We start from the raw sequence: 288,358 nt of genomic DNA, 5'->3' as shown, positions 1-288,358 counted from the left end.
GAATTGCAACTTATTAATAGCTGGAGAAATCAGTTTCATTGGTCATGATTAGCTTTGTTTGTTTAAGAAAATAAAATGCTAAGCCTCCACCTGTGGCCCCAGCATCCCTTATGGGCACTGGTTCATATCCCCGTTGCTCCACTTCTGATCCAGCTCTCTACTATGGCCTGGGAAAGCAGCGGAAGATGGTCCACGTTCTTGGGCCCCTGCACCCATGTGGGAGACCTGGAAGAAGCTCCTGGCTCCTGGCTTTGGATCAGCCCAGCTCCAGCTGTTGCAGCCATCTGGGAAGTGAACCAGCAGGTGGAAGGCTTTTCTCTCTGTCTCTCCCTCTCTCTGTCTATAACTCTACCTCTCAAATAAATATAAAAAAAAAAAGAAGAAGAAGAAAAGAAAATAGAATGCAAACAAAACATCAAAGGACATTATATGAAATAAGGATGTGCTTGTTACTTTCTAGAAATTGTATTTTAATATTGTCTGTGTATAGTGGGTCATAGTGTAAATGTATTCCTATTAGACAGAATGGTTGTTTATCACATGCCTTAAAGAAAATAGAATCCACAAATGCTAAAGTGATAGAAAGAAGAGACGAGGAAGGAGGAAGTGGGGCACATGTGCCATTAATGAAGCTTATTAGAAATTCAGCCTACCTTCATTTAAGGGCTTACCTTCTATACATCACCAACCAGAAGCCAACAGTAAACACCTTACACAAAGTGCACAGAATGAGGAAACAGCCATTTCATATAACAACAGTTTTTATTTAAATCACTTTCTGTTTACCTTTAGAATGCGTATTAGATGATGAGGAAGTTGTGGCTTCCTTAAGAAAATCCAAAATGATGTCAAATGAAATATTAAAGCACATGAAAGCAACGGAGAAAGCAGAAGACGAAATCCAGGCCATGCGTGAAAACTATCTCCCTATCGCCACCCGCGGGGCCCTGCTCTACTTCCTCGTGGCCGACCTGGCACAGATCAGCTCCCTGTACCGCTTCTCCCTGGACTGGTTCCGGCAGGCTTTTGTGTCATCCATAGTTTATACAAACAAAGAGCAAGAGCATAGTTTGAGAAAGAAGAAAATTTCTCTGAAAAAAGTTGGTGAGATTACAAATATCTCAAAGGAACCTAACGTGGGAAGTGAGAAAAATGCCCGAGACAGGTATATTGAAAATACTATCGATGTGTTGACAAGAAATATTTTTAAGGTGAGATATTTCTTTAATGTGAATTTTGTGTACTTATATGATCTAGCTGTGTTAGTCTAATGCTTGTATTTTCCTTGTAGGTGGTTTCATCTGCTCTATTTGATCAACATAAACTTTGCTTTTCCTTTCGACTTTGCACTGCAATCATGCAAAATAATACTAATGTAAATATAATGAATGATGGCATTGGATTTTTACCAGAAAAAGAGTGGAACATTTTTTTACATTCTGACAAATTTATAAATATTCCAAGTATCCAGCCTGTTCTTAATAGTAAGTAAAACATAATTTCTCCAGATTTATTAAAATCCAATTAATGTTTTCTTATAAAATACTCAGGTATCTCTAGTGCTTCTGTAATTGATTAAGGTAAATCAGCTTGAGGTCCAAGACAGTATCTAATTCATGGTTGTATCCCCCAGTGCTCAGAGGACTTTGAACAAGTCCGTGGATAAAACACTGTTACTATAGTTCCTGTGATCCTCATCCACCAAGCAGAACACACACACACCTTGACTAAGCACCATCAGGAGTGAAACCTGAGCAGCCTAACTGCAGAGGCCTTCACTTCTCTGTGAAGCCCCTCAGGGGCTGATGTGGCGCAGCAGGTTAAGCCACCGCTTTTGATGCAGGTGTCCCATACTGGAGTTCCGTTTGAGTCCTAGCTGCTCCTCTGCCAACCTCTCTCTCTGAAATGCACCTAGAAAAGCAGGAGATAATGCCCAAGTACTTGGCCCCCTGCCACCCACATGGGAAACCCAGATAGAGTTCTAGACTGCTGGCTTTGGCCTGGTCCAGCCTCAGCTGTTTGGGGCAACTGGGGAGTGAACCAGCAAGTGGAAGATATATTTCTCTTTATCTTTCTCTGTCTCTCACTTTCTCTCTCTCCCTCCTAACCCTCTTTCTCTGCCTTTCAAATAAGTATTTAAAAAAAATAAACTTGAGGGACTGGTGTTGTGGCTTAGTGAGCAAAGCTGCCGCCTTCAGAGCTGGCATCCCATATGGGTGCCGGTTCAAGTCCTGGCTGCTCCACTTCTGATCTAGCTCTCTGCTATGGACTGGGAAAGCAGCAGAAGATGGCCTAAGTCCTTGGGCCCCTGCATCTGCATGGGAGACCTGGAAGAAGCTCCTGGCTCCTGGCTTTGGACCGGCTTAGCTCCGGCCATTGCAGCCAACTGGGGAGCAAACCAGCGGATGGAAGACCTCTACCTCTCCTTCTCTCCCTGTGTAACTCCAACTTTCAAATAAATAAATAAAAATCTTTAAAAAATAAATAAATAAAATAAAATAAACTTGAAAATTTGAGCCACAAAACATGTTTACTCAAAAAGTTTAGACAAACTAAATTAACTATTGAATCTTTTTAAATGTTCCTGTGTTGTACATTTTTAAATATATTTACTGGGGGGGGGGGTCAAATGCACATAGCAGAATTAACCATCTTATTCATTTCTACATTTAAATGGAATTACATATATTTACATTGTTCTACATTGTAAGTCACAGAAATATAAAATTTAAAGGAAATTTGACATCAAAGGAACAGGCCAGAATCTAGAAACCAGCCCTTAAAAATGCAGATCTGTGAGCCCTGGCAAAAACTGTCATGAAAATAGTCAATGAACAAAAATGAAAAAGGACAACGACAAAACAGAACTAAAGCAAAATCAGGAAAACAATGCACAAAACACAGTGAGAATCTCAGCAAAGACAGAAACTTAGAAAAAAATTCTGGAGCTGAAAAATACGGTAATTGGAAAATCATTAGAAGAGTTCAATAGCAGACTTGATTAGGCAGAGAAAAAAGAATCAACAAACTTGGTGGAAGACAGCTCCTTTGAAATCATCAGATCACGGAAGTTAAAAAACATGAAGAAAAGTGAAGAGAACCTAAGGAACTATTGAAACACTATTTAGTGGACCAACATAAGCAGTAGGAGACTCCCAGAGGCAGAAGAGAGAAATGTGTATGAGCTTATTTGAGGAAATAACAGCTGAAAATTTACCAAGTCTGAGGAGAGAAATGGGCATGCAAGCTCAAAAAACTCAAATAATTCCAACTCGGATAAATCCAAGAAGAAACACAACAGGATATATTATAATCAAACTGTCTAAAATCAAAGACCAAATTTTTTTTAAGATTTATTTATTTGAAAGGCAGAGTTACGGAAAGCTAGAGGCAGAGAGAGAGAGAGGTCTTCCATCTGCTGGTTCACCCCCGAGTTGGCTCCAATGGCTGGAGCTGCACTGATCCGAAGCCAGGAGTCAGGAGCCTCTTCCAGGTCTCCCAAGTTGGTGCAGGGGCCCAAGGACTCGGGCCATCTTCTACAGCTTTCCCAGGCCATAGCAGAGAGCTGGATTGGAAGTGGAGCAGCCTGGACTTGAACCCCTGCAGGTGGTGGGCTTTACTGCCTACACCACACACCGGCCCCGAAAAACAGAATCTTGAAGGAGAAAAAGTGATTTGCACATACTAAGGAGTTTCTACATGATTCTCAGATTTCTAGGTAGAAACTTTGCAGACCAGAGGGAATGGAATAACAGAGGCCTGGGAGGGCAGTGGAGGATGGCCCAAGTCCTTGGGCCCTGCACTGGAGTGGGAGACTGGGGCGGTGCCTGCCTCCTGGCTTCAGATCAGCACAGCACGCTGGCCATGGCGGCCATTTGGGGGGTGAGCCAGTGGAGGGGAGGACCTTTCTGCCTCTCTCTCTCTCTCACTGTCTAAATCTGCCAGTCCAAAAAACAAAAAACAAAACAAAAACAAAAAAAAAACAACAAACAAACAAACAAAAAACCTGAAAGAAAAAAATGTCAACCAGGAATACTGCATCTGGCAAAATTGTCCTTCAAAAATGAGGGAGAGGAGCCGGCGCTGTGGCATAGCTGGGGCACCGGCATCCCATGTGGGCTGTCCTGCCTGCTCCACTTCCTATTCAGCTCCCTGCTGATGGTCTGGGAAAGTAGAGGAAGATGACTCAGTGATTGGGCCCCTGCATCCCCAATGGGAGACCCAAAAGAAGCTCCTGGCTCCTGGCTCCTGGCTTCCGGCTTCAGATCAACCCAGCTCCAGGCATTGCAGCCATTTGGGGGAATAAACCAGCGGATGGAAGACCTCTCTTTCTGTGTCTCCCTCTCAGTCTGTAACTCTGCCTCTCAAGTAAATAAATCTTTTTTAAAAAATCCATTATAATATCAGTACAAAGAATAGAACCAGAGATGAAAAGCTTGTATATTGAAAATTACAAAGCATCTTTTAAAAGGAAGACATATAAATAAGATCAGAGTCAGCAAACTCAAAAGGCCTCCATAGCCTTAGCAGCTCATGACAAGAGCCTAGGGTGATTACTGACGCCATAAACAAGAGTGTCAATTTGTTAAGTCAACAATAGGAGTCACTGTGCACTTATTCCTCATGTAGGATCTCTGTCCTAAATGTGCTGTACATTGTGATTTAATGCTATAACTAGTACTCAAATAGTATTTTACACTTTGTGTTTATGTGTGGGTGCAAACTGTTGAAAGCTTTACTTAATATATGCTAAATTGATCTTCTGTATATAAAGATAATTGAAAATGAATCTTGATGTGAATGGAAGGGGAGAGCGAGCGGGAGAGGGGAGGGTTGCGGGTGGGAAGGAAGTTATGGGGGGGAAAAAGCCATTGTAATCCATAAGCTGTACTTTGGAAATTTATATTCATTAAATAAAAGTTTAAAAAAAAAAAAGGAAGACATAAATGGGAAGATACCTCATCTGTGGGAATTGAACTTAATTGTGTTAAGATGTTTGTACTACCCTAAGGCACAATGCCAGCTCTAGCAAAATTTCAGGGGCGTTTTTGCAAAGATAAAAAAGTTGACAAATAGACCAACAGAATAGACTAGAGAGCCTTCTTCATAAATATGTTCAAATAATCTTCAACAAGATGACAGGACCTCTTAATGGAGAAAAGTCTCTTAATGAATCATGGGAAAACTCGACAGATGCAGGCAAAAGAATGCAGTTGGACCCTTATTTAAACAAAATACATAAAATTAACTCACAATGGATTAGAGACTTAAATGGAAGACTTAACAGAAAACACAGGAAAGACTATGACATTGGACTTTGTGATGATTCCTTAGCTTTGACATCAAAAGCACAGACACAAAAGTAGACAAATAGGACTACATCAAACTTTAAAACTTTTGTGCATCAAAGGACACAACGAACAGTGAAAAGGGAGTCTACAGAAGCAGAGAAAATACTTGCAAATGATCTGATAAGGGCTTAGTGTAAAGAACTCCTCCACCTCAACAGCAGAAAATCAGGTGCCATGGCTTAAAAATGGGCAAAGGACTTGAGATATTTCTCCAAAGATAATACATACAATGGCTAATAATTACATGAAAAGATGCTCAGTATCACTAACTGTTGGAGAAATTCAAATAAAAAACCACATATCACTCAGACCTGTTAGGATGAGTCTAAAAAGAAACACAGAAAATTACAAATGTTTACAGAGATGTGGAGAAATTGGGAAGCCTGTGGACACCTGACATGATTATAAAATGGTGCAACCATTGTGGAAAACAGCATTGTTACTCCCAAAAGCAAAAGTGAATTAAGCCGGCGCCATGGCTTAACAGGCTAATCCTCCACCTTGCGGCGCCGGCACACCGGGTTCTAGTCCCGGTTGGGGCGCTGGATTCTGTCCCGGTTGCCCCTCTTCCAGGCCAGCTCTCTGCTATGGCCCGGGAAGGCAGTGGAGGATGGCCCAAGTGCTTGGGCCCTGCACCCGCATGGGAGACCAGGAGAAGCACCTGGCTCCTGGCTTTGGATCAGAGAGATGCGCCGGCCGCAGCGGCCATTGGAAGGTGAATCAACGGCAAAAAAGGAAAACCTTTCTCTCTGTGTCTCTCTCTCACTATCCACTCTGCTAGCAGTCCCTTTCTGGGTATATAGCCAGAAGAATGAAAGCAGAGGCTGAGAGAGTTGCATGCCAGTTTATAGCAGTACTATTCGCAATAACCCAGATGTCCACCAGTGGATGAATGGATCCACAAAATGTGGCATAAACCTATGGTAGAATGTTATTTGGTCTTTAAAAGGAAGGAAATCTGTAGCATGCCACCACATGGATAAACCCTGAGGACACTACCCTGAATGAACTCAACAGGTCCCAAAAAGGCAAATACTGTGTCACTCTGCTTATGTGAGGTAGCTGAAGGCCGATTTACAGGAATGGGCAGTAGGTTGGTGGCCACCAAGCTCTGGGAGGAGGGGAGGCAGGGAGCTGTGTGCTGCATGTAGAGGTTCAGACTTTCACAGAACGTAAGTATACTGAGCACTACGAACTGTACACTTAAGATGGTTACGTTTTTTACCACAGTGAAAAGAAGTAACTTTGGTGTAATTAATTTCACCAAAAAAATGGTTGCTTCTCAACAATTAATCTGTCTTCTAATCACTTTAACTTTTCTGTTAGGCATGTTTGAGAAGCATAAGAATCCACACCTTCGTTGGCTGTCGGCTTCCAGGTGGAGGCAGTGCCTGTATATCAGCAGTGAGCTGAAACCGTTTGCACTTCTCTGTGAGTCCCTGTCATCACATGTAGCACAGTGGGATGCTGTCAGGGTCAGCATGGATGTCTATTCTCTGATCAGCACGCCCTTCTGTTCAGAAAGTGCTTCCTTGGAAGAGAGTGCAAGATCATCAGAAGGAAGTAAGAAAGTATTCACTGTCTTAATCTAATTGTGTGTAGGTTTTTGATTTATAAATGTGGTTGACTATTTTATGAAAGAGGGATGGGATGAGTATAACTTACTATGCTCATCTGTGCTCTAAGCACATATGTATCATTCAGTGTAATCCTCCAAGCCGTCTTGTGAGATGGTTAATGTGAACTTCATTGTTGTTGATGAGAAACTACTAAGAGATCAGACTTTTAGAGAATTTAAATAGACCACAGCAGTTTCATTACAAACACGGTTTTGGGGTAGGCATTGTGATGCCCACATCCCATATCAGAGTGCTGGTTTCAGTCACAGCTGCTCCGCTTCTGACCCAGCTTCCTGCTAATACGTTCTGGGAGAAAGCAGATGATGGTCCAGGTACCTAGGAAATTCACATAGACTCCTGGCTTTGTCCCCGTCCAGCCATGGCTCCCTGACTGCTTCGAGCATTTGCAGAGTGACCCAGCAGATAGAAGATATCATCCCCACCCACACCCCCTTCTCTCTCTCTCTCTCTCTCTCTCTCTCACACACACACACACACACACACACACTCACTCACTCTCCCTGCCCTCTCTCCCTCCCCTCTACCTCCCTCCTTTTTAAGTGGATGAAAATAGATTTTAAAAAAACCACTAGTTTTGAATCTGGAGTCTGAAGGAGCCTATATAAATTCCTCCTTTTGTTATGGTACCTTCCCTGGAGGGAGAATTTCCAAGCAGATAAAGCAGAGAGAAAGGCAAGAGTCATTTAAGTCAGAGACCTCTGTCAGAATGGGGGTGGGGGGAGGGGTGCAGTGCTGCAAGGCCAAATCCGAAAGGGGTTGGCTGTACTGAATTTTTTTTTTTTTTGAAAGGCAGAGCAAGAGAGAGAGGTTTTCAATCTGCTGGATCACTCCCCAGTTGGTCGCAACTGCTGGAGCTGAGCCAATCCGAAGTCAGGAGCCTGGAGCTTCCTCTGGGTCCCCCACATGGGTGCAGGGGCCCAAGGACTTGGGCCATCCTCCACTGTTTTCCCAGGCCATAGCTGAAGTGGAAGTGGAGCAGCCAGGACTAGAACCAGCACTCATATAGGATGTCAGCACTGCAGGCAGTGGCCTTACCTGCTATGCCACAGTGAGTGCCAGCTGCTCTACTTTTGATCCAGCTCCCTGCTAACGGCCTGGGAAAGCAGCAGAAGATGGTCCAAGTGCTTGGGCCCCTGCACCCATGTGGGAGACCCAGATGAAGCTCCTGGCTCTTGGCTTCAGATTGGCCCAGCTCCGGCTTGCTCTCGCTCTCTCCCTCTGCTCTAACTCTGCCTTTAAATTAAATAAATCTTTTTTTAAAAATTACATAGGAGCTGGATCTTATTTTAAATGCACTGACTTGCTGGTTTTAGGGTGTCTATTCCATTTTTCTATTTGCAAGTCTCCTCCCTGTTTTCCCTGCGGCTTCCACCCATAACACCTCAACTCAGTTCCATCCCAAATGTTTCTCCCTTTTGCTTCCAGATTTTTGCCAGAGTGTGCAGTTCTGTTATGCAGTAACATAGACATCCTCACACACATTTCCTTTTATTCCTGTGGGATAAATAACCAGAAGGGAGACTTCTAGTCAAAAGTCATTTTGTGTTTTTAGTTGCTACTGGCTTCCTTTCTTTTATGATAATTTTTATTTTCACCAGCAACAGAAGTAATGATTTTTTTAACTTTCACCAATTTTAAGCTTGAAATACCTTGATTTGAATTTTCCTAATAACAACTTTAAGTTTCATTTTAGATGTTTGTTGACCATGTGGAGTTTCCTATTCATAAACTTTCCCATTTTTCCACTGGACTGTGTATATTTTGTTTTCCTATAAGAATTCTGTCAGTGTTATAAAGTTATCCTTTTGTTGTGCAAATGGTAACCTCTTCATTCAAATACTATTCTGAATCTGTTCATTGTCTATTGTTTATAGTATCTGTACTATACCAATGTTTAAATGTTTATATAGTCAACTGCATCTATTTTTTTTTTCTTTTACAACGTCTTGATTTTCAATTCTGATTAAGAAAGTCTCCCCTTCTCCTAGAGTTTTTTTTCCGAGTCTTTGTTTTATTTTGTCGCATTTATCACTAATCTGTGTGGGACCCATAATTTGTTTTATTAGGAGAATCAGTAATTTATTAAAATAACTATTGACCATTTTTATAAAAAAGACCTTTTTATTTTGCAAATAATCCCACAAGTTTACCCCTTTGCAGCTACATTTTCATATATCATGAGTTTTTTTTTTTAATTGATGCACTTATATTAGCTACATTCTTTTTTTTTAAAAAATGGGGCCGGCGCTGTGGCTCAGCAGGTTAACGCCCTGGCCTGAAGTGCTGGCATCCCATATGGGAGCCAGTTCTAGTCCCGGCTGCTCCTCTTCCGATCCAGCTCTCTGCTATGGCCTGGGATAGCAGTAGAAGATGGCCCAAGTCACTGGGCCCTTACACCCACGTAGGAGACCCGGAAGAAGCTCCTGGCTCCTGGCTTCAGATCAGCGCAGCTCCGGTCATTGTGGCCATCTGGGGAGGGAACCAATGGATAGAAGACCTTTCTCTCTGTCTCTACCTCTCTCTGTAACTTTATCTTTCAAATAAATAAAATAAATCTTTTTAAAAAAATCATTTATTTATTTGAAAAAGCCACAGGGAGGGCAAGGGGGATAGGAGGGAGAAAGACTGTTGGTTCTCTCCCCAGATGGCCGCAAAGGCTAGAGCTGAGCCAGGCCAAAGCCAGGAGCCAGGGGCTTCTTCCAGGTTTTCCTCGTGGGTAGCAGAGACCCAAGCACCTGGGCCATCTTCCACTGCTTTCCCAGGCCATTAGCAGGGAACTGGATGAGAAGTGGAGCAGCTGGGACAGGAACTGGCACCCACATGGGAGGTCAGCAGCATTACAGGCAGCGGCTTTACCCACTATGCCACAGTGCCAACCACTAGCTGCTTTCAAAAAAGCTATTTTTTTTTTTTAAATAACCTAAGTTGCATTTAAAGTTAAACACTAGGGAAATATCCTACAATTAAAAGGTGAGTCAAAATGACAGTTGTGTCTAGGATGACTTGGAACAAAGACTGGCAGGCTTCCCACCTTGCAGGCAGAGGCTCCGTGGCTGGGAAGGGGAGTCAGTATACAAGAATACATAGGTTTATGTTAAATTTTCAAAAACATGATAACCTTGTTGCACTTCCATTCAGTTCTCACTTCCTATACCTGTTATAAGTGAGTCATAAATAGAAATCTCTAGCCACTAGTGTTATTCTAGTTTATATTCCTAAAGAAAGCATCCCACATGCAGGAACAGATTATAAAGTCTAGGCTGTGCCCTCTGCTTCTCATTCCCTCCTGTCAGCTGCCTCCCAGTGTGTATCAGCCACTCCCACTGGGATAAGGTGAACTTCCATCCACTGCAATAAGTACCTCTGTTGAGTTATCCAGGATGGTGAGCGGAACTTTAAATCCTTTGGAAATGAAGCTTTGGGGCCGGCACCGTGGCTGACTTGGTTAATCCTCTGCCTTGCGGCACCAGCATCCCATATGGACGCCGGGTTCTAGTCCCGCTGCTCCTCTTCCAGTCCAGCTCTCTGCTGTGGCCCGGGAGTGCAGTGGAGGATGGCCCAAGTGCTTGGGCCCTGCACCCGCATGGGAGACCGGGAAGAAGCACCTAGCTCCTGGCTTCAGATCAGCGCAGCTCCGGCAGTAGCGACCATTTGGGGAGTGAACCAACGGAAGGAAGACCTTTCTCTCTCTCTCTTTCTCACTGTCTATAACTCTATCTGTCAAAAAAAAAAAAAAAGTCAGTCGTGCTTAAAAATAAGTTTCTCATACGGCCTACAAGATGCTTTTGTAATGTTGTTAATATAAAGAGAACAAATTTCATGTGTTCCGTAGAGCCAATTCTAAAATAAGCATACCTCCCTCTCTCCCTGCCTCCCTCCCTCCCTCCCTCAATCCCCCAATCCCCCTCCCTTCTTCTTTTCTTCTTTTTTCTTTAATTTTTGCAACAATAGAATTTCAGCCCACTCTATAATCACAGGATTAATGCACTACTGACAATAATATTCACTAACTGAAAAGTAGAAAGACCACAGCTCCACAGGAATATAAACAAGTTAAAAGCAACAATCAAATCACAAGATGTCTGTTTCATTCCTATACATTTTTTATATCCTAATTTAACAGAAATTTTCACCGTGACATTATTTAGTGATACAGAGTATTTGCTTGTTGACTACAGTCTTTTTTTCTAAATTTATCTAGCTGAACTTTGGAACAAAAGTGAAGACGTATGTACCCCTATACCTTTTCCCTGGGAGAAACTCACGTTGTTTCAAAGACTTATTTTGGTAAGATGGACCATGAGGCAATCTACATGTTTGAAGCACCTTGTTAGTAGCTTAAACCCTTCTAAATTAGAATGTTAAATACAAAATACATTGATTTTAAAGCTAACATTTAGTGAACATTAATGCTCTAGAGGACAGAACTCACATTCGGCCCTTAATGTTTCCTTGGCTGCCTGTTCCACGAGAGAGAGGAGCTAGGGACTGCCTTCCCAGGCCATAGCAGAGAGCTGGACCAGAAGAGGGGCAGCCAGGACTAGAACCGGCGCCCACATGGGATACTGGCACTGCAGGCAGCAGCTTAACCCGCTATGCCACAGCGCCAGCCCCAAGTCAGTTCTATTTTTAAAAACAAATGCCAGTATCTTATATGGGTGCTGGTTCTAGTCCCAGCTGCTCTTCTTCCAGTCCAGCTCTCTGCTGTGGTCTGGGAAAGCAGTGGAGGATGGCCCGGGTGCTTGGGCCCCTGAACCCATGTGGGAGAAGCTCCTGGCTCCTGGCTTCTGATCAGCGCAGCTCTGGCTGTTGCAGCCATTTGGGGAGTAAACCAACGGAAGGAGGACCTTTTTGTCTGCTCTCCTTCTCACTGTCTGTAACTCTACATCTCAAATAAAATAAAGAAAATCTTAAAAAAAAAAAAAAAAAAAGAGGGGTGGATGGTTTGAAGCAGCAGGTAAGTAGCCACTTGAAATGCCTGCATCCGCCTATCAGGAACACCTGGGTTCCAGTCCTGGCTCCACTACCGCCACTTCCAATTCAGCTTCTTGCTCGTGTGTACCCTAGGAGGCCACAGGTGATGGCGCAAATATTTCGATCTCTGCCACCCACATGGGAGACCCAGACTGAGTTCCAGGCTCCTGCCATCAGCCTGACCCAGTCCTGGCTATTGCAGGCATTTGGGGAGTGAACTACTGAATTGAAGATCTCTCTCTCTCTCTCTCTCTCTCTCTCTCTCTTGTCTCTGTCTCTCTCTTTCTCTCTCTCTCTCTCTCTCTCTCTATATATATATATATATGTTTACCTTTCAAGTAAAATGAAAATAAGTAAATAAATAAATTTTAAACATAAAAAGTTTCAATAAATGATGCATTGAAGTATAATAAAATCCTGAGCTTAATTTTACAAAAAAAAAAAAAAACAGAAAAGAGCAGAATTAAATATGTTAAATATGAAATTGGCAATATTTGGCAGTGTCTTTATTTATTTTAAGAGGTAGAGCAAGAGCTTCCATCTGCTGGTTCACCCCCCACCCACCTCCTCCATGGCCCCCAGTGGCAGGGACTGGGCCAGGGCTGAAGCCAGGAGCTGAAAACTCTATCCAGGTCTCCCACAGGAAGTGAGTTCTTGAGCCATCACCCCTGCCTCCCAGGGGCTGCATTAACAGGAAACTGGAGTCAGAATCCAGGGCATCCGCTAAACCCAGGCACTCCCACATGGGATGCACCAGCATCCGAACCACTAAGCCAGACACCTCCACCCTGGCAGGTTTTGTTTTGTTAAGATTGATTGATTTGAAAGAGTTACAGAGACAGAGGGAGAGACCTTCCATCTGCTAGTTCCCTCCCCAGATGATCACAGCAGCACGCGCTAAGCCAAGCCAAAGCCTGCACAGTTTTTGACTTACAGAAATGGCAGCTTCCCCTGGTTCAACTGCTTCCATATAGACAACCAGACACACAAAGTTTCCGTTTTGCCTTAGGTGTTGGATTCCTGGATCCCGAACATGTTCATGACATACTTCGAATCTTTTCTGTACAAAGATAGCACAGAGATAATTTGTGTAGAACAATTTTCATGGGAAAGGCCTTTCCTCTGAAATTTGCAATGATTTCCAATAGACTTGGAATGCTTTACAATATGTATACTGTTTACAGAATCTTTCAGACCATCTAGAATTCTATTTACATAAACACACAAGGATTGTGCTATTTTATTTTCACTATATAATGGAAAAATTAACATTCTTCTAAGTGTGATACCCCAGTTTTCTGTCCCACTACCACTGTGATGCTTTCTTGCTCTAGACATGTAAAGCAGAGCAGAGAGAACCCTAGGGGAAGGGGCTGTTTTTGCAGAATCAAGGAGCAGAACTTCTATCTTTTCATCCAAAGCGAGGTCTCACTCAGCGGGATCTAAAAGACCATGGTGGCCATTTCCCATTAAACTCCCCCCCCCCGAAACGTGTCTCAGTTTTGTTGCATTTTGCCATGAGAAGGAGTCCACTGAGAGGTTTTAAAAATTACTTTCTCTTCCACATCTTCTTTCCTAGATTAAAATTCTGAGACCTGATCATTTAAGGAAATCAGTGAGAAAATTTATAGCTGAAAAAATGGGAAATGAGTATCTTCCTAGATCTGGGGTTAATCTGAAAGAATCATATGAGGGATCAAATGCCAGGACGCCCCTGATCCTCATCCACTCTCATGGTAAGCTGTGTGTGAGTCCTTGAGACGAGTGATGTGCTGTTCATCACCTGATGGGGAGCAGTAGGTTCGGTGTCTGGTTATCCCATGTTTAAAATATTTCCTATCCTTGCTCAAACATTTTGGAAAAGGGATGGAGTAAAATTTTAAACTACATTAAAAATGAATCTTTCTAAAAATACAAAAGAACTAAGAGAAATAAAACCTCCCAGGTTTACAGATGTAGAAAAGCTTATCCGTACTAACTTTCTTTGCAGAGGATACCTTGTAAACACATTGTTGTCCTGAAACTTGGGATTGCCCCTACACTTATTATCTGCTTTAGTTAACGTTGACTTGAGTAAAAGCATATGTTATTAAATGAACTATCAGAATGTCACCCTTGTATTCCTTATTAAAACTCGAAATGCCTTTTTTTCCTCTTTCTTGTCTTTGGCATGTAGACCAGAAGTACAATATCTTCTCCTAAGCACACTGTTCTCTTCACTTAGCATGTTCTCTGTAGTCTCACACTTTGATCCCATTACCTGACAGCCTTGTCCAGAGTGCCCCTCGCGGAGGCTTTCTCCCCTGGAGCATTTCCACGAAAAGAACCCAGCTATTTGCCTGAGACTCACGACCTGTGCTGACCATTCCCTGTAGACGTAGGTCAGATGGCGGCGAGGGTCCTCTCCATCACATCCTATTCTAAACAACAGAATAGAAAAAAGAAAGAAGGGCACAGCTTCTCCCTTCCGGGACATACCCCAAGTATCACACAGCCCTCCTGCTAAGAACTGCTGCTGCCAAAACGCACTCCCCAAACGTAGACGCCCATACCCGGCTGCGACAGAGGCTAAAAATGCACCCTCTGTGCTGAGTACACGGCCACCTGGAGCAACGCCGGCCTCCAGCTACCGGGGAGGAGGAGACAAGGAGATGCACAAGTAGACAACCAGCAGGTGCCGCTGCGGCCAGGTGCCGTCATCCCAAGTGTTAGAAAAACTAGTTTTCCCAGCCAGCAAGCCACAGAGCCGAAACTTGAGCCCTGGGCTCTAATTTCAAAGCTTGTCTTCCCACTGTGGCTACACTGCGGCTTCCACTCTATCAATGCAGGTTTGTGCTTTTTAAGAGAGAGTTAAGTGAACTTACGTGCTCTCCGCGTTGTTATGCAGGGATTGACCCCGCCGACATGCTCCTGAGATTCGCACAGGAGTTGAAAGGAACAACGAGTCACGTGACCATGATCTCCTTGGGCCGCGGCCAGGCAGCCAAAGCCGAGGACCTCATCACTAAAGCGCTAACCAAAACGGAGCAGCAGTGGGTCTTCCTCCAGAACTGCCACTTAGCAGCAGCATTTGTGCCAAGGCTTTGCGCCATTGTAGAATCGTAAGAGCTTTACGTTCATTCGTGGGGAGACATCAAGTCGGTTAGGAAAACTGTGAACTAAAATCGGGGACGGGAATGAGTTCTGTGTGTACATGATGATGACGCTTCGGGCCTGTCCGCGGGAACTGAAGCTCTTTTACGTGGATGGGCTCTCTTTTCTCCAAGAACTTGAAAACCACGCTGGAAAGGCACTGATTTTTACTAGCAGCAGAAGGGTCTCTTTAGTGGTTGTTCTCTGCCTTAGCGATCGTTTTTTCTCTCCTGAAACTCTCCATGGGCACACGTGCATGCATGCATACTATAGGCCAATGTGTAGCTCCATAAACGCCATGCCTTTTAACATCCTCTGTGATTGTGGGCAGCAGAGTATCTCCTATCCATAGTTCAATGATGATGCCCTTACCGGCCTATAATTAGTGTCCACGCTGACTTTCCCTGCTCGGCCCACTTTTCTAGGCTGGACCTCCCAAAACACTGGTTTTCCAAGGTTCAGCCTTCTTGCTCGCAGTGGAAGTTAAGCCTTTCTTGTTTGAAAGTTCTTTCCTGTAACCTTGAGTGAAGAATGAGCAGTGTGGTAATTCACAATGTTTTAAGCCATCACAGCCTTGCTTTTCTCTCTGATTTACTTTGTATGGCCCATTGTTGGGGGTGTGGGGAGATGTTTTTCAATGAAGTTCTTTTAGTACTGTTATTTTCATACTTTGAGTGCACACAGGAGATTATAAAACCAAAATGCAACTATCAGACTTAAATCTCTGAAATCTGCCCTACTGTCATTCATGCTATTCTCGGAGTGTTTTTCTATTAATTATTTATTTGAAAGGCAGAATGACAGAGGAGATGCAGAGAGAAGGAGAGAGGGAAAGTGAGAGAGGGAGAGAGAAAGAGAGAGGGCTATCTTCTATCTGCTGGATCACTCCTCCCAAATGCCTGCAGCAGCCAGGACTAAACAGAGCTGAAGCCAGGAGCCAGGAACTCCATCCAGGTCCCCCACAGGGTGGCAGGGGCCCAAGTATTTTCTGTCATTGAAATTTATTGTGGCCGGCGCTGCAGCTCAATAGGCTAATCCTCCGCCTAGCGGCGCCGGCATACCGGGTTCTAGTCCCAGTCAGGGCGCCAGATTCTGTCCCGGTTGCCCCTCTTCCAGGCCAGCTCTCTGCTATGGCCCGGGAGTGCAGTGAAGGATGGCCCAAGTGCTTGGGCCCTGCACCCCATGGGAGACCAGGAGAAGCACCTGGCTCCTGCCTTCGGATCAGCGCGGTGCGCTGGCCGCAGCGGCCATTGGAGGGTGAACCACCGGCAAAAGGAAGACCTTTCTCTCTGTCTCTCTCTCTCTCACTGTCCACTCTGCCTGTCAGAAATAATAATAATAATAAAAAGAAATTTGCTGTGTCACCTGGGAGTCAGACACGAAGGTTAGCCAGCGGATTTCAGTGGATGTGCGCTTTGGAAGTTGACATGATAGTTTCTGCCACATCTTTCATTCCCTGTGCTTTCAAAAGTAGTGGTAGAGCATCTGCTACTTGCCAGCTCTCATCAGACACACAGCCCAGACCAGACAGATTCCACAGCAGCTTACAGAGTACACTAACATGGAGAGACACAGTGCAATGGCCGGTAGCCATGTGTCACAAAAAAGAAATGAGGGACATGTTCCTCGGAACACAATTGCAAATCTTACTGAGTAATTAATGATACACTAAAAATTCAATATAATCAGAGTGTGATTAAAAAAATCTATATTTGCTTATTAAGTGAAACCTTAGATATTTAAATTATAACTCTAGAAGCCCAGTGAAGAGAAAAATATGAAGAAAAAATGTTTCTTAAATTTAGGAGTTAAAGAAATATGTTCACAATTTCTTTCTTTTTTATAAGATTTATTTATTTATTTGAAAAGTGGAGTTACAGAGAGGCAGAGGCACAGAGAGAGAGAGAAGCCTTCCATCTGCTGGTTCACTCCCCAAATGGCCAAAACGGTCAGAGCAGGGCGGATCCAAAGCCAGAAGCCAGGAGCTTCCTCTCAGTCTCCTGGCAGGTGCAGGGGCCCAAGAACTCAGGCCATCCTCTACTGCTTTCCCAGGCCATAGCAGAGAGCTGGGTCAGAAATGGAGCAGCCAGGACTCGAACTGGCGCTGATACGGGATGCCGGCATTGCAGGCAGTGGTTTTACCCGCTATGCCTCAGCACCGGCCCCTTCACAGTTTCTTTCTAGGAAGTAAAATGGGAAAATACCAACAATGTGTACTATATAATATTTTTATTTTGAAAATGAGAGAAGGGTCTCTGGTATGGCGGTTAAGACGGCAGTTGAGGAGTGCCTGGGTTAAAGTCCTGGCTGTGCTCTGGATTCCAGCTTCCTACTATTGCACCTTGGGAGGCAAGGAAATGATGACTCCATGCACATGGGACACCTGGATTGAGTTCTGGGCTATTGGCTTTGACCTGGCCTAGCCCTAGTTGCTGGCATTTGGGGAATGAGCCAGTAAATGGAAGATCGATCTCTCAAATAAATAATAATAAATTTAAAATGTGAGCAGGACAGCAGAACTAAAAAATAAAACTATACTTAAGGGGCCGGCACTGTGGCACAGCAGGTGAGGCCACCACCTGCAGTGCCGGCATCCCGTATGGGTGTCGGTTTGAGTCCCTGCTGCTCCACTTCCAATGCAGCTTTCTGGGAAGGCAGTGGAGGATGGCCCAGGTGCTTGGGCCCCTGCACCCACGTGGGAGACCTAGAAGAAGCTCCTGGCTCCTGCCTTCAGGTCAGCTCAGCCTCAAGTGTTGCCACCATTTGGGGAGGGAACCAGCAGATGAAGGATCTCTCTCTCTCTCCCTCCCTCTCTCTCTCTCTCTCCCTCTCTCTCTCTCTCTCTCCCTCCTTCTCCCTCCCTCTCTCTCTCTCTGCCTCCCTCTCCCTCTCCCTCTCCCTCTCCCTCTCCCTCTCCCTACCTCTGTGTGTAATTCTGCCTTTCAAATAAATAAAATAAGACTTTTAAAAAATTATTTATGTCACTTCAAACATTGAAATAGGTGACTCTAAGAACATGGAGGCTTTGTTTAAAATTTTCACATTCAGATATTTATAAACATCTTATTTTACAGACTTAATGATCCAGACATGAAAATACACCCTGAGTTTAGGCTGTGGTTAAGCTCAAGATCAGACAGCTCTATCCCGGCTCCCATTCTTCAGGCAGGCGTGAAGGTAAGAACAGAGCACAGCAGGTCCTACACCGACCGAGGAACCTGGCACCCGGTTGGTGTGTGGATCCTGCATTCATAGTTCTGAATTAAGACAATACTTCCTGCCCACTGATGCTGTTGTGCTAATTGTGTGCCTTCTGCTGGTCCTACACGAGGGACCAGGAAGGATGCTGGACAGCAGACAGGCTCTCTGCTCTCAGGTAATTCACAGTGGAGGCCTTGGTTTTCCCCCATGAGGGTGTTACCAACCAAAATAGATCATGGGCGGCCTTTTCCTGCCTTCTCTTCTCTAGCTCTTTCTGGCTTCTGCCAGCTTCGCCATCTGACAGCTCATCAGTTCTCCGGGAAGGGCCTAGCCGAAAGCAGGCCGAGCCTCATTATTAAAAAGTCCTCAGTAATGATTCTGTGACTTCTGCTCCTATCCGCCCCTGAGGTTGAGTACGTAGTAGACTTGGTCAGTTCTGTCCAGCAAGGGCACAGCTAACCCAGACTGGGTCCCAGCAGTGGCACAGGGAGTTCGCTGTGCCCCGACACACGAGCCGGTACACACTTGGCGCTGGAGCAGACTTGATGAGGAATGGAGGAAAGTAGCTGGAGGAGGCTCCCTCCTGGCAGAATCCCAATCCAGCCTGAAACGAGTCCCAGCTCGCTCTTGGGAAAGCAGGAGGTTTCCCGTCCCTGCTCCCAGTTCTCGACCACCCCCAGCATGCACTTGTGAGATTTTTATTTATTTAGTTGAGAGGTAGAGTTCCAGACAGAGGGAGAGAAAACCGAGAGAAAGATCTTTCATCTGCTGGTTCTCTCTCCCAAATGGCCACAACGGCCAGATCTGGGTCAATCTGAAGCCAGGAGCCAGGAGCTTCCTCCAGGTCTCCCACATGGGTACAGGGGCCCAAGGACTTGGGCCATCTTCTACTGCTTCCCTAGGCCATCAGCAGGGAGCTGGATTGGAAGAGGAGCAGCTAGGACTAGAACCAGTACCCATACAGATGCTGGTGCCACAGGTGGAGGCTTAGCCCAGTGCACCACAGCACCAGCCCTGAATTGCTTCCCTTAATATCCAGGAGGACCAGCTGGGTTCGGTGGTGGCATTAGTGCTCTGTTTCCCGCGATTCTGCACCCTGCTGAGGCCTTGCAGCCCTGATGCTGTTCCTGCACTTAGCTGCCACGGAGCCCTCTATTTTGACTACAGAGACTTCTCATTGTCAGACGTGCCAAAATGCTGTGCTTCCCAAACCCTATACTCACAGTGGACAGCAGCGCTTTCAATCACAGTATCACACTTGCTTTAAAATGTGAACCGGAACGACGTGAAAACCTGGGGCAATCTTTGTACAGAAGTTGTTGGATGATTAGCGCAGCATCTTTGATCTGCCGGTAACCCTGGAAGCAGTTCCCTTCTTCCCTGGGTCCGCCCCCAGTGCTACCTGGCAGAGAGCCCACTGTGGGCCCACTACCTGCACCTGCACTCACCTGCCCTTTCTGCTCACATCTGTTTTAAGATTATCATGGAGTCTCCCCAGGGCCTGAAGAGTAATTTGCTTCAGATGTTCGGCTATGGTGGGAGCGGAGAGATAACGGAAGACATATTTGAGCAGCCCAACTGTGGACCATGGTGGAAAAAACTGTTATTCACCATCTGTTTTACCCATGCTGTGATCAATGAGAGGAGGAGCTATGGAACATCAGGCTGGAATATCCCTTACCTGTTCAGTTCTGCAGATGTGGAGGTGAGTGTGCTGTCTTCAGAACAAAGAGTAACCTCTAACAGTAAGGTGCAGACTGAAAACCTGCTATGCATCTACACAGACACTCAGTGTTTTGTGTGCTGGTGAGAAAATGAACTCTAACTAGGTGATATGGGCTGATTTTAAAACTGTGGACTTTGAAGCCAGCTTTTCTGGAATCAGTTTATAGTTCCACTACTGATAGTTGTAACTGTGTTTTAATCCATTGGGAAAGCTAATTTATGTCTCCAGGTCATAGTTTCCTTGACCAAATAAGTGGTGACCTAATAGTCAAGACACAGATAATAAATTTAGCACAATATTTGCAGTGCAAGTGACTGGCAAGTGTTCATATCTACATAAAGAGTTTTTGCATATCAACAAGAAAAATACAACTCAAAGGAAAAACAGCCACTGTTCAGAATATCAAACCTAAATGTTCAAGTCTAGTTTCTCTGACCAGCTCCCTGCCAATCCACCTGAGAAAGCAGCAGAAGATGGCCCAAGTGCTTGGGCCCCTGCCACTCATATTGGAGACCCAAGTGGAGTTCTGGGCTCCTGGTTTTGGCCTGGACCAGCCCTAGTGACAGCCACTGTGGTCATTTTTCAGAGTCTAGTCAGTACGTGGAAGTCTCTTCCCACGCCCATCACTCTATCTTTCAAATACATATTTTTTTAAAAAATGGTTGTCAAAATAACCAGTACCAGGTGATCTACAAATAAACTAAGAGCAAGGTGCCACCTATCAGACTAGCAAATGCTAAGTACAGCCATCCCTCAGTATCCAGAAGGGGTTGGTTCGAGGACTCCCTCAGACACCAGATTCTCTGGATCTTCAAGCCCCTTGCATGAGATGACAACATTTGCATATAACCTACATATGTCCTCCAATATCCTTTAAGTCATTTCTGTGTCACTTATAATATCCAATACAATGTAAGTAGTTGTATTCTGTAGTGCTTAGAGACTAATGACAAAGAAAAAGTCTGTACATGTTCAGAACAGGTGCGATTGTTCTCAGGTATTTTCCCTCTGGGGTTGGCTGAATCCACAGGTGCAGAATCTCTGCATACAGAGGGCTGGCTGTAGAATATCATCTCCTGTTAGCAGTGAGGGTGAGAGAAGGCTGACAAAGAGTTGTTTGACACACTGTTAGTGAGAGTAGAATTGTTACAGCCAAGATGCTTTGTCCACATGCAGGGCGGAATGTGTGCTGAGCTAGCATTTGCAGAAGGGAAGACAAGAAAGAATCGAGGTGGAAAGGGAGAGAGGGAGAGGAGAAATAGTTGAAGGACAGGGCAGGGATAGAAAAGGAGAGATAGGGGGAAGAAGGGAGTAGGGTAGGAGGTGGGGGAAAGAGTGTGCATGGGTTACTTAGAATGCCTGCTTCAGGATGCCCAAGAACTGGCTCTCGGTGATGGTTTCTAACAGCTACAGTGGGGGTGAAGACAGCTTACTCTCCCTTGTTCATTCTTTTGCACCTTTTGAATCCTGCACCCTAATTTTTTTGTTTAGCCAGAAAAAGCCATAATTATTGCAAAATTCAGTGTTCAACGACAAAAAAACCACATGAATAAAGGCATATTTCCTAATATGTTTATTCGTCTTGCTGTTTCAGTATATTTTTGAAAGAGAGACTATGCATATCTGTTTGAGAGTTGTTGATTTTATGTTAACATGTCAGAGTAAGCCAGACACACATGCTGAACTGATATCGACCAGCAGGTTTTCTACAGGTGGCCACGAAGGTGCTGGGGAACGTGCTGACTCCGCCGGCGGAGGTTCCCTGGCAGGCACTGCACTGCCTCATCGGGGAAGTGGTTTACGGCAGCCAGGTGACCGACCCCTGGGATGAGCGATGCTTGAAGACCCTGCTCCACATGCTCTGTAAACCCGACGTGCTGAGAGATGACTTCAGCTTCTCTTGTGATGAGGTAAGAAAAGCATTATCTTCTCATATTACTCAGTTTTTTTAAAGAAGATTTGTTTGTTTATTTGAAAGGCAGAGTTGCAGAGAGACAAAGGCAGAGACAGAGAGAGAGGTCTTCCATCCACTGGTTCACTCTCCAAATGGCTGTAACAGCCACAACTGGGCCTATCCAAAGCCAGAAGCCAGGAGCTTCTCCCTGGTCTCCCACATGAGTGCAGGGGCCCAAACACTTGGGCCGTTTCTACTGTTTCCCCAGACCATCAGCAGGGAGCTGGATCAGAAGTGGAACAGCTGGGACTCGAAACAGTGCCTACAGGAGATGCTGGTACTGCAGACGGTGGCTTACCCCTCTGCACCACACCGCTGGCCCAAACTTTCAGTACAGTATTACAGAAGTAATTTACCTACTACTCTGTCCAATACTGCATTCTGCAGGGCAGTAAATAGGAATGGTGAAGATTTGGTTACACCCTCTGAGCCCGCAGGGCGTTACCTACGAGGGGCAAGGAAGCACAAGCTAGCCAGCACGTACAGATGTTCCATGCCACGCGGTTGATGAATGTTTCTCATTTAATGCCCCAGACAAGCCTGTGGAGTAGATGCTACTCCCAGCTTACAGGTGAGGAAACCGTTCACAGACTGCTAGCATACGAGAAGTAGACAGCAGAGCTGAGACTCCAGGAGGTGCCCCTACCATGAGTACTCAAGAAGGCAAAATTCTGCACTTTGGCTTGTCCTTGGTCCTCTCTTCTTCCCTCCCTTGCCTCCACAAATGTGTAGCAGAAAATTCTAGGCTCACTAGCAGCAGCTAGGCCCTCCCACTGGTGGCGAGCAGAGCTGACCTTAGGGTGTGGAGAGTGGCACTTGACGTCAGTCTTGATGGGTACCAATGGGATGAGGAAGGTGAGTGGAAGACGAGAAGGAAGACGACGCCCGGTGAGTTGGTGTGGGCCTGGTACCACCGAGGGGTGCAGAGGTCATCTCCAGGCGGCCATCAGCCTAGGGCCATGAAAGTGGAGAGTCAGACAAAATGGGAAGTGTGGTATGTCAGGTAGGTTCTTGAAGACACTGCTAGAATGGATACTTCTTTTTTTTTTTTTTTGGACAGGCAGAGTGGACAGTGAGAGAGAGAGAGAGACAGAGAGAAAGGTCTTCCTTTTGCCATTGGTTCACCCTCCAATGGCCACCGTGGCCGGCGCACCACGCTGATCCGAAGCCAGGAGCCAGGTGCTTCTCCTGGTCTCCCATGCGGGTGCAGGGCCCAAGGACTTGGGCCATCCTCCACTGCCTTCCCGGGCCACAGCAGAGAGCTGGCCTGGAAGAGGGGCAACCGGGATAGAATCCGGCGCCCCAACTGGGACTAGAACCCGGTGTGCCAGCGCCGCAGGCTGAGGATTAGCTTTTTGAACTGCAGCACCGGCCTAGAATGGATACTTCTAGTCTACGTGGATGACCCTGTGTGAACCAGAAGCTGTTATTTCTACACTATTTTCTAAGGCAGGAAAATCTGTGAAGTTTTTGTTTTCTTTTTTTTTTTTTTTTTTAAATTTCTAAGTAACATTTTAGTTAAGTTTAGCATCAAAAGTAAGCCCTTCAGGTAGGGGCTGGTATTGTGGTATGATGAGTTAAGCCAGTGCCTACGGCACCAGCATCCCACATTGAGTTCTGGTTCGAGCCCCGGCTGCTCCTCTTCTGATCCAGCTCTCTGCTATGGCCTGGGAAAGCAGTAGAAGATGGCCCAAGTCCTTGGGTCCCTGCACCCACGTGGGAGACCCAGAAGAAGCTCCTGGCTCGTGATCAGCCCAGCTCTGGCTGTTGCAGCCATTTGGAGGATGAACCAGTAGATGAAAGACCTTTCTCTCTCTCTCTCTCTCTCTCTCTCTCTCTCTCTCTCTCTGCCTCTGCCTCTCTGTAACTCTGCCTTTCAAACAAATAAATCTTTTAAAAAAAATTCACCCTTGAGGAAATCCTTTAAATCATTCAAAAAGTACAACCGCGTGTGTCACTTTATATACATATTGTTAGATTCCATATGCATAAGTGAATAAGGTATGTGGTAACATACAATTAGGTTGTGAGAATTATTTCAGACGATAGAAACATTCTGAAATCATCGATTTCCAACTGTTTTTTAATATACTTTCTTTTTAAAATTTTTAAAATATTTATTGGTGATGCAGAGAGGGAGAAAGAGACGAGGCAGGCAGACAGGGGCTTCCGTGTACTGATTCACTCCCCACGTCCCCACAGCAGCCAGGGCTGGGCCAGCCAAAGCCAAGAGTGGGGCCTCAACCCAGGTCTTCCACATGGCCCAGGACCCAATTACTTGAGGACTTACCAGGAAGCTGGAATCAGGGGGCCGAGTCAGGATTCCAACCCCAGTACCCCAGTATGGGATGCAGGCATCCACTTCCATATATTTTGATCATGTCATGACTAAAACACTGAAGATTTTATCACAGTTCCAAACTGGTGGCTTTTCCTGTTTGTCATAATCTTAGCTTCTGCAGATCATTGGCTCAGTGACTCCGTTTTTTGCTGTTTCCTTGTGGCCCTCTTTAATTCTGCAATGTTTTCCTTGAGCGTATCAAGACAGCTGCCTGCTTTCCCGACTGGATGAACAGTGCCCTTTTCTTCTTTGTCAGTGGTCTGTTCCTCTTTTTTTCTCTCCTTAAAGAGTTATTTATTGATTTGAAAGGCAGAGTAACAGAGAGAGACAGAAATCTTCCATATGCCGGTTCACTCCCCAAGTGCCTGCGACAGCCAGGATTGGGCCAGGCTGAAGAGCCAGGAACTCTATCCAGATCTCCCATGTGGGTAGCAGAGGCCCAAGCATTTGAGCCATCTTCCTTCCCAGGCGTGTTATCAGGGAGCTGGATCGGAAGTGGAGCAGCAGGAACCCAGAGAGGTGCTCCAATATGGGAATGCTGGCATTGGAAGCGGCAGCTTAGCCCATTGCACCACATCAGCCCCGATGGTCTGTTATTCTTAAGATCATTTTCACATCCTTTCTATAGGTTTTACTAAATTAAAATTGTTTGTTCCAGGTTCATTGCATCCATTATCAGTGGATATATTTCACTGGGGAAATGGTGGTCAGAATTGTCCTAACCTCTTTTTTTTTTTTTTTTAAGATTTTATTTATTTATTTGAGAGGCAGAGTTCAGAGAGAGAGAGAGAGACTGAAAGGTCCTTCATCTGCTGGTTCACTCCCCAAATGGCTACAATGGCCAGAGCCGGGCTGTTACAAAGCCAGGAGTCAGGAGCTTCTTCTGAGTCTCCCAGGCAGGTGCACGGGCCCAAGCACTTGGGCCATCTTCCACTGCTCTCTCAGGCCATAGGAGAGAGGAAAAGGAACAGCAGGGACACAAACCAGTACCCATATGGGATGCTGGTGCCAGGGGTGGAAGCTTAGCCTACTATGCCAGAGCACCGGCCCCTATCCTAGCTTTTTTTTTTTTTAACAGAAGTTTCTTTTTTAAAAAAATTTTTTAACAGAGTTAGAGAAAGAGACAGAGAGAAAGGTCTTCCTTCCGTTGGTTCACCCCCAAAATGGCCGCTGCGGCCAGCACTGCGCCGATCCAAAGCCAGAAGCCAGGTGCTTCCTCCCGGTTTCCCATGCAGCTCCAGGGGCCCAAGCACTTGGGCCATCCTCCACTGCCCTCCCAGGCCACAGCAGAGAGCTGGACTGGAAGAGGAGCAGCTGGGACTAGAACCCGGTGCGCATACAGGATGCCAGCGCCACAGGGGGAGGATTAACCAAGTGAGCCATGGTGCCACCACCCCCCACCAGCCTTTAAAGTGCCTTTTTTGTTTATTTTTTTCCAACAAGAAAATCAGGTATATATGTAATATGCACTTGACAATACAGTGATCCCAGAGTTTCATGGGGAAATGCCGTCTTCATGCAGGATTGAAAGTGCTGACCTCAGTGGGGCAAAACCTGACAAAGTGGTTACACTTTCAGATGTGTCAGCACCTGCCCAAGTCTGCCAGCCTACAGGACTGCATCCATATTATCCAGTCCTTCCCAGACGAGGACACTCCCGAGGTCTTAGGAGTGCACCCTGAAGCCACAAGGAGCCACAGGGAGACCCAGGGCCAGGAGCTCATTGACAGTCTTATCGCCATGCAGCCAAGAACAGCCCCTACCAGCCTGGACATCAGGTAAGGACTCGCTAGGCTAAGTTAGTTGAAAATGATTGCATATGCTCTTGAAGAGGCAAAGTACAACACTTGTAGAGAGGTGGAGAGACTAAGTTCCCCAAATGAAGCAAAAACAAGTCCACGTACACACAGTTAGCAAGCGTGGAGTAGTTATCTCTAGTGGGTGGGTGAGCTGTACTTGGTGAGAGGTGTTTTTGAATGGGTTTGTTTAAATGTGGAAGGTGCCCGTCTACTTCTGACGGACAGGAAGGTCACCATCATAAATCGAAGGACAGTGTGGTCAGGAGGAGCAGCCACATGCTTCGAGGGCTCGTGTTTCCATCGGTGCCAGCGCTGCACGGCCTGAGCTCTCAATGGTTTGACTGTCACATGGCTACCCCACCCCACCCTGCCCCACAAAGTATGCCCCAGGTGTTTATATCTGCTCAGTGGTATGTAACACTCACATACACCTTCCTCGCTCTCTGCCTTCCTCACTCTGCCTGGTTCAAATCCCTGCTGGGCTGAGTACATAGCAGAGGCCCTAAGGTTATCTCTCCCCTTGCAGGATGCCCTTCGTTTGCCTGGATTGTCTGTAGGAAAATCGGGCAGTGCAGTAAATGGAGCCCCCAGAGAGAACAAATTCAAAAGAGACGTGTCCCATTCCCTCATCCACTGTCCAGGAGGTCCCGTCCCCACCTTGGCCCTGGTTTCCTGGTCTTTAGAAGGATTCCGGAGGCTGGCACCGCAGCTCACTTGGCTAATCCTCCGCCTGCGGCGCCGGCACCCCGGGTTCTAGTCCCAGTTGGGGCGCCGGATTCTGTCCTGGTTGCTCCTCTTCCAGTCCAGCTCTCTGCTGTGGCCTGGGAAGGCAGTGGAGGATGGCCCAAGTGCTTGGGCCCTGCACCCACATGGGAGACCAGGAGGAAGTGCCTGGTTCCTGGCTTCAGATCGATGCAGTGCACCGGCCGTAGCGACCACTAGTACCAGTGCCTCATGTCATAGCCTCACCCAGGCCTGTGTCACAGATGGTCTTCCAGTCCCCACCACCAAGTGTCACAGCCTCACCCAGGCCTGTGCGCACACAGCCTTCCAGGCCCCATCACCGAGTGTCACACGGGCTTCCTGTGACCAGCACTGCGTGTGTGAGCAGAGGAGTTCCCGTCGGTAAGCAGGAATGGACTCTGCCGTGTCCGTCACATCTCCCCTAGTGGATTTCGCGGTTCTCAGAAGCTCTGTTTGCCCTGAGCTGGGACTCAGACCGGAGGCCCTCCGAGGTTAGACGTGTTTGTGTCACAGCCTTCTCTGAATTCCTTTTGCAGCCCCCCGCTGAGTAATGAGGAACTGGTGGCAGAGATGTTGAGTGACATGCTACGGCGGCTGCCGCTGACAGTGGAGAGGGAAGAATGCACTGGCACCCAGAGCACGCTGAGGAGCGTCATGGCAGGCCCCGTCTGGGAGTCTCTGTGCAACAGCGAGAGTGGTAAGCACGGAGGCGGAGTGGCTTCCCCTCGGTGCAAAGGCAGGGTCAGGGCAGAAAGTGCCACACAGGTAAAAAGACGAGACAGGGAAATCCCCTGGCCACCTGTCTCCCTGCTGGGAGGTGAGGAGCAGAGAACCTGGTCCTGTGGGTTAAGGTGGAGCAAACCAGCAAGCGGCAGCTGGGTCCCCATTCCCTGTGCCTCCTGGCACAGCATTGTGTGCAGTAAGGCGTAGCGGGTTCCCCGGTGGGGGACCTTCACACTCTGGGGAACCCAGGGCGAAGGGCAAGCCCACAGCTGGCTCCAGGCTTGTCTCTGAGGGGCTACACTGTCAGCCTGGGGTAATTTTCCCAGTTAAATGTTGACATCCACATTCTAACTCTTCAGTGAGGCTCATTTGATAGCCACCTGTTGAGCAGCGGTCTGTCAAAATACCATCGTGGGCTGCACAATGACGTTATAGTCAACAATGGTGGTTCCATAAGGTTGTGTCACCTTGGGATGTCACAGTGCCGTAAGTGATACACCCTGTGGTGCTGGCCCGATGAACCCGCCTAACGGCGCACTTGGCTGCATATACCCCGTCATGAAACAATGCAGACTGCAGCCCTCCTATTGGTGAGTCTCAGTCAAGGACCAGCAAATGAGGGTGCATGATGTGTTTTTGTTTTTGCTTTATGGTTGAAAAAATATAAAAGAGAATAATACTTTATGCTACATAAATACATAGAATTAACATGTCAGTGCCCACAAATAAAGCTTTGTTGAGATAAAGCCCATGCTTACAGGTTTACCTGTTATCTCGGGCTGCATGTATACCACAAGGGGAGAGTTTAGTAGCTACAACAGCACAGTCCACAACCCTAAAATACTTGCTGTCTGGCCATCCGCAGAAAGTGTTTAGCAACCCCGGTTGAGAGGTAATGAAACTCCCTTAACTTTCTAAGCTTATGTCCTCCCTGGAAAGCCTCTTTTTCACGTGCAGGATATCAAAACTTTATCTCCTTTTTAAATTCAGGCCATGATTTCCTTATCCATTGTGTTTTGCTGACCTTTTTGAGGCAAGAAATTGGACGATTTGATAAGCTGTTGTTTGTCATACATAAATCTTTAAGAGATCTTCAGCTTGCTATGAAAGGAAAGATCGTCATGACGCAAGAACTGGAAGAAATCTACGACTCCTTTGTTAATACGAGGGTGCCTCCTCTGTGGCGGGTAAGCAGCCATCGTGTCCTGCGCTTGCTTCCTTGAATAAATGTCCAGGCTGCAGGAAGTGGTCCCCTGTGGCACATTCACGTGAGGAAGGCTGTGTGACCATAAGTACTGCTGCATACTTCTGGTATGAATCTATATTTTAAAACTTCTTAGAAGGGAACTTGGTGATTCCACCTAAATTTGTCTTGGATATGCTTATCATAGGAGTGTCTATAATAGCATAAGTTGAAAACAACTTGAATGTGTATTAATAGGACTCTGGTTACATAAACCATAGTGCATCCAAATAATGAAGTATGTGCTGATAGGGAACAATTGCCAGGTTGTATTGTCTAAATATTTTTAAAGTTTCAGGAAAATGTTATTTTTAAGGATTATAAAAACAGATATATCTATGTAAAACGTGCATGCTTGTGAAGCACAGGTGTTTGAGATTCAAGAAACCCAAATGAAAGTTCTGGAAGAAGAAGCAGAAACAGTTGTTAACACTGACTACCTTGTGCCAAGGAAACTTCAGGGTCTTGTACGGAAAGAGATTTTACTTCTACATTTTATATTTTGTGGTATCTCATTGTGCTAGTCTCATTTTTTATCATACTCATTTTTTAATTACTATAGGAATTTAAGTGTTTGCTCTTAAATTACTACTCCCAATAATCGCAGTCTGGATTATTTGGATGAGTCTCTCAATGAAAGCAACTAAAATGCTTGATGAAACACTTTAAATATTATTAAATTTATCAAAGAGCTGGTAAGAGAGCTGCTAAGCAAGATGAACAGGTCAAAACTTAACATGGGAGTTTTAAAAGGTCGGTAGGGATGGGCATTTGGTCTAACGGTTAAAATGCCACTTGGGACACCCAATCCTGTATCACACCGCCTGGATGCTCGTCCTGGCTCCTCTCTTGATCACTGTTTCCTACTAATGCATGCACTGAGAGGCAGCAGGAGAGAGCTCAAGTGGTTAGATCTCTGCTGCCCACAAGAAAGATCTGGGCTGTATTCCCAGCTCCCGGCTTCCACTCCGGCCAGCCATGGTCATTGTGGATATCTGGGGAGTGAACCAGCAGATAGAGTTAGCTTGCTCTCTGTCTCTCAAAATTTTTAAAAGTTTTATTTATTTGTGTTTGAGAGGTAGAGTTACAGAGAGAGGGAGAGACAGAGAGAGAGGTCTTCCATCTGCTGGTTCACTCTCCAAATGGCCACAATGGCCAGAGCTGGGCTGATCTGAAGGCAGGAGCCAGGAGATTTCTTCTGAGTCTCCCACACAGGTGCAGGGGCCCACACAGTTGGGCCATCTTTTACTGTTTTCCCAGGCCATAGAAGGGAGCTGGATAGAAAGAGGAACAGCCTGGACTTGAACCCACCCATATGGAATGCTGGTGCTACAGGTGGAGACTTAACCTACTATACCACAAGGCCCGCCCCTTTTAAATTCTTGATAGAGTATATAAAATTGTTTGCCCCGAAGGTATTTGCTAATCCTGAAAAAACAATAGCAAAGTTTTGGATTTATTTGGGGGGAAAAGGAGGAACAAAGCCAGTCCTAGACCCCACCCAAGGTAAGGAGTCTGGTGAAAAGCACACCTGCTCCACAAGTTTCCACATTCCCCTGAATGTGGACCTGGGAACAAGTCCCCTCCCTCAGCCTCCAGGGCTCCGTGTGTGAGGAATGGGGAAAGGGAAAAAGAACAGCCAGTGCTGAGCAACGATGAGCTGCAGCTGCCCCCTTAGTGGACTCATGGGCTCACAGCCACAGCGGGTGTGCAGCACCTCTACAAAAATGCTCGCAAGGCTCCCCCGGGGGAGGAAGCGCGCAGGCTAGGCCTGGGAATTCTGTAAACACTTTGCAAGGAGAATGAATAATCATTCAAAACTAGGCAAGCCTACGTGAAAACGAGGTACCCTGAGTGGGAATCGCAGCAGAAATAAAGCTAATGCCAGGTGACCCACAGACCACAGCTGTTTGAGTGGGTCAGTCTTGGGTCACAGCAGGACGGGATGTTGAGAGGAATGAGGAGCTGAGTGAGTCACGTGTTTGGGGGAACAGGAAACTATTCCAAATGACATAGCAGATTGGAATAAGAATCCAGCAGAGCCTCCAGGAATGAAAGGAATAACACATAAAAGTTAGTGGACAGGTTGGACAGAAGCCTGCATGGACATAGCTAAAAAGAGAAGTACACCAGAAAATAGAGGGGAATTTACCCAGAATGCAACCCAAACAGACGAAGGAATGGGAAACACGAAGGAGCTGTTAAGATTCACAGAGGTCCAACCTAAGTGTAATCGAAGTTTGGAGGCCAAGAAGAGAGAGCCGAACCAGAGACGATAACTAAAGGGACAGAGCAGAGAATCTTCTGGAACTGACAGATGTAAGATGTCCAGTGAGTCCCAGGCAGGATAAATGTTGAAAAGAAAGAAAACACATCTCACAGAGATACTTCGCAGTGACAAACTACAGTAAACCAAAGACAAAGTCTTACATGCAGCTAGGAAAAAAAAAAAAAAAACTTTCAAAGGAATGAGAATAGTATTTTCCATATACTGAAAGACTTTTGACTGTTAAACTGAAATAATACATGCAATTCTTTTTTCAAAAAACAGACCAAAAAGAGGGGTAGAAAAAACAAACTCATAATTTTTAGTCAACGCAAACAGAAATCCTGCAGTGCAAGAACTGAAAAGGGTAAAAGTGATATGCATAAATACATTTTGACAGAAATATGCATGTCTAGGGCTGCTGGTGTGGTGCAGTGAGCTAAGCCACCGTCTGCAGTGCCAGCATCCCATATGGGCGCCGGTTCTAGTCCCGGCAGCTCTTCTTCCGATCCAGCTCTTTGCTATGGCCTGATAAGCAGCGCAAGATGGTCCAAGTCCTTGGACTCCTGCACCCATGTGGGAGACCCAGAAGAAGCTCCTGGCTTCGGATCGGTGCAGCTCTGACCGTTGCAGCCAACTGGGGAGTGAACCAGCAGATGGAAGAACTCTCTCTCTCTCTCTCTCTCTCTCTCTCTGCCTCTCCCTCCCTCTCTCTGTGTAACTCTGACTTTCAAATAAGTAAATAAATCTTTAAAAAAAAATTGAAACAAGATGATCTAGAATAAAAGGTCAACAAGTAACACATATAAGCCACAGTTGGAAAGTATATAGAATTTTTAAGTCTTATATGAAGGTTCTTCAAAAAGTTTGTGGAAAATGGAATTAAAAAATGATTTAGTGCCAAAATTGTTTGAAATCTATGCATAGCTCTTTCATAATACACATTTTCCATGAACTTTTTGGTTTTTGTTTTTTTTGTTTTTTTTTGTTTTTGTTTTTGTTTTTTTTGTTTTTTTTGACAGGCAGAGTGGATAGTGAGAGAGAGACACAGAGAGAAAGGTCTTCCTTTGCCGTTGGTTCACCCTCCAATGGCCGCCGTAACCAGCGCGCTGTGGCCGGCGCACCACGCTGATCCAATGGCAGGAGCCAGGTGCTTCTCCTGGTCTCCCATGCGGGTGCAGGGCCCAAGCACTTGGGCCATCCTCCACTGCACTCCCGGGCCACAGCAGAGAGCTGGCCTGGAAGGGGGCAACTGGGACAGAATCCGGCGCCCCGACCGGGACTAGAACCCATTGTGCCGGCGCCGCAAGGCGGAGGATTAGCCTGTTGAGCCACGGCGCCAGCCATTCCATGAACTTTTTGAACACCTTGTATTGTTGAGGATAAAATTAATAACGACCCTTAGACAAATTAAATAGTCATGCTTTAATCATTAGCATAGCCATTGAAACAATTTTTTAAAGATTTATGTATTTGAAAGAGTTACACAGAGAGAGAAGGAGAGGCAGAGAGAAAGAGGTCTTCCATCTGCTGGTTCACTTCCCAGATGGCCACAATGGCCGGAGCTGCGCTGATCCGAAGCCAGGAGCTTCTTCCCGCTCTCCCACGCAGATGCAGAGGCCCAAGGACTTGGGCCATCTTTTTCTTCTTCCCCAGCCCATAGCAGAGAGCTGGATCAGAAGTGGAGCAGCCGGATCTCGAACTGGGGCCCATATGGAATGCCAGCATTGTAGGCTGTGGCTTTAACCCACTACGCCACAGAGCCAGGCCCCAACACTGAAACAATTTAAACAAATTGTTTTAACTTCTGCAACAGTACAGGATGCTTCTTACATTGGTACCTGAATTAAGAATCTTTAAAAGATTGAAATGTCATGTACAATGTGGTGTCAACTATATAAAAAGCATGTAAATCCTTGCACTGGGACATCAGGACACATGTATAAAAATATTCAGAACACTGTGACGGTGAAAGTTCTGGAAACAACTCAGATGTGCCATCCACATTAGAGTGGGTAAATGCACGATATGTTCACACAGCAGACCGTGCAGTGGTGACAGTGAATGAGCTACAGCTGCAAGCATCCCAGGACCAAGTTCATAGACTCTGATGAATGTGCCCAGGCAGAGCCCGACCTGGTGACTCCCGGAGTCCATATGCGTGAAGTTGCCGACTCACTAAAATTTTTTTCCATGCCAAAATCACTATTCGTTTTCAAAGTCTGCTGTCATGTTTTTGCCCTCACACTATTAACAAGTGTTGCTTTTCATGATCTATTTAGTGCCACTGTTTTTGCTTTTGTACTTTTTGTTGGGAATTTCACTACAGAAGGCTCCCGAACATGGGGCTGAAAGGCTGTCCACTATTTCCAAGCACAAGAGGCTGTGATGTGCCTTATAGAGAAGATAAAAATGTTAATTACGCTTTTTTCAGGTGTGAGTCGAACAGTGAGGAGTCTGCAATCCATGTTAAAGTGTCTAACACAACGCACCTAAAACAAGGTCATATGTTGATTGCTTGATTAAAATACTGTGTCTGGGAACAGTGGTTCAGTATTCACTCATTCTGCATTCATAGCAACCTTATAGAATGTGATTACTAAAAAGAAAGAGAATGAACTATAAATGTGTATGTGTGTATGCACGTGCATGAGTGTATAGAAAGGAAGAACTAAAGGAAAACCTACCAAAATAATGGGTTTCCTCTGTGTGACAAAATTGTGAGTAATTTCCGTACCTGGCTTCTGTTCTTCCATATTATCGTGATATCTTTAAATTTAAAAGTAAAAACAAAACAAAGAGAAGAAGAGATTTCTGGATCTTGGCCTTAAAGAAGAAAACCAAGTTAAAAACACAAAGGTTATTAGACCAAGAAAAAAAACTCTCCATGGGAGATCTGGCAAGAGTGAAGTTCTCTCTGGTGGCTAACACCGGCCCTCCCAAAATACTGGATCATACACCAGATTGGGAACCTAGGTAGGACACTCTGAAAGATGGTCAACAGCATATGTTATCAGGAAACACAAATGAAGAACACAGAGAGCTGAAGCTTCACACCGATTAAGACAGATAGAATCCAAAAGATAGATAATACCAAGAACTGGTGAGGATGTAGAGAAACTGAAAACTTCAAATCCCACTTGTGGGAGTGTAAAATGGTGCAACTACTTTGGAACGTGGTCTGGCATCTTCTCAAAATGTAAACGTAGAGTTAGCCTTTGCTGTGGTTTGAATATGATTTGACCCCCTAACTCCTGCAGATTTTTAAGCCTCAAAGTCATACGTTAGTGATATTCAGATTGGAAACCTAATCCCACCATGGAGGTAAGGCGATCAGACCTAGTGGGAGGTCGTTAGGTCACTGGGGGGGTGACCTCATAAGTTCTCAAAAGAGGGTTGTTTTAAGAAGCCTGCGCCTGACCCCAGGCACCCTCTTCCTGGCTCACCCTGGGACCCATCCTGTCTGCTCCACCGCCCACCCTGGGCCCCTCGCCACTGCTGGAGCCCACGCCATGCCATTTGGTCTCTGAACCTGCAGAAAAAGGAGCCACAGTAAACCTCTTTCCTTTGTAAATGGCTTGTCTAGGTATTTCACTGTAGTGACAATCAGCTGACCATTTCAGCCAGGAGGAGTCACAGCGTATGTCCACGTATGTCCACGTCACAACTTGCATACCCGTGTTCCTGGCAGCGTCACTCACGGCAGCTAAGGGAGGAAGCAATCCAGCTGACATCGACTGGCAGAGGTGCAACCTTCTGCTGTGCTCATGCCCTTGACAGAGTGGAGAGGTTGGGCCTCCAAGGGCTGACGGGTCAGGAGGCCCCGCCCCCGAGCGGATTAGGCCGTGGCAGGAGTGCGGCTGTTACTGTGGGACTTGGGCCCCCTGGTTGACTGCTCAGGCTCAGCCTGCCTTTCCTCCAAGCGACAACGTAGCATGAAGATACTCCCCAGGAGCCGGTCGGTGCCGTGTTCCGGGACACCCTGTCTCCAGGACCACATCTAAATCTCTGTTCCTCTGTGCATGCTGTGAAGACACCTACAGTGAAGTGCTACCAGCCGGCAACGTGAGCAAAGTTCTCACAGCTGCTGCAGCCTGGATGAGCCTTGAAGACAGCTGTCCTCTGCTAAGAGAAAGAACGCCCTCACAAAGGCCACATGGTATGCGATTCCATTCACCTGAAATGTCCCAAGCTGACGAACCCACAGGAAGAGCAAGGAGGTCGACGATTACTTGCAGCTGACTGTGAACCCAAGGAGGAGGCCTCCCTCCCCTCCCTGGGCCCCCTTTGCAGGACGGAGAGTTGGGTGGCTTGTGTACTCAGAAGAGCATGCTGATAAACAAGGGGTGCAGGAGACAGACTGCAAGGATTGGCTCAGAACTGAAGGGGACGGGGAGGGCAGGAGAGACAGGGGATGGGGGTGTAGGGCAAAGCCAGGAGGCAGAAATGGCTCACACTGATGGCACGTGAGGGTGCCGCCCCAGAGGGAATGGGAAGCTGTGAGCGAAGCCTCCAGCCAGGATGGGAGGCTCTGGGGCCTCATCCAGAGCACTGGTAAGATACTGCTGTTTGCCCCTGGGTGGTTTTCGGATTCCTCGTCTGTGCTCTGTTGGGCAATGACATCTTGTTGCCCATCCACTCCTCCCTGCAAGTGAGTCCATTCCCGAAGTTTGCAGGAGTGTTGCTGATGATCCCAATGACAAATTGTAAAAGACCTGACCTGCCTGTCTCAATCCTGACAGAAGCACGCCTACGAATCCTGTGGACCCCTGAGCTCCTGGGTGAGCAGTCTCGTCCAGCGGCTGAATTTCTTCAACACCTGGGCCAAAATGGCCTTCACCGCAATCCACAGTGGGTACGGATGGAAGCCGCTTTCCCCCTCGCCCTTGTTGTTTCGTACAGCCTGCTGGCTGCAGCACAGCCTCACAGGCCTGGGCTCTCTGGGTTCTTGCAGCAGCGTGTGAGCTAAGCAAGGGAGGGACTCTTGGCTGTCTTAGGCTGATGCAACTCAGACTTAAGAAGTTGAGAGTCTCGTCCGAGGCCAGTGCGCTCAGAGACGAGATACCACGAGAACCTAGTGTGTCCCTCTTGCTGCTGTCTCACAGTGTGTGCCAAGAAACCAGCAGGGAGACAGGAAAGGGAATGACAGTCACTTCCATGCAGCTTGTAAGTGCTTTTGTCACAACAAAAACAGCGTGAAAGGCAGGATCGTGGCTGACAGTTACCAAGTGGCCCGCGCCAGCTCTGCAGTCCCCTGGCAGCTCGGATGGGAAGCGTCGCCGTCACCTGCCCTGTTCTAGAGATGAGGGGAGCGAGGCTCAGGCCGGGAAATAACGTGCCCACGGTTTCTCAGGCAGCAAGTGCAGTGCTGGGCTTCCAACCCAGCAGCCTGCACCCAGAGTCTGCCAGGCTGCCTCGTGGCCTGAACTGACCATGAGGCTTTGAGCGGGTGTAGACATCTGACCTGCGTTTCTAGGTGGCCCCTGGAGGTGCCTGTCACTCAGAAACGGTCGACAAGGTTCCCCCAAGGCCCAGCTGGGGTTCCTGTGACAGTCGCCCTCGAGGTCTCCCTTTTCCCTCACAAGCGTCCAGCCATAGCTGGTTTCCCCACAAATGCTAAAGTCCTGAGTTGGGGGGCAGTTGGGGTAAAGAGGGAAAGGGGGTGCTGGGAGGGACAGAAAGAAATTGCTGGGTCGTTTGGGGGTGTGCATTAGGATGCCCTTAACCACCCTGTGTGGGATCCGCCTTCCAACAGGTGTCTAAGACGGGTCTCGTCTGTTCCGTCATCCAGCCAAAGCCCCGAGCCCGCTGCTGACCCAGCAGATGTTTCCTTTGAAGGATTTCCTGCGAGATACTGGCTGCCTGCATTCTTCTCTCCACAAGGTGAGCATTGGAAGCAGGAGACCCCAGCGGGGTTGTACTCGGTGGCTCTGCCACCGCTGTCCCTCCCCTCCCCACGGGTGGCAGCACCTGAGCCCTCACAGGTGCCAGGGCCTCCTGCCTGCACTAGGGCAGACCCTCCTCCTTCTCCACCTGCCTCTTGTCTTCGCCTCAAAATAGGCCACCCTCGGCAGACCCTGCAGGTGCTGGAGCAGGTCACCTTCTCGATTCTCTCGTGTCAAAGGTCTACACTAGGTACTCCCAAAAGGCCCGTGCAAGGGAGTGGAATTGGCCACCTTTCATGGGGTTGAGTCTATGCCTTGGCTATTCATCCACGTATCACTTGAACGAGAATTGATGACGGCTTGTGTGGTGGGACCTGGGTCCAGCTGCTCAGCACAGCTGTCCAGCAGATACAGGAATCAGGCAGGTGTTGCGACACAGTGTGGGCAGCAGGTGAGAAGGGACTGGGAGGGAGCAGCACTGGGCTTCAGGTGCCTTAAGGACAGGCACCTGGTCTGCTTTGCTTGCCTTGTGTCCCTCACCTAATCCAGCCCCCAGCACCAAAACAAAGCTATTTGAAGAATGAATGAATGGCTTTCTGAATTCCTATGTGAATGAATCGGAGGATAGAGCAAGGAGACCTTTGCCAAGAGCTAGAGGAAAGTACCACTAGAGAGACAGACTTCAAAGGGATCCAGAGATAACTTCCAAGAGGAACCGGCTTGCTGCTGGTGACGGGGGAGCTGGGTGGGAATCAAGGAGCCTGAGTACTGGCACTTAGGCGGTACCGTCCCGTGCTGGGCACCCTTCTGAGGGGGTGTGGCAACTGAGCCATTCAACTCTCAAGGCAATCTTTTGAGCTCGTTACTCTAACCATCCTTACCGGCAGATATGAAAACTGTAGCACAAAAGGGTTAAGAAAAATGTCAGGGGGCCCTGGGCTGTAGCGTAGTGGTTAGAGCTGCCACCTGCAGCACCGGCATCTCATATCGATGCTAGTTTGTGTCTTGGCTGCTCCACTTCTGATCTAGCTTCCTGCTAACGGCCTGGGAAAAACAGTGGAAGGTGGCCCAAGTGTTTGGGGCCCTGCACCCACGTGGGAGACCCAAATGAAACTCCACCCAGGCTTCTGGCTTCAGCTTGGCCCAGCCCTGGCTTTTGCTGCCATTTGGCAAGTGAACCAGCAAATGGAAAAGTTCATTTTTTCTTTCTCTTTCTCAACCCCGCCCCCAGCCACTCTGCCTTTTAAATAATTTTTTTTTTTTAATTGGGAAACAGGGAGGCTGGCATTGTAGCATAGCGAGTAAAGCCGCCACCTGCAACACCGGCATCCCAAATGAGCACTGGTTCAAGCCCAGCTGCTCCACTCCCAATCCAGACCCCTGCTAAAGTGTCTGGGAAAGCAGCAGAAGGGGTCCAAGTGATTGGGCCCCTGCACCCACATGGGAGATCTGAAAGAAGCTCCTGGCTTCTGCCTGGCACAGCTCTAGCTGCTGTGGCCTTCTGGGGAGTGAACCAGCAGATGGAAGACCTTTTTCTGTTTCTCCCCCTCTTCTGGAACTCTGACTTTCAAATAAAAAAAAAAATACATCTTTAAAAAGAAATTATCAACTATTTAACCTCTGCACTAAACTGGGACCAATATTCTTGTTAGAATCCCAGCCAGGGTGCACCGGAAAAAGGCAGCGCAGGTTAGAGATGCCAGGCGTTCGCTGCGGCCAGAGCAGAAGCCTGCGGAGGGAGAACAGTACAGGAGGCCGCTGGAAAGGGACGCAGGCCAGTCCCAGGGGCTGCACAAGACACCGGGAGGGAGTCTGCCCCATCCCAGGGCAGCAGGAACTGCTGAGTGTTCCGGAAATGCAACGCCGGGATCCGATACTGCAGTACAGAGGCGGGCACAAGACTGGGTCCCAGGACTTAGGGAGTCTGCTTTGTCCTCCAGCAAGAGCTGCTAGTGGGGCCGCGGCAGGGGGACAGAAGGATGTTTAGGAAGCAGAACGGACCAGACCACATGGTCTGAAGCGTGGGGTGAGGTGCAGGGTCACTGGCTCCGAAAGCTCATGAGCGCCACGTTGTTTCCTCAAGCAGGGGGCACACCAAGGGGGAGGGTTCCCATCTGCTACAGCCTCTCCCTATGCAAGCCAGGGGACGTGGCCGCAAGCAGGGTAGCAGCCCCAGAGGGGGAACAGCCTCCCCTGTCCCCAGCGTGGCCTCGTGTCTGAGAAGGACTCTGACACCCTTGGTCTGGCGCTCACTCCAGGGACCCATCTTTGTTGCCAGGAGGGTGTGGGACAATGGTGGGTGGGCCAGGAGGAGCTCAGAAGGGGGTGAGTTAAGCTGCAGCCGATTAAGCTGCCAGCTGCAGTGCAGCATCCCACATGGGCGCTGGTTTGAGGCCCGGCTGCTCCACTTCCCATCCAGCTCTCTGCTAATGTACCTGGAAAGAGCTGAAGGTGGCCCAGGTGCTTGGGTCCCTGCCACTCCCACAGGAGACCCAGATGAAACGCTGGCTTCGACCTAGCATAGCCCTGGCCGTTGCAGCCATTTGGGGAGTAGACAAGCGAATGGAAGATCTCTCTCTCTCTCTGTCACTCTCTGTAACTTTTTTTTTTATTTGAAAGACAGAATTACAGAGAGAGGTAGAGACAGAGAGATCTTCCATCCACTGGTTCACTCCCCAGATGACTGCAACAGCCGGAGCTGCGCTGATCCAAAGCCAGGAGCCAGGAGCTTCTTCCGGGTCCCCCACGTGGGTGCAGGGGCCCAAGGACTTGGGCCATCCTCTACCGCTATCCCAGGCCATAGCAGAGAGCTGGATCGGAAGAGGAGCAGCTGGGACTAGTACCGGCACCCATATGGGATGCGGGCACTTCAGGCCAGGGCCTTAACTACTGCATCACAGCACCAGCCCTTCTGTAACTCCTTCAAAAGAATAAACATTAAAAAAAAAAAAAAAGTGGATGGGGTCCCAGGAGTTAGAGGTCTGTACCCTCCCCAGACAGGAGGGTGCTGAACCCCCAAAATAACCCACGCTCTCCAGGGGGCCCATGCCGCCGGCCAGAGGGGGTGCGGTCAAGTCCAGGCATCTCTTTCCTGACCCCTTCTCCTGCACGCTTGTCCCTGCTCTGCATCAGAGGTGGGTGTCGCCGAGCCTGTGGGATGCTCTGGCACCCACAAGGCAGTGGCGGGGTGTGTTTCTCCCCAAAGCCTTCCTGATGGCTGTGCTCCAAGACTACGGAAGGACCCGAGGAATCTCTATGGACACCCTGACTTTTACCCACCATGTGATTTCTGATACTGCCGGCGTCGATCACGAAGAGTTTTCCGGAATTGTCCAAATGGAACTTGACAAAGTCAAGAGAGCCTTTAAGGTACAGGAATTCTTAAATGAATGGGAAGGGGGAATCCTTCATTCATTCATTCACCCATTCATTCCCTCGGCAAACCTCTACTCAGCGTTTGCCACAGGCCAGGCACTGGAGAGGCCAGAACGAGGACCTGCTGCCCCCTTCCAGTCCAGCGCCATGAAAATGCATCTCCCCCGTTCTCTTTCTGGGGGAAAGAGAGCACACGTGAGTCAGGATTTCAGTCCAGTAAGTGGACTTGAAGCTATCCCCTGGCATAAACGAAGACGGACCCTAAAGGCGGTATTTCAAACAAGCAAACCGGTCTTCGTGGCTGCTCCCTGAGCCTCCCTCTTGCAGGGCTCCGCCAGCAGCAGACGCTGGGGGACCAAGTACAGCCCGCAGTGCAGGCTGTGGGCAGCCCTGCCCCGCTGCCCTCCTCCCCAACATCTCGAGTCCTATCTGGTCTAGGAGTCTGTTTTTCTGTCCCAGGACCAACGCTTATCACATGTCACTTTTTTAAACGTCTTGGTATTGGAGCACCTTGCAGTACATTTCCGTATAAACTTGGGAGAGATTTGCTCCCCCTGTGACACCGAGCTTTTCCATAGGGAACCCAGTGCGTCTTTCCATCTCTTGAGGTCACTCAGGAAGCTTTGATTGCTTCACACTCTTAGCAAACTAGTGTCAGGTTGTCTTTTTTTTTTTTTTTTTTTTTTTTTTTTTGACAGGCAGTGGATAGTGAGAGAGAGACAGAGAGAAAGGTCTTCCTTTGCCGTTGGTTCACCCTCCAATGGCTGCTGCGGCCGGCGCATCTCGCTGATCTGAAGCCAGGAGCCAGGTGCCTCCTCCTGGCCTCCCATGCAGGTGCAGGGCCCAAGCACTTGGGCCATCCTCCACTGCCCTCCCGGGCCATAGCAGAGAGCTGGCCTGGAAGAGGGGCAACCAGGATAGAATCCAGTGCCCTGACTGGGACTAGAACCCGGTGTGCCGGCGCCGCAAGGCAGAGGATTAGCCTGTTAAGCCACGGCGCCGGCCGTCAGGTTGTCTTATTAAGTGTGTTGTCACTGTTCCTGTGCATAGGATTTCTAAGGCTCTACAACTTCCTTTGTAGCCAGCCCTCTACAGGCAAACCTGAGGTTAGGCCTGCCCAAGGTCTCTGATACCAGCTTCAGGTCTGGGCTTTCCCACAACCATGCTCAGGTTTAATGATTTGCTACAGAAGCTCATAGAACCTCAGGAAAGCTCTGTCCTAACGAGTTGTTTTATACACAGCAAAATGATATAAAATCCGAACTAGCCAAAGGAAGAGACACAGAGGTTGGCATCTAGCTGGGAGGGTTCCAACCGGAAGCCTCTGTCCTCGGGGACATGTTGCTCTCTTGGCATCAACCGAGCCAGCATGTGGGTGGAGTGCCTCCCGGCCAGGGGACTCGTCCCCACACCCGTGCCAGCCTGCGTTATACAGACCAGAACCTACACACTTGCTCGGTGCTCAGCGGAGGGAAAGAACAGAGGATTCACTCTGGAATTTGAGACAACACACCTTGGACAGGGAAGGCCCACACGGGAATGGCGTCTCAGGCTGGTGCCCGAGTAGCCAGTGACTTTGTGCCTGGAGGGCCACTGACGCCGTTTGTCTTCCTTAGGGCTCAGACTCCCCTCGCGATGGAGTTCACGTTTTCGGTTTATTCATCGAGGGAGCAAGGTGGAACCACGAAGAAAACATACTAGAAGACTCGCGGCCTCGAGAGATGTGCTGTGATTTTCCCGACATACACTTTTTGCCAACAAAGGTAACCAGCCAACTATGCATCACGAAGTCCTAGACCTCTGAGCGTTCCCTTGGGAACACAAACCGCCCTTTCTGCTTCTCATTTCTTACCACTGCACAAGGGAAGGCTGATGTTAGATTTCAGATGTCAAGCAACATTTTTAACCAGCCCCAAATGGGCTGACATTGTGGCACAGTGGGTTAACCCGCCACCTGCTACGCTGGCATCCCCAATCTGAGGTTCAAGTTCCAGCCACTCTGCTTCAGATCCAGCTCCCTGCTAATGTGCCTGGGAAGGCAGTGAAAGATGGCCCAAGTGCTTGAGCTTCCTGCCACCCACAAGGGCAACCCAGATGGGGTTCCAGGCTCCTGGCTGTGGCCATTTGAGAAGTAAACCAGGAGATGGAAGATCTCTCCCTCCCTCTCTGTTACTCTGCCTTTCAAATAAATAAATTTTTTGAAAAACCCAAAATTTGGCTAAATCTAAAATAGATACTATGTTAACATTCACCATTATTTCCCAGGAATATATTCATAAAGCCATGATAATCTTTATATTTTTTTAAAAATGATTTATCTGAAAGGCAGTTAAGAGAGATCTTCCATCCACTGGTTCACCCCCAAGATGACCTCAATGGCCTAGGCTGGGCTAGGCCAAAACCAAAAGCCTGGAACTCCATCTGGGTCTCCCACATGGATACAGGGGCCTAAGCATTTGGACTGTCCTCCACTGCTTTCCTAGGCACATCAGCAGGGAGCTGGATCAGAAGTGGAGCATCCAGGACTCAAACCAGAGCTTGTGTGGGATGCTAGCGACACAGGTGGCAGGTAAAACCTGTGCCACAAATGTCAGCACCCCCTTGATAACATTAAACATCAAATTCCACAGGCATCATTTCCATATGCAGTTACACGAACCATCTAACCTTGGAATTTATAACAAACCCCCAAATCTATCATATGGAAAATGTGAGCTTCTGGTTTGCTTGAACCACATAATTTGACGATTGGATTTTTTTTTTTTTTTTAAGATTTCTACTGAAACACAAAATTCATCCAACCAGACAGATACAGAACTCTACAATTTTGAATGCCCAGTTTACCAGACACGTAAGAGGTCAAGAATTTTGACTACTGGTTCGACTAACTGTTTAACATCAGTGCATTTACCAACGAAAAAACCTTGTAGTCACTGGATCACAATGCAGGTCGCATTGCTGTGTGAGAATGAAGAATAAAATTCTACACCAAACCATTTTAATTTTCTACTCTCCCCAGATTTGTATGTTTCGAGACATTCGTGTGTAGTCAACACTCTTCACAAAGGCATTTGTGGACTCAGCCAGACGGGCCGGGCCAGGCACAATGTCTTTGACTCATGTGTCTGGGAAAGCATCACACCGATGGGGGGCTTTCCAGCTGCTTGAATTCGCAGCGTGAGACCCGCGCACAGGCAGTGTTTCTGCAGTGGGCTCTGGAACAGGTCAGCACACCCTGGAACGGAGCCAGGGTGCCTCTCCTCAGAACAGAGACAGGGTAACGTGATACCAGCGCATGTCTTTAGAACTTCTTGACTTACAAGAAGCGATTCCGTACGACGATCTTGGTCCCCAGATCAAAGGTAGAATCAATCCAATTATGATGCCTTGTGGGGATCAGGTTGCTGGGGCGGGGCCCTGTGATTGAACGGTGAAGGCTTTGAGACCACAGATGACGTGCACGCATGCTCCTTCTGCTTCCTGGCTCCCCGCGCGATCCTGCCTCCACACGCTTTGCCATGGCCATCCTCTAGCTCACCAGATGGCCAAGTCAGCGGGGCCTGGCCAGTCCTGGACTGTGAATCCCCAAAGCCACAAGCCAGAATAAACCTCCTTCCTTTGTATGCAGCTTGTCTTAGGTATTTAGTTATAACAAGAAGCTGGGTACTCCACAGAAGAAAGAGCCCATGATGACCCAGGAAGCAGAGAGAGTTGGGCCCACGCTCAGGATTTTGCAAGTAACACTCTGGTGTGACTTCCGAAGGCACACCGCCCAAACACTGTCTTGCATTGTTTCCACCCTTCTGGTACCTTTAACTTAAGACTCTGTAATAATTCAGAGCATAGCAATGGTAACCTAAAGGCGATCTTTAACCCAGTAATCCCAGAGCTGCAGGCAAAAAAGGAAAACAAGGCTCCAAGGTGATCAAAGCAACATTTTTATTCACAACTTTATTTCCAACTTAAAACCAAAATTAAAAACCAACTGTAACTGATATCCAGAAATGGCAGCACGGTGTTGCTAACAGGCTCTTCATTACCAGAGAAAGCAGTTAATGTCCTTTGTCCTCTGCTCTGGCCCAGAGCATGCTGGGATACCGCTTTCCGATGCCAGGAGAAAAGCATAATAAAACAACTGCATACGTGGGTACTATCAATCACTGACAGCGTCCCCAAAACCACATTAACGACTGTAAGCTGCAGACTGCTAGACAAGCCCACTCCATGATCGCATTTACACAAGCTACGGTGCACGCTTCAAATGGCAGTGCAGAGTGAACACTGCCTATTCAAATGGCTCATATGTAAAAGGAATATGTAAAACCCAACATACACACTCTTACGTATTACACTTCTCTATGTTTAAGATAGAACAACTGAACTCTGAATATAAAAGTTGAGTGAATTTGCTACTGTTCCATTACAATGAGACTGTATCAACTTCACTAGAATTTTAATGGTTAAAGCTACCTTATTCACATCTGTTAAACTAAAAGAAATGATTTTAAGCTAATCCCTTCTTTGTAGATAGTAAATATAAAGAATGTACAAAGCACAGTATGAACTGCCTGAGCTAAACAGTAGCAAAAACACTGTTGGATTTAAAAACTCAAAAATATATAAAAATATTAGCCTAAAATGGCAAATTTCCAAACACCAATGTGTGTAAAAATGTTTAGATAGTGATGTTACTTCAAAAATACATATTTTTTCTATTTGCAGCAGTTTTTAAAGGCAAAAAAACACCTGCAATTGAGGTAGCAAAGCCAAATTCACAAACTTTGGATTAAGAAAAATACCCTTCCTATGTTTTAAAAGCATCTTCTATACAATATTAATTCTAATTGCTGCAAATTTTTTAATTCATGTGTCATTGTATAAAAATTCAAAATACTGAAAATGTTTCTGTTAAAGATATTTAGTCCTGACAATTATCTCACATATAAAATACTTACTGTACAGAAAAATCTCAAGTCACCATATATTACATAAAAGTATAAGCGATATTTACATTTGCAAAGGCAGTTCTAGAAGTTGAAGTTAAGCCAACTGCTACTAATGGTTTCCTTTAAACGGTGCTTGCTACTATCTTTGATCACTTTTCACATAACAGGATTTAACATAGGATGAGTTTTGAATTATAAATGAAAATTCTATTCTCAATGCAATAAATGTAAATGTAGTTTAAGTGTAACAGTGTTTTTCATTTAGGCAAAAACTGGCGAAGTAAAAAGTCAAAAATTCAAAGTAAACAAAAACCCATAAACATCAATAGTATTCTTTGCAAGTGCATTTATAATAAGACTTTTGTTTTCAGATTTTTAAGGATTGAAAATTCAAACATTCTGTTTGCGTTTTTCGTTATTGTTATCATAAAAAGAAACGCAGCTGTACGAAAAGACCTCCCACGTGGCTCCGTAGTCGTGCCTCGGGAAAGAAAGCAACTTCCAGGTCCCATCAGTGCGAGGAGCGGGCGTTCACCCTGGGCTCCGCTGCCGGCTGGGCTAGTAGAGGTAGGGCACGAGGCGGTAGGGCACGCGCTGGCAGTACTTCTCCCAGGCCAGGCCGTACTTGCTCCGGCAGTAGCGCTCATCGCGGGCCTCGCGGTGCACGAGCAGCACCGTGAAGTAGACCACGTAGAAGTAGGGCAGCGCGTGCGAGAAGCCTGTGGCGGGAACAGGACATGGCCCGGGCCGTTGGATTAGCACCACGCAGCGTTTTTAGTTCTCTACAACTGAACCCAGGATTTCTTCATCGTCTCCAATCATGGGGAAAACAACTAAGCGGGTTCCTAGACGCCCACGGCTGCAACAGGCGCGAAGAGCCAGTCCGACTGCCCGTCCCCGTCGGGACACCTGACCCTCTACCCTCCCGCTCGTCACAGCCCAAGTGCACGGAGCCATAAACAACCAACCAGGCGAGACTGCTCAAGAAAAGCTCCCGGGCACAGCTTCCCTGTTTGGCTTTTAGAAGCGTCAGTACCACTGCAGGCTGTGAGCTCCTGCTGCCCTGGCGGCCACGGCCGCGGCTGCCCAGCCAGCCTCCCGGCGCCCTGCCCACCCTGTGCCCCCAGAGGCTCAAGGGCCCAGCCTGCCGAGTGCTTACCACACGGGAGGGACCAGGCCAGCGCCATGAGGAGATCGCCCAGGTAATTGGGGTGGCGAACAAAGCCCCACCATCCAGAGACGAGGAGACTTTTTCCCGTCGAAGTGTGAATGGTTTTCAAATCTAATATAAAAATAAGGATTCCCTGTAATGACCTCCAAACAACAAAACATAAAATCTTCCTGAAATACACATTACATAAACATGAACCAGTACTTACGTGCCAGCTTGGGATCAGCCGGGTTTTTCCGGAATGCATTTTTCTGAGAATTTGCACATCGGAAGATCACATACCCCGAGACTGTAATTTAAAAATATTTTTCCATATTAACAATTCAGATGTAATCTCACACTTAAAGTCATAGTTTCTAAGAGAAATTATTTGTATCCTGAGGAAATTTCCCAAGCAAAGAATACTCTGATTTTTTTAATAGCAACTCAGAACCTCTCAGCCCAGGATGTCAGAGTCTGAAGCCCCACTACTGTCACCATCCAGGAAACTCACAAGACTACAGTCCCCCAAACACGCTAACAGCACGATGAAAGTGCCCGTGTCAGACACTGTTACCACTCATCACCATGACAGTTATCAGTCCTCTGTCAAATGGTAAGAAACACCTCTGGGAGCCAGGGCTGTGGCGGAGCGGGTAAATCCGCCACCTGCAGTGCCAGCATCCCATGTGGGCAACAGTTCGAGTCCCGGTGGATCCACTTCCAATCCAGCTCTCTGCTCTGGCCTGGGAAAGCAGCAGAAGATGGCCCAAGTGCTTGGGCCCCTACACTCCCGTGGGAGACCCAGAAGAAGCTCCTGGCTTCGGATTGGTACCACTGCGACCAACTGGATAGTGAATCAGTGGATGGAAGACTCTCTCTCTCTCTCTCTCTGCCTCTCCTTCTCTCTGTGTAACTCTGACCTTCAGATAAATAAAATAGACAGACAGCGGGGGCAGACACTGAGGAGTGCCCGGGTTAGAGCCCCAGCGCTACTGTCCTCTCCAGCTTCCTTCTCATGTACTCTGGAAGGCGGCTGTGATGGGTCAAGTATCTGGATCCCACCCATGTGGGAGGTCTAGATTTGAGATCCCCCAGCTTTGGCCCCAGCTGGGAGCTGTCACAGGTATTTGGGAAGTTAATCATTGGATGGGAGCTCTGTCTGCGTCTCTAATTCTCAAAAAAAAGCGGATACCAGAGCACAACAGACTCGCATGTGATATTTAACACACACACCATACAGAGACTGAAATTAACACTCACGTTTCAGAGCGATAATTAAAGAAGCCACTGGCCAAGACACTTCATTAGGATGATGGACTAAGTAAAAGGCTTGGAAGCTGTAGATAAACGGCACCCACACCAGATCTCCAAAAGCCAGCATGAATCCGAATCCATCACGGAGGATATCCATGGTTGTCAGCACTGCTTCCTGCAGGAACAGAGGGGAAAGAAAACCCAGCTTCCATGTTTAAGGTATTCCAATGACGCACTGGCTTACGGCCAAATACCTAAAGGGCCACGGGAGCATACACCAACCACAAGGTTTTTTAAAAGCTGGGGACAGATCGGGTTCCCTGGGCATGCTTGCAACACTAAGTCAGTGTGGGACACATAGTGCTGTCGCTCCGCCACCCTGAAACCAGCTTCCTCTACCAGCACCCGCCCTCCAACCTCAGTGAGCCCTGGCCTTCGGTCCCTCCCCAGTGCATTGCGAGCCTCTCAAGGACAGGGGCTCCCATTTCAGTACAGTATGCAGGGTCCCCAGTCGTGAAAAGAAAACTTCTGCTTTGGAGTAAATGACCATAAAGGTTAGTGGTAAATATAAAGTAGTTCCAGGCCTGAAGAAGTGATTTTTTTAAACGAGTGTGTCCAGTTGCAACAAAAGAGAACCAGCAAAACATTTACCAGTATTCAAGTAGCCAGAAAGGCCGGGGCCTTCATGTATGCACATGACTGACAGGCAAAGCCATTGGGACACTGAGTGCCGCCGAAGCTGGTGTCCTCAATGGGTCTTAATTTCTGATTAGAATGTATCTTCATCTGATTATAGCTACTCTTAAATTTTATTTATATATATGATCTGGTACCACTTACAAAAACAAAACCTATGACAAATCAATTATTTAGAATGTGTTTTTACTAATCATCTTTAATCAAGTCAACTTCAAATTATTTTTATTTGGAGAAAGACAGCATTCCCATCCACTGGTTCACTTCCCAAATGCCTGCAACAGCTGGAGGTGACCAGAATGAAGCCACAGCCAAGAACTCCATCCAGGTCTCCCACATGGGTGGCAGGGACCCAACCACCTGAGCCCTCCCTGCTGCCTCCCAGGGTGCACATTGGCAGGAAGCTGGAATCTGACCGACACTCCGACAGGGAATGCGGAGACATCCACCCCAAATGCCTAGAATCACAGCGTGTGTCAGCACTCACTGTGTCCCCAGATGCTATCTCCCATCCTACAGGCAGCCTTGGAGGCAGGCTCAGGCCACTGCTGCCTGAGGTCAGGACTCACCCACACTCAAAGCCATCCGACCCCAAGGCCTCAACTCTTAAGATTAATTACCTCATTCCAGAGGGCATCTACCACATATAAGAGCTGGAAACTGTTAACCAAAATCATTGCCAAGGATGGAGCAGCACGGTTGTTTAATTTCATTTCAGTCAAAAGCAACACCAGGTTAATAAGCACCTGAAAAAAAGGGGAGAATAGAGTCTCAGAGTTGCTCCCCAGGGAGACCCAGCACCGCAGAGACAAGGAGGGGTACCTGGGAAAGCTGGGGGGCAGCACCCTAACAACCAGTGAGAGGACAAGCCAAAGGGGACACATGGCTTCTGTCACGTGTCCGCCGGGAGCACATAATCTCAGCCCTCCCGAGGAAATGCTGGACTCGCCCAAACTTTCAAGGACCCTCTCCACAAAGTGTCAAGCTGCAGCTGGCATGGGGACCACCAAGAAATAACAGCTAACTACACGTGGGGTCCTGGAGGATCCTGGGACACAGGACAGCGGCGGTGGGGGTTGCGGGGGTCAGAGCTGTGAACGTAGGTTACTACACTGCAGCAGTGCCCGTCTGCGGTCCTTGGTCATCAGTCAGGTCAGGGTCGGAACTGTGAGAAGCAGCGCAAAGGCTAAAAAGAAACTCCTATTTTTGCAACTCTCCTGCAATTCTAAAACTAAGTCAAAATAAGGTTTTTTAAAAACAAAAACATGTTCTTCTTATATTAACTTATACTATTGCTACACAAACTGATATTATAAAAACTTTAATAACTTAGTAGAGAACACCTTAAGCCTCTGGAAAATATTTGATAGTAAGAAAATACTTTAAGTAGATAGTTTTAAGGAAAGTTATAAGTATTCCTAAAAATAAACCACCACTGCTTACTTTTAAGGGGTCTAATTTCTTTCTAAATGCACTATTATTTGTACTATTTAACTGAAATTAAAAAAAAAAAAAAAAAAAGACATACCCATCCAATCAATCCAGGGCGCAATTCACAAAAGTATTTGAGATCAAAAGTACCAATTCGAGGATTTAATTCACGGCCAATGAAGAAATCATAGACAGCATTTCCTGAGAAGGGAAAAGTTTTTACCCAAGTGGTGTTCCAAACCGTCGTGAGGCTTTACAACTGCCCTGCTGCCCAGTAGCCAGGGTCACTCACACTCCGGATGCCTGCAGGAGCCCAAGGACAGCTCTGCTGGGTGGGGCAGGGCAGCTGCTACAGCCTTTGGGGGCCCAGGGGCCACATTCCCCTCCACATAAGGGAACTGGAGGCTTTTGTAAATGTTCACTCACAGGTTTTTTAAATAAGCAGTATTTTTTTAAATGGTCAAATTTCTTAGGTCAGAATCCACCAATGTGTACCCCATTGATGTTGTTTTTGAGTTTTGAAAGGCAGTTGCTCTTTCGGACAAAAACACTAACATTTGCCGAATTGTGATGCGGAGCCGAGCGGTTTACTAAAAGGTCGACTCCAGCACGGACTCAGGGGAAAACAAAGCATCCTCTTCCTTCCATGTTCTCTTCATCTTTTTCACTTATTTGTAAACGAAGCTGGGAAACAAGCCCAGCCACTCAGGTCTAGAAACGGCTGCTACAGGGCTCTGGGGTGCACGCACCAACGTGCGCCTTCCCATGCTCACCAGAGCTGGCAGGGGACAGCTCTTCCCTGGGTGCTTTCAAAGAGCGTGCGTAGAGATAAACACTGAGGAGGGCAGAAAACACAGTGGCCGCGAGCGCAAACTGAAGGAAGTGACGGTACATGGAATGGAGCTCCAGGCCCCAGTAGAGAGACGCTCCGACAGCCGCAGCCGTCAGCAGGAACGCGTAGAATCCTTTGAAGAGAAAAAAGTGTTAACACAGGGTTCGTGCGAGATTCATACTATTAAAAACAACGCAGTTTTCAAGTCCTAATATCACCCAGACTCAATACAAACATGCAGCTAAGCAACGCCCATGGCCTACAATATACTGTGCACTTCCGTAGGCCAATGTGTAAAATGCATTTTCAGCTTAGGATGGGTTTACTGGGACACAGCCCCGACGTCAGTCGAGGAGCATGTGTCATTCCAGAAAGGAAAACACTTGACCCAGTGAAAGGGAGAATCATTTAAGGATAACTACAACACAGCGACCTTAAAATCAGGTCCACTGTGCTTCATCAACGTCTTCACGTGGCAAAGCTGCGCGGGCCCCAGCACACCACGACCACAGGAACAGGCCAGGCAGAGAGGGCAGCACCTGCCATGCCCTGTGTGGCTCATCGAGGGCCCACTCCAGCCACTGAGCACACACATGTTAACAAGCACACCGTCACACCTGGGCCAGGAGCACCGTAACACACAACCAAGTCCCAGCCCACGCAGCTCCATTCCAGTGGTGAGACCCAACAGACAAATACAATGTGTCAGGAAGACATCGCTGTCACAAAATAAAACCAGGCGGGGGGGAAGGGAGCCGCCGGTCCCTCTGAGCACAGACACGACGGAGGTGAAGCAGCGGCTGTCAGGCATTTTGGGGGTAAGTTCGCCAGGCCAGGGTTTCAGGGAAGAGTGGGACGCGTGTCCGAGGTAGCCCAGCCGAGGGCTCCAGGCTCCCTGAGGGTTAGCGTGCCAGGACGCCCACAGCGCTGCAGGGCCGCTCAGGCTGCGAGAACGCTGCGGGAGGATCCGACCCTAGCCCAGCACAGCATTTCGCAGTGAGAGAATTCACGATTTACTCTGGTGTCATAGCTTGGATGGTTTAAAGAGTATGGCACCCAAAAGTAGAAGCTATAGAGTCACCACACTGAGTTTAAAAAAAAAAAAAAAAATCACCATTTAATCTGTACTTGAGTCTTCTCCCATTGATAAGAGGCATTCCTTCTACAACCTTGAAAGAAAAACAAAGTTTTAATTTAAAAAGCACATTATCGTTATACATGATATGTATTCACATACAAATGCCTTTTACTATCATATTTCCACATGCCCAAGAGAGGGTATCTTCTAGTGGGGAAATGTAGAAACACATTCAGAAACCTCAGTGCGAGGCCTCTGATGAAGCGATTCCACCTTCCCGAATTTATCTCGAATGTAAATCTCACAGTAACTTCTCCGTGCGCTGAGACTACACTGAGAGCCCCTGTACCATCACAGGACTCGATGTGCTAAAAATGCCTGTGTCCAGTAGGTCTGCAGTCAGACCCTGAGTGACCTCCACTGCCTTGCACCCGCCAGGTCGTCTGCAGCCGGGCCTACCTGACTTGGGCAATCCGCTGGGGCCCACGTCATATGCTCACACGCCCTGCCAGTCACCCCTTAGGCCCACCCAGTCCTCCACTCATGTCCTGATTCTTTCAGCCACAGGAGACTGAGCGTGTCTCTCTTCATGTGGCAGCACCCACAGCACTCAGCACAGTGAGCCTCACCTGATGGGAAACTCAGGACTTGAACTGCAAGGGAAAGGTCCCCTTGTCCCAGGGCAGCCACATTTTACTCCCTGAAGTCACACTTTAGTGGGTGGTTACATATGACTTACCCTCCCAAACCGCTTTTCTTAGTAGGTCATTTGAACCAGCCTTACCTAAATCAATCTGAAGGGAACTGCACAGCCTACTGTAGGAAGTGACTATCACCACAAAAGTCCATGCGAGCGCCACTACAGTATGCGAGACCCTGCGGCCTGCAAGTCTGCAGTTCTGTCCTCTCGTCACTGGCATTTCCCACACCCAGTCAAACCGATCCTTTGGTCTATAGACAGTTGGCAGACTTGCAAAACCCCAAGAGTAAGAGCTTTAAATAAATTATTTATTGCTTAGGGAATCTCATGTTTCTTTCTAATACATCCAAGTCCTCTATTGAAAGCAGAAAGAACTACACTCAGCAACGGGAACAAATTTTAAAGATATTGCATGCTTTTAAAAATAAAATGTTCTTAACACATTTCTAAAAGGGATAACATAAAAAACTCATCATATTGAAAAAAAAAAAAGTAAAAGACACAGATAAGACCCTTGGGCTTAGTAGCCAGTCAATTAACCTTGTAAAAAGCTGCCTCTGGGCCAGTGCCGCGGCTCACTAGGCTAATCCTCCACCTGTGGCACCAGTACCCCAGGTTCTAGTCCTGGTTGGGGGCGCCAGATTCTGTCCCGGTTGCTCCTCTTCCAGTTCAGCTCTCTGCTGGCCCGGGAAGGCAGTGGAGGATGGCCCAAGTGCTTGGGCCCTGCACCCACATGAGAGACCAGGAGGAGACACCTGGCTCCTGGCTTCAGATCGGCGCAGCACGCCAGTCGTGGAGGCCATTTGGGGGATGAACCAAGGGGGGAAGACCTTTCTCTCTGTCTCTATCTAACTCTGCCTGTCCAAAAAAAAAAAAAAAAAACCTGCCTCTGAACCAACACACACTGATGGCAACTCCCCCCAGCAACTTCTACCCCAAGTCAGGCTATTTTGCAAAAATTTTCATTCTTTTCTACTTGGTTTGGAAAGCAACAAAAGAAATCTCAATCATATTAAAGCTCTGCAAATCTACCAACACAGAAGAGACACAAGTAGTATCTGACAATTCTATGCTCTACTAACACTTACCTTCCCAATTGGCAGCAGGTAGAACAGAGCTTGAACGAAAAACCAGAGGAGGTAGACCCCAAACACTCTCGTTTCCCATAAATCATCCCATGCTGGCAGAGGAGGGGGGAAGTTGAGAAGACTGGGCTCATCCTGTTTACACATCAACAGCAACAGGAAGAGGAAGACAGGCAGGCCAGTCGTGATGAGGAGCACACCTGCACAATGATGAACACCCAGGGCTCAGAGAACAATCCAGCTTATTTATTTATTGAAAACATCATTTGGATTTTTTCCCTAAGGTCAGAACTCAGGTAACTCAGGCCTGGCTACCTGTCTGAAAGCAAATTTTTTTTTTAAGATTTATTTATTTATTTAAAGGTCAGAGTTAGAGAACGAGATCTTTCATCTGCTGGCTCATTTCCCAAATGGTCACAACAGCCAGAGCTGGGCCAATCAGAAGCCAGGAGCTTCTTCCGGGTCTCCTACGCAGGTGCAGGAGCCCAAGCACTTGGGCCATCCTCTGCTGCCTTCCCAGGCCATTAGCAGGGAGCTGGATTGAAAGTGGAGCAGCTGGGACTCGAACCAGCACCCATATGGGATGCCAGTGCCATGGGCAGTGGCATTACCCACTACGTCACAGTGCCAGCCCCCTGAAAGCAATTTCTAATGTACTATCAAAAACTCCTAATCTCTACCTGTCATCTACAATGGGCAAGCACCCAGGAGCATCAGAGCAGAAGAGGCTGAACCTCACTTGAGAAACCAGGTTCAGAAACATTTAACCTGCAACCAAGAGGAGCAAGAGGGGTGACATCTGCAAACTGAAGTCAAACATCGAGAAATGATAAGTGCAGTCTGAACAGAAAACTTCACACCCCTGAGTTTCTCCTGTCACATTCATCTAAGTGTCACTAACAGATCAGCTGGCTGGGGTTAGAAAATACAAAGCAATTAAGCCATGCAGGGATCCTGAAATCATTTGACCAAGAAGTATTATCCTTAACTGGCTCATAAAATTTCCTGAGTTGCACCCACTCTATAACTCAAACCTGTGCAGCAGATGCCACGCCCCTGTTCCGGGCACACAGTTCACTCCTGCTGCTACTGCCGAGGCCAGGCCCTGCCGTCTGGGGTCTGATTACTGGCAGATCTCCATGTCCCTAACCAATCACCATCCCTCCAACACACGACTTTTCAGGCCAACCTTCCTTTATCATTTCCCTATGCTGTTCTGGTCAAAAAGATTCAAATACAGTCACACTGGCATCCCTGCTACTCCACGATTATCCCCAAAGATCCCCCAGGGGCCTCCGTCCCCACTGCTCCCTCTCGGGCAGGCACTTCCCCGGCCCCATCCTGCACCTGCCTCCCACATTCATGCAGGGAGAGGCCTTGCCAGGGTCCCCTGCAGCGACTGCTGCTGGCCCAGTTCTGATGCCCACCAGGGACTCCTCCGAACTCCAGGTCCTCCGTCTGCGTGGTGCTCACTTCATAGGTTCTCAACAACGCAGGTCTTTTCGTAACAAGCTTTTCTTCGTTAAAATCTGTTTCTTTTAACTTGATCTCTTCTCTTCTAGGACGAAGGCTATACTGTGTAGACACATAACTGCTTTCTTGTGGTAAATGGAATTTTTCCTAAATAAAAATAGCTAGTATTAAATATCTATAATCAACAGCCGCCACTAATAGTATACTATTGGATTCAGCATTTCAATATAGCTATATGCTAATAAGAATAAACCTGTGACATTACACTCAATCTTAAATCAAGGACAGGATTTTCGAAAAGGTTATAAAATACTAAGATTTTCCATGTGCTTCTGGCAGGAAGCTCACTAGCAAAGAAGAAAGTCAGCAGCCCCGCACCTGTGTGTTCTTATGGGGCAGCTCATTCCTCTCCGCATTGCTCTCCACGTGCTCTGCTTCCCCATTGTATCTGCCGATGCTATTTCCAAATGGCTTCTAAATTGAGAAATGCAAAATATTTAATCAAAAGAACTCTAAGTTATTAAAAAGAAGTATGATGGTAATCATTTACTGCCATGACAATAAGCCGAAGTTTTTTTTTCAAGATTTATTGGGGCCTGTGCTGTGGTGTAGTGGGTAAAGCCACTGCCTGCAGTGCTGCCGCCATCCCTTATGGCTGCCAGTTCAAGTCCTGGCAATGCCACTTCCAATCCAGCTCTCTGCTATGGCCTGGGAAACAGTAGAAGATGGCCCAAGTCCTTGGACCCTGCACCTGCATGGGAGGACCCGGAGGAAGCTCCTGGCTCCTAGCTTCAAATTGGCGCAGCTCTGGCCGTTGTGGCGAATTGGGGAGTGAACCAGCGATGGAAGACCTCTCTCTCTCTCTCTGCCTCTCCTTCTCTCTGTGTGTAGTTCTTTCAAATAAATAAATAAATCTTACAACAGCCGGAGCTGGGCTGATCCAAAGCCAGGAGCTTCTTCTGGGTCTCCCACATGGGTACAGGGACCCAAGGGCTTGGGCCATTTTCTACTGCTTTCTCAGGTCAGAGCAGAGAGCTGGATCAGAAGTGGAACTGTCAGGACTCAAACCAGTGCCCATATGGGATGCTGTCACCGCAGGAAGCAGCTTTACCCGCCACGCCACAGTGGCAGCCCCAAGACTGGATCTTATAATATTGATTGCTTACATAAGGTCTTTCATCTTTCAAATGTAGTTAGACTTATACTTTCATTGACCAATACTCTAATCATATTTGCTATAGAGGCAGATGAAGTAAAAGATTATAAATTCATTCAGTATTGGCTCCAGCTTAGCTCACAGCACCACAGCATCAACCCCTAGTTAAAAAAGAGGAGAAAACATTCGCTGTTTTCTGAATTCCATACTATCTGGTGTTTATTTAACCTTAAGTTCCCCCTTCCTATTTAGCTTTTCATGACTCACTCCATCAGACAACAGGGAAGACATTAAACTTGTAAAAGTTTCAGACATGAGATGTCTGAACTTTGCCACTTTGCTCCTTTTTAAGTCGCTGACAAACTATGATACTAAGAAACCAACAGGAAGACAACCGATTGAAAGCTCAAGTGCATCCTCTGGGAGGACAGCTTTAATACAGCAGCAAAGGGCCAGTGTCATGGCATAGCGGTAAAATCGCTATCTGCAACACAGGCATCCTACGTGGACACCAGTTCGAGTCCCGGCTGCTTCCCTTCTGATCCAGCTCCCTGATAATGTGCCTGGGAAAAGCAGCGGAAGATGGCCCAAATGTTTGGGCCCTTCCACCCAAATGGGAGACCTGGACGGTGGCCTGGTTCAACCCTGGCCATTGCAGCCCTCTGGGGGTGAACCAGCTCATGGAAGATCACTGTCTCTCCCTCTCTCTCTGTAGCTCTTTAAAATCAATAAATCTTTTATTTTACTTATTTTTTTTTTTTTAATTTTTGACAGGCAGAGTGGACAGTGAGAGAGATACAGAGAGAAAGGTCTTCCTTTGCCGTTGGTTCACCCTCCAATGGCCGCCGCACCGCGCTGTTCCAATGGCAGGAGCCAGGTGCTTCTCCTGGTCTCCCATGGGGTGCAGGGCCCAAGGACTTGGGCCATCCTCCACTGCACTCCCGGGCCACAGCAGAGAGCTGGCCTGGAAGAGGGGCAACCGGGGCAGGATCGGTGCCCCAACCGGGACTAGAACCCAGTGTGCCGGCGCCGCAAGGCGGAGGATTAGCCTGTTGAGCCACGGCGCAGGCCTAAATCTTTTATTTTTTTAAAAAAAATCAAGTTCTAGCTCAAATCAAGGGCTGAACAGTTGTAACATACAACATACAGTTTACTAAAGTGCCAGCGAGACCCTTAGCAGAAAATGAATGGAACAAAAAGAAACACTTTACTTCTCAGTTTTCCGAATGTCCAACATACAACCTGTAGTGACCACAAAGGTAACAGTGACACAGCTGGCTGGCCAGCCCTCCCTAAGCCGTGCTGACAGCAAATCAGTTCTCTTAGTCAGTGGCTGGGTAACAGGACAGTCCACAGAGTGAGGCAGATTCCGTCAAAGATCACAGTTAGAAGTGGAAAAACACCAATGATAACATGATGCTCAAAGCCGCGGGCAGCGTGAGTGCGGTCCTCCATACACAACACGTGGCGCTCAGAGGCTCTGCTGGAGAGGAGCCCAGGGCTCCTGTGTCACCAGCACTGTAAAAGGGTGAAGTCCCTCGCCTGAAGGGTAGTAGCACCAGGCAACGCCGCCTGTCCTGGCTGGTAAGGAAGCCACTCCCAGTGGGAACGCTCAAGCTCACCAGCAGTGATCAAAATGCAAATTAGAACAGTGGATTCAAAATCCCTGACAATCACACTGGCCAGAAAAACAATGTGGGCACTCACACTCTATTGATAGTGTTATAAACTTCCTTGGAACAATCTGGAAATATGTAAGTGGATACTAAAAAAAAAAAAAAAAAAATCCATGAAAAATGCACATTATCCTTTAATTTTTAATTCCATTTTTCCCACAAACTTTTTGAATTGCCTTCATACTAAAAGCCTCAATCTGACTCAGCAGTTCCACTTGTAAAGAATTATCCTTAGTTTACAATCAGATATTACATAAAATACTTGTTTACAATAATGATAATTCCGAAGGAAGAACACTGTCTATCAACAAGTGGGGCCAGCGTTGTGGCCACCACCACTGACGCCAGCATTCCATAGCAGAGTACCAGTTCGAATCCGGCTGCTCTGCTTCTGATTCAGCTCCCTGCTAATGCACCTGGGAAGACACAGGGGAGACCCAGGTGGAGTTCCTGGCTCCTGGCCCATGGCTCCTGGCTTCTGCATGGACCAGCCCCAGCCATTGCTGCCATTTAGGGAGTGAGCTGTCAAATGCAAAATTTCTGTCTCTCCCTCTCTCTCTCTCTCTGCTTTCAAATAAATCTTTGAAGGGAAAAAAAAAAAAAAAAAGTAAAAGAACTGACTGTTAACAATTACATCACATTGGGGCCGGTGCTGCGGCGATCTTCCATCTGCTGGTTCACTCCCCAGATGTTGCTGCAACAGCCAGGGCTGGGCCAGGCGGAAGCCAGGAGCTTCTTCTGGTCTCCCATGTAGGTGCAGGGGCCCAGGGACTTAGGCCATCTTCTGCTTTCCCAGGCCAAAGCAGAGAGCTGGATAGAAGTGGAGCAGCTAGGACTCGAACTAGCGCCCAGATAGGATGTTGGCATTGCAGGCAGTAGCTTAACCCACTACACCACAACACCGACCAAACCCTGATCCTTTTTTACTTAAAATATTTTTATTTGTGCTACTATTTACTACCTTGTAGACTCTTTGTACAAGGTCTATAGGCTCCACATAGTTCGATATTCCCAACCTAGCACTTTGAAAATAATTCTGTTAAAACTATCCTCTTTGAAGAGTTAAATAATCAAGTGTAATGAAGGTAAGCGAGCAAATAGGCCTCTATAACAGGTGCATCTCATCATTTCACACAACACTAAAAATGCAGTACAACCTATAACCTACGTCTATTTAAAATTTAAACACCGCTTTTCTAAAAACTACAATATTAAATAGCACTTCTGGTAAAGACATTCTTTTTCATTATTTAAAAGAACTATGCTTTCTATGTGAAACATTTGTTTTCTATATAATCTTCCAAAGTCATTACCTTAGGTTTGACGTTTTATTGACATTAATATTAACTACAAATAATTTGAGTAAATATACACATAATGCAGAAGACAGCTTAGAAAGAAGAAGCACTATAGAAGAATAAAGACAAGTACCAACACCAGTGGAGTCAATTTGACTTCCAGTATTTCCCTCCTTGTTTCCCGAATCTCAGGCTGGTGGGAAGCGGAGGCAGATCTTCGGGAACTTCTAGGTGGCCGACCAGGGGACCGGGAGCGTGACCTTGACCGACTCCCTCGACTCCCTTTGCTCCCCCGCCGTCTGGAGGGAGAACTGGAGGTTGAGCCACTTTTCCTTTGCTTAAAAGAAGTTAAAGGCTAGGGAAGAAAAAGAAGGAAAATGGCTTCACCACAAATGATAATCCACAGAGACAGACTCAACTGCTACCGTTAACTCTGAACCCACCACGGAAACCACGGGGCCTGAGACTGGCTCAGATGAGGCCAGGGAAAGAGGCTGCGGCCATGATCCATCTCTCCTAAGACAAATGTAGCCCTTCCACTCCCGGCTGCTTCCTGAAGGTGTTCTGCAGAAACACTGTGTCTACTCTGAGCTGTACACACTCCCAAGTCTTCACAGGAAGGGTTAAGATGAACATGATGAAAACTGAGACCACAGGACAAAACAAACTAGAACTCAGCCAACACACAAAAAAGGAGTCCCACGGTTTCACTGTGAACAACCACTCGAGCAGATCCTGAAGACAAAGGGCAGGAGTGGTTTCCGAGGGCCCTGCGCTCCTGTCCTCCCCGACCCCAATCGCTCCTGCCACTGCTTCTAGGGATCCAGAGCTGGAGAAGGAAACGCTGTCCAGGCCAACCCTGTCTTACATTGCCCTGGAGCTAGAACAGCCTTTCTATTTCTTCAGTGACTGCAAACAAAATAAACATTGCATGATACGTGAAAACTACCTGAAATTCAGACTTCAGTGTCCATAAATAAAGTTTTATTGGAACACAGCCACATAAAGTTTTATTGGAACACGGCCACGTCCATTCCCTTCCATATTGTCTGAAGCTGCTCCTGCACTACAGAAAACGCATGGCCTGGCCCAGCCAACACTGTTTACAACTTGTCCTTTGCCAGACCCTGGTCTAGAGCACACAAAGTAGGATCCAAGAGCTGCTGGTTACTGATCGGCACTGAGCGAAAGAATTGGTAACAGGTGGACAGAACTGTCATAGCACTTTGACAACCTAACTTAGTGTCTGTTGACTCTTACAATAAAAATGTGTGGCTTTTACTGAGGATGTCTTTTCATTTTTCTACTAATTCATTTTTGTAAAGTATTTGTATACCATCCATCAGGCCCTCACTATATGGGCTGAAAAGCCATGGGCTGGACTCAAACCTATTTAATGGCACTCTCAGTTAAGCCCAAACCCCTTGACATGAAAGATAAAAACCCTTCCCGTGCAGCCCTGCTTATCCCGCAGCCAGCCCGACCATCACACCCTTCCAGCAGCATCAACTTCGTCATTCCAGTCTGTCCTCAGCACCTGGTCCAGGCTTCAGCTTCCCCGACACCTGGGCCATTCCCTACCCTTGATGTGCTCGGTCCCACTCGCAGAATACGTGCAGCCCACCGTGCAGGTCTACCTTCCCCAGTAAACTGAGCTGCTGGGGATCGAGGCTCTGTGCCCTCTTCATGCATTCCCAGAGCCCAGAACAGCATGTGACCCACAGCAGGAACTTGACCCAGAGCCAGACCTAACCACCCTGCCTTAGAAACCGCACTCACTGTAAACACTCCCCGGGAAGCCAGAGGCGCGCTTACCTTGATGTCACTCTCCTTCAATTCCAGCTCAGTTCCATCCTTGTATTTTACGGTGTAGAGCTGAGATTTGCCATCATGACTCAAAATCTCTACTTCATAATAAAGCGAACTCCCGGGCCACCGACCTCTTACCACTTCACCGTCCGCAAACTTCCTACTTGGCATTTTCTAAAATTAGACTGAACAATTTTAAAGAAAAAAATTGAGTCAATATGTGCACAGTTATGTTTATATTTTTTTCCATAGGCTGATCGCGAAGCTACAGCTTTCCAGATTTTCTTAATAAATGGTCAAAGTGAAGGGCCAGAAGCGTTTCTAGAGGAAAGGGGTACAACTCCTTAAAGATGAGAAAACTGAAGTTTAACAAAAGTAAATGGCAGGAAACAGCACTTAGGACAACACAGCAGCCCTTTCTGCCACACTGTGTCCCATGTGGAATCACTACATAAAGGCTGAGTTAGCCAAAGTGGCACAAGTGACACCAAGGATTAGTTATGACAATGTATGCAGGCATCAAATAGTTGCTCTAATGCAAAATGCTACCCACCTACAGTCACCTTATTTCCTGCTAATCGAAAGTCAAAGCACAGTCTCGCACAGGACACATTTGCTGACTGTGTATTTGCATAGTTTTACAAAAGTTTTTAAAATGCTTTCAATTACATTTTAATAAATTGCCTTTATTGAAAACAGACTAGGAAAACCAAAAATGTGCAGCTAATATGCCAATAACCCATCAACAAGAAAAATCATTCTAAATTTAGAATGAATAGCAAATGTGGGCGTGATAAGCTTTTGATTCTTGGAGCCAAAGCCCAAATGTCTACCGAGTAACTCTGCCAACCACCCACGCAGAGCAGCACCACCTGGCCATCGTCCAAGTTCCCCTCTCTCAAGCCCGTGGCAGACACCGACCCCCCAATTACAACATTCTCTTCCACTGAATCAAAGCCTGGCCCACGAAGCCTGGGATCTACAACACTCCAAGAAGCCACCAACAAATCTGTGAGCAGTGTCACTTCCACGAGGCCTGTCCACCATCTGAAATGTCAGGTGACTGCTGGTGCCTCCAGCTCCTGGTGGTCACGCTGCTCCCTCTGCTGAGCAGCAGGTCCACCACCAGCACCTCCGACCCTCCAACACCATGAACCAGCCGGCGGGGGGCCGCTCCGCTCCAAGAGGCAGACAGCAAGACCCATGTGGGGCGCGCTAAGTCACTTTCAGCTCACCAGCAACGCGACACAGGGATGCACATTCCTGTCGGAGCCCACGCCCTCAGACCACTGGGAGGAGGAAGCTGCCCGACCTGGGCCCCCTGGGAAAGCCTTTCCTGAGCACATCTCCCCGCTGTTAATCACCTGAGAAAAACCTGCCCAAGCTTCACTGGTTCAGATAGCTTCTAGCCAGACAGCAGCCAGTCTGTAGATGAAAGAGAACACAAGTGCTTATCTGGTGATTGGGAGATGTCAGCCAATTACACATTAGGTAAGAGCCTGCTTTCTTCCCAACACCTGAGATAGCATCAGTGGGTAATGAAGGGGTGTAGGCTTGAGGTATGAGGTCAGGCCCAGCCAAGGAGTCACCCTAGGGGCGGGCACCTGAGCAGCGGCCAGCTCTGGACAGGCAGGAGGGGCACAAAAAGGGAAGGTGACAACAGCAAGCTCTGCCTATGTCAACACTGAGCCTCAAGCCTCCAAGTGCGAAGAAAGAGGAAGGAAATGTGCCCTACTTCTCTCTTCTCGTGTGCCCCCTCCTCCTCCCTGGGCTCCCCAAAGTCAATCCACCGTCGAAAGTGCTAGTTCTACACTGCTCAACCCGGGTTTGAAGAAGGCAGTTCCTACAATGAAGACTTCAGGGCTACCTGTAAAGGCCCGTGAGCAGATTCTTTCTGGACCTTTACAAAAAATGTCATTTTTTGGACATCTTTGCCTTGCACCTATGACACAGTGCACTCACAGTACTGTGCAATACTGAACACAGGTCAAGGCCAAAAAGATTTTTCTGTTACCCATTAAGTAAAATGGTTTGAGTCAAACAAAGTAAGCCATCTGGTGGATGCATGCTATGTCTTGAAGCTTAGTTTTAAAAAAATTTACTTAAGAGTTGGGACTTGATAGTGATCTTTCCTGACAGATGCAAAAAAGAAACCAGGGGGCCTGCGCTTCAGCACAGCGGGTAGAGCCGCTGCCTGCAGTGCCAGCATCCCATATGGGCATGGGCACCAGTTTGAGTCCATGCTACTCCACTTCCGATCCAGGTCTCTGCTCTGATCCAGGCCCTTTGGGGAGTGAACCAATGGATGAAGACCTTTCTCTCTGCCTCTGCCTCTCTGTAACTGCCCTTCAAATAAATAAATATTAAAAAAAAAAAAAAAAAGGAAGGAAGGGAGAGAGAGAGAGACACGAGAGACAGAGAGAGAGAAAGAAAAGAAAAAACAAAAGAAACCAGCACTCTGCTTGGGAGACCACTGTCGCACATACAAAAAAGACGAAGCCAGCAACACACGGACTCCTCCACTTTGCACAAGATCCACACACAACTGCCAGATGGGCGGATATGGTGCAACTGCATCCTAACATAATCTCCTGCAGGCCCAGAGTAGGACGCAGGGCCCCAGACACCTGCGCATGTCATTAGGTATTCGCCAGAGGGAGTGAGGCCGACAAAGATAGGCTTCTCTGGGCAAGGACAAGAGCCGCGGGTGCTCCGAAGGAAAACCCGTTTCCTGAACTCAGTCACCAGGAGTAGCAGCCTCTCCTCTCTTTAGCCGGCGGCTTGCGCCAGTGTGTTACTATTTATCAGTGTTACAATCCTCTGATGCCTTTCTCTGCTGACGACTGTTGCCGGGTCTTCCGGTCATTCCCTTCACTTTTACCAAGCTGAAGGTGCCTGCAACACCTGCGCCGACCAGCACGAAGCACGAGCCCTGGCCTCGCTCCCTCCCGCTGCACCCAAATGCCAGCTTCCCGGCCGTACTGGCAGAGCGGCCTTCTACCCTTCCCACTCCCCAGAAGGCTCTCGGAAGCTAAACTTGTCCTGGAATTTGGCCAGGGCCAAAGCAAGCCCCCCCACCCGCTCCCCCAGCCTCCCCTCGGAGCAGTCCCCAGGTGCAACCCCGGCCCGCCGGTGTCCGCCCAGGGGGCAGCAGCGGGAAACGCACACCCGCGGCGGGCCGAAGCCCCGAGCCGCCCACGCCCGGCCCTGAGCGTGTCCATTGTGTCCCTCTCCAAGCATCGCCGGGCAGCGCGGCGCTCAGCCAGAGCGCCTGGAACAAGGCCCCGCGCGATCAAGTGCTCACTAAGTCACTAAGTGCCCCTTGAGGCTGCGGAAGGCGCGAGGCAAGCTGTCACTTCGGGGCGGGAGGACTGTTTTAACCTTAAAAGGCTGGAAAAAAAAAAGAAGAAGAAGAAAGAAAGAAACAGCATCGCGCCGCAGCAGGAGAGAGCAAGCCACCCAAACGTCCGCGTTCTGAGGCCGCCGGGGCCAGGCACCACACAGCCCCGCGCCGCCGATCTGTCAGCGGCGCTCGCCCACGGGACAAAGGCGCCCACCCCGCGCCGCGCCGCGCCGCGCCACCGCGCGCCTCCAACATGGAGGGAAACGTCCGCGGTTCAAAACCCGCCGCTCCACTTCCGCAGCCGCCGGCCGCCCAGCGAGCAGGCGGAGCGGGAGGGGAGAGCAGCGAAGGCGAGGCCGCCGCGCCAGGCCCTGCGCCCGAGGACCCCGGCCCCCACGCGACGCCCGCCCCTGCCTCCCCCCACCCCTGGCTGCCCCTCGGAGGCCGCGCCGCGGGGAGCGGGGAGCCGAGAGCGGGCGCCGGGGCGGGGCTGGGGGCTCACCTGCGCCGGGCTCCGGCGGGAACTCACTCTGCGCCGGGGAAGAGTCGCGCAGCAGCACCTCCGCGGCGGTTCCGCGCGCGCGACGCTGCCCGCCGCGCTCTCGCGCCCCGCGGTCCCGAGGCCCGGGCGCGCGCGCACCTGGCCCCGCCCCTGGGGGCCGCCCAGGGCTCCCATTGGCCCCTCGGCGTTTTGAATCGTTCCTGGCGCCGTCGATTGGCGGCGCGCCGTGGCGCGTCCGCTCCGCCCCGCCCCGCGGCTCGGCTCCGGAGCCCCGGGACGCCGGGGCATCCGAGCGGGCGGGTCGGCGCCTGGTGCAGCCCGCGGGCATGTTTGGCCCGGCCTTATCTCGGCCGCCCAGGCGCCCTCTCAGCCCACGGACCGCGCGCTCCTCGCTTTTACCCTCCTGGCGTTTCGCAGGGGAGAGTTGGGGGTCCGAGGTGGCTTGGCAGAAGAGATTAAAAAAAAAAAAAGCTTGGAAGAAAATAATAAATTCGTATGGTGATAACGAAGGTTCTGAGCCGAAGGTGCTTCTGGTTAAAATGGAATGAGGGCCGTTCTTAGCGCGAGCTACGATGCCGTGGCTCCTGAGGCGTCCGGGGGCAGCTGGCCCGCACGACGCGGGGCCAGAGGCGGGAAGGCCCGCAAGCCTGGCTGTAACGGCCCCCTCCTGGCTCCCAGCCCCTGTCCCCCCTGCAGTCTACCATCATTGCGTGGCTGGCTTCCTTCCTTTTGAGGTCGAGAGTTTAAAACAGGCCGGTCGGGCTTCCCTGTTTTGCAGTGTGGTTTTAATCAGAGTCTTTCTCAACCCACTTACCAAGGACACCTAAGTGGATTTCTGCTTCGGAAGCGCGAGTAGGCTTGTTCTAGCCTAACACAGTTACAAAACACTGAAGAAAGCAGGCGGATACGTAGGGCCTCCTCAGTCACTCGCGTTCGGTGTGAATGAGCTCATCAAAGTGCCCCCCCCTCCCCCCCCAGGAAATGCGAGAACGAGATGAAGGCCCGAGCTGGAAACCAGAAGCCTCCTCGCCTCTCCTGTAATCCTACCCGCCTGTCCATCAAGTAGCCCCCTCCGGGGAGGAATGTCTCTTCCCCGGGGCCCTGGGGTGGGCGACGCCTGTAGCCGCGCCCCTTCCAACCCTATAAAAGAGGCGGGCAACTGGGCGGGGTCTTCCTTCGTCAGAGGACCCCCCCCCTCCCGACCGGAGCAGCTGCCAAAGGTGCCCTTCTCTCCACCTCCCCTTCCCTATGCCTGGTCTACCTCTGGTCTACGCCACACCTCAACTATGCTCAGGTGTGTGTGCGCTGTCCCGCCTTCGTTTTAAAAGGCATTTCTGAATTCATACAGAGGGAGAGACAGACACTTCCACTGGGTCACTCCCCAGATGGCCACACCTGCTGGAGATGGGCTAGTCCAAAGCCAGAAACTTCTTCCCGGGCCCCAGCATCGGAACCATATTCTTCTGCTTTCCCAGGAGTATTAGCAGGGAGCTGGATTGGCAGTGGAGCAGCCAGGACTTGAGCCAGCACCCATATAGGATGCCAGCATCACAGGCCGTGGCTTTACCGGCTAAGCCACAGCGCCAGCCCCTGCTGTCTCACTTTTTAAGTAAACTCAGTACTTTGCGCCCTGTCTATGTGCCTGTACTTAGCATGCTTCTCCAAGCACAAGAAGGCAAGGGCCTGGAATAAAATTAAGTCCCACATCTCCCACTTCACTAAGAACAGGCCCTGACATCAAACTGCCACCACGGTCACAGAAGTTGTTAACAGAAATGCACATTACACTTCCAGGTCAGAAAACCCTTGGGAGTTTTGGCAAACCCCTAAGTCTCAGTTGCTTCAACCCCAAAGGCAAGGTAACATTAACACCACTTCGTAGAGCTTCACAAATCAAAGTGCTACACCAGGGCTACAGGGACCCAGCATGGATACCATACGGAGACCTAAGCGATGCTGCTGTCCTTCTTCAAATGTCCCACCCACAACCAAGATGTCATTGGATTTCCCGAGGGGACAAAACAAGTTTTACTTTAAAAATAGCCCTCATTTTAAAGGTCAAGTTTATGACATGTTGTCATAAAATAAAGTCATAGGGCTGGCCTGGGGCATGGTGGGCTAAGCCTCCGCCTGCAGCGTCAGCATCCCATGTGAGCGCAGGTTCGTGTCCCACCTGCTCCACTTCCGATCCAGCTCTCTGCTGATGGCCCAGGTAGGCAGTGGAAGATGGTCCAAGTCCTTGGGCCCCTGCACCCACATTGGAGACCTGGAAGAAGCTCCTGGCTCCTGGCTTCAGATCAGCCCAGCTCCAGTGACTGCGGCCATTTGGGGAATGAACCAGCAGGTGGAAGAACCTTTCTCTCTGTCTCCCTCTCTCTGTCTCTCAAATAAATAAATAAAATCTTTTTTAAAAAGTCATAAGATTGTAAATTACTAAAGTCAGCTTAGTTAACATTATACCTTGCAGATTACTGAAGACATTTTTTAAAGATTTATTTAGTTTTATTTGAAAGGCAGAGTTACAGGGAGAGGGTGAGACAGAAAGGTCTTCCATCTAATGGTTCACTCCCCAAACGACTACAATGGCCAGAGCTGGGCCAATCAGGAGCCAGGAGTTTCTTCCTGGTCTCCCACACAAGTGCAGGGACCCAAGCACTTGGGCCACCTTCCACTGTTTTCCCAGGCTATGGCAGAGAGTTGGACCAGAAGAGGAGCAGCTGGGACTTGAACTGGTACCCATATGGGATGCCAGCAACACAGGCGGAGGTTTAAGCTACTACGCCACAGTGCCAGCCCCATGAAATCATTTTGAAAACAACTGATTTATTTTCAAAAATAATAAACTTAAAAATAAAAAACTGACAGATCTCAGAGAAACTAAGCAATAATTACTGTTCATTTCTAGTGAGTGCAATGAAGTATACCGTGAAAACTCAAACATCGAAGCCACAGTTATACACTGTTATAATTTTCTTTTTAACAATCGCTGAAAATTGTGTTGATTTGGAAGTGGAGACTTTTCAGATTTCACTCTCAAAAAGATGCTTTTCAATCACAATTAGCAAGCTGCCAATATTCAGAATGTATAAACTCAAAGTCCTTTAAAGATGCTTGTCTTGGGCCCCCTGCTGGTCATGCGGCCAGGAGTGACATCAGCCCCCTTCTCCATCTACTATGGGGGCAGCAAAGCCCCATCCCGCTCAGCCCGGAGAGCAGCCAAGAACTCCCCACAGGCCAGGAAATCTTTCTGTACGAAAGGCACCCCGGGGGGTCTAGTCCAGTCTGCTCCCCAGAGCCTCCTGGAGCTCCAGCCTGAAGCAGGTCTGGGTGTGAAACCCAGCTGCTGCGGCCTCCTGCGTTGCTTTACAAGGCTCACACTTCCACTCCGGAACCTGAGCAAGCTTCAGTCATGATGGAAGAGAGCTGACAGAAACACACTTCTGCCGTCATTCGATGTGCACGGCTTCGATCCACCGGGACGTGGAGCTCACGATCACCATCAAGCATTAAATCCGTCCGTCTCAGTAGCAGCTTTTATTTGAAACATCCACACTTGTGTGTACTTTAGCACTCATCCTCCCTTTACTTTATTATTTATTTGAAAGCATAATTGGGGGGGAGAAAAAGAGAGAGGGAGAGAGAGATCTGTCTACTGGTTCACTCCCCCAAATGGCTGCAATGGCCAGAGCTGGGCCAGGCCAAAGCCAGGAGTCTGGAACTTCATCCAGGTCTCCCACATGGGTAGCAGGGGCCCAAGTACTTGGGCCGTCCTCCACTGCTCTCCCAAGCCATTAGCAGGGAGCTGGATCAGAAGTGGAGCAGCCGGAACTCAAACTGGAGCTCTGAAAAACGAAAGCAGGTGTCCCCAGTGGCAACTTAGCAGGCTGTGCCACAATGCCACTCCCCACCATTTTTCTTAATGATTGACTATTTTAAATGTTAAATATATTTTAATTAATTAATTAGAAGATGAAATTATTTGGATAGATCCAAGTGTATTGCTATTGCTGCTTCAATGTGGGAACTTTAAAAGCCAAGGTCGGGGCCATCGCTGTGGTGTAGCAGGTGAGACCTCTGCCTGCAGTGCTGGCATCCCATATGGGGGCCGGTTCAAGTCCTGGACACTCCACTTCTGATCCAGCTCTCTGTTATGGCCTGGGAAAGCAGTAGAAGATGACCCAAGTCCTTGGGCCCCTGCACCCACATGGACGACCCGGAAGAAGCTCCTGGCTCCTGACTTTGGATTGGCTCAGCTCTGGCCATTGCGGCTTCTGGGGAGTGAACCAGCAGGTTCTCTCTTTGCCTCTGTAACTCTGCTTTTCAAATAAGTAAATAAATGTTTAAAAAAAAAAAAAAGCCGAGGTCTGCGTCCCTTGGTAATAGTGAAAGAAAAGAGCAGTGGGAGCTGCTGTGGTGATAATAATAACTCACCCTTATTTATTCCGTTCTTACCTCTGCCAGCTGCTGTTCAAAGCACTTCCTGTGTTTAAGTGATTTCCCTCTCCCTGACAGCTGACTGAGGTAGGTGTATCGCACTGTAGTGGAGAAATGAGGAGGTTAAATAAGTCCCCAGACTTCCCCAAGGCTGGCTGGTTCCAGAGTCTGCACCCAGCTGTGCCACGCTGCCTCTCTAACCAATTTGCAAACCCCTCACCGGGGAGTTTTTCAACATGCAGATTCTCAGGCCTAACCCTGAAGCTCTGGGCCTGCCCAGCTGTTTTGGATTTATTAAGCTGCCCCGAGGATGCCAGTGCAAGCTGGCTCGAGTTTAAGAATCCCTGGGAGCCAGCCTCATGTCACAGTGGGTTAAGCCACCACCTGCAACGCAGGCATCCCTATCCAAGGCCCAGCTGCTCTGCTTCGGCTCCAACTGCCTGCTACTGTGTCTAGGAAGGCAGTGGAAGGTGGCCCTGGCCATGTGGGGGACCTGGATGGCCCTGGCTGTCGTGGCCATGTGGGGAGTGAACTAGTAGATGCAAGATCCCACCCCCTCCCTCTCTCTCTCTGCCTTTCAAATAAATAAATAAATCTTACATTAAAAAAAGAAATCCCTGGTGACATTAAGGGTTCCTCTTGTTTCACAGTTCCCATCTGAGGCTTTAAGCCATCTGTTTCATTCACAGACACGCTGGGTGGCTGCTCTCACAAACCTATGCCACACCCAGTGCCGTCCCAGGGGAGCTGATGTTACACTGGGGCTTGGATTAAGGGTCCAGGCTGATGGCCAAACTGAGGAGACTGGCAGAGAGGCAGGTAGGGTCCTTTGGGGGTGGGCATGGGTGCTGACGCAGCCTCCCTCCCCGCCGGCCAGGGCATACAGCTGCACACAGCTGCACTGTTCACATCCGTCTGTCTCGGCAAAGTGCACTTTCTTCCATTCCGAAAAATCTATTTCTTTCTTTCTTTTTTTTTTTTTGGGGGGGGGGACAGGCAGAGTTAGACAGAGAGAGAGAGAGAGACAGAGAGACAGAGAGAAAGATCTTCCTTTTCCGTTGGTTCACCCCCCAAATGGCCGCTACGGCCAGCGCTGCGCCAATCTGAAGCCAGGAGCCGGGTGCTTCTTCCTAGTCTCCCATGCGGGTGCAGGGCCCAAGGACCTGGCCATCCTCCACTGCCTTCCCAGGCCACAGCAGAGAGCTGGACTGGAAGAGGAGCAACCAGGACAGACTCCGGCGCCCCGACCGGGACTAGAACCGGGGCTGCCGGCGCCGCGGCAGAGGATTAGCCTAGTGAGCCGCGGCGCCAGCCTGAAAAAGCTATTTCTTTACTGGCTGTAGAACTAATGTATTCTTAAAATTTCAAAGGATCATCATTTCCTTTTCATTTTTTTAATAATCAAATATGAAAATGGTTAAGGAAGTTTAAACCAGAAAAGGACACTGAGAATCAGAGCGGCAAATCCATCGTTCAAAGCAGAGCCTTCGTGACTCCACAGCACATTTTCCACGAGAGTTCGCAGAGTAACCTGTGCCAGCGAGATGGCCAAATGCATGATAAGCACGTGGGACCTTCGTGTACGTTCTTTCTGGCCAGGCTGGAGAGGGAAGTAGAATTCAGGACCAGAATTTACTAGACTGTAAACTCGATTATAGTTCGTTGTTTTCTCTTTCTTTTTTGAGAGGGAGAGGGAAAAGGCCCCAAAGGCCCACAGGGGCTGGCACTGGGCCAGGCCAAAGTCAAGGGATGGGATTCAACCCAGGCCTCCCACACGGGTGGCAAGCACGAGCCATTACTTCTTCCTCCCAGGGTCTGCATGAACAGGACGCTGGAATCAGCAGCTGGAGCCAGGTTCTCTGATGTGGGACATGCGCAGCTTAACCAGATAGCCTGAACGCCTGCCCCTAGACTGTAATTCTGGTGAAAGCAGGTCTAGGGCTCTTTTTTCCATAGTGCTTAGCACATAGCAGGTGACTATTTGTTGAGTTGATTGACTTATTTGTTGGTTGATTGACTGTCTGATTAGATGGAGAGAATGTGGGAAGAAGCTACACCAGAAGTGAATGAGAAGATTGGAGTGATGACCCACAATAAGGAAAAGACCGTGAGGCTGGCCTTCCTATCATCCGATCCGTGAATCCGCCATTGCTGCGTGGACAGAGTGGCTGTGGAAGTGGCCCTGGGTCAGGAGCGCAGCGGCTGTGACTCTTGTTCTGACACAGGCACAGCCCTTCTCTAGAAAGTTCTCTCAGTCTTTATATCCGCCTCGGTAAAATGCAGGTAGTAAGTGAACCCATTCTACAAGGTAATAGGTTGGATGCAATTGTTCACGTTCAAAGGTATAGCAGACGGCAACAACTCTTAGTGTAACTTTATGGTCACAGGGTCGTTGTGTGTGATCCCTTGTAAGTAGATGAAAGAGTGCTTTCAACAGCAGATGTGTCAAAAAATTTGAATACTTTAGTTGTGTTTTATCTAAGCAGCCTTTGAATCCTCCTGTACCGCATATTTATAGCCGATCTTCAGCCTTTTTATCTATTCTAGTCTACCTGGAAAATCCAATCCACGGGGTTAGTCTTAAAATGTAAAAGTCCTTTGTTCAAGAGGTAATTATTATTCAAATTTATTTCATTTTTAATACGGGTTTTTAAAGCTATTCACTTATTGTGTGAGAGTTACAAAGACACACACACACACACACATACACACACAGATTTTTCCATCCACTGGTTCTCTTCCAGATGGCAACAACAGCCAGTGCTGGGCCAGGCTGAAGCCATCAGCCAGAAGCTTCACCCAGGACCAACAATGTCAGTGCCACGGGCCCAAGCACTTGGGCCATCTTCTACTGCTTTCCCAGGCCCAGCAGGGAGATGGATCGGAAGTGGAGCAGCTGGGACACAAATGGGCACCTATATGGGATGCCAGGGTTGCAGGCAGCGATTTTACTTACTATGCCAAAATTCTGGGCCCTGATTCATGACTTTTAAAATTGCTTTTTGGATATATTAGGAGTCCCAAAATATTTGTCTATAGGAAGAAAATTCAAGCTGGGAGGCATGATACAGGAAAAACCTCTGAACACTTGTCTTAATGGATCTTTGGTAGGCTTAACTCCCTGGCTTCCACTCAATACCGGTTACTTCCCACCCACTCCACCCTCCAGCTCTGCAAACCTCCTGGTGGGTCGCAGAACAGCCTTTTACTGTCATAGCACTTGGGTCGCCTCCCCCTTCTCAGAGTGGCTGCTCTTGCTGGTCCCCTGTGTACCTTCCAAGGGCACTTTCCACATACACATGTCACAATGCTCCTGGTGTAGGGGCCTCCACACCCTTGGAAGACACAAGTGTAGTTTATTCCTCTTTGTATCTGTTCCCATTAAGTAAATGAGTGGCTTAGTAAGTATGAAATTCTGTCATATGTGTTCTCCTAATGCCACATGGTACTAAACGCCCTCCCTTTGGGGCTAGGGACCGAGCTTCCGCAAAAGTCCCCACCAACCGAAGCGGACCAGTGCAGCTTCTACCGCAGGTGCCTTTCTTGTCCTGGGCACAGGCCCTACTGCCCCGAGTGGGGGCTGTGTTCTTCCTTTGCTCTGGTCTTGCACTTAGCTCATCCCTCCTAAGGCCATCTATGTAGTCAATTTTTTTTTTTTTAAGCTGCTGCTGCGGTTTCATGTGAGAGTCAGACACAGAACACAGGTGCGCGGTTCGCACTAGCACAGTTGGAGGGCGGCCTCCTGCTCCACTTCCCACCTCGAGTGAGCAATCGAATGTGCTGGTGTGTGTCACGTGGAATTACATCTTGCTCCACTGTGGACAGACATAAGGCTCAGTTCATCTTCAGCGCTCGGGTGTCTGCATCGGTGGCTCTGAACCTGACACTGCAAATACACAAGCGTGCTGGCCTTCAGGAAATGCTGGAGCAGTTGACACGGGGTGGGGGTGGGGGGTGCTCATGGCTGTCGAGGCCCCACTGTGTGCCGCTTTGCATTCCTTGCCTTATTTGGGACTCAGATCTGCTCAGTGACACAGGTGTCACCCCCACTGTTAGGATGGGAGAACTGCGACTCCGAGAGGTCAACAAACTGGCACACGTCCACGTCCAGCACATAAATGCTAGAGCAGAAATTCCAACCCGGGCCCAGGACCCCACAGCAGAGGCGCTTTCCGCCTGCTGACTCCATCTGCGCTCCAGAGCAGCCTCCTGGTTCTGCTGCCATTGACTTCTAGTCGCCACACGCAGCGCCTGTGACAGATCCCACTGTCATGTCAGCTGGAGACCCCCAGGCTGATCAGAGCACAGCTCAAGGGCGTTGTCTTCATTCTGGGTGCAAAGAACACGCATCCCTGCCCTGCCTGAGCTCTCCGCACGTGTGAACTTGCCCTTGGCTCTCACCCCCGGGGTGCTTTCCTCCATGACCCTTTGACCACGGGCTGGCCACGTTTAATCCTGAAAGCCCATTCCGCATTCTACAGGACTGCCTGTAAGTCTTCCTTTCCAGGGACTGGATAGAATTTTCACTTCTAGGGGCTGGCATTGCGGCGCAACAGGTAAGGCTACCACCTGCGATGCTGGAGTCCCACATGGGACCAGTTCGTGTCCTGGCTGCTCCGCTTCTGATCCAGCTCCCAGCTAAAGGCCTGGTAAAACAAAGGAAAATGGCCCAAGTGATTGGGCCCCTGCCACACACACGGGAGACCCAGATGAAGTTCCTGGCTCATGGCTTCAGCCTGGCCCAGGCCTGGCCATTGCAGCCAGCTGGCAAGTGAACCAGTGAATGGAAGATCTCTCTCTCTCTCTCTCTCTCTCTCTCTCTCTTTCTGTAACTCTCACTTTCAAAATAAATAAATAAATAAATCTTTTTTTAAAAAAAAGATATTCTTTTGCTTGCTTACTTTCTAAAAACATTTTCAAAATTTATTTATCTGAAAGGCAGACAGAGACAATCAGAAAGTGATCTCCAATTTGCTGGTTCACTCCCCAAATGCCCCCAACAGCCAAAAATGGGCCAGGTGAAGCCAGCAGCTGGGAACTCCATCCAGGTCTCCCACACAGGTGGCAGGGACCCAAGCGCTTGAGCCACCACCTGCTGCCTCCCCGAGTGCACTTTAGCAGGAGGCTGGAATTGGGAGCAGAGCTGGGACTTGAACCAGGCACTCCAATGTGGGACGCAGGTGTCTCCAGCAGCATCTTAACCACTGCTCCGGACACCCACCTCGTCTGCTTACTTTTAAGAGAGAAAAGGATGCCAGTGATTCCACTGCTCTGTTAGGCAAAGCAAGTCATGTTACTCGGGACTGGGGTTCCTGCATTTCTCCAGGATAAGTCTTCTTACCAAACAAAATGCCGATCTCAGGTCTCCTTTAAGCTTATTTAACTCTACACAGATGGTTTATACATAATTATATTGTTAAAATTGCAGTAAAGTAGCATTTTCCTTATGTGATATAATAAAAGGAAGTCTATCTTGGAACATCCAGAAAGATCCCACTTATAAAATACCAAGAAGAGCAGGCTGTGAACCCGCAAAGCCACATTACAACAACACACTTCCCAAATGTCATTTCTACAAACATATTGCTCCTCCCCTTTTTACAAATCTTCATATCTTTTTCCTATTTTCTGATGTTCTCTGTGTTCTTTTGCCTGGCCCTCAAGAGAGCTCATATTGCGCCATCAGTCAAGGCCAACACACCCCATCGTGACCGAGAGAGATGCCTGCATCTTGCTTGCTGGACCTGCCTGGAGACGGCTCCTCTCCCTGACCAAGGTGGGCTATCCAGTCTCTATATTCATTTTTTTTTGACAGGCAGAGTGGACAGTGAGAGAGAGAGACAGAGAGAAAGGTCTTCCTTTGCCATTGGTTCACCCTCCAATGGCCACCACGGCCGGCGCGCTGCAGCCAGCGCACCGCGCTGATCCGAATGTAGGAGCCAGGTGCTTCTCCTGGTCTCCCATGGGGTGCAGGGCCCAAGCACTTGGGCCATCCTTCACTGCACTCCTGGGCCACAGAAGAGAGGTGGCTTGGAAGAGGGGCAGCTGGGACAGAATCCGCCGCCACGAATGGGACTAGAACCCCGTGTGCCGGCGCCGCAAGGCGGAGGATTAACCTATTGAGCCACAGCACTGGCCTCTATATTCATTTTTAAAAAGAAACACCTGTCCTTATGCACATATTTTCAGCTCATGTGCCCTCTGGACAATGGATAAGCCTGTGGGACAATACTATAGTGCTGACCATGAATTTTCACTGTTGTTGTTACACATTAGAGTGCCTGGATTCAAGTGACCATGAATTTAAGAGGATGTAGCTCCCTTCCTTTCTCCTAACTCATGCTCATTGTACAGTTTTGCAGGTAAGCAGTTGGGAAACAAAAGCATTCCAAGTTCAATACTACATCTCCCTTTGAAATACATGCAGATTAGTGGTGGGGCTGGGGGTGGGGGGTTGTTCGTTCAGTTCTGAGAATGGGGACAGTGCGGTGGCATAGCAGGCTAAGCCTCTGCTTGCGGCATTGCTATCCCATATGGATACAGGTTTGAGTCCCGGCTGCTCCAGTTCCAATCCAGCTCACTGCTAATGTGCCTAGGAAATCTGTGGATGACGGCCCAAGTGCTTGTGCCCCTGCAACCACATGGGAGACCCAGAAGAAGGATCAGCCCAGCTCCGGCCATTATGGCCACTTGAGGAATGAACTCGAGGATAGAAGACCTCTCTCTCTCTCTCTCTCCCCCTCTGTCTGTAACTCTGCCTTTCAAATAAAAATAAACAAACCTTAAAAAAAAAAAAAAAGGAAAGAAAAAGCTGAAGGAACAGCTGGTGGAACTGAGTCACAGAACAGACAGGGACTTTGGAGTCAGGGACATCTGCATGTTAACCCTGATTCCTCCACCTACACACGGAAGCTTAGGCAAAGTACTTAATTTTATGTTCAGGCTATTACTTTATCTGCAAAAATGGGAAAAATCACACCTTTCACAGGGCTGTTAGGAGGTTTACACACTTAAAAAGCAGTCATTTGGGGCCAGCACTGTGGCATAACAGGTAAAGCTGCCACCTGCAGTGCCAGCATCCCATACAGACACGGGTTCAAGTCCCGGCTGCTCTGCTTCTGATTCAGCTCTCTGCTGTGGCCTGGGAAAGCAGTGGAAGATGGCCCAAGTCCTTAGGACCCTGCACCTACATGGGGGACTGGGAAGAGGCTCCTGGCTCCTGGCTTTGGTTTGGCCCAGCTCCAGCCATTGCAGCCATTTGGGGAGTGAACCAACAGATGGAAGACTTTCTCCCTCTCCCTCTCCTTCTCCCTCTCTGCCTCTCTGCCTCTCTGCCTCAACTCTGCCTTTCAAATAAAATAAATTTTAAAAAAGCAGTCAATTAGCCAGCGCCGTGGCTCAACAGGCTAATCCTCCGCCTAGCAGCGCCAGCACACGGGGTTCTAGTCCCGGTCGGGGTGCCGGATTCTGTCCCGGTTGCCCCTCTTCCAGGCCAGCTCTCTGCTGTGGCCAGGGAGTGCAGTGGAGGATGGCCCAAGTGCTTGGGCCCTGCACCCCATGGGAGACCAGGAGAAGCACCTGGCTCCTACATTCGGATCAGCATGGTGCACCGACCGCAGCGTGCCGGCCGTGGTGGCCATTGGAGGGTGAACCAACGGCAAAGGAAGACCTTTCTCTCCATCTCTCTCTCACTGTCCACTCTGCCTGTCAAAAAAAAAAAAAAAGGCAGTCAATTAATTGTTCTGACTCACTATTTACTAATTCATTCATTTAACACATATGTATTGAGCTCTTATGGTGGAAGAAATTTGGAAACAATATTTAAAATGAAATGTTAAACAAACTCCAGGAGTGAGTGCCTGGGATTTTTATGCTGGCCAACATGGAGTGCGGTGTAATGAGAGGCAAAGAGAAGCACACTGCTCTTGAGTTATTTAAACCAGGCTCTCCCACAAGGACCTACCCGGCTGCAGTGCAGTGAGATACCAGGAGACCTCGGTGGAGACGGCCGGCTGCTGTTCCTCACACGGCCTCCCACGGGCAGAAGGCTGTGTCCAGCTCCCTGCATCGCTGCTGGTGGCTGGAAACCACCACCCCGTTACTGATCCCCACGGGGCTGGGGTGGCTAAAGAACTGAGCGCTCTGCCATCCCCGCAGTGGGAAACGTCTTTCCCATTGCCAGGGTCTGGCTGTGGCTCGAGGGGGTCCCCAGGGGCTCCTGTGCTAACACTCAGACCCCTTTCTGCGGTATTGGGGGGGGGGCTTCCCCTGACCATGGTGCTTAGAGGTGAGACTCTTGAGAGGTGACTATGAGTAGGTAAGGTCATCATGCTGGAGCCCTCATCCTTTCTGGTACTTGGTAATATGCAGGAAAGTGGCCAGAAGACACACAGGCACCACTTCGGGACACCACCCACAAGGGGCCATCAGCAGGTGCAACTCCAGCTCCTTGATCTCGGACCTCCAGAACCATGAGCTACAATTAACCCCAGGTATTTCATTGTAGTTATGCAAGACAGGCTGATGTACCCAGCTTTTGGAAGTATCTCAGAATCTAGAAATGATGCCCCTACCTGTACCTATATGTAGTGCGTGGGCCATGTGTGATTGTGACATGCAAGGAACCAGTTGGCAGGAAGTCCTTCATGTTCCGTGAGCAACACACACCATGGCCACCCTTGGCCCTGCCTTTTAAATACATTTTGCAGTAAATACTCACTGAGTTGGCACCAGGTCCTTTAAGACCTTACCCAAGGTAAGTATCACCTGGGGAGGGACCTACAGCTCCTGGGAGGAAGCACTTGGCTCAGTTTGAGAGGGGATGAGAGACAGGTGCCTGCCAGGGTCAGCCATCAGGCTCAGACTCCTAAAGGTCGCATTGTCACCTATGCCAGGGTTGAAATGAACTTACTTTACCCGGCCATATGCTCAGGAGCACTTTATGACAAATTCTGCTCGCTGTTGGTAAAATGTGGGTCCTTTTTGATTGTTTGAACGTGCCAAATGTTAGAAACGCTCAATCAAATGCGTTAATCATTAGTGGCATCCCTGAGCTCCCTCTACTGGTTCTGCCTCAGCCGGTTGCAACAGCGGCTAATTCTGCTTAGATCCCTTTCAAGAAAATAGCAATTTACAACCCACAAACAGATGATCAAACAACGAAGCACAGGACTTGTTTTAAAGGAGCTGGAGGTCAGCAGGCACTCCCAGGCAGGATTTCCACTGCATCGCCTGTCCCACCCTCAGCACCGGCAGATGGTGCACAGCTCAGAAACTTCCAGAACTAGCTCCTGCAAGTAAAGAGGCCAGGATCCTTTCTGTTTGTTGTCCATTGGAGGAGTTAAGAGAGAATCAGTATCTGACCCCTTTTTTTGCGTTTCTAGACAGGATGAGCCAGAAAAAGAGGCTCCATTCGCGTGGGAATTTCTCAGGCTTGGCAGGCTAGGAGGCACTGCCTGTGTCCCAAGGCTCCCCTGGAAGGAGGTGGGCCCTGCTCAAGACACTGTCTGAGGCACCTGCAGGAGCCCTGCCACCTGCCAGAGCCTTCAGAGGGCTGCCCAGTGCAGATGGCCTGGTAGCCAGAGGAGGGACACATGTTGGCTAAGAGGGACTTGTGTGGCACGAGCACCCTCGCAACTCATTGTCACCAGCGCATGGGATAGCCGGGCAGGCCTCTTACTCCACACTGAAGAAAGGCATTATTGGGACCTAGCATGTGGCTGGCAATGCCAGCATCCCATATCGGTGCCAGTTCAAGTCCCAGCTGCTCCACTTGCAATCCAACTCCCTGTCAATAGCCTGGGAAAAGTGGAGGAAGATGGCCCAAGTGCTTGGGCCCCTGCACCCACATGGAGACCCAGACAAAACTCCTGGCTCCTGGCTTAAGCCCGGCCCAGCCCTGGCCATTGTGGCCATCTGGGGAATGATGGAAGATTCTCATTCATTCATTCTCATTCTCTCCTCGCTCTCGTTTCCCCCCTGACTTTTAAATAAATAAATAAATCTTTAAAAAAAAAATAGCAATAGGCACTATTCCCCCACCGTACCGGTCTTTGTGCCATGTCATGGCAGAAGCCAATAAAGATTTGTCGGGTGGATAAAATGATGAACACACGCAGGGAGACAAAAGGGAGTGAGGAGAGAGGAGCAGAGAGAGAAAGAGCAGCCCCGTGAGAGCCGGGCGGCGCACATGCTGAGTGTGTGAGTTACGAAACCACTGCCTCCCAGGGTCTGGCCCTACAGGCTGTCGGGACTTGTCCTGGGAAGCTGGGTTCCCAGCCAGGCCACCCCACAAGGGGTTCAGGAGTGGGTGGTAGGCTGTATATCCTGGCATGACTAATGCTAATTAAGGAAATGAGAGGGTAGGCCCAGGCTCACCCCATCCACAGGCCCACCCGTGGTAACGCCTGAGCCCATAGGAAGATGCCTGCTGGCACCTTCCACTTCCCAAAACTGCACTAGGGGCCAGCATTCCACCTGCAGTAGCTCTGTGGGCCTTTCAGCAGCCCTGTGATGTGGGCACGTTTATCCCCATTTCACAGATGAAGAGACTGAGTAGGGTGACTAGGCCTGACTGCCACAAGTGATCAGAGCCCCACCCCTACTCCAGGGAGCCAGCCTAGAGCAGCTCAAGTCCCCCTCAGCTCCCCAAGGGCTGTCTCTGTCTCTTCAGAAACCCTGATTGTAATCCCAGCCATGATGGTGGCTTAATGTGGCTGCTGGCTCTCGTGACCTTGGCGTCCCTCTCGGTGCCCACCTGGAGCTGTGCAGATGGCACTTAGGACACTCTCTGCACTCTGTCTACAATCCCAAGAACAGGCCGCTCCTGGGCTCTCTGACTTTACAGAAGCCCCACTCCAAACTCTTAGCACCTGGCTTCTGTCTGAAGGCTTTCTCAGCAGCTGCCCTGGAACCCAGGCTATACCAGGGAAGGCACAGAAGAAACCCAACAGCTGTGGCGTGGACAGGGCCCAGCATCCGCGGAGTTGGCCCATTCTGTACTTCAAAGGCCTGGGGCTCCTGAGACTGGCTGGGGCTTCTTACATCAGCAAGGCCTCCTTTGGAAGCAGAGTGCGACCCAGGGAGTGGCTCTGACACTATTGTTTGGGCTCTGCTTTTCACATCCTGAAAGAAACGGTCGTTGGAGGTCACGCACGTGAGCAGGAAGTGGGCAGGGCCTGCTGCACCGCCCGCTGGTGAACCAGGGAGGAAACAGAGAACTCGTAACCCCTGCGGTTAGCTTCTGCTGCAATATGAAAACCAGGAAGCTGCTCTTACAACAGCCTGGCGCGGGAGGGGGGGGGGGGGGGAGCCGTCCGGGTCCTCCATGGCAGGCACCCAGGGCCTGGCTGCTGGCAGAACCCTAAAGCTGGGGAAGCCGTCCCCTAAAAGTACCCGTGTCATCAAAATGGGACACTCGGGAGAGGGCCTGCAGGAATGCGACCGGAGCAAGTCCAAAGCTGGGCTCTCCACAGACTAGCAGTCCCGCCCTGTGGTTTAACCTGACATTGATACCAGTCAGTGCCTGGTCTGGGCCATTTCAGCAGGGGCGACGAGCTGGCTCTGCGGCTGCGTGAGCCTGTGGGCAGCCCCAGAGAGCCGGAAATCACCACCTGAAGCAGTGTCAGCTAAGCAGCAAAGTCTGCTGGTGCCGTGCCCAGGCTGGGCCGCAGAACCTTCTCCCGGGAGATGGCAGAGCATCAGCAGTGGAGCACCCTGGGAAAGCCACCAAATGCCCTAACCCAGGGACCCAGGCAGGGGGCGCATCACTGCTCTCCAGGTGTCCCGGGACCACCAGGGGGAGAGAAAACTGGAGCCAAAAGCTGCTCCCTCCTAGCTCCGAGAGCTCCCTCAGCGCCGCACCTGCCCTCGCCACCCCTGGCTCAGCAGGTAGAGAAGACAGGAAAAGCACGAGTAGGAGCAGCTCTGCCACCCTTGCCTGGGAAAACAGCTGAACAGGAACGTGCACTGCGTTTCCCCGGAGTTTCTCTGGGTTCTAATAGACACACGGAGCGGAAGCCCCGCCTCCCAAGGCTGTGTGTGTGAGTGACTTCCTGAAGAAGCCCCCACCCCCACCCCACCCTGTGTAGACTGCGGCACCCCCAGGGTACACTTCAGAGGCACTTTGATCTTAATTAGCATGCTGGGATATTAAAATAAACACCCACACTCCCAGGGCGGGAGAGGAATCGGTGCGCCAGGAGCACCCCAGGAAATGGAGTTCTCAGGGGGCAGGGACAGGACAGGCCAGCGAAGGCCACCTGGAACTTCTGGGTGAGCGGGGGTCTTGTCTCCCCTCTGCCCAGCGGCCCCGGGTGTCTCCTAGAAGCCTGCCTTCCCCAGCTTCGGCCCGGCCAGCTCTGTCTGGGTTCTGAGAACTGAGGGCCTGAGACACGTGGGGCCAGGACTGACTCAGTCCCCAGCTCCACCGCTCCAGGGACAACATGCATTTTGCAAGCAGTGCACAGGCTGTGTCCGCCGAGACCCCTAGCTCCTGAACTCTGTGGTCTGGCCAGAGGGACCTCCTGGGAGGAAGCGGGCGTCCTAAGTCAGGCCCACAGGGGAGCTGGCCGGCTTCTGCCTCCCTGGCCCCCTGGAGACCCTTCCCAGACACCTGGGTCTGGCCCCAGCTGCACACACCCCTGGTGCCATCTCCTGGAAATGTATTCGGCCCAGGAGTCCTGGGCCATTGACGAAAGGCCCGGTCCCAGGGACCGTGGTCCTCTGCCATGAAAAGGCAGCATTTCCTGTGACTCACAGAAGCCTCCCCTTGTTTTCCCTTCGCTCTCCCACCCCGCCCTGGCTGAGGTTTCGGGAGAAGGAAGCCCGGTCCAGTTGTTTTCAGCCTGTGTGTGCTCTGTGGTTTGCAAAGGAAGGGCTCAGAGCCAGTGGGGTGGCGCAGCGGGTAAAGCCCAGTGCCAGTTCAAGTCCCGACTGCTCCGCTTCCCATCCAGCTCCCCGTTAATGGCCTAGGAGAGCAAGGAAGATGGCCCAAGTGCTTGGGCCCCTGCATCCAGAAACCCGGAAGAAGCTCCTGGCTCCTGGCTTCTGCCTGACCCAGCCCTGGTCAGTGTGGCCATTTGGGGAGTGAACCAGCAGGTGGAAGACCTTTCTCTCTCTAACTCTGCCTTTCAAATAAATAAATAAATAAAACTTTTAAGGAAAAAAAAAAATGCCCTTCCTTCCTGCAGATCTGTGAGTGAAGGAGCCGGCCCCAGGCACCGAGCTGAGACCATGGGGTTATGCCTGAGGAAGAACAGTCAAAACACTCATCATCTTCTTTTCAGTCTCCATTTGCCTGGATCTCAGCTTAATTCAACAGAATTTGTTAAAAAGGAAGAAAGTCGGCCGCCTTGCGGTGCCGGCACATCGGGTTCTAGCCCAGTCGGGGCACCGATCCTGTCCCGGTTGCCCCTCTTCCAGGCCAGCTCTCTGCTGTGGCCAGGGAGTGCAGTGGAGGATGGCCCAAGTGCTTGGGCCCTGCACCCCATGGGAGACCAGGAGAAGCACCTGGCTCCTGCCATCGGATCAGCGCGGTGTGCCGGCCGCAGCGCACCTACCGCAGCGTCCATTGGCAGGTGAACCAACGGCAAAAGGAAGACCTTTCTCTCTGTCTCCCTCTACTGTCCGCTCTGCCTGTCAAAAAAAAAAAAAAAAAAAAAGGAAGACAGTCACTCCACCACCTTAATTCAATGACAGGCCCACCCGTGTGCCACTCCTGGGCTGGGCGTTCACCTGCTGGGCTCACAGAATAAGTCAGAAGCAATCCTTGCTTGTTGGAGTCTGCACTCTAGAGCAGAGTTGGGTGAAGGAGGGGAGGCAGGTGCACGTCGTGACCTTGGGGTGCTTATCTGAGTGTGCAGGCACACCCTTCCAGCCCTCACCCGCCTGCCTCCTGTCCGCTGGATTCCCAGAGCACCTGGAGGAATCAGGCGACCTGGCAGGTGGCTCCAGGTCCCCTCCAAGGTGGAACACGCTCCTGCCACATCCCTCACAGCTCTCCAGAGTTCCAGAGAACATGCCTTCCCAGTGCTGTGGAGTGGTGCCCACGGTGGAATAAACTCTGCCGTGACCGCCACTTCACATCAGGGACACGTTTCCGGAAGTGCATTGAGAGGGGACCGTGTCTGTGTGCAAACACCATCGTCTGCTTAGGCAAACTTAGACCTCACCGAATGGCAGTTTCTGTGTGCTCCCCCAAATGCTCATGGAAGGAATTGGGGTTCAGATTCAGTCTGGGTGATGCCCCAGAATGCCCTGGGCGGCCTGCTCTCCTTTCTTCATGACCACACACATGGCTGTGGTGTAATGAGAAGCCCTGTGAACAGGACATGCAGAGAAAGGGGAGTGTGTGTTTGTGGCGCAGTGGCCTTTTGCTGCCCCCTTCGGAGGACAAGTGACCTCAGGAGACTTGAACCTGGGAGGCTGCACGGCTGGGAGGGAACCATCCCTCCTGAAACCTTTATTCAAAAAGATAGACAAGTTTGTAAGAACTGTGCCTGCCAGCCAGCTTCAGGCTCCGTCACTTTGTCCCCAGCTGTTGGAGATGGTCTGAGGGGAACAAGAGGTAACGAGAACACGCTGGGGTAGGCGTTTGGCACACTTCCCCCATCAGAGTGAAGGGTTCAGTGCCCAGCTCCACCCGTGACTCCAGCCTCCTGCTGATGCACACCCTGGGAGCAGCCGTGATGGCTCATGGGATTGGGTCCCCGCCACCCACATGGGAGACTCCTGGCTGCAGCCCCTGCATGCTGTGGGCATTTGGGGACCACAGAACCAGTGGGTGGAAGAGTTCTCAGTCTCTCTCTCTCTCTCTCCCCTTGTTCAAATTATATATATATATATATATATATATATATATATATATATATAATTCTTTAAAGGTCGCCCAGGAAGGAAACAGGGGCCTGCATGGATTCCCTGCTCAGGGTACCTGCTGAGCACGGTGCCCAGCTGGTCCAGCCATTCTGGTACCCAAGAGCCGCCCAGGAGCAGGTGCTTCCCAACTCACAGCACTGTGTAAGTGTCTGTGCTGCCCGCACCTGCCACTGGGTCCCCACTTCACTCTGGGGACACCAGCCTTGGCGTCCAGCTGCTCTGGCCACTGCCCAGCTCGGTGCCTCCCTCCTGGGTGGATTCATCAAGAAAGAAGAAAGGGAGCCTTCGGGGACCCGAGGTGGGCAGTAAAGAAGCAGTGGAGCAAGACAATAAAGCCCAGCACTTGTCCTCAGGGCCTCGTAAGGACATAAAAGGTCAGTGGGGGTGCAGTGGGGCACAAGGTGAGGGCATCTTCTCCCTTCGAGCTCGGGGCTCCACTGGGGAGGGGTCAGGCCTCAGGACCCCCAAGTGGCCTGGCTGATCCTCCCAGAAGGAGCCCAGCTCAGCCTGAGGACACTTTCTGATCCCCGTGAAGTCTTGATTTTTTTCACCAATATACGGGAACATGCTTCTAACGGCCCTCCCTGTTCATGGCAGCAGCATCACAATGGCCAACGCGTGTAAGCATTCCAGCTGTCCATCAGCTGCTGGCTGGGTAGACAGAACGTGGCAGTCACGTTCCTGGGCTACGACTCACCCATAAAAAAGAAGGAAATTCTGATCGATGCTACAACATGGGTGAACCTTGACATTATGCTAAGTGACTTAAACCAATCACAAAAGCACAGATACTGGGACCAGCACTGTGGCATAGCTAGTTAACCTGCCACCTATGGCACCAGCATCCCATATGGGCGCCGGTTCGAGACCCGGCTGCTCCACTTCCAACCCAGCTCTCTGCTATACCCTGGGAAAGCGGTGGAAGATGGCTCAAGCACCTGGGCTTGTCTCCTAGTTTTGGACTGGTCCAGCTCTGGCTATTGTGGCTGTTTTGGGAGTGAACTAGCAGATGGAAGATCTCTCTCTCTCTCTTTGTGTATCTCCCTCTGTCTTTCTGTAATTCTGCCCTTCAAATGAATAAATAAATAAATAAAACCCTAAGAGGGTTTATTTATTCCTCTCAAAAGAAGACATAGCTCCAGGCAGCCCAGGACGCCCTGTGGCAGACCAGCCCAAGGCTGGTGGGAGGGGGTCGCAGGAACCTGCCCAGGGGAGGTTCCCTCTGGTCATCCAGATCTGAGTGGAAATGTCATCTCCTAAGAGGTGGCCCCTGTCACCTGACCTAAGGTGACCCTAGGTCATCACCGTCCTGCCTTTGCAGTGTTTCGTGGCGTCGGACATTGTCCTATCACTGGCTTTCCCCTATTAGAGTGCAAACTCCAGCAGGCAGGGACTCAGCGCACGGCAGGTGCTCCAGGTGCCACGTGAACGAAGCTCCAAGGCTGTGCACTTTTACAAGTTCCTGCAGAGACCCAGAAGTGCACTCGGGCAACATCCCACGGCCCCCAAGGCCAGTTTGTCAACAACATCTCCCCCTTGGGATTCAAACACACACGTCCCAGCCCTGAAGGCAGCCGGGGAAGTGAGAGGAAATCAAACAGTCATTTGACACAGGCTGGCTGTGCCTGTCTCTCCCACGCCTCCCACGCCTCACGTCTGGAGTCTGGAAACCAGAAGCAGCACGGCCCTCACCCAGGGTCCTCAGGGAAACAGAAGAGACCTTAAACAAAGAGCGACTCAGCACGAGATCATTTTTGAGTACTGTTCTAGACCTGAGACAGAGGCCAGGGTTCCCCTGAAGGTCATCTATTTATGCATCTCTGATAGTGAAAAGGAGACGGAGTTAAATTCCTCGCAAGGAATCATCCACCCAAGTGGATGCTGCAGGCACTCAGAGAAGACGGAACAACTCTGGAAAGATCAAAGGTGGAAGACTTCTTTTTATTTTTATTTTATTTTTTTTTTTTTTATTTTTGACAGGCAGAGTGGACAGTGAGAGAGAGACAGAGAGAAAGGTCTTCCTTTTGCCGTTGGTTCACCCTCCAATGGCCGCCGCGGTAGCGCGCTGCGGCCGGCGCACCGCGCTGTTCCGATGGCAGGAGCCAGGTGCTTCTCCTGGTCTCCCATGGGGTGCAGGGCCCAAGGACTTGGGCCATCCTCCACTGCACTCCCTGGCCACAGCAGAGAGCTGGCCTGGAAGAGGGGCAACCGGGACAGGATCGGTGCCCCGACCGGGACTAGAACCCGGTGTGCCGGCGCCGCAAGGCGGAGGATTAGCCTAGTGAGCCGCGGCGCCGGCCGAAGACTTCTTTTTCTTTTGAATTTCAAAATTTACTGCAAAGCTATAGCACTAAAGACATATCTATAGATCAATGGTATGGAACTGAGAATCAAAAAACACACCCTCGCATTACCAATTGATTAATGTTTGACAAAGATGCCAAGGCAATTTTCAATAAATGGTGCTGGAACAACTAGATATCCACTTGCAAACGAATGAAGATGGAACCGGGCCTCACAGCATGCACAGAAGTTCACTGGGGGAAGGCATCCGGCACAGGGGTTAAGAGGACGCCTGGGACAGGCACACCCCACACCGGAGTGCTTCAGCTCAAGGCTCCGCTCCACTCTGACCCGGCTTCGTGCCACTGCGCTCCCCGGAGGCAGCAGGTGCTGGCCCAAGTGTTTGGGTCTCTGCCACCCTTCAGGAGACTCGGATGGAGTTCTCAGCCCCTGGCTTCAGCCAGGCTCCACCTCTGCTGTCACAGGCACTTGGTGGGTTAACCGGTGACTGGAAGACTTCTCTCCCTCTCTCTGTCTCTTTCTCTCCCTTATGCCTTTCAATTAAAAAAATCTTTAAAAATTAATTTAAAATGGGTAAAAAAAAAAAAACACCCAAATGTAAGGGCAAAAACCATACATCTCTTTGAATCTAAGCATAAATTTTGTGGCATCAGAATAGACATTCTCAGATGTGATACCAAAAGTATAAGCAACCAAAGGCAAAACACAGAAAACCTGAACATCATCCAAATCAAAAACCTCAGTGCTTCAAAGGACACTATCAAGAACATGAAAAGATAACCCACAGAATGAGAACAGTCTTGCCAATTGTGTCTGATAAAAGACTTGTCTTCAGAATATACCTGGAACTCTTAAACCTCAATAGTGGAAAGACATATAATCCAATACAAAATTGAGCACGGGATCTGAATAGCCATTTCTCCAGAGAAGATACACCAATGATCAACAGGCACATAAAAATCTACTCAGCATCATTCAGGCAAATGCAAATCAAAGCCAAGACGGCTATACGGCTATGACCTGAAAGACACACAGTAACAGGCACGCGAATTAGCACCACACACACTTGGGGGGGGGGGGGGGCATTGTACAACTACGTTGCCACTTTGGCAAACAATTGAGAAGTTTCTCAAATATGTAACACAGTAACCAGGTAAGGCATGGGACTCCCATGCATGTAGAGGAAAGAAAACCTTGTACACAGCTTTCACGACAGCATCAGGATAACAGGCAAAGATACAAACAACCGCTTGGGTATTCTGCCCAGCTGCCAAATGCATAAAAAATGCAGGGCCCCCATTCAACAGAATATTATTTGACCACAAAATGAATGATATTGGTACAAGAAGGGTGCATTACTTTGCTTAATGAAGGAAGACCACACAGTGTAGGATTCTATGACAGTGAAACGTGCAGAACAGGCTGCTCTACAGAGATAAACGGTAGATTAGGGGCTGTGTGGGGACAGGAGGGAGGCTTGACTGTTAATGGGTACAAGGTTTCTTCGGGGAGTGATGAAAATGTTCCAGGCGGCTGCACAATCCAGCGAGTACACTAATTTCTGAATTCTACAATTTAAATGTATCCGGGTATGCTATGTGAACCGTATCTCAATGGGGCCCGTATCTTCTTTAAGGAATTACGCAGGAGTGGGGGCACCTGGGAGGGTGAGAGACCACCAGGAAGGGGAGTGCAGTAGTGCAGGGGAAAGATGAAGGCCTGAGCTGAGGCTGTGGCCTTGAACAAGACCTGAATCTGGAGATGACGTAGAGCCCAGAGCACATATGTGCCCATGTGTACATGTGCGCGTGGGCCCATCAGCATGTGTGTTGGTGGAGGGACAGGAAAGACCACTCATGGATCCAATGCTATCCATTTGGCCACTCGCATTATCTCATTTAGTCCTCACTTTAACTACAAAAAGGCACTGCTTTTACTCTGGGAAACAGGCAGAGAGAGGTTCAGGAACCGCCAGGTGGGAAAACTGGGATTTGGGTCGCAGGTGCACCTTCCAGGCCTGCAGCCCTCTGAGCCCAGACTTCTCAGCTGGCCCTCCAGCAGGAGGTGGGCTGCGGAATGCAGAAGGAGGGGTCAGGCTCGCAGGAAGGGGCTAGGTTGGTGTTGCCATGGAGATGCCCCGGTAGTGAGTCCTACAATGGGTCACAGGAACCAGAAGCTTTAGAGAGAGCCAGGCTGGAAATGACAGATTCCAGAGCCGCTACCAGCTCCGGTCCCTTGCAGTGCCTCCAGATGCACCCGTGCTCTGGGACCTGCACCTGTCGCCTCCCCTAGGGAAACGGTCCATCTAGCAGCCACGCTGAGTCCACTCCCTGCCCCAACCCACACCTCTCACTGGTATCCCATGGCTTCCACAGAGGGATTTAGCTCAAGAAGCAGAACCGGGTGTGGGGAGGAGAGAAGGGAGGGGTGGGGAGCAGAGCAGGTGGAAGAGTCAGAGGGAGGTGGGTGTGGCAGGTGAGGCGGGTAGAGGAGGAGAGTAGCAGGTTCGATGGTCTGAGGGAGGTGGGACAAGAAGAGCCAGAAAGACACCGCGGCTCACTAGGATAATCCTCCGCCTTGCGGCGCCGGCACACCGGGTTCTAGTCCCGGTCCGGGCACCGGATTCTGTCCCGTTGCCCCTCTTCCAGGCCAGCTCTCTGTTATGGCCCGGGAAGGCAGTGGAGGATGGCCCAAGTCCTTGGGCCCTGCACCCCATGGGAGACCAGGAGAAGCACCTGGCTCCTGCCTTCGGATCAGTGCGGTGCGGTGGCCATTGGACGGTGAACCAATGGCAAAAGGAAGACCTTTCTCTCTGTCTTTCTCTCTCACTGTCCACTCTGCCTGTCAAAAAAAAAAAAAAAAAAAAAGAAGAAGAGCCAGAAAGGAACCACACCTGAGGTGGTCTCGTGCATCTGCAGGGCCGTCCACTCCTTGTTGCAGCCCGGGGTTGGTAACAGCGACCCACAGGCCATATCCTGCCTGTCTCCTGTTTGCGTGCAGACAGTTGGTTTTGGAACACAGCCCGGCTGTTGCTGTCTGTGGCTGTTTTTACACTTAAGTGGCCAGTGGAGCTGACCTTGTGGCCTGGACCCTCACAGAGCTGTTTGCTGCCCCCTGCTGTCGGCAGTGCTCCCTCACAGAGGGATTCCAGGGGGTGTGGTGGCTCAGCTGCTGTCCTGATGAGAGCTGATGCCAGCCTGCATTAAGGTAGTCAGGATTAACCAGGCTTCCCCACACAGGGACAGCAAATAAAATGCTTTGATTCAAGAAAGCAGGTGTTTAGTGATTGACATTGGCTCAAATGATTGGCTCCCTGCCACCCACAGAGGAGACCTGGACTGAGTTCCAGGTGGGCCCCCAGCCCAGCCCCAGGCAGTGTGGCCATCTGGGGAATGAACCAGTGGATGGAGCTCGCTTGCTCACTCGCTCTCTCCCTCTGCCTCTCACATACATAAAAGCATTTATTTTTTTATTTTAATCCTTTGATTAGCAGTGGCTTTCTGGAACACTGGGTTGAGAAGGATCCTCAGGATGTAGTTCGGCTCAGCAAGAACAATTTCAATGCGTCATTAACACGCGGGGAAGGGTGGAGGCATGGCCTCAAATCAAAGTATCTATTTCCACTTTGTCAAAAATAAATACTAGAACCTGGCCACTGGAATTTCTTCTCTGAAAGATGCTTAAAAATAAAGGATTTGGGGCCAGTGATGTGGTACAGAGGGTTAAACCTGTAGCACCAGAATCCCACATCAGAGGGCCAGTTCAAATCCAGCTGCTCCACTTCTGATCCAGCTCCCTGCTAATGGCCTGGGAGAGCAGCAGAACACGGCCCAAGTGCTTGGACCCCTGCACCCAGGAGAGAGACCTGGATGGAGTTCCTGGCTCCTGGCTTCAGCCTGGCCCAGCCCCAGCCATTAGGGGAGTGAACCAGTGGATGGACAATCTCCCTGTCTCTCCCTTTCTGTCACTCTGCCTTTAAAAATATATAACATAATTTTAAAAATAAAAATCTTCATCCTGGGATTGGCTCACATCTGAAAACTCTGGGGAATTCTGAGCTTGTTTTTCTTACGGCAGGACCAGGGAGCTTGCCCTGAAGGAGGAAATGACCCTGAGTGGGGTACAGCCCAGGCACAGAGGCAGTGGTGCTGGGGGCCTGGGGCCCTGTGCAGCCAGCGCCAGGCTCTGACCAGTGGTCCGTGCAAAGGGGGCCCAGTGGGCGGGGGACAGACACAGCCTGGGCACCCAGGAAGAAGGCGGGGCCTCTCATGAACCCAGGCCCAGCAGGGAGGCCACAGGGCAATTGGGCGACACTCCATGGACCAGCAGATAGACACGAGTGGGAACTGCAAGCTGGTGTGACGATGCCTGCTTAGCTCAGCCTGGGGAGGGGACTTCAGGCCTGGTCTTTTTCTGAGGGCGCCCTGAGCCCGTGTGAGCGCAGCAGCCTGCGCTGGGGTTACGGCTCCAGCAGCAGCGGCACCCAGGAAGAGACACGCCAGGAACAGTCCCTCCCGCTGTCCAGCACAGACCTGCCTGCCCACTCCCTGTGCCCCATCTGGGCTCCCGGAGGCTGGAGACAGAGCCCCGGGGACGTGAATGGAGTCTGTGCACCACGGGGCCGCCCGGCCGGAGCCAGCGACCTCCCGCAGTTGAGTGCAGGGGGGTGTTCCAGGCCCAGCAAGGAGGGACCCAGGCGTAGGCTGTCGCACTGGGGACGGCCGGCTTCCTGCATGGCCACCTCACTGCCTAGGGGCTCACACAGCCCGTGGCCACCCATGGGGAGGTGTACCTCTGGCCTCGGAGGTGGCGGTAGTGCTCAGGGAAAACAGAAGACGCCCAGGCATGCCCGCTCTGCACCACGTGGGCCTGTGACGCTTCTAAGGCGCTTCAGAGGCTTTGCTTGGTTCAGCCTCAGCATGACCCCTGGGGAAGCTGTGGGCTCCTGGCTCCGGGCTCCTGGGAGGTGCTTCTCTGTCACCCCGGCTGGCCAGCTTAGGGGGCGGTCTTGCCCTCCTGCCCCATGGGTGTGGCCCAGCCTGTCAGTCTGCAGCTGCTCCTCCCCGCCGGCCCATGAAGACCAGAGCTGCAGCTCTGTATGCTGAGCCTCCCTGATTCCAGGAGAGAGGGTGGCGCGGGGAGCAGGCCCTCAGCGGCAGGGACTCAAAGCCCAGCCTGCGGGCGCCGCCCTCCCTGCGGCTCGGGTGCTTGAGATCATTTCCTGTCTCACTTCTCTCTGGGTGGAGGCTGGCGGCACTCCTGCCAGGTGCACGGCCCTCAGAGGAGGATGGGGGTGGGGCGGGGCCGGGCAAGGCTGGAGAGAAGCCCCCCTCCCCCTGCCCAGGAGCAGAACAGAGCAGCCTGTTCCTTCCCTTACTACCCGGGCGTGGCCACACAGGGAGGGGCTCGTGATGAAGGTGCAGGATGAGAGAGGCCCCTGCAGCTTGGCCTCGCAGCCCCTGGAGTTCTCAGAGGCCACTGTGCGATGGGTGGGAGACCCAGGGTGACTGTCTCCCTTGGAGAAGGGAGGGACATGAGCCCTGGAAATCTGTTTCCCCGCTGGTCCTGAGATCTCCCAGGGGTTTCCCAGCTCTGAGCCCACGGTCGGGACTTGAACCCCCTGGAGCCTGTGCGGGAAGCTCCAGGAGGAGCAGCGTAGACTACGCAGAGAACTGTTTAGGGGTGGGGCCCAGAATCTGCCTCTTAGCACGCTCAGCCTACAGCACGAGACCGCCCCACACGGGTCCTCAACCCTTTGCCCCTGCTGTCCCCGCGGCAGCTCACTTCCACTCAGGTTCTGGCCACCCGGCATCCCCCGCAGCGCTTCACAAGGGAGTGACTTCTGTGTGGGTGTGTCCCAGCGCTGTCCCGGAACTACACTACAGAATTAGTACCTGGGATCTTGCGTTTGAGTTGGCTAAATCTAGCAACCCTGAGCCAGGGGCACCCCCCACCTCCCCGACACTCGCGTTTCCAGCCCTGCCCTCTGCTCCCCTCCCAGACAGACGCAGACACGGGGGGTGGGGGGGGTTGCAGGGGCTGGCCTGAGCACCCCAGGCAAAGCAGCCTCTGGGGCAGTCCCCGCCTGCAGAGCCGTGCGCGGGGATTTCTGGGCCAGGAACCAGGCCTCCTAGAGCCTTGCCCACTTCCTGGCCCCAGGACTCAGGCATCACGCCCCCTGCCGGCTGTGTGTCCTGGCAGGTGTGCCACAGATCACAGGGCCCTGGGCAGAGACGGAAACAGACAAGGCTCCCTGCCTCTGACCTCACCCCAGCCCAGGACCCAGGGTAACTTGGAGCTGGCACATGTCAGGGTTGTGAGGTGACCCTCCGATTCCTGACCCCTGGGACCTCAGAATAAGGCCTTTACAGGGGGACCAGGACATGACCGTGGGTCTGAATGCAGCATGATGGGCTGTGGCTGTGTCATAGCAGGTAAAGCTGCCGCCTGTGATGCTGGCATTCTCTATGGGCATTGGTTCAAGTCCCGGCTGCTCCAATTCTGATCCAGCTCTCTGCTATTGCCTGGGAAAGCAGCAGAAGATGGCCTAAGTGCGTAGACTCCTGCACCCACGTGGAAGACCCAGAAGAAGCGTCTGGCTTTGGCCTGGCCCATCTCTGGCTGTTGTAGTGTGAGAAGCCAGAGTCACGCCATGACAGGCTTCTCACAAGACAGAGGGCAGGCTAGGCCCAGGATGCGCCTGGTAGGAGAAGATGAAACCTGACACCGGGCCGTCCTTGGTCCAGCAGGACTGGGGGGGGGGGGCAACTAATGGGGGGGCTCAATATATGGCCATATGAGGGGAAAGGAATGTGGACATAATACTTGTTTGCCTGGGAACTATAAAAACCCTGGGAACAAAGAAAAGGGGTCTTGGTCTCCCAGCACTACACCAGGCGGGAGGTCAGGCCCCAGCATGCTGGACCTGTAATAAAGTCCCTTTGTTCTTTGCATTACGGTGGGTCTCACTGGTTCTTCCTACCTGGGCGGTCCGGGACACTTCAGTAGCCATTTGGGGAGTGAACCAGCAGATAGAAGACCTGTCTCTCTCTCTCTCTGTGCCTCCCTCCCTCTCTCTCTGTAGCTCTGCCTTTCAAATAAGTAAATAAATCTTTAAAGAACAAGGGGAAGGAGAAGAAGAAGCGACCTGGACCTCAGCATGTGGAGACGCAGGCAGGAAGCAGCCATCAATGTCCACACCTCGATCTTGAACTTCAGGCCTCCAGAGCCATGAGAAGATGCATTTTTGGTGTTTAAGCCTCCCCATCTGTGTCCTTTGTCACGATAGCCCCGGAGGCGCCAGGGACCTGGGAACCTGCTGGCCAGTTCAGCCCCCTCTCTCCTTTTAGCCAGGGGGCAGCTGCAGCCCGTTCCCCAGCAGGGGTCTTCGCAGGACAGGTCGCTCTGGGCCTGCTGCTGCTCTGCCTTGCGTCCAAGCCACAGGCTTGCCCCAGAAGGCCCAGCTCCACGGGGCGGCCGCGCGTGGGGGATACACGTAAAACAGCCTCGCTGTGGGCACTCGAGCATGGGCTGTGAGAATTTCACTTGTGAGCCGGAATAAGACTGTCAGGTCTTGTGGCTGAAGGCAAGACACCAGACTAACCAGGGTTAGAGAAGCACTTGTGGGCACAGAAATGAACCCACACAGAGGTCGCCTTCAGCGAGGCCACTAGCGCCCCAGTGGCAAAGACCATGGCTAGTTTCCCTTGGTGCTCCCAGCCCCCGGCACCTGGTACACAGTAGGTGCTCAGAACACACTGAGGACTTCCTCAGTCACACATAAACACCCCAGGCAGCAGAGAGAAGAGGATTCTGCGGGCTTGGACGCAGTCCCTGCCGGTGGCAGGTGCTCTGCTGTCTTCCCTCCCGGACCAGGTGTCCGTGCCTGTGCAGATGCCCGCTGCTGCGTGACCTGGAAAGCCCCCACGCGTGTCCTCTGTGATACTGGAGAGCCCCAGACCCCAGTGGGGCAGAACCCTTCATGGTCTCGGGGCAGGTGGCTGCACCTGCCCAGCGGCTCGGGGCCTCCGCACTGCAGCACCCGCCAGCAGTGCTGTTTGGGACTCCTACCCCTGCAGGCCAATGTCCTCAGAGGCCGGAAAAGAATCGAAAAGACGCGCCCTCCTCACCCCCGTCATCATCAGGGATCCCGGTGGTGGAGAAGGCTTGGATTCAGGAAGATGAGGACCAGTGTGAGGAACCACCCACCTGCACCTGCCTCTGAGCAGACAGCAGCAAGCAGCAGGAGGAGGGCCAGAGGTGACCGCTGGCCAAACCCAGATGTTCAGGTGGTCATGCTCCTCTTGTCAACACCAGCGGGAGGCTGGGCCCTCCCCAGGCGGGTCAGGGGACAGGGGCGCCTATGGCTGGTGATCTCTGCTGGAGGTAACTGGTGTGCAGAGAAAGGGTGCACAGACATCAGAGGGGACACACAGGGTGACTGGGACCCTCCACTCGGGCTGCAGGGCAAGGCCTGCCAGAGATTGGGGCACTCAAATCTGACAAGGTCACCCCTATGGGGGGAGGGGGCCTTCCTGCCCAGCCACTGCCACCTGAGCTTTGCCTGCCAGTCGCACCCAACCGCATGGGCTCCCTGCAAACCGTGCTGTGGCCCCAGGAGCTCCTGCTCAAGCTGTCCTCCCCAACGTGAGCCATGGGGTTCGGGAGTGGCCCAAAAAATCAACCCACCCATGGGGCAGACCCGTGTGGGAGAGGGGATGCTCTGGGCACGTGTGAGACACGAGAGCTGATGTCACTGGCTAGGAAGAACCCGGCTGCAGGACCCTAGTCACCCTGCCTGCCTGTGCGGAGGGGCCTGGCTTTGGCTGCCTCATCTTTTGAGCCCAGGTCATCATGCTCCCACCTCCCCCAACCAGTGACTGAGCACGGCGAGAGGACGGGGGCCTGACCACTTCCTGCCCCTGCGGGCTGCCACACCCACATCACAGCACACCCATTCCTGCCTCCCCCAACTCTGACTCAGGGTCGGCCTCCTGGAGAACCTAGTCTGCAGTACCCTCCTCCTCGCCACGTGCCTCAGTTTCCCTTCCCACATGGCACTCGTCCCTGCAGCTCAACACTGCCCCAAGACCCCGTGCAGTGTCCCCTCCCCAGGGAACTGCAGGGCCACGGCTGCACTGTGCTGCCCACACTGCCTGCCTTGCCTCAGTGCCCCTACAGAGGCCATCAGCGCCTCAATAGGGCTCCTCACGCCCCCTCCCTGGCCCCAGCAAGGGTCCACAGCCACATCATGGGGCTGCCCCTTCCTTCAGAGGGCAGCCCTGGCCAGTGGGACATTCCGATTGCAGAAATCTGCCGGCCTAAAGGCTCCATCATGGAAACCCCGGGCACCTCGAGGTCTCTCTTCCCCATAGCAGGTGCGCAGAGTCCCAGCCGATTCCCCGAGGACCTTCTGCCGGCTGGACCGACCCCTTCTTCCTGAGTCCCCTGCCGTCCTGGCCGTTCAGTCTGAGTACATTATGCAGTTGCCATGGTCTTTGGGAAGGGGTTAGTCTAGGCCTCACGCGGTGGGTTTGGAAGGAGAGATTTAAAAAGACGCACGTGGCCGGCGCCGCGGCTCACTAGGCTAATCCTCCGCCTTGCGGCGCTGGCACACCAAGTTCTAGTCCCGGTCCGGGCACCGGATTCTGTCCCGGTTGCTTCTCTCTCTCTCTCTCTCTCTCTCTCTCTCTCTCTCTCTCTCTCTCTCTCTCTCTCTCTCACTATCCACCTACTCTGCCTGTCAAAAAATTAAAATTAAAAAAATTAAAAAAATAAAAATAAAGACGCACGCTTCAGGGTTCCCCGGGCAGCGCTGCCGAGCGTGACCGCCAGGGGTCGCCCGAAACCGCCGCCCAGCTCCGCGACCTAAGCGAGCCCGTGGCTAGGCCGACCCTGGTGAAATGGAGCCCCAGGGGGTGATGGCCTTTTGAAAGGCTAAGTTACAGAGAGGCGGAGAGGGAGAGAAAGGTCTTCCTCCGCTGTCTCCGCAAACAGCAGCAAGGGCCGGAGCTGGTCTGCTCCGAAGCCAGGAGCCGGGAGCAGCTTCTGGGTCTCCCACGCAGGTGCAGGAGCCCAATCTTCCACTGCTTTCCCAGGTCATAGTAGAGAGCTGGATCGGAAGTGGAGCAGCTGGGACTCGAACTGTTGCCCATATGGGATGCTGGCACCTGCTCGGGGTGATGGACTTTGAATGAGTGGAAATGACGGTGCCTAGAGACGCAGAGCACGGCCCTTCAAGGCTACCGCAGCCGAAAATAAGGCCCGAGGCTGGCGCCTGTCCCCTTAGTTTCTTCCCAGGCACCTGCTCCTGACGCCCGCCCTGCCCAGGCCCTGGAAGCCCCCTGCTGACCTGTGTCTCCGTGCCCACGGCCTCAGACACGGATGACTCAATAGGAGCGAGCCCAGGCGTCCCCACGGAGTGGGGGTGGGGCAGAGCAGGCTGTGAATTCTGCTTCCCGCCCCTGGTTTTATCTGGGAGGAAACAACGCCCCCAGGAGTTTCCAGCAGCTGCTCCTGGGCCTTCGTGGTCCAGAACTGACGCTCAGGTCCTTGTCACACCAGGTCTGGACCTACACTCCTGAAATCCAGGGAGCCCGATTGAGACGTGGACAAAATACGGTTGTGCCAGCCGGGGAGAAGAGGGGCCTGGGGGGAGCGATGGGCGGGTTCTGCCGTGCTGCCTGCCTGCTGTAGACCGGCAGGGCCAGACCATGGACGGTGCTTGAAGATTTCTGGCTTCGCCTCCCGTGTGGCAAGAGCTGTAAAGGCTGCAGGAAGGGGCGTGTCCTGATGGCTGCCAGGCGCGGGCAGGGCGCAGGGCGAGAGAGGAGGAAGGCGAGGAGGCGGTCCTGTCCAGTGGCCCAGGACGGGGCGGCAGGGCTGCAGCCACAGGAGCACTGCCCGGGAGGCAGACCCACCGGGCTGACTCCTTCCTGCGCAGGGGAGCCACGCCCAGGAGCGGCCTGGAGGCGCCTTGGGCCGCCGGGAATTCATGGTGTCCTGGGGTCTTGTCCACGGCGCAGGTGCACAGGGCCTCTGGGGCTCAGAAGAGAGGACGGAGCCCTCTGCGGGTGGGTGGGAAGGAGGCAGCGGAAGACACGGGGAAGAGCGGCTCTCCCAGCGGCCTGAGAAGTGCCCTAGAAACAAACCCTTCAAAATCCCCCACGAAGAGCACAGCTGGGGCTGCCGGAGGGACACCCGCCCGAGCGGGGAGCGACCAGGACCGGGCAGGCGCCGGGGAAGGGCGGCCGAGCTGGGCTTCACCCCAAGTGGACTCCGGACTCCTAAAGTCACCGCCGCAGCTTCACTCGGCCTCACTCTGGGCCCTGACTGGAACTCAGCCCTAGCGGGAAATGTTCCAGATGCTTCCCAAACCTCCTTTCATTTACAAAATATTATTTTGTTTAGTTGAAGGGCAGAGAGAGAGAGAGAGAGAGAGAGAATCTTCCATCCACTGGTTCACTCCCCACACGGCTGCAATAGCCAGGGTTGGGCCAGGCTGAAGCCAGGAGCTAGGAACTCAATCCGAGTTCCCACCCAACGGCTTGGGCCCTCACCCGCTGCTCCCAGGTGCTCATCAGGAATTGGGAGTGAAAGTGAGACTCAAATCCAGAGACTGCAATGCGGGGTGCAGGGGCCCCCCAGGATGCCTTAACCACGGCACCGAACCTGCCCCAGTCCTAGCTGCTCAGCAGTGCAGTGTTGCTTCTAAACACATCGTCAGGCATCGTTGCGAAGGGCCCAGTAGTCTTACGGTCTGACCGCTCTCCGCGGAGCGCACTGTCCGCAGCTCCCTGACAAGCCAACAGACTCGCTGTCGGCCCTTGGAGTGAAACGTCCTGACTTGTGTGCAGACGCGAGTCTGTGCGACCTTGGGCAGGTGGGAGAGTAGCATGGGGTGTGCAGCTCACCCGACCGGGGAGGGGGGCGGGGGGGACAGGGTCCAGGGCTCACCTGATCCAGGGACAGGGCCCCTGTCCCAGGCCACGCCCACTTCTTGCTGGGCAGCAAAGTGCCCTGGAAAGCAAGTCATACCCTCCGAAGCGGGGTGAGCGGAAACTGGTCTGAGCCCATGAGGTGCATCCCGTCCGGCCCACAGGGAAGGGGTGCTGGGCCAGGGCTGGCTCACTCTGATAGTGGAAGTCGCCTTGGAAAGACTGCCCTTGCAGGGCCGGTGCTGTGGTGCAGCGGGTTAAAGCCCTGGCCTAAAGTGTCAGCATCCCATATGGGCACCGGTTCGAGACCCAGCTGCTCCACTTCTAATCCAGCTCTCTGCTATGGCCTGGGAAAGCAGTGGAAGATGGCCCAAGTGCACCTGCATGGGAGACCCGGAAGAAGCTACTGACTCCTGGCTTCGGATCAGCGCAGCTCCGGCCGTTGTGGCCAATTGGGGAGTGAACCATCGGATGGAAGACCTCTCTCTCTCTCTCTCTCTGCTTCTCCTCTCTCTGTGTAACTCTGACTTTCAAATAAATATATAAATCTTTAAAAAAAAAAAAAAAGACTTTCCTTGCTGAGGGGAAAGGGAAGAATTCTGAAAGGCAGGGTTGGGGAGGGCATGAAGAAAGATGTCTTCCGTCTGCTGGCTCACTCCCCAAATGGCCCAAAACATCCAGGGCTGGGCCAGGCTGAAGCCAGGAGTCAGGAGCTTCTTCCAGGCCTCCCACGGGGGTGCAGGGGCCCAGGGACTTGGGCCATCCTCTGCTGCTTTTCCGGGCCATAGCAGAGCTGGATCAGAAGTGGAGCAGCCGGGACTTGGGCCAGTGCTCACGGACGATGCCAGCATCACAGATGGGGGCTTAACCCGCTTCACCACAACGCAGGCCCCTAAAATGTCTTTAAAAAGAAAACCTAAGGGAGCAAAAGAGTCTGGAGATTTGCAACAGCTCCCGAAAAAAATGAAAAAAATTATCACTTTCCATACAAGACGAGGCGGGCGGCCACTTCATCAGCCTGGAGCTCGAGCCTCACCTCCCTCCCCCGAGTGGGCCTTCGTGCAATCGCCAGGTCACACGCAGCAACCGCTCCACTGAATTTTGAAGATGAACTCATCTCCCTGGAGGGAACGGTTATCTTTAAGGTACACTTGACCGATCCTCCTGGGTTAGAAACAGGGTCAGGTTATGGTCAGAGGCATGGTCTGCTCCTGTGTGGACGAAAGGCACTGCTGTGGTCTGCATGGGGTTTGGCTTCCCACCCCACGCACAGCCATCAGCTTGTGGTACTGCAGAGGTGGAGTTTGGGGGTGAGTGTTTGGGGGCTGGGGCTGGAGGGAGGCCTCTGGGTCGCCGGGCGTGTGCCCTGGGGAGGCGTTGATGGCCTAGCACTGAGTCGGGCTCAGCGCTGTCCGCTTCCTCTGCCCGCCTTCCATCACCCACCACCTTCATCCAACTCCAGACCAAGGCGGCTGCGGGGTCTCGAACTTCGAATGTGAGCAGCAGTAAACCACTTTCTCTCTGAGCAGCCTGGGTCGGGCATTGGGTATTCTGTTACAGTGATGGAAAGCTGCCTGCGGGAGGCGGGCTCGGCCGCTTCTAGCCGACACGCCCACAAACGCTCCTGTCACTCAGCTGTGTCTCTCCAAGTGGGTCAGTGTCATTGAAACTGAGCACAGGCGTGCACTACGACCCTCCAAGTCTATTCCTAGTCACGTACCCAGCAGAAACGCATCCACCTGCTCACCAAAGAACACGCTAGGCTATCCACAGCCGGGAGCCACTGTTCCACACAGCACACTGGAACGGCTGGCCCACCGGCACGCATATGTGGGTGAATCTCACACCGGACACCGAAGGGGAGACGCCAAGCCACCAAGCACAGACACGGGCAACCACGGGGCTGCTGGTCAGGAGAGGGCTGTGCCAGCCGGGGACGGTGGCGGAGAGGAATAGCAGGGGGCTTCTAGGGTCTCAGCAACCTCCCTCTTGATCCGGGTGCTGGCCAGATGGGTATGCTTAGTTTGCAGAAATCACTCGTATGTTTACGTTTTACTCCCATTGAACTTGCTTTCAAAAGAGCCAAAGGGTGGTGGGGAATCCTGGGGGCGAGGATTCCTGGCAGCAGCCCGTCCTCACCGTGGGATCCCAGCTGGCTGTGACAGGACCTGTCCCCCAGGTGCCAACACAGCCCTCTGTCTGAGGAGCAGAGGCAGGAGAGACCCTCCCCCGATCCTTGTGCATTACACACCACAGACCTGCCTCCTGGCTCTGGGGGGGGGGGGTGGGTATCAGGAGTGATGGATTAGTACTGTCATCTGAGAATGACAGACAGCTGTCACATCCCAGGGGGGCATTTACAAATAGCTTCAATAAACTTATCTTTTAAAAAAATGTGTATTTATTCAAAAGGCAGAGCAACAGCGAGAGACCTTCCATCCACTGGTTCACTTCCAGATGGCTGCTAAGACCAGGGTTGGACCAGGCAGAAGCCAGGAGCCTCCCCCAGGACTTCCACATGGGTGCAGGGACCCAAGCACTTGGGCCATCCTCTGCCTTCTCAGGCGCATTTGCAGGAAGCTGGATCAGAAGTAGAGCAGCAGGGACTCAAAATGGTGCTTATATGAGATGCCAGTATCACAGGCAGCACCCTGACCTGCCGTGCCACAACACTGGCCCCCCGCAAATTTATCTTTGGACCCCATTTTTCTCAAACCTCAAAAATTATTTGAGAGCAAGAGCGAGAGAAAGAGAGAAAGAGAGAGAGAGAGAGAGAGAGAGAGAGAGAGAGAGAAGCGCTTCCATCCACTGGCTCACTCCCCAAACACCTGCAACGGCCAGGGCTGGGCCAGGCTGACACCAGGAGCGAGAGACTGCATCCAAGTGTCCCAGGGGGTGGCAGGAGCCACATCTGCTACCTCCCAGTCTGCACCAACAGGAAGCTGGAGTCAGGGTAGAACTGTGATCCAGCCTAGGTGTTGGATATGTGCTGGGGGTGGTCCTAATTGGCATCGAGCTTCTAGGCCAAACATGGACCCCTAAAACCAGCTTTGACTAGATGTTCAATCCTCCTCTCCCACAGGAGCCACGTCACAGATACTAAAAATCAGTTCACCGCTCTAGGGCCCCCAGCCAAGGGCCTTTGCTGCGGTCACCCCGGGAGGCAGCAGTGATGCACCAGTGGCTCTTCCCAGCTCACTGAGAGGCGCCTACAACTGTCACCAAGGGGGCAAAGTCTGCCCCATGCACTCTGACAGTGTCACCCGAGCAGCTGCAGCCAGGGGGCCCTCAGCACAGCAGAGCCACAGAAGGTGGCACAGGGACCAGCTTGACCTGAGGACAGTCCCCTGCCCGGGGCCCACCCCGCTGGGGCCGCCTGGCCCTCCACACTCCCTCAGCAGCCCCTAGCCCCCAGTGCATTCCCCCGCAGGCCCTGCCCTGTGTGCTCCCGGGCGTCTCAGCTGGACAGCGCCCCAGAGGCGTGAGGCCAGGCATCTGGCCCACTGAGAACTGAAGCTGGGCCAACAGGACCCGAGTCCAGCCACTCCGGGCCAGTCTTCTCACCTCCCACTGCAGTGAAGGGAAACAGAACTGACAGAGGCACTGAGCAAGGCCACGAGGCAGGGCAGGCCTTTGCCACCGCTTGGGCCGGCGTCCCCTATCAGAGTGCGTGGGTTTGAATCCTGGCCCTGCTTCTGATTGCAGCTTCCTGCTATTGTGCGCCCTGGGGTGGGGAGGCAGCAGGTAACGGCTGCAGTGCCCGGGGCCCTGCCATCCACGTGGGAGACCCAGATGGAGTTCCAGGCACTGCCTTCAGCCTGGCCCAGTCCTGGCTGTCGTGGGCATTTGAGGAGTGAACCAGCAGATGGAAGCTCTGTGTTTCAAACAGGTGAAGAAAGAGAAAAAAAGCTTTGGAGGGAGGCCATTAACATGATCACATCTCTGTACTAGCATACCAGCAAGCTCCTTGCAAATCGCTCACAGATATTAGCTGCTGGGCAGGGTGTTTACAACCCCGCAGGAGCTGCGCTCCCCCCATGGAGTGCGCACGCAGAATCAGTCACTCCCGGGTCACACACAGAACACACTGGATACTAAGCAGTACCAGGCAGTGGGAGAGTTCCAGAGGGAAACGGAGGGCGCGTGCTGGCAGTGCTTGCAACCACCAACAGGCCGCTCCCTGCACGGCTGCCCCGAGGCCTTGTGAGGGCAGCGCTGTTCCACGTTGGGTTAGAGCAGGGCAGCTCTCAGGGAAGCAGATCGCTCGTGCTCTCAGCAAAGGGCCCAGGGCGGGAAGCTTCTGCAGCTTTCAGAACTCAGCAGATTTCAAGGTCAGAATCGCGATCAAGGAAACGGAACACAAAACTCTCACCGCTGGTAAATTAAAGCAACCAGTAAAAGAAACGCAAGCCTCCCTTAAGTAGTTCATCTTTTTATTTCAAAAGAAAAGATACCAAGAAGCAGAGGAATGAAGCTGTTAAACCAGCAGAGCTGCAAAGCAGGAAAGGGATCCGATTTCAGCGACAGGGTTGCTTCATGCCCACATGGGGCTCCGGAGGCTGCAAGCCAAGTCCCAGAGTCCTGTGACTTGAGCAGCTCCCTGGTGCCTCCAGCTGGTGGGGCCAGGCCGCCTCCTGCAGAACCCTAGCAGCACACGACGTGGACGCGCCCTGCACAGACAGGGCACGTTTCCTGGTGACCGCGTCCTGCATGCAGCTCAGGCAGAGCATCGTCCTGAAGCCCTGTAACTGCAAGCAGTTCGAGCAGCGGCCGCTGTCTTCCTGGCAAGTCCTTCCCAGCTCGGCTCACGAGTGTCCTCCTTTTTATCGATTCCTACTTGAAGCTTTGGTGCAAAATTCAGGTGCCGTCTGATCCCACCCTGCCAGCTCTCAGTTTCATTATCTCACCCTCCCCTCCTCTTAAAAAGCAAATGCCAAGCTTACCAAGACGATGTTTCCGGACAATGAGATCCTGGGTTTTTTTTTTTTTTTGATTTTCAAATGATTTGAGGCAACCCAGCAAACGTCACAATACGCTGTTTTAGAATCTTCTTATCCGTAGTCAGACGCGTTATCCACTGCACCACTGGCCCTGTGCTACAACACGCTGTTTTAAAACAGGAGCCAGCAGTTTCCTTTACCCCTGCATCAGCAAGGCCCATACTCCCCAAACTCCATGGGACAAGATACATGAGGTTCTGACCTCAAATTATTTTTAATTATAATTAAAGCAGGGGCTTAAGTACATGTTTAAGCCCACCCGAACTTTTAAGACATGACTTTTGTGCATGCTGTCCTCTGAGGCACATTCAAGATGACCGAATCTCAGCTCAGAGCTGCCAATGTTTATACCATTGCAAACAAAACAGAGCCACACCTCCTCCTAGTTCCGAAGTCCTCAGCGAAGCAGGAAGACACGTGATCCCAGTCGCAGTGTACACGGGCCCTAAGAAATTCACCTGTGAATGTTATCTGCTGTGCTATCCTATGCATGCTTTTGGCCTATCAACTTGGTAGGTCTGGAAAGGAAATATATTTAACATTCTAAATCTTGTCATGGACACCCTGCATGCTGTTCTTGAACTGGAAACATTCATCAGTGACTCCACCATCAAAAAGAAAAACCACAACACTGCCCAAGGCTTTCCGGCTGCTCATTCACAGGTGCTGAGTCCCCAGAGGCTGAGCACAAAGTGCAATGGAAGCAGCTTGCACTTCCCGAGGCTCTGAAGGTGCCTCCTATGGGCAGCAAAGCTTCCACCTGCGACTCACAGGGGTGCTCCTCTTCCTGGAACGCTGCTCTGCTCACAGGTGCGCCCCGCCCCCAGCTGCAGACTGAGACTGTTCCAGTAACTACAGACTGCACAGAGCCTTCCTCAGAAACAAACACAAACAAAACAATAATTCAACGGAAATACCTACGTGCTGTAATTGAGTGTTATACAAATATTTTGCATCAACTACAGATGTCTCAAGATAATCTTTCTCGATCATTCACTTCATTTCCCCCCAAGAGAAACCATCCATAATGAAAGCATGTCATCTTGCTAGCAAGATATGAATCCCCAACACACACGCAAACGCGCACGCACGCGCACACACACACACACACATTGCAAGAGCCAAAGTAAAACTGGAGCCAAGATTGACTATGCACTAATTGTCTTCATCTTCTTAGTACCAAGGACGCACATGAGAGAGTTAACCTGGCCCATCAAGAAATTGAGGTAACAGTCTTTGGATTAAAAACCAGGGGTGAGAATGTATACGCTTACATAGTAAGAAGGAATATTATTCTTCCTCTCAAAGTTAGTGATGGAATACACAATGGCACCGCAGGGACAGGGGGTATGAAACCCACTGCAGCATGTCTCCAGGAAAGAGGTCAAAGGGCTTTCTGCCATTGGTATGTCCCTGGGAACGGCAGAATGTGCACCTGTCCCAGGCTGTCACCGAGCACCCTCCAGTCAGCAGTGTGGAACAGCCACGCCCAGGCACACAGCCCCAGAGTGTTGTATGCAACACACATGGCCTCCTGCGGCCTTCCCACGGGTTTTCCCTTACTCTCACCTAGGATGCTCACTCTTTGGTGAATGGGGTCTACAATTTCCTAACAATGAAAAGCTCCATCTGCACCTGGAAAGTAAAATACAAAAAAAGGCCTGCCTTCTCCAGTTTCCTCTTGGGTCAAAAACAAAGCAAGCAGTAGCCGAGAGGACACACTGGACGAACAGCAGAGGCAGGGGGAGCTGGCAGATAGGGACCCGAAACTGCAGAGTCAGCCGGGCCCGGGCCGGGGCAGTGAGGTGACGCCACACACAGAAAGCAGACGGAACTCAGAGGGCGTAATCCGTCTAAGAACGTGGCGAGGAAGTGGACTCGGGAACAATCTTCCAATGTTTTCTTCCACAAACAAAGGTGCTTTATGTGTGGACCAACACTGCCCAAATTCAGCTGAATGCAACTGAGATTTAGGATGAGGCATGGGGTATCCGTGGTAACTCCAAGCTCAGGCAGCAAATCCCCACCCCCTTAAGTAGAGACGAAGCCCGGGCCTCCCGAGTGTGCTCCCTAGATGCGCTGGCGGTAAAGTCGGTGCCCCGCTCCTGCCCGGCTCAGGGCTGCACAAGTTCATCTGCACCAACTTCCGCCATTCCACCAACGCCTGGTTTTTACTTATGTTACTCTGAAGGGCCGAGTGACAGAGAGTGACCTCATATCCGCTGGTTCCCTCCCCAGCTGCCTGCAACAGGAGCGGGGAACTCAGCCCAGGCTTCCCACTCTGAGCCGTCACCACTGCCTCCCAGGGTTTGCATTAGCAGGAAGCTGGAGCCAGCAAACAAACCCAGGTACTTTGACATGAGCCCTCTTGGCTAAATGCTCACCCTATTAAAACTGTTCTAAAATTGCCATTAACTAAAGAAAGAAAAAGGTAGGTGGTGGGACCTTAAGACATCCCACACACGTGATTTGGTTGTCAGCTGCTTCAGGATCCGAATTTTCAGAAGCTGCCTGGCAACAGTGGGGAATGACATCTCTGCATCCCTGTAATTTACTCCCGACTACTATTTCCTGTGTCATCCCAAGTGCCAATGGCACAACCCTCTCTATTCCGATGCTCCCCAGAAGAATCACTATTTTCCAAAAACCAAACCAACCCGGAACACAAGTCACTGCCCAAGTTTGTGATGTTCTTATTTTCAGATGTCTGTTATATGCTGCTAAAGAAATCTCTTTTGGCACTGAAACAACTGTTAAATTAGATTTACAACACAATAAACTATGAGGCTCTCATTTGTATATGGACACTTTGGTTGTTTAGCGATAAATGCAACCTAACAAGCTTAGATCTCTAATGAAATATGTAAGCTTTTGTAATATTCTTATTAAAACACTTTTGTATTTCCAGTAACTCAATTTTGATTGAGCAAATGCAGTATTTAGTGACCAGCTCACTCCTAATTCCTCGGAGTTATGGATACGCCTCTAAGACCCGAGGTCGAAGCTGTGCGGGTCTGGGTCTGCTCCCTGGATTAAGGAGTCCTGTAACCCGCAGCGTGTGTGTCCATGGGTTCTGCTCTCTGCTCAGCGCCCGAGTGTGTCACACACGTCACAGAACTGTGTGCAGCCCAGGGACTGACCTGGCTCCGGCACTGAGCCGAGGCCCCAGCCTTTACTGCTGTTTGTTCTTCAGAAAGCCAGGACACAAACATGTCAGTTTAGTCATCCATGATAAAAAGGAAACCAGTTCCTTCCGATTCAAGAGAAGTCAGCAACAGATTTGACGTTCTTACAAAAGCCTAAGTCACTAGGACCAAGTCATTTGGATTCTATTGCTTTATAAAGACAGAGGTAAGTCTACCTAGTTCATACTACATGTTTCCAATATCCCCCCTTGCCAAGTCTCAATTTCCCTCTTCTGTGACTTGCCCACCTGTATCTACCATAGCAACTGTGATCATCCTAATTACTGGATTCATTTTGTAGTTTATTTCCTAACTTTAGACATCTAAATCAGAAGTTTTAAGTTTCCCAATACTATCAACAGATATTTAAAAAACCTTTTTATGTCTTAAAAATGACCCAGAAACAACACACAATGAGCAGATCTAATCTACAGGCTATTTCGATTTTGGGAACGAGAGAAAGCATGCATGAGAGCCCTCCACAGCGTGGGGCGCCCACAAATGGCTTCTCCTGAGGGTGCCCAGGGTGACCTTCTTAATCAGACATGCTTCTCCTGAGGAGAAAACTACTCATTTGTAAGTAAATGTTCAGTCACAGAGGTTCAGGTTTTGACTTCCAACAATCTAACTCATAAATATTAAATGGTTTTCAGTGAAAAGTCAGAAGTATTAAATATTCAACATCAGCAATTCAATCTACTCTTAGGACCCCTTTCTCATGCCTTACAGCTTTGAAGAGGACACAGATGAACAGATACTAATTCATCTTCTACTGAAAACAAAAGTCATCCTGTAGGAACAGATTTGGAGCTGGAAGTGAATGGGTTACACAACAGCTACACGAGGAAACGAGATGCTCCTACAGTGTGTTCACATCTTTTATGTCATTTTTGTTTTTAATCAATAAAATTTAAAGGGTAAGGGAGTTACAGTTATTATAGGTCCAAAAAATAATCAAGGGCCTTTGTAGGATTATATTACTCAGAATTTTTTTTTTTTTTTTTTGACAGGCAGAGTGGACAGTGAGAGAGAGAGAGAGATTACTCAGAATTTAATGGTTAAGACCCCTGCATCCCATAATGGAGTGCCTACGTTCAATTATTCAGCTTCCTGCCAATGCAGACCCTGGGAGGTAGTGGTGATGGTTCCTGTCCCCTTGGGGGAGGTATGAGTTATGTTCTTGGCTCCAGCCTCAACCCAGTCCTAGCTATTGTGGGCATCTGGAACATGAACCAGCAGATGGAAGCTCTTTGTCACCCCAATACATAATAAAAAGTTAAGGCCAATTCTTCACATTGGTTCAAAGTATATATACAAGGGGCTGGCACTGTGGCATAGCAGGTAAAGCCACCACCTGCAGTGCCGGCATCCCATATGTGCGCTGGTTCAAGTCCCGGTCGCTCCACTTTTGATCCAGCTCTCTGCTATGGCCTGGGAAAGCAGTAGAAGATGGCCCAAGTCCTTGAGCCCATGTACCCATGTGGGAGACCCAGAGGAAGCTCCTGGTTCCTGCCTCCAGATCAGGACAGCTCGGGCCATTGCCCCCAACTGGGGAGTAAATCAGCAGATGAAAGATTCCCCCCTCCTTGCTCCCTCTCTCTGCCTCTCCTTCTCTAACTCTTTCAAATAAATAAATAAATGTTTTTTTAAAAAAGTGTATATACGAGAACATAGGAGATATAAAGTTGTAGTTGGGAAAATTTGAAAGGTTATTATCTATTACTTTAATTCATTTTCCAATGAGAAGTGACTTAGTTTGTGGACAAGTATTCTGATTTATATATGAAGAGAAACAAGAGCCTGAGTCAGGCCAGAGAGAAACATTTGTGATTAAAGAAAACAGACTTTGTAATGAATCCAAATGTCAGGAACCCAATCCACAGCTTCCAGGGATTATGGGGGGAAACAACAACAACAACAAAATTACAAAGTTTGTGTATCTCTAAAGAAAATAGTAGGATCTTTAAAAGGAACTCAAAGTTAGAGCTTGCTAGTAAGTACTGCTTTAAGAGATCAGCATAATGTACAGATAAACAGAATAGATGCAGGGGCCGGCATTGTGGTACGGTAGGTTAAGCACCTGCCTACAGCACCGGCATCCCATATGGGTGCAGGTTTGAGTCCTGGCTACTCCACTTCTGATCCAGCTCTCTGCTGTGGCCCAGGAAAGCAGTGGGAGATGGCCCAAGTGCCTGGGCCCCTGCACCCACATGGGAGACCTGGAAGAAGCTCCTGGCTTTGGATTGGCACAGCTCCAGTCATTGCGGCCATTTGGGGAGTGAACCAGTGGATGGAAGATCTCTGTCTGTCCCTTTCTCTGTAACTCTGCCTCAAGTAAATAAATAAATCTTAAAAAAAGTATAGATATAGATTTATGACATTTAAAATTCACTACTTAATAATGTCCTTTTCTGGCCGGCGCCATGGCTCAACAGGCTAATCCTCTGCCTTGCGGCGCCGGCACACCGGGTTCTAGTCCCGGTCGGGGCACCGATCCTGTCCCAGTTGCCCCTCTTCCAGGCCAGCTCTCTGCTGTGGCCAGGGAGTGCAGTGGAGGATGGCCCAAGTGCTTGGGCTCTGCACCCCATGGGAGACCAGGAGAAGTACCTGGCTCCTGCCATCGGAACAGCGCGGTGCGCCGGCCGCAGCGCGCTACCGCGGCGGCCATTGGAGGGTGAACCAACGGCAAAAGGAAGACCTTTCTCTCTGTCTCTCTCTCACTGTCCACTCTGCCTGTCAAAAAAAAAAAAAAAAAAAAAAGAGAAATAATGTCCTTTTCCTCGCCAACCCCATAAAGGAAAAATCTAACTATAGAAATGAGACTGAATCTGGTCATGTTGTAGAACAAACTGAATAAAATAAAAGACAATCATCTTGACTGCAAGAAAAACAGTGTCAAGCTGAGCTGAGAGAAAATACAAACTAGAAGCCACCTAGTTATTTCAAATAAACGACAAAAGTGAGTGTCTTTGTAGACATTACTTGGTGTTCATGACTTCTATGAATCTTTAAAGAACAGCGACATGATACGCGGACTTGAAGCAGTGAAGTCTTGGACTTTGAAAAGTGGTTTTTACATCCGACTTAACTTGTTTTACAACTAACAAATTACTTCCCGAGATTATCTGAGTGTCACAAACAAGCAACAAGTATATACTGCAATTTTATTTCAATCGCACAAACGAAGTTATTAGCGTGTAGGAAATTTAAACGAAACAGTTACGGTAAAATAGCAGAGAACTGAAAAATCTAAAAAGGAAGTACACCTAAAGCATGAGGACTCAACATTCATTAGTGTTTCATCTTCAGTTTGATTGACACTTGATGCTTGCAAATCTTTAAACAACTTTGAAATCATGATGACTACTCTGGAGAGATTTCAGCACCAGCACTAAGGTTTGTACATTCAGTTTGTTTGCAGTTGACTTGTTAGCCATTTACATAGTGTATAGTACAGATTTGTCACAGGTCAGATCACAGTGTTGAGGAAAGCGGTACCTTCCTGTCATTAGAAAGGATCCCCTAAACTGCACCAGCTTAAGACATCCAATGTACAAGAGCACAAACACCATCATCATCATGTGGTTCCAAGGAACAGTTTTGATAAGTAAAATAACTTAAGCCTCTGTTTGCCATTTTAATTACTGAAATCTCTAACAGTGACACAACTGTCACACATGACAGCAAATGTATACAATAAATTCAATCCAGCTTCTTGGAAAGAATACATTTAGCAATCTGGTATAATGCAAAAGGGGATGGAAAACATAGCGTGATTCAACACTGGTTCATTTCTGTCATTTTACACAGACATTATGTTAATATTAGACCAAGGCACAAAACGTTTAGTGCATAAACCAGTTTCTTCTTTAAGAATTAGCATTATTTTTAGTCTTTTATCTTACTTTGGACCACTTGTACCCAGTACTCTACCTACTACAGACTAGTTAACTTACCTAACAAAATCAAAAGTGATTTCTGACCAGATTTATAAGGGACATAATGTTTATATCATTAAAGTGTTTGCCTAACCAAAAAGTACAATAATACAGATGAAAATGCCTATTTCTTTTAGAAAGTAGTACTTCATAATAAGCCTGTTGCGTCTTTAATGCCTTTAGGACTACTGCATGACAAAGAATACTTGATAGAAAAGAGAACTGTGCACTTGAATTATGATAGCTCATCCATCAGTTTGATCTGAAAGTGAAGCTTCTACAGAAACATGAACCGCTTTAACAAGGAAAAAACCTGCCTCACTTACACTTCCTTGTAGTGGTACTGGCTGGGAACTATGCCATCCACAAGCTTTGTCTGATGAACTGAGATGCAGGAAATCTAGATAACAGATTACGGTGGAGAATTTCTTCAAAATGTTAGTAAAACTTCTGATAATCAAAGCTGTCTAAGCAAATATGGCACATAACAACTCAAGCATGAATCAAGATGGAGAGCTTGAAGAATTTCTCATTTCCTAAATTTTCCAGAAAGCTATCATTGCAACATATAGGATTTTCTCTTCTATTTTAATCTTACCAGTTCCAAAGAAAAGAGGAAGGTGTGAAATACATACACACAGCACACGCACACACGAGGTGGTAAGTAGAGTATCTGATTCCTTCTTCCCACCACCTAAGTCTTCCTTTATTCACTAAAAGAAAACTGCAGAACTCTTTATTGGTTTCCCTTTTTCTCATGATTTCTGTGACCTTAATTGCTGCCGTCATTGTTATTTTTTATTTTTTGCATTTTAAAGTAATGAAATTCCAAAGCAGCTTCATAGTCAGGAACACCTGAATACCTGTGTAACTGCAGGGGCACCTGGGTAAGAGTAACTGCCAAATTCAGTGATCAAACTTTTTGAGTTCCACAACGAGCTATGGCTCATGTGATGCTCAGGATCATGTTTCAGACCATTGAAATTACTGGTTAAAATACAGAGAGCTGAAGACATGATGTAAAAGATTAAGTACTTGGTTTCGTTAACATATTTACCAATTAAAGTCACAAAATATTCCTCATTATTACTCATGCAGGTAATTGAGAAAGATAGTGCAGAAATTAAATAAAAAATTATTCCTTCCCTTCCTCCCACTCCCTTGTACTCTACAAAATGTTTTCCCTGGGACTAGGCCTTGAAAAGGCCACTACATATTAGTATCACATGCATTACTGCCTGCAATTAAAAAAGCTCAATTTGTGGTGATTGTAATTACATTATAAAAATGTCCACATGCATATGTCTAAAAAAGGTTGAAAACCTACAGTAAATCTACAATATACTGTTTTACATTTGACCACTGGTTTGTGTTATGTAGAAGTCATAGATTTGGTAAAGCATCGTAACAATTTAGGAAGGCATCTAAATCTTTAAATTCTGGATGAAATTTACGTTTTAATCTACAAAATTGCATGAAGGCTAACTTGAGAGACTTCCTATCATTCTAAAATTCCTCAAGCTGGACAAATTTTAAGATAGTTCCTTATGAATATCACCCTTCAAAAGCACATCCAATTGCTTGTTCCGCATTTTATGATGTTAACCTACATAGGGCTGATCTTAATTATTCATGGAATATCAAATATGATAGGAAGACAAACCTGAGAGAAACATTTACAATACAACAGCATAATTTGCTAAATTCTTCATCAGTATCAGTATTCTCTTAAAAAAACCTTCTTAAGCCTTTCTTCTCTTTATTTACCAATGGATTGTGGAAAATGCGCGATTTTATCTTGACATGAAAGTATTCCAATGCACGATGATCTTGCCTGGTGAGTTTAGTATTTTCTGCGTAACTGTCATAGGAACTCTTATCCAATTCTTTTCCATCCTGTTGTAAAAGTTTAAAAAAAAAAAAAAAAAAAAAAAAAGCAGCAAACTGGGAGGGAACTAGCTTGTTGCCAGTCATATCTGAAGGCTTCAGAACGTGTTGGTTTTCCCTCCTTCTGTCTCTACTTTCTTCTTTGAGCTCACAATATGTAGGGGTTTGCTGTTAACAGTTGTTCGTAGGAATATTTCTTCTCCAGATTAAAGTCCTGTCTCTCCATAGGTTGTTTCTCTATGCAGTATTTGCCTTGCTCAGTTCCTGCCTGATTGCTAGAGAGGAAAGGAAAAGCATTGAAGGTAAATATTAACAATAAAGTAAAGAAACTAGTGATTCATTAAGAAAGCTTAAGGACTGTTTAAACACACAGTCATAAAAATAGGTATTGCCTTTGCATATTTTATTGCATGGACCTTTATTTAAATATTACAAAGATACTAATTCCTATGTTTATTTTTCTTTGTATAAAATATGAAAACAATTTTGTGGCCTCAGAAACAAGATGGCAGTGGCTGTGTGGAGGGTGCCTAGAGAACGACAATGTTCACCTGGCTCTGCATCGAGTCACAGGCAGCACTTGACACTTACGAGTCATGTCTACCACTAGTTTCACAAATAATTTCTATGATTGAAGGAGACAGCGCCTCACTGACATCCACAAACAGGTGAAGGGCAGGATACTTTGGAAAAGTGCCCTAAGTATTAACTAGATATTCCTTCATCTATATTTTCTTAAAAATGGCTATTCTTAAACTTTATTTTAAAGGGGTTGCAAATTTGTTCAAGCACTTACCATCAATGAGCTCTTCTTTTAGCTTTGTTAATTCTTTTCTCATTTCATCTAAAATATCCTAAAATATTAGAGTAAAATATAAAGAATAAAAAAAATTACTATTGGACAGCTTTTTTACTTGAAAATTTAAGAATGTTACAAAATATGATTTGTGGTTTAATTTCCCAAGTCACAATTCTACTTCTTGGAATTTCTTAGACTTGGCAAATTTTAATACACTCTTTCCTTCCCAATTTTGCTTATTGTACTCTAGCAAGTATGACATAGAAAGCCTTATAAAACCCAAATAGTATGATTTAGACAACCTCTAGAAAATTACAGCTCTGCTTTTAATCTACTCCTTAAGGAGCAGTTTGGGAGGTAGTGCAAAAAGAAGTTTCAAGGAGGAAAATGTTATGGCAAACTGGATCATCAATTCTTGGCACATCTGTCATCAGGTTTGAAGTATGGGGATTTCTGAGGAATCACCACAGGTGTCAGATCACATTTCAGGGAATCCAGGGTCTTCCTAGAAGGGCCTCAAGAGCTGCCCTAATAGGCAGAGAGGAAGGCGAATGGTGCCTTGCTTGCCCCACTATCTACTGGGGTCCAGCAGGGCAGGCCTCAGCCACCTGTTGTCGCTCAGCATTCGTAGGTAGCCTGGAATGAGATGTGCTCCAAGTGTAAAATACATACCAGATTTCAAATATTTAGTATGAAGGAAATGATGTGAAATAACTCATTAGTAATTCATAAGTATTGACTACATATTAAAATATTATTAATATATCAGGCTAAATTATTAAATTTAATTTTACCCATATATTTGGACTGTTTTAATGTGGCTACTAGAACATTTTCAAATACATACGAGGCACATTCTCAAAGACTTTCTACTGAGCAGTGATGCTCTGGACTCTCCTTTAAGAACTGTGGATTCAGGGCTGGTGTTGTGGCACAGGGGGTTATGCTGTTGCCTGAGACACTGGCATCATATGTCAGCACTGTTTCGAGGCTCAGCTGCTCCATTTCAGGTCCAGCCCCCTGCTAATGTGCCTGGGAAAGCAGCAGATGATGGCCTAGGTGCCTGGGCCCCTGCCGCCCTTGTGGGAGACACAGGTGGAGTTCCAGGTTCCTAGCTTCAGCCTGGCACAGCCCCAGCTGTTGTAGCCATATGGGGATTGAATCAGCAGATGGAAGATCTCTCTCCCACTGCCTTTCAAATACATAAAATAAACCTTTAAAAAAATAAAAAGAACTATGGATCCAAAGGTAAATGGAGCTGGGGTTGAAACCGTGGTACAGTAGGTTAAACCTCCACCAGTGGTGCCGGCATTCCCTGTTTTGAGTCCCAGCTGCTCCACTTCTGATCCAGCTCTCTGCTAATGGCCTGTGAAAGCAGTAGAAGATGGCTCAGTGCTTGTACACCTGCACCTGTATGGGAGAGTCGGAAGCAGCTTCTGATTGGTTCAGCTCTGGCCATTGTGGCCATTTGGGGAGTGAACCAGCAGATGGAAGAACTCTAACTCTGCCTCTCAAAAAAAAAAAAAAACAAACTTAAAAAAAAAAAAAAAAAAAAACCAAACAAACCCTATGGATCCAAAGCTAAACAGAATATGAGTTGTTTTTTTTTTTTTTTTACAGGCAGAGTGGATAGTGAGAGAGAGAGACAGAGAGAAAGGTCTTCCTTTTTGCTGTTGGTTCACCCTCCAAAGGCCGCTGCGGCCGGCGGATCGCGCCGATCCAAAGCCAGGAGCCAGGCACTTCTCCTGGTCTCCCATGCGGGTGCAGGGCCCAAGGACTTGGGCCATCCTCCACTGCCTTCCCGGGCCATAGCAGAGAGCTGGCCTGGAAGAGGGGCAACCGGGATAGAATCCGGCGCCCCAACCGGGACTAGAACCCGGTGTGCCGGCGCCGCAAGGCGGAGGATTAGCCTATTAAGCCACAGCGCCGGCCATAACAGGTGAAAATTAATAGCTACCTCTGGAAGGATTACTTTGAATTATATGATTTAATATTGCATATTACAAGAAAAACTCAATTGTTCTATTCATAAAAAACATTTCATGTTTATACAGCAAAACAAAGACTTGATTATTAATGACCACATGCTTTTTAAAATTATGTAACTCAATTTAACTTTTCAAATAGCTTTGCAGTGTAGAAATGAAATTTACCTAAAAAAACCTATTTTGTTTCTTTTCAGGAATATTTTAAAACTCAAAATCTCTTAGCTGCCATTACTTTTTTCTGAGTACACAGGTATAAAATATCATGCATATGTATCCAAATCATAGATAATATTTTCTATTTATTTATTTTTAAAGATTTATTTGAAAGGCAGAGTTACAGAGTGGCAGAGAGAGAGAGAGACTTCCATCTACTGGTTCACTTCCCAGATGGCCACAATGGACGGAGCTGTGCCGATCCAAGCAAGGAGCCAGGAACTTCCTCCAGGTCTCCCACATGGGTGCAGGGGCCCAAGGACTTGGGCCATCTTCTGCTGCTTTCCCAGACCATAGCAGAGAGCTGGATCAGAAGTAGAGCAGCAGAAACCCGAACTGGCACCCATATGGGATGTTGGCACTGCAGGCGGCAGCTTTATTCATTATGCTACAGTGCCAGCCTCTATTTTTTCTTTATAAAACCGAGACAGCCATACATATCTGTTGCATTACTTATTTCACCTAAAAATGGACAAGTGTTCACAATCGTAAATTATGACTCTTATATATCCCTATTTGGATACTTCTATAATATTTTGCATACATTTATTTGCATGAAGTTCTTGGAAGTGAAACTGGTAGTTTCAAAGGTAAGACATCTATTTTTAAGGGCTTCAGTTTCCCCAAACTGTGTCTAGAAAGCAGAAGTACATGAGAGTGCCTATTTTCCTCATTCTTGCCAAAATCAGATTTGCTGGGCCCATTTTTGCCAATACGTTAGGTGAAAAGTGGAAGCCCACTGCCTTCTTACAATTGCATCCCATGCCCTTGCATCTATATTTTATGAGCTGCACCACTGTTGAGACTTGAGGCCAACTGAATGAATCAGAAATAAAGATTTGAAAATTAATTCAGAGCTACTAAAACCACTGTTTAATCTACATGAGTATTTTAACTCTATGTTCTTTCAAAGTACACCCAGGATCCATGTCAAATGTATGAATACTAGGTATCTTCTAAAAAGAAACAAATATACAGGAAGAAAAGCCATCACTGGGTACCCACCTGCTTCAGTCTGTCATAGTCAAGTCCTTCTGTCTGGACTCCATTGGCACTGGGCTGTGATGAGGGTGCAGATTTTGGTCTGTACAAATGAAATTTCCAGGACAGGTCAATTACACTTAATATAATTAATGTTTATAAGTAACTGCAAATCAACCAACCCAGCACCACATTCAAATACGTTTCTTAAATAACACATTGTATCAAAATTTAATTGTCAAAACTGTTGGACTGATTAGAACATAAAACAGAAAATGCTTAGTATATTCAATTATTTATAAAGAAACTAGAAAAAGGTAACAAGATGGTGAGACTTCTTCAGTAAAGAGCAGGAGACAGCGTTGAGCATGAGGCGGGTAACCAGGTAACTGTGGCATGTTGATCAAGACAGTGATGAAGAGGCCAGCTGAAACACCGGAGGCTCATTAGCACAATCTTGTTTTTTCCTTCTTTGAAATTTTACATTATCGACTAAATAGCTGACAGGTCAATGGGAGGAAAAATATAGACTTGAATATTTGTTCTAACAAATATTTGTTCTTACAAATTCTGTGCCTCGTTTGCAGGATGGAAATATTTTAGTAAGCATCATTTCTTTGTATGTACTGTATTCCATTTGAAGCACTAAGACAAGCAACAATGTTGGAAAAGGATTGTTAGTTAAATTATATTCATATCCATTGGCTATCTAGTCACTTCCCAGTGAAGTTTTTATGGTGACATCATTTGAAAATTATGTTTCAGGTTAACTACTTCATAAGCTTATTCTGTTTAGAAAATGCTGGACAAGAAGCAGATTGCCAGTTCTTAGACTTTTCAAGAGTTCAGGTTCTATTAAAAATTCTGTATGACAAAATGGCTTGGGGATTAGGTGTATTTTAAGCAAAAGTTTTAATACTAAATACATCAGTCATGCTCCCTCTCCAGTTCTGGCAGTGGGAAAATCTTCAGTAGATGACCTAGAGTTTTAATTGAATATTCCTACTCCTCTGTTTCCTGGTATAGTACAGCAAGAGGCCACTCTATAAGGGTCGCAAATCCATCACTTAGAAACCAGAGTCAAATAATTTGCTTTCAATTTTGCAGAGCACCAACATTAGAAATTTGAACGGAGACCCAGTAAGTGTAACTTTTTCAAAGTTATAATTTCATAATTCTTACAAGACATATAAAAACCCCATAGGCACTGTTCTTGAAGATAAAACACTGAGTTAATTTGCTTTAGTAGCAAAACTTATTACTGCTTAAAAGACTGTTATGAAGTAAACCAATTCTACTGTATTAGGTATTTGTTCACATGAACAAGGGAAGATAATAATGTTCAGAAACTTTTATTCCATAAGTACTGAGTCAGGCACTCGAAGGAACCAGAAGCTGTCTATGAAAGTGTTGCCTCTCTTCTTACGAGGATATCCCTTCTGACCTTGCTCGGTAGGACTACTAAATTCCACAGCCACTTCAGACTCACTGAGCTCTGTAACAGGCAAGCCGTGGTACTCTGCAGGAGTCAGATTTAGTGAATATTCTTGAAGGCTGACACACTGTTCATTCATAGACTTATGTTCTCTATTTCAGCTCTCCAGAATTAAATTATCCAATTACTGTTTTTCTTTTTTCACATTTAAGTGGAATAACAAGCTAGCTATTTTCTCCTAGGTTATATAATGAATACCTCTGAAATTCGTGTGAACAACTATGGTTTGCTACTTAATCAGGCAGTACACAATACATTCATATTTACTGAACAATTAAGATATTATTGTTATAGAAACACTTGTGGAAGCATGCAATTTTTAAAAAATTTAACTCATGCTAACATGCAATCCATCACCACCACCACCACCACCACCATGAGAATTAACTCAAAAGGGGGGAACTTTTCATACTGAAGGAATACAGTAATCACCACTTCTTTTTTTTAAGTTTATCAAGAACATTATCCCAGCAAGCACTTTGTGTAAAAGTAGCAAGGTAACTGAGAAGATGTACTATAGAAAATCTCTTTGTTAAATGCAGCTCTTTTTCTCTATGTACTAAAAAAACCTTTTGTTCAGAAAAATGAAACCACCTGAAAAACGGCAGGGAAGTTTTACTACTGCAACGTAAATATTTTATAGAGATTTAAGTTCCTGACAAAATAAACCTATCAAATATTTTGATAATCAATGGCATGAAAATAACTTAAGTAAATAAGAACCTGGCCAAAGAGTTCAATGACAGAACTCCCTACTATAAGCCATAGACACTTCCTCCATTTCTATTTAATCCACATTTCCAGTAGACTTGATGTGCATTTTTAAAAAGACACATACAATAACATGAATACAGTTATTTCTAACCTATGGATTTTTACCATAACTGATGACAAACTACGAGGTTTTCTCTGAGAGTTTTACTACGTGGTGAAGAGGATGCTGCCTCTAGACATCATGTCTATAAAATGACTGTGCTACACAATATCTAAAACCCTATTCTGCTAAGCTCATTCTACAATGAGTGGAAAAGCACAAGTATTTTTGTCATTTTTTTTTAATTAAGAAAGAGATGGCTTACATCTTGAGTGCTCTTAATTAAAAATTAAAAAGTGGCATAGTAGGGCTCATCCTAGAAACAGATAATCTGCTCAGGATGTTAGCTCAGGTTGTTAAAAGATATTCAACATACCACAAAGTATCCAGAATACAGAAATTTTCCACAAAGAATAAATTATTCACAACTGTGGACACAATGCAAACAATGCCCTGGGTTCCAGTAACAAACAGAACAAGACCTTCTATTCCATTTGTTAAAAGCCTTGTCTCACAATCCTAAAGAGAACAGCCTTTAAAAGAAAATGCTGAAGCTACTAAAAGCCCAGGTATTCAAAATGTTCATGGAAAATATATATTATGGGAGAGAAAAAAAATACCTATTCATGGATTTCACTTGTTTGTACTCAAATAAATATATCTTCTAATTCAATTTCCATGAGCTTTTTGAAGTCTCCTCACATATGTGGCCTCAGATTCCCATCTTCTTAATCCTGATGTTTACCATTTTAAATTTACCCTAATCCAATTATAGAGTAATATTATAGAGTAATAACAGGATTTTTTTTAAAGTGTGTGTCCAAAATAAAGCTAAAAATCAAAGATTCAATCTTCCTAAATATCTCCTGTGGTGATTACCAATCCAGGTAGAAAAAGCTCAGCCCTATCCTGAACATGTTATTTAAAAGTGTCAAATCACAAAGCCACAGCAGGATGATACCTGTGTAATGAATCACAGGACCTGTTGTCAAAAACAATCTGATTTTTCCTTGGAGAATCCCGTCTATGAAGGGGAAAAACCATTTAAAGGGGTATAAAATAAAACTTTAAAAAAAAAAATTCTCATTATGCTTCTGTTTTACAGAATAAAACAAGAATTGAAGTCCTTTAGCTTCTTAAAATAATCATTTTCCCAATAAAAAGATATTTGAGACCAATTTTAGCCAAGTGAGATACTGTTTACTTGAAAATTACAGAAAATAAAAAACATGAACAAAACCTACCTGCCGTAAAGATTCAGTAAGTATCAAAACACAAAGACATTTCTATCAGAATCAAAATGTTAAATGATACGCACTCAAAGTCATGGTAGCTCTAAGTATACAAAATTAACATTTCTTAGGAGGCATATAAAGAACTTTTCTTCCCATCATAAATACAAGATTTGTAAACTCTTGATAAAAACCATAGGAATAATTCACAAACTTTTCAATGTTACATAGTTTAAACCATTTTAATGACAACATTCTTGCTATTATTTTTCTACCTGGCATCTTCACTTAAAAATAGCATAATGAATTGTCTCATTTATTATAGGGCATTAATTCACCCTATCACTAATATAATCACGGCATAAATATTCTGAAGAGAAACAGGTCCTTGCAAAAGAATGCAAAGATGAGGTATTCTTAAATAAAATGTGAAATGCTCCATATGTCTACCTTCAGAAAGAACAGCGGAGACAACTTAGGAAGAAAACCAATACAGTTCTTAGTCTTCTAAATATATTTTAAAATTCTTTCATAATTAAAACTGCTTTTGGTGAAACATTAGGGCACACGTATTAGGGGGCTGGATCAAAACTATTAAAAGGTGTATGAGACATCAGGAAACAATCAGGGGTGCCACAATTTCTACTTTGGGAAAGTGAGAGAAACCATCTAATAGATTTGGAACAGGATTACAATGTACTACTGGATGCTAATGACCAAGATTTGACTAACTTATATAAAAACATTTTTCAATCTGGTGATCCTTGCAGCACTTACGAAACTTGCTTAGTCTGAAAATATCCCTCAAAGAACATTCTTTCCTTCACTAAACAAAACCAATCATAGCAAGGAACACATTGCACCTGAGGAACCTCTTGCATGTTCCAGGACTTCATACAGATTCATTCTAGCTTGAGGTAAGCTCACTATGAGATTCCTAGTAACAAAGCTGCAGAGTGGTGACAGAATTCTTGTCACATTTCACACCTTCAAAGGACAAGCAGCACACCACACCTCTGATCCCTGTCATGTTTTGGGTAAGTTAAGGTTCATAATGGGGCTACTGAAGAAAATCTGTGACAACCATTAGAGATGTGTGAGAAGGTCAACTCAGGTAGGTATCTGAGAAATACACATGTGCAAGTTTTCCACTGTATTGAAAAAAAAGTTCACCAAAAGCAATTTCCTTTATTTTCTTCAAAAGTCAAATATGATCATCTTTCAGTCACTTAGGAACTAAAAAGCTTATAGTATAAAAAGCCAGGTTTCCTTATGGAACTTACACAATTGTATTGTCAGAAATCTTTCCTACCAGCAGAAAGTACCACACAAACCCAAATTTAGATTTAGGCTAACACAGAACCAATTTGTGATAATATGAGGCCTATTCTTGTCATTTACTTTATTAGGTTTCTATAATGAATCAAGTTTGCTTTTCATGGGGCAAAACCACATCAAATAGAAAGAAAAAGGTGAACACTTCTGAAGTATCTACATACATACCTTTTTTCCCCCCTGGGAAATACATGAACCCTTTAAATTGTCTCATAAAGCAAGGAAACATTTCACCAATGAACCTGTGGTACAAACCTAGTCACAACACTAAAATATGCCTAGCTAAGGAACATTGAATCTGCTTGACTGTGCCCACAAACTACATGTAGAAACTCACATTAACTCCTATTGCTTTGGGGCACTAGTTTTTCTTTTTTCTTCTTCTTTTTTTCTAAAACTATTTATTTTTTATAGAAAGCCTTTATGTAATAAATATAAATTTCGTAAGTACAACTTTTGGATTATAGCGGCTCTTCCCCCTATACCCGCCCTCCCACCCCCAGACCATCCCATCTCCTACTCCCTCTCCCATCCCATTCTTCATTAAGATTCATTTTTAATCATCTTTATATATAGAAGATCAACTCTATACTAAGTAGAGATTTCAACAGTTTGCACCCACACAGACACACAAAGTATAAAGTACTGTATGAAGACTAGTTTTACCATTAATTCTCATAGTACAACACATTAAGGACAGAGGTCCTACATGGGGAGCAAGAGCACAGACAATTATGACATTAGTGATCACCTGAGGCTCTTGTCATGAGCTTCTAAGGCTATGGAAGCCTCTTGAGTTCTCAAAGTCCAACCTTAGTTAGACAAGGGCATAATCCAAGTGGAAGTTCTTTCTTCCCTTCAGAGAAAGGTACCTCCTTCTTTGATGACCCCTTCTTTCCACTGGGATCTCACTCACAGAGATCTTTGGTGTAGGTCATTTTTTGCCACAGTATCTTGGCTTTCCATGCCTGAAATGCTCTCATGGGCTTTTTAGCCAGATCTGAATGCCTTAAGGGCTGATTCTGAGACCAGAGTGTTGTTTAGGGCAGTTGTCATTCTATGAATCTGCTGTGTGTCCTGCTTCCTATGTTGGATCATTCTCTCCTTTTTAATTCTATCAATTGTTATTAGAAGACACTTGGTCTTATTTATGTGATTCCTTTGACATATCTTTATGATCAGTTATGAACTTAAACTGATTGTTTTAACTAGTTAAGATAGCATTGGTACCTGCCAACTTATTGAGATTTGGAGTCCTATGGCAAGTTTTTACCCTTAGGGGTAAGTCCAAGGGAACGTGGGGCACTAGCTTTTCTAACTTGATTAGATGTTCCAACTGAGATGGAGAAATAAACCTATAAATTCAAAGGTTTAATTTTATTTTGTGCTCTCAAAAATTAGTCTTTTCTTTTTTTTTAAAATAAATTTTTTTAATTTATTTATTTATTTATTTATTTTTTTTTTTTGACAGGCAGAGTGGACAGTGAGAGAGAGAGATAGAGAGAAAGGTCTTCCTTTTTGCCGTTGGTTCACCCTCCAATGGCCGCCGCGGTAGGTACGTTGCGGCCGGCGCACCGTGCTGATCCGATGGCAGGAGCCAGGTGCTTCTCCTGGTCTCCCATGGGGTGCAGGGCCCAAGCACTTGGGCCATCCTCCACTGCACTCCCTGGCCACAGCAGAGAGCTGGCCTGGAAGAGGGGCAACCGGGACAGGATCGGTGCCCCGACCGGGACTAGAACCCGGTGTGCCGGCGCCGCAAGGCAGAGGATTAGCCTATTGAGCCGCGGCGCTGGCCAAAAATTAGTCTTTTCAATTGACATTTCAGTGTAAAACATAAGAAGTTTCTTCCAAAAATTATATCAGAAAAAAAAAATGTATGAAACATGTCACTCAGGCTTGCATGCTGTCGCTAAGGGAGTAGCAAGAGCCAGTCAGAGGGCTGTCAACATGCCCTTGGCTAGAGATTTACCTCCATCCCTCCTTGGAGGAGGAAAAGAAGAAACATAAAAAGAAATAGCTAGTTCAAATTGTTATTTTATGGATATAAAATGCCCAGGTTGCTAGAAGATCACCATGGTTTACAGCCATGCTCAGACAGTGGTTCTTTGTGTAGGTGGTTACACAGTTTTGTGCCAGCCTACAGGAGGAAAGGCCCGACTCACAGAAGAAGATAGTAACACTAGTGACCCACACAACTTCCTGGATTTGTGTTTTCTTTCGGGAAGCTTTATCATAAGTTCAGTGATTCTAGTGAATCTACTAAGATAATTTAACTGTTTAACTTTATAAGGCATACGAATTATCCCCTATTTTAATGTTAGTTTTTCAATAAAGTTTTGATTGTGGGCAAAAAAAAAAAATGTCTTTAAGACAGGAACATGAATATATACTATCTGAGATAATATTAATGCTCAATGCTCTATTTCCTTCAGAGTGCTGATGATATTCTGATTGTACAAGAGATGTTCTGGTCCTTTGGAGGGCTACAGCATTTGGGCTGAAGCAGCACTTATTTGCAAATTGCTCATCAACTACTGGGGGGAACACAAGTGTAAATAGCTAAGATAAATGTGGTCAAATGTTAACAACTGGTGAACCTAGAAGATGGGTTTGTGGGTGTTTGCTATACTGCTCTTTTCTCTTTTTAAATATTTATTTATTAATTTGAAAGAGTTACAGAGAAAGAGGCAGAGGAGAGGCAGAGCGAGATATCCTCCAACCACTCGCTTACTCCCCAAATGCCACAACGGCTGGGACTGGGCCAGGACAAAGCCAGGAGCCTCATCTGGGTCTCCCATGTGGATGCAGGGGCCCATGCACTTGGGACATCTTTCACTGCTTTCCCAGGCAGATCAGCAGGGAGCTGGATTGGAAATGGAGCAGCTGAGACTTGAACTCGTGCCCATATGGGATGCGGGCAATGCGGGAGGCAGTCCTACCCATTACACCACAGTGCTGGTCCCCCTCTAACTTTTCTTCAATTATGAATTTTTCAAAATAAATAAACTGTGAAAAATAAAAGCGATCTTAAGTTCCAGACAATCTGAGTAATAAATATAGGGTAAAACTTTCTCTAAAATAAATATGTATTATTAACCTTTTTTGAGATACAACATAATGTAAGATTTAGGGGAAAAAAACTGTTACCTGGAAATGACAGGTGACTTGCTGCCGTTCATGGTATTTGTCCTTTCCCAAGGTTTTCTTGTTGGTTCTTTAAAAATAAGAAGTAAACATCAAAAATATGCTCCTGGAGTTATTATAAAACAACAAAATACTAAATACCATTATACCTGCTTTATATAGAAATAATGATTTAAAATTAAAAATTTTAGTTAAAATCTTTCAGGATTTTAATTTGCAGTTTCAGACCTTAAATAAGTAACTGTGACATTTTCTAGAAAAAAAACTTAATCATTAAATCTAAAATGTTATAATTTTATAAACCAGAAGGAAACAGGTTTCTTTAATACAGATATAATAAAGGGAGGGTAATTTTTATTAATTAGGATAGTTTAGAGGAATTAGAACAGGACAGCATTACCTACACTATTTTAAGTGCCAAAGGCCAAACAAAAGGCATAATATATAAAGTCTTCATGTACTTCAATATTTCATTTTTAAAATATACTTATTTATTTAAAAACCAGAGTGACAGAGATGGAGAGACAGAGATATCTTCCATCTACTGCTGCACTCTCCAAACAGCTGCAACAGTTGGCACTGGGCCAGGCTCAAACAAGGAGCCAGGAACTCTGGCCATGACTTCCACATGGGCGGCAGGGGTCCAAGGACTTGAGCCATCTTTTGCTACTTTTCCAAGCACATTAGCAGGGAGCTGGATGGAAGTGGAGCATCTAGGATTTAAACCAGTGCTCCAATATGAGATGTTGTGTTGCAAGCTGTGGTTTAACCTCCTGCACCACAAATGCCAGCCTCAACATTTCACCTAAATTCAAATCATCCTCGGGTAAAAAATTCAAACAATTCAAAATAAATTTCAGAATCATGTAATTCAATGGTACTTCCTTGATTCTTAAACAATTAATTCTTGGAACTCAGTAGACAATTCCAGTTAAAAATAAGTAAGTCCACTCTTGTCAGCCATGCATTGTGCTTTGTACTGTTTCTCTAATATGGACTGACTAACTGGTGCTGTCACTAGCCACTCCGGATGACTAAGTTGAATCCTATCATGGAGGAAAGATTCTTATTTGGGCCACAAGTTGTGATTCCACTGCACTAAGAAACGGTTCCAAGTTCTGACGAAGTCCCTCAATTGGCTTCTGTACATTCTCACTTAGATAGATTGTAATCTGTTCAAACTACACAAATGCAAACTAAACTCAAATTCTCAGGGGATGTACTAGTTTTGGTTCCATATTTCTGTTGCATGCAGGAATTTGGCCATGAAATCTTAAAAAATTATCACTGATCATGTTTGCTCAGCATCAATCATTCAACCAATTCCTTCCTTTTTCATTATACTTTTTATTCCTTTCTTCTGTATTCTAACAGCCAAAATATTCTTTCGGTGACCAGCATGGTGGTGGCAAGTTCCAGATCTGGCCAGGGAACATGATGAGGTCCAGGAAAGATGGAATAACAAACATATCCCACTGATAGATCGCAGGCTGAGTAGGTAAAAAGAGGGAAGTTCTGAATAAAATAGAGATAACTGGACAGGGAGGGGAATATCTGTGAGACACTGTCACCAAAGAGGCAGGTGGGAAGGTTAGGTAGTACTTCCAAAGCAGACAGAGTGAAGCAGGTATGGAGGGCCCTTGTCAATCAGCCAAACCAGAGCCAACTTTTAATCTCTCTTTTAAGGTATTTACTTAATTTGAGAGAGAGAAAAAGACACAGAGACACCAAGACCAAGACCCACCCACTAGTTCACTCCCCAAATAACTACAATGTCTAGAACCGGGTCAAGACTGAAGCTGGGAGCTGAGAATGCAAGCCAGGCCTCCCATGTGGGTGTCCAAAACTTACTTGAGGCCTCATCACTGCCTCCTGCATTAGCAGGAAGCTGGAGTCAGGTATCAAACCCTGGCAATCTGGCAATCTGTTGTGGGACACAGGCATCGTAACCGATGTCTTAATCACTAGGTCAAAATCCCACTCCCATCTTTGAATCTCAAAAGGGCTCATGCGGCTCTGAGGAAGAGTTGTTCTGTTCAGTTCAGTACTAAGGGAGTAGAGGGAACAAGGCCTTCTCTGTACGGAGCCTCAAGCATGTTTCAGGAGGAAGGGCAGAGGTGGGGTTACCTTCAGAGGTCTTTGGAAACACACAGGTCTTTACTTGCAGCGGTAGAGAGCTTCCCAACTGATTTCCTTCTCAGTCTTCCTCAATTCTATGTCACACTGCTCATAAGTACCATTTTAATGTGCCCAAAACAGTTTCAGCTCATTGACAACTCAATACTTGCATGATAAAAATATTTTACTTCTGATCTTTGCATAAAAAGTTCAACATTTTTGTTTCTCATTTTTCCAAATTATTTTGCCAATACCTCCCAAAAAAGAACTCTCCATTCTAGACAGGTGAATCTACTTTCTATTTCCAACTCTCTTCTCATTTGTCTTCAACTCTGTACTTTTGCTCATGATATTTCTACTGCCTGAAACTAGATACTCCAAGGCATTGTAAAATATTTTTCTCCACAAAGGTGGCCCAGCTGTTTCCTTATGATCCCCTCTCTCTTTGAGACACTAGTTAGTAGTCCACACATGGCTAAAAAGATTAACTTTTACTTGTGCAACTGGACTGTGAGTTTTTGGTATTTGATGCCTGTATCTTTCTTTCTTTTTTGGGGGGTGGTGGTGGTGGTGCTACCAAGTGTCTGACAATTTTAAAAACTGAATGAAGGAGTGGGCATTTGGTTTGGGGGTTAAGATGCCCATTTCACACACTTGGAGTACCTGGGTTGGATTCTTGGCTCTGGCTACTGGCTGATTCCTACTTCCTGCTAATGTTCAAGGGTCTCAAGTAATTGGGTTCCTGTCACCCTTGCGGGAGACCTGTTTTGAGTTCCTGGCTCCCAGATTCAGCCCCAGCCCAACCTGAGCTGTTCTAGGCATTTTTGTGGAAAGTATCAGCAGATAGAAGCTGTCTGCCTACCCCCCCTCCACACACACACAAAAAAACACCAAAGAACTGAATGAAACAAGTTAAAAACAAGCCCCAAGCTCTTCTGAATGAGTTCTTAATTACATATGGCACACACATACACACACACACAGAACTCATGTTTAGTTTTTCATGTTTTGAATGAGGGGATTGTATAGTAGATAAGGAGTGCTTAACTGAAGATTTATGGATAACCTTTAGGGAACTCAGGAATTTTTTTTCTAACTATGGGCAAATCTGTATAAAAATTTTTCCCCCTCCTTGGAGAAAATCTATCTGCAGTAATCATATTCTAAAATTTCTACAACTATAAAGTATAGTTCAGATCTAAAATACCTATGGTCCTAATAATAGCATATCCAAGCAATTCAGGCTTACAAGAAAGGTAAAGCTGAAATAAGCACGTCTTAAACCAGTGAGCGCCTCATGATAACACAAACTGACAACACAATGTGAGACCTATTCAGAGCACACAGGTGGGCTGAGGAGAACGAGCTCACAAAGCAGCCATGCAAACGATAATACAGCAACCAGACGCTGCAAAGTCACTACTCAATTATTCAGACTGAGGGCTGGGGAGGGCGGGATCTATAATAACAAAAACACAAGTATATTTTGTGAGAAATGGAACCCTAGAGGCAACTGGTAGTCTCTAAATAAAAATATGTAGAATTAATACAGACATTTCTCTAAAATGGTTTCCTAAGGACCACTTAAATACTAATTCACCATTTTGTCACATCATTCCAAAATAGATCTGGAGGAAGACAGTCTAACTCCAAAGACTTCAATCAAATATGAAGAAATCATACACATTTGTAACAATTTCATATTCTCTGCTGGGATACAGTACTAACTACCTCCAGTAAAATATACTTTGTTAATATTGTGATACATATATATATATATTTTTTTTTTTTTGACAGGCAGAGTTAGACAGTGAGAGAGAGGGACAGAGAGAAAGGTCTTCCTTTTTTTCTGTTGGTTCATCCCCCAAATGGTTGCCACGGCCAGCGCGCTGCGCCGATCTGAAGCCAGGAGTTAGGTGCCTCCTCCTGGTCTCCCATGCGGGTGCAGGGCCCAAGCACTTGGGCCATCCTCCACTGCCTTCCGGGGCCACAGCAGAGAGCTGGACTGGAAGAGCAGTGACCGGGAGAGGGTGAACCAACGGCAAAGGAAGACCTTTCTCTCTGTCTCTCTCTCTCACTATCCACTCTGCCTGTAAAAAAAAAAAAAAAAAAAAAAAAGTTAGAAGCTTTATTACCCTGATTAGACATCACTCAAGTGAATGGTTAAAAGTATAACTTTCTCAATTTGAGAATGTTTTCGAACAGACTGCAATGCTAACATGTTCACTTTTTACCTTTAAGAATTGATTACTAAAAATACTTCCCTTTCATCTAACAATGTATTTTCCTTGTTTTGGCAAATAACCTCAAATCATCAATAATAATATACCCAGAATATGTGAAAATTATGGTTTTCAAAGAGTCACACATAAAAAAAGTTTAGTAGATCTCCCAGTATCAAGAAGAAAGCAGCAAGGGCTTCTGGTATCTCAAAAGACAGAAGTCAGTGCTTTTAAGTCTGAACAGAGAACTTTAACATTTTAGTAAGCAGTTACTTGGTTCAAACATGGGAAAGGGGCGGTATTCTTAATCGGTGAGGATTACTAGTTAGAGGAAGTTTATAAATGTTAAAGTATTTCTCTTCAACTTACCGGGTGTGCTTGTTGAAGAGGCCTTAGAAGTTACAGGCTCCGAATCTTCCTAAACACAGAGACACACATATGAATATCACATCCCCTAGAAACCTGCTGCTGGACACACTCAGCATATTATACTTCCCCTTTCAATATTCTTTCTGCTGCTCCCTGCCCATTCCCTCCTGTGTCCTCTCCCCTTTCCAGTTCAGCTTAGATTTCTTTCTTCCCTTACCTTCCCAACATTTCCCCCTTCTCCCCAGCTCCTTTCCTTACACATGTTCTCACCAAGAACTCGTACAAGCCAATGCTTTGAAGCTAGAGGTAGGAGACAGATTTGAGGAACATAGGGCTAACAGTGGTATTATTTATGGAACACTAACTACACACACACACACACACACACGGAGATGAGTTGGCTCAATTGCAGTGAATTATGGAGGTGGCATGAGGTTACACATGTCAAGGGCACAGCTAAGAACCACAGGGCTCCAGAGGATGTGGGAAAACTACTGATGTAATCTAACTTCTTTATTTCAAATTAATGCAAGGAAACTGAGACTCTGAGACATAAAAAAACTCAAAGTCACCTACTTCCTAAGTCAGGCTTAGGAACAGAATTAACTCTATAGGCTTAAACTGTGGTGCTTTTCCTGGTTGATAAATAAGACTCAAATACTGGGACAGTTAAAAATAAGCAAATAGAAGTTCACACTAATTTCTGTTCACATTAAATAGCCTTTGATACAATTTCTAATTTCTTGAATGAGCTGCCCTGTAATTTCACACCTTAAACTGTGTTCTACCTTCACTTACACTTTTGTCTTCTTTCTGTTCTGTTTCTACTGTTGATCCCTTTTCAGCAATTCTTCTCCTAGAAAGGAAGAGATCAGATTTTAAAAATCATCTAACTCTTATTATACAAACTACTCCATCTCAGAGGGAAGAATTGTATCTACATATTTGGGATAAAATTATGAAAATTTTTCTCAATTCTATGTATGTCCACTGCAATGAAATTCCTCACCTCCTGGCCAGCAGGGCACTCATTTCTTCCATTAAACCACTACCCCCTAAAGGAAGGGGTCCATTTCCACGACCCGTATCTGTTTTAGATGACACTGAGTTCACACCAATGGTATTCCCTCCACTGGGGAAGGAGGCATCCTCCACCTTAATGAGAATACACACACATAGTAAATGTCACTGTTAGATGATCATATTTTATTAATATTACATTGAAAACAGAAGATTTTTCAGCATTAATTTAAAATAAATACTTAAATCTTTTTTTAATAGCATTTTTTTAATTTTTTATTTTTTTATTTTTATTTTTTGACAGGCAGAGTGGACAGTGAGAGAGAGAGAGACAGAGAGAAAGGTCTTCCTTTGCCGTTGGTTCACCCTCCAATGGCCGCCATGGCTGGCATGCTGCGGCCGGCGCACCGCGCTGATCCGATGGCAGGAGCCAGGTGCTTCTCCTGGTCTCCCATGGGGTGCAGGGCCCAAGTACTTGGGCCATCCTCCACTGCACTCCCTGGCCACAGCAGAGAGCTGGCCTGGAAGAGGGGCAACCGGGATAGAATCCGGCACCCCGACCGGGACTAGAACCCGGTGTGCCAGCGCCGCAAGGTGGAGGATTAGCCTAGTGAGCCACGGCGCCGGCCTAAATACTTAAATCTTAAGAACCAATAAAGTGAACAGCACTGCCTTTGTAGTACTTCAGTGACACTCTGTCAAAGTCAGCATTACTTGTAATAGGATGAAACAATATCACAGGTCTTCCCTGGCGATAATCTGAGAAGGATACAATTTAACCTTGGTGGTATTCATGCCCCAAAGAATGTATAACCAGAGTCTAATCTTGAGGAAAAAACTCAAGACAAGCCAAACCTAAGATTTAAAAAACAAAACAAAAAAACTGTCTTAAAAAATGTAAGTATCATGAAAGAAAAAGCTGAGGAATGATCACCGATTAAAGTGAATTAAAGAGACATTACAACTAAATGCAACAGATGACTTTGAGACCACGAAAAAAACTGCTGTACAAAACATTACTGGGCAACCGAAATTTAAATATATTCATAGATTATGATATTCTATAACTGTTCAATTTCAGATTTTGATAATTATACTGTGATCATATATGAGGGGGTCTTCAAAATATTAATGGAAACTGCTTATTATTATTATTATTATTTTGGACAGGCAGAGTTAGACAGAGAGAGAGACAGAGAGAAAGTTCTTCCTTCCATTGGTTCACCCCCCAAATGGCCGCTACGGCCGGCGCTGCACCAATCCGAAGACAGGAGCCAGGCGCTTCCTCCTGGTCTCCCATGTGGGGGCAGGGCCCAAGCACTTGGGCCATCCTCCACTGCCTTCCCGGGTCACAGCAGAGAGCTAGACTGGAAGAGGAGCAACCGGGACAGAACTGGTGCCCCAACCAGAACTAGAACCTGGGGTGCCGGTGCCGCAGGCAGAGGATTAGCCAAGTGAGCTGCGGCGCCGGCCAGAAACTGCTTATTATGAGGAACTATACAAGGGTTCCAAAAATTTCTTTGAACCAAAATAAAATTATCTTTTAATTTCATTTCCTATGAACTTTTTGAATGCCCTTTTTCTAAAAAATTTACACGGAGGTACTTAGGGAAATGAGGGCACAATGTCTCTTATTTTCAAATCACTCAGACAAAAAGTATGTATATAGAAGGAAATATGAAAAATAAGCCAAGTAGGATAGCGTCGCGGCTCACTAGGTTAATCCTCCGCCTGTGGCGCTGGCACACCGGGTTCTAGTCCCGGTTGGGGCGCCGGATTCTGTCCTGGTTGCTCCTCTTCCAGTCCAGCTCTCTGCTGTGGCCTGGGAGTGCAGTGGAGGATGGCCCAGGTCCTTGGGCCCTGCACCTGCATGGGAGACCAGGAGAAGCACCTGGCTCCTGGCTTCAGATCAGCGCAGTGCGCTGGCCGCAATGGCCATTGGGGGGTGAACCAACAGAAAAGGAAGACCTTTCTCTGTCTCTCACTGTCCACTCTGTAAAAAAACAAAACAAAACAAAACAAAAAACCAAAAAACCCAAGTATTGGTAAAATGTTGCTAGGTTTCTCATACTGTTGTTTATATCATTCTTGCAACTCTTCTGTAAACTTAAATTATTTCTATTTTTTAAATCAAATAAGTTAATAGCATAGGCTTCAGTAAATCCAGTCTTTTGGGTATTTAGAAAGAATTGTCAGGACCAATGCTATGGAACAGCAGATTAAAAGCCTCGAGCTGCAGCACCAGCATCCCACATGGGCACCGGTTCCAGTCCTTGCTGCTCCAATTCCCATCCAGCTCCCTACTAATGTGCCTAGGAAAGCAGTGGAAGATGGCCCAAGTGTTTGAGGCCCTGTACCCATGGGAGACCCGGAAAAAGCTCCTGGTTCCTGGCTTCATATTGGCTCAACTCTGGCCATTGCATTTGAGTCAACTGCCATTTGGGAAGAGAACCAGCGAAGGAAGACATCCCCCCATCCCCGGCACCCCGCTTCTGTCTCTCTGTAACTGCCTTTCAAATAAATAAAATAAATCTTAAAAAAAAAAAAAGAATATAGTAATGTGTAATTATTTACCCGTGACACTTTCCTAAGTTTAGCTCCAGCAATTGCAGCTGCAAGTCCAGTTAAAGGTCGATTGTCTTCTGACATGGATCCGGAAAAAAATCCAGATGCAGGGAGGGGAGGGGCAGGAGGTGGTGGTGGAGGAGGGGGCACTTGATTAGGAAGAGGGGGAGGGGGAGGTGGTGGTGGAGGCCCAGAGGAAGGCAGTGGAGGGGGAGGAGGGGGTCCAGGGGGAGGAGGGAGCGCTGCCTGGGCAGGACCTGATGGGAGGGGGGGAGGAGGGGGAGGTGCAGGTGGTCCCAAGACAATGCCTGAGAGAAAGAAATGTTAAATAAACCCATCAATAAGAAAGCCAAATTATTGCTACTTGGAAAGGTAGGTAGACATTAAATTGACTCAAACCTTTACTACATAGTGTTTATCACAATGTTTAAAGTCTACACTACTTTTAAAAAGTTACAGAAATGTAAGGCCAAATGTACTTAACTACTTACTTAAATGTTAGAGCTTTAGTAACAGCACTAAGCAACAGATTATCTAATCAGATTTTTTTGCATGAGGACTTGGTAAATAAAATAAACGTCGATAAAATTTTGGAGACAGGTTAAGCAGCATAGACAACCCCTAGTACACTAATGCACTAGTATGCAGTGGTAAGTGAGTGCCATTTGAAAAAGTAGACACCAAATAATCCATGTAAAACTTAATAGCTGAGTCAATAAATTCTACTATCATTAAGATATTTGGTTATTTATAGTCAAAACAGCACATAGCAGGTTAAGGTGCTGCCTGCATGCCCACCCCCCCCCCCCCCAACTCAAGTCCCAGCTGCTCCAAAAGACAGGGAAGAAGCCTGGGCTGCTGGCTTCAGTGCGGCCCAGCTTCCAGCTTCCGTCTTTCACTCCCTCCCTGCCCCTCTCTCTAACTCTGCCTTCCAAATAAATAAAATAAATCTTAAAAAAAAACAAAACAAAACCCATAAAGGAAGGATGGGCTCAGGCTTCAGTATCTTAAAAAAACAAAAACAAAAAAAATTCCACACATTTAGATCCAATGTGGAGCCAGGGCTGACAATCAATGGAATAAAGGAATTTACTATTACAAAGGAAACCTCAAAATAGCTCTCAAAATAATTAAATAACAGTTGGAAATAGAGCTATTTTAAGAATGAGGGAAGAAACTTTCAGGAGCCTACCTGGTGGCACAGTTTATTAAGCTGAAGATGCCATCTGCAGTTCCCCAACTGCAGCGCCGGCATCCCATATAGGCGCAGGTTCAAATCCCAGATGCTCCATTTCTAATCTGGCTCCCTACTAATGTGCCTGGGAAAGCAGCAGAAGATGGCCCAAGTGCTTGGGTACCTCTGCACCTACGTGGGAGACTCGGATGAAGCTCCTGGGTTCAGCCTGGTCCAGCTTGGACCATTCAGGCATCTGGGGAGTGAACCAGTGGATGCAAGATCTCTAATGCTCCCTCTCTGTAACTCTTTCAAATAAATAAATCAATCCTCTAAAAAATAAATAAAATTAAAAAATAAAAATAGGGTTGCCATGCATCTTATTTATTAACAGAGCCAGGTCCTTTCTCCACTTACAGATAACCTCCCTTCCCTGTTACCATGACAGCCAGGTATGTGTGTTGGGGATGGGTGGGCAGGAATACCTGTAGAGGATGATCTTCTCTCTCAGCTATCCCTTCAGCCCACTTCCTGTAATTTTGGACTATAGGAACCTTTAAGGAACATGCCAAGCTCGGCATCCTTTCTACTCCTCCTGTAAAGTCAGGATGCAACACAGGGCTTAGGGGACATCCATCCTGAAAGTCCAACACAGGAAGCTGCTCAACACAGGAAAGGTCACAATGAAATAGGGTCCAAGACCAGAATCATTCCGGGGTGACTCTGGACCAATCTAATGACTACAGTTGGGCAATAAATATATGGTCTCTAAGTTTCCCCAAAATTAAAGGGAAACAACTTAGATCATGTATTTACTGTGTGGTAGATCCAATACATCGAGAAAGTTCCCTACTGAAATTGAGAAGCAATTTGTCAGTATGAATACTAGAAAACAACTCTCACAATACTGCGGAAGATACCAAAAACTTGTCCAATTTGGAAATTCCCAAAATTAAACCTCCAAATGCTAAATTAATCCAACAAAATGAAAAAATTCTTTCCACTTCAACTTTAAAAACATGGCACAATGTCATACAGATGTTCAACAACTGCAAACACCCTACCGGTCTTCTAGGCAATCAACCTTGCTGCCATGGAGTATTTCAAGTGGAGAGTTGAAGCAGCAATGAGGAAAGCCTTACCCTGTTGGGCTGGAGTCTCGGCCGGCTGAGAGGCTGCCTGCAAGCCTGGCTCAGAAGCAGAGGAGTCTCCCAGCACAGAGTTTAGAGGAGTCTCAACAGAGGCAGGGCCAGCTGCAGAGGGAGAAGGGAGAACACTAGGCTTGGATGAGGGAGTTGAGGCAATAGGGGTGCTTGGAGGAGGAGAAGCTTGAGATCCACAGTGTGAGAGTGATGCGAGGGAAGGCAGTGGTGGCGGCGGCGGCGGTGGCGGTGCGGTGGCGGTGGCGGCGGAGCTGCTGGCCCTGAGGTAGGCGGTGGAGACACTGGATATGTTACAGAGTCAAGCAGCCCATTGGGAGCTGTCGGTGATGGAGGCATTTGGGGCACAGGAGAAGAAACACAAACAGGGAGGACAGGCCTTGGACCAGTAGCTTTGCCTGGGGGGCTGCTAATCATTATTGGAGGAGATGGAGGGAGGGGCGAAAAATTGGAAGTAGACCAGGCACAGGGCTTCGTAGCCGGAGGCTGAGAAGAGGGTGTGTTCACAGGAGAAGAAGGTCGAGAGTTTTTGTTCACAGGACGAGGAACTGTAGCATAATGGGGAAGAACGGGGTGGAAGGCTGAACCTAAAGATGTTGCAAAACGTGTCGCTGAGTGTCGCAGTGGTGGTGTAGGGGGTGTGGAAGTAGGTGGCAAAGCAGTCACTACGGCATAATCAGGAGTGGCCTCTGACACTGGAGCTGAGATGACTTTAGCGTATGATGGAGGAGGTGCCGAAGGAGGCTGGCAACTGGAATACTCAGGAAGTGGAGCGCTATACAGGGAGCTGTCTGGAGATGGAGCTGGACAGAGGTGGAAAGCAGCAGCAAGAGACAGGATAAAAAGGGAGAGAGAAAAAGGGAGCTAGTGAAGCCACAAAACCAGCATTCAGACAAAATGCATAAATGTAGACTACAGTTAGTACCAGAGAATTAGGCACATGTGCACACAACTATTTTCACCCAAGAAAATTATACTTTAACTTGCAAATACATCTTGAGATCCAGAAGAGAATGAAATACGTATAAATTAAATTGACTAATTTGTTTTTTACAAGAGGATAGTAGTAGTCTCAATTATTATTTGGTTCACATTTAGTCCCCTAAAAGGACATTAAAATCATATAAATAGAGTCATAAACAGAAAAAAATAATAAATAGCAAAACTGGTAATATATTTACTACAAAGGACAAATAATCTACTCAATGCTTATTGGTGAGAAAGTTTTGTTCAGCATAACTACAGAAAGTAATTAGGCAGTAAAAAACAAATGCATTAACTTAAATGATAAACCAACCACCAATATTTAATCAATGCACACTAAAACTTTTGATATAGGCCAGAAGAAATAAGTTGCTAAATCTTATAATTAGTGTCAATTTTAATGAATGTCAAAATATCTCAACCTTTCAGCCATATATTAACTCTTTCTATAAATTCCATCGTATGTAGTCATTTTCACAATACTATAAAATACATTTAAATAACTTGTCAATTTTTAATCAGCTATTTTTCATCTACTGTTTTAATTCCTCACTCAACAACTTTAGACTACAATCAAGCAAACTTCTTGCTGAATGGTACTATAATACTACATACGGTACTTGAGACGATTTAAGTAATTTCATAAGGGAAATATATTCCAAGTTCATCCAACATAAAAAATTCCACATAAAAACACACACTTTATAGCCCACTTGCAGGGAGTTAGAAAATTAGAATTCCAGAATAAAAATTTCTAAGAGCTTTCTTTAAGGCTCCAAACAATAAAAAGAAACAGTAAAGCAGTCACTGCTGTGTACTTTTCATAACTTCAAGCTGTACTGCTTATATCTCAAATGTGGAATATTCTAGTATGTAACTGCCAAAAACATCACCCAAGCCCGGAGAGCAGCACACAGAACAGTCTGCAAACTTCTTACCAGCACTGGAGACTCTGCGTTCACGCTCGCGCTCCCACTCCAGCTGCTCCCTCTCTAACTGGTCCTGCCGCTCCCGCTCCAGCCGCTCCAGCCGCTCCCGCTCCAGCCGCTCCTGCCGCTCCCGCTCCTGCCTCTCTCTCTCCAGCTGTTCTTGCTCTAGTCGCTCCCTCTCCAGCCTTTCTCTTTCTAACCTCTCTCTCTCCAACCTTTCCCGCTCCATTCTTTCTCTCTCCAGCCTTTCCCGCTCCAGCTCCTTTTGTCTTTGCTGCTCCTGTAGTTGCCTGAAATGTGAAAAAGAGAGAATACATCAAGGGCTACCCACCATTAAAAGCCATTCTGTTCACAGTGAACCTATGCAACTTCATTTCCAATCCACATAAAAGCAATGCAATCAACTTCTCTCCTCCTGCACGAAGAAAGGCTACCTCAGACAGAGATGACTTAGCTTCGCTCCAATGAAAATAATTTCTCTTGTAGCATCATACTGGCTCCAGCACATTATACTAACCATTGTCTTATTTTACTTGTACTTTTTATGTTACAAACAAATGAATTTTCCAAATGACGGAACATAACACTTTAATAACCAAGTCACTTGTTTGATCATGTAATGAAAACATTTATGAAGTTGTTACCTACTTCCTAAAATGTAACATCTTAATTGTACAGGCAATATGCTTTTTCAGAAATCACAGTTTCTGGGGGCTGGCACCATGGCGCAGTGGGTAAAGCTGCTGCCTACAGTGCCAGTATACCATATGGGTGCTGGTTTGAGTCCTGGCTGCTCTTCTTCCAATCCAGCTCTCTGCTACAGCCTGGAAAGCAGTCCTTGGGCCCCTGCACTTGCGTGGGAGACCCAGAGGTTGCTCCTGGTTATGGATAGGTGCAACTCTGGCCATTGCGCCTAGCTGGGGAGTGAGAGTAAACCAGCAGACAGAAGATCTTGATCTCTCTCTCTCTCTCTACCTCAGCTTTTCTGTAACTATGCCTTTCAAGTAAATAAATAAACCTTTTTTAAAAAAAGAAAATAGAATTTCTGGCCAGCCACAGCAATCACTCAACAAACAATATACTGAATGAAAAAAACACAAGAAAGAAGTAAAGAAATTAACTTTTAGTCAGAAGTTTATTTTGGTGTAAAGGACTTTCGAAATCCATGCATAATTTTTTCATAATACACAATTTCCATGAATGTTCTGAAGTCTGTCTGTCTCTGTCTCTCTCTCTCTCTCTCTCTCTCTCTCTATATATATATATATATATACACACACACACACACACACACACATATTTCTAAACCTTTTGTCTGCTAAGGGCCATCTAGATACTTACATCATTCATGCGCCACAATTATCAACTTAAAAGTTAGCCTGTTAGAGATTTACTGAATTTCAAGTCCCACCTGGGGTTTCCTTGTTAGGGTCAGACCACACGATTTTGAGGACTTTATATAGCCCACAGGTTGGACATCCCCTATCCCTGTTCTAAACCCTTCCTCACGTAAAAATATACACATAAACTTTAAAAGACAAATAAAATGGAATTGTATTTCCTAACTTCTCTGAAACCTTGCTGTTTTCTTCTACTTAATATACTGTGACAGTTATCCTAAGGTATTTAGTTTGGCATCTTCATTTCCCGCAAGCACATAAAACTACACTGTTGAACTGCCCACAGCTCATGCAGTCTTCCACAGGAGGACATAAGTTAATCTAACATTACTATGAATACCACAACAAACATTTACCTTCATCTTTAAACCCTTTCATAACCAGTTTTGAGGCAGTCCAGAGGCCCAAATTTGAAATTTCCAAATGCTAATTATTAGTATAGTTCCCATCTGTTGAGTTTCTTATGTTCCAAGTACTCTTAGAAGTCTGTGATGTATTATCTCATTTAACCTTCCCCAAATGCTATGAAATATATATGTGCAGAAAGAAGAGAACACTGAAAGCAATATTGACACACAGATTTGCTAAGTTAAAAGGTGTAGATTTCTTAAGATTTTAAAAAAAGATTGTTTATTTGTATAAAACTGACAGTTACAGTGAAAGAGGGAGAGACAGAGAAACAGCGATCTTCCATCCACTGGTTCACTCCCCAGACGGCCGCAACAGCCAGTGCTGAGGCAGGCTGAAGCCAGGAGCTTCATCCAGGTCTCCAATGTTGGCAGCAAGGATATAGTACCTTTAGGAGATTTTGTGCCAATTAACTCTCCCTTATTAACATGTATTTCATATACCACTGCAGGGAAGATTAAATGAGATAATACATCATAACCTCTTTTAAAAACATCTGAAACATGAGAACACTCAACAAATGGGAGCTTTAATAATAACCACTATTTGCAAATTTTAAATTGGGACACTGTACTGGCTCATAAACTGGTTTGGTTCTGACAGGAGGTGAAGCTAAACAATAAAACATGATGCTGTCCTTTGTTCCTCCAGCAGCAGCAAGACACCAATTAGCTCTTCCTGAAACTCTCTCTCCTTCCCGTTTCCTAAGCTGACTATAAAAGAAGAAAAGAGGGAGCTCTCCTGACAAGTGAATCAACCTTGCTTCTCCCACAAAAATACACAGCTGCACTCTGGACAGTGCCTGCAGGAGAAAACCAGAAGAAACCTTTGGCAGTGCTTTAACATTATCACTGCAGAGATGATGGCAAGGAATTAGATAGACTCAGAAGAATGTTTTTAATAATAAACTAGGGAGAGAAAAGCCACACCCCCCCCTTTTAAAATAATAACCTGCATCTAATGAATAAACTCAGTTGTGGCATGTATTAAATTTTAAATATTCAACATGTGTCAATAAATAAGGGTCATTTAAAACACAATCTGTTGTGCAATCTGTTGAGCCCAAAAGGTAAAAGACATGCCCATACTATTCTAACTAGGATCTATCTGAATACAGCAGCTAAAGGAAAAGGTATTTTTTAAAAACTTATTTGGAAGGTAAAGTTATAAAGGGAGAAACAGGGAGAGACAGAGAACTACTTCAACTATCTCATCCCTATTTTCCTACTCTTTCAAACTGTTTCTTATAATTTTTTCTTGTTCCAATAATTAAGCATTTTAATTCAGATGGCTACTCATCCCCTCACTACAAACCAGCTTTTCCGCATAGAGTCATGAGAAAAGAATGATTTTTGGTGAAATCAACATAGAGTTTTCACTATCAAAATAATATATGTACTTTCCATAGCTGAACCACACAGTTCTATGCTACCTTAATTTTTTATTCACCTTCTTAGTTTTCTTAGTTTTCCCCCAAGTTAATGTCTCTTTTTCTAGGCAACACAATACCTTTAACAACAAAAAAATTAAATTTAAGTCAGAGGTAGAAGCCCAGGTACAAGTGAGATGAATCTGGAAGAATCACTGAATAATGGCCTAGGGGCTGGAGCTGTGGTGCAGTGGGTTAAAACCCTGGCCTGCAGCACTGGCATCCCATATGGGTACCTGTTCAAGTCCCACTGCTTCACTTCCGATCCAGCTCCCTACTAATGTGCCTGGGAAAGCAGCACAGAAAGCAAGAGGATGGCCCAAGTCCTTGGGCCCCTGCACCCACATAGGAGACCCGGAAGAAGCTGCTGGCTCTTGGCTTCTGATCGGCTCAGCTCTGGCCAGTGTGGCCATTTGGGGAGTGAACCAGCATATGGATGACTTCTCTCTCCCTCTACCACTCTGTAACTCTTTCAAAATAAATAAAAATATATTTTTTTTAAATATAGCCTTGACAAGCAGGGTGTAGTGACCTTGGAACAATTCCATGTTATTATAATTTTCTAGGGCTTTCAGTCTATAAAAGATGGAGAGCACCCACCAATACAGGAAAAGACCACAATACCAGATAATAGTTCCAAATTCACTAATAATATGATACCAGGAGGCATTTTCTTCACTAGCAAGATTCTTGTTTAGCCTGATGACTGAAAAGATGCCCGCCTAAACAGATCTCCCAGACAAGTGTATCAAGAAAACCTCTGGCTTACAAATCATTAGTTCTACGAATAATTCCCACCTAAACTGGATTGATTTTTTTTTTTTTTTTTTTTTTTTTTGGACAGGCAGAGTGGGATAGTGAGAGAGAGACAGAGAGAAAGGTCTTCCTTTTTGCTGCTGGTTCATCCTCCAGTGGCCGCTGCGGCCAGCGCATCTCGCTGATCCGAAGGCAGGAGCCAGGTGCTTCTCCTGGTCTCCCATGCGGGTGCAGGGCCCAAGCACTTGGGCCATCCTCCACTGCCTTCCCAGGCCATAGCAGAGAGCTGGCCTGGAAGAGGGGCAACCGGGATAGAATCCAGCACCCCAATCGGGACTAGAACCCGGGGTGCTGGCACCGCAAGGCGGAGGATTAGCCTGTTAAGCCACGGCGCCAGCCGATTTTTTTTTTTTTTTTTTTTAAAGATTTATTTATTTGAAAGGCACTGTTACAGAAAGGCAGAGGTAGAGGTGTGGTGGGGGGAGGGGAGAAACAGAGAGAGGCAGAGAGGGAAAGAGGGGAAGGAGCGAGAGAGGGAGAAAGGGGGAAAGGGAGAGAGGGGGAGAGGAAGAGAAGGAGAAGAGGAGAGGGGCAGAGGGAGATAGGGAGAGAAAGGTCTTCCATCTGCTGGTTCACTCTCCAAATGGCTGCAAGGACCGGAGCTGAGCCGATCCAAAGCCAGGAGCCTGGAGCCTCCTCTGGGTCTCCTATGTGGGTACAGGGGCACAAAAACTTGGGCCATCTTCTACTATCTTCCCAGGCCACAGCAGAGAGCTGGATCAGAAGTGCAGCAGCTGGGACTTGAACCGGCGCCCATATGGGATGCCGGTGCTACAAGCGGCGGCTTCACCCACTACGCTGCAATGCCAGCCCCTGGATGATTTTTAAAACTGACTTTCAGGCCGGCGCCAGCACACCGGGTTCTAGTCCTGGTCGGGGTGCCGGATTCTGTCCCGGTTGCCCCTCTTCCAAGGCCAGCTCTCTGCTGTGGCCCAGGAGTACAGTGGAGGATGGTCCCAGTGCTTGGGCCCTGCACCCGCATGGGAGACCAGGAGAAGCACCTGGCTCCTGCTTTCAGATCAGCGCGGTGCGCCAGCCGCAGCAGCCATTGGAGGGTGAACCAACGGCAAAAAGGAAGACCTTTCTCTCTGTCTCTCTCTCTCACTGTCCACTCTGCCTGTCAAAAAACAAAAAACAAAAAAACTGACTTTCATGTTTTCTGGGAAAGTTCCTAAATTTTTATACTTTCCATTTCTCAGAATTACCACTGTAAATTCGCATAGTGGAAAAGCTTGCAGCTACTCTTGCCAGAGCTGTCCACAATGAACTGTTTTCTTCAGTCTCTAATAGAACCGTCTGAAGATTCTTTTTGCAGTACAAGTGCCCTAACTCTAAACTATGGAAAACTCCAGAGAAATCACTTCTACCTTTCTTTTCAGTTATGATATACATTTCACAATAATTTGAAAGTTCCTGAGAAATGATAAAGATTTCTTTCAGAAGCAATTACAGTACAAATCACTAATATCAAAGTCACCAAGGCAAACATGGTTCTTCCTACCACAAAGCACTCATTTCTCTCTGAAAAAAGAATAAAAAAAGCTATCCCCACATGGAAACAGACACTCAGAGCCCTGGCCCAAAAAGAGATTAATAATAGCCTTATATTCAGGTAAGTGTTTAGTTCATGCTGACTCAAAGACTTTTGAAGCAAGTAAAATATAAATAACAAAATTTCAAAATATCTTTCATCTGGTCTTACAATGTTAGGTAAAGAGTGACTACAATTTCAGCATAGTAAAAGAGGAGGGAAGACTAGGAAACTGTTCTGAGTTGATAACATTTAGTAACACTGATATTACTGACATCTGTCAGAAAATAAAACTACCCAGCCATGTTTCTATTGCACACTGAGGGCATTTCACTTAGTGGATAGTAAACATGTGAAAAATGGGTAATATTTAATGTTGTTATCTTGCAAAGCTCCGGAGAGTCAATACTTACAAAAGCAGTCGGTCGACTTTTGGTCCATCCTGCCCCTGAAGGCTATTCGGAGGTCTGTATACTTTCATTGCTCCAACTCCTTGGTTCTGCTGGGATTATTATTCCCCTTTTATAACTTTCAGGTGGTACTGGTGATTTGTAAACTAATTATAGATGTTAACTAAATTAAACTCTATGTTGAGACTAATACAAGACTGACTCATGCTCCTTAGAATATATTTTTTCATCATAGCCAAGGAAGCCAAATATTAATAATATGAGTAGAAATGAAAAACTGATCTAACAAATGACAGATAAATGAATGGAAGGCTAAACTATTATCATGTAACTATAGTCAAGGTATTGGGATAATAATATTTAATATTTAAAGTATAAACACCTATTTACCAACTGAACTTCAGTGATTAAATTTAACTTACAGTAGATACAAAGCTTAAAAATCAAACAGTATTACAAGGCTTGTACTAAACAGTAATCCCCTTACTAACCCTCATCACTTCTGATTTCATGCCTCAGAAGCAACCACTTTCCAGTTCTCTGATATTTATTTGATTTTTAAAAATACAGTACTCTGGTTATAGCAATTACTTTTTGATTTTTCAGATTTAGATGCTAATTACTGACTTCCTACTATACCAATGATTCCTATCTCTAAGTCCCCAAAACTTTTTCTTCCCAGTTCTCTCAATAAAATCGAAATACCACTGTGTGTACATCTATATTCACTTCTATTATTCATTTACTTTCCAGAACCATTTCTTTCTTAATATGGTCCTAAAAATTAATGTCTTTCATTTCATTCTTTTTCTGTATAGGTGTCACTATTTTACCCCAAGCTCCCCACTGGGACTCCCAGAATGGTCAAGCATACCAACACTGTATTTCTTTCCCTGAGCCCTCTGGCTCGGAGGTGCTGCTCCCTCGGTTTTGCCTCCCCTGCAGTTATACTAGGAGCTGCCTTATCTCTTCCCTAGGCAGGATCCTTTGCTTCCTGGATTCTCCAGGGTTTCATCATTTTAACAATTTTCATCATTTTAACATGCTCTCATTTTAACAAAAACTGCTTCCGATAGCTTCCCAGGAAATCATGCAGAAGTTTTAGGCTGGAAAGAGTGAGTTTCTTCCAGGAATTTGAAGCTTCCCCAACCCTGTGCTTCTGAAACCTTCTTTATTTTCAAATTCTCACATTTTTGCAGTAGATATGCCTTGACAGTGGGTCTTTTGATAGCTTTCATACTTACTGGGCTTGGGTACTTGATGAGCCTTTTCCATCTGATGTAGAGGCTAGCAAACTACAGCCTCGAAGCCCAATTACCCAAAACATTCACTCATATATAATCCATGGCAAGTTACAAAGGAAGAGTTGAGCAAATGCCATGAACACCTTATGGCTCACAAAGCCCAGAACAATTCTCCTCTGGTCCTTTACAGAAAAGTCAGCAGGCCTCTTATCTGCAAGACCAAGTCACTGGGTTCCGGGAAATTGTCTTATGTTATCTGTAGGTTCAATTTTCTCCTTTTTTCGTTATTTGTATGCTGGACTTCCTAATCTGACCTTATGTTTTTTCTTACATATGGTCTCTATGTTTTATGACTACTATTATCGAAGCAACTTCCTTAATCTTTCTCGAATTTTTTTTTTTACAAATGCTGTTCTTAAAAATTTCCAAGTACACTTTATAAACCATTAAATCATTCTCTTAAAATCATTACCAATTTTGGTTTTACAAATTAAATGTATTCTCTTGGGGCTGGTGCTGTGGCTCAGCAGGTCAAGGTGCCAGCTGCAACACCAGCATCCACTGTAGCAGTGCCAATTAGAGTCCTGGCTGCTTGGCTGTCAATCCAGCTCTCTGTTAATGTGCCTGGAAAAATAGTATATGATGGCCCAAGCATGGCTCCTGCAGCCATTTTGGGAATGAATCAGCAGACGGAAGATCTCTCTCTCAAAATGAAAATAAAATACTGAAAAAAAATTTTAATATTTATTTGAAAGGCACAGTGAGAGAGAGAGAAAGAGAGAGAGAGAGAGATAGATCTTCTATCTGCTAGTTCACTCTCCAGATGGCCATAGTGGCCAGGGCTGGGGCAGATCTAAGCCAGGAGCCAGGAACTTCTTCCAGGTCTCCCATGAGAGCAGCAGGGACCTAGCACTTGGGCCATCATCCGTTGATTTCCCAGTGCATTAGGAGGGAGTTGGATAGGGAGTGGAGCAGCTGGGACTTGAACTGGTGCCAGTGTTGTAGGCAGTGGCTTAACCTGATACATCGCATACTGGCCCCTAAAAAAATTTTTTTAAAGATTTATTTATTTATCTGAGAGGCAGAGCTACAGTCAGAGAGAGGGAAAAACAGGGAAAGAGTTCTTCCATTCATTGGTTCACTCCCCAAATGACCTCAACAGCTGGGGCTGGACCAACCTGAAGCCAGAAGCCAGGAACTTCTAGATCTTCAACATGGGATCAGGGGCCCAAGCACTTGGGGCATCATCTACTGCTTTCCCAGGTCATCAGCAGGGAGCTGGATCAGAAGAGCAGCAGCCAAGACTTGAACTGGCGCCCATATGGAAGGCCAGCACCACCTACTATGCCATAGTGCCAGCACCTCCCACAAATTTTAAAAAGTAAATACATTCTCATAGTTCTCTGAAGCTACCTTAGTGTATTTTCAGGTTTTCTGCTCCTGCATTGGATAAAATTTCCTCCAATTTCAATTTTTTTTCTGGTACTTTTTTTTTCCCAAAGAGGAATCTTAGATTCTTGCCAGGGCTTATAGGTCTGGCTGCCAGTATCTAGGAGCTGAGCAAGTAAAAGGGACCATACGGGCCTCCCTCCACTTAATCCCTTCCAGTTGACAAGCACTCACACCCTCACAGCAGTGCCTGTTATACTGCCATCTAGACCAGGGGCTAGCAAACTGTCTCTGAAAAGAGCCAAATAATGTCCCAGTAGCATACTCATTTTTCTTTTAACACCGTATAAATGTAAATCTATTTTTAGGTAGGCAGAGGTGCCAGCAAGCAAGTTTGCCCATTATTGGGCTACTATGCTGTATATTTAGTCCAATAGGCAGCTACTAGCCAAAGGTTGTGGTTGAGCACTTAAAACATGTACAGTTTGATTTTTTTTTTTAAAGATTCATTTATTTATTTATTTGAAAGTCAGAGTTACAGAGAGAGAGGAGAGGCAGAGAGACAGAGGTCTTCCATCTGCTGGCTCATTCCCCAAGTGGTGGCAACGGCTGGAGCTACGCTGATCCGAAGCCAGGAGCCAGGAGCTTCCTCTGGGTCTCCCTCACCGGTGCAGGGGCCCATGGCTTTGAGCCACCTTCCACTGCTTTCCCAGGCCATAGCAGAGAGCTGGATCAGAAGTGGAGCAGCCGGGACTTGAACTGGCACCCATATGGGATGCCAGCACTGCAGGTGGTGGCTTTACCCACTGCACCACAGTGCTGGCAGCCATACAGTTTGATTTAAGGTGAGCTTCTAAGCATAAAAAACCCCAGAGGCACAGGCTTTTGGTGCTGTGGTTAAGACACACTTGGGGCTGGCGCCGTGGCTTAACAGGCTAATCCTCCGCCTTGCGGCACCGGCACACCAGGTTCTAGTCCCGGTTGGGGCGCCAGATTCTATCCCGGTTGCCCCTCTTCCAGGCCAGCTCTCTGCTGTGGCCCGGGAGTGCAGTGGAGGATGGCCCAAGTGCTTGAGCCCTGCACCCGCATGGGAGACCAGGAGAAGCACCTGGCTCCTGCCTTCGGATCAGCGCGGTGCGCCAGCCGCAGCGGCCATTGGAGGGTGAACCAGCGGCAAAAAGGAAGACCTTTCTCTCTGTCTCTCTCTCACTATCCACTCTGCCTGTCAAAGAAAAAAAAAAAAAAAAAAAAAGACACACTTGGGAGACCTGCTCTTACTACAGTCCCTGGTTTGAGTCCCCAGCTACTCTACTTGCAACTCAGCTTCCTGCAAAGGCACAGGCTCAAGTCCTTGGGTTCCTCTCACCCATATGGGAGACCCAGATGGAGTTCTTGGCTTCAGCCTAGCTGTTGTGGGCATTTGAGAAATGAACAAGCACACAGCTTGTTCCTGTGCCTTTCAAATGAAATAAAAAATAATTTTTTAAAAAATCCACAGAAGACCTAATAAAAAAAAAGAGCATACAAAGTAGCTCCAAGGGGGCCAGGGCTGTGGTGTAGTGGGTAAAGCCGCTGCCTGCAGTGCCAGCATCCCATAAGGGCACTGGTTCAAGTCCCGGCTGCTCCACTTCCAATCCAGCTCTCTGCTACGGCCTGGGAAAGCAGTAGAAAATAACATAAGTCCTTGGGTCCCTGCACCCACGTGGGAGACCCAGAAGAAACTCCTGGCTCCTGGCTTGGATTGTGCAGCTCTGGCCGTTGCAGCCAACTGGGGAGTGAACCAGCGGACTGAAGACCCCCCCAACCTCTCTCTCTCTGCTGCTCCTTCTCTATGTGTAACTCTGACTTTCAAATAAATATATACATCTTTAAAAAAATAGCTCTATGGTTTTAGTATCAAATACCTATTGATATTTCAATGTATAAAATTAAATGCTACTAAAATTAATTTTAATTGTTTATGTAATTTTTTTTAATGTGGTCACTAGAAGATTTTAAAAGCACACATGGGTTGCATTATACAGGTTGAGAATCCCTTTTGTGAAATGTTGGGACCAGAAATGTTTCAGATTTTGGAATATCTGCATATACATAATGAGGTATCTTGGGACCAGAACCCAAGTATAAACAGGAAATTCATTTACATTTCATATCTACTTTATATACAGTCTGAAAGTAACTTTATATAATTGTTTTAGTGCACCTGTATTTTTTACAGCAATCTGTCATATGCAGTCAGGTCTGGAATTTTCCACTTATAATATCACACACTGCTCAAAAAGTTTCAGATTTTGGATTTTGGCTTTAGGGATGCTCACCCTGTATTTCCACTGAACAGCACTAAGAGAGAGCATCTGTAATTCTAATCCAATAGAGAGAATAAATTTCCAGACTCCTGTTTGGGTGGGATGGAGTAAAACTGGATATTAAACACTCCTTATAGGCAGGCGCTGTGGCTCACTTGGCTAATCCTCCGCCTGTGGTGCCGGCACCCTGGGTTCTAGTCCTGGTTGGGGCGCCGGATTCTGTCCCAGTTGCTCCTCTTCCAGTCTAGTTCTCTGCTGTGGCCTGGGAAGGCAGTGGAGGATGGCCCAAGTGTTTGGGCCCCTGCACCCACATAGGAGACCAGGAGGAAGCACCTGGCTTCTAGCTTCGGAACAGTGCAGCGCGCCGGCCATAGCAGCCATTTGGGGGGTGAACCAACAGAAGGAAGACCTTTCTCTCTGTTTCTCTCTCTAACTCTGCCTGTCAAAACAACAACAACAACAACAACAACAACAACAACAAAACACTCCTTATAAAGACTTTTATTCAATCATCCTGATGGACAAGAAAACCCAAGCTAAGGATTGCTATCATTCAACCTTTTTTTTTTTTTTAAAAGGCAACAACAAAAACATTAAAAAGGACCAGAGGGGCCGGCACTGTGGCATAGCGGTAAAGCCGCCACCAGTGGTGCCAGCATCCCATATGGGTGCCAGTTTGGGTCCCCGCTGCTCTACTTCCTATCCAGCTCTCTGCTATGGCCTGGGAAAGCAGCAGAGGATGGCCCTAGTCCTTGGGCCTGTACACCAGCATGGGAGACCTGGAAGAAGCTCCTGGCTCCTGGCTTCAGATCAGCACAGCCCCAGCTGTTTCGGCCATATGGGGAGTGAACCAGTGGATGGAGGACCTCCTTCTCTCTCTCTCTCCCCCCTTCTGTGTATAGCTCTGATTTTCGAATAAATGAATAAATCTTAAAAAAAAAAAAAACAGATATTTGAGTTAAACCAATACATCAACAATACAAGGCTTTTGGGGGTAGGGGCCAGCATGGTGGCATAGCAGGTAAAGCAGTCACCTGCAGTGCTGGCATCCCATATGGGCGCTGGTTCAAAGTCCCGACTGCTCCACTTCTGATCCTGGAAGAAGCTCCTGGCTTCGGATCGACACAGTTTAGGTTACTGCAAGCAACTGGGGAATAAACCAGTGGATGGAAGACCTCTCTCTCTCTCTCTTTTCTCTGCCTCTCCAACTCTCTCTAACTCTGTCTTAAGTAAATAAATAAATCTTTTAAAAAATAAATAAAAAAAACCACAATGCTTTGGGGGTATCAGATAATTCAAGCAAAGTGAGAAAAACAAGAGATGCTTAAGATACAGTCATAAATTTAGTACAGGCCATTATGAGCAAGGAGTAATAATAAAAGAGCTCTTAAAGATTAAAATTTAACTTAATAGAAGAGTTATTACTCTGTTGTCCAATTAGGTGACTATGGGTCACATATAGATACTGAGCACATGTAATGTGGTTACTCTAACAAGAAATATACTCTAGGGGCTGGCACTGTGGTGTAGCATTTGGTAAAGCTGCTGTCTGCAGTGCTGGCATCCCATATGGGCATCAGTTCCAGTCTTGGCTGCTCCACTTCCAATCCAGCTTTCTGCTATGGCCTGGGAAAGCAGAGGAAGATGCCCAAGTCCTTGGGCCCCTGCACCCCACTGGGAGACCCAGAGGAGGCTCCTGGCTCCTGGCTTTGGATCAGCGCAGCTCTGGCCATTGTGGCCATTTGGGAAGTGAACCAGCAGAAGGAAGACACCCCTCTCCCCTTTCTCTGCCTCTTTGTAACTCTGCCTTTCAAGTAAAATAATTAAATCTTAAAAAATATATATATACTATAAGAATAAACAGCATACTAGATTTTGAACTCTATGAAATAGAATGATAGAATATTAAATGTCTTAATGGTTTTACTCATATTTCATGCTGAAATGGCAATACTTTGGGCAAACTGGGTTAAATAGCAGTATTAACATTAATTTCACCTGTATCTTTTTACTTTTATTAATACAGCTATGGAAAAATTTTAACTACACAAAAAGAGCTTCATTTTGTGGAAAATGTGCATTATCTTTTAATTCAATTTTCCATAAACTTTTTGAAGTTTCATACTATGTTTCTACTAAATAGTGCTGGTTCTGGATACAAGGCTAAGAAAATTGACAAGGGGCGGGTGTTATGGCTCAGTAGATTAAGCCACCCATTTGGGATGCCTGCTGGTCCCAGCTGCTCCGCTTCTGATATAGCTCCCTGTTAACGTGCCTGGGAAAAAGTAAATGATGGCTCACTTCTGCTGCTTTTCCCAGGCCATTAGCAAGGAGCTGGAAGGGAAGTGGAGCAGCTGGGACTCAAACTGGTGCCCAAATGGAATGTCTGCACTGCAGGCAGTGGCTTAACCTTCTACACCACAGTGCCGGCCCCTACTAATATGATTTTTAAAGAAAATAAACTTATTCGGGAACAAAAACAACAAGAAAAGAAAATGATGGCTCAGTAACTTGGGTTTCTGCCTCCTGGCTTCCACCTGGCCCAGCCTTGCCTATTGTGGTCATTTAGGGAGTGAAACAGTGATGGAAGCTCGCTCTAGCATGCTCTCTCTCTCTAATCTGCCTTTCAAATCAGCAAAAAATAAATCTTAAAAAAAATTAATAAAAAAAGAGAGACACCAGGTAAATTTAAGGCAAGCCAATGAACATCAATGACAGAAGCAAACTAACTAGCTATGCATGAAGTCACTAACATCACTAAAAGCAGAAATGGTTAAAAGTGAATAATCCTGAGAATCAGAATGAGGGGAAAGGCAACATCATGTAGCAGTATTTTTTTTTTACCACCATTTTATGTTCCTCTGCACTGTTTAGCATTTTCTATGTTATATGAAAAAGAGTGTAAGAAAAATTAACCCAGCAGTAATAAAGAAATATTAAAAAGAAGAAAAAAATGCACATGATGTGGCAGGCACTGTGGTACAGCATGTTAAGCTGCTTACTGGGACACTCACATCCCATACCACAGTGCAGTAGGAGACTAAACTATTATGCTTCTGATCCAGCTCCTCGCTAATGTGCCCATAGCAGATGATGGCCCAGGTACTTGAGGCCCTGCCACCCATGTGGGAGACCAGGATGGTGTTCCAGGCTCCTGGTTTTAACCTGGTCCAGCCCCAGCTGTGTGGACATTTGAAGAGTAGACCAGTGGATAGAAGATCTTCTTCCCTTTCCTTTCCTTTAAAAAGAAAACTGCACATTAAAGATGAAATCCCGAGTTTAAATTGAAGTAGCACTGGGATACTCAAATGGATAAACTCTACAATAGGAATTCTCATTGAAGATCCATTGTTGGAATTTCGGGGGTTTTTGATTCTCTGAATCGGCACAAATTTTGTATGCAATTATGTATCTTTCTGAAGGATTAGGGGTTGGATGTGAGAAGGATATAGTCCACCATTTCACCAAATTTCATAAGGGTCCATAACACTAGCTGGAAATATGGAAGTGATCAGTATAGAAGTTACTGTTTTTTTAAGTTGGGGCCCACATTGTGGTATAGTGGGTAAAGCCGCTGCCTGCAACAACAGCATCCTATATGGACACTGGTTAAAGTCTTGGCTGTTCCACTTCCCATCCACCTCCTTGCTGGTGCACCTGGGAAAGCAGCAAATGGCCCAAGCTCTTGGGCCCCTGGACCCACATGGGAGACCTGAAGAAGCTCCTGGCTTTCAGCCTGGCCCAGTTCCAGCTGTTAGTCATGTGGGGGAATGAACCAGTGCATGGAAGATCTCTCTGTCTCTCCCTCTTTATAACTCTGCCTTTCAAATAAATAAATCTTTAAAAAAAAAGGGGGCCAGTGCTGTAGCACAGTGGGTTAACACCCTGGCCTGAAGCGCCGGCATCCCATATGGGTGCTGGTTCTAGTCCCGGCTGTTCCACTTCCAATCCAGCTCTCTGCCATGCCCTGGGAAAGCAGTAGAAGATGGCCCAGGTCCTTGGGCCCCTGCACCCATGTGGGAGACCCAGAAGAAGCTTCTGGCTCCTGGCTTCGGATCGGCGCAGCTCCAGCCATTGCGGCCATCTGGGGAGTGAACCATTGGACAGAAGACCTCTCTGTCTCTCTGCCTCTCCTCTCTCTGTGTAACTCTGACTTTCAAATAAATAAATAAATCTTAAAAAAAAAAGAAGAAGAAAAAGAAAAACTACTGTTAAAACTTCAGGGGCAGGTGTTTACAGTTAAGGCACCTGGAACTCCCATCAGAGTACCAGGTTCAACTCAACTCTGGCTCCTCATCCCACCTCTCAGTTAATGCAGGCCCAGGGAGGCAGTGATGACTCAATTAATCATGTTCTCAACTTTAGCCCCCAAGTCACTGAAGGCACCTAGGGAGTGAACCAGCAGATAAGAACTGTCTCTCTCTCAAAAATAAAAAATAAAAATAAATAAATAAATAAAAAAATAATAAAAAAATTAAAAAACAAACAAACAAACAAAAAAAACTTCACTATCCAACCAAATCATCCATTTTACAAAGGGTCTACCAAACACAGAAAGAAGGAAAAAACCACAATAGCTAGTGCAACGCCTTACATAAGAAAAAGGGGGAAAAAAAGACAGAAAGGGAATAGAGACTCTGCAGTACCAAAAAGAAGACAGGGAAGTGGCAGATGTGGACAAAGAGAAGAAATCTAACCTAGAAGTCTGCTGGACATGGAAGGAGCATGTCCACTGGATGTGTGGAAACAGGTTTCATAAGACATAACAGGAAATAGCTGGAGAATAAAGACAAAGAATGAGAGCTAAAAACCAGACTGGTGTTTTATGTAAGGTTTATCAAAAAAGAGGAGTCTATGCCTGTCTGTGGATAGAAAATAATTTTTAAACAAGATTTATTTACTTATTTGAAAGACACAATCAAAGAGGAAGAGAGAATGATTGATCTTCCATCCACTGGTTTACTCCCCAAATGGCTACAACAGCCAGAGCTGGGCCAGGCTGAAGATCAACTACTGGGACCATCATCTGCTATCTTCCCAAGCACAAGAGCAGAAAGCTGGATCAGAAGCAGTGCAGCTGGGACTCAAACTGGCATTCTGATTTGGGATGCCAGCAACCTTAGCCCCAGAAATAATTTTGAAAATAACAATTTTTTTTTCAGAAATTTGAGTTTCATTCTTCAAGATGACTGACTTAAAATCTTCAACAAAACAAATAAATAGTGCAAACAATACACCCAATTTAAAATAAATTATTTTCATACCCTTTAGAAGTAAAAATCTCATGCACAGATGAGTACTGGCTGCTAGGGCTTTAACAGGAGAAATAATCTAAATGAGCTGTGGGGTTTTCATAGCAATTACTTTAAACTCCTTCAATATCCATTTCCAACTAAAACTTCAAGCTGAGTGTTCTTGACAACCCTGTGGGCAGTGGGTAACACATCTGACCCTTAAGTCAGAAGTAACCTTAGATAGGGGTAGTTTCTGTTTCCACCGTGTAATGGCCTGACCTCAAGAATGATTTGCTTGCCTACTCTACACCCCCAGAGATTATCTCGTATTCCTTCTAGATGTCTTCTATATTAGCTTCAAATGTGTTACTCAACTGGAGAGCCAAGTAGATGTACCCCAAAGCAAATGACTAAGTAATAACAAGAGATCTCTTCTACCAGTTGTTGGAATGTTTTCACATGTAAAATCCAAATCAAAGGTCTTCATGGAGCAAATGCTTCTCACCTGGGAAAATTAATCTATACTCATGCAATAGTCCATCTAACTATGGTTAAAACCCAACATAACAAGGGTGATCTATTAGTGATAAAAAGCAACATTAGCTTCTCTAAAAATTACACATTTGGTTTGATTAGCTTAATTTTAGCTTAATTTGATATAACTATTCTGTTACAAAGTAGTTTATCATTTCTACTGCCAACTCAGGAAAAAAAAATACCCCTAAATGAGGCTGTATTATAATAAAGTGTATTTCTAGACACAATGAAGATAATGTATCAACCTCATTTAAACCAGTATGTAGTCAAACAGAATGATTGCATATTCTACCACTAAATTCTATGTCAATATCTCAAGATCAGTGCCTTATTGAACCAGCCAATGCCATCTTAACTTCCTAGTTGAGTTGTACAGAAGGCAAACTGCCCACAGAATGCTTTATAAATATTATAAATATAAGAATTCTTGAAGTGTAGGCGTTTCGTATGCTGTTTAGTTTATTTAAAATATTTTAAATGTTTCATAATTTTTTTAAAAAGTAGGTATGAAATTTCTTAACATTCATATGCAGCCTAACAAATATCAAATCATTTAGTAACAATGATTCCATAACTTACTAATAAAATGACAGGAGTTTTGACTTTCAAACAACTAATAAGGCAGAATCTGCTTTCAACATTAGGATTTTCACAGTTCGGTCTTTTGTAGTAAGAAAAAGTATAAATAACTTATGATTTTACCTTCTTTGAATTTCCATTTCTTCTTGGGATGGGCCATTCTGAACTTGGGCAGGTAGTTGTGAATTTTGTCTAGGCAATGTTGGCCCTATAAAAGGAGGAAAATATTACAGATGAACATTACTTTATATCTAGCTGGATGGAGGAGATAAAATCATGAGAAAAACATAAAACCATCACATATTTACAAATGTATCTCCTTTTTGTCTAGCAAAATAAAATGTAAGCTTTACATAACACATAGCAAATGAAAGACTGCAACATAATGCTGTCATCACCTCCAGAAGGCTTACTTGAAACAAATGGAAAACATCAACAATAAAAGGAAAAATAAACATTTATATATGAAGAGCTTGAGTAAAACAAGTGTTCAATGAGCATCTGAATAGGCACCTAAGCTTGACATTTTCTACGACAATGAGACATTCTCTTTGGGGTAATTATTCATGAAGTGGAGAGGAAGAACTTAAATGAAAAATCAGAATTCAAAAACTCACCTAAATAGAACACTGGAAATGAAAAACAGGAGAGAGAGAGCATGAGAACCTTATTACTAGACTGATGTATGCTAACGCATTTATCAAATTTGTCCAAGTTAAGCTGCCATTTTTGTCAATGGCCTGACATTTCCAGGACTGGCAGAAACAAGAATTTGCTCAACTTCCATAAAAAAATTAAACTACTTTTCTGAATATTTATGCAGAAGTAATCTTAACTTTTCTCATTTGGGGAAAACAAACATTTGCTAAACTTCCATGTAACAACCCACTTATCTACTTTTATATAATAGATAATCTTAAAAACTTTGCATGGGGGGGGGCCTACATTCACATCAACATGGTTCTGTCATGAGAAACTAATGATCATTCACTCCCACACATCAGTATAATGCAGACTGATTTCTAGCACCTTACACAGAATGCCACTAGATTATGGGACATCTTAATGTCATTGGACATAAAAAAAAAAATAAATCTGTCACTAAATGAAATAAATGCTAGACCTAGTATACAATGCCTAGGGCTAAAATAGAGCAATCTTGAAATCTACTCCAGCAAACAACAGAATAAAGAAATAGTAGTTATCTTCTACTCAAGAGGAATATACAAAGAATGACGGACTACATACATATATAGTAGTGAATTCTGGTGCCAGCAAATGCCCCTAGCAGAAAATTTTGCAGATATTAGTATAAAAAAGTCAGTAAATACATGCTTCTTTTTACTTAAGCAAATTTCTGTATTTATAAACTAACAGCACAAGTATTTTTATGCTGGTGGAGTGAACTTCACAACTAGAAGTAAAGGCTCATTAAGATGTAATAAAGAACTGGCATATCCCAACTGCAGAAACACAGAAATAATCTGATCTGAACTTACCTACCAACTTTTTTCCTCACTTCCTTAACAAATGTTTTTGGATTAATCATTTAATTTGTCCTCTAAAGACAAATTATATGACAACTGCAGTGATATATTTCATTAAAATTTCCTAAAAGAGTTTATTTTGAGAATTAAATAAATATAAAAATACATTAATCCCATAGAATCAGCAACAACAAAAATCCCCAACAGATTGTTAAAATCAAAATTAAATACATACATAAATGCATAAATGAAAATATATTACTATTATCTAGTAAATAGACTAGAATTCTTTCCCTGGGAAATTAACATAATGATGTAAAAACAGACTGTCCTATTAGGATCATGCACTAATGTTTCATGTTTTTCAGGGAAAAGATCTCTCTTCCAGCAGAAGAATGGGATACATAAAATGGCAGGGTAAATTTGAGAAAGGATAAAGTACTTGGGAAATGTACTTTTCTATATCTAAATTTGTATTTATCCAAAACTATTAAAAGCAAGCATTTAGATAAGTAACTCACAAGACCATTATGGTTTAACTATTTTTTAAATATCTGAGTACATTAGTGAAAACCCCAGGCTGCTTAAGTGTGAAACACCTGTATGTCAGTGTTAGCCCTGTTTGTCATCCATCTCAAAGAGGGATGCAGCTGCACGAGTCACATCCAGGACAGGTCTGATACCTCAAGGGTTGTAGTAATAGTTAAGTTCCTCCATTAAAATCTAGGCTTTAATTCAAAAATACATAAATCCAAGAAAAAGATGCCAACATTTCAACTCAATCCTACTGATTTTACTAAATAGCTTAAAAAAAAAAAAAAAAACAACTTGGGTCGGCGCTGTGGCACAGTGGGTTGACACCCTGGCCTGAAGTGCTGGCATCCCATATGGGCGCTGGTTCAAGACCCGGCTGCTCCACTTCTGATACAACTCTCTGGTATGGCCTGGGAAAGTAGTACAAGATGGCCCAAGTCCTTGGGCCCTTGCACCCATGTGGAGAGACCCGAAAGAAGCTCCTGGCTCCTGACTTTGGATCAGCGCAGCTTTGGCCGTTGTAGCCAATTAGAGAGTGAACCACCAGATGGAGGACCTCTCTCTCTCTCTCTCTACCACTCCTCTGTGTAACTATGACTTTTGAATAAATAATCTTTAAAAAAAAAAAAAAACTAAGGTTTGATGTAACTCGCGAAATATACTGAATTTTTTAAGAGTTTTATTTAGCAAGCTTTCTTGGCAAACCTGTCCAGAAAAGAGGTCTTTCAAATGTGGGGGAAATGTTTTGGCTCTTACTATTAATAATAAAAATAATTTACTACAACTTATTCATGCATCGGAGAAAGTTCAGGGATTACTCTTTTAAAATGGGGAAAATGTTGATCCAAGAGCAACCCTCCTGACTTCCTTGTCACATGGATCACTTGTCTTTCCAGGAACTCTACAAATGGGGAGAAGGAATAGAATCCCTCCCCTTGGCATTTTCTGTTTGTTTCTTCATCAATATGTGCAAGTGCATTGCAATAGCTAGCTCACTGAAATTTATGTGCACTTAAAAATTATAAACATACTGTAACAATTAACAAGTTTCATATAAATCATGAGATTCCAGTACATGATCACATTTCCTTCGTGTCAAACATTCTAACAAGTTATTCAACTGGCAAATAACACCAAAGGCACCACGTACGACAGGAAGCGGCAACTATTGAGCAAGGCAGTCAGGTGCTGCTGTATTTCCTAGAATTTAACTATTACTTCACATAGATCATATTTCTATGTTTTCTATATTTTATGTTTTCATAAAATACAAAACAGGCACTTCCATAACCATTTTAGTCGGCAAATGACAATGGCTTATAAGCATCATGTGGGGGTTAATGGCTCTTTTAGGGAAAAAAGAACAAACAACCAAGGATAAGAAATGAGTAAACCCACTCTGTTGCTGTTTGAGAGTTAGTTTTTTCCCTGTCTTGTTATAGCCAAAGACATTGGTTGGTCTTAATTTGTCTTGGCGAGAAGAAAAGGTATATAGCAAAGTTTGTGAATTACTGTTTCTAATAAAAAAAAAAAGTGGAAATGTTACAAATACAGTATCCTATAAGTGAAAGAAATCAGATTAGAATCTCTAAAACAGATATGGCATTTCAGTCTTGCCTTCAGTACCGAATTTTTGGTTAAAGCACTTTTCACTGTCATATTTCTATCTTCACAAATCTTTCACACTTAGCCACAGACTATTTAAAAACACAAGACTAAAAGACAAGTAGGTACACAATACAGTCAAGTTTTAACTTAGCAATGTGGTAATTATACTGTTTGTACAGTTAAAGATAATAATGGGGAAAATCTACTTTTATGACTTTAAAATTTGACACGATTAGGGCCAAATCAATCTTTTCTCTGCAATTGGGCAAACTATTATTTAGCATGTGGACCTCAACATATTCCTTAGGAAAGTAAATAACATTAAGTAGGTTTCCAAAATGAGCTAGAGAGCCTTAAATAACACAAATATCAATAATCACTCATGGCTGCTTCAAAAGATTGCCTGGAAGAATCCCCAGGAGGAGCCAGAAAAATCAGGAATCAGTTACTGATTAAATAATGTTTATCAGTGAAAATCTAAGACTTACAAGAAGCCCAACAATAGACTCACTGCTGTAACTATGTCACCTGTAACACTCCTAAAATCTAACTTCAGGTGAGGAAGAAATATCTCAGGATTTTCTTTCCTTCCAACAAATGTTTCTTTGCCTCAACCAGTAAGTATATACATTTTATAACTCTATAAATAAAATCAGTAATACTGAGGGATCACATTAAAAATTCTGAACCACACATATATAGCTGAACTATTTATATAAAATTTGAGCAATATGTCCTTTTACAACTTCCTTTCATGAAATATTCTCGCTAGTCAAGATATACATGGGTCAAAAGGGTACATATAAGTCCATAAGTGGGGGGGTGGGGGGTGGGGGGGGTGGGGCTCCAATAATTAAAAGTCATTTTTTGGCACTTAAATTATCAAAATTAAAGTTTCAAAATCAAATGAGTATGAAAAAGAATTTGCACAAGGTGCCTTCTCTTTCTCTCTCTCTATATATATGTATCAATATATAGCTTATCTATGTATCTCCTTGTGTGAGAAAGCATATGTATGTATCTGATTATAATTTGGGGTAGCTAAGTGACACATCTAATTTATCCATGAAAATAATACGTAAATGCACACATATGTATATATGAGTATAAACAAAAATACTCTATAAACTTAAATTCACTAAGCCAAAGATATCTAACCTACTGAATAAAGGAGGCCATCAATGAGAAATCAACCTACTGAAGCAAGTAATAGCTTATATCTGCCTCATAATATGTACACCTAAAATTAACTCAAGTTAAGCATTTTCTTTGAATAAGTTACATTCCTCAAATCATATTAAGTTGGATATAAAGTTTATCCTAAATTCTTAGTTAAGTTTGCTCCCAAAAACAAAATCGTTAAAACAAAAATGAACAAAAAAAACCCCTCTCATTTGCATTGGAAGAAGTAGACAAAAATAGTCTTAAGATCCTAATTCTAACTAAATCCCAGTAACAAGCCAACTCAATAGCTGACCAAATTCACCTACATGAACCACAACAAATATCACAACATAAAAACAATAGCTTGCTATATATCCCAAATACCAAAAACCAGACTATGGCCTAAGAAAACAAAAGTTATGGAAATGTGCAAGTATGTACCACAGCTTGAAAAAGTAATGTAAACATAATGTTGCTTACCACAGAAAATACATCGCAAATTAGTGCTGTCCTGGGTAGCAGTAACCTTGCTCTGGGCTGCAACAGACACCTTGGTGTTAGAAGCTTCAAAGGACAATGGGGCCATCTGCAGAACTTCACACAAACTAAAAGGTGCTTTGAAATGTTCAAAATGTATTTATACATACGTCCTATCTAGATCCTCATCCTGGAAGTTCTGCAATTTAATAAAAATGTATCCTCTTTAACATTAGCTCTTAAAATTTTTAATGTAATCTTACTTATGGAAAAACCCTACAATAAGCCATAGTTCGAATGATGCACTTCTATTTTAATTATCTCTGGAGTTATACAAAGACTATAATCTGCATTTTAGGGTTATATTTCCTAAAAATTAATGTAGATGAGATATAAGAAGTCAAGTTCTAAGGCCAATAGAGTCAATTTCATGAGATCTACCCTTTCATAGGAGAACTACACCTGAAAAAATTTATGGGACACGCTTAAGGTCACATGAGATGAACTCATTTCTAATTAGGAAAGTTCAGAGACATTATTAACAGTCTCCTGCAATTAAAGAGTTTTATATTCATTGGTGTAAAATAAGAGTATCTTTATTTTTGCACTTTGAAAAAAGTTTTAGCAAGCCAACATTTTACTATTTTTTTTCTCAATATGTAACATACTTTACAAAACATCTTACAAAAAAGAGTGGCCACATCAAATAGCCTTTAATTCAGGCTATTTTAAAAATTATTATATTAAAATTTAGCTGTAGCAATGAACTAAAGTCTTTATGGGTGAAAAAAATCAAGAGGAGAAGGTGTTAATTTATGAGAAAGGGAACGGCTTATCCAAAATCAAAGTAACACTCAAAATTGAGATGGCAAAAAACCAAAGGAAAATACATTTGGTTTACTATTAGTGACATCCAAAGCTTTACATCAATAACCTTCTGTAAAATCCTAAAGAAATTCCTTTCAGCATGGGAAAAATTTTCTTTTTCCATCTATATTAACCAAGAAACAGTTAATAGGTTAAAAACATACTGGCTTAAGAAAGATCACAGAAAGAAAGGCAAACAAGACAGTTTTTTAGGTTTCCCCTAAAACTGTATTTTTTAAATAATACCACTCATTCCAACTAAAAAAGTTTGAGTAGAATCAGAACCCAACCGATTTATATTTAAAGAATACATATGTGAAATGGTAGTAAGTCTTAAGTACTCAAAAAAGTATTTTATTGTTAGAATTATTTTTAACATAATTCAATGACATTCAAGTCTTGTTTTTAAAATATTACATACAGCAGGTATCCGCAAGCACAAACAAAATAAATAAAGTCTAATAAATGTCAATCTTTGCTAAGTACTTCCAACCACCCAGCCTATGATTAAGTTGCATGCACAATGTTAACAATAAGGACATGAGATAAAGACCACAGGCATACATATGAAGTCTCCCAAGCTGCTATCATTCCAAAGAATACAATTTAGAAAAATAACTATAGCTTAAACTTAAATTGTTTTTTTTTAAAGTCTTACCAATGTTTGTGAATGGTTACTTTCATAAAACCTTTAGCAAACAAAGAAACATGCCTAGTATGCAGGTTGTACCTTTCAGTTCCTTAAATCCATATTTCAAGAGGAAAAAAAATTTAAGGACAATTTTAAAAACTTACAAGAAAAACCTGAGAAATTAGCTCGTCTCTGACAGCAAAGAAACTGCCACATCCCATTACCAATCACTTTAGCAAAAAGTCGTCTGACAATTGTCAGAATGCAGGTAAACCATTATCACTGCGCAAGACAAAACAATCCCCCAACCCCAATCTTTCTCACAATTTAAACTATTTAGCAATGTTATTGCCCTTGGTATCCTTAAGCATCTTCTTCCCACTGATTTTCACTACATATTATCATGTATAATATCGATCTAAGTTCTGATAAAACTTGCTTGAATTATACTGCAGTTTGCATTTCCCGAAGATACTAAATTATTCATTCCATCCCATGCACAAGGCTAACAGCACTTACTGCTTAATAGTGATACCATTTAACTCTTTCTTCACTTATGAGAGAAGGGGAGAAGATAGGAAAGAATGTTCATTGTCCAGGCTGGGTGAATTCACTAAGAAGATGACTTCAGCCTAACTCATTTTTTAAGACTAGTACTGATGTTCCAAAGCCGTTTCTCTTTAAGTTACCCATATTAAATACTAGGGTTTGGGATAGAGTGGGTCCCAAAGGAAAGCATGAACTGAAGAGGTTAAAATGTTATCAATATATATTAATTTTAACCTCAATGCAGTGTGCAGAACAACCATTGCCACCTTTCAAGCTTCCCCCAACCTGAACTTTCTGTACAATAAGGTGTTTGCTATGAGAGGAGAAATGCAGAAACCTTGGGCAAAATGACTACCTAGATTGTCAGAATTACCGCACTTTATTATTATGTGTAAATACTACAGCAGACCCTTAGCATTCATGCTTTTCACATTAGTATTACTACTAGCAGCTACTTCCAGAGCCATTTGTAAAGGGAATACTACCCATCTCAGAAACTTTTTTCTTAGGACTAAGTGTGAGAATTGGTTTGCTTAAAGACTGTTTTCATTTTTGCACTTTCTGGAAATTGGTCTGATGAGTGATTGAGTATATCAGGATCCAAACTGGGGGTGTCGTACTCTAACCTTCATTAAGGCCCTCAGGTGCTTCCTTTATGATTGCAAACTTCTATTATATACATTTTTGAGAGTAAAAGCAAATGTTTGTGTTTGTTCTGAGATACCCAGCAGGCACTGCAGTGATATGGTTGCGTGCCTTGGAAAAAAACAGGTACCATCTTGAAGACACTTTGCTAGGAGAAATGAGAATTAAAAACAGTAAATTTTATATAAAACAAGGGCATCTTTAAAGCAGCATTCTGAAGCATTTTCAAATGTTGTGTTTATATATATATATTTAATAAAACTTCTATGTAACTCAGAAAATGGAGCAACATACATCAATAGTCACACATGGAAAAATACCATAAGTAAGTGGGTGCTTTAAGAAATTCATGGAAAATGAGATTAAAAGCTAAATTTTAACGTAAAAAATGCTCTGAAAACCATTCAGTTCTTCATAATAATCACTCTGCACAAACTTTTTGAAGATCCTTCATATAATTGGGTTCTTATCTTCGTTTCTTATAAACTCTCCCTTTTAACTTAAAATCAACGTATTTTATTCCTTTGTAATCAAATTTTAAAATTATGGCTAATGGCTGATAAATTGCTGATACTTTTCTTTACTCATATTAGGCTGCATAGACAAGTTTTAAAATGCTTCTCAGCTCACCATCTGTTTGTAAAGTCGTTTATTGTTAGCTGTGGAATGAATGGCTCTGCCTGTAGCTAATGAAATATCATGAGTCAACTAGAAGAGATGGGCCTACAGAACAGTGGGTAAAGATGCTGCTGGGGATGCCCACATCTCACACCTAGCTAGATAACTTGAGAGAGAGAGAGAGAGAGAGAGAGACCGACCGACCGACCGACCAACAGCCCAGACAATGTCAACAGCATCATCTGACTGAGCTGTCTATGCTAGTTTTTGGTATCTGTCCCCTTCCCCACAGCAAACCAGCTCAAATCACCCCCCTTAAAGGTTTTCAATTCTTTCACATTGCTCTTAAGATAAAATACCAAAATTCAATGCTTTCTCCCAGTAATGAAATCAGTTCTACTTTATCTAGTTCACTTTCTAGGCATCTAGCACACTGGATCTCCGTTTCTCAAAGGTGCTATAAACTTACTCTTGTCCCTCTGCAGAGCTTTCTCACACATGCACACACCTCTGCCTCTGATTTTTCTTCTCTTGGTCAACTGGTATGCTTATTTCTCTATCAAGAACTTCTCGCCATGAGCCCCCACACAACTAAGATAATTAGTTATTCCTCCTTCAAGTTTTATTACATGTACTTTTTTCCTATTAGCCATTTCAAAATATTTGAAAGGAGATAAGGATAAATTTAAAATTAGGTTACATCAAATTTCCTCTGAAGTATTAAGAATCTAAAATTTAGGAAAAAAGTTTTAGGGCAACAATAAAAATAAAGAAGTTCAAACATCAAAACAAAGGTTTGTTTTTGTTTTCTTTTACTGTGGATGGGGCTTGGGCAACAGAAAGAAAACAGACCTGCAATAGTCCACAAAATTTAAGTTTCAGGCACAAAATGATTAAGAACCCAATTCCACAAACAGTAGGAGCAGCTAATGATACCAGATGCTTTGTAACAATTTAAGGAAACACAATTTCATCTTCTCATCCACATGTAAAGAGTTAAAACTCACTTAACCAAGAAAAGGGCTTTTATTCTAAAAGTATGAACTTTCAAAGACTATGTCTGCTTTTTCCTTCTTTTTGCTTTCATTTTAATCTTTCATTAAAAAAAAAAACCTTAATGTTTTGTCATTTTTTTCCCTGTATACAACTTCAAAAACAACACACTTTTTTTTTTTTTTAAAAGATTTTATTTATTTGATAGAGTGACACAGTTGGGGGGGGAGGTATGGAAGGGGGGGAGAGGGAGAGGGAGAGGGAGAGAGAGAATCTTCCATCCATTGGTTCACTCCCCAAATGGCCATAAAGGCCAAGGCTGGCCCAGGCAGAAGCCAGAAAGCTGAATTCCATCCAGGTCTCCCACATGCATGGAAAGGGCCTAAGAAGTTGGGCCATCTTCTGTTGCTTTCCCAGGCACATTTACCAGGGAGCTGGAGCAGAAGCAGAGCAACTGGGAGGGACTCCAATCAGTGCTCTGATATGAGATGATAGAGTCAAAAGATGATAGAGTCTTCAAGCGGTAGCTTAGAAGAGCCAATTACTTAAACTTAGAAAGCATGCCTCAATACATGAATACACCTTTTTGGGAGTGGGCCAAAGGTGGGGTGGGTGTTGGCTTAAGGGCACAGGTTTCTTTGTGCTATGATGAAAATGTTCTAAAATTGTGATGTTTCCACAACTCTGTGAATAGATATATATCAAAATTGATAAACTGTATACTATAAAAGCGCAGTGCTATGCATTATGTTCTTCATCCCAAAATTCTTTATAAATTAAGTTGAAAATATCTCAATGCCTATCACTTTTCCATTATGAAAAATACTAACTGTGACTACCTCTGGATGGTGGGATTTTTATGGTCTTTTTAGACTTTTCAGCACTGCTTAAATTTTTATAAGCAGCACACATTGTTAGAATCAGAAAAAAAAAAATACTTTCACTTGCAAAACAAATGCTATCCTTGAAGTTAGAGTTCAATGAACAAGAGTGGTCCTTGTCGGACAGCACTCTAACTGGCTCTAGTTTCTGACACGAGGAATGGATGTAAACAAAGAAGAAAGGGACTCCGCTGTGACCTCAAACGCCTGGGAGAACTGCAGAGCTAGGGTCCAAGTGCCAGCATCAGGCTGAGGAAGGCCAACAGCAATTTCTTCTGCAATCAGGCTCTTTTCCAGCAGGAGTCAGACCCAAAGGCACTTCTGAGGTTGTGACACTCAAGACACATCCAGTCAAGATGCTTGATCAAAAACCAGGACTGTCCTATTTAAACCAGGACAGCTGTCTCCTTTTTCATGGGGACGCCAGTGCTCTTGCCCTTCTCTTTTCTCTGCTCTAATTCACAGCATTTCAAAAAGCAGCTTACCAAGAAACCATTTTTTATCTAAAATAACACAAGCCAGCACATATCAAAATGAAAGGATCTCCAAACTTAATTTTTGGAATTTGAAACCATGTAAAATTTTCTTAAAGGAATATATATATATATATATATATATTTTTTTTTTTTGACAGGCAGAGTGGATAGTGAGAGAGAGACAGAGAGAGAGAGAAAGGTCTTCCTTTTTGCCGTTGGTTCACCCTCCAATGGCCGCTGCGGCCAGCGCATTGCACTGATCCGAAGGCAGGAGCCAGGTGCTTCTCCTGGTCTCCCATGGGGTGCAGGGCCCAAGGACTTGGGCCATCCTCCACTGCCTTCCTGGGCCATAGCAGAGAGCTGGCCGTAAGAGGGGCAACCGGGACTAGAACCTGGTGTGCCGGCGCCGCAAGGCGGAGGATTAGCCTGTTAAGCCACGGCGCCGGCCTTAAAGGAATAATTTTGTTAAGTATTTTAAAAATAAACTGGGTTCATCTCACATGGAATTTTTTTAAAAGATCTGTTTATTTATTTGAAAGGCACAGAGACAGGGAGAGAAACAGACAGAGAGAGGTCCTTCCATCCACTGGTTTATGCACCAAATGTCCACAACAGTCAGGGCTGGGCAGGGCTGAAGTCAGAACCATGGAACTCCATCCAGATCTCTCACATGGGTGGCAGGGATCACTTGGGCCATCATTAACTGTCTTCCCAGGCACATTAGCAGGAAGCTAGGTCAGATATGGAGTAGCCAGTACTTGAAATAACATTATGATGTTGAATATGGGTGTCCTAAGCAAGGGTTTAGCCTACTATGCCACAACACTAGTCCCTCATATGAAGAATTAAATAAATCTAAAGTTATTAGTGTGGACTGTCAGCAGACATTTTAAAAATTTATTCTACAAATTGAATGTCATGGACCTCAATCTCTGAGATGTAATTATACGAAAGACAACATGCATCTTTATTTCACAACTCTTTTAGACATATATTGTCTTGTAACTATTAGGCCATAAATTCTGGCATGTCATTTCAAATGATGACAGTATACTGTAGAGATGAAACATCAGTCCACTCAAACAAATGAAATAAGACATCATTTACACTGCCAAACTTACAGAAATTAAGAAAAATTTAAATGTTCCTGCTCTTAAGAAGTAATAAATGTTCTAAATAAAACATTTATTGTTAGGAAAACTATATAAAATACCTAGTACAGGCCGGTGCCGTGGCTTAACAGGCTAATCCTCCGCCTTGCGGCGCCGGCACACCAGGTTCTAGTCCCGGTCGGGGAACCGATCCTGTCCCGGTTGCCCCTCTTCCAGGCCAGCTCTCTGCTATGGCCCAGGAGTGCAGTGGAGGATGGCCCAAGTGCTTGGGCCCTGCACCCCATGGGAGACCAGGAGAAGCACCTGGCTCCTGGCTTCGCATCAGCGCGATGTGCCGGCCGCAGCGGCCATTGGAGGGTGAACCAATGGCAAAAAGGAAGACCTTTCTCTCTGTCTCTCTCTCTCTCTCACTGTCCACTCTGCCTGTCAAAAAAAAAAAAAAAAAAAAAAAAAACTGGTACAGTATTTTAATTGACATCTTTAGAATTTTAGTTCAACCTTTAAGCTTATATTGTCATACTTTTTCTTAAAATATTTTTTTATTTGAAAGAGAGAGGTAGAGCCAGAGAGAGAGATAGAGGTCTTCCATCCAGTCTTACTTTGTTAAAACATTTTAAATGTTAAACATTATTGCTTCTCAGCCTTTTGCCTAAGATCAAGTGTAAATGTTAAACATCAGCCTTTTATTGTTCACCTTACAAAATTAGAGTACAGGTGTGGCCGTTTTGGCACAGCAGGTTAAGCTGCCACTTGGGATGCCCTCATCCCATATGGAAGTGCTAGCTACTGCTCCACTTCAAATCCAGCTCCCTGAAAATGCACCTGGGAAGCAGCTGATGATGGCCAAGTACCTAGGTTCCTGCCAACCACGTGGGGGATCCAGATGGAGTTCTGGGCTCCTGGAGTCAGCCTGGCCTAGCCTTGGCTATTGAGAGCATTTGGAAAGCAAACCAGCAGATGGAAAATCTGCCTCTTCCTTTCTGTCATTCTGCCTTTCAAATAAATTATTTTTTTTTAATTAAGATACTAAAGCACCACCAACTCCTTTTACTTAAAATAAAATATGAGGAGAGGTGTTTTTTAGCATTATCAGCAAGTGCTCAGAAGGAAACACTGTAAAGCCCCACTAGCAACTAGTAGAACCCAAGCTCTTTCCAACTGATCATGTGATTATTTTACATTATCTGTTTAGAACCAGCTGTCTGCTTCACCAGACTTGGAGATGCTTAAGGGTAGCATCCATGCTTTATTTATCTTCCTATTACCAGCTACCATCACAGTGCTTGCCACATAGTAGGTCATTGGTACATCTGTTTAAATTGCTGTTTTACAGAACTGACACAATCTAAACATGAACTCACTGAAGGTATACTATGCACCAGCTATATTCTAATTTCCTATACATATCAACCCACCCAAATAATGCAGACAAGGAACAGAAAGAGTAGATATAAGAATGGGTAAATCTATCATTTTATAATAAAGGAGTCCGAGAAATATACAAGACAATGCATTTGAACAAAAATCAGAGAAATAAAATTGTATTAAAACAGCCTTTAGGTAACTGGTGCTGTGGCGTAGCAGGTGAAGCCACTGCCTGCAGTGCCGGCATCCCATATAGGCACTGGTTCGAGTCCAGGCTGCTCCACTTCCAATCTAGCTCTCTGCTATGACCTGGGAGAGCAGTACAAGATGGCCCAAATCTTCGGGACCCTGCATCGTGTGGGAGACCTGGAGGAGGCTCCTGGCTTTGATTAGTGGAGCTCCAGCCATTGCGGCCATCTGGGAAGTGAACCAGTAGATGGAAGACCTTTATCTCTCTCTGCTCTGCCTCTCTAACTCTGCCTTTCAAATCAATCAATAAATCTTAAAAAAAAAAAAAAAAAAAAAAAAAAAAAAACTTTAGGGGCAGGCGCTGTGGCATAGTGGGTAAAGCCGCTGTCTTCACTGCCAGCACCCCACATGGGCACCGGTTTGAGTCCCGGCTGCTCCACTTCAAATCCAGCTTTCTGCTATGGCCTGGCAAAGTAGTAAAAGTTGGTCCAAGTCCTTGAAGAAGCTCCTGGCTCCTGACTTTGGATCAGTGCAGCTCCAGCTGTTGTGGCCAACTAGGGAGTGAACCAGAGGGTAGAATACCTCTCTCTCTGCCTCTCCTTTTCTGTTTAACTCTAACTTCCAAATAAATAAATAAATCTGGAAAAAAAAAAAGTATCCCTCCATTTAAAAAACAAACAACAACAACAAAAACAAAACCTTTATATGGGAGACCTGCATTGAGTTCCAAGTTCCTGGTTTCACCCTGGCTTAGCACTGGCCTTTGGGAGTATTTATGGAGTGCACACATGCTTTCTCCCCCTGGCCCTGAAAATAAAAGTTAAATTGTGGCTTCAAGGGGAAAAAACATCTTTGCATGGATGAGAAAGTGGGAGTTCATAAAGCCTAATTGAGTAATAACATAAAGAAATGATCCAGAAAAATCTACATTTGAAATTTTTAATGGACTGTAAGATCAAAATCCTGTAAGCTGCTGGGGAAGAAAAATAAAATTGTTAAAAAGCAAGGAATAGGTCTGGTGCACAGCCACTGCCCAGAGTGAAGAAACTCAGCCTCAGCCTTACCAGAAAAACCATCAGAAGGCAGGACACAAAAGCAATGTCAGCGGGAGCTGTGACTTTAGAAGAGCAATCCTGTCACCTCTCCTGCAGCAACAACCTTACACTGAACTTGTTTTTAAGCAGGTAAGTCTCAGCAAGACAGCTATGGGGCCCAGATCATCAGTATGCACAGGAAAATGGGCCGATCCACTGACTTCCTGCAAGCTTCTATCTCATCTCTAAAACAAGGCAAGGGACACAGCAGGTGACCACAAGTAGCTCACTATTCCTCCTCAGAGTTGCTTTAATGACTAAATAATAACATGGGCAGAAGGCTGGAACAATGCTTCAGCAGATATAGTAGGCAGTTAGAGAAAAGCTGGTCACCTCTTCACTCTGCTCCTTTCCTCTCTATTCTTTCTCACCTTTGTTATCACAGCAGTATTTTATTTCCATGTTTAATTGTCTTTTTTTTTTTTTAAGATTTATTTATTTGAAAGGCAGAATTACAGAGAGGAAGTAGAGAGAGAGAGAGAGAGAGAGAGAGAGAGAGAGAGAGAGAGAGACGTCTTCCATCCGCTGGTTCACTCCCTAGATGGCCACAATGGCTGTATTAGGTAGGAAGTCAGACATGACCTTATGTGTGTGTGACAAAGGCCTAAAGAATTGACATCTAGGTCCAACATCTCAAAGTCATCCCGGCAACCTTCCAGGTGCAGCCCAGTATCTGCACTTCAAAAGCCCTCCCTAACCCTTCCTCTAAGGCAGGGCGAAGCCAGCCAGACTTCCCCCTGTCTGATAACTTCAGAATGAAAACTCAGAAAGGAATTTTTAGTATTTACATCCAAAAAGTCCTTTGTTCCAGGAGGAGAAGAGGGGAAGGCAAGGCCCATCCCCTTAAAACCCCCTAGCCTCAACCAGACTGCATGCTCAGCCCTCTGCCTCTCTGCTGAGCCGCCCACCTGGCCTGCCCAGGTGTACTCTCCACTCAACCATGTAACCTCGCTCTCCCCCAGTCTGAGCGACTGGGCACTCTCTCTCAGGTTCTCTCTGGAGAGGTGCCCATTTGTTCTTATGGATGTTCCTTCCCTAATGAACCTTGCTATTTGCTTTCCACTACTCTGTCTCATGCCTGAATTCTTTCTTGCATGAAGACAAGGACCCTGACATTCTCTGGTAATAGCTGGAGCTGAGCTGATCCAAAGCCAAGAGCCAGGGGCTTCCTCCGGGTTCAGGGGCCCAAGGACTTGGGCCATCCTCCACTGCTTTCCCAGGCCATAGCAAAGAGCTGGATCAGAAGTAGAGAAGCTGGGACTGGAGCCGGCATCCATATGGGATGCTGGCATTGCAGGCAGTGGGCTTTACCTGCTGTACCACAGCACTAGCCGCCTATTTATTAAAATAATAATAATAATAATAATAATAATAATAATAATAATAGTATTCAATGCTTAAAAATCATCAGAGCGCAGGGGCCCAGTGCTGTGATGCAATGGGTTAAAGCCTAGTTCTGCAGCACTGCCATCCCATATGGGCGCCAGCTGGAGTCCTGAGTGCTCCCCTTCCGATCCAGCTCCCAGCTAATGTGCCTGGGAAAGCAGCGGAGGATGGCCTAAGTCCTTGGACCCCTGTGCGCACATGGGAGACCCAGAAGAGGCTCCTGGCTCCTGGTTTTGGAATGGCTCAGCTCAGGCCATTGTGGCCATTTGGGGAGTGAACCAGCGAATGGAAGACCTCTCTCTCTCTCTACCTCTCTCTGTAACTCTGTTTTGAAAAAAAAAAAAAAACACAAAAAACAAAAAACAAAAAAAAAAAAGACCACAAACTTAAAAAGAAATCATCAGAGCACAAAAATGGTTCAGAGCCTCTGCTGGGTTTAACTTAGGTATATATACAGGGTGTGTGGCATGGGCAGGGTCACAAGGGTGTGTCCAGAAGCGGGCAAAACAAAATACACAAAGGTGGTCTTGTCACTTCATAGAAGAACCCTGCCTCACTTCCACATGACAGCACTATAAAACACAGATCACAGGCACTATTTTCTACATAGCTTATGAAAAACGCTGTGCATGGTGCATGACCATAAATGCAGAGTATAAGTGTCTCTGTTGGGAACATCTCTCTACAGGGGTGTCTGGGGAGGGCTCAGCTGTGTCCCAACCTGTGAGAGGTTGGGAGTGGTGGTGGGGACAGGACCTAGGGGTACAGTTGTGCCAACTCCCCTTTTCTGAAGAAGGCTGAAGCTCACTTGCTTAGGAACATTGGCATGGCAACGGTAGGAATCAAACGGGCTCCAGAAGCACAGCAGTGTCTTAAACTGATCTTCACACTTGTAACCACAGGCTCACCACTTCATACTTGTCCTAAAAAAAGCAAACCTCTTCATATCAAACGTGGATTTAGCACCCTACAATGGTCTACTGCCTACATGATAAAATGCACACTCTTCAGAAAGACATCAAGCCCTTCTCAACCCTTCCAGTCTCATCTTTTGGGATTTCTTCCTATACACAATCTGCTTTCCCAGGCCATGGCAGAGCTAGATCAGAAGTGGACAAGCCGGGACTCGAACCGGTGACCATATGGGATGCTAGCACTGCAGGTGGCGGGCCTTACCTCCTATGCCACCATATGGCCTATTTGTCATTCTCGAACTTTTCCTTGCTCTTAAGCCACCAAGCTTACTGAGAATGTTCTTTTGTAAGAGAGGAGGCCTACTCACTCTTCAGAACATAGTTCAAACATCCTACTTCTTCAAGAACTTTCCCTGACCCTAGAATTTTCTTTGGTATTCCAAAGGCTTTTCTTCATACTTCATTCGCCAACTGTATCCTAATTTTGCTAGCTTTGTACCTAGAAGCTTCAGCCCAATAAGAGATCCTGGAAGGGAAGGGATAGGCTTTATCATGTTAGTAGTATTTCCAAAGCCTAGTGAAGTACCTATGCTCAAAATATGCTCCCTTTGATGGTGTTTTTGTAACATAAGCTTACTATTGCTGTCATTATTATCAGTGATCTGGAAGACTGAAAAATAAAGCTGTCACTACAAATGTCAAGTATTCCTGGAATCTACTCACTTCCTCAATTTTAATCCAATCAATGTTGAGCCGTGCTGGCGCAGAGAGGGAGGGTATTTTAAAATGTTGGTATGAAACATGCAAATATTCATATTAGAAAGTCTATCAGACCAAATTAGGGGAAAAAAATAAATGGGATATCAGTATTTATTATGAAACCTTTAGAAAATCTCAGTCAGAAGGAGGGTATCTTTGATTATGTTCTTACTTTCAAAAGATAAAATCGAGCAAAAGTAGTCTTTTAGGTAATGCTTAACATACTTTGAGGGTTTCCAAGGTATATTTAATCTTAGTTAAATAGAACATAAGCATCAGAATAATTGTCCTGGCTATGCATAATTTTTTTTAAAAAAAAAATTTAAAAAATGATTTCCTATTTTCAAGTGATTAAACAATTTATAAAATAAAACCAATTATGCAAATTTACCTCCACAAACAAATAATTCAACCATCAAACATCAGTTTAGAGAATATCCTTATTTAAAATCTAGTCCATTTCCGTTGGAGAAAGGTAGATACAATGTAGCATTTGGTACAAAAGGAAGAGTCCTAATTCAACTCTTTTCAAAAATGTTAGAACAAGTGATTTGTGGGTTTTTTAAAAATTCCAAATATAACTCACTGTATTTAGCACCTCCTGTACTTTCCAGTATATTAGATAATTGCACACCAAGTTAAAAACAAAATAAGGGAAAACATTCCTGCCACCCACTCTTTCATAAAAAACTGGAAATATTAAACACATTCAAGCACCTTCTAAAGGTCAGTGTGACTACCCCCAAAGAAAGCTGTTTTTTCTCCATTTAAAAATGTGTGTGAGGATTTGGGCGCAGGTTGAGGGGAGAGGAAGAGAGAATTGCATGATTACCGGAGTTGGCAAGAAACATGGGTTAGTAATTTTCAAACCCTGCTCTGAAGAATCACATGGGTGCGTCAGTGGCTGTGGGCCCCCAACACCCACATTAATCCAAAAAGCTGCTTTTATTTTTTTCTTTTTGTCATTTACACACTGAACTTCTGCAAAAGATTTTGTTTGAAAAAGCATCTCTAACTTTAAAATCCGAAAATCACCAAAAATGATTAGTGACAATGCACAATACTGACATTACTGTCGAATAAAAAAATGCGTTAAAATTGTTTCAAAGAGTGGTAAAACAGTAAGAAACAGGCAAGATCTAATCTATATAGTTGCTTTACCTTCATGAATTTTATTAAGCTAATGTTTGCTGATGGAAGTGGACACAAAAGCTTTCTTGACTTGATTTTGGCAGAAAGACAGTAGATGGTTTCAGCAGGAAACTGGCTGTGGGTTCACAGCCAACAGTTTTGGCAGGGGGAGATATGGTCAAGCTGAGAGCTGACATTTTTGGGAATGTTTGTCTAGGTGGATGGGAGGGGCCCACGTAATAATAAAGGGAGAGAGTACGCCTACCCTACATTAGTGATCTGCGCAAGAAATTACACCCTTTCCTGAAGGTATTCCTGAGTCCTAACATCTACCTCCTCCTGAGCTTCCACTTTCAACTAATGCCATCAACAATCAGAAATTAGTATTTAACCACAGTAATCTATGAAAACAATAATTTCCTAAATAAATCTATTTACATACGCCATTTTAATGCTTTGTTTTCACTGAAGAAAAATATACAGATGCAAAAATTTCTCTGCCAGTGACTTGGGTTTCCAGTGCCTGGTGATAGATATGATGGACCAACTACATCTACCATTCTCTCCTTCCCCAGCCAATTACCATTGAGGTGGTGGCAGACAAAAGAAAATAGAACCCGAAACGCTAGTGTAGCTAGTGGACTGATGAGTGATTTTCCTATTTACCAAACTTCCTGTAATGTGGAACAATACATCTTAATGCTCATTACTTTAAAACAGAGAATGCAATTCCACATTAAGACCCAATGTCAAAAGATTAAGATCAGAAGGAAAAAAAATGAATTCATAAATGCTTAACTATATGACTATTCCCTGACAAAAATTGTCCTTTACATTAGATTAAAAAATTGACAAGATGAACAGTAAGTTTAATTACTTTAAAGTAACATTCAGTTTCAAGTATCACTGGATATTCCTTTGAAGGTATAAAAATAAAAATATTGATAGTTTGCTCCAAACACAGGGAAGACAAATGTAATACTTGCCAAAATGTGGTTCCTTATTTGTGATGTAATTCATTTATTTAATAAGATTTTAAGAACCACAATTCTAGTTTTTCTCTATAGTAAAACTAAGGTGAAAAGAAGTTGTATACTTAAAACAGAATGTCAATATAATATGTATACCCTCTAGAAAAACACAGTGACTTAGATATCTACATTCAAGACTGCACAGATCTTCCTATGCTATTTTCTAGACTTACAGAGACAAATCAGAAGTCCCAATGGCTTATTTTTTCAAAAGATATTAAATATGAAAACCATATACAAGTTATTTATACATATTCATTTTCTCAAAAAAGATCTAATAGAAAATATCTATAGAACTAACAGCATAAGTTTCTGCAGGAGCCCAAAATGTCTTCTTGCTCTGACATTCATATTTGAAATAGACTAATACATGAACTAGATGGTTCAATTCTTTTTAGTGTAGGACACAGTATAAATATAATTTAACATACTTTATACCAGATTTTGAAATTCTATACCATCAATGAAATGTCAAATTTTCATCTAACTTTAAGTTTTTCATCTTAAAATATATTAATAAACTTTGTTAACAGCACACATATCATTAAAATCATTACACAATGCACAATACAGGCAAAGCCAATTGTGTTTGCATTACTGATATAATTTTTTATGTAACATTTATTTTCTGATTATAAAATCTGTATCTTCAAAGAAATAACCACACATAGATGTGTTTCCTATCTTCTAAACCAAGACAAAACAGAATTTATCCCTGGCACATATATAGTTTTAAATGCTGGTTTGCTTGTTTAAAGTAAATTATTTCTACATCTGTAATGAACAGGAAGTGTCGGAAAGGCAATTCATGGCTCATCCACCTGAGGGAGCTCCTAAAATCGTCTAACAACTTTTAGAATCAAATTTTTAAGTATTAGGGAAGAGATGGAGTCCTGTTTGAAGTCCATGGGCTCAGTAATGGCTTGAAAAATGTGTTTCTTAATAAAAAGTAAGAGAATAAATATCTCTAATTCCTATCCACTGTATCTTCTCAGGGCCTCACATCCTTATAACAAAATTTGAGTTTCTAGAGCAGGAAGAATACAATCAAATAACTTCAAATGATAGAAACAAAAATTACTATACTAACTCATAGAATCATCCTTTTAGACTACACGTTCATTATCAACAAACAGAAGTTCATATTTTTGTAGAAAATAACAAATTCAAAAATCACTTTAAATATATGAATATTTACAAATTGGTCAAATAATTTGCTTTAACATATACATGGCACTTCACTTCAAGAATACAAGTAAACCGTGGACACTTTACCTGTTTCTTGTGAATTTAATACTTCTAAGGCATGCATCATGGCACTTGCGAAGACATTGGCATCCTCTTTGCTGCCAAAGTTGAGACCATACACCTGTCTAGCATCTCGCCACTGGTGGAAGGTCTGTGTAGCTTGATTGTACTTCAACCCTTTAGGAATGGCACAATTTATCACAACCTAAAAGACAATAATTGTTTATAAAGTCAAGCTAGTACTTGGCAAAATCAAAGAAGTCAACAAATCGTGTGTGTGTGTCTGTCTGTCTTCATTCAAAAGTGTTCACAACAGATCTGGATAAAAATGATTAGAACAATTACCTAGGGCAAAGACTAGCCCACGTAAATATCAGTCCAAGGGAAGTTACACTGTCTGATATTTACAAAGATCTGCCTTGACGCTAGTGTTGTGGCACAGCAGGTTAGGGAGCCACTTACAACATTGGCTTTCCATATCAGAGTGCTGATTTGGAGTCCAGGCTGCTTCACTTCAGATCCAGCTTCTTGCTAAAGCGCAGAAGGCGGCAGCACAGTACACCCACATACTTGAGTCCCTGCCACCCACATGGAACACCAGAATGGAGTTTCCTGCTCTGTTTTAGCCTGGTCCAGACCTGGCTGTGGTAGCCATTTGAGGAGTGAACTAGCAGATGGAAAGTCTTGGGGGGTCTCTCTCTCTCTCCCACCTCCACTCTGTCACTTCTTTCAAATAAATAAATCTTTAAGAAAAAAAAGTGTGCCTTAACACTGTAAAGAGGCACAACAAAATTCATATCCCTCGTGACATATATTTTAAGTGTTTAAGTACTACATCAATAAAAAGTACATGATTTAGTACGTAACTTAGTGAATATTCCATACAGCCAATACCTAAACAAGAAATAGAACATTAGAAGCCCTTCCCTTAGCTCCTGCCATCTCACAAGGTACTAGCCATACTTCTAATATCATAAATTTGCAGGTTTCTAAATTTTATATATGTGTAGTTATAAAATATGTACTATAACATATCTGTCCTCTTTTCCTCAGAATTATGTTCATGACAGCCACCCACTGCATATAGTTCGGTTTCTTCATTTTCACTGCTCTGTGGATTTCTTTATATAAATTGTGCTTATTTACCCATTCTCCCATTAATGAACATCTGGATTATTTGCAGTTTGGGGCTATTACAAATAGTGATGATAAGAACATCCTATTAAAATGTCTTTTGATAACCATAGGCACACATTTTGCTGGGCTTATATCCAGGAGGAGAACTATCACAGATCATATTTATGTTCAACTTAAGTAGGCAACTCCAAATAGCTTTCTAAACTGGTTCTATCATTTTATATTTCCACAGCAGTATCCAATAGCCTGCACTGCTCCACCTATTTGCACCATCACAACTGGTAGGACTGGTCTTGTGTTAGCAGTTCTGGTGGATGTGACACCAGTTTGCATTTCCTTGATTACTCTTGAGGTTTAACACTTCCTTCACTTTTTATTGAGTATCTGCATAACTTCTTTTGTAAATATCTCCTTAAAATATATCTCTTGCCCATTCTTCCCTGAATTGTCCAAGTTTTTATTCATAGATCTGTAAGAGCCTTTTATATATCCTGGATACGATCCCACTGCTCATCATCTGTTTTGCAGACATCTTTCTCATTCCATGACTAGCCTTTTTTCACTGATAATGGCATCCTCAACATAGTTCTTCATTTAATTCAAATTCGCAATCTTTTCCACTACATTTAACGCTTTTTCTGTCCAGTTTAAGAAATATTTCTCAATCCCAAGGTCATTAAATATTACCCCATATTACTTTCCAAAAGCTTTATTATTTTACCTTTCACGTTTACATCTCCAATTTAACTGGATTTGATTTATTCCTATGATGTGAGATACAGCAAGTTTCCTATTTGTCTCAATATGGTTGCCCAACTGATCCAGCACCAGCTATTAACAGTGCTGCAGGTTTACCTCTTTTCATAAATTAAATGTATGTATGACTGTTTCTGTCGTCCTGGCCAAAAGCCTACCTTTCTGCCAACACTACAATATATTAGCTTTATTCTAAGTCTCAACAGCCACTACAGTATATTCTATTTTGTTCTTTCATCACCTGCAACACTGGCATACTATGTATGGGTGGTGATTTGAATCCCAGCTGCTTTACTTTAGATCCAGCTCCCTACTATGTATCTGGGAAAGCAGCAGAAGATGGCCCAGTCTTGCCGGTTGCAGCCATTTGGGAAGTGAATCAGCAAATAGAAGATCTCTCTGTCTCTCCCTCTCTCTTTGTAACTCTGCCTTCCAAATAAAATAAGTAAATCTTTTTAAAAAGTCAATCTGGCGCTGTGGCTTAGTGGGGTAAAGCTGCCGCCTGCAATGCTGGCATCCCACATGGGCGCTGGTTTCAGTCCTGGCTGCTCCACTTCCAATCCAGCTCTCTGCTATGGCCCGGGAAAGCAGTACAAGATGGCCCAGGGTCCTTGGGCCCCTGCACCCACGTGGGAGACTTGGAGGAAGCTCTTGGCTCCTGGCTTCGAATGGGCACAGCTCCTGCCATTGTGACCATTTGGTGAATAAACCAGCAGATGGAATACTTTGTCTCTCTCTCTCTGCCTCTCTGTAACTCTGCTTTTCAAATAAATAAATAAATCTTTTTTTTAAAAAAAGTCAATCTTAGGAAAACAAATTATAAAACTATTTTTTAATGCATGAATATAATATACCACCTTGAATTTAGATTTATTCAATGCTTTATGGCTGGCTATGCAGAGGTCCTTTAATCAGATTTGTTAGGTATTTGATAAATTTTTCTGGCTGTTATAAACAGAATGATTTTTTTAAACTTTTATTTTCTCTGATGACAATTAATTATTTCTCCATCATGACAATATACTCAGAAACAGCCTTGCTAAACTCTTATTAACTCTAACCTAATGGAGCCAGCAATGTGAAATTGTGGGTTAAGCCGCCACCTGTGAAGCAGGCTTCCCATATGAACACCAGTTGCTCCACTTGGGATCCAGATCCCTGCTAATGTGCCTGGGTAAGCAGCAGAAGATGGCCCAAGTGCTTAGGTCCCTGCAACCACATGGGAGACCTGGAAGAAGCTCCTGGCTCTTGGCTGCAGCCTGGCCCTGTACTGGCTGTTGCAGCCATTTGTGGAGTGAACCAATGGATGGAAGATCTCTCTTTCTCTGTCTCTGCCTCTCTATAACTTTGCGTTTCAAGTAAATAAATCTTTTAAATACGAATAAAAAACCTCTAGCCTATTAATTTAACAATTTGCTAATTTTAACTGTTCCCAAGTTCTACTATTCCTAGTAATTTACATCCAGGTTTTTCCCCTAAATACACAGCCATGTCATCTGCAACTGACAGCTTTATTTCTTCCACCTGAATTCTTGTACATTGTGTATCTTCTTTTATATTTTACCTTTACTCAATGGCAAAGAATTACAATCCAATGTTGAAGAGGTGCTATCAGGTATCCAAGTATCTATGACATTTACCCGATCTTAGAGAGAAAGCTTTCTGGATTTCACCATGAAATAAATACTACCTTTCATTTTAGTATATCTATAGATACCTTTTATCTGACAGGGAAAGCACCTTATTGTTCCCCAACACCTAAGGGTTTTCACCATGACTGCACTTTATCAGGTGCCTTTCATCATATCTTGAGATGACTATCTGTTTTTTCTCTTTATATGTGGGGAATTACTCTAACACACTTTCTGCTATTAAACCAACCTTACATTTCTAGGATATAGAACCCTAGTCCTTGTGTATGAGCAATATCAAGAATCCATACATTTCTTAGAATTCTATTTACAAATTACACTGAATTTGTTAAAAATTAAAACAAAACTTTAAAAGTTTAAAATTGTTTTTTTTAAAATCCATGCATCTTTTTCTCATAATATGTGCTTTACATGAACCATTTGAATATCTTCATATACATGGATTTTAGTTTTTATGCATCAAAATTAATTTACTTTTTTAAAACTTTTATTTGAAACTCAGAGTTACACAGAGAGAGAAGGGGGGAGGGAGGGATGGAGGGAGGGAAGGAGAGAGACAGAGAGAGAGAGAGAAATATAGAGAGAGATAGAGAGAGAAAAGTCTTCCATCTGCTGGTTTACTCCCCAGATGGCTGCAACGGCCAGGGGTGCACTGATCCAAAGCCAGGAGCCAGGAGCTTCTTCCTGGTCTCCCATGTGGATGCAGGGGCCCAAGGACTTGGGGCATCTACTGCTTTCCCAGGCCATAGCAGAGAGCTGGATCGGAAGTGGACCAGCGCCCGTATAAAATGGCAGCATTGCAGGCAGAGGCTTTTACCCGCAACGCCACAGCACCAGCCCCCAAAATTAGTTTACTTTTAAAGTCTATGTCCATAAATTTTTGACAGGCAGAGTTAGACAGTGAGAGTGAGAGTGAGAGTGAGAGTGAGGGTGGGTGTGTGAGAGAGAGAGAGAGAGAGAGAGAGAGAGAAAGGTCTTCCTTTTCCGTTGGTTCACCCCCCAAATGGCCGCTACGGCCGGCGTGCTGCGCTGATTCGAAGCCAGGAGGCAGGAGCTTCCTCCTGGTCTCCCATGTGGGTGCAGGGCCCAAGCACTTGGGCCATCCTCCACTACCTTCCTGGGCCACAACAGAGAGCTGGACTGGAAGAGGAGCAACCAGGACAGAATCCGGGGCCCCAACCGGGACTAGAACCCAGGGTGCCGGCGCCACAGGCAGAAGAATAGTCAAGTGAGCCATGGCGCTGGCTTTGTCCATAAATTTTTAAGTAAATGTCATATTATCAATTTTTATACATTCTTAGATTTTTGCTATTACTCTAGGAATTCTTCATCTATTTTCATGAGCGAGATCAAACCATAACTTCCTTTCTAGTGTATTTGTGTCAGTTTCTGATATAAAAGTAATGCTGAACTTAAAATGAATTGGAAACTGATCATCTTTTTGTATTCTCTGGGAAGAACTAAGTAATTTGGTATTATTTCTTCATTAAAAGTTGGTTCAAAAACAAACCGCAGGCCGGCGCCGTGGCTTAACAGGCTAATCCTCTGCCTTGCGGCGCCAGCACACCGGGTTCTAGTTCCGGTTGGGGCGCCGGATTCTGTCCCGGTTGCCCCTCTTCCAGGCCAGCTCTCTGCTGTGGCCCGGGAGTACAGTGGAGGATGGCCCAAGTGCTTGGGCCCTGCACCCGCATGGGAGACCAGGAAAAGCACCTGGCTCCTGGCTTCGGATCAGCGTGATGCGCCGGCCGCAGCAACCATTGGAGGGTGAACCAACGGCAAAGGAAGACCTTTCTCTCTGTCTCTCTCTCACTATCCACTCTGCCTGTCAAAAAATAAATAAATAAAAAAAAATAATAAAAACAAACCGCATCAGTAGAGTCACCTGTCCTAAGGATTTTCTCCTGAAAATACCCATTTTAGTTACTTTAATGACTAAAAATCTGTAGTTATGTCCCTGCATTCTTAATAATGGTTATCAATGTCTTTTTTCTTTAGCAGTCCCTCTTAGGAGCAAACAACCCTTAGTGTGTTTGCTTTCTACAGCATTAATTTATACTCTTACCTTTCTTATTAATCCTCCTATTTTACTTGGCTTTAATGTCTTGAGATGAATGCTCAGGCTGAGAAGTCATAAATACTTTTTTCTAATATAAAAATGTTCTGTCAATTTCACATTGAGAACAGTTTTATCTGCATTGTACTAGTGTTGGTAATGTACCATGTTTATCATCTTTCAGCTCAACAAATTTTTCTAATTTCATTGTGATTTTTGTCTTTGACCTATGGGCTATTCACAAAGGTATTTTTCTCTTCTTTTCTTTTCTTTTTTTTTTGACAGGTAGAATTAGAGAGAGAGAGACAGAGAGAAAGGTCTTCCTTTTCCGTTGGTTCACCCTCCAAATGGCTGCTACGGCCGGCGCGCTGCGCTGATCCGAAGCCAGGAGCCAGGTGCTTCTCCTGGTCTCCCATGCGGGTGCAGGGCCCAAGCACTTGGGCCATCCTCCACTGCCCTCCCGGGCCACAGCAGAGAGCTGGCCTGGAAGAGGGGCAACCGGGACAGAATCCGGCGCCCCAACCGGGACTAGAACCCGGGGTGCCGGCGCCGCAGGTGGAGGATTAGCCTAGTGAGCCACCGTGCCGGGTAATTCACAAAGGTATTTCTTAACTTTTAAACCTATGGGTTTGTCTAGCTAGCTTTTTCCATATTAATTCTGTTGTAGCCAGAAAACTAACTTTGATTTCAATCCTTTAAATCCTCCTGATACTTGCTTTATGACGAAGCATATGTTCAGTTTTGAAATACTTGACATATTTCTTTTTAAAAAAGTATTTATTTATTTGAAAGGGCAGAATTAGAGAGAGATGGGAGAGACAGACAGGTCCTCCACCCTCTGGTTCACTCCCCAGATGGCTGCAACAGCTGGCACTGGGCCAGGCCAAAGGCAGGAGCATGGCACTCTATCTGGGTCTCCCACATGGTTAGCAACAGCCCAAGCATTTGGGCCACCTTCTGCTGCTTTCTCAGGCCATTAGCAGTGAAGGACCTGGGACTGGAACTGATATTCATATAGAATACTGTTGTCACAGGCAGCGGCTTAACACACTGTGCCACAATGCCAGCTGGTAGATATGGAATTCTAAGTGGTCCATTTATTTTCTCCCAGTATTTTGAAATACACTGCCTTCTAACTTTGGTTGGTTCTAGTGAGTTCTCCTAACTGTTGCTTTTTTTTTTTTTTTTTTTGAAAGGCAGAGTTACAGAGAGACAGAGGTCTTCCATTCGCTGGTTCACTCCCCAGATGGCTGCAACAGCTAGAGGTGTGCCGATCTGCAGCCAGGAGCTTCTTCCGGGTCTCAAAATAGGTACAGGGACCTAACACTTGGGCCATCTTTCACTGCTTTCCCAGACCATAGCTGAGAGCTGGATCGTAAGTAGAGCAGCTGGGACTCAAACTGACGCTCACATGGGATGCCAGCACTGCAGGCACAGCACCAGCCCCAAATGTTGCTTCTTTAACATTCTTTTTTTTTTTCCACAGACTGTTCTTAAGGGTTTCACTTCTATTAAGCTTGTAGTGACTTAATAAGTTGAATTTATGTATGGTTTTGTTTACCCTATTTAATCCTTTATTTCACTTCTAAGTTGATGTTGTTACATCAGTTTAAAAGTTTTAATGATCATTTCTTCAGTTACTGACTGCTTCTATCCCATTCTCTCCTCTCGTCCTGGTACTGCAATTATTCCTGTACTATAGTTTTTCACTGTATTCCTCATGTTTCTAAAATGCCCCTCTGTTTCTTTGGTATCTCAGCTCCAGTCTGACCTATTTCCATTCACTAATTCTTTTAAACTGTTTCTAATTTGTGTAAAACCCATCTATCACTGCAGTTGTTAACTGCCGTCATTTCAGATAATTCCACTCACTAGATTCTCCCGTTGGTCTGTTCAATTTTTCCAGAGACATTTACATTTGCTTCTGGCAAGTAGTTCACAAAACTAACAAATTCAAATGGCCTGAATGTACATAGTGACTACAACAATAAAAGGCTGTGATTCAGTGTCTGTAAAACCCAGTCTAATTCTAAATCAAAATTCCTTCTGGTATTAGATTCCTGGGTCCCCTACAGGAGTTACCTACTATTATTTTCCCCTTCACTGCCAAGCCCTAAATTCTGATTTCTGCTTTATGAGTCCCACAAATACCTCAAATGTTCTCCTCAGCTTCTCAGGCCCCCTCTTTAAAACTTACACATGCCTCCAAGTAAAAAAGAGGCCCAAAGCTGGGCTCACTTCTCTCGCTTCCCAACTGTGGGCCAGTAATTCTTCACTGCCATATAAACTCCCCAAATAGATTTTATTTTTTCCTTCTCACCATTCTGTCCAATTGTTTTAGTTCTCAGAGAGGGGCTATATCTAGATTACTTCATTCACCAATACCCCAACTTGATATTTAAAATATGGTGACCTCTTCAAGCCATGTTATATAAAATAAACCCGACACAAAAGAACAAATATTTTATTATTCCATTTATATGAAACACCTGTAATAGTAAAGTTCATAGAGACAGAAAATAAAATAGTGGCCACCAGGGCTGAGAGGAGGGAAAAAGAGAGGTTATGGCTTAATAGGTACAGAGTTTCACTTTGAGGTGATGAAAAAGTTTTGGAAATGAATGACAGTGATAGTTGCATAACATTATGAATGTACTTAATGCCTCAGAACTGTACATTTAAAACTAGTTAAAATGGCAAATTTGATGATATATATCTTTTGCCATAACAAGAAGATATGACCCTTTATGATGTGGTTTTTATAAACATTGGGGTGGAGTTACAAATCCTTAGCTACTAGAAACGCACAGCAACTGGAACTGACCATTATTGGATTATTATAAAGCTTATCTTAAGGTAAATCAAGATGTTTTACATTTACTTTTACAACTGCTCATTAACAGAATTTATACGAAGTTGAGGAAAATAATACTAGAATCCAAAATATACAGGGCCCAACGCTATAGCATGGTGGGTGAGGCCACCACCTGCAGCACTGGCATCCCCTATGGGCACCAGTTTCAGTCCTGGCTGCTCCACTTCTGATCCAGCTCCCTGCTAATGCTCCTGGGAGGGCACTGGAAGATGGCCCAGGGCTTTGGGCCCCTACACCCACAGTGGACATTTGGGGAGAGAACCAGCAGATGGAAGACTGACTCTCTCTTCTCTCTGTAGCTCTTTCAAGTAAAATAATCTTTTATATATATATATATATATATAAATGATTGAATCACTTTTTCCAATATGCAAAACTTTTAAATTTGAATCAACTCTTTCAAGAACAGACAATATTGTAAATCATTAAGAGTTTTAATAATCAGGAAACTATTTTCACTTAATAATATCTACTTTGGGCCATTCACTAAGTGTGTTGTCAGGTGTGGACTTCATCACATGCTAAATTCTGTGCCTGATTCTAGGTGGGTTGTGATGTTCTATCTCACAAGCCTGTCCATTTTTAGACTGACAATACCAGTGTAAACCATGCAGTAAAAACCTACTGTTCCTTGTGACTCAGCTCAATATTATCTTTTTTTAAAATTTATTTTATTTTATTTTTTGACAGGCAGAGTGGACAGTGAGAGAGAGAGCGACAGAGACAAAGGTCTTCCTTTTTGCCGTTGGTTCACCTTCCAATGGCCACCGCGGCTGGCGCACCGTGCTGATCCGATGGCAGCAGCCAGGTGCTTCTCCTGGTTTCCCATGGGGTGCAGGGCCCAAGTACTTAGGCCATCCTCCACTGCACTCCCTGGCCACAGCAGAGAGCTGGCCTGGAAGAGGGGCAACCGGGACAGAATCCGGCGCCCCGACCGGGACTAGAACCCGGTGTGCCGGCGCTGCAAGGTGGAGGATTAGCCTAGTGAGCCGCGGCGCTGGCCTCAATATTATCTTGCCTACAAAGTCATCCATGACCCTTTGCTGTATCTTCTCAACAAACTGATGATTTTTTCAAGCCCTCACTGTACTATGATTTACATTCACAACTGAAACATTTAAGAGTACCTCTTTGCTCTTATGTTTAACATTCATATTTCTTACTGTATCTTTCTTTCAAAGTCAAGAACTTTATTCTCTATATAAAACCTAAGCAAAACAAAACAAAAAAAGCCAGTACCGCAGCTCACTAGGCTAATTCTCCGCCTGCAGCACGGGCACCCCGGGTTCTAGTCCCGGTTGGGGCGCCGGATTCTGTCCCGGTTGCTCCTCTTCCAGAACTGCTCTCTTCTGTGGCCCGGGAAGGCAGTGGAGGATGGCCCAGGTGCTTGGGCCCTGCACCCACATGGGAGACCAGGAGGAAGCACCTGGCTCCTGGCTTCGGATCAGCGCAGCGCACCAACCGTAGCAGCCATTTAGGGGGTGAACCAATGGAAGGAAGACCTTTCTCTATGTCTGCCTCTCTCACTGTCTATAACTCTGCCCATCTCAAAAAAAAAAAAAAAAAAAAAAAACCCTAAGCATAGTGCCTAGAATATAATAAGCACTTTTAATAAATGGTACACAGGGATATGTTATGTACATAACTTGTACATACTCAATTTTACAAATCAATGATGGGTAAATTTTTAACATAGCCCTTACCACAGAAGTTTTAAATGTTTACCGTAAACTGTAATGATGTGTTTCCACTTAGAACTAATTGGTACCATTAAGAAATACAATAATGTACCCTGGAATGAGATTAAACCAATTATCTATTACTTATTCTTAGGAATACTGTCTTTTATTTAAGTAGTTTCTTCAAAAAGTATATTTTCTGGGGCAAGTATTGTGGGACAGCAGGTTAAACCACCACCTGGAAGCCAGCATGGCATAGTGGAGTACTGGTTGGAGTCCCTGCTACTCCACACTTATGGTCCAGTTTCCTGCTACTGCAACTGGGAGGCAGCAGATGATGGCCCAAATACTTGGGTTCTTGTCACCTATGTGGGAGAATCAGATGGAGTTCCGGGCTCCTGGCTTTGGCCCAGCCTAGTCTCAACTGATTTGGAGAGTAAACTAGCTGAAGAAGCTATCTCTCTCCCTCTTTCTATCACTCTTGCCTTCCAAATAAATAAACAGATCTTTAAAAAATTAAACTTTGGGGATAGATCATTAACTACTGACTTATTTTATGATTGTAGGTCTGTTTTTCTACTTTTCTATCAGTCTTAAAAAAGTAGTTTTTGGTTTTTTCCCCCAATAAAATAGCCCATTCTCTGGCATAAAATTTTTCATAATATTTGGTTATTTTGTATTTCCTTTTTGTAATTATAGTTATATTCTTTTCTCTCTCTCTTTATTTATTTATTTTTTTTTGACAGGCAGAGTTAGACAGAGAGAAAGGTCTTCCTTTTCCATTGGTTCACCCCCCAAATGGTTGCCAGGCCGGCACGCTGCGCCGATCTGAAGCCAGGAGCCAGGTGTTTCCTCTTGGTCTCCCATGTGGGGCGCAGGGCCCAAGGACCTGGGCCATCCTCCACTGCCTTCCCGGGCCACAGCAGGGAGCTAGACTGGAAGAAGAGCAACCGGGACAGAACCAGTGCCCCAACCGGGACTAGAACCCGGGGTGCTGGCACCACAGGTAGAGGATTAGCCTAGTGAGCCGCGGTGCTGGCCTCTCATTCTTAATATTGCTTATTTTTTTTACTTTTTTAAAAATTCTGCCTGCTTGATTTGATTCAGTTTTTTGTATTAATGATTTCCATTTATTTTTAGTATTTTCTTCTGCTTTCTTTGGGTTAAGTTTATTACTTTTCATTTTTCTTCTACTATTTGGAGTTAAGACTTACCCATCTAAGGATAGGGTAGATGCTCCACAGGTTTCTTTTTTCTTTTTATTAAAGATTTACTTATTTGAAAGACAGAACTGGGGGGGTGGTGTGTGCATGGTTAAGGAGGGGGAACAGGAGAGAAAAATTGCATTCACTGGTTTACTCCCCAGATGGCCACCACAGTCAGATCTGGGCCAGTGAAGCCAGGAACTCATACAGGTCTCCCATGGAGGTTGAAGGGGTTCAAGTACTTCAGCATCTTCTGCTGCTTTCCTAGGCACGGTCAGCAGAGATCAGGAGTGGAGGAGTTAGCTGTTCACATCCCAGATGCTCTACTTCCAATCCAGCTCCCTGCCAATGGCCTGAAAAAGCAGCAGCAGCAGCAGCAGCAGCAGGGATATGAACCAGTACTCTGATATGGGATGCCGGTGTCACAAGCTGCTGCACCACAACACCAGCCTCTGCTCACCGTTTCTACATAATATCTTAAACTCAAGTCCAAGTATTTTCTTTCTAAATATTTTCTAACCTTCATAATGATTTCATCTTAGTGCTACAAATTATTTAGAAGGGAGATTTTAAATTTCCAAACCTCTATTTGTCAAAATCTAGGAGTCAGGAGCTGGTGCTGTGGTATAGCAGGTAAAGCTGCTGCCCCCAGTGCCAGCATCCCATATGAGCACTAGTTTGGGTCCCAGCTGCTCCACTTCTGATTCAGCTCTCTGTATATCCTGGGAAAGCAGTAGAAGATGGCCCAAGTGCTTGGACCCTTGCACCTGCATGGGATACTTGGAAAAAGCTCCTGGCTTCAGACTGGCACAGCTCTGGCCATTGCGGCCATCTGGGGAGTGAACCAGAGGATGGAAGACCTCTCTCTCTCTCTGCCTCTCCTTGTCTCTCTATGTAGCTCTGACTTTCAAATAAATAAAAAAATCTTAAAAAAAAAAAAAATCTAAGAGTCAGAGGAAAGGTAAATTCTCCTATGAATAAAAATGTTAAGTGTTTCATATGGTAATGTCCTAGCTTAAACAAATTTCTTCTAAGTATCTTTAAACAGTCATTGATCCTTTGTCAACATAATTTAGGATTATTCATCAGTACTTTCAAATGACTAATTCACCAATTTTACCAAATTTGGGATGTTGCATTAAGAACATTCAAAAATTTCTAAAAAGTTCTGCGTTGTTTTCATTGTTTTCTCTACAACAGAATCCTAGGGAGCATTTGCTTTGTCTCTCGTCTCACACACCACAGACAAAGTGGAAGAGAGCACAGAGCACCACCTGGTCTCCCAAGGGGACAGAAGGGCTGCTCACATAGAGACGCTGGAGACCAGAGGAAGGCTGAGCAACACAGCAGTAAACAAACACAGAGCAACAAAGGGAGGAGGCTAGGGGCAGAAAGAAGAGTGCGAGGGTGGAGGGCAGAGACAAAGAAGACAGAAAGGGGCAGGCAGGGTCAGTTTGTATTATATGAGTAAATTTGCTGAATTACCTTCTGCAGCCTGATTCACAGCTGTGAAGGATTCCTTCCAGAGCAGCACTTTATTGGTTTTTGCCAGGTGCTTCTACGGTTTTACCAGCCTATAACTGGTGTTTGTTAATTTCTTGTCTGAAGCTATATATGTGAAGTTGGATTTTTCCGCTTCTTAGTTAAGAATCTAAACCAACTCAGACAGAAACAAACTTATTTTGCCTCCCTGTCCCAACAGGAAGATTTATCTTAGTCTTTTAAGATTTATTTATTTGAAAGTCAGAGTTAGAGAGAGAGAGAGATCTTCCATCTGCTGGTTCACTCTCCAGGTAGTTGCAATGGCTAGAGCTGGCTAGTCTGAAGCCAGGAGCCAGAAGCTTATTGCAGGTCTCTCATCTGGGTGCAGGGGACCAAGCACTTGGGCCCTCTTCAGTTGCCTTCCCAGGCACATTAGCAGGGAGCTAGATGGGAAGTGGAGTAGCTAGGATGCGAATTGGCACTCATATGGGATGTGGCACTGCATGCAGTGGCTTAACCTGCTATAGCACAGCGCCAAGCCCTTGTTAGTCCACTTTTTATGAGGTGCAGCCTCTCTAAGATTCCCAATGGTTTTCAGAGGTATCAGTTTCAAATGTTCATGGACCCAAATAGGCAAGTATGACAAATCTAAGTCCTTAGCTATTGCCAGTGTATCATTTTCATGATACACCAAAACCCAGGACTACTGCAGCATCAGTTGACAAATACATCAACACATTTCCTAGTGGAAACCTGGGGTTATACCTTCTTTCAGTAAGAGTTCAGCTGGGATGGAGAAGAAATTTTGTTACCTTTTTACTGAGTGCATCCATCCCAGGATGAGTTTAGCATCAGTTGATGATGCCAACATCTTGGGAAAACATTTTTTTCCAAAATATTTTGTAAATCTACATTTATAAAATTCTTGCTGCTTTTATCAGACACTTAATGCCACTAAGAGTCTATCTACCTTTTCCTCTACTACTCCTGATCCAATAGATCATGTAATCAGATAATCCAGAGCAGGAATTAACATAAACTCAGTTGTCGGCCCAGACATAAATTGCAAAAGCCTACCAGTTCTACCCACCTTAATACCTACCATTTTTCTACCATATAGGAATTTTAAAATATTTTCTAGAACTATTTAATACTTCCAACTCCTTCCTTTCAAAAAATATAATCAGTTACTTATGTAGTATTTCATTTTTGCTTGTCCTAAATTTACTTTAGGGCTCCAAAACTAGCTAGGTCAGAAGATCTATAATAGGAAAATTTGCATTAATAATTTTGTACGATCAGTTCTAACTCTTCATGCAAAAGGTAGAAAGAGCAGGGAGAAAAGACTGTTCCATTTCAGAGACCTCTCTGATTGGAGTTCTTTTCTTTTTCTTTTTCTTTTTTTTTTTTAAAGATTTATTTTATTTATTTGAAAGAGTTACAGAGAGGCAGAGGCAGCTAGAGTCTTCCATCCATTGGTTCACGCCCCAGATGGCCACAACGTCCAGAGCTGCACTGATCCAAAGCCAGGAGCTTCTTCCAGGTCTCCCACGCAGATGCAGGGGCCCAAGGACTGAAGCCATCTTCTACTGCTTTCCCAGGCCATAGCAGAGAGCTGGATCTGAAGTGGAGCAGCTGTGAGACAATCCAGCACCCATATGGGATCCAGCACTGCAGGCAGAAGCTTTACCTGCTATGAAACAGTGCCAGCCCCTTTGACTGGAGTTTTAAAGCACTGCTTGGGGCCAGCACCATGGCTCACTTGGTTAATCCTTTGCCTGCAGCGCTGGCATCCCGTGTGGACACCGGGTTCTAGTCCCAGTTGCTCCCCTTCCAGTCCTGCTTGCCTGGGTGCTTGGGCCCCTGCACCTGTGTGGGAGATGGGGGTGGGGGGCACCTGGCTCCTAGCTTTGGATCAGCGCGGCGCCGGCTGTGGCGGCCATTTGGGGAGTGGACCAACGGAGGGAAGACCTTTCTGTCACTCTACCTGTCAAAAAAAAAAACAAAAACAAAAACAAAACAAAAAACTTTGTAAAGCACTGCTTTATTTTACTGAATATATCACGTCCTTCCGAAATACTAGACTTTAAGAATTTTAATAGACCCTTACCTGATGGTCCTGAATCTTCCTGCCCACCACTCTGAATGTGTTGTTGCCCGTATGGTGATAGATGTGAACTCTGCTAAACCCAGTCGAGCCACCAGCTGGCACCCACTTCTTATTGGCATCATCATAAACCATCACAGCAGCTCTTGCCTGACAGATACTCTGTTCACTGTAAAAAAAAAAAAAAAAAAGGAAACTTAAAAATATTTGAAATACACTAAGTATTCTACCATATAACTATTTGAGCCAGGGTCAGTCAACAGTTAGTGCTGTTTGTGGGTGCTGGAGACAACAGTGAACAAGGCAAAGGCTTCCACCTTTATGTAAAACTTTAATGGAGAAGACCAAATTGTGTGTGTGTGTGTGTGTGTATACACCACGAAAATCAGAGAGTTCAATATACCCCAAAGTTTCCCTCTATCTTTGTTCTCTTCACATACATATTGCTGTATAGTGTGTGGGTGGGTTGCTGGAGATATCCTAAACACTGAAACACATGGAAACTGGATACCTCTGAGTGCCACTTAATTAATTCCATACCCACAGTTTCTGAATTTGCAGACTCAACCACGTTCAGATGGCGAATATATAGGGAGTCAAAATGGCATCTGTACGGGCCATGTGCAGACTGGTTTTTTTCTTGTCATTGTTCCCTAAACAATACAGTGTAACTAGATAGCACTTCCATTGCATTAGGTAGCATAAGTGATCAATGAGATACTTTAAAGGATATGGGAAGACGTAGGTTAGATACATATAATCTATAACATTTTATACAAAGGACTTGAGCATTTGCAGATTCTGGTACCCACGTGGGGTCCTATAATCCACCCCCCACAAGACACTGAGGGTCAACTGAACATACAAACCACCTGGAGTCAAGTATCTGGCATTTCAATTTCCCTGGGAAATCTATTGATAGATGGAAATAAGCACACCTCCAAACACCCAAGTAATCAAGAAAAGTAAAAAATACAAAAAATTAGCTGATCAGTTTACTGATGAAAATGAAAAGAGGTCTTCAAAGTAAGATGTTTAAAATCACCAATTTAACGCTGAGCAAAGCCAAGAATCAGAAGAAGCCAAAAACAAAGAGAAGAAAGATCTGTGTAAGAGCCGAGGTACTACTGGAGAAACAGCAAGAGCCACATGTGTGGTGAGTTGCGAAGGGAGAGGTTAAACCCAAACAACTGTAATCCTAGAAGGCATCACGCACTCAGAGAAGCCAGCCCAGACAGGACTGCACTGCCCCCTGGGGTTAGGGACAAATGAGCCTCAATCCACCCATTCCTTTTCACAGTGTCTGAGAATATCCTCAATAGAGACAGGCTGTGGTACAATAAAAAATGTCTAGTTTTTTCTCAGCCTCCTGGTACAAAGCTGCTAAAAACCTTGGAATCTCCTGAGAGACAAGAGTATCCCTAGTGTGCTAATGAGATGACTCTTGGCTGAGGCGCTCCCAGACAGCTTCAGGAAGGAGTCTGATAACCAGAAATATCAAAGCACAATTAGAGCTAGAATTCAGTTCCACCCTCTTCTCCCTTGTAACCCCCCTCTTCCCACCTCTGGGGAGGGGAGAAGGGCTGTAGATGGTTCCTTCACCATAGGCCAATGATATTATCAATCACGCCTGCCTAATAAAACCAAAAAACCCCACACAATGGTGCTGAGAGGAGTGGCCTGCGGAAAGGACACAAAGGCTCTGCAACCCCCTCTCCCTGCAGTCCTGAGAAATAGTGAAGGGTCTGCTTCAACAAAGATTGGCCTTTAGGGCCCACACTGTGGCACTGCAGGTTAAGCCATTGCCTGGGACACCACTAACACACCAAATGAGTCTTGGCTGCTCTACTTCTGATCCAGATGCTTGATAATGCGTCTGGGAAGGCAGCAGAAGATGGCCCAAGTGCTGGGGCTCCTGCCACCCATGCAGGAGACCAAGAAGGAGTTCAGGGCTCCTGGCTTTAGCCTGATCCAGGCTTTGGCCGTTATGGCCATTTGGGGAGTGAATCAGCAGATGGAAGATCTCTCCCTCTCTAACTCTACATTTCAACTAACTAAATAAATCTTTAAAAACAAAGAAGTACAACTGTCCTCAGCCACAACAGAAAGTCTTACCACACACACATTATGACTATACAAGAGAGCGATGCATCTTTACGCCACCATCCCATTTGCATTAGCACAAACCTCAAAATGCATACCGAGTCAAGATTCTGAGTCAGTGAAGGAACTCCAGAAAAATATGAACTAGTTAATTACTGAGCTAAAAGTTTTGCAAAGATCAGGCTCTAAATTAGTTATAAGCAAAAACTTCATGATCTAATAACAACTTTATGATCTAATACAACAAGTGTACATACAAAGGTACTACAGAAAGTTTGAGGGAAACGCATGCTGGAAGAAAACTACACAGGGGGCCAGCGCTGTGGTGCAGTGGGTAAAGCTGCCGCCTGCAGTGCCAGCATCCCACATGGGCACTGGTTCAACTCCTGGCTGCTCTACTTCCTATCTAGCTCTCTGCTATGGCCTGGGAAAGCAGAAGAAGATGGCCTAAGTGCTTGGGCCCCTGCACCGGCATGGGAGGCCTGGATGAAGCTCCTGGATCCTGGCTTCAGATCCGCCCAGTTCCAGATGTTGTAGCCATTTGAGGAGTAAACCAGCAGATGGAAGACTCTCTTTCTCCCTCTCTCTCTCTCTCTGCAACTCAGCCTTTCAAATAAATAAATAAAGCTTAAAAAAAAAAAAAACTATACAGGGATTTAAACAAAAAACATTTTGCATCAAAATAAACTTATCTTCTAATTCTATTTTCCCATAAGCTTTCCTTTTTTTCCCCAAAAGATTTATTTACTTATCTGAAAGGCAAAGGGGCCAGCACTGTGGCGTAGCAGGTTAAGCCACTACCTGCAGCGCTGGCTTCCCACATGGGCGCCAGTTGGAGTCTCAGCTGCTCCATTTCCAAGCCAACTCCCTGCTAATGTACCTGGGAAAGCAGTGGAAGATGGTCTAAGCGTTTGGGCCCCTGCACCCATGTGAGAGACGAGGAAGAAGCTCCTGGTTCCTGGCTTCGGACTGGCCCTGCTTTGTCCGTTGCAGCCATCTGAGGAGTGAACCAGCATATATATCTCTCTATATATAACCATCTTTTTTTTTAAATAAAAAAGAAATAGATCTTGGGAGCCAGCGCTGTGGCATAGTGAGTCAAGCTGCTGCCTGCAGTGCTGGCATCCCGTGTGGGTACCAGTTCAAGTTCCGGCTGTTCCACTTCAGATCCAGCTCTCTGCTATGGCCTAGGACTGCAGTAGAAGATGGCCCAAATCCTTGGATCCTTCACCCATGTGGGAGATTCCAACAACCCTCCTAGGTCCTGGCCTCAGATCAGCCCAGCTCTGGCTGTAGCTGGGAGAGTAAACAAGCAGATGGAAGATGTCGCCCCCTCTCTCCACCGCCTCTCCGTAACTCTGCCTTTCAAATAAATAAGTAAATCTAAAAAAAAAAAAAAAAAAAAAAAAAAAAAAAACCCAATCTTAGTAAAGAAAGGCTGAGTTAGAGAGAGAAGGAGAGACAGGAAGATCTTCCATCTATCTGCCTATTCACTCCTCCAGTGTTCCCAACAGCCAGAGCTGGCACAGGCCAAAGCCAGGAGCTTCTTCCGGGTCTCCCAAATTGGTAGCAGGGACTCAAGCACTTGGGTTATCTTTCGCTGCTTTCCGAGGTCATTAGCAAGGAGCTGGATTCAAAGAGGAGCAGCCAGGATGTGAACCAACACCCACATGAGATGCACTGTCACAAGCAGCAGCTTAACCCATTACACCAGCTCTTCCCATTAGCTTTCTGAAGACCCTCACATATGGCTGATTATCCTTCATCTTCCTGATGATATGTTTGGTATTTTAAAATGAAATCTGGCATCAGAAGGCTACAGTTGGTTTAAATTTTTTTTTTTTTTTTTTAAGTTGGGGCAGGTATTTAGCCTAGCAGTGAAGATACCTGCAATCCCACATCAGAGTATTCAGGTGTGAGTCCAAGTTCTGGCCCTTGACTCCAGCTTCCTATCAATTCATACCCTGGGAGGCATGGATAGCAGCTCCCTGCTAATCGCAGGCATTTGGAGAGTGAGCCTGTGGATGGAAGCTCTGTCTTTCCAATTAAAAGGGAAAAAAAAGTTTAAAAGCCACTCTCACACTACAACTTTGATGCATTGTCAGATAAATTCATTTCTGAATTCAGTCAGATTTTCCGAGCAGGTATGTATAATGGTAGGGAATGCATGCCAAGCTCTAGTCTCATACGTACCAGTGATTAAAATGCCTCTTGTTATTTTAAGTCAACTAAGGATTGCCTAACTATTCTTGTATATACCATTTATTAAGATTGCAGTAAAGCCAGATCTTTAATAGGAACTTTCTTTCAAAGACACCACTTATTAATCATTACTTGTCAAAGAAAGCAAGACTATGACAGTGCCTAGCACATAGCAGGCACTATTTTAATGCTGTTCAGTACATAATTTCTTTTTCTTTCACTCATTCAAAAGATTTTTTTTTGAGAGAGACACACAGAGAGCTCCTATACAATGGTTCAACTCCCCAAAGACCTTAATCAGCCCCCAGTTGTGGCCAGGAATGCAAGCACCTGAGTCATTACTAAGAACCCCCAGGATTAGCCAGAAGCTAAACCTGGGCACTCAAACATGGAACACAGGCATCATGACCCCCAGGCCGAATGCCCAGTCCCCAATACCTATTTTCACCTAACAAAATCCTACTCATTCATTAAGACCTGAATCAAACACTATTCCTTCTATTTAGTCTTTCTGAGGTCCCTAAAACCAGAATTAATTGCTCCCTCCTCTGAATTGTTATAGTGTTCCTTAATCTCTCAACAAAAAGTTCTCTGGGAAAAAAATGTTTCAAGTCATGGGAAAGAATTGGGTTTTACTCCAAGTAAACCAGAAAGCCATGGGACGGCTTTAAGTGGAACGTGACTTACACTTTTAGAAGATATCTCTTACCTACCATGTCAACAAGGGAGTCCGGAAGGTGGTATGAAAATCAAGAATGGAAGCACAACCACCAGACCAGAAAAAAAGAGGGAATAAGTATGTTAGATAATTGTTGGAAGAATAGTGAAAAGGATTTACAAACAGAGAAGATGCAAGCTAAAAGAGAGAGGGATAGAGAGATTATAGATCTTCCTAGCACACCTTATTGATACTCCTGTTAAATAAAATCAGGGGAGGGTACAGGCTAGGCATTGTGGCACTGTGGGTTAGGCCACCACTTTGGACCTCACATCCCATATTGGAGCACTGGTTCAAGTCCCAGCTGTTCTGCTTCTAATCCAGCTTCCTGCTAATGTGCCTGGTAACATAATGGAAGATGGCCCAAGTACTTGGGTCCCTGCCACTCACAGGGGAGTTCCTGCCTTTAAACCAGCCAAGCTCCAGTTGTTGCAGTCATCTGGGGAGAGAACCAGGAGATGTAAGATCTTACTCTTTCACCATTCTGCCTGTCAAATAAATCTCACTGTAAAAAATAGGGGGAGGGGTATTATCTTGTACTCAGCATTTGCATTAGCAAGCCAGGTCAAACCAAAACAATATAAGCAAACTGAAACAAAGTTTAAGGAAGCAGATTAAAAAATGAACGAGTTTTTCCTAAAAACAGGATTGCAGTCTACTTGCATCAGTGTAATAAGGAAGTCCACTGTGTTCTATCCCTCACAAAATACGTAACCTGGACGAAACCTGGAATTAAAACCAATTTGGTTTTTGAAATTTTCTATTGTTCTGTTTTCAACATACAAAATCCACTGTTCTGCTATTTCCCAGCAAGAGCTCTCATTCTGGTTTGTAAACTGAAGACTGCCCACATTAATAAATTACAAATAAAAGCCAATCAACCTGTAACTAATTTATTGTAATTTTCTCTTGATAATCTAGCAACTGAACCCAAGGATACTACTGGTGACTCCCTAGACCCCTGAGGAACACAAGAGAGGCACTGCTGCCACCTTTTGAGGTCTCCATCTTGCTCAAACAGTCCTGAAGGTTGGCAATCAGTTTCTCTTGAGTTAGGCTCTGCTCCTTTTGCATGGAGACCCAACCTTCACCCTCCCCATTTCTGCTTCTTTTCTTCTCAGATTTATTTATTTATTTGAAATCTAGAGAAAGAAGGAGAGAGGCAGAGAATGAGAGAGAGACAAAGAAGATCTTCCATCCAGTGGTTCACTCCCAAATGGCCACAATGGCCAGGGCTAGGCCAAGCCACAGGTAGGAGTCAGGAGCTTTATGTAAGTCTCCCACCTGTCTGCAGGGGCCCACGTACTTGGGCCATCTTCTGCTGCTTTCCCAGACACATTAGCAGGGAACTGGATCGGAAGCAGAGCAGCTGGCACTAGCACCAGTACCCCTAGAGGACGGCAGTATCACACAGTGGCTTAACCTGATATGCCACAACGTTGGCCTCTGTTTTGGCTTTCAAATCCAAGGTTCTTGTATCCTATGAAATAGCATATGATCTCTTGGGATTTGAGGTGATCGCTGAGTCATTGGCAAAAAGCTATATGTTTTTTTAAAGATTCATTTTATTTATTTGAAAGACAGAGTTAGAGAGAGAGGTAGAGACAGAGAGAGAGGTCTTCCATCTGATGGTTTACTCCCCAGATGGCCACAACGGCCAGAGCTGCACCGAACGGAAGCCAGGAGCCAGGAGCCTCTTTCGGGTCTCCTAAGAGGGTGCAGGGGACCAAGGACTTGGGCCATCTTCTACTGCTTTCCCAGGCCATAGCAGAGAGCTGGATTGGAAGAGGAGCAGCTGGGACTAGAACCAGCGCCCATGTGGGATGCTGGTGCTTCAGGCCAGGGTGTTAACCCACTGAACCACAGCACCGGCCCCAAGTTTTTAAAATAATCAATAGCAATTACATTAAGTGGTTATTCTTTCAGATGGTTTTAGAATGTGCAGGAATTTGAGTTCCTGATCTAATGTTTTTCCTATGAGTTTCTGTAAGGGAAGAGTGGGGGAAATCCTTGGCTAAGTTAGTCAAAAGGATCTTGGAGCCAAAATCATTACCTGATTAGTGAGCATCAGGCACTTAAGGGCTAACGGAGTGCTCACCACCAAAAAGGTTAATACTCTTGTGTTAAGGTAAGCTAGACACAGAATGGGGAAGTACCCACTACCATCAAGAAAATTTGCAACAAGCTGCAATGTGAAAGCAACCACCCAATCCTGTTGTCCAGTTCCCTCAGATAACCAAAATACAATATTAAATGGGATACTTGATATCTAAAGAACTGAGAACTCTGCCTTCCTGTTAGGCTTGCATTTACTTGTTAAAGTAGACTAAAGTTTTTTAAAGAGTGAGTTCTAGTCACCAGAACTATGAGAAAGTAAATTTGTTTTTTTTTTTTAACACTTCTTTTTTTTTTTTTTTTTTTTTTTTTTTTTAATTTTTGACAGGCAGAGTGGACAGTGAGAGAGAGACAGAGAGAAAGGTCTTCCTTTTGCCGTTGATTCACCCTCCAATGGCCGCCGCGGTAGCGCGCTGTGGCCGGCGCACCGCGCTGTTCCGATGGCAGGAGCCAGGTGCTTCTCCTGGTCTCCCATGGGGTGCAGAGCCCAAACACTTGGGCCATCCTCCACTGCACTCCCTGGCCACAGCAGAGAGCTGGCCTGGAAGAGGGGCAACCGGGACAGGATCGGTGCCCCGACCGGGACTAGAAGTCGGTGTGCCGGCGCCGCAAGGCGGAGGATTAGCCTGTTGAGCCACGGCGCCGGCCAATAACAATTAGTTTATGTTGTCATGGCTCACTGATTGCTGCAAACATTGTGAATGTCACTGACAAACAGCAGATACAAATAATGGCAGCAAACAAACTTATTTTCTTCAAGGCTTCAAGAAAACCATCTGGAATGCAGTAGCATTTTGCAGAAAGGCAAAACTTCCCCTACAAATCACAGAGTTGTGCATCATTCATCTTTCTGAGAATTATCAACAACTGAAAGAAAAAAGGTAAAAAAAATATCAGCATACCACTGCTAAACTCTCTCACAACATCTTTACTCAAGTACAAAGCATAAATGAATTCTGGTATAATAACTGAATTATAGACACCAGAGAAAATGATGAATATATCTAAAACAAGAGAGCATGTTGCAGAAAACTTTTCAACATATACCTTAAAATAGGGAGAAACTGTTAAGTAATGGGTCAAAAAAATGACCTTAGGGTACTTAAAACTATATGTAGTCATATATATTTAGAAATAATGGGAGTAATTCTTTTAAATATCCATATGGTATTTACCTTATTTGAAAGGCAAAGTGACAGAGAGCAGGGGAGAGACAAAGAAAGAGATCTTCCATTAGTAGGTTCATTGCCCTAAAGGCTGCAACGGCTAGGCCTTGGCCAGGAGCCAGGAACAACATCCCGGTTTCCCACATGAGTGGCAGAGGCACAAGTACCAGGCCACTAACCGGAAGCTGTACTAGAAGTGAAGTAGCCGGAACTGCAACCAGCACTCTAATGTGGAATTCTGGTGTGACAGGCAGCGGGTCAACATGCTGCACCACAAGGCTGGCCTCCGTTATGATACTATTTGACTTTCACCTTGAATACCTCTTATTTTAGTACAGAATCTGAAAATTCCTTAACTCTGATTCATCTAATAAAAAGACTCTGTTCCTGACAACATACCTGGACCAGAATAATGATAAAGACAATGAAAACACACAATTTCCACATTCTTTGGAGAAAGAGAGAGGTAGGTAGGTAGATACTGGTACAGAATTTCTAAGTGCCACGGAGAGGCGGAAAATGATATCATATTGAAAGGAATTAAAAAATTAAGAACGTAAGAAAAACCTAATAAACCAGTGAGAATGAAAATGTACCAAGAATCTGTCTCACATGTGCAACTACAGCTGGGCACACACTAACAGGGACCTGCACAAACAAATGCAAGCAATCTTGTCTTTCTGTGACACCTAAGACTAATTAACAAAAAGAAAGCACTTGTTATTTCAGAAAAATTAAAACTAATTGTTTCAGGCAAATGCATGCAATAACTATCCATAAATATTTTCACAGCTATGCTTCAGGGAACTGTTGAAATAAAAACAGAAAAACTTCTAAAAAAAATTAAAAAACCCAGGAAAAATTTATCAAAGGATGATCTACAGCATTTAATACAGACTAACACATCCCCAGGAGCTCACAGTCACAGACTCCAAATCTCTTGGTTTACATTACAAAAGACCTAGACCCCACAGATTTAAGTGGCCTAAGTAATGAATAGCTGAGCTAGTATTGTGATAATCATTCTAACAATAAATATTAATAACACCAACACATACATATTTACTAATAGCCATGCAATGTTCTAAGTACTTTGCATTTATTAATTTACTTATCCCTTCAACAACCTAGTTTAGTAGTTATTATTACTATCTCCATTTTACAGACAGGATATTGAGACAGAGAGAGGTGAGTTAATTTGACCAAGGACATAGTGTAGGAAAAGGCAGAAATGGGATTGAGCCAGGCTACTTCAGAGCCTGGATTGGTATGCCCTCTTGTTGAATAATAGTTAGATTTTGCCAACAACCATTTAGATTAGTTCTACAAAACTACCTCTTCCTATGTTTTCAATTATTTCACACTATGCTTCATGTTATATTTAATTTGAAGCAAAGAGAAGGGAATTTATTTGCTAAATTGATGGTCTTTTAGAAATAAGCAAGGATTCTTTTAAAAGATTTCATCACTGAAAATATCTCATTAACTTACTTAAAATAAAAAAGTCTAAAATAGCCCAGATTTATTTTAGAGACAGCAGTAAAAAACCTATTCATGAAAGCAGCACTCCAGGGAAAAAGTTTCCTTCAAACAGAATCTCAATCTTCTTCGAAGAATTACATGAAAGACAAAATCTATAGGAAATATTTTGGACAGCAAACCACAGGTGTACATGCACACAAGAAGAAAATATAAATAAAACATGACTTTTAAGTCATTCAGAAAGCAGCTATCACTCCATTATTTTAAGCTATTCCAATTTTATTACTAAACAAAGGTGATTTAGCACTTTCAGAAAGTAAATGAACTTTAAAATCAAGTAACCAATTAAAGAATACAGCTTCTCATTTTTTAAAAGGGACAGGTTAAAAAATAGTATTCTGACCGGCGCCGCGGCTCAGTAGGCTAATCCTCCACCTTGCGGCGCCGGCACACCGGGTTCTAGTCCCGGTCGGGGCACCGATCCTGTCCCGGTTGCCCCTCTTCCAGGCCAGCTCTCTGCTGTGGCCAGGGAGTGCAGTGGAGGATGGCCCAAGTTCTTGGACCCTGCACCCCATGGGAGACCAGGAGAAGCACCTGGCTCCTGCCATCGGAACAGCGCGGTGCGCCGGCCGCAGCGCGCTACCGCGGCGGCCATTGGAGGGTGAATCAACGGCAAAAGGAAGACCTTTCTCTCTGTCTCCCTCTACTGTCCACTCTGCCTGTCAAAAAAAAAAATAGTATTCTAAAATACTTTATCGGGTTGGTATAGAAAATCAAAGACAAAATTTTGAATATAAAACTATATAGGGCCGGCGCCATGGTTCAACAGGCTAATCCTCCACCTAGCGGTGCCGGCACACCAGATTCTAGTCCTGGTCGGGGCACCGGATTCTGTCCCGGTTGCCCCTCTTCCAGGCCAGCTCTCTGCTGTGGCCTGGGAGTGCAGTGGAGGATGGCCCAAGTGCTTGGGCCCTGCACCCCATGGGAGACCAGGAGAAGCACCTGGCTCCTGGCTTCGGATCAGCACGATGCGCCGGCTGCAGCGGCCATTGGAGGGTGAACCAACGGCAAAAAGGAAGACCTTTCTCTCTCTCTCTCTCTCTCTCACACTGTCCACTCTGCCTGTCAAAAATAAAAACTATATAGAAAGACCCTTTCAAATTTACAAAAACTAAAAAGGAGGATAAATACGATCACAAAATAAGCTACGGAGTGACACCCTATTTACTAACATCCCCCCAACATGATGAGGAGGGCAGGCACCACATATTATTAACACACTTACATTACTTAGTTGTTCACTAAATTTTTGCTGAATCAAATACGTGGTGTGGAGTAAAGTAACAACTTTGTTTTTAAAAAGATTTATTATTTATTATTTATTTTAAAGTCAGAGTTACACAGGGAGAGAGAAGGAGAAGCAGAGAGAGAGAGGTCTTCCAATCGCTGGTTCACTCCCCAGTTGGGCGCAAAAGCTGGAGCTGCGCCCATCTGAAGCCAGGAGCCAGGAGCCAGGAGCTTCTTCCGGGTCAGCCACGCAAGTTCAGGGGCCCAAGGACTTGGGCCACCTTCTACTGCTTTCCCAAGCCATAGAGAGCCAGATTGGAAGTGGAGCAGCCAGGACTTGTACGGGCACCCATATGGGATGCTGGCACTGCAGGTGGAGGCTTTACCTGCTACGCCACAGCGCCAGCTCCAAAGTGACAACTCTTTATAAAGCTCCATTTCATGTCAGTTTTACAGTGAAAGTTGACAGAATTCTTACCTCTAGCCTAGTGGCTACCTTCCTACTTCACATTTTTCTACAATGAGACATATTTGTGTTATAACCTGAATCCAAAATTACTATAGAAAGGGGTAAAAGTCAGCAGACAGCAATTATTTTAAATACCATAAACACCCTAGTACTTTAGATTACAATACTGCATTACTCGGTAAGCATCATTAAGACAAGATTCTAAAATTCAGTCTTTCATAAAAAGACTAAAAACAATTTATACCTAAAATTAACAGCTAGCCACTTAGATATCTATCATCTGTACTTTTAAATTTGCAGAACTAACTTGTCTGCTGTAGGTCCTTTTTTCATCAAAACTAAAATTAAACCAAATGCTTTTCCATGCCCACCTGTGGGAGACAGCTTCTAAGATGGCTCCCAATACAGGAACTCAAACAGGTATTTGCACATCCACATTCATAGCAGCATTATTACAGCAGTCCCAAGGTGGAAACAACCCAAATGTTCACTGACAGGCAGACAAGATGTGGTTACATACACAATGGAATACTAGTCAGACACACACTACAACGGAAAACACTATACCAAGAGAAATAAGGCAGACACTGAAGAACAAATACTGCATGATTCCACTTACATGAGGTACCTATCATCGTCAGATTCATAGAGATAGGAAGCAGAATGAAGACTGATGAGCTGGGGAAGAGGAGGAATGATTATTTCATGGGTAGAGTTTCAGTTTGGGAAGGTGAATGGGTGGTGGTAACGACAGCTACAAAACAATGTAAATATACTTACTGCAATTCATATACTTAAAAATGCTTAAAACAGTAAACTTTATTATGCAGGCTTTTATCACAATAAAATATAACAGTTTTAAATATTTAAAAGTATTTTTAGGGGTCGGCACTGTGGCATAGCAGGTAAAGCCACTGCCTGCAGTTTTGGCATCCCATATGGGTGCTGGTTCAAGTCCCAGCTGCTCAACTTCCGATCCAGCTCTCTGCTATGGCCTGGGAAAGCAGTAGCAGATGGCCCAGGGGCTGGCACTGTGGTGCAGTGGGTTAAAGCCTCAGCCTTCAGTGCCAGCATCCCATATGGGTGCCAGTTCTGGTCCCGGCTGCTCCTCTTTCAATCCAGCTCTCTGCTATGGCCTGGGAAAGCAGTAGAAGATGCCCCAAGTCCTTGGGCCCCTACATCCATGTGGGAGATCTGGAAGAAGCTCCCGGCTTCGGATTGGTGCAGCTCTGGCTGTTGCAGCCATCTGTAGACTGAACCAGCAGGTGGAAGGCCTCTCTCTCTCTCTGCCTCTCCTTCTCTCTCTCTCTAACTCAAATAAATAAACAAAAATAACTTTTAAAAAAAGTTAAAAAAGAAGATGGTCCAAGTCCTTGGTTCCCTGTACCCGATGGGAGACTGGGAAGCAGCTCCTGGCTTTGGAAAGGCACAGCTCTGGCCATAGCGGCCATCTGGGGAGTGAACCAACAGATAGAAAACCTCTGATTCTCTCTCCCTCTCTCTGCCTCTCAAATAAATAAATAAATCTTTTTTTAAAAGTATTTTTATTCATCAAAGAATAAAGCTACATTAATCACACTTGCACTTGATTAAAAGTTCTATTCACATGCTTTCAAAAACCTGTATTAATAAAGAAAATGCCGGATTTGGCATTTTCTACAATTAATTCATCTTTTTATAATAAAAGTTTAATGTTTTGTTCATGTTTGTTTATTTGAGATGTCTTGCTCTTCTTTCTGTAAGACATCTCTTTGGGTTGTTAATGACAACACACACATAGCTTCTAGGTGTTAAACTTGGTTTTTAAAATTTCTCACTCTGGGCTGGCGCCGCGGCTCACTAGACTAATCCTCCGCCTGTGGTGCCAGTGCTCCAGGTTCTAGTCCCGGTTGGGGCGCCGGATTCTATCCCGGTTGCTCCTCTTCCAGGCCAGCTCTCTGCTATAGCCCAGGAAGGCAGTGGAGGATGGCCCAGGTCCTTGGGCCCTGCACCCACATGGGAGACCAGGAGAAGCACCTGGCTCCTGGCTTCAGATTGGCGCAGCGCGCCGGCCGTAGCAGCCACTTGGGGGGTGAACCAACGGAAGGAAGACCTTTCTCTCTGTCTCTCTCACTGTCTAACTTTGCCTGTCCAAAAAAAAAAAAAAAAAAAAAATCAAATCTCACCCTGTTATGTATTTCTGCCTACTACTGTAAGGATACACTCTAAGAAATACTTTGTGCTTCCCTTCCCCCAAAACATAAGCAAAAAGGATGCTCATGAATGATCTCCAAATCTCCTGGCATTCATGTCCACAGACCTGCTTCTGCTGAATATAATATGGCAAAAGATAGGGAACTTCACTTCCAAGGTTAATGTACAGAAAGATGGGCTCCGGCCTTGCCTGCAGGCCACATGTTGGGGTCCACATGACAAGGCCAGCTGCCCAGAAGGAACTGAGGCCCTCAGTCTAAGAGCTGGCATGCAGCTGAATCCAACCCACATGAATGGGCTTAGAAGCAGATCCTACCCTGGTGATGGCTCCAGTTGAGGCTGAAGCTCTGGTCAAAATCCTAACTGAACTTGTGAGACCTTGAGACACAAGAGCCAGCTAAGCCACACCCCAGATTCCTGACCTACAGAAACCATGTGACAGTTTCTGTGTGCTGTTTGAACACACTAAGTTTTGATGTAACTTATTGTGTAGCTACAAATAATAACCCCTCTACTCTCTCTTTCCTTTCCCTAAGACCCTAAACTTAAAGCCAAGGTAATCTCACATTTCACATGGATGTAGCTATTAGCACATATACAGGCACACATTTTCTTACCCAGCCATCCATCACTTTCTGTAATTGAACTTACATTTTTCTTTTTTCCTGTTTTTAAAAAACTTTTTATTTGAAAGGCAAAAAGAGAGAAAGAAATCTTCCATCTGCTGGTTCACTCCTCAAATGCTCCATTAACAGGCAGGGCCAGGCCAAAGCCAGGACCCAAGAACTCCATCTGGGTTTCCCACAGGGGTGGCAGGAATTCATGTATTTGTGCCACCAGCTACTACCTAGTTCTGAAGTAGAGTACCTGGGACTCTAACTACGCACTCTGATGTGGCAGGTGGGCATCCCAAGCAACAGCCTAACCCACCGCACCCCAATACCCACCTCTGTATTTGCAATTTTCAAAGATCAATACCCATTTTATCAGCTAACCTAAATCCTCATTAAAAGTATGACAGCTCACAAGAAATGTGTGTGTGTGTGTGTGTGTGTGTGTGTGTGAGAGAGAGAGAGAGAGAGAGAGAGAGAGAGAGAGAGAGAAAATGAATGAATATATATGGAAGTTGTTACAGAAGGGAAAAATACAGGGAACTTGGCAACACATTACTTCCTGGTCCAAACCTCTCATTAAGAAGAAGCTTTTTTCAGTGTAATCACATAATTATCCCACCTGTTTCCAGTACTTTTTTTTTTTTTTTGTCTAACGTTATTTTCATCAAGTTATATAGCAAAACTGCCCAAAATACTTTCCAAGCACCACTGAGGTAAAAAATACCTAGTATGACTAATTTTAGTTATAAAGACACAAGACAGGGCAGGGTTAGGACAGACCTTGGAAGTTAAAATGAGGGTAGTGGATGGGAGGAAAGCAAGATGGGGATGTTCACTTTTTTTTTTAAAGATTTATTTATTTATTTGAAAGTCAGAGTTACACAGAGAGAGGAGAGGCGGGGGGTGGGGGGGGGTGTCTCCCATCCAATGGTTCACTCCCCAGATGGCCACAACAGCCAGAGCTGTGCCGATCCGAAGCCAGGAGCTTCTTCTCGGTCTCCCATGTGGGTGTAGGGGACCAAGGAGTTGCGCTTTTACTGCTTTCCTGGGCCATAGCAGAGAGCTGGACAGGAAATGGAGCAGCCGGGTCTCAAATCTTGGTGCCCATATGGGATGCCGGCGCTTCAGGCCAGGGTGTTAACCCACTGAACCACAGCGCTGGCCCCAACACTTCTTTATTTATATTCTCACTTTAGAAGGTTATTAATTTCCAGGTAAAATTTGATGACTAGTGTGTGCAATAGCCAGAAAAATATGATCAAGAACGACTTGGCCGGCGCCGTGGCTTACTTAACAGGCTAATCCTCTGCCTTGCGGCGCCGGCACACCAGGTTCTAGTCCCAGTTGGGGCACCGGATTCTATCCCGGTTGCCCCTCTTCCAGGCCAGCTCTCTGCTATGGCCCGGAAAGGCAGTGGAGGATGGCCCAAGTGCTTGGGCCCTGCACCCGCATGGGAGACCAGGAGAAGCACCTGGCTTCGGATCAGCGCGATGCGCCGGCCGCAGTGGCCATTGGAGGGTGAACCAACGGAAAAAAGGAAGACCTTTCTCTCTGTCTCTCTCTCTCTGTCTAACTTTGCCTGTCAAAAAAACAAAACAAAACAAAACAAAACAAACAAAAAACGACTTAAGAATTCATGGGATCTCAACCTTCTGGTTTTCTCAAAATCTTAAGCAAGGCTCCATTTCTGGCCTGGTGATGGCCATGTTTGCTCCTTTCCAAATGACCCTCCCGTGGATAAAACTACAAACTCTGGACAAAATAAAAACATACAAAACAACCATCTGAAGCCACTGGACAATGACCAGAAGCAAGTCAACTCTTTTTTTTTTTTTTTTAAAGACTTTTTTTATTAGAGAGGCAGAGTTACAGAGAGAGGGAGAGACATAGAGAACAGTCTTCCATCTGCTGGCTCACTGACCAAATAGCCACAATGGCTGGAGCTGGGCCAATCCAAAGCCAGGAGCCAGGAGTTTCTTCTAAGTTTCCCATGCTGGTGCAGGGACCCAAGGACTTGGGACATCTTCCTTGAAAGTTTAAGTTACACACATGTGCATGTGTTAAAAACTCATCTGTACGACTAGACATTTGGCCCTAAAGTTAAAATGTTGTTTGGGACATCCACATCCCATACAGGAACACCTGGATTCAAGTCCTGCCTCATTACCAACTACAGCTTCCTGCTAATGTGTACCCAGAGAGGCAGCAGGTGATAACTAACCAGCTGCAATTCCTGGCTCCTGAAGACTGAATCAGCAGGTAGGAGCTTGCTCTGTCAAATAATTTTTTAATTAAAAAAAACCTTCACCCATGATATTTGTGTTATTATTATAATATGTAAAATATATGTAATATAGGTAAGTATTTTATATGTATTTATACCACAAAAGGAACAAGAATTGTAAGCACTGAAACCTAATCAACAATACACATACTGACACACCTAGAAAACAATGTGTTAACACTAGAACTCACTTTTTTTTATTTTTAATTTTTTTTTTGACAGGCAGACTAGACAGAGAGAGAGACAGAGAGAAAGGTCTTCCTTCTGTTGGTTCACCCCCCAAAATGGCCACTATGGCTGGCCCCCTGCACTGATCCGAAGCCAGGGGCCACGTGCTTCCTCCTGGTCTCCCATGTGGGTGCAGGGCCCAAGTACTTGGGCCATCCTCCACTGCCTTCCTGGGCCACAGCAGAGAGTTGGCCTGGAAGAGGAGCAACCAGGACAGAACCGGCACCCCAAACAGCACCCCAACTGGGACTAGAACTCCGGGGTGCCGGCTCCACAGGCGGAGGATTAGCCTAGTGAGCCATGGCACCAGCCAAAACTCTCTTTTTAAACTCTGAAATCATCTAAAAACATAAAACAAAGATGGATAGAGAAACTGACATGTGATAAAGCTGGTACAGTAAAATGCTAACGGTAGGCTACAGAGTGGGTTCATTGCTGGGTATATTTGAAATTTTTCATAATAAAATATCTTGAGGAAAATTAGCCACATGTTCATTCCTGCATAGCTTTATCTAGACAGATTTCATACCTATAATTACAATTACGTAATACAGTGTGAGGGTACTTCAAAATGTTCCTGGAAAATACAAATTATCTTTTAACTCCATTTTCCCACAAACTCTATGAAGTATCTTCATATATTTTTATATCTTCATAAAACAAAAGGCAAATGTCTGGCATATTTTATGTCTCCATATTCATTCAAATAAGAATTCTGAAAATTGAATGGATGGAAAGAGCACAGATGAAAATAACCAGTCTGTGAGTGTGGTGACTAATTCTCTCCTCTGATCATTCAAAACACACACACAGAGCACCAAGGCTTAAACACAGAGCCCACATTCCTGGTTTCAAGCAACATTTATTAAAAGTGTCCAAAAGGTATTTATAGTCCACACCTCTGAGCTCCAAACTCACACAGGCAACTGCCTATTATGTATCTCTTCCTAGCTATCATACATACTTCAAAACACAACCTGTTTTCTCCATCAACCTCTGTTCCTTCCTCCCTTTCCATATGAAACACAATACAATGCTTGTTTTCTGAGTGTCAACTTAAGATTGCTCCTCTATATCATCCCCATATCAGCTACCAGCCATGTCAATTCCAACACTCACAAGTCTCTATCAATACCTCCTCACTCTGTCCCACCACCCCTGCACTAATGCAGTCTTTCCTGACTAATACACAGGCCTCCAAAATAGCCTGCGCTAATCTCTCCTGCTAGAAGCCCCAAAACCAGTGCTGCCTGAACAAGACTAAGTATCTTAATATTACCTAGAAAATACATCTAACTACTTGGGCACAGAAGAAGCTAGCTGCAAATATTTTAATTAAGGCCTTTAACAAAATATTTAAATTTCTGTTGTTGTCACTGGTTTTGTTTTCCAGATAAACTGATGGAGATAATGTTAACACAGCATTTTTATTGTTAAGATCATACAACAATGATCTCAAGTTTCATCATAGAACTGTTGCTAAGTTTATAAACATTACAAAATCACTAACATATGCATTATTTTTTAAAAATAAGCCTGTAATTCAACAAAGCTTCAAAGTTCTCTTAGCTTTTGAACATTAGTACTAATTCTACAGGGCACAAGGTGGGCTTCTTCTTCTTCTAGGTCTCATGTGGAGTGCAGGGGCTAAGCACTTGAACCATCTTCTACTGCTTTCCCAGGTCATTAGCAGGGAGCTGGATCAGAAGTGGAGCAGCCAAGACTTGAACTAGTGCTCATATGGGATGCTGGCACCACAGACAGAGGCTTAACCAACTATACCACAGAGCCAGCCCCTCCTGCTTTCTAGTGTAGAATAACAGTGATAACTCATGGAGCTGCCGCGGCTCACTAGGCTAATCCTCCGCCTTGCGGCGCCGGCACACCGGGTTCTAGTCCCGGTCGGGGCACCGATCCTGTCCTGGTTGCCCCTCTTCCAGGCCAGCTCTCTGCTGTGGCCAGGGAGTGCAGTGGAGGATGGCCCAAGTGTTTGGGCTCTGCACCCCATGGGAGACCAGGATAAGCACCTGGCTCTTGCCATCGGATCAGCGCGGTGCGCCGGCCGCAGCACCCTACTGCGGCGGCCATTGGAGGGTGAACCAACGGCAAAAGGAAGACCTTTCTCTCTGTCTCTCTCTCACTATCCACTCTGCCTGTCAAAAAAAAAAAAATTAAAAAAAAAATCATATAGAAAAATCATTACAAGGAGCAGGCAATTGGCCTAGCAGTTGAGATGCCCAGGGCCAATATTCGAGTGCCTGGGTTCAATTCACAGCTCTGGCTCCTGAGTCCAGCTTCCTGATAATCCAAATCTTTTAATTCCATTTTCCCACAAACTCTATGAAGTACCTTCATATATTTTTATATCTTCATTAATAAATACAAGGCTCTGTGCTTAAGCCTTGGTGTTCTGTGTGCGTGTTCTGAGTGATCAGGAGGCAACAATGATAACTCTCAATTCAGTTTCCACTGCCCACGTAGGATAACTTAATTGAGTTCCCACCTCCTGGCTTTGGCCCCAGCCCAGACTCAGCCATTGCAGGCATATGAGGAATGAACCTGTGAATGGAGGGCTCTTCCTCCCCAAATAAGTAAAATCATTCCAAGTGCTTGGCACATATAGTGCACTCAGTGTTAGCCATCATCACCATCATTATCAGCAGCAACATTTTGTTAATCAGCAATAGCAAATCAGTGGAGCTCTAGAACCACAAGCAAGCACAACTCTAGCAAACAACTACAATAAACCCTTAACATTTGATGTGCTGACAAACCTAAAGATCCACAGCATGCCTCAAGACATCCTTTGACCAGAATCAATAATCTGAGCAGACCATTCTGTCAATAAGGTATGTGGTAAGTGAGCCTGCCCAACTCCCTACCAAAAGAGAGGGCCTGGTATAATTCCTATCAACAGCATTCCATTGGGGCTTTCTCTATTCCAACTCCTCCGTGTACATTCATTTTATGTGGTGGCTATTATAAGTCACAGTGATTAGTTGTGAATCTTGGAATTCAAGATAGCTTTAAAGTGTCACAACTATACTGAAAAGGGCTGTTGCTTAGCAAATCCCTATGGGACTAGAATAAATTCTAACTTCTATTTAACTGCTGCTATGTGTAACTTACTAAAAATTACACACCCTTCAAGTCCTAAGAAATCTTTTATTATTCTTTAATTCAAATAAGAGACAAATGACTATAATATTCAGGTACACTGGATACTTAATTAAATCAATTATAGATGGGTGCTTCCCTTGCTTAAAGATAAGCACTGAAGGAAAGCCTGGTTTTCCTATTATCCTAAGAAAATCCTTAATTTTCAGATTATTTCTTGGACATTCATGGTTCCAGACAAGATATTTATAGAGTTTGGAAAATACATTCAACATTCATCAGTTGCCAACTCTTCAAAACTACTTTGTAAGTTGTGAAATTCTATCCTAAAAAGCAGTCTGTCCACTACAGCTGTGAAAATGTACTTCTCTCCTCTTCTTCCACATATTCACCTCCATATGAACCATACCACATCACACTTGGCACAAATTTGCTACAGGGAATGAGGCTCTCAATGTGGCTCCAGGGACTGATTAGCTATGATGACTATCATACAACAAAAATTCCAGAAAAGATTATTTGAAGATAATATGAAACAACACACAGCAGACCTCCCAACACATATGCTAAAGAAGTCTACAAGTCCTTGAAGAGCCTACAGCAAACAAATTTCTTATAAGTTTCATATGGAAATTTAATGAGGGGTGGGTATTGTGGCACAGTGAGTTAAGCCATTGCATAGAAAGCCCACAGTCCATATCAGAGTCTCAACTACTCCATTTCCGATCCAGCATTCTGCTAATGCATCTGGGAAGACAGTGGTACTTGGGTCCCTGTCAACAATGTGGGAGACTTGGATGGAGTTTTGGGCTCCTGGCTAGGGCCTGACCCAGCCCCAGCTATTAGTAGATGGAAGATCAATCGATCTCTCTTCCTCCCTCCCTCAAATAAATTAATCTTTTTAAAATGAGTGCTTTACAGTTCACTACACAGCCCATTTTTATATGATGCTAGGGCTAGCACCATAGTGTAGCAAGTTAAGCTGCAGCCTGCAGCACTGATATCCATTATGGGCGCCAGTTCAAGTCCCGGCTGCTCCACTTGTAATCCAGCTCCCTGCCAATGATTCTAGAAAAGCAACAGAAGATAGCCCAAGTGCTTGGGTCCCTGCACCCACATGGGAGACCTGGAAGAAGCTCCTAGCTCCTGTCTTCGGTCTGGCCCAGCCCTGGCCATTGTGGCCATTTGGGGAGTAAACCAGTGGATGGAAGATGGATCTCTCTCTCTCTGCCTCTCCCTCTCTCTGTAACTTTCAAATAAATAAATAAATCGTAAACAAACAAGAGTCTCTTCCAAAAATTCTGTAAATTTAACATTTCGGGTAGATATGCCACATTTGAGTTATGATCTGCCCTAATAGGTACCCAAGTGTCCCAGTATGAGAACACAGAAATACTAAAGAGTGCTGGGGCTGGCACCGGGGCATAGCGGGTAAAGCTGCCACATGCAGTGCCGGCATCCCAAATGGGTACCAGTTTGTGTCCCGGCTGCTCCACTTCCAATCCAGCTCTCTGCCATGCCCTGGGAAAGCAGTAGAAGATGAACCTAAGTCCTTGGGCCCCTGCACATGCATGGGAGACCTGGAGGAAGCTCCTGGCTTCGGTTTGGCGCAGCTCCGGCCGTTGCAGCCAGTTGGGGAGTGAACCAGCGGCTGGAAGACCTCTCCCTCTCTGCCTCTCCTTCTCTCTGTGTAACTCTTTCAAATAAATGAGCAAATCTTAAAAAATAAAAAATAAAAATAAAAAAATACTAAAGAGTGCTAATGTGACAAGCAACAGCCTGAATTTCAAAGTGAATACCAAAACTGTAAGCATATAAAAAATATGTATGAGTATAGACTGCCTATCAGTAGTCACGCAACTGTCACTGACAACAGAATACATGTGATGAGAGCTAAGAGTGACTTAGGAATCACTAGCATATGAGGTTCTGTTCCAACTTTGGCAGTGTATTCGGAAATTAATTATAGTACGGGATAATCAAATTACTGGCCATACGATAAAAAAAATGGCAGTCCACTTTTATCATTTGTCTTCAGCTAAACACAAATTATATGACATTGAAGAGATTTTGGAATTTCATTCCTGTGCTTCTACAAAATGTTCAAACAGGCTGGAATGGTAATTTAACACATCTTTAAAAGCTACTTTGCTAGAAAGTGGTCTTAATGCTGCGGTTTTTTGATAATATCAACAAACCAGATTGTTCGCACTCAGTGGCTGCTTGCAGTGAAAACTGTCTGTTGGAACTGGCTGACGTGAATGAAGAGTACACCTATCATTCTTACATGATTCAGCTATAAAAAATTCTCTTTCCAATCCACCTTAGAAACTGAAATGAGTGTGCACACACTGAAAGCTGAGGTGAAGTTACAGATCTGGGGACAATCTTGTTATCTTGAGAGCCAATTCCACTGCTTCTTTGGCACACTGCTAGATTCAAAGTTTAAGGGCAAATTGTTCTTTCATGCTTGTGAAAAGTATAAAGTTTATGCATGTTTTAAAATTTTAAATTCAAGTGAGGACATCTTTAAACAGTACACAAAATCTGTTTCTGGAATTTTAATGAACAATCTACTAAATCCTGGGGCAACAATCTCCTCTTTGAACCTTGCTGAGCCTGAAGGCCAAGTAAAAAAGCATTACTTCTCCTGTCACCTCCTCAGCTGTGACTGCTTAGTCTACTCTCTCAGTTTACATCCAGGCATTCTCAGAATGCCACCACTTCAAGTAGGCCACCAAGCACCACAGAACTCTAGGCACATATCCCACCATGCAAGATTATCACTGTATCTGCCCAATTTGTTTCAAAACAGTTTATTAGAATGAATACGTTCCAGTGTAGAGCACTGCAACACAACTCTAACTACACTATTAGTATCTGAAGCATATTCAATTATTTCTTGAAAGTCAAATAAGTAAATGGATCAAAATGCCTAGCACGAACCATAGACAGCTATTGTTTTAATCTTTTTCCCTTCCACCTTCTGCCATGGGATGCAGCAAGAAGGCCCTCACCAGACACAGGCCCCTCCACTCCAGACTTTGCAGCCTCCAAACTGTAAGAAATAAATGTATGTCCTTTACAAATTACCCACTCTCCAGTATTCTGTAACAGCAGCACAAAGAGAAATAATATGCAATTTTGTGTTTGAAGTTAATGGGAAATTTTTTCTTTACAGAAATGTTACTATAAGCACAAAATACTTTATGGACAGTCTTTGCTAAAAGTACAAGGTTACAAACCACATACACACTAAATGAACAGAGGATTCATGACTGAGGGGAAAAAATAGGTGTGTAGAACTCAACAAATACAGCATCAGTGCTATTCAACTGGAACTCAGGAACATCTCAGTCTTACCAAATTAACCTATGACATAAAGAATCAAACTAAATATTTCTACTAATCAATGCATTTTAAACAAAGTGGAGAAATTGAACTTGAGTTAATGAAACAAATCTTGACATGCACTGCTGCTCACATTTACTCCAATTCTTAATAAAGTGATGGAAAAACCCTCCCAGTTTTCTAACAAAAACCCTAAAGGTAGTCCCCTAACCATAAAACTTGCTTGTCATGACAAATAGGTGCTTAAAACAAAGCAAGCACTACCCAGAACATTCTGAAGTATGATGCTCATTTATCAAGAAAATTTTTTTTCTCATGTGTTAGCTTCTTTTGATTCCCAGCAGCTGACTATCAGCTGGCATAGTACCCAAATGATGATCCTAGTGCTCAAAGTAATTCACATACATCTCCAAGCAACAGCTGTGTAATCTTAATAGTATACCTAAAAATATAAAGTTCAAAACATTAAATGAATTTCATCTAACATTTTAGGAATATGACTGAACAAAATATAGTCAATTCAAATTCATGGTAAAGGAATAATTTAGCAAAAGGCAACATCTGAAATGATGAGTAATCCAATTCATAAAAAATAAAAGAGGTGTTTTAACTTTAGAAGTGTCTTCTTTTTCCCCTCAACATAAACAATGCCTGCAACTGTACTTAAGTATTATTCTCATTTCCCTACTACTAAAGAAGATACTCTTTTGGGATAAAGATTTAGTAACTATAGTTTTCTCATTATCTTGACAAAGCTCTACACCCTCCCACAACTTTTGTTATTAAGAGTCTTCTGAAGCTGGCTTGTTTTGTCTTTCTTTGACTAACTTCTCAAGTCACTTAGCTGCAAAAAGCTTGTGGCATCTTTTAATATTCTATCCAGAAAGTCCCACTGCTAATCAGACAGACAACTACGTCTAACACAAGATACTCCTCACTGAAAATCCAATTTTCAGATACTTTCCTCCCCTTAGTAATAACCACAATAGGGACTTAACACTAAGCCAGTCAAGCAAACCACCTGACTGGTCCTTCTAATTTATGCTTGTCAAATAGTGTAAAATAAAAATCATGCTTGAATTAGGAGTGGGCATTTGGCATAGTGATTAAGATGCCAATTGAGACACCCACATCCCATATCAGAGTGCCTGAGTTCAAGTACTGGCTCCACTCCTGATTCTAGCTTCCTTTATTTTTTTTTATGTGATAGGTAGAGCTACAGACAGAGTGAGAGTGAGAGAGTGAGAGAGTGAGAGAGAGAGAAAGAGGTCTTCTTTCTGTTGGTTCACCCCTCAAATGGCCTCCAAGGTCAGTGCTGTGCCGATCTAAAGCCAGGAGCCTCTTCCTGGTCTCCCATGTAGGTGCAGGGGCCCAAGGACTTGGGCCATCTTCCACTGCCTTCCTGGGCCACAGCAGAGAGCTGGACTGGAAGAGGAGCAGCCAGGACTAGAACCGGCACCCATATGGGATGCCGGCACTGCAGGAGGATTAACCAAGTGAGCCACAGCGCCAGCCCCAATTCTAGCTTCCTAATCAAGCACATCCTGGGAGACAGTAGGTGATGGCTCAAGTACTTGTGTCCCTGATGCCCACCTGGGAAAGTCAGATGGAGTTCTTGGCTCCTGGCTTTAGCTTGACCCAGCCCTGGCTGTTGGGGGCATATAAGGAATGAGCACATCAATTTGCTCTCGGGTGCGCTCTCTCTGCTTTTAAAATAAAATGAAAATAAATTGTTAAAATTTATTTATACCTAAATTATGCAATAACAACTAAAAAAAGACTATGAATATTTTCCAGTTATGAAACTTGAAATGAGAGGTTTAACTTATATGCAAGTACATTGCTCTAAATTTATTGCAAGTTTCTTAAGAAATTTTACTTATTTGTTCTATGAACAGAGTTTGAAAACTTGATCTTACGGATAAGAGTCTAATTTCAGAAGCCACAAAATAAAAGCATCGTAATGATGTGGTATAGATACAACTTGGGCAGCAACTGTTAAAAATGAGTTTATCCTGCAGTTGGAACAGGCTACTCCTCACACGCAGCTGCCATCAAGACTTCAGCCTTTCTTTAGATGGTGGAATGAAAATTAAAGTAAAACATATGACTTGTGAAATAAAAATGGTAAACAAGTTGAACAAATGGCCACAGCTGTTAGCTGTGCCATTTCTCTCACTCGGATGAGTTCTGGGATATAAGATGTCTCAATCTTCCCCCTTTCTCACCTTCTTTTGCCCACTGTCTTTACAAACACAGTAAAGGCTTTCCATTCAAGTACTGGACAGCACTTCCACACTCAAAGAAACCCACTATTTATGCTTCCATTCTGACACTAACAAGTACTGCACCTGCAGTGAAGCATAAGAATTTAAACATGAACACCACTTTGAATCATCACCTTTAGAGATTCCATATTTGTAATGACAGTGTCTTGTGACAAGGTTAAGACTGAAAGAAATAAAACTCAAATTGGAAGAGATTACCAAAAAAATAGTCTTTACTCATCAAAAATGTCAAGGTTAAAAAAGGCAGGAACTGCTCCATACTGAAAAATCAGTGAAGAAATGTGACAACAAAACCCAATGTGTGATCTGAATGGAATTCTGAGCTAGGAAAAAAAAAACTGTTTTCCTTTTGCTACACAGAATCTGAACAAAATGTTCATGGATAATGCATGCAGCCTATGAAAGGTGCAATCTAAGATTTTATTTTACTGAGATTTAGACCTGAAATCAAGCAGTTGTACTTATTATTTAAATCTTTACTTTCAAATTATTGGCATTTTAGAAGTTACTCTTGGTTTAATAATTTTTAGCAATTAATATTCTTAGCTAGTTCTATGTTCCTATACTACCTCAATCCTCAAAAACCTCTGCAAGTTCAGTATTTTTCATTTGGTTTTTAAGGCAAGTTAAAACTATCTGAAGAACTGAAGAAGCCTACACTCAAGAGCACCAGCTGGACCTGGAACCATGTCACCATGTTTAATACACTAACGCCTCATACATGTGGCAGAGAACAAGTTGGTACATTTAGAGGAGTTGTCCTATACCTACATACATTAAGTATCAAACTCTACTTTTAATCATTATTCATTTAGAAAAAGAACATAAAGTAAATTTTACAATACCCAGCTTTCTTCTAAAAGAGAGCCTACCAGAAAGTAAACAAAAAAAAGAAAATAAGTGAGAAGGAAAAATGGAAGCAGGAAATAAGAGGGAGGAAGGTGCAGATGAAGAGAGAGAGAGAGATAAAAAACAGAAAAACAGGAAAAAAAAGAAGCATATCCACAATAAAAAGAACTAAACATTTGATATATCAACTTGAGTGGGTGGGAAGACTTTGCCCATGGACATGAGAGTATAATAAAGTACTTGTCTTAATAAAGATACAGACATTGATAGATTCTAAAAACCAACAGAAGTGCTCATAAATGAACATACTTTTAAAATTAAAGGCAAATGGCTAAGAACACACACACACATAAAATAAGTAGACTACTTTTAAACTAACAGAGGACAATTCCATCTATCCAGTGCACAGTAGAACAAAACTAGTAAAGCGAGACAAAGAATAAAAAAGATTAGAAAACATATAAAAGCTGGAAAATCAATCTAAATACTCAATGAAATAAGAAGGCAAAATTACAGAAAAATGGCAGCTAACAGAATAGAAATGGAAAATCACCATTTTAAGCCACTATCACAAGATCAGATTTATAGCATCTGTTCATTTTTGTTTGAAACACTGAGTTAGAGACTGCTGGATATCCATTCTCCTTGTAAGCAGCATGTCACAGATGCCTTACTAATTACAAAGAGAAAAGGATGCCTTCACAACAGAGAGATCTGGTTGTACCACCTAAACAAAATGATCAAACATAATCTCACGCTGGGGACCACTACCATCACAGGCCAAAGAGAACATTACTATGTAATATAACAGTCTTGCCCAAAAAAAGCTGTCTGAATACATTCATGTTGAAACACACCCAAGACAACACTTTACAAAGTAGCTGGCCTGGTCTCTTCAAAATCACAAGAAAGAAAAGCAACAATGAAGAACTATTCTAGATTTAAGGACACTTAAAACATGAAAATTAAATGTAATTGATGGGTTCATGAATGGAGGAGGAAGAATGCTACAGGGAGAAAACCAATAAAGAATATTAACAGGAAAGTTAAGAAAAATCTGGGGCCAGCATTTTAATGCAGCAAGTTAAGCCACCACCAACAATGCCGGCATTCCATCTGAGCACAGGTTCAAATCCCAGCTACTCTACTGATCCAGCTCCCTGCTAATGCACCTGGGAAAACAGTAGAAGATGGCCCAAGTGCTTAGGTCCCTACCACCCCTATGGGAGACCCAGATGAAGTTCCTGGCTTCAACCTAGCCCAGCCCCCAGCCAAAGTAGCCATTTGGGTAGTGAACCAGCAGATGCAAGGTCTCTCCCTCCCTGTGTAACTCTGCATTTCAAATAAAATAAATAAATCTGAAAATTAAAAAATCTGGGTATGATTAGATAATGTTATCAATGTTAAATTTCCAAAGTATATGCAATGTAGAAAAGAGCCCACATTACTTAAATTTAGCTGTAAAGCACTGTATACAACTATCTCTCAAATGGCTCAGTAAACAAAGACTAAGAAAGCAACAAATATGGAAAAAGAATAATTGGTAAATGTGTGAAGAGTACATTAATTTTCTTTGCAATCTACTTACAATGTTCCTAAGGGTTTGAAATTTTTCTCAAAAAGGTAACTAAAAGCAATTTAAAGACATAGAAAGAGGTTATACTTCATGAAATGTGAGGATATGATCGTCCCAACAACAAATTCTCTTTAAACAACAGGACTCAAACTCTAACATAACTATCAGAAAAAAATAAGTTACTCTTTATTTAATCTACCCTGTTCAGAACTGATCAAAGCAGATAAAATATAAGCAAAAATATAGAGACCTGGGAGAAGCATTGGCATACCATTTAGCTTGCTGCTTGGGATGCCAGCATTATAGTTCTTGGTTCAGTTCAAGCTCTGATCCACCTTCCCGCTAATGCACACCCTGGGAGGCCACAGAGTATGGCTCAAGTCCTTGGGTCCTTGCCATCCAAATAGGGAGGAATAAGCAGGTAGAAGATCTCTGTCTCTCTTTCAAGTGAAATTAAAATAACCACTTTTTGCTTAAAAAAAAAAAAAAAGTACACCGAATTACATCACAATCAACAGGGAATACATTTTTTTCTAGCATACCCAAAATATCTGTGTTACTACATTTGTATAAGGCATAAAAGAAGCCTCATACAAGTTTATTTGATATATTGATATAATACAATGAAATCACAAAGCAACAGCAACTCTAAAAACCGTCAGGTTTACAAACCAAAATAAAGTAATAAATAACCCACAGGTTAAAAAGGAAATCATGGCCGGCACCGTGGCTCACTAGGCTAATCCTCCATCTGCAGCGCCGGCACCCCAGGTTCTAGTCCCAGTCCGGGCGCCGGATTCTGTCCCGGTTGCTCCTCTTCCAGTCCAGCTCTCTGCTGTAGCCCAGGAAGGCAGTGGAGGATGGCCCAAGTGCTTGGGCCCTGCACCCACATGGGAGACCAGGAGGAAACACCTGGCTCCTGGCTTCAGATTGGCGCAGCGCCAGCCGTAGCGGCCATTTGGGGGGGTGAACCAACGAAAAAGGAAGACTTTCCTCTCTCTCTCTCTCTCTCTAACTGTGCCTGTCCCCAAAAAAAGGAAATCATAAGAATTAAAAAACAGGGGCAAGTATTTCGCCTAACAGTTAAGGGTCCCATGTCTCACACCACAGTGCCTGGGTTCCATTCCTGGCTATGGCTCCAGACTCTAGCTTCCTCTTTATGCAGTCCCTGGGAGGCAACTGTGATGGCTCAAGTCAGTGAGTTCCAGCCAGTGGGCCAGCCTGGCTTTTGTGAGCATTTGTGGAATGAACCAGAGTATAAGAACTCTCTCCCTCTCTCTAATTAGAAAAAAAAAAGTTTTAGGGGCCAGCACTGTGGTGTAATGGACTAAGCCATAGCCTGTAGCACAAGCATCCCATTAGGCTGCTTCACTTCCAATCCAGCAGCTCTCTGCTATGGCCTGGGAAAGCAGTAAAAGATGGCCAAGTGCTTGGGCCCCTGCACCCGTTTGAGACCCAGAAGCTCCTGGCTCCTGACCTCAGATCATTGTGGCCATTTGGGGAGTGAACCAGTGGATGGATGATCCTTCTCTTTCTCTCCCTCTTCACCTCTCCCTCTCTCTCTACCTCTTAAAAGTTTACCTCTAAAAGTTTTTAGAGAAAGACAAGAATTTTATTTATATGGACTTAAGAAGAAATATAAACGTGCTTTATACATTTTTCAAGAAATAAGAAAGGTTAAAAAGAAAATGAAAAAAACTTCAACACAGAAAGGTCAAATAAAATAGATAGAAATAATAAAAGACAAAGGCAGAAGTCAATGAAAAGCCAGATCAAACGGACAATGAGATTAATAAAACCAAAAGCTGATCTTGGTGAACACTATTTAACCCAGAAGGATCACGGAAAAAAAGAAAAGGACTCCCCCCCCAAGAGGAAATATTTTTCTCAATTCAAACACTAATGTATTTGAATATAGGTGAAATCCCAAATTTATCACAATACTGACAATTTAAGTAGACTGAAAAATAGACTACAGAAATTAAAATGAAAATGCTTTTCTCTGCCTAAGCCATGCTCAAGAGAAAAAAAAAACAAACAGGATGAGACTTTTTTATAAATGAGTTCTACTAAGCTTTCCAGAAATCGTTTATTCATATCATACACAAGTTGTTTTAGAAAGTTAAAAAGGGGGCCGGCGCCGTGGCTCAACAGGCTAATCCTCCGCCTAGCGGCGCCAGCACACCGGGTTCTAGTCCCAGTTGGGGCACCAGATTCTGTCCTGGTTGCCCCTCTTCCAGGCCAGCTCTCTGCTGTGGCCCGGGAGTGCAGAGGAGGATGGCCCAAGTGCTTGGGCCCTGCACCCCCTGGGAGACCAGAAGCACCTGGCTCCTGCCTTTGGATCAGTGCGGTGTGCCGGCCGCAGCGCACTGGCCGCGGTGGCCATTGGAGGGTGAACCAATGGCAAAGGAAGACCTTTCTCTCTGTCTCTCTCCTCTCACTGTCCACTCTGCCTGTCAAAAATAAAAAAATTTTAAAAATTAAAAAAATTTTAAAAAAAGAAAGTTAAAAAGGACAAAAAGCTACAAAACTCTTTAGTCTAAAACCAGATAATAACATAGTTGTTGCAAAATAGGTATAAAAATACTAAATAAAATGTTAAGCAAATCTAACAGTGATTTTTTTTTTTTTAGTTTTTTATACTTTTTAAAAAAATTTATTTGACAGAGTTACAGACAATGAGAGAGAGAGACAGAGAGAAAGGTTTCCTTCCGTTGGGTCACTCCCCAAATGGCCGCTACGGCTAGCGCTGCGCCGATCCGAAGCCAGGAGCCAGGTGCTTCCTTCAGGTCTCCCCATGTGGGTGCAGGGCCCAAGCACTTGGGCCATCCTCCACTGCCTTCCCAGGCTACAGCAGAGAGCTGGACTGGAAGAGGAGCAGCCGGGACTAAAACCGGTGCCCATATGGGATGCCGGAGCCACAGGTGGAGGATTAAACAAGTGAGCCACGGCGCCAGCCCTAACAGTGAATTTTAAAAACAAAACTTTTCATACTAAAAGCTAAATCTTAAAAACTCCTATCATTATCTCAACTAAAGAAAGGAAAAAAAGGAGGAACTTTAAATGCAGTCCTCTTAAATAGAAGGATGTTACCACGTTGTCTAGCATAATATGGGACCCTGGCCTACACTGAGAAATGAAAAAGAGTGTAACATTGGAAGGGAGGAGAGAGAAATCCCCGCTACTGCTAATGCCATCATCATCTATCTAGAACCAATACGATCCACAAAAGTATTTCTCTAACAAAATTAATCTATAACTTTGACGCAATCTCAAATTTCCAGCTGGATTTTTTTTTAAGAAAGTCAATAAACTTAGGCTGACATGTTTATGCAAAAATAAAGAGTAGGAGTGGCACTGTGGCACAGTGGGTAAAGCCTCAGCATGCAGTTCCAACATCACATATGGGCACTGTTTCCTGCCCAGACTGCTCCACTTCTAATCCAGCTGCCTGCTAATTAATGGCCCGTGGGAGACATTGCTATAAAGCTCCTGGATCCTGGATCCTGGCTTCAGCCTGGGCCAGCCCTGGCTATTGTAGTCACCCAGGGAGTAAACAATCAGATGGAAGCGCACTCTCTCTCTTCCCTCTCTCTCTGTAATTTATTTTCAAAGTCAGAAAGCCAGGAGCCCAGAGCTTCTTTCAGATTTTCCACATGGGAGCAGGAGATCAAACACTTGGGTCATCTTCTGCTGCTTTCCCAGGTGCATTATCGAGGAGCTGGACAGGAAGTGGAGCAGCAGGGTTTCAAACCGCTGCCCATGCTGGCATCCCAGGCAGCTTAAACCCACTATACCACAAAGCCGGTCCTGAAAACCTTTAAAAAATGATAAAGGCTAAACAAGAGCTAAATCAATCTTAAAATACACATGCACAGATATTAACGCATACTACAAAGTGTCACCAAAACATTATGAATGGTAAGATATGGGCACAAGAACAAGCAAACAGAACTAAAAAAGAATGTACCTCATAACAAACAGAAATAATTTCGCAAGGAGTAAGAAAGGTACCACAAATCAATGGTCCAAAAATGGACTAGTAAATTAAAAAAGTATGAGGACTTGGCCTTTAAATAATCATTTTCCCTAAGTAAAAACAAATAACTAAGCATTTAGAATAGATGTTGTGGTTAAGCCACAACCTGCAATGCCAGCATCCCATATGGGCACCAGTTCATGTCCTGACTGCTCAAATCCCAACTGCCTGGGAAATAATGTGGCTGGGAAAGCACTGAAGATGGCCCAAGTACTTGGACACCAGCATCCACATAGTAGACCCAGAAGAAGCTTCTGGCTCCTGGCCTCGGCCTGGCTTTGTGGCCATCTGGGGAGTGAAGCAGCAGATAGAAGATCAATCAATCTCTCACTCGCTCTCATTCTCTCTAAACCTTTCAAATAAATAAATCTTTAAAAAAAAAAAAAAGATGTAGAGCTTCTTTAAATTTTAAAGTTTTTTTTAAAGATTTTTTTTAAAAAAAGATGTATTTATTTTATTTGAATGACAGAGTTACAGAAAGAGAGTGGGAGAGACACAGAGAGAAAGAGAGAGAGATCTTCTATCTGCTGCTTCACTCCCGAGATGGTTGCAATGACCAGGACTAGATTGGAAGTGGAGCAGCTGGGACTCGAACCTGTGCCATATGGGATGCCGGTTGTCTAAGACGCTAATCCATTATGCCACAACATTGGCCTAGCTTTGTTTTTTGTATATTTTTCAACAAGATATATAACTGTTCATTAGAGTTCAAGGTACATATTTAAAAGTTTCTTCAGGCCAGCACTGCAGATGGAATCTCTCTCTCTCCCCCCTCCTGCCTTTCAAATAAACAATCTTTAAAAAAAAAAAAACCTATCTAATCCATCTAAAAATAATCTTTTAAAAAGTCTCTGAATTATTAAAAGAACAACCTCTGACATAAGTTGAGATAAGGCAATTTGCAGCTCCTATGAACTTATTTTTAATTATACATTAACACTTGAAATTCAGTTAGTCTGAGAAAGTTGGGGAAAAGTGTATCTGCAAACCAAACCTTCCTTTCCCCATTATCCAAACCTGCAGTTCTTTTCATCTTTAAATTTAACCCCAGTATCTACTTCACTTGCAAAAAAGGAATGGAACTGCTAATCTTTTGAACTGGCCTGGAAGAGGGGCAACCAGGACAGAATCCGGCGCCCCAACTGGGACTAGAACCCGGTGTGCCGGCGCCGCTAGGTGGAGGATTAGCCTGTTGAGCCACGGCGCCGGCTTTTTTTTTTTTTTTTTTTTTTTTTTTTTTTTTTTGCTAATCTTATTCTACCACAGCCTCAAAATTTATAGAGACATTCACTACACGCATGTTCTGGCTACCCAAGTGCTATGAGTCATGTTTATTTTCAAAGACACATGTAGGAAGCATCAATCATAAAGACTGTGAAAAAGTACATTAAGAAAACATCTTTTTATCAAGTGTAAAGCTTGAAAATTTAGAGCATTAGTCAATATACAAAAACCAAAAAGCTGAAATCACTTTATATAAAATTTCATAAATATAAGTAGCATAAGGATGTGGGTTTAAATAGTCAAAATAAAATCTACTGATCACTGAGGGTTGTAAAGAAAAAAGACAACTGCAAAACTACAAATGTGCTAAGCAAAATGAAAATACTACCCAACAGCCTTTCACATATCAGGTTGTAAGGGATCAATCTTTTCTAAATCTTATTCAACTATAATATAAAAATTCTTTGGGGTGAGCACTGTGGCACAGAGGGTAAAGCCTCCACCTGCAATGCAGGCATCCCATATGGATGCCAACTCCTTTATCAGCTGCTCTGCTTCTGATCCAGTTCTCTGCTAATGGCCTGGGAAAAGCAGCAAAAGATGGCCCAAATGTTTGGGCCCCTGCACCCACGTGGGAGACCTGGATGAAGCTCTGGTTTTGGCCTGGCTAAGCCCTGGCCCTTGCAACTACTTGGGGAGTGAACCAGTGGATGGAAGATCTTTCTCTCTGGATTTTTCCCTCTCTTTCTGTAACTCTGCCTTTCAAATAAATATATATATTTTTAAAGAAATTCTTTGTTAAAAATTTCTAGTAATCAAAAACTTGTATGTATATCAAAAAAGTCTATTAACAGTATACACCATGAATAAAATAACACCATTCTACTAAATATACTCAGAAACTTAAACTATTTCTAATAGTAGACATAAAAATCAGAATTCTGGGGCTGGCACTGTGGTGCAGCAGGTTAAGCTGTAGCTTTTGCAATGCTAGCGTCTCATAGCGGCACCAGTTCAAGTCCTGGTTGCTCTACTTCCAATTTAGCTCCCTGCTAATGGCCTAGGAAAAGCAGAAGAAGATGGTTCAAGTGTTTAGGTCCCTGCCACTTGCCAGGAGACCTGGATGAAACTCCTGGCTCCAGGCTTTGGCCCTAGCTGTTGAGGCCATCTAGGGAGTGAACTAGCAGATGGAAGATCTCTTTTTCTGTCTCTCCCTCTCTCTCTGTAACTCTGACCTTCAAATAAAGAAATCTTAAAAAAAAAAAAAAAAAAAAGGAAAGAAAATTTTCTTTTACTCAGCTAGATATCACAAAAAAAGCCACAAATATCTTTCAATGGGTAAAAAGTAGGATTCAAAAATATGTTTAATTTAGGTCACTTAACGAAGCCCCAAGAGAAAAGATTACAAGATAATCTGAGCATGCTTCACTCAACATTAATTAGACATTAAAGTAGGGATGTGAGGGGCTGGCGCTATGGCGTAGCTGGTAAGGTGGCCACCTGCAGTGCCAGCATCCCATATGGGCACCAGTTCAAGTCTCCACTGCTCCACTTCCAATCCAGCTCTCTGCTATAGCCTGGGAAAGCAGTAGAAGATGGCACAAGTCCTTGGGTCCCTGCACCCACATGGGAGACTGGGAAGAAGCACCTGGCTCCTGGCTTCAGATTGACAGAGCTCCACCACTGCGGCCATTTGAGGAGTGAACCAGCGGGTGGAGGACCTCTCTTTCTCTGCCTCTGCCTCTCTGTAATTCTGCCTTTCAAATAAATAAATAAATCTTTTTTAAAAAAAGTAGTGATGTGAAATGTTAAACATTTCTATACACAATAGTGATAATGTCAGCCTATAGTGACTACTAACAGTTTATGAAAGAAAATCTACTTGCTTAAGATAATTTTGTGGTTTTTGCCTTTAAATACTGCCTGTAACCCTCATCCAGTACCTCACTCTCTCAGGAGGGAGGGGTCCGTTTTGCGCAAAATGTAAATAAACCGCCTCTTGCTGTTTGCAAAAAAAAAAAAAAAAGAAAGAAAGAAAGAAAGAAAATCTGCATCCAGAAAAACAAAGATATGAACTAAGAGCTATCAAGCTTCTAGTTAATCTCTGAAATGCAAATAACATCAAACAAAATCAACAGGATAACCTCTTTCTTGAAAAGACACTAAAAATAATAAAATAAGAAAGCTTAAAACAGATAAAACAGAAATGTTACACCTGTCTTATTAGACATTTAATTGTGCTATACCACAAAGTAGTGCTAATAATGGCTAACAAAGTAGTGAATGTAAAATAATCTATTTTTAAAATACACTGGATACAACAATCAAGCTTTTAAGTTTTATTGCAAAAAAAAAATCTTTTTTTAAAGTACTTAGCCAATATCTAACAAATATATAACAAAATATCTAACAAATATCTAACAAATTATATCTAACAGTATCTAAAAAAAATATCTAACAATATCTAACAAAATTAGCCTTTGGTCAAACAGTCCTTGCATGTGGAAACTCCTTTTGGAAAACTCCAGAGGCATTCAGAGGGATGGGGTAGAGGGAGGAAGGAAACAGGTAGGACACAGGAGGTAGGTGGAAAGGGAGGAGAAAGGAGGTGGGAGAGAATTTTGTGCGAGTATAAGTGTGTGTATGTGTGTACATGCACATGTGTTATTGTAACAACCAAAAACAAAGCAAAGCTCAAGCATACACATGGGTCACAGTTTCTGATCTCCATGGTAAACCAATAAACCAATGCTGATTTACAACAGGAGTCCTTCTCAAATATGGTATTATATTCTATACAATTTTTAAACTACTATAACAATTAGAAAATCCAAAGCAGCTAAATAAATGTAATCGAAAAACTGTCTTAAGACTAATTGTAATTAGCTAGAAACAGATACTTAGTCTTGAAATAAAAATGATAAATACTATTTAAAATAAATTCTTATTAAATGTAGATGAAGTTTCTAACAAAAAAGTTTGGAATGCCAAGAAACAAACGGTACTGAATGAAGAGTTCCACTCCCACAGCCATTAAATAATCTTACTGCTGAGAGCTAACCTTCCATGCACTTATTATTAAATGCCATGCACTGGGCTAGAAGCTTTACAATCGCCATCTCATTTAACTTTTGCAATAATAAAATTACAGAAGTACTATCATTTTTCTCATTTTGCAGGTAAAGAAATTGAGCCTGGGATGTTAAAGAGCTTGCCTATCGTTTTAAAAGTACTAAGCCAGCCGGCGCCACGGCTCAATAGGCTAATCCTCCGCCTTGCAGCACTGGCACACCGGGTTCTAGTCCTGGTCGGGGCGCCGGATTCTGTCCCGGTTGCCCCTCTTCCAGGCCAGCTCTCTGCTGTGGCCAGGGAGTGCAGTGGAGGGTGGCCCAAGTGTTTGGGCCCTGCACCCGCATGGGAGACCAGGAGAAGCACCTGGCTCCTGGCTTTGGATCAGCGCAGTACGCTGGCTGCAGCGGCCATTGGAGGGTGAACCAACGGCAAAGGAAGACCTTTCTCTCTGTCTCTCTCTCACTGTACACTCTGCCTGTCAAAAAAAAAAAAAAAAAAAGTACTAAGCCAATGAAATGAAACAAGAAAAAGAAAAATTGTCTAGTGGAGTTATTGAGGATGGGTACCAAGAAGAAAACCTAGAGAAGTTGAGGGATCAGTGGTGGCGTGGGGCTACAAAGAACTAATTGAAACACTGTGTAAGGAGTCATTCATCAAACTCCCAGCTACATAACCCAAGCGGTCACTTAGCCCTTCACTCTGCAGCGTATATCCTAGAGGCACTATGAACAATGGCACTCTGAGAGGGCTGGATGGGAATTAACTGCAAGCCTGAACACTGAATGGTAACTATCACCCACCTAACTACCCTGCTCTCCCACAGCTCAGCCACATAATCAGTTTATTCTCTAAGATAGGAAAACCAAACCGCATAAAAGAATAAAAGACTAGGGGCTGGCACTCTGTTGCAGTGGGGTTAAAGCCCTGGCCTGAAGCACCAGCATCCCATTTGGGCACCAGTTCAAGTCCCAGCTGTTCCACTTCCAATCCAGCTCTCTGCTATGGCCTGGGAAAGCAGTAGAAGATGGTCCAAATCCTTGGGACCCTGCACCCACATGAGAGATCCAGAGGAAACTCCTGGCTTTGGATCAGCACAGCTCCAGGGCTATTGCGGCCATCTGGGGAGTGAACCATTGGATGGAAGACCTCTCTCTCTCTCTGCCTCTCCCTCTGTGTAACTCTGATTTTCAAATAAATAAATAAATCTTTTAAAAAATAAAATAAAATACTTCCAGACAGCTAAAGGCCCCCCAAAAGGAACCTGAATTCACAGTTCACCCTTGAAGTAGGAACACAACTAGGGACAGACCTTCCAATCTCTCAACAACAACAAAAAACCTCTCGCTTAAACTTGAATACACATCCTGAATCATCAAATTTGAGATAACCCTTAATTTGAAAGGTAGCAACCAAAGCAGGAGGGAAAAAGAAAGACAATTCAGGAGACAGAAAATAAAATTCAAGATATATGCAATATGCTCAAAGGGAAAAAAATCAATATGCATACATGCAATAAAAATATTAAAAGAAATATTCAAAAAAAAAAACCTTTTTCAATTAAATAGTGACAACTTCAAATCCAGTAAAGGAACTGCAACATAAAGAATGAAAAACACAGAAAATGGGAGAGGAAAAAGAAAATAAAAATTAGTTGAAAAGGCTGCCAAACGCTTTCACAAGATTTCTTCCATCTCAGAGTCCATTACCAAAGAAATAAATACTTTCTAAGCACTGAAGGGCAGATTAAAAAGGTCCATCAAGGGCACAACACAAAGACTCACAGTAAGACACATCACTATAAAGTTTCAGAGCACCAGGAATAAAGAATCTAAAGGTTTCCAGAAAGAAAATACCTGTTTCTAACAAAGGAAAGGGAATCAGAGTGACACCTGATTTTTCACAGCAACTCTGGAAATAAGTGACAGTAGACAAGTGCCTCAGGAAAACAATCCCAAATCTTGACTTCTAAACACAGCCAAGTCATCTATCCAGTGCAGGTTGTAGTAAAGATATACTTAAATATTCTAGATCTCAAGAAATTTAGTTCTCATGCTTCATATCTTAGGGAGCTACAAATAGTAAGCAACATGGGGGGGAAGGGGGAAGACCACAAGAATTCCCATGAGAGTGAAATGTCCACTACAAGAAAACAAAATGAGCACCAACTGCAAAAGATGGCCAAGGGGATACATTTAGGGGAAAAAAAAAAAAAAGAAGAAATGAAGCTAAGGTACTGATTATCTGATGTGTCTGACTATTTTGCAAGAGTTAAACTTTAGTAAGAGAGGAGCTGGTGCTGTGGCATAGTAGGCTAAGTTTCCACCTGAGGCACCAGCATCCTATATGGGCACTGGTTCGTGTCCCAGCTGGTTCACTTCTGATCCAGCTCTCTGCTCTATGGCCTGGGAAATCAGTGGAAGATGGCTGAAATGCTTGGGCCCCTGTACCCATGTGGTAGACCCGAAAGCTCCTGGCTTCAGATTGGCCCAGTTTTGGCTGTTGTGGCCAGTTGGGAAGTGAAACCAGCAGATGGAAGATCTCTCTCTCTGTTTCTATATGTGTCTATCTCTCTCTAACTCTGCCTTTCAAATAAATAAATAAATATTTAAAAAAAAAAAAAAAAAACTGTTCCCAGAAAACATAATCTTAGTATACAACATGGCTCAGATGTGTATATTTTTGTGATTTTAATATTGCAAACTGTGATTAACCAAGACTTGTTATACATAGGGGCTCTTAAAAAATAGAATTTAAGGGGCCAGCACCATGGCTCAACGGGCTAATCCTCCACCTAGCGGCGCCGGCACACCGGGTTCTAGTCCCGGTCGGGACGCCGGATTCTGTCCTGGTTGCCCCTCTTCCAGGCCAGCTCTATGCTATGGCCCGGGAAGGCAATGGAGGATGGCCCAAGTGCTTGGGCCCTGCACCCCATGGGAGACCAGGAGAAGCACCTGGCTCCTGCCTTCGGATCAGCGTGGTGCGCCAGCCGTGGCGGCCATTGGAGGGTGAACCAATGGCAAAGGAAGACCTTTCTCTCTGTCTCTCTCTCTCACTGTCCACTCTGCCTGTCAAAAATAAAAAAAAAAAAAAAAAAGAAAGAAAGAAAATAAAAGAAAATAGAATTTAAACATATGTGCATTTTCCTTGAACTTCTTGCAATTCCCTCCTATAATTTTATCTACAAGATGCAAAGGAAAAGGAGAGGGGGTAATGGTAAAAGACTAAACCCCTAATCTTCCATCAGGGGAAGTAGAGATACGTGTTAGGGGTGGGAGTTGTGGTACAGCAGTTTAATTGTCACTTGAGACACCTGCATCCCATATCAGAGTGTCTTGGTTCAAATCCCATGTCTGCTTCCAATCCAGCTCCTATTAATGTGCACTCTGATGGTCGGCATTGCAGCAGGGCAGGTAAAGCAGCCGCCTGCGATACAAGCATCCCATATGGACAGTTGAAGTCCCAGCTGATCTATTTTCGATTCAGCTCTCTGCTAATGGCCTGGAAAAACCAGCAAAAGATGGTGTTAAGTTCTTGGGTCCTTGCCACCCATGTGGGAGACCCAGAAGCTCATGTTTCCTGGCCTCAGCGCAGCCTAGCTCTGGCCATTCTGGCCATTTGGGGAGTGAGCCACTGGATGGAAAATCTCTCTATCTCTGTAACTCTGCCACTCAAATAAATAGATCAATTTTTAAAAAATAAAATAAAAAATAAAGTGCACTCTAGGAGGCAGCAGTAATGGTTCAAGTACTTGGGTCCCTGCAACCGACATGGGAGACCCAGATGGAGTTCCTGACTCCTTAGTGGAAAACTGGGTTGATAACTTAATGTTTTATGTACTTTTCTGGACATGTAATACAATAAAACTTTGAACTGAAAAAAAGCTAATACTCAAATATCACCAGCAAGCACATGAAAGGATGCTTAACCTTAGTAAGGAAATGAAACCCACAATAACATACATTTTGGTAAGGATGTAGAGAAACTGGAACTCTCAAACACTACCAGTGGGAATGCAAAAGGTGTGTGGCTAAGGAAGCTACCAGTAAGCTGGTCCTCAATAAGTTAAACACAGAATTACCATATGACTCGGCAATTCTACTCCTGGTTATATTCCAAAGAAAACAAGCACTCAAATACTTGTACATAAATGCTCACAGCAGGTTTATCACAATAGTTCATGTCCATCAAGAAATGAACGAATAATCAAAATGTGGTATATAGACAATGCAATGTTATTCAACCATAAAGAATGACAGTTGCTATGGCAAGGATGAACCTTGAAAATCTACTAAGTCAAAGAAGGCAGACACAAAAGACTACATATTGCATTATTCCATGTATATGAAAGTCCAAAATAGGCACATTCATAGAAACAGAAAAAAGAACATTAGTGGTTGCCAGGGGCTGGTGGGAAAGAAGGCTTAGGAAGTGACTGCTTAATAGGTACAAGGTTTCCATTCAAGCTGATGAGAAAGTTCTGGAGCTAGAGAATGGTAATGCTCAAATTTCCACTAAATTGTACAATTTTAAATGATTACCACTTTTTTATGTTATGTAAGTTTTATGTTATCTGTATTTTACCACAATAAAAAGCCCCCCCAAAAAAGAAAAATTAAATGCTGCCCAGCACATTGTAAACACTCTTTATATACTAATAATGGAAACATAAATAACCCATTTTACCAAATATTTGGCAATAAACATTAATTCATATCTTTGCCTCAGTTTATATTACATCATCTAAAAATCAACTCTAAGATATAGAAAAAAGCTTCAAATTAAAAAGTACTCAATATCTAAGATAGAAAAAGGGTGATGGACCGGCATTGTGGTGTAGCAGGTAAAGCCACTGCCTGCAACACCAGCAACAGGGGTGCCAGTTCATGTCCTAGCTGCTCCACATCTGATTTAGCTCCCTGCTAATGTTCCTGGGAAAAGCAGCGACAGATGGCCTGGTACCTGGGTCCCTGCCACCCATGTGGGAGACCCAGAAGAAGCTCCTGGCTTTGGCCTGGCCCAGCACAAGCTGGTGCCACGATCTGGGGAAATCTCTCTCTCTGTTTCCCTCTCTCCGTAACTCTAACTTTCAAGAATATTTAAAAAGAAAAAGAAGATGAATGGAATCTAAATGCCAAAATATCACAGAATGGGTAATTAAATCATAAAACTTTGACAAAATTAATTATGCTACTCCTGCCTCAGAATCAACCCTTGGGACATTCGGATCTGGCTAAAAGGTCCATGAGAGTCTCACAGGCATGGAAAGCCATGACATGGTAGCAAAAAACAATCTAAATGAAAGATCCTGGTGAACAAGACCCTAGCAGAAGGAACAGGCCATCAAGGAGAGAGGCGCCTTTCTCTGAAGGGAGGAAGGAACCTCCACTGTGGTACGGCCTTGACTAAACAAGTTCAGAGTCAGTGAACTCAAGGGGCTTCCATAGCCTAGACAGCTCATAGCAAGAGTCTCGGGTGATTGCTGATGTCATAAATAAGAGTGCCAATTGTTAAATCAACAACGGGAGTCACTGGGTACATGCTCCCCACGTAGGATTTCTGTCCTTAATGTGTTTTACTATGAAACGTAAAAACACTACTAGTCGAACAGTACCCTATACCTTGTGCGGTTGTGGGAGTGCAGCCTGTTGAAATCCTTGCTTAGTATATACTAAGTTGATCTTCAGTATATGAAGGTAATTGAAAATGAAACTCGATAAAGAGCAGGATGGGAGAGGGAGAGGGGAGGGCCACGGGAGGGAGGGAGGTTGGGGGGGGGGGAAGCCACAACAATACAAAAGTTGCACTTTGTAAATTCACATTTATGAAATAAATAAAATAAAATAAAATTAATTAATTATGCTAAGGCCAAAAATGTTTACTAAAGGCTTGGAAAAGTTTGTATTATGAAATAAATGTGGGGGGAAATTAGAATACGAATTCTATAAATGTAAGCCATATTATGCATCAAAAAAAAATTTCAAAGTATGTTTACTTTTGCTGTGGACAAATTTTTTTTTCCACCTTCTGTCCCTTGAACAAAGCAAGCTCATTCTCACCTCAGGGTCATAGGACCTCCATACATCTTCAAAAGGAATACTCTTCCTGCAAGCCCCACGTGACTGCCTCATCTTTCAGGTCACCTCAAACATCATCCCTAAGAAACTACTGCAACCAAGTCATATGCTACTTTTCTTCTTCTTTGAACTTACTTTAGAATAAACTGATTTATTAGTACATCTTTCTCTCCCATAATCTACTAAAATGTAATCCACTTGGGTACGTGGACTCCTACCTTATTTACCTGTATATTCCCAAGCCAAGGAATGGTACCTGGCAGTTAACAGTGAATATTTTGAAAAGGTAACCAACACTTGTTGATTAACTTGCTCCTTCTACTTTTCAATAATCTTGTCAATTTTCTGCAGTGAGCACATATTAATTTTATGTTTTTTCAAAAGTTATTTATTTATTTGAAAGGCAGAAAGAGAGAGAGAAGGGGAGGAGAGAGAATTTTCCATCTGCTGGTTAACTCCCCAAATGGCTGGAATGACCTGGGCTGGGCCAGGCCAAAGCCAGGAGTCAGGAACTTCTTCCAAGTCTCTCACTTGGGTGCAGGGGCCCAAGCACTTGGGCCATTATCTGCTGCTTTTCCAAGAGCATTAGCAAGAAGCTAGATCAGAAGTGGAGCAGCCAGGACTCGAACCAGAGCCCATATGGAATGTCAGCACTGCAGGTGGAGGCTTACCTTCTACACCACAGTGCCAGCCCCCTAATTTTATGTTTTCAATCCTGTTTTTAAACATGTAATTAGGTCAATGAGTAAATATCACTTATTTAATAGCCAAAAATGCAACTGGATATCCCTCAAGAACAAAGCAAAGGTCTGCTTTTAGTCATAACAACAAAACTATTACAAATCCTTCCTAACAAAAGATAATGCTCTAGTGTACCTTATAGCATATCTTATTAAATGTAAGAAAAATCAAAATGTATTTCCTACTCTCACATACCACTCAACGTTAACACTTCTGATATCAGATTCTCTAGTGGACAGCAACTGGGTGTCCTATAACTTAACACAATTCTGACACTATCTATGTGGAGACAGCATCAGATCCTACAAGTTAAGAGTTCAGTCCTACAAGACTGACTACTTCCAATGCCAAACCTAAGTCCCACCTGTGCTTCTAACCAATGGGCTATAAATTAAGGTTCCATGATTCCCTCCTCAGTTTAATTTCCTAGAGTAGCTAAAGAACTCAAGAAAACATTTTATTTTTGTATACCCATTTATTACAAAGGATATTTTAAAAGATTTATTTATTTGAAAGGCACAGTGATAGGGAGATCTTCCATTTGTTCGTTCACTCCTCAAATGGCTGCAATGGCTAGGGCTTGGCCAGGCTAAAGCCAGGAGCCTTGAGCTCCATCTGGTCTCCCATGCCTTCCCAGGTACATTTAGCAGGGATCCAGGTAAGAAGTGGAGCAGCCAAGGACTCAAATTGGTGCTCCAATATGGGAGCATAGGCAGTGGCTTAACTTGCTGTGTCATAGCGCCAGATTTATGAAGGATTTTTATGTGCCGGCATCGTTGCACAGTGGGTTAAACCATACCCTGAGATCCCAGACAGAGTCCAGTTAGAGTCCCAGCTGTTCCACTTCAAATCCGGCTCTCTGCTAATGCACCTGGGAAAACAATGGAAGATGGTCTAAGCCCTTGGGCTCCTGTACCCACTTGGGAGACCCAGATGAAGCTCCTGGTTTCAGCTTAGCCCAGCCTTGGCTGTAGCAGTTATTTAGGGAGTAAACCAGGAGATGGAAGATCTCCCTTTCTCTGTCACTCCTTTTCTTTCTGTAACTCTGCCTTTCAAATAAATAAATCTTTTTTTTAAATCCACATTTTTAATTTTACTTATTTAAAAGAGACACAGAAAGATGGACAGAGATCTCTCTTCCACTGGGTCACTCCCCAAATGCCAGGCCAACACCAGAAGCCAATAACTCAATTCAAATTTGCCACATGAATGATAGAGACCCAAGTACTTGAGCCATCACCTGCTACTTCCTGGGGTATATAAATTATCAGGAAACTGAAAACAGGAACAGAGCTGGTACAGACAGACAGACAGACAGACATAAACACACATCCCTATCACCATTTTTTATAAGATGGGAGAAAGAGATCTTCCAACCAGTGGTTCCACTCCCCAAATGGTCCCCCCAACAGCCAGAGCTGGGCCAAGCTGAAGTCAAGAGCCTGGAGCTTTCTCCAGGTCCAAGCGTGTAGGGGATCAAGCACTTGAGCCATCTTCTGCTGCTTCCCCAGGGCGTTAGCAGAAAGCTGCATCGGAAATAGAGCAGCTGGGTCTCGAAGCAGTGCCCATATGGGATGCAAGCATCACAGGCTGCAGCTTTACCAGTAGCGACACAATGCCAGCCCCACCACCACCATCTTAACCTCCACACCAAATACCCACACTTATAAAGGATATGTTTAAAGATACAAATGAATATCCAATACAGAAACACACAGGCAGTGGTATGAAAAGGTCCCAAGTACAAAAGCTTCCACCTCCATGGAGTCAAGGTGTACCACCTTTTCACAAAGTGTGTTCTTTGTCCAACCCCTGGAATCTGAATCCTGTCCTTTCAGGTTTTTATATAGGCTTTCATCAGGTAGGTGTGACTTTAAATCACTGGCCACCAGTGAACAGCTTAACCATCAGCCCTTTCTCCCCTCCCCGAGGTGTGTGTTGGAGGCGGTGGTGTTAAAAGTCCACAAACCTCTAATCACAGATTGACTTCCCTGGCAACCAGCTCTCCTAACCCAAGGCTATCTAGGAGCCCCCAGCCATCAGCCATCACATATTCACACAAAAAGACTTGTGACACTCCTGTGAGTCCTAGGGTTTAAAGACTTATGTGCCAGGAACCAGGGACAGAGACCGAATCTATATTTCCTGTTACACTATAGTGCACTTGTACAAATTTTCAGAAGCTTAGAAACCAGTCTCAAATGTCTTATGCCATAAGGTACTTAATAACACAGACTTCTATCATATCATCTTAACACCCTTTCTACACATACACAAAACCCTTTTGAGTACTATTTCAAAATAGTCACATATGGCATGAGAATCATTTCAGAACTCACTGGAGTCAACATGACAATATAAAGTAATTTAAATAAAAACTTTAATTTGACTTTATTTTACTCATACAAGTAAATTTCAAATTAAAATATACTGGAAAAGCAGCCTGACTATATCTACTCTTATTGATTTGTAGTTGAAGTGCAGCTTCATAATTATAAATAACATTCAAAAAGTTTCAGATATTATAGTATTTTGGATTTCAGATTTTTACTTTTGGATTAGACATGCTGAACTGGAAAAGCGTACACAAATATTCCAAAATGCACAAATCTCAAGAATCTGCAACATTTCTGGTCCAAAGTACCTTACATACAGGCTACTGAACCTGTATTCACCACTATGTATTGTACCCAAATAAAAACTGAAAAGAAAAATACCCTTTTCTGAAGAAACAAGCTAGTTGAGATGCTCAAGAATCAAACATGATACCCCCAAATCAGAACTACTAAGTCCATGTGAACATCTCTGAAGGGAGATTCCATATTCCAGTAACATACAAGTATTCAAAATTTATGGTCACAAAGTTCCTACTAGTGATTAAAAAACTGAGCCCATCCAATAAATCAAGGTTTGAAAAAAACCAGTTTAAGTGGCAAACATGCAGCTGAGCTCAGATCAAGAGGAGTAATCTTGCACACCAGAAATAGCAGGCCTTTTCCATCTATCATCTCATAGTTATCAATTCTATAAGTGAATTTTAAGTTCTACTCACAAAGCAACAAGTAAACTAAATGAGCAAATAGGCAAATGTCCTTCCAAGTCTTTATAAATTACCTTTTCAGATTCACGTTTTAGATACAATGAAAGACCTTGTAGTACTGACAGTTTGTAGGCCAATCCTAAATAAAGATTGGTGTTACCAATATAATGGCTCAGGACGTACATTATTTTATATATTAAGGTCAGCATAATCCCATACTAAAGGCACCCACAGCAGGTTCTTATACCCATAGTATTAATCATTTCAACAACTGAAAAGATCTTAGCTACACACTATTAAGCAGGCAACAGTCATAGGATGGTAATTAAGTTAGTCTCTTCTCTAAACTCTTGACAATTTGGTATTTTCACAGCTGGTCGGATGTATGATCCATGTATGCAACCTACTAGTAAGCTTAGGAATCAGCTAGCTAAGTAAAAATTTTACCACTGATCCTCTAAAGGTAATAAGAATTTACATTCCAACACACAACATGGACAAGTCTTATTTGTTTTATTGTCTCTAAACCAGCAGAAGTCCCGACCACTACTAAAATGGTTAGCTAATACAGTTAATTTTGAACCTGGAACATTCTATTACTGCTAATTTATGATTGGATTGTGAGCAAAAATGGACAGCAGAAACATTTTTAGTTCACTCATAGTAGGTGTCAAATACTCTTTTCAGGAAGCTCCCTTAAAGAGAAAGGTTATTAGAAATATAAGCGGCCAGAAGTCAGTTAGTGCAACTGCAGTGCACAGGAAAACATTCATCTTTGAAGCAAAAGAACATAATTGCAGAAGCCAGGAGGCAGATTTCAAGTACATACCAACTTGCACCTAATCCCCCAACAGATGGCTCAGCAGCTGCCCATGCCAGAGTAGTCTCCATTCTCATCCAAACAGCCCTCTAGAGGAAACTGACAACTCCCTAAAAGCAATGAGCCTTACCGGCTATCAAGTTTTCCAGTAACTCAGGAGAAACAAAAAGTGAACCAACGGCCAGTAGCCCCCAAAACTAATAAGACAATATTCCACCAACAGCTCTTGGTATAAATCTCTGGCCCACCACAGAAAGGTAGAATTAAGGAAGGCCTAGGCCACCGAGGATGGCTCACCCTTGACCTGAGATGCTCAACTCACACTGATTCATGTCTCCAAATGCCATTTCTCAAATCTTTTTGAGTCCAGTGAGAAATACACACAGAGAACTGAAGGAACTGAGATAATTTCAGGAAAATAGTACTTGACACTGCCATGTGTATATGTATTTCACAATTTTCTATTCTCTTGCACTATTTATAAATGATATTAAAAACCTACAATTTGAAATACATCACTCTAAAATACTCTCCCATGGTCTTATTTTGAAGGTTTGGAAGGGAGGAGGACTATTAGGGAGGAGCCATCAGAACCTCAGGACTAAGGGAAAACCCTGCTTCCAAAGAAGACAACAAAGCAGAGAAAACCCACATCAAGGGAAAGGAGGGAACCTTCAATCCCAGGCACCCTAATCTGAGACTCCGGATGATCTCAGAAAAATGTTTTAAAAACATACCCATCAGGCTGATTTTGTCGTCCCAGTGTTTTCTCAAATAACATCAAAATTGGTGAAAAGCAAATGTACTCGGTTGAACCATTTGAAACTGCCAATATCTAATGGGTTTTTACCTCCAAAAACAGCAATTTCATATAGTTCAATATAATAGTGTAATACATACTTCAAGGACATAGTCCATTAAGTGACCTTGTGTACTGGCCCGACAACCTAACCAGTCCTCATTCTACCACTTTGAAAGATAAGTGCTAAATTACCAGCTAACCAGTGATATTGAAAACTGGGACTATCTGAAATTAAGCTGTGATGTGATCTAGTATCTGCACGCTTTCTCAATGTGACCATTTCTTGTTTCTCTCAGTCTCCAGAAAAGCCATAGGCCTTTAATAAAAGCCCACTACTTTCCCATACAACTTGGGATACCTGATTCATTCTCATTTTCACATGACTACCAGATCTGGAGCCTCAACCTCTGCCTAACACTTCTACTAGCTCTATCTTATTTTCAGAAGGTATGCTCACTTCAAACCAAGAGATCATATGCTCCTTAATAGTGAGGCCAGGTGGGCAATGGGTTAACATGCTGATTAAATATGCCCAAGACCCCTGGGGCAGACAATGTGATGTGGTAGGTGAAGCCGCCGCAGGTAGTGCCAGCATCCCATATGTGCGCTGGTTTAGGTCCTGGCTGCTCCACTTCTGATCCAATTCTCTGCTGTGGCCTGGGAAAGCAGTGGAGGATTGCCCAAGTCCTTGGGCCCCTGCACCTATGTGGGAGACCCAAAAGAAGCTCCTGGCTCCAGATCGATGCAGCTCCAGCCACTGAAACCTATTGGGAAGTGAACCAGTGGATCGAAGACCTCTCTCTCTCTCTCTCTGGCTCTCCTTCACTGTGTTAACTCTGACTTTCAAATAAATAAATAAATAAATCTTTAACAAAAAAAAAATATAGATGCACAAGTTCCATAATGGAATGCCTGGGTTTGATTCCCAACACTAGCTCCTGATTCTAGTTTCCCATTAACGTAGACCCTGAAGGCAGCAGATTATGGCTCAGTTGCCGGGTTCTTGCCACCCACTTGGGAGACCCAGACTGAGTTCCCAGCTCCTGCTTCAGCTTGGCCCAGTCCTAGCAGTTATCGGCATTCAGGGAGTAAACCAGCACAGAAAAGCTCCCTTGGCCTGTCTCTATATAACTGCCTATCATATAAATAAAAAGTAAAAATTGTGGAGATAACTCTTTCTTACATTTAAAAACTCACTTCCTTGCAGTTATATACTATCAGACAATACAATTTGTTCTGAATTAAAAACAAATCTGCTTTTTTAGGCATTAGGAGCAGTAGTTAAGACAACAACATCCCATGCTGGGATGTATGATTTGGGTCCAGATACTCTGCTTCTGATCCAGCTTCCTGCTAATGCACACCCTGCGAGGTATCAGGAAATAGCTCAAGCACTTAGGATCCTGGCACCCACATGGGGAAACCCCAATGGAGTTCCAGGCTCCTGGTTTCAGCCTGGCCCAGCCCTGGCTGTTTCTAGCACTTGTGGAGTGTAAGATCTCTGTCTCTCTGCCTTTCAGATAAAATTAAAATAAAGAAAAATAAGAAACAAAAGAAATCTCTGCCTCACTTCAATTTGCTTAAAATCTTTTTCATATGTGACAATGCAACCATCCTATTACCAAATTCCAGAACCTTGGCATAAACTTTTTTTTTTTTTTTTTGCACGGACAATTTTATATTTGAATGATCAACATGGGAAGTACAAAGGGAAACTTATTTACATTTGGATTGGAAAAACCATGCTAAATCATGGTGTTGGAGTGCTGGATGTGCCAAGAGGTCCCAGGACTAGGACAAAAATGGATGCTTCTGATCTAGTCTGGAAATCAACTGTTTTATGAAATGATACTCCAATATGTGAAACCCGTACCTTCATTATTGACAATTATAGAAGCAGTTCCTATAGCAGCATCTTTAGTCTGGTATGTAAATTCTGTAGAAATACCATTCTGTTTTAAGTTTTCTATATAATCATTGGTATAAACTTTTATACCAACCATTTTCATTATCCTTATAATTTTTCTGACACAGCAAAGTCATAAGATTTACCTCTCTAAACCTACCTCTTGGGACTGGACCTACGGCATAGTGGGTAAAGCTGCCACCCGCAGGACTGGTATCTCACATGGGTACTGGTTAGAGTCTGAGCTGCTCCACTTCTGATCCAGCTCCCTTCTAATGTGCCTGGGAAAGCAGCAGAGGATGGCCCAAGTGCTTGGATCCCTGCACCCATGTGGGAGACCCAAAAGAAGAAGCTCCTGGCTCCTGGCTTTGGCCTAGCCCAGCCCTGGCCATTGTGGCCTATTGGGGAGTGAACCAGTGGATGGAAGATCGGTTCTCTCTCTCTCTCTCTCTCTCTCTCTCTTTGTAACGGAACGGAAAGGAAAGGAAGGGGGCCAGCACTGTGGTGCAGTGGGTTAAAGCCCTGACCTGAAGTGCTGGCATCCTATATGGGCGTCGGTTCTAGTCCCGGCTGCTCCTCTCCTCTTCTGATCCAGCTCTCTACTATGGCCTGGGAAAGCAGTAGAGGATGGCCCAAGTCCTTGGGTCCCTGCACCCACGTGGGAGACCCGGAAGAAGCTCCTGGCTCCGGATCAGCGCAGCTCCGGCCATTGTGGCCATCTGGGGAGTGAACCAGTGGATAGAAGACCTCTCTCTCTGTCTTTACCTCTCTCTGTAACTCTCTTTGAAATAAATAAAATAAATCTTAAAAAAAAAAAAAAAAAAGAAAGAAAGAAAGAAAAGAAAACCCTACCTCTTAATCAACAGGGGCTGGCACTGTGATGCAGCAGGTAAAGCCTCCACCTGCAGTGCCAGTATCCCATATGGGTGCCAATTCAAGTCCTGGCTGTTCCACTTCCGATCCAGCTCTCTGCTATGGCCTGGGAAAGCAGTACAAGATGGCCCAAGTCCTTGGGCCCCTGCACCCAACCCATGTGGGAGACCTGGAACGAGCTCCTGGTTCCTAGCTTCGGATCAGCTCAGCTCCGGTTGTTGAGACCAACTGGGGAGTGAACCAGTGGATAGAAGACTTCTCTCTGTCTTTCCTCTCTCTGTATAACTCCTGACTTGCAATACGTAAGTATTTTTAAAAAGATATTATTACATATATGCTACGAGGGTCCTGTCAGTCCATCTCTCAAATTCTTCACTGGGTTTTCTAAATTACACATAACAAATTCAAACTTTTGGACTATGTGGGCCTTTAAGAACTGAATGTATCCCAACTAGGCACTCTCATTTACCATTCACCTCAGCCCACAGCTTCAGTTTCACTTAATTAAAATGTACAGACTCTCTGTGGCATACCTGTCCTCCCTCTCAAAGCACTGCTCTAACAGCCCTTGGAGACAGGAGTGTTTGCTGTGGAACAGAGGAGACCATTAAGAACTACTTATGTTTCTTTTATTCTCTCCTTGCATCCCCTCCTCCTATCTCTTCCTTCAAAAGCAGCTGAAAATCTTGTCACCTCTAACATGAAACAATCTGCATACTATTCTGTCAGATACATATATAAGGTGTTTAACATATTATTGCTCAGCTCTTTTAAAAAATCATACAAAGACCATGTAACATGGAAAAGTATTCATGATGTCCTATGAAGTAAAAAAAAAAGCACCAAAGGTCATATAAATTGTCTGTCTCCCTGCCTCTCAAATAAAAAATTAGTGATGACAATCCTTTTTGACCACTGAAAACCCACATTTTTGCTTGCAAACTTACATTACCTTTCAAATCGGGGGTGATGATTCTGTTCACTATTTTTATTATGATGATGGTTTCAAAGAAACATGCATTGTCAAAATTTATCAAATTATACATCCTAAATATATGACATTTATTTAGAGTCAATTACACCTCAACATAGCTGTTAAACATATAACATATACTAAATGTTTGATAAACTACATGTCTTAACTCTGTTTCTGCTGCTTTCTAAACCTTAGACTGGGTCATTTATAAGTAGCATTAATATATTGCTCACAGTTCTGGAGGCTGAGGAAGTCCAAGATCAGAACTGGTGTCTACTCAAAGATTAGTAGAAGGTGCCTTCTGTGCCCACAGACCTCTTTTATAAAACATCAATCCTAAAATCCTTGGGATCCCCCACACCTCTTAATATCACTACCTTTTGGGTGAGGTTTCAACACAGGCCCCTTGGGAGAGCATATACTGTATCTTCAAGACCATAGCCCTACCGTAGAATCACATACACAGACTTAAGCATTTAAGTATAGCTTATAGAGGGCCACGGAAGGTTAACCCTCTGCCTGCAGTGCCAGCATCCCATATGGGCACTGGTTCCAGTGCCGGCTGTTCCACTTCCGATCCAGCTCCTGGCTAATGAGCCTGGGAAAGCAGTGGAGGATGGCCCTTGCAACCACGTGAGACATCAGGAAAAGGATCCTGGCTCCTGTCTCTTGGATCTGGCCTGGCCCAGCCCTAGCTGTTGCAGCCACCTGGGAAATGAACCAGCAGATGGAATATCTCAGTCTCTCCCTCTCTCTCTGTAATTCTTTCAAATAAATAAATCTTAACACACACACACACACACACTCACAGGAATAGAGCTACTTTTATGGGGCAAGTATTACAGCACAGTAAGTTAAGTTCCTACTGAGGATGCCACATGACATATACTGGAGCACTAGCTCAAGTGCCAGCTATTCCATTCTTCTGATCCAGCTTTCTGCTAATAAATTTTGGAAGGGAAAAGATAATGGTGTAGGAACTTGGGCCCCTGCCACAACATGGGGAACCCAGATGGAATTTCAGGCTCCTGTCTTCAGCCTTGCCCATCCCTGGTTGTTGCAGTATTTGGGGAGTGAACCAGCAGTTGTTCTTACTATATAGTTTTAATATATAGTGAAGAATTACAGCTTTTAGAATACCTACTGGCTTACATCTATCCATATCTCCACTGTGTTATCATTAACATTTCTTCTATTTTCCCTTCACTTTTATAAGAGCAAAGATACAACAATGGTCAAATCAAAGCAAACAATGCTTTACAAAGGTATTTATACTGGAAAAACTAAACTAAGCAAGTTACACTACCATGCAACAGTTCAAATGGCTGTCAGGTGATGCAAGAAAAACCAAACTGAGGAAAAAAGTTATGGTATTTAATGGCACAGGTATATAGCATATGAAAGTTCACATAAGCCAAATCTTTTAATGAAGATGTTTGCACACATTTGTTGGGAAGTAAATAGGTAACCTTCCACTGGAAGAAAAATTATGGGATCTAATAAACTCAGAAAATGAGGGAAGATGTTACTTTCAATATTACTATTCTTACTTGGATAGCCCTTTTTTTTAAAAAAGATTTATTTATTTATTTGAAAGTCAGAGTTACAGAGAGAGGAGAGGCAGAGAGAGAGAAGTCTTCCATCCGATGGTTCACTCCCCAGTTGCCCGGAACTGCGCCCATCCAAAGCCAGGAGCTTCCTTGGATAGTCTTTATAATTTATTTCCTTATTATATTTATGGTGGAAACTCTCAGGAAAAATGCTTAATGAACTATCTATTTAGCAGTAAGTATAAATTTGTATAAAAATATCACATATCCAGCTGGCACCGTGGCTTAACAGGCTAATCCTCCGCCTTTCGGCGCCGGCACACCGGGTTCTAGTCCCAGTTGGGGCGCCGGATTCTATCCCGGTTGTCCCTCTTCCAGTCCAGCTCTCTGCTGTGGCCCGGGAAGGCAGTGGAGGATGGCCCAAGTCCTTGGGCCCTGCACCCACATGGGAGACCAGGAGAAGCGCCTGGCTGCTGCCTTCGGATCAGTACAAATCGCCGGCCGCAGCAGCCATTGGAGGGTGAACCAATGGCAAAAAGGAAGACCTTTCTCTCTGTCTCTCTCTCTCTCACTATCCACTCTGCCTGTCAAAAAAAAAAAAAAAAATCACATATCCTGATTTGGACAAATGCTATTTAAGCTGTTAGCTATACAAAATGGATTAAGCTGGGGGCCAGCGCCATGGCTCACTTGGTTAATCCTCTGCCTGCGGCACTGGCATCCCACATGGGCACCAGATTCTAGTCCCGGTTGCTCCTCTTCCAGTCCAGCTCTCTGCTGTGGCCCGGGAAGGTAGTGGAGGATGGCCCAAGTGCTTGGGCCCCTGCACCCACATGGGAGACCAGGAGGAAGCACCTGGCTCCTGGCTTTGGATTGTTGCAGTGGCGGTCATTGGGGAGTGAACCAACGGATGGAAGACCTTTCTCTGTTTCTCCCTCTCACTGTCTATAACTCTACCTGTCAAATAAATTAAAAAAAAAAAAAAAGGATTAAGCTGTGAGATTATCAGGAGCTCTGGAAACTATAAACCTGGGAATCAGCAGACACAAAGTTGTAAACCCAGGGGCTAATTCACACCGGGGAGGAGGAGTCCTCTGAGGAAGAAAAGACAATGAAAAGAGAGGAAAGGACCAAGAAATGCAGCCCATGAGATAAGACCGAGAAATTTCAGTTAAAGTGGTTCAAGACCAGGATGGCAAATGCTGCTATGAGGCGAAGGCTAGGTAAGGCCTCCATGTTAATAGTTTTCAGTAGGAATGCTTCATCCTTGACCTTCTCTCTTCTATTCAGGAGCAAAAATTTCTACTTATTCTTCGGAATTCTCTAGTAAGTTTTTAGAGAATAGTTACTTTACGTTGAGAGTGGTTAATGATTTTCCAGCAAGTAGAAGCAGTAACTCAGGCTACATCTCAGCAGAACCCTTAACAAAGTACTTACTGACCCTGATTTCCTTGGTTTCCACAGACACACGAAGTCTAGTAGGATGGTAGAGGAGAGAGCCAACCCACACCAGCTTTTAAAGGAAATGTTATGTGAAACACACTGTTTTGCCCCTGACATCCAACTTATCAAAATAATTAAAGGGGTTGAAAAGCAGAAAAAGGCAGTCATTTCATGTATCCAAGGGGATATACGGTAACTGAGCAGTGACTACATCAAAATAGAGCTTAAGCAGTTTAAGGAACAGAAAGTGGTGATGCTAGGCCTCCCTACTCTCAAATCTAATCCCAACTGCAGTTATAATTTTTGGTATAATTCAGAAAAGCCCAGCAGATCTGTAAGTCGATTTTTCTTAGATTTAAAGGTCAGCATCAACACATTCCCTGCTGTTGTTGGTTGCAGTGAAATGGCCACTCTGTATATTTGCTGGCTGGCATGAAAACTGGTACAACACTTTTAGAAAGAATTTTGGCAATATGAGTCAAGAGCTTTTAACACTGTTTTCTATTTCTTCAGAGACTTAATACTATTTCTAGAAATCTATTTTAAGGAATTAGTCTACAATTAGGAGGGAAAAAAAACCTTGCATCCATGCAAATTCTATTCATTATACAAAATCACTCTAAATTGTGTAAATAGTCATTTTAAAGGAAATAGGTAAATTACAGTGAAATACACAACTAATACAATTCTGAGTTTTTTAAAAGCATATAAAATGTAAAAAAAAACACATCAAGTAAACAAAGCAAAAAATACATTAACAATCACACACGTGTGCAAGTGGACAAAAATAAAGAGAGGAATTTTTATTAAAAAGACAGTAAAGGGGGCTGGCATTGTGCTGCAGTGGGTTAAGCTGCCATCTGCAGTACCAGCATCCCATATGGGTGCTGTTTCTAGTATGGCCACTCCACTTCTGACTGACCTTCCTGCTAACGTGCCTGGGAAAGCAGTGGAGGATGGCCCAAGTCCTTAGACCCCTAAACCCATGTGATCCTGGCTTCGGCCTGGTCCAGCTCCAGCCATTGCAGCCATTTGGGAAGTGAACCAGCAGACAGAAGATCTCTTTCTCTGTCTCTCCTTCTCTCTGTAACCCTACCTTTCAAATAAATAAATAAAAATTTAAAAAATAAAAGTCAGTGAAGGGACATGAAAACCAAACTGTCGTTAATGTAAATCTGGTTGAGCAAGATGGGAACATAAATTGAGTTACAAGGTTCTCAAAGGAAAAGATTTATCAGAATATTCAAAAGAGGGGGAAAGGATAAAAAAGTACATTTCTTAGAGTGGGAACACAGCCACAGCACCCAACAGAAGGGAAGCTAAGTCTACAAAAGCCCATCACTGAAAGTTTCAAACAATTCCTCCCTCACAATGCTGCTTCTCCCATTCCACCTATACCAACTGTTGCTTTAACTACCATCAACTCCAGATTATCCACGAAAACTCAGAGCACAAATTTAGGAAACACTATTAAGTGCTGATGCCATGCCAATTGGCTATAGACTTTGGATAGCATATTAGAATTCTCTAACAACAATATGCCTTCCAGGGCTGGTGCTGTGGCTTAGCAGTAAAGCTGCCACCTTCAGTGCCGGCATCCCATATGGGCACTAGTTCAAGTCCTGGCTGCTCCACTTCAGATCCAGCTCTCTGCTATGACCTGGGAAAGCAGTGGAAGATGGCCCAAGTCTTTGGGACCCTGCACTGAGGTGGGAGACCCAGAAGAAGCTTCTGGCTCCTGGCTTCAGATTGGCCCAGCTCTGGCCATTGGCAGACATCAGGGGAGTGAACCAGTGGATGGAAGATCTCTTTCTCTCTCTCTCTCTCTCTCTCTCTCTCTCTCTCCATCTGTGTAACTCTTTTGAATAAATAAATAAATCTTTAAAAAAAAAAAAAAGGTATGGAAAATATTTTTCAAAAAAAATCATTGTTCTTACCAGTAAGCAGAAAAGAATTCCAAAACCAGGCAACAAAGCATAGTGGTTGGGAGCACAGAAAATTCAGATTGCTGGTGTTTGAATTCTGGCTCCACTAATTACTAGTTCTGTGTTCCTATGGGTGCCTCAGACTTCTCATTTGGCACAAAACAAAAGTACTTACAATACAGGATTGTTTTGAAGCTTGAGTTAATTTACCTTAAGAATTTAGAAGGTGACCTGGGCTAAGTCCTGGAGAGGCACAGAGGTGATGGCTGCAGGACAACATGAACATACTTTCTGTCACTCAACTTTGCATGTTAAACCGTGTATTTTACGATTTTAAAACAAGGCTGTCATCTATTACCTATTTGCTACTAAAACATTTAATTTCTCTGGAAATAAAGTATCACATTCTACATGCGACTACACAAATTTAAGATGCCGATAATCTTTATTAATTAAAGCATTTTTAGGGTACTGATATAAACTTCTGGGTTCAGACTTTTTAAAAATAAATTTGAAAATAATATGCTGTGCTATGAAAAAGTCCTGATGTTCAAATTATATAACAAATTCTCAAGCAAAAATGTACTCTTTGGAAGTTGCCAATATTACCCCTCTCACAGTAACAAAACAAAAATACACTGCTCTAATGTGAAACAACCTGGAAACACAGCTCTAAACCTTTTCTTTGAACACAAATATTTTAGTGTATCTTTTACATAAGTGCCAAAAGACTTTACAGACCTTAAATATAACCAAATACAAATAGCAACAAAAATCTCTAAAAGCTTGTTTTCAAATAAAACCTTGCAAAATTGCCCCAAACCAATTCTCTCTGATTACAAAATGAGCCTGTGGTGGAAAAGGACAGAGAATACCAATTTACTATACCCTATACTGACTGACAATGTTTGTTGCATAGCAACAAGATTCTGCAGTCTGAAAAAGCACAGAAATCCTTTTCTTGATTTGCCAAGCCACAATTAACCCCATCAAGGTTGAGAAAGTATGCAAAAACAAAATTCACTACCAACATCAGAAGCCTAATGATATACATTCTAAAAATACAAAATCACAAGCCAAATTCCAACCTATTTACATCTTGAAAGTACTGGTATGCCTTTGCTCTCAATGTTTCTATACATACTAGCAAAATCCTGCTAAAGTTCATTTTTGGACCACATGTCTTTTGAAAACATCATCTCTAAGAGTTGATTCTTTTTCTTTAATTTTTATCTGAGAGGCAGAGAGAGCAAGAGAGTGTGTTCCCATTCAATGGTTTACTCCCCAGATGCCTGCAACTGCTGGGGCTTGGCCTGGCCAGGGCCAGGAGTCAGGAGCTCAATGCAGATTAGCAGCAGGGACTCAACTAGTTGAGCCATCCATCACCTGCTGCCTCCCAGGGTGCATATTGGCAGGAAGCTGAAATCAGAAGTGAGACAAACTCAAACCTAGAGGCTCTGATATGGGATACAGGTGTCCCAAGTGGCATCTTAACCACTGTGCCAAACACTCAACTGGGTTTTTAAGATTTATTTATTTGGAGCTCACTTGGTTAATCCTCCGCCTGTGGCGCCAGCATCCTATAGGGGCACCGGGTTCTAGTCCCAGTTGCTCCTCTTCCAGTCCAGCTCTCTGCTGTGGTCTGGGAAGGCAGTGAAGGATGGTCCAAGTGCTTGGGCCCTGCACCCACATGGGAGACCAGGAGGAAGCACCAGGCTCCTGGCTTATGGCTTCAGATCAGCGTAGTTCCAGCCGTAGCGGCCATTTGGGGGTGAACTAACAGAAGGAAGACCTGTCTCTCTCACTAACTGTATCTGTCAAATAATAAAAAAAAAAAAATTTAAAAAAAGATTCATTTACTTTACTTGAAATTCAGAGTTACACAGAAAGAGAAGGGGAGGCAGAGAGAGGTTTTCCATCCACTGGTTCACTCCCAGTAGACAGCAACGGCCGGAGCTTCTGGGTCTCCCACGTGGGTGCATCTTGTACTGCTTTCCCAGGCCATAGCAGAGAGTTGGATTGGAAGAGAAGCAGCCCATACTCGAACCAGTGCCCATTTGGGATGCTGGATCTGCAGGTGGCGGCTTTACCCGTTATGCTACAGTGCCGGCCCCCATAGGTTTACTTCTTTCACAATGTTAAAAGGCTGCTAAGCCTAACCTAAAAAATAGATTAAACACTGACAAAATCAATTTAAAACAATAGTGCTCAACATTTTCAAAAATAAAGTTCATTAATACTCTGTTAATAAATGTCTCTAGAGAAAATATGATTTCAAAGTATTTTGATAATGGGACAGGCACTGTGAGATAGCAGGTTAAGCCTCACCTGTAACGCCTACCCACATCCCATATGAGCAATGGCTGAAGACAGGACTGCTCCATTTCCAATACTCATGCTAATGTGCCTGGGAAAGCAGCAGAAGATGGTCCAAGTCCTTGGGCCCCTGCACCCACATAGGAGAACTGAACAATCTCTGGGCTTTGGCTTGACCCAGTCTTAGCCACTGTAGCCATTTGGGGAGTGAACCAGTGGATGAAGATCTCTCCATATATCTATATGTCTCTCATTCTCTCCTCCTATCTCTGTAACTCTTTCAAATAAATAAAAAATATAATTAAAAAATAATTAATTAATTTTAAAAAGTTTGATGGACCAGTGTTGTCGCGCAGCAGGTCCAAACACTGTTCACAACTGGCATTCATATTGAAGTGTCAGTTCATGTCCCAGCTGCTTCACTTCCAATCCAGCTCCCTGCTAATCTAACTGGGAACGTAGTAGAAGCTGACCTAATTACTTGGGTACCTGCCACTAACGTGGGATGGGAGGCCAGGATAGAGTTCACGGCTCCTAACTAGTCTGGCCCAGATCCGGCTGTTGTAGTCACTTGGAGAGTAAACTAGTGGATGGAGGCTCTCTCTGCCTACCCCCTCACTGTTGTTCCACCTCTCAAATAAAAATAATCTAAAAAAAAAAAAAAAGGCAATTATATCATTAAAAATTAAAAATAAAAAGCACTCTAATTTTAATTTATAAATCATCATAAAAGCATTTTTAAATTCTTGAAATACAACATACATGCAGGCTAGCGTCTTTGGATTACAAAGCTTAGTATAAATATGGGTTCACATACTCTTTAAAATAATTCTACATTTGTCACAAAGGCCTACAAACTGGAAGTCATCAATCAACCGGAAAAGCTAAAAACTTTACTTTCAAGACTTAAGATAAAGTGCAAATAGGTTTGGAAATAAACAAAGCTGGGTTCAGGTCCTGGTTCTACCACTTACCAATTATCTACTCACAGGCAAGGGCATTAATAAAGAGAATACCTACCCTGCAAGGGGGCTTAAGGATTAGAAGAAACAATGTGTTACATGCACATCAGTTTCATTCCTTTACATGTCACACAATCCAGCCCCACCTGCAACATTTCCTAACAAACTACAATATGAGAGTTGATACAGCATTAGATGCGCTCTTAAGGATAGCAAGTGAAATGTGTGATGTAAACAGCATTGAAAATTAAAATAATAAGAGGTTGTAGAAAGTATTAAGAGCGGCCGGTGCCACGGCTCAATAGGCTAATCCTCCGCCTGTGGCGCCGGCACCCCAGGTTCTAGTCCCGGTTGGGGTGCCAGATTCTGTCCCGGTTGCCCCTCTTCCAGGCCAGCTCTCTGCTGTGGCCTGGGAGGGCAGTGAAGGATGGTCCAAGTGCTTGGACCCTGCACCTGCATGGGAGACCAGAAGGAAGCACCTGGCTCCTGGCTTTGGACTGGCGCAGCATGCCGGCCATAGCAGCCATTTGGGGGTGAACCAACGGAAGGAAGACCTTTGTCTCTGTCTCTCTCTCACTGTCTAACTCTGCCTGTCAAAAAAAATAAATAAATGAATACAAAATAGAGTATTAAGAGCAACAGCTCTGGAGGTATAAAGACTTTGACTTGAATCTCAGCTGTCATTTATCAATGGTATGACTTCAGCCAAGTCACTTAAGCATTGTAAGCCTTGGTTTCCTCCACTGTAAAAGAGCCACGATGACACTGATATCATGGCTTACTCTAATGTTTTAAATGAAATGATCTAGGCCGGCACCGCGGCTCAATAGGCTAATCCTCCGCCTTGCGGCGCCGGCACACCGGGTTCTAGTCCCGGTTGCCCCTCTTCCAGGCCAGCTCTTTGCTATAGCCCTGGAGTGCAGTGGAGGATGGCCCAAGTCCTTGGGCCCTGCACCCGCATGGGAGACCAAGAGAAGCACCTGGCTCCTGGCTTTGGATCAGCGCAATGGGCCGGCCATTGTGGGGTGAATCAATGGCAAAAGGAAGACCTTTCTCTCTGTCTCTCTCTCTCTCACTGTCCACTCTGCCTGTCAAAAAAATAATAAAAAAAGAAATGATCTATGCAAACCTGACTCACCAGTACACACTCAATAAACAGAAGCTATTACTTAGAAGATATCTACTTATTTTATTAAAAATGATTATGTAACACCCACATGGTTTGCACCAAGCATAAGCAAATGTTATCCAAAAGTTCGCCTCAGAGTTGCTCTTGTCTGTGGCCAAAGGACTCCCGACAGTGTGCTAGGCATATGTTGGTTCTTCAGCCACTAGGCCTCTGAGTCAGTGAAGAAAACTATCAGTTCTTTGGGTCCCCAAAATTAATCTTTGGAAATACTGAGTTTAAATTTATTTTAAATACGTGCACTGAATTAACAATGAAGTACAACCGTTTCTTAAAAAGTTTATTTCTTCCCATTGCACATATGTTAGAATCCACAAGCTGATTGTTTTTCATCTTGAGAGTTCCCAGGGCAGGTTCTTAGCCTGCTGGTTAGGACACTAAAATGCCTGTGTCTCACACTGCAGTACCTGGATTCAACTCTCTGCTCAGGCTGATTCCAGTTTCCTGGCAAAGACCACCCTAGAAAGCAGAGGTGACAGCTCAAATAACTGGATTCCTGCTATCTATATATGACACCTAGACTGAGTTCCAGGCTTCTGGCTTTGGCTGCCACAATTCTGGTCCTCTCGCCCCTCTGCCACTGCAGGTATCTGGATAGTAAACCAGCAGATGGGAGCTGTGTGCTTGTATCAATAACTCAAAAAATAATAACAATAATTCCTAGCTCCAAATAGGCTTGTATCATCAACTGATTTTTGGGATTAAAATTTATTTTATTTTATTATTTTTTATTTATTTATTTATTTTTTTGGACAGAGTGGACAGTGAGAGAGAGAGAGACAGAGAGAAAGATCTTCCTTTTGCCGTTGGTTCACCCTCCAATGGCCGCTGCGGCTGGCGCACCGCGCTGATCCGAAGCCAGAAGCCAGGAGCTTCTCCTGGTCTCCCATGCAGGTGCAGGGCCCAGGCACTTGGGCCATCCTCCACTGCACTCCCGGGCCACAGCAGAGAGCTGGCCTGGAAGAGGGGCAACCAGGACAGAATCTGGTGCCCCGACTGGGACTAGAACCCAGTGTGCCGGCGCCGCAAGGTGGAGGATTAGCCTATTGAGCCGCGGCGCCGGCCTTATTTTATTTTATTTAAGATCTATTTATTTATTTGAAAGTCAGAATTACAGAGACAGAGTGATCTTCCATCCACTGGTTCACTCCCAAAGCAGCTACAACAGCCAGGACTGGGCCAGTCCAAAGCCATGAGTTTCATCTGGATCTTCCTAGTGGGTAGCAGGGGACAAAGTGCTTCAGCCATCTTCTTCTGCTTTTCCCAGGGCATTAGCAGGAAGCCGGACTGAAACTGGAGCAGCCAGGACTCGAACCAGCATGCCTGCATCACAGGTGGGAGCTTACCTGCCACACCACAACATTGGCCCCTATTTTCTTTCTTAAAACAGTTCATTAACTGCGGTTGGGTTACTAGCCCATTAAAATCTAAGTAATCAAGTAAATGTCTTTTGTAGTAAAAGTAGGTAATGGAACAAGTGTCTTTTCACTTACACACCAAAGATTTAATCTTTTTAAATATCATTGCAGATGGAGTAGGGCAGACCCTTAATCGTGTACAGCTGAGATTCTCAAAGGAAGAAGAAAATGTCACAGAAGAGAGAGACACAGGGAAAAAACAGCCATGTGACCACAGAAAGGGAAGACTGGAAAGATCTACAGAGAAGGCAAGGGATACTAAAGGCTGCCAACAAGCACTAAAGGTGCAAGTCAAGAAGAGATTCTGAATCAAGACTTTAACAAAGAAATTCTCCCTTATTCCCACCCACTGACTGCTCTACACACTTCAGACTCAATATGCAACATCAACTCTGGTCTGAGTTTCTAGCCTGACACATATGTTACACAGTTTGGACTTATCAGCCCCCACAACCATGTGAGCCGATTCCTTTCAGTAAATACATAAATGCTGGTTCTGTTTCTCTGAAAAAACCTGACTGATAATTTGGTAAGCATTTGGGAAAACAGGGGAAAGAGTAGATCTGAAGGTCACAAAAAATAAAAACTACCCAAGATCTGCATAGGTTTATGAATTTAAGTTTCTCTTAAAAACCTTCTTGTATTACTTTTCAATGTGTTTTACAGACTAAGTTGTAAAGAACCATAACAGTTATTCCGTGAAAGAGTAACAACTACTGAATGGGTAACAGGGCACTCATTTTGTAGAAAATTTCTTGACAAAAAAATTAAATTAAAATATATATATATATATTCAATATGTTGTCTTTATATAGTTGTTGTTGTTGTTTTTTTTTTTTTTTTTTTTTTTTTTTTAATGACAGAGTGGACAGTGAGAGAGAGAAAGGTCTTCCTTTTCCGTTGGTTCACCCCCACAATGGCTGCCACGGCTGGCGCACTGCAGCTGGCGCACCGTGCTGATTCAAAGCCAGGAGCCAGGTGCCTCTCCCGGTTTCCCATGCGGGTGCAGGGCCCAAGGACTTGGGCCATCCTCCACTGCACTCCCTGGCCACAGCAGAGAGCTGGCCTGGAAGAGGAGCAATCGGGACAGAATCCAGCGCCCTGACCAGGACTAGAACCCGGTGTGCCAGTGCCGAGGTGGAGAATTAGCCTATTGATCTGCGCTGGCTGTCTTTATATAGTTTTTTTTAAGACTTATTTATTTACTTGAAAGTCAGAGTTATGGGGGGGTAGGGGGGTAGAGAGAGGAGGAAAGAGGTGGGAGAGAAGGGGAAAGGGAGAGATAGGGAGAGAGGAGAGAGGGACAGAGAGAGAGAGAGAGAGAGAGAGAGAGAGAGAGAGAGAGATCGATCGATCTTCAATCTGCTGTTTTTACGTGGCTACAAAACTCAGGGCTGGGTTGAGCCAAAGCCAGGTGCCAAGACCTTTTCCTGGGTCTCCCACATGGGTGGCAGGGACACAGCACTTGGGCTATCTTCTACTGCTTTCCCAGGCCATTAACAGAGAGCTGGATCAAAGTGGAGCAGCCACTTCTGGTGCCCATATGGGATGCCAACATCACAGGCAGCAGCCTAACCCACTATACCACAACACGGCCGCTGGTCTTTACTCTTTCAACATGTATTAAAATTTATCTAAATGTTATGCCATTCTTCGTAACTTATTCGTACCTCTAACTTTATTAAAGGGGTATAAAAATATATTGTATAAATGCAAACTTGTTCAATGTACCATCCCATATTTATTCTTAGCTAACAAATTAAAAGGAGAAAGCCTAAATCAACAATCTTGGATTTAATTGTTTTTAATGTATTCAAAAAAGTTACTGAAGTCTCTGATTATACTCAACATAACAGAAAGTGCTCAGGAAAATGTGCCCTGAGTAAAATGAGCTTATACTTCATTTTTTGAGAGAAAATTAAGTCTGATGTGTCAAATGAGCTGATGGCCAACAGACACTATAAGTTCAATGGAGAAAGACAGTCTGGAGGGACAACCAAAGATAAACTAGAAGAGGAAACTGAAATTCCCTGGAGGGGAGCTCAGTGAAGCCAGCTTTCCATAGAATAGAGACAACACACTTAAGAAGACAAAAAGCCCATCTCTATCTTTGGGAAACAACAAACAAATCCTTCTGAGGCCAAGTCAGGGCACAGCAGGTAAAGCCATTGCCTTTAATGCTATGATGTTCATTCCCTGGCTGATGCACTTCCAATGGCTTAGGAAAAGCAATGGAAGACAGCCCAAGTGCTTGGGCTTCTAGACACACATGGAAACCCAAATGAACCTTCTGGTTCCTGGCTCTGGCCTGGCCCAGCCCTGGCTGTCGCAGCCATCTGGGGAGTAAGTCAGTGAATGGAAGTTCTCCATCTGTCTCTCTCTCTAACTCTTTCAAATAAATAAATCGTTAAAAAAAAAAAAAAAAACACACACACACAAAATACAATGAAAGAAGTAAGGCAGTCATTGAGGAAGCGGACGACATGTTCCTAGGGATGCAAATAATTTGTCTACAGTCAGGGGACCTGTTTCTAACTTAAAGGTTCATCTTAATTTTTAAAATACAGGTACTCTAAAAACTAAACAGATGCTTGCTTAATATTCAGAAGCCTGAACTATATTTTTAAAAAACACATATGGTACAACAAAAAGAAAACAATAAGTAGAATACACCAAATCCATAAACCCTCAAGACATTATGACAAGTCTCAAAACAAGACAATGAATTATTAGTCCCATTCTGCAGAGAAAGAAATGGAGGTTCAGGACAGTCAAGGCCTCAGAGTCAGTGAGCAGAACGACTCTGATTCTATTACACGATCTTCCCCCAAAATGAAAATGCCTCAAGAAATTTTCATATCCAGAAGGAATATAAAGCAAAAAGATAACATTCAGAGAGCTTTTCCTTAAAGGAGAACAAAATAGTAATTCACTAAAGCAATACAAAATAACAACAGCATGCGATCTACTGCACACCATGGTAAATATAGTAAAAAATGATGCACTATATATTTTAAAATAACTAAATTTCAAATGTACCACCAAATGAGGTGCCAGACATGTTAATTAGACCGATTTAATCATTTGCATTGTATGCTGTACATTTATTAAAGCCAATACCCTGTATTCCATAAAGTTATCAATTAAAATTTTAACTTTTTTAAAAGTTAGATTTATTATTAAAAAAAAAAAAAAACACTGGAAATCTGCTAAGTGACATAAGTACTAGAGGATATTTTAAGAAAAATTTAAAATATGGTAAGAATGACATTATTCAGAAGAGAATCAACCACAAATGTATGAAATGCTCCCTTCCCTCATGGTACTATGTACTGCTCTCCAGTTATTTTTTTTTTAAACAGCTTTAATACATACTTGTGAGCAGAATCCTCATGGCTTAATATCTTTAAAAAAAAAAAAAGATTTACTTTTGAAAGTCATCGAGTTACACAGAGAAAAGGGGGAGGGGGGGGGAGGGGGAGAGGAAGAGAGAGGTAGGTCTTCCATCTGCTGGTTCACTCCCCAATTGGCCATAACTGCTGGAGCTACGTCAATCCGAAGCCAGGAGCCTCTTCCGGGTTTCCCAAATGGGTGCAGGAGCCCAAGGACTTGGGCCATCTTCTACTGCTTTCCCAGGCCATAGTAGATAGCTGGATCAGAAGTGGAGCAGCCGGGACTCCAACCAGTGTCCATATGGGATGCCAGCACTGCAGGCGGCAGCTTTAGCCATTATGCCATAGCGCTGGCCCCTTCCACAACTCTTGAAAACCGATTGTTGGCCGGCGCCGTGGCTCACTAGGCTAATCCTCCGCCTTGCGGCGCCGGCACACCGGGTTCTAGTCCCGGTCGGGGCACCGATCCTGTCCCGGTTGCCCCTCTTCCAGGCCAGCTCTCTGCTGTGGCTAGGGAGTGCAGTGGAGGATGGCCCAAGTCCTTGGGTCCTGCACCCCATGGGAGACCAGGAGAAGCACCTGGCTCCTGCCATCGGAACAGCGCGGTGCGCGGGCCGCAGCGCGCTACCGCGGCGGCCATTGGAGGGTGAACCAACGGCAAAAGGAAGACCTTTCTCTCTGTCTCTCTCTCTCACTGTCCACTCTGCCTGTCAAAAAAAAAAAAAAAAAAAAAGTGAAAACCGATTGCTTCCTCCCCCACTAAACTGTAAGCCTAAGGAAATGGGTCATGTCTCTGCACAACTTTATTTCCCTTACTTAAAATAATTGTATTAACAATGTTCTTTTCCTTCTAGCGTATCCTTTAATTTTTTGTCATTTTTACTTATTTATCCTTTTGAGAGGCAGAGAGAGAGAGAAAAATAGAGACAGAGGGCTTCCATACACTGGTTCACCTCCCAAATGCCCACAATAGCCAGGTCTGGGCCAGGTCAAAGCCAAGAGCTGAAAATCAATCCAGGTCTCACACATGGGTGGCAGGGACTCAACCTCTTGAGCCATCACTTGCTGCCTCCCAGGGTGCACATTGGCAGAAAGCTGGGATCAGAATCGGAGCTGGAACTAGAACCCAGGCATTCAGATATGGGATACGTGTACCCCAAGTCACATTTAAACTACTAAGCCAAATGCCCACCTCTGTAATGGTTTTTGAGGATTTAATTTTTTTTTTTTTTTTCCAGTCAGAGTGGATAGTGAGAGAGAGACAGAGAGAAAGGTCTTCCTTTTTGCCGCTGGTTCACCCTCCAATGGCCACTGCGGCCAGCGCATCTCACTGATCCGAAGCCAGGAGCCAGGTGCTTCTCCGGGTCTCCCATACGGGTGCAGGGCCCAAGGACTTGGGCCATCCTCCACTGCACTCCCGGGCCATAGCAGAGAGTTGGCCTGGAAGAGGGGCAGCCGGGATAGAATCCGGCGCCCCAACCGGGACTAGAACCTGGTGTGCCGGCGCCGCAAGGCGGAGGATTAGCCTGTTAAGCCACGGCGCCGGCTGAGGATTTAACTTATTGAGCCATGTTATTAACACTGGATTCACAAAGTAAGAATCATCAAGACTTAGGCTATGATAAACTGAAATTTCACCTCAATTCTAAGAGCATCAGAAGGCACTGAAGTGTTTCAGACATGAGGCTGCACTAATCAAACATGAATTTCAAGAAGCTCTCTCTGACTGTAGCACAGTTACCAGACTGCATTGGGATAACAGATCAGTAAAATAAATTAGAGAATTCCAAACAACATATATGTAAAAATGTTATATAAAATAAAATAGGTAGGCACAAGGATCTTAAAACAGCAGCTCATTGTCAGACCCAAGAAGTTACCAGGGAAGCAAAAGTAATCCTAACATAAAAATATGAAATAATGGACTAACCATGTAGATAATGAGTCCCCAGCAAACATCCCTTCCAAGGCAGCATTAGCCTTTACTTCAGTCCACTTCACGTCTGCCCTGTCAGTCTCTCACTGATAGGCAGATATTTCAATCCCAAAACAACACAATGCAAATCACCTACAAAGTTTAAGTGTAAACCTTTTCAGAGAGGCATGCCTTTATGATGTCACTGAAAATGATGAAAAATATTTCTAACCAATAGCAAAGCCACTGACAAAAGTAAAGATCTGAGAGGGATACTGAGTAAAGGGGGCATGAGGAAACTTCACAGGGTATAAGTATGTTCTGTATCAGATGTGTACACATAATACAAATTTACCAAGCTGAATGTACACTTGTGATTTGTGCATTCAGCTGTTTGTAAATTATATCTTAAAGGGGTCACATAAAGGAAAATGAGAAAAGATGATCCTTCTTCCTCCAAGAATTACTGGGTCTGGATATGAGACTAGCAATCCTATGGCCTACCCTGTTGCTATGGATTCGTTCTGAAGGAGGAGTGTAGTGGGGGCAAGAGAAGCGGAGTCAAGGGGTCCAGAGGCGGGCAGCCCGCAGACTCGTTGGTACAGCAGCTTAAATAGCCAAGGCAGCCAATCTGGTCAAGGGGTGGTTTATGCCCTAACCAACCACAGCTTGTTGCCAGGCAGGCTCCAGGTGGGTTTTGAAGCCATTCCTGAGTAACTGACGCTTGCTTGCCAGCGGCCATCTTGGCATGGCCTTCTCATTCCACCACATTTCCCCCTTTTCATTTATTTTTAAGCAATGGGAGGCATGATTCTTGGCCATACCATTGTTGACCCCATTTCCATGTGGTCTCCCTACGCGGCTGTGCCTGTCTTAGGTTGTCCCCCAGGGGATCTTACCCATCATTGACTAACCAGCGCTCAAAACAGGAGACGACAGGAGTGCTTGCTCAGATGGAGGTAGGAATGAGGAACAATGGTTATCAGGAATGGTATGACCGCACACAGGCTGTGGGCTGTTCGAGTGGCTGACCAGAGCTAGTGGGGCAGGCTCCGTTGCCATGTGGTTTCCCAAGCCATCCAATCACAGCCTGCTGCCAGGCAGGCTCCGTTGCCAGGTGAGTTTCGAAGCCATTCCTGAGTAACTGACACTCACTTGCCAGTGGCCATCTTGGCATGGCCTTCTCATTCCACCACACTACCCCACTATCAACATGAGGCAGAGAGCACAATGGCTGAACCACCAGGGCCTGAGATACCAGTGAGCCACTGACTCAGCTGTGCCTGGAACGTACCCCAACTCTGGACTCCCAACCATATGAGATAAACTATCTTAATGTTTAAGCACCTTACATCTGTTACTTGCAGCTGCAAGCATGTAACTGATTGCAGAAGACCAACAAAGAAGAGAATACTAGCCCCTCAAGAAAATGATTTGAAAAATCAAAGGAAAGCATCTAGGAAAACTAATAAGGCCCTTGTGACCATTTTGGCAAAAAGGACTTTATCATACAGCAAAAGTCCATAATAACGTGAACAATATATAGTTTCATGCTGCCTTCCAATTTTGCCAGAAAAATTATGCAAAAATATTCTTAAAGCAACCCACACTTGATTCATTCTTCTACTCTTAAGAATTTTAGACACAGTCTCAACTATAACACAAATGTTTTCATAATTTTGTTTCACTTTTAAAGATTAAATCCAAATAAAACATTCTCTCTCTACCCCTTCTGTGCACTATTATCTCTGAAATGTTCTAGGTCACTTCATTCTACATTCCTTGTTCTTTACCAATTATTTTCAGAAAATAAAGACTCCTTATATGATGAAATCACAAGGAAAAATAAATTATTCACTCACACATCAACATTTAGAAAACTCAGGGGCAAGTTCTGTGGCAGAGTGGGTTAAAGCCCTGGCCTGAAGCATCAGCATCCCGTATGGGCTCCGGTTCTAGTCCCAGCTGCTCCTCTTCTGATCCAGCTCTCCGCTGTGGCCTGGGAAAGCAGCAGCAGATCACCCAAGTCCGTGGGTCCTTGCACCCACGTGGGAGACCAGGAAGAAGCTCCTGGCTCTTGGCTTCGGATCAGCGCAGCTCCATCTGGGGAGTGAATCAGCAGATGGAAGACCTCTCTCTCTGTCTCTACCTCTCTCTGTAACTCTGTCTCTCAAATAAATAAAATAAATGTTAAAAAAAAAAAAAAAAGAAAATTCAAATATAGACCTTGGTTCACAAACCATTAGAGACCCAAGAGCTTACTGGATAAAACTATGGGCTCTAGAGCCAAACTTTCAATTATATAAGTCAACTGCGTACTCGCTGGGTTACCCTAAACAAACCACTTAATTCTGTGTCTTGATTTTCTCTTCTATAAAATGAGCATGACAATAGTTCCTACCTTATAAGCAGTTAAAGGAGTATTAAGTAAGTCCAAGTGTAAAGTTTTCAGACAGTAGGTACTGAATAACTGTCAACTGTAATATTTTTACAAAACTCTAGGAAAACAGAAATACAAACATCCAGATTGGAATTAAGTTAATTAGCCAAGGAAAAATTATGTTAACAGAAACTTTAAGTACAAGCATTTTATATAGTTAAGACAAAAGAAAATGAGACAGATGTACTTAAGATAAAACAAGTCAAAAGTATCTATACTCACACTTTTATATGTTTAATATATAATTTTTATGTATTAAAAATTACACATCTAGGCCGGCGCTGTGGCTCACTAGGCTAATCCTCCGCCTGCAGCACCGGCACCCTGGATTCTAGTCCCGGTTGGGGCGCCAGATTCTGTCCCGGTTGCTCCTCTTCCAGTCCAGCTCTCTGCTGTGGCCTGGGAAGGCAGTGGAGGATGGCCCAGTTCCTTGGCCCCTGCACCCACATGGGAGACCAGGAGGAAGCACCTGGCTCCTGGCTTCGGATCGGCACAGCACGCCGGCTGTAGCAGCCACTTGGGGGGTGAACCAATGGAAAAAGGAAGACCTTTCTCTCATTCTCTCTCCCACTGTCTAACTCTGCCTGTCAAAAAAAAAAAAAAAATTACATATTTATTTTCTAAGCAAATAACTTTTTAAAGGTACCCTGCTAAACCTATTAAACTAGAAATTAACAGATTGCTGTACCGTAATAAAAACGAAATTAAAACTTTGTTTGTTAAAGATTTCTTTTATTTATTTGAAAGACAGAGTTAGAGAGAGAGAGAAATATAGAGAGGTCTTCCATCCACTGGTTTATTCCCCAAATGGCTGCAATGGCAGGAGCTAAACCAATCCAAAGCCAGGAGCTTCTTCCAGGTCTCCCACATATGTGCAGGGTCCCAAGGACTTGAACCATCCTCCACTGCTTTTCTGGGCACATTAGCAGGGAATGGGATTGGCAGTGGAGCAGCAGCAGGTAGGACTCAAACCAGCGCCCAAAAGGGATACAGAAGCTGCAGGCTGGGGCTTTAATCCGCTGCACCACAGCACCAGCCCCAAAATTAAAAATCTTAATATATGAAGAAAAAAGGAGCAGAAAACTTGATATTATAAAAGGGTCAATTCTCTCCCCTGTCCATATTAATACATTAATTTAACACAATTCTAATTAAAAACTCAGGACCAGCGCCGTGGCACACTAGGTTAATCCTCCGCCTGTGGCGCCGGCATCCCATATGGGCGCCAGTTCTAGTCCCGTTGCTCCTCTTCCAGTCCAGGTCTCTGCTATGGCCTGGGAAAGCAGTGGAGGATGGCCCAAGTGCTTGGGCCCCTGCATCTGCAGGGGAGACCAAGAAGCAGCACCTGGCTCCTGGCTTTGGATCGGCGCAGCTCCAGCCGTTGCAGCCATTTGGGAAGTGAATCAGCAGAAGGAAGACCTTTCTCTCTCTCTCTCTCTCTCTCTCTCTCTCTCTCTCTCTACCTGTCAAATAAATAAAATCTTTAAAAATAATAATAATTATTAGGGGCTGGTGCTGTGATGCAGTGGGTTAATGCTCTGGCCTGAAGCGCCGGCATCCCATATGGGCGCCGGTTCTAGTCCCAGCTGTTCCTCTTCTGATCCAGCTCTCTACTATGGCCTGGAAAGCAGTAAAAGATGGCCCAGGTCCTTGGACCCCTATACCCGTGTGGAGACCTGGAAGAAGCTCCCAGCTCCTGGCTTCAGATCAGCACAGTGCCAGCCGTTGCAGCCAATTTTGGGGAGTGAACCATCGGATGGAAGATCTCTTTCTGTCTCTCTCTCTGTCTCTCCTCTCTCTGTGTAACTCTTTCAAATAAATAAATAAAAATAAAATCTTAAAAAATAATTAAAAACCCAACAATTGGGGAAGGAGATGTAGTTTTTATTTCATTCTCATTGGTTTTGACAAAGTATTTTTTTTAGTATTTATTGATTTGAAAGGCAGAGCACACAGAGAGGGAGATAAAGAATAAGGAATCTTCTACCCACTGGTTCACTCTCATGACCATAACCTCCAGGTCTGGTCCAGGCCAAAGATATTCTGCATCTTGGTCTCCTATACGGGTAGCAGGAGCCTAGGTATTCAGGCCATTTGCCAATGGCTTCCCAGAGTGCATTAGCAGGAAGCTGGATCAGAAACAGAGTAGCTAGAACTGACACTCTGATATGGTTACCCCACTGTGCCACAAGGCCAGCCCCAAGGATTCTAAAACTAATTTGAAGGGGCTGGCGCCATGGAGCACTAGGTTAATGCTCTACCTGCGGCGCCAGCATGCCATATGGGCGCCGGGTTCTAGTCCCAGATGCTCCTCTTCCAGTCTAGCTCTCTGCTGTGGCCCGGGAAGGCAGTGGAGGATGGCCCAAGTGCTTGGGCCCTGCACCCGCATGGGAGACCAGGAGGAAGCACCGGGCTCCTGGCTTCGGATCAGCACAGTGCACCCGCTGTAGTGGCCATTAGGGGAGTGAACCAACGGAAGGAAGACCTTTCTCTCTGACTGTCTCTCTGTCTGTAACTCTGTCAAATAAATAAAATCTTTTAAAAAAAAACTAATCTGAAAATGTGTTAAATGGAATAGCAAATCAAGTCTTAAAAAATAAAAACTGCCTTTACTAACACAAAAATTTATTATAAATTATTTAAACAGTGAGTCACAAACATAGAATTAGACAATTAAGGAGTCCAGAAACAGAATTAAGTATTTATGGGAATTTGGTACACAATGAATATGGTATTTCAAATCAGTAGAAAGGAATGGATTAATTAACATATGTTGAGAAATTACCAAATACTTCACAGACACTAAACTTCAGGGGCTGGCGCTGAGGCATAGCAGGTGAAGCCGCTGCCTGCAGTGCCAACATCCCTCATGGGCACTGGTTCAAGTCCCAGCTGCTCCTCTTCTGATCTAGCTCTCTGTTTATGGCCTGGGAAAGCAGTAGAAGATGGCCAAAGTCGCTGGGTCCCTGAATCTGCATGGGAGACTTGGAAGAAGCTCCTGGCTCCTGGCTCAGGATCAGCCCAGCTCCAGCCATAGCCACCAATTGAGGAGTGAACCAGCAGTTTAATAGGTTTAGCAGGGTACCTTTAAAAAGTTATTTGCTTAGAAAATAAATATGTAATTTTTTTTTTTTTGGACAGGCAGAGTTAGACAGTGAGAGAGAAAGACAGAGAGAAAGGTCTTCCTTTTTCCATTGGTTCACCCCCAAGCGGCCGCTACAGCTGGCGCGCTGATGCAACGGGTGCATCAGGTAAAGCCGCCACCTACAACGCCAGCATTCCATATGGGCACCAGTTCTAGTTCTGGTTGCTCCACTTCCAATCCAGTTCCCTATTAACGCGCCTGCGAAAGCATAATACAGCCCAAGGCCTTGAGCACCTGCACCTACATGGGAGACCCAGCAGAAGTTCCTGGCTCCTGGCTTCAGATCGGTCCAGCTCCAGTCCCTGCAGCCATTTGGAGAGTGAATCAACAGATGGAAGTGCTCATTCTGTCTCTCCCTCTGTCTCTAACTATGCCTTTTAAATCAATATTCTAATATTTTTAAAAAGTGACAAATTTACAAGATACATGTAGATTTTACATTATGGCCCTCAATGAATCACACCCCCTGACAAGTCCTTGTGTAGTCCTCTCCCACACCGACTCTGTGCTTGACCACTTGACAAGCAGGGGCTTGATAAGTTTTCATACTGGTGCATGCTCTCATAAGAAGGCTGCTAATGTTAAGTGAGAGATTGGGGGAGGAGGCCAGACAGACCCCTCAGATGAACCCAGTCAAGTGAATGAAAACACATGACTGAGTCCAGGAAGGAGCGGAGAAAGAACTGCCCAGCCAATTCACTCATGTTTTCTGTCGTTTTTTTAAAGATTTTATTATTTATTTATTTATTTATTTGAAAGTCAGAGTTACAGAGAGAGAAGGAGAGGCAGAGAGGAAGAGAGGTCTTCCATCCGCTGGTTCACTCCCCAGTTGGCCACAACAGCCGGAGGTGCACTGATCCAAAGCCAGGAGCTTCTTCTGGGTCTCCCATGTCGGTGCTTTCCCAGGCCATAGCAGACAGCTGGATCAGAAGTGGAGTAGTCAGGACTTGAACTGGCGCCCATAAGGGATGTTGGCACTGCTGGCGGCGGCTTTACCCTCTACGCCACAACGCTGGCCCCTCATTCATGTTTTACAAGGTTTTGAGGTGGCTTGTTAACAGGAGTACACTACTAATTTTATATATACTATAGAATGAATATTGCTACTAAGCTATTATAAGAAAAATTAAACATTCCATTGGGGAAAAAAGACAGCACATGAACAAATATTTACACAAAAACAGAGGTGTTCCATAAAGAGATGAAAATATGGTTAACCCTACTTGTGATCAAAGAAATACAAATTAAAACAACACTGATAAAACACTTTTTCCTATCAGATTGGCAAAGACTAAAAAGGTTAATAATGCTCTGTGTTGGCCAGAAAGTGAGGCAACTGGAACTCTCATCTACCAATGCTAACCTGGTAAAGTGCATCAAAAACCAGTAATTCTTCCTAGTCTGGTAATTTCACTTTACTTATTCAGATACTTACTGAACACCTATAGAGGCCTGTTCTGAGAAGCAGCAGAGACAAATCACACAGGAACTTAAGAATTTTACACTTATTATTAACTTGGTTTTAGTCTCAAGAGTAAGGTGTCACTGAAGGAGGGGTTTCACTTTAGGAGGGATGTATAAGACATTTGATTTCCACTTTAAGATCATCTTGTCTGTTACATGGAAGACAAGAATGGAAATAAAGAAAACTGACCGTGAAGGTGAGAGTTAATGGCAGTCTGGACTTGGCAGGTCAGTGAGACAGACAGAAGCAAATGGAGGCCAGTCTGGCAGGATGCTGAAAGACTGGATATAGAAAAGAAATACTACTCTTTGACTTTATTTCTAAAAATTTATCGTAAACTATAATTAGATTTATGCACAAAGACATGTATCCAAAGATGTTCGTTCATAGCAGTGTTTTGTTTGGGGATTCTGGTCCACTCCCCAAATAGCCACAAAGCCAAGGTTGGGTCTGGCCAGACGTGAGAACCATGAACCAAGAACTAAAACCAGGTCTCCCAATGTGGGTGGCAGGAACCCAATTACTTGAGCCATTACCACTGCTTCCCAGGTTCTGCATTAGCAGCAAACTTCTAAAAGTATACCCTTTTAAGATCAAGTGGAGCCAGTGCCACGGTTCACTTGGCTAATCCTGTGCCTGCGGCACCAGCATCCCGGGTTCTAGTCCCGGTTGGGGCGCCGGATTCTGTCCCGGTTGCTCCTCTTCCAGTCCAGCTCTCTGCTGTGGCCTGGGAAGGCAGTGGAGGATGGCCCAGGTCCTTGGGCCCTGCACCCACATGGGAGACCAGGAGAAGCACCTGGCTCCTGGCTTCTGATTGGCGCAGCGCACCGGCCGTAGCGGCCATTTGGGGGGTGAACCAACAGAAAAGGAAGACCTTTCTCTCTGTCTCTCTCTCACTAACTCTGCCTGTCAAAAAAAAAAAAAAAAAAAAAAGATTAAGTGGATAAGGCCATCCGTACAAAGCAAGGACATACTATATAGTCACTAAAAGTATGCAATTTATATTTAGTATAAGAATTATGTGGAAAAGGGCCAGATACAAAATATACAATTTCACTTTAATTTTTTACTTAATTTTCATTTTATTTGAAAGACAGAGAAACAAGACACAGAGAGATCTTCCATCTGTTGGTTCATTCTCCAAATGCCCACAAAAGCCTGTGGTACATCAAGCTGAAGTCAGGAGCCAGGAACTCCATCCATGTCTCCCGCGTGGGTGGCAGGGACACAAGTACTTGAGCCACCATCCACAGCCACCTCAAGATGTGTTTTAGCAGGAAGCTGGACTGGAAGCAGAGGAGTTGGGACTCAAATCAGGCATTCCAATATGCACTACAAGTATCCCGAGTCGGGCACCAATGTGAGTCTCGACTGCTTCACTTTCGCTCCAACTCCCGATTAATACGCTTGGGAAGCAGCGAAAGATGGCCTTGGGCCTCTGCACTTGCATCAGAGACCAAGATGAAGCTCCTGGCTTCGGATGGCCCAGTACCAGTCACTGTAGCCATTTGGGAAGTGAATCAGCAGATGGAAGATCTCTGTCTCTGTCTCCTCCTCCTCTCCCCCTGTAACTCTGCCTTTCAAATAAATAAATCTTGAAAAAAAAATCTGGACTCCCTTGGAAGCTGACCTAAGGAGCCAATCATCTTATTTTACTTATATTCTTAGATTCTCTATAAAATTTCTCCTCTATTAAGGAGGACAGGAGATTGAGGGCCTCTAAAGCACAGTTAAAGGGCATCATCTGATTTCACATCATTGGATGTATATAGCAGGCCTCAGTTCATTTTTAAATGTCACTGCAGGCAGGCATTTGGCACAGCAGTTAAGATGCATCTAGGATGTCCCCATCTCATGCAGGTACATGGGTTACAGTTCCTGGCTCTTCTGATTCCAGCTAATGCACACCCTGGAAGGTAGCAGATGATGGCTCAGGTACTTAGATACCTGCTATCGACATGGGACACCAGGATTGAAGGCCAGGCTCCTGGTTCAATCGGGCTATTTCAGCCATTTCAGAGCTGGCTATTTCAGGCATTCGGGGACTGAACCAGTGAGTGGAAACTCTCTGACTACTCTGTCTTGTCTCTATCTCTGTCATCCAAATTCTAAAAATTTTCTTTTTTTAATTTTAAATGTCATCATTTCTACCTCATTTCCCAAAGACTACACTCTGACATTTGAGACTACTGTAAAGAGACTCAAGAAAATCACCCCCACGGGGCCGGAGCTGTAGCATAGCAGGTAAAGCCACCACCTGTGGCACTGGCTTCCCATATGGGAGGCAATTCAAATACTAGCTGCCCCATTTCTGATCCAGCTCTCTGCTAATGTACCTAGGAAAGCAGTGGAAGACAGCATGAGTGTTTGGACCCCTGCACTCACATGAGAGACCAGCAAGAACTCCCAGCTCCTGGCTTCAGACTGGCCCTGCTCAGCAGTTACGACAATGGAGGAGAAGCTGGTGTTCCATACTGGAATGCCTGAGTTCAAGTCCTAGCTCTGCTCCTGATTACAGCTCCCTGCAAATGCAGACTCTGGAACGCAGCAATAACGGCTCAAGTAATTGGGTTCTTGTCACCCACGTGGAAGACCTGTACTGATTTCAGTCCCACCTTCAACCTGGCCAAGCCCCAGCCATTGCAGTTATTTGGAGAGTAAACCAGAGGATGGGAGTTCTCTGGCTCTCCCTGCCTACCTCTCAAATAAATAAAGAGATAAATTTTAAAATAACCATCCAGGAGCCATCATAATAGTATAGCAGGTAAAACTGCAGCCTGCAATACTGGCATCCCAGCTGGGTGCCAGTTTATATCCTGGTTGCTCTACCTCTAATCCAGTTACCTGCTAACGGCCTGGGAAAAGCAACAGATGGCCAACTGTTTGGGACCCTACCACCTATGTGGAAGACCCGAATGAAGTTCCTGGCTCCTGGTTTTGGCCTGGCCCAGCACTGACTATTGGAGCAATCTGGGGAGTGAAACAGCATTCGGAAGATCTCTCTGGTTTTACCTCTTTGTAATCCGAACTTTCAAATAAATAAATCTTTTTTTAAAAAAATCATCATCATCCAAAGATTGGGTGGGGAGAGGGTTTGAGGTACAGTTTGTATACTATAAAATTCATCACTTTAAAGTGTTAAAATTCAGGGACTTTTTTTTTTTAAGATCTTATTTATTTATTTGAGAGGCAGAGTTGCAGACAGAGGGAAAGACTGGGAGAAAGGTCTTCCATCCTCTGGTTCACTCCCCAAATGACTGCAATGGCTAGACCAGGCTGAAGCCAGGAGCTTCTTCCAGGTCTCCCATGTGGGTGCAGAGGCCCAGCACCTGGGCCATCCTCCACTGCGTTCCTAGGCTATAAGCAGAGGACTGGATCAGAAGTGGAACAGCCGGGACTTGAACTGGCACCCATACAGGATGCTGGCATAGCAGGTGGCGGCTTTACCCACTACGCTACAGTGCTGGCCCCCAGTGACTTCTAATATATTCAAAAGGTTGAAGGGCCGGCGCTGTGGCACAGCAGGTAAAGCCCCGCTTGCAGTGCCGGCATCCCTTATGGGTGCTGGTTCAAGTCCTGGCTGCTCCACTTCCAATCCAGCTCTCTGCTATGGCTTGGGAAAGCAAAACAAGATGCCCAAGTCCTTGGGTCTCTGCACTGACATGGGAGACCCAGAACAAGCTCCTGGTTCCTGGTTTCAGATCGGCGCTGCTCCGGTTGTTACAGCCAACTGGGAGTAAACCAGAGTATGGAAAACCTCTCTCTCTCTGCCTCTCCTTCTCTGTGTAACTCTTTCAAATAAATAAATAAATAAATCTTAAAAAAAAAAAAAAAAAAAGGTTGAGGAATCACTGTGATTTCCTCACGCCAGAAATAAAGCCCATACCCATAATAGTAGTCATTTCCCAGTTCTCTCTTGACAACCACTTATCTGCTTTCTGTCTCTATGGAGCTGGCTATTCTGGACATTTCATATAAATGGAATAGTACAATAAATGGCCTTTTTTCTTAATTAACTAATTAATTTGATAGAGAGAACAAGCATACTCCCTACTGACTGGAACCCAATTACCTGAGTTATCATCACTGCCTCCCAGAGTTTGCATTGGCAGGAAGCTGGAGTCAGGAGCCTAAGCAAGGACTTAAACCCAGATAATCTAATATGGGAACTGGGCATCTTAACTGCTAGGCTAAATGCCCACCCCAGTATGTGGCATTTTGTGTTTGGCTTCTTTGGCTTAGGTTTTCTTTTCCTTTTTTTTTTTTTTTTTTTTTAAAGATTTGTTTGTTTATTTGAAAGTCAGAGTTACACAGAGAGGGGAGAGGGAGAGGAAGAGGGAGAGGAGGAGGGGGAGAGGGAGGGGGAGAGAGAGAGAGAGAGGTCTTCCATCTGCTGGTTCACTCCCCAACTGGCTGCAACAGCCGGAGCTGCACCGATCCAAAGCTAGGAGCCAGGAGCCTCCTCTGGGTCTCCCATGTGGGTGCAAGGGCCTGAGGACTTGGGCCATCTTCCACTGCTATCCCAGGATAGCAGAGAGCTGGATCAGAAGAGGAGCAGTCGGGACTAGAACCAGCGCCCATACGGGATGGGCTAGGGTGTTAACCCACTGCACCACGGTGCTGGCCCCTAGCTTAGGTTTTCAAGGTTTATCTGTCAAGTATCAAGTAGCAAGTATCAGTACTTTATTCCTTTTTTTTTTTTTTAAAGATTTCTTTATTTATGTGAAAGGTAGAGTTAGAGAGAGGCAGAGGCAGAGAGAGAGAGAAAGAGAAAAGTCTGCTGGTTCACTCCCCAGATGGCCGCACCAGCCAGAGCTGTGCTGATCAGAAGCCAGGAGCCAGAAGCTTCCTCCTGGTCCCCAATGTGGGTGGAGGGATCGAAGCACTTGGACCATCTTCCATTGCTTTCCCAGGCCATAGCACAGAGCTAGATTGGAAGCGGAGCAGGCGGACTCGAACCAGTGCCCACATGGGATGCCAGCACTGCAGGCAGTGGCTCTACCTGCTGTGCCATAGCGTCAGCCCCCTTCATTCCTTTTGATGGCCAAATATTGCAAGTATATGTACATCCCACATTTTATTTATCCATTCATCAACTGAGGGACATGTGGGTTGTCCCCACTTTTTGGCTAGTAAGAATAATAATGCCACTGAACATTTGCATATATGTTTTTGTGTGGACACGTCTTCATTTCTCGTGTATTATATATAGCAGTGCAATCACTAGGTCATAGGATAACTCCACGTTTAACTTTCTGCTGAACTGTTTCCTAAAGCAGCTGCATCATTTTAGATGGCTTGTCACATTCTTAACATAAACTTAAGAGATGTTACACTTTCTTAGAAATAGAGGATTTACTCTTATCAAGCCCATTCTGTGTGCCAAGTTTTATGTCAGGATTTTATTTAACTTTTTCAAAAACTCTATAATGCAGAAATTATTTCCATTTTATAGAAGAAATTCAAATCTCAAAAAAAAAGTTTGTAACCTATTCAAAATTAGTAAACGTCAAAACTAGAATTTGAAACCAGAGCTGAGTTCAAAGCCTTTACTCTATCCTACACCATGCAAACTCTACATTTAGATATATGTACAGTGCTTCACTAAAATAATTCTTGGGAAAAGTTGCATATAATTAAATTTATTAGAATCATTATAAAACAACTTTCCAAAGATATTTCCAGAAAATCTAAGAGGTCTCTCGCATATACTGGCCCCCAATTTATCTTTCTTCATAAATTATTTCTATATACACATACTTAAACAAAACCTGTCTATAATTCTAACCATTACACAGATTACCTTCTTCCATCAGTTAGTATGTGCTGACAAAAACAAAAAGTGTAGACACCTTCTGATACAAAAAGAACTGTGTCCCCAACCCTAAAATTTATATACTAATACCCTGATATTCTAACTCCCAATGGCACTATATTTGAAGACAGGGATTTTAAGAGGTAGTCAAGGTTAAATGAGATCATAAGGATGGGGTCCTTGTCCAATAGGATTGATGGCTCTGTAAGAGGAAGTTCAGAGAACTACCCCCAATATCAAGCCACCTAAGAACAGAGCAGAAAGGCCATCTTTTGCAAGCCAGGGAAGGGAGACGCCACCAGAACCCAACCACATCTGAGAGTTTAGCCTCCAAAGCTGTGAAAAAAAGAAATTCTATTGTCTAAACCTCAAATCTATGGTATTTCTGTTATGGCAACAGCCCAGGCTCACTATCTTCTTTCATGAACATCCTGAACTACCCAATTATTGGTGTTTCAAGCCCTGATAAGAACCCAAACAAAGCAGGCATTAAATAGAATGGAAATAAGCTAAACCAAAACAGATGCATGAGCTTGCTGCTTAAAATATTTTATGAGTTCTTTGGTCAAACAGACTAAAAACACAGAATAATGGTCCTTCTATTAACTCAGGATTGAGTGACAACATCAGAGAAACATGGTTTCCTCCCGAAAGTGCTTCAGAGTTAGACAAACCTAAGTTGACTGTCTGGCACTTCTGAGCTTTGTGTAGGAGTAAGGAGCATATTCTACAGCTATTCCTGTGGTCAGGACACTGTGGTCAGGGTTTGTTTCATCAAATAATTTGCTAGCACTTAGTATCTGCCAAATACTACATTACACTCTACAGCACCCAGTACAGTTCCAGAACAATCTATGTGCTCCAAAAATGGTGATTGTTATTGTCAATAAATATATTCTACAAAAGAAAAAAAAACACAGCTATGTCAAACACTTCTATGGGTACTATGTGCCAAGCAAGCACCACACTGCTACCATAAATATAAAAACGCAGTCCCTGCCCTTAAAGAGCTTACAATGAAAGGGACAAACACATCCAGATCACTGTCAAACAGGGCAATACATGTAATGGCAAAAAAAGCAGAGTGCACAGAACAGCTACTGGAGGTAGATCAGCCAAGTACTACTTCCAGAAAGTCTTATAAGGAATCCCCATGCAGTTTCTATGTAAGAAAATCTATATGCCCTTATTTGGAATAGCACCCACTGAAGTGCAGCCTCGACTCAGATTCTCTCTTTAACTTTTACTACCACTCAATTCCACCCAACAATTTCAAAGGAGGGGGAAAAAAAGAGGAAAAGATAACTTTAAGTAAAAGAATCCTCTTACTCCTCAACAATCATATAAAAATTGAAATCACATTTTTCCAAATCCTTATTACACTCATGATTAAAGACTGGGTGTTTTACAAGTTACACAATCACCCCTGTTTTAAGCTGTGTGTAGGATAAATTATCAAAACCATTAATCCAATATGCAATTTCTTCTATACCAGCCAAATGGTTCCTGCCTACTTATTTTGCTTATTTCAACCGGGCTAACAAGGTATCCAAAATTTTGTATACTGTATAAAGTTCAGTCAATTTTCTCTATTAATCCATTCTCATCCAAGATTTGTTCACTTAATAAATACCTACAATACCACCATTCAAAAAGACGAAAATTTGGCTCCTGCTCCTAAAATAAACCGCTGTGGGAAAGTCACATCCATCAGCTCCAAGTACAAATGAAGACCCATGAGAACACAGAGACTACTATTTGTATCCTTTCATGGGTATCTCACTTGACACTTAACAATCTTATGAAATAACAGAATTATCTCCAGTTTTATCAGTGTGTTCAATTAACAAGTCAATAAATTAAATCTGGGTCTTCTGACCATTGATTGCAATGTATATTAAACTTGTCATTACCACAAAATGAAGGTAACAGAATCACAAGAAGTACTTCAAAGGCTCCAAACATTAACACAGGAAGAAAACTTAACATTTATCCTAATAAGGTTGCAGTAGCTCATAGGTAGTTATAAACACACACATCCCAGGAACCACTCCCCAATGCCACTCTCTGGGAATCATGTCCCAACCACTTAACACTAATGAATCACAGCACCCTTCCCCACAAGCCCAGGAATACATCAACCTCCTTATCACCATGGCAACCACCAACTGAAGTAACCAAAATGTAACCTATTCGACATCCTTGAACCAAGGTCCTCAGGTGAAACAAGCTGAACAAAAGTTTTAACCAACTAGTCTAAAAAGAGAACCAGGCCTCAAAACAAGAATAATATATGTTTATAAGAATATAAAGCACCTTCTCTCCTATTATCATTTGATATTCACTATCCAGTAATGCCAGGGGCCAGTGTCACACGAAGCGAGTTCAGCCACTGCCTGTTATGCCAGCATTCCACATGAGCATCAGTTCAATTACTGGCTGCTCCACTTCCAATTCAGGCCCCTGCTGATACGCCTGGGAAAGCAGTGGAAGATGGCCCAATTGCTTGCCCCTGCCACCCATGTGGGAGACCCGGATGGAGTTACTAGTGTCTGGCTTCAGCAAGGGCCACTGCAGCCATTTAGGAAGTGACCAGCAGATGGAAGATTTTTCTCTCTCTCTCCAACTGTACCTTTCAAATAGATAAACCTTTAAAAAATTATATTTTACATATGTTCCAAAAAATCATCAGGAGCCAATGTTGTAATGCAGAGGGTGAAGCTGAAACCAGCAGCCCATATCAGCACACAGGTTCAAGTCCCAGGTGCTCCACTTCTGATGCAACCCCTGCTAATCTGCCTGGGAAAAGCAGCAGAAGATGGCCCAAGTCCTTTGGACTCTACCATCCACATGGGACACCCAGGTGGTGTTCCTGGCTCCTGCCTTTGGCCTGGCCCACCCCTGACCATTACAGCCATTTACCAAGTGAACCAATGAATGAAAGATTGTTCCTCTCTTTGTCTCTCCCTTTCTGTGTGTCACTCTTTGAAATGAAATAAAAATTTATAAAAATTTTCCTTTTTAAATAACCAACCTGGTTGAGTCCTAGCTACCCCACTTCCGATCCAGCTTCCTGTTAATGGGCCTGAGAAGCAGCAGGTGATGCTCAAAGACCTGAGTCGCTGCCAACTCATGCAGGAGAGCCAATGGAGTCTCTGGCATCTGACTTTGTCCTGGCCAAGCCTCAGCTGTTGTGGGCATTTGGGGAGTGAACCAGTGGATACAAGGTCACTTGTTCTCCCTCCTTCTATCAGTCTTTCAAATAAATAAATAAATATAAATGAGGTACTAGTGTTTGGTGCATCATTAAGACCTAGCTTAGGACTCCTGCATCCCATATCAAAAGTGCCTGGACTGGAATCTCTGCTCGGCTCCTGATTCCAGTTTCCTGCCAATGTGCACTCAAGCCCCGGGAGGCAGCAGGCGACAGCTCAAGACCTGACTGAGTACCTGGCTCAGCACTGGCTACTATGGGCACTTGAGGAATGAACCAGCAGATGGGAGCTACATCCATCCATCCATCCAACAACCATCCATCCGTTTCTTTCTCTCTCTCCACCCCCCCCAAATAAATAAACAAATGTTTTTTTAAATCCATTACTGAAATAATGATTATGTTGAGGTCAACTATCTAGTAAGTGACTTGTACAAATCCTCACAATTCTTTTTATATGAGAAACTCTTTTTATATGAGACTTTTGATATGAGAAAGAGTAGCTAGTGGAAATTTGGACTATCTAACATGGACTCAAGAATGTCAACCTAATCTCTTCTTAGCTCTTCTTAGCCACTAGCACAAACACTAATATCTTAGACAAGTTCTTCTAAGAAAAAAAAATCTTTAAATAAATTACTAACCAACTTATTTTAAAATTGCAATCATTTGAGGAACAGCAGAGTAAGCCATCACTTGGGACACCCTCACCCCATCACAGAGTACCTGGTTCAAGTCTTAGCTACGCTATGCTGCCAGCTTCCTGATAATACACCTAGGAAGCAGTGGATGATGGCCCAAGAACTTCAGGTTTTTGCTACCCACATGGAAAACCCAGAGGGAGTTCCCAGCTCCTAGGTTCATCCTGTCCTAGCTCCAGCCACTGAGGGTTATTTGGGGAGCGAACCAGCAGATGGTTCAGAGAGCTAGGTTTTGTGTCTTTCTCTCCCTCTTTGTCTCTCTGCCTTTCAAATAAACAAATCTCTCTCTCTTTTTTTTTTTTTTTTACAAGGCATGTACTTCAAAAAACTCATGGAAAATTAAGTTTCCACAAACATTCTGAAGTACTCTCCTACATGCATATGCATATAAAAACAAATTTCAATCACAAAGCCATCTAACACTTTTGAAACATTACATAAATGAAAAACAGAATAAAACCAAAAAGTCAGGAGACCCCAAAGGATTAGTTTTTTTAGTCTTTACCCTTTCACTGGCCCATATACATTTTTCTTTCTCAAAGAAAAATATTATTAAGTAAGCCTATATACACACAGCGTTTTAAATGTATAGAATGACTTACAACTATTTCAGGAATAGAAAGTATTATTCAGTTCCCTCCTGTATACTATTACATCAGCATAAGCATACTATTCCTAAAACTAAAATCATTTGAGAGATCTTGTCACAAATCCTTACAATGCAACCATCATTTTTTCTCCTCAGAATTCTCACCAACTTAATTTGGAAATTCCTGCCCAGGCACCATTTCTGGATGCCCTTTCAAAGGTCAAAACTACCCCTGAATATAACTAAAGAAGACTCAATTTAAAAGGCTTACACTGATGTCCCACAGTACTTGGAATCATCATAAAGACTGAGCAAATACTAATATGACCTGAAAAGTCCTCTCTTAAGCACCAAAATATCCCAAAAAGTTTGCAACCAGAACAGGAATCTTTTACCTCCAGACCAGACCATTCTACTTTTTATAAGTATCTGAACAAATGCACGTATCTGAGTTGCACAAACCATCTACCAAATCCAGTGCCTTCCAGAGTGACAAGCTGATCCTCTTTTCTGCTCTTAAATTATTCAAAATCAGCCTACAAAGAATTACTGTAGACTGCTTAAACAAACTTTTCAGCCCTGTGTACCATGTTCTATATTTATGCTACTGGAAAACAGTGTGATTCCTCCCTCTCTACTGCTAATAAGGAATACTGAAAAAAAAAAAAAAAAAAAAAAAAAACAGCGAGCTTTAAAAACACAAGTTATATTTTATTAGAAAAAGAACCTTTAAGTGAAGACATAATTTAGACAGATAGTGATTAAACTTTATTGAATATTCAGAACTTTAACTTATCTTTTCTAGCTCACAATCGGAATCAAATAATTTTATAACCATTCTTATTTTCAAATAACCCACTTAACCTGTTTTACCATTCTCAATGTTAAAAGAAATTTACCTAAAGCTTAAAAAACCTGGCAACCTTCAGGTCTGCAAGACCCCTATAGCATTAAATCCCTAAAGCAGAAATCAACAAGAGACGCTATTACAAGATATAACGTATATTTTATTACAGTTCCTGAGTTTCCAAAGACATCAGTAATTTGATTAAAAAAAAAAAAGTGCTTAAACATAATGGCTGAAGTTTTTTCAAGACATATTTTATACAATTAATTGTGGTTTTCTGCTTTATATGTCATAACTACTTTTTAAACTGACCCATCACATTCGCAAATAACGTGTGAAATAACCAAGGAAAAGGGGTCAGTCACAGCATTAAACACATTTTTAAGGCCATCGAAATAAAGATCTGTAACTTGCAGTCAGAGAAAAAAATTACTCAAGTTCACAGTAAGCTTAAGTGAAAACACAACACAGCTATATCACATAAAATATATGAAAAAGCAAAATGGAAACATGTTCAACCTTGATAGAAAAAAAATAAAGTTTAAAGTGGAAAGTACTTCAATTGAGAAAAAATTCCAATGACATGACATTTTCTTGCCAAAGCAAAGGAATTTTGCAGATTATATCATTCAAATCCCATTGTAAAGGTCTTGGCAATGGTTGGCCATTAATCTTTAACACAAAGGAGATTCAAATCCAAATGAACTGTAAGACTATCTCATCCAGGACAGAGAAATAAGAATAATTTACTTTATCCACAATTGTTTAACCTAAAAAGGAAGGCCCTTAAGGATGATAACGCAGAATGGGATCAGCCTCGAGTCTAGCAAGTCCCATCTCTCACGAAGTCTTGCACCAACCCAAAAGGAGAAGGTTACGGACACAAAACAAGCCGAGGGGGAAAAACCTCCAATGAATGACACACCACATCGTGGTCTATTCTCCTACTCAACTGGAGAAACGAAAAGAAAAATATCACACCATGTGTTTCACTCTGTCAATTTTTAAAAATATTTTACCATCGTACATTCGATTCTTTCCTTTGCGACTAAGAAAAAAATTTTTTCGCTTGTTTTATTGATTACAGAGGAAAGGGGAAAGCAGCTGCTGCAATGCAACACAGGCAAACGATGGAAGGCTTTTCCAAACAAATCCCTCCCCTGCCCCCACTTACACACCCCAAACAACTTACTTATCCCAGCATTTTACGATCCCCCCCATCTAATAAATTCTTTCCCTTCCCCCACCACAGTGAAATTTCACCTTTCACAGGTCCTTCACCCACCCCTCCCACGGACACTTTATTACCCGCAGAAATTCCAGAGCTTTCAAACTTTTCTTCCTTTTTTAATTAAACTGGAGAGTTTTGTATCAAAAGTGCATGAAATTTTTACATATCTACGTAAAAATACCTGTTTCCCAGCAACAACCACGCTTCGATTCTCGAACCCCTCCCCATCTCCCGGGTTTTGCTTGCAAAGACTGGGGGGGAATGAGCCGGGCGCAAATTAAATTTAGGAAGGGAAATCCGGGCTTAAAGAGGAGCATTTGAGGAAAAATGGGAGAACGGCGGAGCGAGACCGAACCCCCCCCCCCCCCCCCAAAGCAAGAGTGCTGGGCAAGGTTAGAAGAAAGAAAGAGAAATTAGAAGGAACAAAAGGGAGCGGGGGAGAGACCGGAGACCGGGAGACGCGCCGGCCGGGAGCTGGAAGGCGGGGTCCCAGGAAAGCGGGGGTCGCGGTGCCCGCGGCACAATGGCCGGCCCAGCCCCCGCCCCGCGCTCCTCACCTCATGGTGCCGGCGGCGCCGAGGCTTCCCCAGCAGCCGGGAGACGCGGGAGGCGCGAGCTGAGGGGGCTTCTGCTCCAGGGGCGGGGACGCAGCTCCGAGCCGCGAGACAAGTATCCGGCTCCTCCCTCGGCGGCGGCCGGGGGGCTACACCATCTCCTCGCACAAAGCCGAGGCGCCGGCCCGAAGTCTGAGAGAAGAGGGCAGGAGAAAGGCTGGGGAGGGGGCGGAGAGGCCGAGGCGCGGAGCGGGTCCCCCGGCGGCCGCCGCCTCCCACCGCCTCCTCCTCGTCTTCGTCCTCCTCCTCCTCCTCCTCCCGGAGCTCCCTCGGACGCCCGCGGAGGGGTGCCCGCCGGGGCCGCGCACCCGGCCGCCGCTCCACAGGCCCGCGCCGCCGCGCCCGCCGCCGAGGCCGTGTGCAACCGGCAGCTGCTGCAGCCGCGGGAGGAGAGCCGGGAGCGCCGCGCGGAGCCCGGGAGGAGGCGGGGCGCGCGGCGGAGGAACACGCAGGCGCCGCCCTCCTCCCCTCCTTCCCCGGGGGCGAGGGGGCGGCGCGGGGGGAGGGGCGGCGGGGGGCCGGGCGCACCCCCCGCGCCGGCGGCCGGGCTCCCGCCGGACTGCGGAGAGCCGGGCGGGGCGGGCGCGGGCTCGGCGAGGGCGGCGGAACCCGGGCTCTTTGTGCTTCCCCACCCCGCCCCCTGCAGCCCCCTCCGCCGGCGGGGGTTCCTCGCCCGGGGCTGTGCTTGTCCGTCGGCCCCCCTGCCGGTCGCCTCACTCTCCCTTAAGGCTGAGGGAGCCCCGGGGCCTCGCGCAGGGCCGCGGTGCGGGACCGTAGGCGCCGGGACCAACCGGCGTGGGGAGCCGGGGTGCGTGACTGGCCCGGGGCTTGCCCTCAGCTCGCGCTGTCGCGCTCTCAGGACCGGGACGAGGGGCTGGGCGGCCTCGGGGGCTCGGGGTGGGGGAGTGGCCGGGGGCTGTAGACTGTGGTCATCGTTGTCCGCTGCGCTCCTTCTCCGGCCGAGGAATCCCGGCGTGCGGCGCCGATTGAACGAGCTGATAGCACGCTATGTATAGGGATGACTTCATCCCGGAGCGAACGCGGCCGGCTCGCGGGGAACCGTGTGCAGCCGCAGCGGTGGAAGGGGAGCGACCGTCGTCACCGGCAGAAAGGGAATCCCGGGCGGGGGCGGGGAGGGAGATGAGCGAACGACAGTTTCCATTTTCCGTCGTTCCTACAGTCTTGAAGTCGCCTCCTTTAAAAGGCGGCTGGAAAAGACTGTCGAAGCAAACTCCTATAAAGTGGGGCGGGGTCGGGGGGGGGGGCGCGTCTGCGGAGACGGAATTTGTAATTGTGGGAGTTTTTCGTTGTGCCAAAACATCTGTCTAGGAAAAATTTTAAGCTGGACAAATTAGTTCCGAGGAAGGGGGATGTGTTTTCCCTACATGCGATGCCTAGAATGGGGGAAGGTCGATTGTGAGAAGATTCCTATTCCTGGAGGATCTAATCCAAAATGGAGGACCTGCACTGACTCCGGCAATCCCTTCGAAAGTTCTGGTGTTTTGTTTCAGGTGTGGGCATAAATCAAATGGTAGTTGTGTGGGGCTGGAATGACGTACACTTCCAAATGCAAGGGGAACAGGTTGCACTCATCCTTGATGGCAGCCTGACTGTGTAATAGAATGGTATAGCCCAGTTTTCACTATAAAATGCTTGCTGCCTTGGACCCAACAGCCCTGTCAGAAGCAGTGACCTGGAGCTATGGCCCAGGACCAGGGTGGCCTCAAGGTAGTAAAAAGCACCGAGCCTCTGCCTTAAACATGGTGTACTTGCAGAACACTAATTTCCACCCACGTATCTAATTACAATTTACCATCACAGCATTTATTCAAGGATCTTCAAGCACTGGAGCGACAACACCCTTGCCACTCAAAATGTCCTGGTTGCCACACTACAAGTAGAAACAGGAAAATAACTCAAGTCACAGAGGTAGGACAATGGATGTGATTAAAAATCATCTCTCCTATGAGGTTCATTGTCTTCCTATCAGTCACTCACTGCAGTTTAAAATACTTGCTCCTCCAGTATTTTTCTCCAAATCAACTAAAGAACATTTTCTTGGAAAAAGTGTTATGACGTATTGAACCAGCTTGGAAAAGTATTAATAAGACATTCAGCCACAAAGAAGTCACACCAATTTGCCTTAGACCATTCATGGCAATACAGTAAATCTAACAGAGCTTGTGTTTCAGGGAAAACTCTTACAAAGGGCCAAAAGGGGTGGAGAAATTGCTATAATGACTCAAGCTATCTCCTGCCAGAGACAAGAAACAAGGATAAAAATTCCTTACGGATGACTCCATAACCCACTTCTCATTTGTAAGAGTTAAGCCATCCTGTGCTAAATAAGTAATATATCACATCATCTTTATCCTAACAGCAAATGTTCCAATGGTATGGGTACCAAATTAAGCAACCCAAGTGGAAAATGCTGTTCTTATTTTCTATGTTTATTAAAAATGTACCAGCCAAGAATGTTGGCTGCCTACAACCATTTCCATCCCTTTGAGTGGCAGTCGGCCAGCTCACAAGTTGGTCATACTATTGCCTCTGGATTTAGATAAGGCAATGGGTGGCCTGACCTCCAAAGGTCATCCTGTAGAAGGGCAGTTTGTTGGCTGTGACAAAATGTTATTGCTTCTTGTTCATATTTGGCTTAACATTCAAAGAGGGCAGAGAGGAAACTTGAGCTAGGATATCACAGACTTATTCTGGTCACAAAGGAAACTTTGTGGAATGTGTTGCCTTATAGAATGAAAGAATTTTAGAGATGGAAGGAATCTTAAATCCAACCCACTCGTTTTTCAAAAAAGGAATATGAGGCACAGAGAGATTAGGTGACTGGCCCGTAGTCCCTTAGTGATAGAACAAGAATTTAAATTGGGGTTTCTGATCATTGGTCCATTGCACCTTCTCACATACCATGCTGACTTCCTATGGCATAAGCAAGAGTGGATGGATTAAGGCAGTAAAATCTGAAGTTAACTCTTCACGTGAACCTTGCTCCAACATTGAGGTTATGTTACTTGACTGAATGGTGAAAATCATCTGGATTTTTTTCCTAAGGGCTGTCCAAAGTTTGGCTTATCAAAATGGACATTTGGAAGGTGAATGATTGAATAAATGAATGAGTGGGGGCAGGCGTTGGGTGCAGTGGGTTTAGCCACGCTTTGGATGCCAGCATCCCATATCCCAGTGCGGGTTCCAGTCCTGACTGCTCCACTTCCCATCCAGGTTCCTGCTAATGTGCTTGGGAATGCTGCACAGAAGATTACCAAGTACTTGAGCCTCTGCTATGCATGTGGGTGACCTGGATATATAGTTCCAGGGTCCTGGCTTTGATCTAGCCTAGTCCTGGCTATTGTAGCCATTTCAGGAGTAAACCAGCAAACAGAAGATCTCTCTCTTTCTCTCCCTCCCTCACTATCACTCTGCCTTTCAAATAAGTAACTCTTTCTTAAAAAGTAAATGACTGAGTGAACTCATGAATGATGTAATTAATCTGCTTTCTTTTTATTTTTTTAAATTTATTTGAGGGCCGACGCCATGGTTCAACAGGCCAATCCTCTGCCTTGCGGCACCGGCACACCGGGTTCTAGTCCCGGTTGGGGCGCCGGATTCTATCCCGGTTGCCCCTCTTCCAGGCCAGCTCTCTGCTATGGCCCAGGGAAGGCAGTGGAGGATGGCCCAAGTCCTTGGGCCCTGCACCCGCATGGGAGACCAGGAGAAGCACCTGGCTCTTGGCTTCGGATCAGCGCGATGCGCCGGCTGCGGCGGCCATTGGAGGGTGAACCAATGGCAAAAAGGAAGACCTTTCTCTCTGTCTCTCTCACTATCCACTCTGCCTGTCAAAAAAAAAAAAATTATTTATTTGAAAGGAAGATTTCCATCCACTGTTCACTCCCCAAATGGCAGCAACAGCTAGGCATGGGCTAGGCCAAAACTAGGAGCAAAAAAAAACTCCATCTGGTTCTCTCCCATGGGTCGTATGAGTCCAAGCACTTGGTCATCTTCCATTGCCCTTCCAGGCACTAATTATTAGTAGGAACCTGGATTGGAGCAGAGCAGCCAAGACCTAAACCAGCATCACAAGCAGTGGCTTAACCCACTGTCTACCAAGACACCCACTCTTATACTTTCTTTTTATACTTTCTTTTTAACACAAAGTATGTGGACCTCAACTTTCCCTCCCAGAAACTTTTCACTCCAGCTTAATATCGCAGTAAGATACCAGCATGCTTCAAGTCCCAGGAGGACACAGCCATCCCTAAACGTTTGTTAGCACTGTGCACTCAGATGGAAAATGAAGCGAAACGTGCTTGTGTTGGAGATGAGTTTGCTGCAGGAGCGTTGTCAGTCTGGCTCGGAGGGCTCTCTGGGAACATGCCTTGTTTAAATTTGTCTGATAGCATCAGTGTAGGCCTGCCCTCCATTTATGGGCATGAGGAGGATGCATGACTAATGCTACTCAGCAGTCAGGAAATCAATGCTAAGGATTGGAGGCAAAGTCTCCCTCGGCACCCCCTCCCTCCCTCGATGCTTTAGGAGTTACTAGGGATGAGTGAGAAAGAAAAGGCGGTTTGGAGTGACCTCGATTTTAGAGTTTCTACTTGTAGGCAACACTGTTGTGTTTTTCTTTTGTGGCAATTAGCTCACAGTGTGATTTTTGTTTATCTCCCCAAGAATGGGAGAAAAATGATGTAGAACATGATATTCCACTAGGATTGAAGATATTTTTCTTACTCATCTTTTAGCTTTAGCTGCCCATATATAATCTCGGCTCCAAAATATTATTAGGAGATATCAAAGGAAACTATTTCCCTCTCTGCCATTTGCATTTTTTCCCATTTGTCATTTTTTCTCCTTCTAAATTAGGATTTATTCAGTTAATTTCATTTCTCCTTCCCCAGAGCCTCTCCCTGCCCCCAGCTGAATAGTGTTTATATGTGACAGAAAATTCCCACTGCCTCAATGGTATGGGAGTAACATTAACTGGTGAAAAGGCAAGGCACTATTTTCCGCAAAATAACTTCAACCATGGCTGCCATTAATGAATACAGCAGTGGGCTCCATTTCCAGATAACAATCAAACCATGGTGCTCTAGAATTTTGGATTGAAAAGAAGTATCTCCAAAATCTAATACTGAATTCTTCTCTCTTACATGTAAAATCTAGCTGGTAGAAAGCTGGTAAGACAAATGGAATGATTGCATAGAATTGACTTACTTGTCCCATTTCCTATAATCAGACTTGAGTATACCAGTCAATTTTCATATGCATTATCATTAGGTGACAACTAACCCTGGAATATTTCCTCAAAGGAGATCAGGACAAAAGTTAATAAAGAAAAGATCATTTTCTGGCTAATCACAGTAGAGAAGAAAGATATGACCACTAAGACATATCCTGAACAAGCTGTCCAAAATTAATTCACACTGCTTCACACACTTCTTTTTAGTTTTTATTCTACCTTTCAGGTAAGTTTCAAAGCTCATTAAAAATTTCCAATTATCTTTCTCTTTGAAGCAGTTGCTAAGCATGGCGAACTGATCAAATTCTAGTTTGAAAAATTAACTTCAAATCTTCATTTTCTTGGGTTGAATGTCAAAATTCAATCTCCAACCAATCTTCCCAAAGTCAGAAGAAAGCAGAAAATAATCAGAAAAATAATTTCATTACATGTCATTACTCAAACTTTCATTTGGCCTTCAAACTTTCTAATACCCTTAACTCAGATTATTCATTAGTAGCAATATATGACAAATGAAATGGTGATATTGTACTCATTTTGTACATAAGAGGTTGAGCCTTTGACCAAAGTAGGCAGTGGCTGAATCTTATATCTGGTAGTAAATGAATTGAACTGCAAATCAAAAATTAAAACCACTGGGGCAGACATTTGGCCTAGGATGCTGGTTAGGATGCTGGTTAGGACACCCACATCCCTTATGGAAATACCTGAGTTCCATTCCCAGCTCCAGCTCCTAACTCCAGCTACCTGCTAATGCAGACCCCGGGAGGCAGCAGTGACTGCTTAAATAGTTGGATAACTGTCTCCCACATGAGAACCCTGGATTGAGTTCCCAGACCACAGCTTCAGCCTCAGCTGTTGCAGGCATTTGGGGGAGTGAACTAGATGAGCTAGATGGGAGCATTCATTCACTCATTCACTCATTTCTCTCTCTCTCTCTCTCTCTCTCTCTCTCTCTTCCTTCCCCTCCTCCTCCTCTCTCCTCTCTCTTTCTCACTCTCTCTCTCTCTAATAAGTAAATAAAAATTAAGGCCAAAGAGGGGAAGAATTTAGTTTCTCATTTGCATCCCTTCTCGTAAGAATATATATAGATATAGATATAGATATAGATATAAATATATTTTAAATTCTAAGGCAGAAGGATAAAAACCGAGAGGGCTCCATCTGCTGATCCACTCCCTAAATGCTCCCAGTGACCAGTGCATTTGGGAACTCAATCTAGGTCTCCCACGTGAATGGCAGACTCAACCATTTAAGCCATATCCTGGAGCATCCCAGGTCTCTTATTAGCAGGAGGCTGGAGTATGGAACCACGGGTGGGAAACAAACTCAGTACAATGTGGAATGGAGACATCTTTTTTCCCAAAGAAACCTTTTCTTTAATGAGTACCAATTTCGTAAGTACAGCTTTAGGAATACAGTGATTCTTGCCCAGCATACCAACTCTCCTAACCCACTTCCACCCCACTGTCTCCTCCCTCTCCCATTCCCAGTCCAATTCTCCATTAAGATGGAGACGTCTTAACCAGAGTTTTTTTTTTTTTTTAAGATTTTTAAATTTTATTTGAAAGGCAGAGTTATATATACAGAGAGGGAGAGACAGAGTCTTCCGTATGCTGATTCACTCCCAAATGGCCACAACAGCCAGAGCTAGGCCAGACCAAAGCCAGGAGCCAGGAGCTTCTTCTGGGTCTCCCACATGGGTACAGGGGCCCAAGCACTTGGGCCATCTGTTGCTTTCCCAGGTGCATTAGTGGGAAGCTGGATTGGAAGTGGAGAAGCCGGGACTCAAACCAGCACCTATATGGGATGCCAGCACCGCAGATGACGGCTGAACCTGCTATGCCACAGCACTGGCCCCTTAACCAGAGCCTTCAGGTTTAAGCCAAACACTCATCCTAGAATACCCGGTTTAGCTGAAATCCAAAACTTAATCTGGACAAACTTTATACTACAGAGAAACACTGTTCTGCGAGTCACAGTCATGTAAAAGGTGAATGGACTGAGGATTGGTTGGCCAGTGGTGATATTTACTGACCTGCTGGGCACTCAGTTAATCCTATGAAGTACCATTATGTCTTCCTTGCTTCATGAGCTGTAGCTCATGAAGGTGAGGCACACAAAGCCACACGGCTCGTAAATGAGAAAGCCAGTGCCACAGTCCCCGTTTAGCCTCTGCAGCAGAAGACTTCTTCTAGTTTACTTTACTTCCTCTGGTTAAAAAAAGAAAACAGTCTCAAGTTCCACTTAGGAAATGGAACTGGCACATTTCAAACAGGCGAGACCTTTGGCACAGCAGCTTAAGTCGCTGCTTGGGACCCCCACATCCCATGTTAGAGTGCCTGAATCATGTCCTGGCTACTCTGCTTCCAACCCAGCTTCCTGCTAATGTGCACCCTGGAAGGCAGAAGATGATGGCAAAAGATGGCAGATTGCTACCTACATGGGAGACATGACAGAGTTCTGGGTTCCTTGGGGAGTGAACCAGCAAATGGAGCATCTCTGTCTCCGTCTCTCTGGCTTTCAAATACAGTGAAAATAAATAAATAAATAACCAAGACCAGCATTGTAGCATACGGAGTAAAGCCACCACCTGCTATGCTGGTTTGTGTCCTTGCTGCTCCATTTCCAATCCAGCTCCCTGATAATGGCCTGGGAAAGCAGCAGAAGATGGCCCAAGTGCTTGTGTCCCTGCCACCCACATCAGAGACCCAGAAGAAGTTGCTAGCTCCTAGCTTTGGCCTGGTCCAACCCTGACTGTTGCAGCCATTTGGAGAGTGAACCAGTGAATGGAAGATCTCTCTCTCTCTCTCTCTTTCTTTCTCTAATTCTGACTTTCAAATAAATAAATAAATCTTAAAAAAATAAAAACAAACAAGTAATATATTCTCAATCACTTAACTCTTTTTTTCTGCCACAAGAAACTTTATCAATAACCTGTAAGTAATCAGATAAATTATGCCATTCCTATCTGTCTCCCAGCCTATAAATAAATTCTTCCCTTAGGCAGATCCCTAGGGCCTAGGCACATGCCCCGTGAAATACAGAGGATCAATAAATGGTTAAGTGAGTCCGAAAATTAGAGAATTCTAAATTAATGCTAGGACTTTACTTCCATAATAATACTACGGAGGAGTAGCCAATGATGATTCATTCATTCACCTCTCCTTCAGCTGAGACGTCCTAGGAATACAACTAGCACAGGTTTATAGAGCTTATAGGGGTAGGATTTTTACTAACTCAGTGAACTAAACACTTTCATGGAAATCCTAACTTCTTTGTTGAATACAGGATAATAAATAAAACAAAGCCAAGCCTATGCATGTATATGTGGTGGGGTTTTTTTTGTATTTTTTAACAAAAAAAAAAAGCCCTGCATATATAAATGTATTCAATTTGATGAGTTTGGACATATGCACACACCTGTGAGCCCATGAGTTTTTAAAGGTGTTCTGAGAAGTGTCTGCTTACTCTTTACTGATTTTCTATTAGTATCAGAGAGACTCGCTAGAAAATATGGTACCTCCAAAGTGACCCCTGCTATCTTCAGCTTTGATTGTTTGCAAAGCAATTGGCCATGAGGCTTAGTGTAAGGCATAATTTACCCAAATCTTCAGAAAGAACTCATCTATTTCTTCACTTACATCCTTGTGACTTTGTCTTAGAACTTGAATGCTCATTTAAAATTTATCATCTATGCATATGTTTATAATATTTCAGGGAAAAGGCCTGAACAGAGAACCCCATTACTGTAGCCTCCCATTCAGGTTTTCTTGTCTGACTCAGGTGCCATTTTATATCTGTCAAGCATCTCATAATTAGTTTTTCTTTAAATAGCTTCTGTTTGTGTGTGTTTTGTCGTGTTGCCTTCCCGGATCATCTCATTGTACTTGATTTTATTCGGTGTCTCTCACTTGCAAACAACATTTCCCTTCTAAAGTTCACAGTCTGGTCTTTTCCTTCTTATTTCTCACTGTATTTTCTCTCCTACTACTAATGAGATGGTGATTCTTGATTTATTTTATTTGAGTTATTTATATCATCAGGCCTCTGTTTAATATCAAGTCTGGTTTGGCATTCTTTTCGTACTGAATGATGCCCAAATTAAGTTAGGGAGCAATTCCTAAGACAGCTGGCCTGTGATTCTTCATGCTCTTCTGGTACCCTAAGCACTGGACAGTCTGTTTAATTTTGAAAGTTGATGTAACTAGCTAAGTTCATAGTTTATGTCAGGTTTGACTCAGTAAGTCCTTTCCAGAGTGACTTTGTTCTAAGACTAAATGGGGAGATAGAGTAGGGAAGGAAGAATTAAAGTAACCTAGATGGGGCCGGTGCTATGGGGTAGCAGGTAAGGCTGCTGCCTGCAGTGTCGGCATCCCATATATGTGCAGCTTCAAGTCCCGGATGCTCCACTTCTGATCCAGCTCTCTGCTGTGACCAGGGAAAGGAGTAGAAGACAGCCCAAGTCCTTGGGCCCCTGCACCTACGTGGGAGACCCAGAAGAACCTCCTGGCTCCTGGCTTCCGATCAGCACAGCTCCGGCCGTTGCAGCCACCTGGGAAATAAACCAGTGGATAGAAGACCTCTCTCTCTCTGCCTCTCTTTTTCTCTGTGTGTAACTCTGACTTTCAAATAAATAAATATTAAGAAAGCAATTTAGGTGATGATTGTAAATTCATAGTAAAAAAAAGATTATGAATTGACATGGGACAATTTGATCTCTTTTTAAAATCCTACTCACTTGGCATCAACCCATAGAATATAAGGCAACTATCTTCTACTGTGGGATTCCTAGGGGCAGTATGGTCAATGGAGTAACAAGCAACACTGATGCTAAATCTAGCTTCACCACTCCCATCATTACCATACCCTCAACAAAGAAAACCAACTGGATTGCTTTGACAGAGTCAGGGACAGAAAACCAACTCAAAGAAGCTTACTGTTACTGTGTATTTTGAATAGGCTCTTCAGGGTAGCTAGATCCATGGACTCAAACAATGCTACCCATCTCCACCTATTATTGCCTTTGTATTTTGACTTTTTCTCTCCTACT

At 44.8% G+C, this 288,358-nt stretch overlaps 2 protein-coding genes across 3 annotated transcripts; both read right to left on the bottom strand.

Annotated features, from left to right (window-relative positions):
* Positions 1 to 44,269: 44,269 nt before the first annotated feature.
* Positions 44,270 to 64,880, bottom strand: LBR (lamin B receptor). 2 transcript variants are annotated; one of them, XM_062210483.1, is made up of 14 exons: positions 64,787 to 64,880; positions 60,948 to 61,126; positions 59,266 to 59,487; positions 55,381 to 55,476; positions 54,957 to 55,149; positions 53,533 to 53,729; positions 51,781 to 51,835; positions 50,608 to 50,799; positions 49,932 to 50,035; positions 49,024 to 49,149; positions 47,714 to 47,882; positions 46,680 to 46,760; positions 46,460 to 46,582; positions 44,270 to 46,019 (listed from the first exon to the last, which is right to left on the bottom strand). In XM_062210483.1, the coding sequence occupies exons 2-14, from the start codon at positions 61,110 to 61,112 to the stop codon at positions 45,859 to 45,861; spliced, it is 1,884 nt and encodes a 627-aa protein (XP_062066467.1). In that variant the 5' UTR covers positions 61,113 to 61,126; positions 64,787 to 64,880; the 3' UTR covers positions 44,270 to 45,858. The 2 variants fall into 2 exon arrangements, with proteins under 2 accessions (XP_062066467.1, XP_062066468.1); XM_062210484.1 differs by lacking the exon at positions 64,787 to 64,880 and adding an exon at positions 62,306 to 62,467.
* Positions 64,881 to 112,364: 47,484 nt separating this feature from the next.
* Positions 112,365 to 278,335, bottom strand: ENAH (ENAH actin regulator). The gene is given in 16 exon segments (XM_062210482.1): positions 112,365 to 112,622; positions 113,144 to 113,201; positions 116,353 to 116,431; positions 124,352 to 124,418; positions 129,058 to 129,106; positions 129,856 to 129,913; positions 130,067 to 130,212; positions 132,652 to 132,950; positions 134,959 to 135,226; positions 135,229 to 135,779; positions 136,899 to 137,179; positions 154,296 to 154,380; positions 159,446 to 159,502; positions 175,359 to 175,536; positions 190,281 to 190,446; positions 277,998 to 278,335. Coding segments are annotated over 16 exon segments (2,385 nt in total). The 5' UTR covers positions 278,003 to 278,335; the 3' UTR covers positions 112,365 to 112,584.
* Between the last annotated feature and the right edge of the window lie 10,023 nt (positions 278,336 to 288,358).

Source organism: Lepus europaeus, chromosome 14, assembly GCF_033115175.1.
Source record: "Lepus europaeus isolate LE1 chromosome 14, mLepTim1.pri, whole genome shotgun sequence".
Classification (NCBI taxonomy): Eukaryota; Metazoa; Chordata; class Mammalia; order Lagomorpha; family Leporidae; genus Lepus; species Lepus europaeus.
The sequence above is the reverse complement of the archived record's forward strand: the minus strand, read 5'-3'. Positions and strand labels throughout refer to the sequence as shown.

Bases quoted from the DNA above. Each gene is read 5' to 3' on its own strand.
- LBR (XM_062210483.1), bottom strand. From the start codon at position 61,112: ATGCCAAGTAGGAAGTTTGCGGACGGTGAAGTGGTAAGAGGTCGGTGG. The intron at 55,150-55,380 runs GTGCGGGGCTGC...ATTTTTATTTAG, and splicing joins TGCCCCATAAGAACACACAG to GAAAAATTCCATTTACCACA. The intron at 53,730-54,956 runs GTGGGCATCAGA...ATCATTGTGCAG, and splicing joins GGAGTTCGGAGGAGTCCCTG to GTGTGCTCCTCATCACGACT.